The sequence below is a fragment of the Mauremys mutica genome, chromosome 1, assembly GCF_020497125.1.
Source record: "Mauremys mutica isolate MM-2020 ecotype Southern chromosome 1, ASM2049712v1, whole genome shotgun sequence".
Lineage (NCBI taxonomy): Eukaryota > Metazoa > Chordata > Testudines > Geoemydidae > Mauremys > Mauremys mutica.
Window position 1 is genome coordinate 301,911,953 of NC_059072.1, and position 224,053 is coordinate 302,136,005.

Consider the following 224,053-nt stretch of genomic DNA (forward strand, 5'->3'; position numbering starts at 1 on the left):
CAATAATGAAAAATTCACGGAAGCTCGTGACCTCTCCCTGACTTTTACTAAAAATATCCATGACAAAATGAGGAGCCTGGGTAGTGGTGGGCAGGCTTGAAGCTCCAGGGTCCCCCTCCGCTGGTGGTTCGGAACTGCAGGGCTTCCCCTTGCTGCCTGTGGTAGCCGGGAGCGGAGGGGGGGCTCTTGCCGCCTGGAGTGGCGAGGGTACCCCACAGCTCCCTGGCTCCGCAGGCAGCAGGGGACCCTGCAGCTCCCAGCCGGCACTGGCTGAAGTCATGGACATCTTTGACGTCCATGACTAAATCGTAGCTTTACGTATCATCTAATTCCAAGCAAGTGAAGGTCTGGGCTTACTGAATCCCTGGAGCAAAGTTCTGTAGCAAGGGTTGGATTTTGTACCAGTGGAATTGGATGATGCAAGTACTCTGCTCTCAGTAGTGTATGTCTGTTGATGAAAGCATTTACACTGTACACAAATGAATGAAAATACATTACCTGACTATTTTAAATTAATAAGAATATTTATTATCAGGATCTGTTGTAATAGCTACATATGAAAAAAACTATGCTATAGTGGTTAAATGGTTTTTCACCTCCAACTTTAGAAGGATTTCTTTTTGAGAAAAAACTTTCTCATAGTTAAAATGAGAGTTTAAAAGATTTGTCATAGAGTTTTGATTAATAAGCCGTTTACGACTCCATAGCCATTTCATGGACAACACAATCCCTTGGTTACATTAAACATGTTGGAGTGTTTGTGCGATATTATTAGTGCTCTAAAAGGGAGAGAGAAAGCCGTGATAATGCCTGTTTTTGTAGAAATGGCATTACGGATTTAATTTAATCTTCAGGAAAACAGTGTGTATTTTTTAAAGTCTAGAAAAATAAATAGGCCAACAGATTTATGTTCTTTCTATAGATTTTAAATTCATGTGCCAATGCCCGTTATGTATTTGAAGAGGGAATTAGGATAATTGGATACAGAGGTTAAATTGTATGGAACTGATTTCTGTATTATTCTCGCTTTTGAATTGTGTTACATATACATAAATCATATGCACATAATTCATGTGCACCATGAAAATTTCAAAGAGGGGTACAAAACACAAGTACAGTATGGCTATAACAAACAAAACCAAAACTGGTGTGTATGCCTGTGACTACTGTTGACTGAATTGTTAACAAATTAAATCCATTACATCACGTGAAAATATTTTATCTTTGTTAGATATATTTTGGGGCATTTTATTTAAAAAAACACTAAATAATTTAGTACAGTAGCCATCCTATGGATACATTTAATAATTGTTTCACATTCATCAATGGGAAATAGTGGAACAAAAAGGTATATTTTCCTTTTTTTTGTGAATGTATTATGTTAAAGTTAAGAAGAATTTGACATCCATTGAAAGAAGAATATGTAAGATGCTCTTTGATTAAGCTTATAAGTGGTCCAGATCAACTTGTAAGTGACCTTTGCATCATGTTGTCTAGAAATTGCACTGTACTATGACATCGGCATCATGACATAATACAAAAGGGAAATACCATGCTTCAGAGACCATTTTAGAGCAGAGAATCCAGATCCATATGTATCTTTGTTTCCCTTTTAATAGTGTACTTCCAAAGAGAAATTTGTGTATTTAAGACTCTTGGTGATATAGGCCAATGTGCACAACTATATTATACCATTGAGTTATAAAAACTCCTCCTATGAAATGTACATGGAGAGTGCTTAAAAATCAATGGTGTGATGAGGCCCACAGATATTACCAAAACATTTCTAAATACATTAATTTATTGTGCTTTTGACACTGTTCTTCCAAGTTTCAGCTGGTGTCTTCTTTTCCATTTTAATAGTTAGAAGAAAGGGGTAGCAAGAATACAGATGCCACCGAGTAGGATCTGTATGTGCTTATATGGCATAGATAGCTAATATTTTTTTTCAGAATTGTGCAACTGCCAATCATTTCTCACTACAATATTGTGGTTTTGGAATTATAGAAGTAATACAGTTAAATAGCAATTTAATCTCCAGAATAGTTATTTGCATTTTCAGTGTATATCTCCACTGCTTTTTGAGTGCGTACACAAAATTAACATTTTGCCAGTATTCTCATTGTTAAAAATAATTGTGCATAGTTTGATTGTCAAATGAGAGAATCAATCATAATCTCATATACATGAATACAAATAAAAATAATGAATATCTTTATACAGAACAGAAAATTGTTTACAAAGGTCTAAGAATTTTTTTATATAGTAGATTTAGATACTTGGATATTTGTACCAGGTCTGATGTAGTTAAATATTTTTTTCTTGTTTTCAGACAAGTATAAAGGAAGGGCTACTACTGAAGCAAACAAGTTCTTTTCAGAGGTGGAAAAAACGTTATTTCAAACTTCGAGGCCGTACCCTTTACTATGCCAAGGATTCAAAGGTAAGGATATAAGAGACTGCCTTATGGGAACGAATGCCTTATGCTTGTACCACCAATTGTCTCTTAGGTTTATTAAAATTAGAACATCAATTTAACAGTGATTTGTTTTCACAACCAATTTGCTATTTATCAAAATTAGTATACAAAATTAACTTGCAAAAGAAAACAGGTTACATACACCTCTAAGTTTTAGGTATGGTGTTTTTTCTGTTCTTTTACCCTTTTTAAACAAATTAGTCAAATAATGTTAATAAGCTGATTTCTGTGTTTTTTACTTAGGAAAATAAATTTTAAAAAGGAAAAAAACATTGGAGGGATATTGTTCAAATGTTAAACCTCAACGTTCAAGCTGCTATTGTCTGAAGGGCACTGTCCTGAAAGATACTTAAATGATTATGCTAAATAATACTAGTCAGGAGTCATCCCTTGAAATGAATTTTTCAATGGAAAATTAAGTTCTGAAAAACTGAAATTTTCAGTGGGAAAATTTCATTTTCAGAAATTACTCTCCTTTCTGTTAGGGAAAATCTAAATGAAATATTTCATTTCAGGTCAGTTTGATCCAAATGGAAATGTTTCAGTTTGTTGAACTGAATTGAAACATTTAATTTCAAGTCAGTTTGTCATTAAGCTGCTTCTGCGTGAGCCCCCATGGTGCCTTCTGGGAGTGGTAGTTCAGGTGCTTCAAGCCCACCTTTGCTCCTATTGATTAGCCTCCTTGACCCCACTGCATTTCCCATAATGCACTACAATCCCCTGCGACTGAGCTGCATGGTGCATCAAAGGAGTCACATAGGTAAGAATGGGGGCATGAGTCACCCAAGCTAGGCACAGTTGTACAGTCACTGCCCTGAAGAACTGACAGCCTTAATTAACAAGACAGACAAGGGGTGGGAAAATGGCAGGATCATTCATATATTACAGATGGGAAACTGAGGCAGATCTGGGAATTAAATCCAGATCCCCTGCCGTCCCAGTCATACCTGCCTCAACTGCAGGACCATCCTTAGTTTAGACTACCTGCCATGAGCTCTGTGTGTGTGTGTGTGTGTTTCTTTTTTACTCTCTTTTGCCCACAGCACAGGAAGGGAGGAGAGAGACATGACTGGAATTTTTTTACTGGTCATCAATGAGCCTCAGTGAGCCAGCAGAACCCATTTAACCCTTTCCCAGCAGACTTAATGCTGGCAAATAGGCTGTGATGTTTAAAGTAGACTCTGCCAGACTGTTATATGTATCTTTCTTCTTTGACTCCATTATGGCATGTTTATGTGGCCCTCCACGGCTGAATATCATATTGTAAATTTTCTCAAATTTTGAAATGAAGATTACTGTTTTGACTGGGATAAAATTCATTTTCAGCCTGCTTAAGTTTTTGAATTTTCCTACTGATCCGATTGTTACATGGCTCCCTCTGGAAGATGAAATTAGAAAGATTTATCTGCTTAGTAATTTTTCTACTTTTTTCATTTGATTCCTAAAACAATAATGTGGAAGTGAAAGAGCAGTAGAGTAAGTGTGCTTAAAAGTGGTATTTAATGTGTTTGTGTTATTTTCCGTTCACAGTCTCTAATATTTGATGAAGTTGACCTGTCAGATGCCAGTGTAGCTGAATCAAGCACAAAAAACGTCAACAACAGCTTCACGGTATGGTGCCTTTATCATAACTGTAGCCTTGAAAGCTATAAAAAGACTGTAACTAAGACAATCAAGAATGCTCTCAATAAAGTTGTTTCTCATTTTCCTTTATATGGAAGTGTATTAATGAAATAGCCTGTAGTGTCTTGACAACATTATATTAACTGTTGATAATTCTGAACACAGTTTCATGCACATTTTTTATCAGCTTTTAATATATTTGATATTTGTTTCATAAAATGCTGATACAGAACATTAAAAAAATAGTGAAGGTGAATATCAACTGTCCTTATTTTCAATCATCTTTATTTTATGCTGTAGTTTATCTTTTAATGTGTCATATTCTTTTAAGTTAAATTTCCTGGATGATTATCACTAAGTGTGATTTTTATTCCCTATTCTTAAATAGATAATTCTGATCCTCAACTGTATTAAAATAATTGGGTTTTTTGCTAACCATATTATTCTTAGTTGGTTTCAACCTCACTGTCTTTGTACTTATACCTTATTTATACAGTGGCATATGAGTGAGGGCATTACAAGTTTATATAAATCCATATCGGAGTTTTATACAAAAACCTAGAATTTTGTCGTCTTTTCACGCTCCTAAGGGAAGGCTGAATGTTTTGTAAATGTTTTAAATTATTTTATTATGGGAAATAAGTGATAAAGATCAGTCTGTTATGTCCCCGTCCCCCCCGCCCCCGAAAGTGGTGAGGTTTTGTGAAAATTTTTAACTCTCATGGAAAGGTGCTTTAAAGCCAAGGACTAGCTGCCAAGAAGACACTGGGTGAAATCCTGCTCCATGAAATCAATGGAAATTCTACCATTGACTTCAGTGGTACACCTCCACTCCGATATAACGTGACCCGCTATAACATGAATTAGGATATAACGGGGTAAAGCAGCGCTCTGGGGGGGCGAGGCTGCACACTCCTGTGGATCAAAGCAAGTTCAATATAACACGGCTTCACCTATAACGCGGTAAGATTTTTTGGCTCCTGAGGACAGCGTTATATCGGGGTAGAGGTGTACTAGGATTTCATCATCTTATCTGCAACTCCCACCACTCTCAATCTAACTATTAACCTTTCCATTTTTCCTGAGGATTTTAGCAGTCCCAGGTGATCTTGGTCACATAGTAAGAGTCAATTTCTGAGGAGGTCCCGTGCCTGCCTGATGAAAGCTTTGCTGATGAAGACTCCAGAGGCTTGCTCATTCTGGTGTTCGATGAGTAGCTAATGTAATCACAGCAAGCGTGCTTTTATCAGCCTAGGTTGGAGGTCAGGTTGTTGCACCGACTAAAGTTTCTTTAGCATTTATAATTCCTTCCCAGATACAGTGATTTTCAATAACAAAGTCTGGACTACCAGATCCACATCTGGCAAGATAGTATGTGATCTTTTGGCTAGGGGAAGGTAGAAAAAGGCTGCCTTTTTTGCTTTTTGGCTGTCTATTGTCAGTGAAGAGTCCAGAAAGCCCTCTTTGCTGCATGCCACTCTGATGACAGTGGGGCAGATGCCCTCTAGTGAGGGTGATGGAATGTTAGCTATTTTTTCATAGTGGTTTTCATTACCTATTTAAAATTCTACTTCCATCTTGCCTGTTTTTAGCTTTAGACAAGAACTATTTATCAGTCCAGCATTGGGATAGCTGAAGGATGGTGATGAAATGCAGTCTACCTGTGTGAGCAGAGGTTCAAAGTTTCTTTGGCTATCTTTCATCAGTAGAAGAAAGGCATGGGTGTGTGTCTCTGTTACTGGCCCAAATTTCTTTCAGTGTATCTAAGAATGCCTATGAGATGAATAGAGAGGGTTTGTTGTTGTTGTTGTTGTGTTTTTTGAAAAAAGGATGTAATACTGTTTTTTCTGTTCTTGGCTATCATATCTTGAACTCCAGAGTGTCCATCTTTGATGTGAGTTGTCTTCTATGTGCTTTTCTTTTGGATTTCCTTACAGAGGTTGGTGCTGGATTCTGGAATAGGTTGGAGAATTCTGAAGGATATTTTGTTTTTTCACTTCATTTTTCAGGGCTTTTTTGAGAACCATGGAGATAGTGAAGAAGGTACTGGGGAAGATGTCTTTGGAGCCACAGTGTTGACAGCTGTGGATAGTGTATTATTTTCATATCTTACTAGGTCTTCCAGCCTGGGCAGAGCTTTCACTAAGAAGTTTTATTTATTTATTTAAATTATAGCTGGGTCTGTAATTCTTCTGGAGTGGACTATATACTGGCCCTTGCCATTTGTTACCAACTCTCATCTCCTTCTTGGTCTTTTGTCTTCTCCCCTTGAGCTTGTGTGATATAGTCTGACAGCAGCAAAGCTCAGTGGGATAGCACATCTCTGTCCTTGCCCTTTGACTAATACTGAGGGTAGAGGTTCCAGAAACTTTTTGCCTTTCAGCACCTCTCCATGGGGAGTACTGAGAGCTCTCTTTTCTCTTCTTTCTTTAAGAAATAATGTATCCCAAACCAGTTTCATTATCTGTTTCTTTGGGTTATCTTCAGCTTTCCCCTGTAAGCATTTTGTTCACTAAAAATCTGTCAAGAAAGAAATAGATGATGTGGTTAACATGCTATTGATTCTCCGTCCTAATGTGTGACACCCATTATTAACTTAGGTTTATTTTGGGTGGAATAACCTCTGTCCTAATGGGTCACTGTGCTGCTGTCCAGTAATGATTGGAATGAGATAACTCTTTCCTGCCTCTTAGGAGAGGGAAATGCACCTTCATGAATATTTAGTAGTTTCAGTGAAATAGTAATTTAGTTTTATTTTTTTTAAATCCATTCTTATTTTAAATTTCAGACTTGCCATTTCACTTTAAAAAATCAGCTTTCTATGGAAAGCTTTATATTCTCTCCCCTTCACCCCTTCTAGTCTTACATCTTTTTGGAGATAGAATGGTGCATGTTGAGATTTTTAATACACTAAAAGCACTATCCTTGGGAAGAACCCACATCCTAAAATTAGACACAACACAGCATTAAGGTTGGATTTATCTGAAATGTACACAATGTGTATTGCACATTTGTAGAATATTTTGTGAGACTAAATGTTATGCTTATTCACCAGAAATACTTTCTCACCGAAATGAAGTGGGAGGAAAGGGAAGAGATTTGAAGGGAAATAAAATAAAATAGAAAGAAGCCAGCTAATAAAGCATGTAACATAACATCTATTTCAGTTTGTTCTTCATAATTATTTCTACCCATGAATATCTCAACCCCCAGACAAACCTCCTTTCTGACAAATAGTGCCTAGTGGACAGATTTGTACTGATGAGCAGTGCAGTCCTCTCCTTTTTCAGTCTCTGAGGACCTGATGCAAAATCCACTGAAGTAAAGTAAAGGATTCCTAGGGTACGTCCAGGCTACCCGCCGTATCGGCGGGTAGCGATCGATTTATCGGGGATCGATATATCGCGTCTCATCTAGACGCGATATATCGATCCCCAAACGAGCTACCCATCGACTCCGGAACTCCACCAGAGCGAGCGGCAGTAGCAGAGTCGGCGGGGGAGCCGCGGACGTCGATCCCGCGCGGTAAGGACAGGAGGTAAGTCGGAATAAGATACTTTGACTTCAGCTACGGTATTCCCATAGCTGAAGTTGCGTATCTTACATCGACACCCCTCCACACACCCCCCTCCCCAGTGTAGACCAGGCCCTAGTGACTTCATCAGGTTTTGAATCAGGTTCTAAGTGCCTATGTTGCTCCCTAAGTAGTCTGCTTAGCTTGTTTGGGTCCCCTCCCCCCCCAAAAACAGTGTACAACCTCTGCCTCAGTGAGCTGTTTAGAAATGTGGGTGTCTTATGCTCAGCAATTCAATAGCAATATTAGATTTCTACTTTGGAATACTACTTATTTTAGAGAATCTGTGGGCCCATGTACACTGAGAGTATAACTGTGTCAGTACATGGCTGTCTGATTAAATAAGAAGCACTCATATTTTAATACCATTTTCTGTTTTTAGTGTGCATGGAATAGTGTGGTTCTATAGCCATTTTAGGGACTGGTCTTACAGCCTAGTTCCTAATCATAACATAATATGGTCCTGTTCCTCAGCTCCATGCTATACTTGTGTTATCCTGTTCTACAAACAAAAAATGGTCACGATGTGGATATCCATAATTGTGCTGACATGGTTTGATAGTAGGGTAATGCAATGAGCAAGCTGGACTTGTTTCTCCATCGCCCTGCACAGTGTGTAGTAATTTGTGTCAGAGCAAAGTGTGTGCAAAACACTACCAAATCACAATGGTGCAATGTTTCACACCTGCTTTGAACTGGTCTAAATGCCTACATGAGATGCAGGGCAAAAGAAAACTAGTCCTGTTGGACTTAAAGGACGTATCAAATATTAAATAATGAAAAGGGGAGAAGTGGGGTTGAGAAACACCTCTTTGGACATTCTAAAATTTAAAAAATATTTTCAGGGCTTCCATTTGCCTGGTCCATCTGTCTAATGTTAGTAAAGGTAATGACAGGAAGCGCAGGAACCCCCCTTTCCCCACCATGGTGGAATGGAACACCCAATAAGGCATTACCAAAAGTCTGGAAATGCCTTTATTGGGTAAAGAGGCATCTCTAGCTGTCATTTCAATACAAGCTGAGGAATGTAAAAGCACAAGCTGTTCCTTTTGTGGGGAGGGCATTAGGGTGAATCAGACTCCTATACCCATAGCCTAATTGGAGATGGAACAGTGTCCAATTTCGCCTTTCTTTCCTTTGTATCCTAACTCTACTTGGATTTTTGAACAGGGGAAATAAGGGTGCCTCATACCTTTATTCAGGAAAATTACTTTATTATTGTGCAAATGACTCTTCATTCTGTTAGATATGGAGTTTTCTCCAAGATGTGGCAGTGGGACTCTAATCAGTTGGAGCATTTGAGGGGTCTTGTGTGGGAATTATTTTCCATTGGCTCAAGTGGATATACTTAGTAGGAATGTTTCTACATTTAATTATGATGGTTCTAGGAAAGGCAGATCCAAATTAATATGAAGCTCCTCAGGATAACAAATATAACTGCTAAAAGGAATCTTTTTCAAGTTTTGACAATATAGCTTTTATCTTCAGTGTCTCTCACTGTCTTGCCTTTTCATTAAAAAGAAGTACATTAAATAACTTCAAAACATTTTAAAAATGCACATAAATGTTAACCACATTTATTTTCAGTCATTGATCTACAGGTGTATGTAAAATGCTATGGTTACTGCAAATCCACCTGGCTTAGTGCAGTCATATGAAATGCACAGGCACCAGGTGGTATAGCACCTATTTTTAGTCCTAACTGATGTCTGGAAAATTTTAGTTCCGATATCACCTGCCATAACAGGGGTGCCTGAAAGATGGTTAACAGTAGGGTCTGAATTTTAGCTCTTAGCTGTTAAGTTGTACTTCTAACCCTTCCTGCACATGCCCACAAAACCATAAATGCTCATTTCCTTTATCTCTTCTAAATCATCAAGTAATGGGAAAAACTTCAGTGGTTTAATTCTGCTGGCTAGTCACTTCTGTGGGTAATAAAGGAAATAATGAAACCATATTTTGGACCAGTCTCTGCTAGGAACATATGAATTGCCACACTTGATCAGACCTATGGTCCAGTATTCTGCCTCTGACAGTGGCCACCACCAGATGCTTCAAAGGAAGGTGCAAGAAATTTTACAGTAGGTAGATATGGGATAATCTGCTCCTTTTGGAAGTCTTGTCCTTACCCTACATAATTAGAAATTCGCTTCCTGAAGCAAGAGGTTTTATATCCCTTATAATTTGTTTTGTTGTTTTATTTTTCTAGATATTTTGTTATCCAAATAGGTGTCTAATCTCTTTGAATTTTGCTTGTTTTTGGCTTCAATGACATTCTGTGGCAAGGAGTTCCATAGTCTAATACTGTGTGAAAAAGTATTTCCTTTTATCAGTTTTGAATTTGCTGGGTTTCAGTTTAATTGAACAATCCCTTCTTCCAGTGTTACAAAACAGGGAAAACAGAAGCTTCCAATCTACTTTCTCTAACTGGACCACTTATTATTTTCTATATTTCTGTCACCTCCCCTCTCATTTACCTATTTTCTAAGATAAACATTCCCAGTCTTTTTTTCAGGAGAGAGTTTTTCCATGCCCCTGTGCATTCTCACCAGTCATCTCTGACCCCTTCAAATTCTGCAATATAATTTTTGAGGTGGGGTAACCACTACTGCACATAGTACTCCAGATGATGGGAAACCACTGATTTATATAATGGGATCATAATATTATTTTCTCTCCCATTCTTTATGCATCCTAACATTTTGTTTGCTTTTTTGATGGAAACTACACATTATACAGAGGCCTTCTTTGAACTGTTCAGTGATGCACGAGTGAGGTCCCTTTCCTGAGTTGATACAGTTAATTTAGATCCCTATAAGGTGTATGAATATTTAAAAATTTCCCTCCAGTGTGCATTATTTTGCATTATCAACAATGTACTTCATCTGTTATCATGTATCAGAGGGGTAGCCGTGTTAGTCTGGTTCTGTAGAAGCAGCAAAGAATCCTGTGGCACCTTATAGACTAACAGAAGTTTTGCAGCATGAGCTTTCGTGGGTGAATACCCACTTCTTCGGATGCAAGCAATCTGTTATCATGTTGTCCATTCACATGGTTTGTTTAAGTCCCTCTGAAGTTCCTCAGTTTTCTCTGGGCTTGAATACACAAAATAATTTGTCATCTGAAAATGTAGCCACTTTTCAGATTGTTAGCAATGATATTAAACAACACCAACAGTAGTACAGAACCTTGAGGCATGCAGCTGTTAAATTTTTGCTGTGATGAAAGCTCACCATTTATTCCTGCTCCTTTGTTTTCTGTCTCTTAGGCAGGTTTTGATCCTTGACAATACTTTCTCTCTCATCTCATGATTACTTAGTTACTTCTGCAGCTTCTTCTGCAAGCCTTTGTCAAAGGCCTTTTGAAAGCTAATAAATTATAGAATCATAAGTGTAGGACTGGAAGGGGCCTTAATAGGTCATCTAGTCCAGTCCCCTGCACTCAAGGCAGGACTACGTAATAACTAGACCATTCCTGACAGGTATTTGTCTAACTTGTTCTTAAAAACCTCCAGTGATGGCGATTCCACATCCCTAGCTAATTTGTTCTACTGCTTAACTACTCTGACAGTTAGGAAGTTTTTTCTAATGTCCAATCTGAATGTTCCTTGCTGCAATTTAAGCCCTTTGCTTTTTGCCCTATCCTCAGGGGTTAAGGAGGACAAATTTTCACCTTCCTCCTTGTAAAAACTTTGTATGTACTTGAAACTGTTATCATGTCCCCCCTCAATCTTCTCTTCTTCAAGCTAAACAAATACAATTTTTTCAATCTGTCCTCATAGGTCATGTTTTCTAGACCTTTAAACATTTTTGTTGCTCTCCTCTGGACTTTTTCCAATTTGTCTACATCAATTCTGAAATGTGGCGCCCAGAACTGGATGCAATACTCCACCTGAGTAAAGTGGAAGCATAACTTCATATGTCTGGCTTACAATATTCCTGCTATTATCTTTCCCCCGTTATTGAGTAAGGGCCTACCCTGTCCTTGGTGTTCCTCTTGCTTCTAATGTATTTGTAAAATGTTTTCTTGTTATCTTTTATGTCTCTAGCTAGTTTACTTTCGTTTTGTGCCGTGGCCTTTCTAATTTTGTCCCTACATGCTTGTGTTGTTTGTTTATATTAATCCTTCATAAATTGACCTAGTTTCCACTTTTTTCAGGACTCTTTTTTTCAGTTTCAGATCATTGAGGATCTCCAGGTTAAGCCAGCGTGTTCTCTTGCCATACTTCCAATCTTTCCTATGTAGTGGGGATAGTTTGTTCTTGTGCCCTTAATAATGTCTCTTTGAAAAACTGCCAACTGTCTCAAAGTATTTTTCCCCTTAAATTGCCCTCATGGGATCTTACCTACCAACTCCCTGAGTTTGCTAAAGTCTGCCTTCTTGAAATCCATGATCTTTATGCTGCTGCTTCCTCTTCTACCATTCCTTAGAATCATGAACTCTATCATTTCATCATCACTTTCACCCTAGCTGCCATCCACTTTCAAATTTTCCAACCAGTTCCTCCCTATTTGTCAAAAATCAAATCTAGAACAGCCTCTCTCCTAGTTGCTTCCTCCACCTTCTGAAATAAAAAACTGTCTCCAATGTATTCCAAGAACCTGTTGGGATAATCTGTCAGCTGGTTTCTCTTTTATCCAATAGTTTGAGATGTTCAAAGAATTCTAATAGGTTAGTGAGGTGTGATATTCTTTTGCAGAAGCTGTGCTGATTAGATCTTTTCGTATTATGATCTTTAAGGTGTTTTGTTATTCTGTTCTTAATCATCATTTCATCCTATTTACCTGGTATAAATGTAAAGCTTACTGATGTGTAATTCCCTTGATCATCCACACAGCCTGTTTTACAATATAGGTTCAACATTTGTTATTCTCATGCCCTCTGGTACAGTAGGTGTTTTTAATGAGATTGCTTATCCAGCACCTCTTTTTCTGACACCCCAATCAATTCTTAGAGTTAGCTGTTTTGCTGTATTATTTCTCCCAACTCCTGATAGCCACTAAAGGCTTTAAAAACATAGTGCTTTGTGGGATTGCTCTGCCTAAAATATGTTTTGATGGACAGGATGGAATCCTGTGGCACCTTATAGACTAACAGACGTTTTGCAGCATGAGCTTTCGTGGGTGAATACCCACCTCTTTGGATGCAAGACTTGCATCCGAAGAAGTGGGTATTCACCCACGAAAGCTCATGCTGCAAAACGTCTGTTAGTCTATAAGGTGCCACAGGATTCTTTGCTGCTTTTACAGATCCAGACTAACACGGCTACCCCTCTGATAATGGACAGGATGAATTCCTTAGATTCTTGAACTACTTTCACTTCCGTTCTTGTTGTCCAAATTGTTCTAAGCTTTTGTCAAGGTTAAAAAGAGAGAGAAAGAGAGAGAGAGATCATAAGAAATGGTCATACTGGGTCAGACCAAAGGTCCATCTAGCCTAATATCCTGTCTTTCAGCAGTGGCCAATACCAGTTGCTTCAGAGGGAACGAACAGAAAGAACAGGTAGTCATCAAGCGATCCATCTCCTGTAGTCCACTTGGTATATCTGAGTGCAAGAGTTGCTAAACTATCTTTTCCCTGCCAACAGCAGGAAATTAGAAGGTTTTTTTCTCTGGAGAAATTAGAAGCATTTAATCACTTTTTAGTTTTGGGTACTACAGGTGTCTGTCCTTTTGACTTCAGGTTTCATAAATCATAGCCCAAGACAATTACCCCCAGTTTCGAGGATGTCTGTTTTGGTACAAAATACCATTTACTTTCCTCTGTGGATAATTGTACATAAAAAATATTATTGTTACCCCCTTTGGCCCAGTTGATTAGCCAGTATTCAGAGCCTTCACTGTCATTGTCCATGTTATTCTATCATCCACTTGTAACTGTCATTGCTTCTTCTGTTCATCTGCACCATTCATAGTGCATTTGTTGCTCTGGTCTCTGCGTGTTAAATTGCTAGATAGCTAAGTTTGAAATTCCAGTCGATTATTCCATGATGAAGAGCTCAGTGTTCTGCTGTCTTCATGCTAAACACACACAGCAAATTTTCTAAAATGTGGAGCACCTGCAGCTCCCGCTGACTCCAATATAAGTTAGATTTAAATCAATTTAAGAGGGTCCACAAAGAGGTTAGTACCAGTTTCACTAATTTTTAAAAATTATTACAGTTGGTGCAAATTTTGTATGTAACAGGCTGAAAGGGGCCTAAAGCCTTATCTGAGATCAGATTTCTGAGTTGACTATAAGTTAATTTTGCAGCTTGTCAATAAATTTAACAACAACAAACATCAATCTGCCAACCACCAGCACTCCACAGTTTTCTGGAGTCAGATGGATTACATTGCTTGCAATGTTAATTGAAAAGACTAATTTTTAAGAATTTGAGTAACCTTTCTATTTTCTTTTCCCAGGAGTTACCGATAAACTTTTTCTTTTGAATTCTGTCCTCTGCCATTATCAAAAAGGGCAATGAGTAGTCTCTCTTTAAGATTTAAAACTGGCTCAGCTAAACACTTCCAAATTATGTTTATTTTTTGTTCCAATGCAATGCTAACAAATGGTCCCAGGGTCATTATCTGCAGACTGAAGCCCTTTTTTTTATGCAAACAAGGTAGAGCATGGGTAACAAGCTTCTGTGCACACATACCTCAACAGTATGACTCACCCAGGAGCAGCTAGTTCAGTCTCCATGTCCATTTAGTTCTCAGTATTTCTGCAGAGACTGCTGTCAAGGGTGTCCATTAATATCCATTGTGATTGTAGTCTACTTGTAACTGAGACCTGGTTGTGGTCTACTAGTAATTTAGGTTGCCTGCTCTTTGAGAAATTATTAAATATCCCATGGCTAATAACGAGTTTTGACTGCTATTGATCTAAGCGATAGTCATACTACTGAATTAGTGGGGGAAGTGCTTTGTATTCCGTTCAGTCCCATATGGAGTCTCTCATACTCATGCTGTTTTAAAAACAAACCAAACTGAAATAGCAAATTAATTATGTTGCAGCAAAAAATGGGAACTACAGAAACAATTAGTGTTAGAGTCTTATGAAGTATTTAAATTTTTTACTCCATTTAACACTTATACTTTTCTTTTTCCTGATAATGATTAAAAAAATGTAATGAAACTGGAAGCTCTCCAGAGTAATGCACCATTTTATACGATCTATGGATACTTTGATGGGTCTGGCTGTGACTCTTAAGATTAAGCATTTTTAGGTCAGACATGGCACACTGGCTGTCTCCTTCCCTAGTGTGCCTGGAGACAGTGAAGCTCCGAGTTTAATTATGAAACAGCAATAAAGCATTTGAGTGGTGAGGCTATAATCCATGGATAAACTCCATGGGAATGGGTCTATTACAATGAAAGCTTAGTACTTCAGAAGAGAAAAAAATAATTAGCAGATTTTTAAGACACTGGGTACACAAATAGTCTTGTTTTAGTAATATTTTAATGGATCTTGTTTTTTACAGTTATTTGGCTTAAGCAGGTCACAGGTAATTTAATAATTTTAGGGGCAAAAAGGGAATTACATGGCTTATTTAATTTGCAGAATTTGAAAAAAAAATATAAGAAAGACTTAACGGTAACTACATCAGTAAAGAGATTAATATAGATTAAATATATGTTTTATTTCCTTGTCTTGTCTCATTTTCTGTTAATATGTAAAGGCAGTGAGTACAAGTGACAGTGACAAGTGTTTTAGAAATTATTGCACAACAACAATCAAATTTCATTCTTTGGAAACTTTTGCTTTTAAATTGTTGTCCCACCCACCCCACTTCAGATCCATACACTAAGATGGATTATAACTATGAACAAAAACATTGATAAAAATACCAGTAAAAATCTTGCAAAATACTTCTAGAACAATTTCAGCATGCAAAATAGTTTTTGTTAACAATGCCTTGGATGTAAAGGACAAATATATTTACTGTTTGATAAACTGTGATCTCTAAATTCAGACACGTGTTAGTTTTATGCAGGTATATTACTGTTTCAAAAAGGAAAATGGTTGGTGCTTGATTTCAATATACTGTGTGTTTTGCATACCAATTCAACAAGACACATAAGAGAGTGCCTTTCTTTAAATATGCAAATCTTCCAGTGTGACAGTTAGGGTACATCTACAGTGAATGGGAGCTCATGTAGGCTAGATAGCTCGCTAAAAATAGCGGAGATGATGCCACAACATGAGGCTCAGCGCAGGCTGTACAAGCTGATTGGTATTAATGTGTGCAGCCAGTGCTGAAGCTCACATTATAACTAGCAGAGTACAGCTAGGGCAGTGCAACTATGCAAGCTGCCACTCATGCCCCCAGTTGCAGTGTAAGACATACCTTTAGACATATGCTTAAATACATTGCCATATCTGTCACAACAGTCTCATCCATGGAGAAGGTAGATGCTGTACATTGCTATGCACTGAGACCCTGATTCAGCAATCTCCTGGAATAACCTTGGAAGACTTTATCGTATTAAGATGTGCTGGAATTGTATATAGCTTCCGTAGTGGGGAGATGTGCCACCTGTGAGGCCTGATAAGTGTATGGGAGTTTGAAAGACTATATTGAAAATGTGCCAGACAAGTATGGACTTTTGGGATAATTAAAGTGGATTTCCTGGGGAATCCCTTAGGAGATGTTACAAATCCCCCTACTTCTGTTATGCAAAACACTGCTTTTTGAAGCAGCCCCCTGAGGAGAGGGTCATTACCTGCTGATTGCCTGCTACAGAAGGCCAAGATCAAAGGCCTTAGCTATATAAATAAATGGCAGATTTGCCCAGCCTATGTTCTGGTTGTGAATCTAAGATAGATAACTTGTAATCATTGAGAAAACCCAGTTCTGCGTTTTGAAGGACTAAAACCTACCAGAGCCCTAGGTTAGAGTTGGGGGTAACCTTTGGTAAGATGTTTAGTATAGATGTAGGTTCTTTTATTGTTTTAATGTGTTTTCTCTGTAATGCTTTTACCTTCAGAATAAATATGCTTGCTTAGAAGGAGCTGCATGGTAACTTATAACTGCGGACAATATACAGATCATAACCTTCAGAGAGAAAACAAAGCACAGATGTTGGCCTTTTTTTAGGCTGTCTTTCTGGCTGGGAATATCACATTGTAATCCAGGGAGTTATGCAGCCTTAAAATTCCCAGTCAGGCGGGGAGAGATGTGTTCTTCACCCAAGAGAGCTGGAAGACAGAAGCCTGTAATTCTGTGACAAGTACATCACTTTTAAAAGGATGGGCAGGAATAAGATCAGAAATAGCAGCTTTAGACCTGAACAGAGTAGATGTTCAAGGAATAAGATGATATACAGAAAATTGCTGGTTTGTGACAGATGTAAATAGTGGCTCAGGGTAAATCTCTCTCTCTTTCTGTCTCATCCTTTGTGTCATAAACTCAATCCCAGTTCATATCAAGAATAAATCTCCCTTCCTTGTAAATCACATAGTTAGATTCATTATCAGGCTTTCATCCTTTCATCTGAAGGAATTATTTTCTCATTTTAGCAGTTGGACTTTGCTAGAGACAGGATGTTGGATTAGAGGGTCTGTTCTATTTGTACATTTTAGCAGGGCAATTCCTATGTCATTTTTATTTTGCTTGTTCTTGACTGTAAATAAGGCCCTGACCCTGCAAAGGGATTCACTAAGGCAGACCCTCATAGCACTACATTGATCCTTTTGCAGGATGGTAATTAATACAGCAAGATCAGAAAGTGGACCTGCACTATTGCTTTTACTACATATTCAAGTCTCATAAAAATCTGACACAGCCACAAAATTGCATGTATTCTTTTATGAATCAACAGCTAATACAAACTACATTCTTCCTCTCAAATAAAATAGGCTGGTAATCTTCCGTTTACAATGCATAAATCTGTTTAATGGTCTAAAGTGTTTCCTTAAAAAAAGACAGTTTCTTCTTTTTTAATACATTTATAACTTATTTGTAAAGTTTTCTGTCTATAAAGTATCAGACACATGTTATGGCATTATAGAAATAATTATATCTTAAAAAATACAATACAGTATGATCTATAACATCTAATGTGTGTATAACATATAAGAAGAAAATAAATATTTGTAGGAAGGAGGCAGTTTTTTTCCTACCTGTATTTACTGATTGCATTTTTGAAGTGACCCTTTTATAACTGTGTTTCAAAAAGTGCCTTTAATAAGACATTCCATTGGGACACTTTTTAGTGACTGCTGAAATTCTGTTATGGGGGAAATACATATTCCCAGCCTAGCAACTGTCGAGTGAGTCTGATAGAACTACATGATTTTACATCATCATTCTACTATATACCGACAGGACACCATCCTGTGAGTTGTTAAGTTTCTCCTACGTGATGCTGAGTAGATTCCATTTTCATTGGCTTCACTGGGGATTGAGAGAACTCGGTACCTATCATTTTCTTGCCCAGGCTTACAGTATCTTGAGATGTTTTGTTTTTTGTTAATTGGCTAAGCTGCTAACTCATCAGACACAGCTTGTATCCCAAATACTAATATGGTGAAGGGTGATGCTATTACTTTATTGTATTCATGACCTGAATATACTTAAGAAAAGATGGGGATAAATACTGTGCCTTTTTGGTATGTGTGCTTTATGTTTTCCTGCCAAGAAATAGGTCATTGAATTAAACTACATATGAGTCATTTGAAGATGTTGCTTGGTGCAGCAGTTCTGCAGATATTGCTATGAAAAGCTGAATAAATGCACTGCAGTATTACTATTTTCAAAATCATATATTCAGTGCCATACGTTGTTACAAAGCTAGGTGAGCATTCTTCGACCTGAAGAGTTACAGTCAAAGGGTGTGACTCTGCTCTCATTGAAGGTAATAGAAAATCTCCCATTGACTTCAGTGGGAGCAGGATTTAAGTCCTAAATAGTCCATTCAAGTACAAGATGCTAGCCGAAAGTGGGGATTACTGATAATTAAGATGGATTACCAGGTAAAGTGGGTTATATTTGGAGGAGAAGAAATCAGGAGATGGGTAAAGGAAGAGTTTTCAAGGAACGCCTGGCAGAATGATAAAAGTTGAATGATTTGTTTTGGAGAAAGGGGGGTGGGAGGGTGGAGGAGGGAGGAGAACAAGAAAAAAGAGATTGAATGAAATAGGTACAAAAAAGGAATGAATTTAAACAGTACTTTAGAAAGCATGAAATTATACTTGATCCATGCTTCATAATTCCCAAAGATCTGAGAAAACAGATGTGAGAATAGATTGCAAACTTCTGACTAATGTGCATCCCCAGAATTTGATCTAACAAATACTACGTTACTGATGATGAAATATGGTTTTACAAGTGAGATGCTGAAATAAAGCAGAAGTTAATATACGGAAAAAAAATCTCTTACCAAAGAGGCCTCTCTTTTTCTGTCAACACAGAAGGAATCTTCTGGATGCCGAAAACAATCCTATGAATAACTTAGGGCATGTCTACACTGCCCCACAGTTCTAACTACAGGGATTTGAATAGCAGTATGCACCAAAGTGCTGCACTGTAACTACCCCATGTGGACCCTGTAGGCATGAACTAAAAGATTCTTCTTCGAGAAGTATCCCTGTGGGTGCTCCATTTAAGGTAGTCATGTGCCCCGGCGCTTGCAATCAGAGATTTGTAGTAGCAGTGCTTGATTGGGTCACATATGCTCTGTCTCCGCCTTACAGTGCCTCAGGTGGTTATAAAGCACTGTGAGACCAAACACCCGCCCCCAGTTCCTTCTCTACTGCCTTTGGCTTGAGTCAGAGCACTTAGGAGTGCCTTGGTACCCAACCTAAATAGCATTAAGTTAATTGTTGATTATCTTATAGTTTCCTTTCCTTCTCTGTTTATTTTACTTCCCGTTTATATTAGGAAATTAAGTTTCAATTGTTAGTGACCCTTCAGAGTAGAAAGAAGAACAGGAGTACTTGTGGCACCTTAAAGACTAACAAGTAGAGTAGTTGTTCTCCCTTCTGGGGAAAAAGCCTTCTCTGAAGGGCATGCCCAGCTCCCCTTAAACTCTGCCTTACGTGCAGACTCTCTATTCTAGTCTCTGACGGGCACTCGTAGTGTGTCCACTGCCTTGGTGAGTCACACATCCCACAGAAGTGCTCACATTGCTATAACCTGAAAGCCTGCACCAGGAAGATGAGAGACTTGCAGTTGAAACTCCTTATGATGGAGAAATCTCTGTGCCTGGTGTCTGAGCCCAAATCACGGACTCCCCCTGGACAACGGTCTCCTACAGCAGCCTCCTATCCACTCTCCCACCTCGTCCCTCTGCAGAGACCCCTCTCATGAACATCTGCTATGGCAGGAGGTAAACCACCTCATATACCTAGGCTTAGTAGAACCAGTACCAACACAACACAGAGGGAAGGGATTCTATTCACATTACTTCCTAACCCCGAAAAAAACTGGAGGATGGAGGCCCAGTTTCGACTTACAAAAACTCAATGAATTTCTGAAGACCCAACGCTTCAGGATGATTACATGAGCAACCGTAATTACAGCACTGGAAAGAGGGGACTGGTTCTCAGCCCTCGACCTCCATGATGCATATTTTCATATAACAATATATCCCTCACACAGGAGGTTCCTTGGGTTTGTTTTAGGAGCAGACCACTTTCAGTACAAAATACTGCCCTTTTTGGACTCTCCACTGCCCAATGGCTATTTTTGGTGGTGGCGGCTCACCTCCGCAGACAAGGGATCATAATATTCCCCTATTTGAATGATTGTTTACTGAAAGCATTGACTCAACAAGGGGCACTAGGAGCTACTCAAAACACAGTAGCTCTTTTCACATGTCTAGACCTACAAATAAATGCACAAAAATCAACATTAGCATCTGTGCAGAAAATGGAGTTCATTGAAGCCTGCCTCAGTTTTCTGGAGGCTACAGCCTTTCTGCCCTGACAACAATTCACAACTTTACTCACAACGTTAGACAGTCCGCAGACATTGGCCAGGGCTTGCCTACAACTGTTGGGCCACATGTCCACAACAATGTTCATCGTTAAATATGCCAGACTGCACATGCGATGCCGGCAAGCCTGGCTCTGAACAGTCTACGTTCTGCAAAGACACAGCATAAACAAATGTCTTATGATGCCAAACAAAGTAAAAGACTCCTACGGTGGTGGACACGACCAAACAAGGCTTGTGCATGAGTCCTCTTTTTACAGAACCCTCCAACGGTGATGATTACTAGACACTTCCCTATTAGGTTAGGAGGCACACGTGCAGGCTCTTTTTCAATTTTAAAAAGTCTCACACTATCCAAGACTATTGGTCCCCATCAGAATTCCTCTTACATATAAACCTACTGGAGCTATAGGCAATTCACAATACATGCTCCCATTTCCTACCTATGATCAAGAACAAAACCATAAAGATCCTCACAGACAATGATGCTTGCATGCTCTCTATAAACCAGTAATGGGGGGACATATTCACACTACCTATGAATGGAAGCCATGCTACTTTGGATCTGGTGCATCAGCCACAACATCGACGTCTCAGGATGCCGGAACACCACGGAAGATGCACTATGCAGAAAATTCTCCCAGGATCACGAGTGGGAAATGGATCCTTGAGTACTACTGAATATATTCAAGCAGTGGGGATTTCCAACTGTAGAGCTCCTCAGGACAACACAAAATGCAAAATGTCCACAGTTCTGCTCCAGAGCAGGATTGGATCCCCATTCTCTGGGTGATGCCTTTCTCATCAAATGGGACGCACCCCTTCTGTGCGCCTTCCCACTGACCCCTCTTCTATCATGAGTATACACAAAATCAGAATGGACAATTCCAAAGTCATCTTGATAGCCCCCACGTGGATCTGGCGAACTGGTTCCTTTACCTCCTAAAGATGGCTGTGTGCCCATCACACACTTCCTCTTCTACCTCATCATCTCTCACAAGATGTGGGCCAGGTTCACTATCTGAACTTGACAAGACTCCACCTCAAGATGTGGCTATTCCATGGCTCCCAGAAGCCAAAATGACCTGCTCAGAGGAAGTAAGGGACATTCTGTTAAACAGCCGTAGACCAATTACTTGACATACCTACCTATGGAGGTGTGATAAATGAAGGGAGGGAGTAGCTCCCTTTTACGGACACCCAGCCAGCCAGTAGCTACAAAATCCCTCTTAGTAGCTATTCTCTAATTGATCTACCTGTAAAGGATTAAAAAGTCTCACTGCTATGCATAGGTAAAAGGAAGCAAGTGGGCACCTGGCCGAAAGAGCCAATGCGAAGGCTAGAACTTTTTAAAATTGAAAAAGAGACTCCCCTTTTGTCTGTCTATCTGTTGTTCTCCCGGGGAGAGGCAGACAGGGCAGCAGCTTTGCTATAAGAAGGTTGGGCCAGCTATGAAAAAATCATCGGTATCATACCTAGGAACTATTCATTTAAAACCCCAGATATATAAGTAGATCAGGAAATGTCTAGGAAGACGCAATTAGGTTTATTCCTTTTATTTTGTTACAGCTTATGGATTCCTCTGTGCTAACCCCAGGTGCTTTTGTTTTGCTTGTAACCTTTAAACTGGACCTCAAGAAAGCTATTCTTGGTGCTTAATCCATGTAGTTGCTCTTTTAAAATCTAGCAATAGCCTGAGTTCCCAGATGTATTTTCTTTCTTTTTTTTTAATTAATAAATTTACCTTTTTTAAGAACAGAATTGGATCTTTGTGTCTTAAGAGGTTTGTGAACATGTTTTTTAATTAGCTGGTGGCAACAGCTGATTTCCATTTTTTTTCTCAGCTCTTCCCCAGGGGGGGGGGTGAAAGGGCTTGAGGTTACCCCACAGGAAGGAATTCCCAAGTGCACCGTCCTGGGCTCTCAAAGGAGTTCTGCACTTGGGTGGTGGCAGCATCTACCAATCCAAGGTCAGAGAATAGCTGTAACCTTGGGAGTTTAATACAAGCCTGGAGTGGCCAGTATTAATTTTTAGAATCCTTGCGGACCCCCACCTTCTGCATTCAAAGTGCCAGAGTGGGGAATTAGCCCTGACAGGAGACGATTCATATATGGGGCCAAAATAAATAAATCACGCACTCTACTCTACTCTTCTTCTGACACTGGACTATATGTTGGAACATAAGAAATTGGCTCTCTCCCTGAGTTCCGTCAAAGTACACCTTGCAGCTATCATGGCATTCCACTGTAAGTTGGATGAGTTATTGATTTTTCACTCACCCAGCCACCAAGCATTTTCTTAAGGGCCTTCGTAATATCTACCACAAAATACAACCCCCTACTCCATCACGGGAACTTAATGTACTGTTATAGGGCCATATCGGACCACTGTTTGACCCACTAGTGACATGTTCACTACTTCACCTTTCAGTTAAGGTAGCCTTCCTTGTCATCATCATGTTTGCCAAATTGGTGGGGGAGCTAGGAGTTCTCATGGCATACCTACCATACACAACATTCTTCAAAAATAAAGTTCTCTTAAGACCACATCCCAAGTTTTTAACTAGGTTGCCACCTCATTCCATCTGAAACAACACATTCATTTCCTATTGTTCTTCCTGAAACCCCATGGGAATAAACAAGAAGCAGTACTCCAAACCCTGGACGTAAAAAGGATGCTGGTCTCTTACATCGAGAGAACAAAGGCTTTTTCAAAATCACCAAAATTATTCCTCTCTATCACAGCATGCTCAAAAGGAGGCACCATATCTAAACAGAGACTAAATGGATCTCCAGATGCATTGACTTTTGCTGTCGTCAGCAACGGCTTAAATCCCCAGTGGAGAGCCACCAGAGAACACTCCACCAGAGTTCTAGCTGCTTCGATAACCTTCCTTAACAATGTCCCCATCATGGATGAGATGGGTTCGGTCACTGAGACCTCCTTGGGACTGTCATCTGATGTGCTGAAATTACTTCTGAGCCCATTTTCCTTGATGGCTTAGGATTCCAGAATCCTGCCTTGTTGAGCCAGACACGCTAGTCTGCTGCAACACAGACCCAGGTCTGAACCATGCCCCCAAAGCTGCAGGCTTTAACCAAAAACTGCTCAGCAGGTCACCTTTCACCAGCACCCAGAAACCCCAAATAAATCCATTTTACTCTTGTAACTTTAGTGTCCTCATGACCAAGATGGAGTCTGCTCTGCAGGCAGCTCTGGCTAAGAGATGGTGTGCGCAGGAATGCAGCAGGAGAAATCCCTTTCACCTCAGGGACACCTGTTCCAAACCCCCCAGAGTGAACACACCGACCCATAGGAAAAGTACAATGGATATAACAAAGGGAGATATTTATTTACAGAGGGATGGGATGAGAGGAGAAGAACAACAAAGGGAAATATAGAGGGAGCAGTAGAACAGGGTTGCATCCAAACCAAGGCCCCACAGGCCCAGTGGTAGCACAGTCTGGAAGGGCAGACGCTGAGCAATGTGTCTGCACACAGAGTTCAGGAGTCCTGAGCAAAGTTCCAGTCTGGTGGTGAGTCTTGGGTGCTCCTGGTCATCTTCGGCGCCAGTGAACTTTCCCCAACAAACCCCTCCGGTGCCCTCTTCTGCTGCTCTCTGCAAAGCCACACAGAGCGGCCACCTCCCCATTTAACTAGCTAGCAGCCTCCCTCCTTATTCCCAGTGCAGAGTCAGAAGCCTCAGTACTCACAGCCCCATGGCTCTGGGCAGCCATGATACTGGGTCCAGCTCCGGCCTGTCCTTATCAGGCGATTCCTCCTTGGCACAGTGCTGCGCCGGGCTCATGTCCTGGGTGTCCCTGATCGGCCTTCCCAGGCCTCAGGCAGGTTCTCTGCTGCTTCACTTTGTGAGGGCCTGCGGGCTGCAGCCCTTCTCACCCTCACAGCTCCAGAGCCACACCCCCGAGTTTCCCTCCTTTCTCTCAGTGCTCCCCTTCCCCCCTAGGAAAAAGATATAAAGGGGCCATGCTCTCTAAACCCCAAAGTGGTTACACTCTGTATAAAGCTTATACAGGATAAACTCATGAATTGTCCACCCTCTGTAACACCGATAGAGATATATGCACAGCTGTTTGCTCCCCCAGGTATTAATCACTTACTCTGGGTTAATTAATAAACAAAAGGGATTTTATTAAGTACAAAAAGTAGGATTTAAGTGGTTTCAAGTAATACCAGACAGAACAAAGTAAGTTACTAAGCAAAATAAAACAAAACATGCAAGTCTAAGCCTAATACATTTAAAAAACTGAATACAGGTAAATCTCACCCTCAGAGATGTTCCAGTAAGCTTCTTTCACAGACTAGACTCCTTCTTAGTCTGGGTCCAATTCTTTCCCCTGGTATAGATCTTGTTAGTTCCAGCTCAGGTGGTAACTAGGGGATTTCTCATGACTGCAGCCCCCTTTGTTCTGTTCCACCCCTTTTATATCTTTGGCACAAGGCAGGAATCCTTTGTCTCTCTCTGGGTTCCCACCCTTCCTTCTAAATGGAAAAGCACCAGGTTTAAGATGGATTCCAGTATCATGTGACATGTTCACATGTCCTATGAGACTTCATTACTCACTGGCTGGCACCCACGTATACAGGAAGTCTTACAAGTAAACAGCCATTTACAACCAATTGTTCCAGTTAATGGGTGCCATCAAGATCCTAAGCCACTATTAATGGCCTAATTGCATAATTACAATAGGGCCTCAGAGTAATACTTCATATTTCTAGTTTTAGATACAAGAATGATACATTCATACAAATAGGATGAACACACTCAGTAGATTATAAGCTTTGTAATGATACCTTACAAGAAATCTTTCGCATGAAGCATGTTCCAGTTGCATCATATTCACACTTATAAACATATTTTCATACAATAAATGGAGTGCAACATCACAGTGGACATCTGCAAAGCAGCAACCTGGGTGTCAGCTTGTACATTCATACAACATTAGGCATTATGCATTCCTCATCAGATGCTCCATTTGTACTTACCATCTTATCACTCACCATGACTACAACTTTGAAGCCCATTCTTTCCACTAACAGGCACTGCTGTACACTCATCTAAAGTGGAACACCTACAGGGACACTCCTCAAACAAGAAGAGACGGTTACTCACCCGGTGCAGTAACTGAGGTTCTTAGTGTGGTTTTTTTATCTCTAGGGTCTTTAAAAGGAGTCTGCTTGTGAACATTTTTGTGTGTGTAAGTGTGCTTTTATGTTGTTTGTGAATATAACCACTTAATATAATAGGTATGCTTTTATTGGGTGCTGTATGTTGCAGACACTACAAAACTTTTTCTCTAGCCTTTTTATAAAGGCAAAACTATTTAAAGACATCCAGGTAGTATAACAACCCTTCCTTTCTCCCTAAAAATCACCCCTATATTTATCAACATAACCAAAAATGATTTTTTTACAGAATTGCCAGGTGACCACTTACAAATTTAACAGCAAAGGCTTTGGTACAATAAGGTACTTAACCAGGTATGTGACTTAAAGCATGCAACTTCATGGGATTAATGTTACATATGTGCTTAAGTACCTTGCTGAATCAGAGCTGGAATGCCTTTAACAGTAATCAGGTTTCAGAGTAGCAGCCGTGTTAGTCTGTATCCGCAAAAAAAACAGGAGTACTTGTGGCACCTTAAAGACTAACAGTAATATCACCAGTCAAGTGCAGATTTATCCCTCTTCAGACACCCAACCACCCTCCTTCCTGCTGCAGGCAAATTCCCATCCTTGTTAACCTGTACCTGAAATGCCAGGTGCCTCTCTGGGTTTTTCCAACTTTCAGTTCAAGTTCCACATGTGCTGCTCACTTGCCTCTGTTGTTAGTTGCTATCTGTTTAAAATATTTGTGACCTATTTGTGGAAAGTCTGTGGCACTCTGTGCCTCAAAGCAACACCCTGGACCACCCCCATATTCACCACTGTCATATAATTATGATAAGTTTTGTACAAAGTATGCCTTGTGAGGTATAATTTTTAAAAATCTTACTCTGTTGAACATTAATATGGATTGTATGTGCTATCATTGTATGTGAAGATATGAAGTTTTACTATATGTGTGTCGGAGAAAAACTTAGTTCTCACTTTTTGGTTGGGTGCAGCAGAGTCAGATAGTTTATTCTGTTTAGCAGCTACAGAAGGGAAAGAGTGCACTAGGACATAGGGTCTCTCCTTCCTAGACAGGTCTCTCAACAGGTAAACAATTACAGCAAGCATTTATACTTTTGTTACAGACAATAATAAGCAACAGCTGCATTTTGTTTATACATAAGTCATCCTGATATCTTGTTTTTCTCACTTAAGAGACTGCAGTCTACATTTCGTATTATCTACACAAGGTCGAAACAACTTCTCACACAGTTCTTTTCCACTCGCCTCGCACAATCCTCGCTTCTACAAATCTCGCCTTATTAGGGTTACAGCTAGCCTAACTCTTGCTAACAGAGACTGTCATGCATTAAGATCCCCTACAAATCCCTGTCAGTTCTTTCTCTACTTATACATGTGTGTTACTGAAATATGTTGTGAGTTTGGGAACACCCACAACCAGCCTTTCAGGTACAACAATGGAGTAGCCGGATGTGCTGATGGCCCAGTAAAGGGAATCCACACTCCCAGCTACTATGCCAGGATCTGTATACAATGGAGACTTCTCAGAAAGAGCACGTAGACAATGGAGAATGCTTGACCAATGGGGTCATGAGCATAGAGCTTTCCAGCAAGCTGGAAGAAACTATAAAAGAGGGGAAGTGACATCATCACTTAGCCTCACTCCCCCCACAACTCAACACCTAGAAACATGTCTGAAGGACAAAGATTTTGAACTGGAAAGGTGGTCCTGGGCTGAAGGAGAGTTCCAGCCTGTGTATTGAAGATCTGTAACTTGCTTGTACTATCTATCCGGGTGAGAGACTGCTTGATTCAAATTCTGTTTAGTTTATAGAACTTAGACTGCAAATTTATTTGATTTTTTAGGTAACCAACTTTCATTTCTACACTTATTACTTATAATAACTTAAAATCTATCTTTCTGTAGTTAATATATCTGTTTTATATTTTACCTAAAACAGTGTATTTTGGTTGAAGTGCTTAGGAAACCTGCTCAGGTTATAAAGGCTGGTGTATGTCCACTTTCCTTTGTAAAAGTGGCGAACTTAATGAACTTACACTGGTCAGGCTTCTGACTAGTGCAAGATGGTACAGTTTTGGGGTGCAAGGCTGGGAAGCTTGGGGGAATTGGCTGGAGCCTCTCTATTTAGTTCGTTCATAGTTCATGAGAAGCATGTAACTCAGTTAGGTGTGTCCCTGCCTGTGGATGTCTGTGTAAGTACAATGCCTGACAAAGGTTTGTGGCTTAGCAACAGCATCACTGTGTGAGAAGGAGCCCAGGTTGGTGGGACAAAGGGCTCAGGGGTCCCACAGTTCAGGTTGCACCCTGGGAACACCTATCACAATGTCCCAATTCAAATGCAGTATTGCCTAGCTGAAAAATACAAGAAATATGAGTCAGACCCCCCAAAATTGAGATACTTTTAAAAAATGGAACTATGTTTTATGGTCTCTTTAGATTTTCTTAACTCCCCCTCCCTCGTCTGCCCTCATCCCTTTCCAATATGTGTTAAAATTATAATGTTACCGTCACTCACAAATTTATCATGAGTAATGCAATTTGGGGCTCTCATTGGAGGACCCAGCTGAGGTCAGGGCAACATTGTGCTGCTGTAAAAATGCACTGTGTGATAGACTGACAGAATCCTGCAATATCCTAGGCAAACCTTATGGGATTAAGGTAAACCTTATTGAATTAGGTTTAATACCTTTGGTGTCCATTGTATTAAAAATGCAGTTGTGTATGTGTTATTGTGGAATTATATGTTACTCCTCTAGGAGGAGAGGGGTGGTAATGTAATTTTTTTGGTTATTAGCTCCTTTGAAGCCACCCTGTGGAGAGGTTCACTTATAATAGTTCAAACTGACTAAAATAATTTTTGGATGAACAGCTGGATAAGGGCTGGAAGGGACTTTATACAGAGAACCATCCCAAGTTTTTAACTAGGAACCCAGGAAAGGTAAAACAATGATCTAGGTAAGCAGCATTCCTTCAAACAATAACAAAGTTTATAGATGTGAAGAGGGACTCCTCGGCCCAGACTGTGGTAACAGGGCTGTTTGCCAAGGCTGAGAATCTGGAGATCAAAAACACTGATCTGCTAAAGACAGAAAGGGGGGATTTGGTGAGAGGTTGGCCTGAAACTGTCAGTGAAAAGGCTGACAGGGTGGCTGAGAAACCGAGACAGAGGCAGTGGCGGATTAGCCAGTGGACCTCAGGGGCCCCAGCCAACTGCAGGGACCTGGAAAAAATCCGCTGATGGAGGCAGAAGCCTGGAGCCCCAGCCGCCAGGCAGGTGGGCGGGGGAAGCCCCCACATCCCAATCCCGTTATGTGGCAGCAGCCGTGGGATGGGGGAAGCCCCCCCAGCAGACCCTGTCCTTGGCAGTAGTTGTGGGATGGGGAAAGCCACTCTCCTCTCCCTTCCGCCCCCAAAGCATCCATCCCCTTTCCCAACAGAAGCTATGGAGTGTGAGGACAAGCTCCAGCACCCTTCCATCCCCAGCAGAAGTGTGGGGGGTGGTAGGGGAAGCCCCAGCACCCAGACCCCCGCTGCAGCCCTGGGACTGGAGGAGCTCTCACTCCCCAGTGTGGCCTGGGTGCCATGGTGCAGGGACAGAGCTTCTCCGGTCTTGGGGCTGCAGTGGGGAGGGGGCAAAAAGGAGCAAAAGGGGTTGCAGGCCTGCAGTGGGGGGGGGACCCTGGGTGGAACAGGGGTGGGCCCCAGGGAAGGGGCAAAAAGGGGTGGGGCTGTGGGCAGGGCCACAGGCAGAAGGGACGGAACGGGGGTGGGGGCCACAGGCAGATGGGGGGGCCCCCACTTGGTCTGGCTCAGGGCCCCAGGAAACCTTAATCCATGGCTGCAGAGAGGAACCAGGGTGCAAGCAGTGTCTGCTGTTTCTGCCCACTCAAAGATGGGGAATAAGCCAGATCCATCTGAGCTATGGATGAAAAGGCTAAGGAAACGTGTGTGTGTAGGATTCTTAGTGATTTAAAATCTATGTTTCTAAGTGCTGTGTACCTTCTGGCAAAATAAATCATGCTTTGTTTTGAAGAAGCTGTTTCGGTATTGCTGCAAACATATGCCAGCCTTCCAAATTGAAATCCTGGCAGGGTGCAGTCCCTGTTGGACTTGCTAACTAAATCACAGTCGGTAACCAGGGGGCTGTAATCCAGGTCCTGATCTGAGGATGGACAAATTGTGGAATTTCATTTCAGGACAATTCCAGAATACATAAAGAGGATGCACTCAAAGAGACTCCCAAGAAAGGACAGTGTGCAGCTAGTCCGGTAACAGTGAGCTGAATGATGAATGTGTTTTCTCCATCTGCCTAGTACAAACAGAAAATATTAAATATAATGGTAACACTTTAAGCATCAATTTAATATAATGGACTGCAGCTAAATTAGTGATAACTATGACAGCCATATAAAGAACAAACAGGCTAATTGTGATCAGTGTGCTACAGTGAGTACTAAACAAATTTAAGATTGGCCATGTCAAGTGATAGTCCTGTAATGCCTGCGAGTAGTAATTTAAAGCACTGTAAAGCTTTTTAGTGCAAATATCATGTTCCTGGAAGTTGAGTGTTTTGCCATCACTACTGTCTCCCCCTCTGAGCTGTGTACACTGTTATTTTCTTAATTAGCATATGCTGTGTTTGTGCTTTCTGAATTGGTTTTTCACTTTACCTATGATTGATTATATCAGTCAGCGCTGCTGATATACCTGTTTCAAAACAATGATGGCAGTTCCTACTGGTGGTTTTATGGTATTAGGGTCACTATAAGACAGGATGTGCTGAGACAATAAAAATTAGTTGTGAGTATGATTACAGCAAGGAGGGAAGCTGCAAAGCAGATTCAGAATTCCAGAAGACCTGCAAATGAGTCAGCATTCTCATTGCAATATTGACAATACAATTACAATATGAATGACGTATTGTATTTTGTGGAAGTGCATAAATATTCTAGGCAGTGTTTTACATAAATTCCAACTGAAGTATGTAGTAATGTTATCTAGTGCCCCCCAGTCTACCAGAGGCCAAATGAACCGAATAATTTACAGTACATTGACATGGCATACAATCTATGAATTATAAATTATCTACTTTATAAAGGCCTTGGGCTTAAGATGAACAGTGACCATTAGGAAACAGATTAATGTCTGTCTTTGTATCTATGCGCAAAGTATATAGTTATAATGATAATCTTACCCCACTGTGGCATTGTGAAACTGAGAGTCCTCATGTACCCGAGGCCTTCAGGAATCTGATGTAATGTTAGCTCCTTGAAGAATTATGCTATATGCTATTTTAAAAAAGTAAATTAAATTAAATTGTAGGGCTCACCTTTGTGTATTTTTTACTTTTACAGTTCTCAGCTTATCTTTTATAGCAGAAACACTTCGGATTGAGGAATGTACAGAATTTTATAGCCAGATTTAGCCCTGGTGGAAGCTGGTGCAACTCACACTGAATTTAATGGAAGTTTCACCTCCTTATGTGTGGGATGAATTTGATCCCAGTTCTCTTAGGTGAAAAATCAAACTGGCAGAACAAAAGCTGATTCTCCAATTTCCAGGGAAATGGACACAAAGTAAATTGCTTGAGTTTGTGTGTGTTTTGTTTTAGAGAATAGATCAAAAATCCCAATATCTGTTTGTGTGAAAATCCTCTTTTCTGACAGCCCTTGCAGAAGAAGGGAGGTAGGGTAAAAAAGGTGACCCTCACCTCATTCTCCTGCCAAATATCCCCTTCTATTATTCAGAAGTAAAACATGGAGACTGTCACAGTAAAGGGTGTAAGAAAACAGCACTTACTTTTTCACCCTTTTTATTGTTTTTTAATCCTTTATCTGCAGTCCTCTCTTGGTCCCTAATCTTTCCTGTTCCTCATCCCCAACGTCTCGTTGCCCCATGTGGTGCCTTCACTGCTGCCTTGAGAGCCTATTTTGATTCCATCTCCTCCTCCAACTACTGCCCCATCTGAGATTTAGGCTTCTCAGTCAGTTAAGCATTGTAGCACTGAGCAGAACAATGTCTAAATACCTACATAAATCTGGGCCTAAACCACTTAGGTGCTTCTGAACATTTTATCCAAGGCCTTTTCTCCATCTTCATCATTTTTGGTGCTGCGGTTGATGTGGTTGAACACTTGTATCTCCTAAACTTCTCCTAGTCTTCAGAGAGCTAGTGCTTTCCTGGTTCTGATCCTACCTTTTCAACTCCTCCTTCGGTGTTTCCTGTGAGAGTTCTTCCTCTTTCTCTCTTTGAATTGCAAGCTCTTCCAGATTGGGACTTTTCTTTTACTTTTCTGTAAAGCACCTAGCATAATGTATGCAATACAGATAACAGTATGTGGGGGTATTACATTGATTGCTACAGGGGATCATGTTATTTAATATTTTCATTAATAACTTAGAAAGAGGAAGAAATATGTAGATGACACAAAAATTGAGATGTACTAGAAACATCTGAGGACAGACCCTGCCAATGTAAGAATGGTCACATATAGTCATACCAATGGTCCATCTAGCCCAGTATCCTGTCTTCCCACAGTGGCCAGTGCCAGATGCTTCAGGGAAATGTATCAAGTGGCAGCTTCCGGCAGTCAGAGGTTTAGGAACACCCAGAGGATGGGGTTGTGTCCCTGACCATTGTGTCTAATAGCCATTGCTGGACCTATCCTCTATGAACTTATCTGATTTTTTTGTAACCCATTTATACTTTTGGCCTTCGCAACATCCTGAGAATGAGTTCCCCAGGTTGATTGTGTGTTGTATGAAGAAGTACTTCCTTATGTTTGTTTTAAACCCACTGCCTATTAATTTCATTGGCTAATCCCTTGTTCGTGTATTACGTGAAGGGGTAAATATAACAGTTCCTCCGTACCATTCATGATTTTATACATCTATGTCATATCCCCCCAGTCCCACAAACAGTCCCACAAAGAGAATGCAGAAAACCTACAAGAAATGGAAGATGGGATGGATCAGCAAGGAAAAGAAATGGGATGGATCAGCAAGGAAAGCTACCTCTTGGAGGACAGAAAGTGTAGGAAAAACAGTGAAAATTGCCAAAAGCCAAGCAGAGTTGGACCTTGCAAAGGAAACTAAACTCAACTGTAAAAGTTTATATAGCCATATAACTAAAAAGAAAACAAGGAAAGAAGAAGATGGACCACTAAACAGTAAAGATGGGTGGAGATTAAAGATAATCTAGTCATGGCCTAACACCTAAACCAGGGGTCTCAAACATGTGGGCTACATGCGGCCCGCAGAGTTATTTTCTGCAGCCTGCCAAGCTCCCCGCCTCTTCCCCCCCGGAGTTATTTCCTGTGGCCTCCATGCTCCCCTCACCCGCCGCCCCCTCTCCCGCACAGCGCACCGCATCCCCGCTCCTCTGCCTACGTCCAGGCACTTCCCGCTGCCAAACAGCAGCTTTCCAGGAGGGAGGAGCGGGGAGCCACATGTTCAGGGGAGGAGGCAGAGAAGAGGCGGGGCAGGAGCAGGGATTTGGGGAAGGGGTTGGAATAGGGGCAGGGAGGGGCGGAGTTGGGGTGGGAACTTTGGGGGAAGGGGTTGGAATGGGGGCGGGGCCTCATGGAAGGGGTGGAGTGAGGGTGGAGCTGGGGGCAGCAGGGGTGGTGGCTTTTGTACCTTTATATGAAAAGGTGTCAGTGATGCGGCCCTCAGGCCAATGTACTAGTCCTCATGTGGCCCTTGTGGTGATTTGAGTTTGATCTAAACGTATACTTTGCCTCAGTTTTCAGTAAGGGTAATGAGGAGTTTAGGGGTAGTGGCAGGAATGGAAATGAGGATATGTAAGTAGAAATTATCACATCTGAGGTGGAAGTCAAACTCAAACAGCTTCATGGGACCAAATTGGGGGATCCAGATAATCTCCATCCAAAAATACTAAAGGAGCTCTCGTATGAAATTGCAAGTCTAATAGCAAGGATTTTTAATGAATATAGTAAGTTGGGGGTTGTTGTACCCTATGACTGGAGAATTGCTAATATAGTACCTATTTTTAAGAAAGGGGGAAAGAGTGGTCCAGGTAACAACAGGCCTGTTTGACCTCAATCATATTGAGGTCCTGAAAGAAATTTTGAAAAAGAACATTGTTAAGGACCAAGAGGTCAACAGAATTTGGGATAAAATATAACATAGTTTTATAAAACTGGATCATGCCAGACGAACCTGATCTTTTTCTCCGAGAAGATTTTTTTAGACAAAGGAAATGCCGTAGATTTCAGTAAGGCTTTTGATACAGTTCCACACTGGAAATTATTAGTTAAATTGGAAAGATGGGTAAGGAACTGGTAAAAGGGGAGATTATAACAGGTCATACTGAAAGTGGAACTGTCAGGCTGCAGGGAGGTTACTAGTGGAGTTTCTCAAGGATTGGTTTTAGGACCAATCTCATTTAACATTTTCATTACTGACCTGGGCACAAAAAGTGGTAGTGTGCTAACAAAATTTGTGGATGAGACAAAGTTGGGAGGTATTTCCAGTATGAGGAGGACCAGAATATCATTCAGGAAGATCTGGACAATCTTGAAAACTGGAGTAATAGAAATGGGATGAAATTTAATAGTGCAAAGTGGAAAGCCATGCACTTAGGGACTAACATCAAGAACATAAGAATGGTCAAACTGGTTCGGACCAAAGGTCCATCTAGCCCAGTATCTTGTCTTTTGACCGTGGCCAATGCCAGGTGCCCCAGAAGGAATGAACAGAACAAGTAATCATCAAGTGATCCATCCCCTGTCGCCCATTCCCAGGTTCTGGCAAACAGATGCTAGGGACACCATCCCTGCCCATCCTGGCTAATAGCCATTGATGGACCTATCCTCCATGAATTTATCTAGCTCTTGTTTGAACCCTGTTATAGTCTTGGACTTCACAATGTCCTCTGGCAAAGAGTTCCACAGACTGTGCAATGTGTGAAAAAATACTTCCGTTTGTTTTTAACCTGCTGCCTATTAATTTCATTTGGTGACCCCTAGTTCTTGTGTTATGAGAAGGAGTAAATAACACTTCCTTATTTACTTTCTCCACACCAGTCATGATTTTATAGACCTCAATCATATCCCCCCTTAGTCATCTCTTTTCCAAGCTGAAAAGTCCCAGTCTTATTAATCACTCCTCATAAGGAAGCTGTTCCATGCCCCTAATAATTTTTGTTGCCCTTTTCTGAACCTTTTCCAAGTGCAATATATCTTTTTTGAGAAGGGGCAATCACATCTGCATGCAGTATTCAAGATGTGGGCGTACCAGGGATTTATATAGAGGCAATTGATATTTTCTGTCTTATTACCTATCCGTTTCTTAATGATTCCCAACATTCTGTTTGCTTTTTTGACTGCCGCTGAATATTAAGTGGATGTTTTCAGAGAACTATCCACAATGAATCCAAGAACTCTTTCTTGAGTAGTAATAGGTAATTTAGACCTCATCATTTTATATGTATAGGTGGGATTATATTTTCCAATGTGCATTACTTTGCATTTATCAATATTGAATTTCATCTGCCATTTTGTTGCCCAGTCACCCAGTTTTGAGAGACCCTTTTGTAGCTCTTTGCAGTCTGCTTGGGACTTAACTATCTTGAGTAGTTTTGTATCATCTACAAATTTTGCCACCTAACTGTTTACCCCTTTTTCCAGCCAATGTGATGGGGCCATGAAAAAGACTAACGTCTAAGAAAGATGAATTCAAACTGGAACGGGTGCAGAGAAAGGCTACAAGAATGGTCAGAGCAATGGAGAAGAGACTCAAAGAGCTTGACGTGTTTCACCTAACCAAGTGAAGGCTGAGGGGATATATGATTCCTCTCTGTAAATACATCAAAGGGATAAAAACCAGGGAGAGAAGGAGTTATTTAAGTTGAGTGCCAGTGCTGACGCATGAATAAATGAATATAAACTGGCCATCAATAATTTTAGGCTTGAAATTAGACAAAGGTTCTAATCATCAGAGGAGTGAAGTTCTGGAACAGCTGTCTAAGGGAAGCAGTGGGGGCAAAAAACCTAACTGGCTTCAAGACTGACCTTGATAAGTTTATGGAGGGGATGGTATGATGAGACTACAGTGGTGTGTGGCCTGCCTGTGACCACTAGGAGCAAATATCCCCAGTGGCTGGAGATGGGACACTAGATGGGATGGGCTCTGAATTACTACAGAGAATTCTTTCCCAGGTGTCTGGCTGGTTGGTCTTGCCGACATGCTCAGTGTCCAACTGATGACCATATTTAGAGTCAGGAAGGAATTTCCCCCCAGCTCTGATAGGCAGAGGCCCTGGGGGCTTTTGCCTTCCTCTGCAGCGTGGTGCATGGGTCATTTGTTGTTTTAAACTAGCATAAATGTCGGAATCTCTGTAACCTGAAGTCTTTAAATCATGATTTGAGGACTTCAGTAATACAGCCAGAGGTTATGGGTCTATTATAGGACAAGGCAAGGTTCTGTAGTCAGCAATGTGCAAGTCAAACTAGATGATCGGCTTTAAAGTCTGAGTCTCTCTCTCCTCCTATGGAGGTTGTTCCATAAGCCTAATAATTTTTGTTGCCATTTTTGGTACCTTTTCTCTTCCAATTCCAGGGAGAAGAGAAAAAAACATACAAATATGAATTGGGTAGGGGTGCCCATCTGTGGAGTAAGAATTAAGTAACAATAGAAAGGAAACTAAATATGATATTGGAATGTAATACCATTGGAAAAAAGCCATTGATGAGATAATGTATTTGTATGTATACATTATATATATGTTAGTGGATAGCAGATGTAGTTGGGAGGATCTTGTAGGAGGTTTCTTCTGCCTGTTTCAAACTCTTTAGGCCTGATTGGATAGCCCTAATATTTTATTGAAATTGTTTTTATGTGAATTTTGTGGTGCTTCATGGAAACCTGTGATATTTGTAGTGAATGAATCATGTCCTAACAAGACTAAAATGGGGCATTCTTGATTTTTGTGGTTCCCAAAAAGATAGGAAAAGGGTTTTTATACTATGGGTAAAAGTTACATCAGAGTAATGAAATCTAGCAAAGCATTAACACACTATTTAAGCCCCACTTAAGCCTTTTGTTTAAGAATTTAGGAGGTCTGGAGAGCCATGGGTGGGTCATCTGTGCTGGGATACATTTTAACCCTGTATGTTTCAACAAATTCTTAAGTTGCTTACTTTGAATTAGAAACCCGCAGACACTTACAGTGTGCACACTCACAAAGTAAGAGACTTTTTAAGTGTAAGCACTGTATGCTAAATTTACCTATTTAGCCATGGGACCATGTGACATTACTCATGACATGTCTACATGAGACATTCAGGAAGATAAGCCAAATTAACTAGAGGTGTGAATTTAGAGTGCATTATGTTAAAGCACATTTAACAGCTGTGTAGATGGTCTCCTTCAGAAGTAAAATAGCTCTAGTTCGCTTTAAAGTGAACTAAGAGCACTTTATTTCTGAATTAAAGCATCCACACAGAAGTTTAATGCACTTTAAATTCAGTCAAATGTAGTTGATTCAGCTTACCTTTTGTGAATATTCCCATATAGAGGGGTCTTCTGCATAGGCACCGACTCCGTGGGTGCTCTGGGGCTGGAGCACCCACGGGGGAAAATTAGTGCATGCTCTGCACTGACTGGCAGCCAAGCTCTCCTTCCCCCACTTCACCTCCTCCCCCGAGCGCGTCGTGTCCCTACTCCTCTGCCTACTTCCCAGCACTTCCCTCTGCCAAACAGCTGTTTGGCGGTGCTTAGGACTTTCCAGGAGGGAGTGGGGATGGGGCCCGCTCAGGGGAGGAGGCGGGGCAGGGGTGGGGACTTTGTGGAAGGGGTGAAATGGGGGCAGTGCAGGGGCAGGGGTAGGGTAAAGCACTCACTGGGAACAGTGGAAGTCGGCACCTATAGCCTTCAGTGTAAATGGAGAAGAGAAGGGTGGGGTATTGTATGGTACATAAGATCATTCTCAACTCAGGAAACCCCTTAAGAATAGAAAGAACCTGAATTCATAGCTTCATTGCTTCTCTTGGTTGGAGGTCAAAAACTTAATGTTATTCCAGCATAGGTATTTTTATTTCATATAACATCAGGTTGTCTTTTTGTTTTGTATGTCTGGCTCCCTTACAATAACCAGACTGGCTGTTCCTTGAAGCTTGTTGTTGGAAGTGCGTGAAGCAGAAAGAATATAAGTAGATTAGTCTTCATAGCCTTTTACGTCCTGTATCTACAAATATGTGGGGCTCTTCCAACTTTCCAGTGTGTTTATTTTAATAGCTCTAATAATAATTTATCTAACATTCATATGTAGCCATCAATTGTATAACTTAATGCCTCTGCTACAGCCTGCTGTAACTTATATGAACAAATATTAAATAAAAATGGTATTGCTATAGGAATATCTGGTATGGTTATACATGAGTTATTTGGCAAAGAGACTTTTTGACTCTTTCACGTAAGGGATTCTATGTGAATGATATTACTAAAGATAAGAGATCCGTAATATATGTATTTGATCTGTATTTTTTTGGAAAGATTATCAAGAGTTTTTTCCAGAAGAACTTTAAGGAGCAAAGGTAGTTAAATGTATTTTTGGATTAAATGTGTTTCACTACACTGTCTGTTGATAGTCAGAAGGAAGGAATTGACATGAAATGCTCTGACCTAGCTGTGTGACTAAGGCAGCCTTGTCCTTACTTTAAAGCTATAAATGGATATCTTTATTATGATATCATACAGTATATTGGGAAATAAAGACTGGGGGAAGTATTTGTACAAATAATATCTATGAGTTCGATGAAGCCTGGTGCTTGTTATTGGAACCAGGGTTATATTATGGTTTAATGGCTTCTTTGTGCTTCATTTGATGAGCTGTCAAAAAAACATTTTGAAGTAATAAAGCATCCATTTGGCTCCTAACTGATGAGAGAAGCATTGCTCTTTGCATTAACTGTTATTCAGGAAGAGAAGTGGACAGATGTTAATAAGTCTTATAAAAAAAAAGGGTGGAGAAGACTGAAGGAAATAGAAAACAGAGTGGAGTCCTCCAGTTTCATGTGCAGCTTGTACATTTAAAAAAAAACAAAGCTCAAAGGTTTGTGCTGCCCTTCCATGTGACTTGTAGTCTGCTGTATTTCAGTTAGGTTGCTTGTCAGATATATTAAAGTGCAGTTCAGTTTAATGAAGAACTGCATAGCACAAACCAGGAGCAGAGGCTATCTCATGGTCACCGGGTGAGTAAAAACAGTTGTAAATAATTACTTACTAATAATGTATGTATTGTAAATGTTACAAGAACCTTATAACACCATGAGAAAAAATTAAGAGTTTTCCTGTGGTTTATGCTGTTACTTTACTTAGATAATTTCCAAATGTAGGCAGTATGGACAATGAAATACATGTTCAGACTGAACAAGGTTTTAGTTTTTAATTTTTGCAGAAGAAGCAAATGACTCTTCCTTTGATTACTTAGATTTTTATTTTAGATTCCTTCGTTGTTCTCAAAGCAACTACAATATCTATTTTAGTGCGGTGCTCAAAATAATTTCTGTGGGAGTTAGCTGATAGTTTTTGGTGCCTTACTGTGATTTTTAATTGTTTATCTACTAGTGGGGGAAGAAAAAAACACCTTAACTCTGAATCTCCAAGATTCAGTAGTCTTCAGATTTCAAGATGAATACAGTGTCTAAGATCTAAATCCAGACTACTGAACCCCGCACAACATCAACCTGTTCCAAGAGTGCACTGAAGCACTGCATAGGCACCATTGCATAGGGTTTGAGCTGTTTGTTTTTTGCTCTGTCTTTTGATTATACAGCTTGTGTAGGTGTATTTCTATATTAACTCATAAATCAAGTTTTTTTATATTTGATTACAACAATTATGTAAATACAATGTCATCACCAATGTAGGAATGAGAAATGCGCAGAATGTTTATGAATCTCCAGCTTTTGTTTATCAGTATGATTTGTCTTTGTCTACAGTAATTATAGATTTTGCAGTTGCTATAATGTTGTTATGAAACAGAACTGACATCTGTTTAAAATAATTTATGGAAAGATTTCTTAGCCATTTTAGAGCTTTGCAAGGAGTTTTACGTTTACATATGGATAAAGAGCTGAAAAAGAGACATAATATTTTTTTTTAAAAGCCCATATGAAAGCCCAATATAAATCCTGGGAATTTAAATTGAGAAAAGTTCACTTTACCATTTTAAGACAGTGATTAAAAAACAACAACACATAACTCACTGATATATTCAAGGTTTTGATTATCATATAGATTTAGGGTGTGCATTTTCACTTGCATCATCAGAGAGAAGAAACATTGGCTTGTCAGATGTTACATTCTGTAATGATATCTCCTATCTATAAAATTCAGAATCATTAAATTGAGACGTCTCTTTCAGATAATCACTCCGTTCCGGAGGCTAATATTGTGTGCTGAGAACAGAAAAGAGATGGAGGACTGGATCAGCTCACTGAAGTCTGTACAGTCTAGAGAACATTATGAGGTAAGATAATATCCCTTTCAGTGCATGTTGTTCTTCTTTCAGGATAAATACTGATTTAATATACCAAGCTCTACAGTACACAGAACCCAAGACATACAGTCTTGTGAAGTGTGAAAAACCTGTAAGGTTAAAATGCAGTTTTTGTTAAACCTTTATTTTACTAGTACAATTCATGCTACTATGCTCTTGTTCTGAGGTTTTGAGAGAGAGTTAGTCTCCTTTCAATGTATTTCTTCTCCACATTGAATTTTCCAGCATAAATATGGAACTCCTAAGTACTTTCAGTTTCTATAGCTGTGTTCTGTACTTGCAAATTTGTCTTAACTTCTCCTTTACTAGACCGCACAGTTTAATGTGGAACATTTCTCAGGGATGCATAACTGGTACGCCTGCTCCCATGCCCGACCTACCTTCTGTAATGTGTGCAGAGAGAGCCTCTCTGGAGTTACTTCTCATGGCCTGTCTTGTGAAGGTAAAGTCAACATATTTTTCCTTACAATATCCGATAAGCTAATAAAAAATTAAAAGTCTATAGGCAGGTAATAGTACTGAAAATGCTATGGAGTAAGAAGAAACCTACTCATTGCTATAGAAAGGAACATTTCTGTTGGTCAGAATAAATGCGAACAATATGACACACATTATTGACACTCTGGACATTATTTTCTAGTTCATCTCAATATAAAAGTCTCCTCCTGCTACAAATACCTTCCCCCTCCCCCCCCCTTCCCCTGTATGTGCTTGCCTGAGTGTAAGGTTTTTGAGAGAAGATGAGATTACTTTGATTTGCACTTCAAAAATGATGTGGAGTAAAAGTGCAACATTTTCTTTCCTCCGTTCTCAGAATTGATATAGCATTCCTTTGAAAGAAAAGAGGAAAAAATAGAAATATTGTTAGTCTCTCATCGGCAAAAATCTGGAACAACAGTTAACTCCTTAGTTGGGTCCATGACCTTATTTCTTCCCAGTTTTTGTCTGATTTGCTGCTCTCTTTCTGCTGACTGATATTGTGGTGCAGGCAGGGAGGGTAAAATATGCTTCTTCACTGGTCACATAATGGATAAAAAATCATTTATATGCTTTTCATAATTTGATAATTAAAGAGCTTATATCCAACATCAATAAAAACTGGGATGGGACTAAAGGTTCAATGTTAGAGTGCAGGAATTATCTGGCACAGGCACATTTCTATAATAACCTTGAAAATATTCAGTTTTATTTTATCATTTATTGGCTTTTCACTGTAACTTCTGTGAAAAGCAGTGATATGTCTACCTTGTTTCCTGGAATGGGGCAGTAAATTAAGTGTCAAATGTGTCCTTATGGAATATATATGCCATTTACACACAAGCTTTGGTATTGCTTTTTCACTGGGAAGAAAAATATGTTCTTAATACTCTTTATAATAATGGTTAGACCTTTAATTACAAAATAGTTAACTGCCCAGCAAACTCTTGCTGCTGTATAATAATGTAAATACGGTAATCAGTTATTACACAATATATTATTCAGAAATAGATTTTAAGTTGTATGTTACCTAACTACCTGTAGAATTCTGTTCCTGTTATCTGTACTGTGAAGTATCTGTACTCAATGCTGTATAGCCGGTAAACTGTGCTAAAGCCAGTGTCAGGTCCCTGTCCGTTAGTGTTCATCATCTGAAGGCATTCAGCAGGGTGAAACTGTCCAGGGACATTGATATGAATATACATGTAAACCCCAAGGAGATTATCTTGATTACTGGGGCTCTGTGTGCTGGTAGTTCAGGGAGAGGCACACTGTCACTGGGAGGAAAGGGGAGCCAAGGGCAGACTCAGAGTCTGCTCGGCAACCAATAGGGAGTGAGGTGCCCTTCCATGGGAGCTCAGGAGAGGGGAGAAGCCACTTTTGGAGCAGTTTGGGCCAGTCAGGGAAAGGATAGAACTGACTGGGGGAAGGGGGCTGGTGAGCTCCATGCCTGCTTGCAGGGTTCAGTCTCATCTTCAGTTTGTCTAACTTGGGTACATTAGTGAGTATGAAGTGGTGTTCAGGGTCGGCTCCCTCCAGCTCACACCAAGTTACAAGCCTCTTCTGGTAATCCATACTGGGAATTTACTCAATTTCCCTGAGAAATGAGCAAGGGTAAATTTAAGGTCTGAGTTTAAAAGACGGGATCCCAAGAGTACCTCCAGTGTAGCACCCCCCTATCCACCTGGTTACCTCCTTTAGTGCCAATCTCCTTACGGGTTTTGATGGACAGGCCTGGATTCTTCTGATTCCCGCCACCCACTCAGTAGGGTGCAACTTATTTTTCTTCCCATATGAATTTATTTGCCAGTGTCTCCACTCCCCTTGCTCCTTCCTGGCAGGGTCACCAGCACAACTTGGGAAGCCACCAGCACACAGAGCCCCTGGAATCTAGGTAATCTCCTTGGGGGTTACATATATCACAGAAGTTAGTGATGGTGTAGCTGACCTCCACTGTCATTGCTATTTATCATTTCCCAATTAGTTTCCCTAGTCATTCAAACAGTTTTCAGTCATTCAGGAAGTTTTCGAAGTATGATTTTAGGGGACGCAGTATCTAGTGCTTAATCAGAATTCAAATATATTGCATCTACTGTGGTTCCCTTTAAGAGCTAATATTGTACTTATTTAATAAAAAAGAGTAAGTTTTTTCTAGCAAGAATTATTTTTTTGTAAACTCATGTATTTCTCCGACACTCTATGATTCTGTGATTTCAACGCTTGTAGTTCATTGTCCACTAGCTAAGTACCTTTGTTTTTTGCATCTTAATGTTCTATTAGTTAGCTAGGACTGGCTGTTACATTTACATCAATGTAATCGCCAGGGTTGCTCTTTTTTGTCTTTTTGAAAATTAAAATTACTTTTATTTTAGTTTTCGGTTACGTTTCAATTTCTCCATGATTTTTAGATCTAATTCTTAGTGGTAGAGTAATTTGTTTCCTAATGTCCTTTGGATTCTAGAATGCATGTAATCTGGACTGGTTTATGTGTATATATTCAAATATTCTTTCACCAGTTTCACATGTTCTTAATTTATATTTAAAGAGTCTTCCTTCCTTTCTAATCATTCAAATATATATATCTTATTGAAGGCAAATTTCATAAAAGGAGTATCTCTACTAGTCATTAATTTAATCTTCCTAATTTATCTCTGGATTGACTCACTTTTTAGTATTGCAGTATTTCCACCTCACCCCCTGATATTGTAAAAGCTGTAGTTAATCCCCTTTAATTTATTTGGCTAACAAACTCATTTTGGTTGTTTGCCTGCCTGTACTCTCTTTATAAGTCCTACATGACTAAGTCCTTGCTTTGTTGTCTCCCTTGTTTGTTTCCAGAATATTTTTAAAAATTTGATATTGCTTGAGCTGACCTTTGTAATACCATATTGGCCATTTCTTGTACTCCACTGTCTTTTTATCAGAGGTAATGTAGTGGGTATGGTGTCTTTTAGGAGTAACTAGGGTGACCAAATGTCCTGATTTTATAGGGGCTTTTTCTCATATAGGCACCCTCACCCCCATGCTGATTTTTTTACACGTGCTATCTGGTCACTCTAGGAGTAACCCAGAAATCTTCAATGCCACTTCTTCCCATTACATCTTAATCGCATGGTTTTTTTAATTTGCTAAAATGGTCATGCCTGACATTTGACACCCATGTACTTCTGTATTCTGTGAATCCTTTTATTTCTATGCTAAATTCAGTTAGGGCATGGTCACTGGTTCCATGCTTCCCTGTTATTCACATGTACTCAGTGATTTTCTCCTTATCAGTAGATCCAGGATGTCTTCCTTCTTGTTGGTGTTTCTGGTTTCTGGCACATGAATTGTCTTCTGTGAGCGCAGCAAGTTGCAGCACCGTAAAGCGCCAGTGTAAACAGTGCCCCAGCGCTGCAAGCTACGCCCCTCGTTGAAGTGTATTTTTTTAGAGTGCTGCGCCATGACCACACATGTCATGTTAAAGTGCTGCCAGCTCTTAGATTGTTTGTATTCTTTGATTCCTGGTTAGCTGTATTTGTTACCTTGTAGGTAAACAAAATTCTCTCAGTTAGTATCTTGCAGCTTAAAAACTTTTGAGAAATGGCCCAGTAATATTTCGTTCCCTCCAGTCCTACTGGTCTGAAGCAGATGTCCACAGTGTTTTTCTTCTTTGTTTAATTGTAGCTCATAATTATTTCGGCAATACAATGCTATTCCTCCAGTTTTTCTTTCCTTTTTATCTCTTCTACATACGCTATCTACAGTTATCAGAATCATCCCACTAAGTATGTGATGCCAGCAAGTCAAGATTTGCATTCAGCTAGTATCAATAACATTCTGATTCCTATTGCATTTGTGCACAGACATTAGTAATTCAGATAAATTCATGATGTGCCTTGCTTTGGAATTCTATGCAGAATAGAATTAAGTTAAATTCTCATTCCCCATCCCTTTCAAACATTTCTTTCCCTCAAAGTTGTGAAGTCTGCCTTATTTAGGAGTCTTGAATTTAGGAGGTTGGTTAAGTGGAGGGACAGTTTTCAGACAAAGAACCATAATAACCCACAGAACCCTAAGAAACGCTCCTTAGCCTCAGTCACTCACCACTAATAAGTTTAGTATTTATTGGTGCTTCTGTGTATTCTGAATAGAAATAATAGAGTAAACTCAACTCAGAAGGTTTAGTTCTGAATATAGTATTATAGAGAGTCAATAAATTTTTCATAACAGAGCTAACATTGACAATTCTAAGTCAGACATATCTGGTAAGTTAAAGACTTCAGTGCAAATGAGACACTTTCAGCCTTATTTCTTACACACACAAATTACATTAAAAGAACATTTGTAAGGTTGCAAAGTCACACAATCAAAAGTTAGGAAATGCCGGAATTAAGGTTGTCTGTGCATCCTTAATTCGTCCCCCTTGTGGTACCTGTGCATTATGAGACTGTCTTCAGTTACATAATCACATATTTTTTCCACAGGACCCCTGGCTCATTCAGTGAACATGATGGACCTGCTCTGAGGACGAATCATGATTGTGTTGTGTAGGAGGCTGAGTGGTAGGACCTTTGCCTCATTTATTGTAGAAATTGGAAGTGAATGAGGCAGTGGATTGTATGAAGAGAAAAGATCTTTAATTGAATGCTGCCCTGGAGGATTGGATTCTATCTCTACCTCTGCCACAGAATTTCTATGTGATGCTATAAGCAAGTCACTTAAACCAAACTTTTCTTGGTGGTCATTAATTGTGTGTTCCTCATTTTCTGGGCACACAACATGAGACCCTGGGGTTTGATTTATGGAAGTACTGAGTGCTCGCAACCTCAGCTGAAGTCAATGGGAGCTGAGCTTTGAACATATATAGTACTATGTGCTGCTAAGTGCACTGAAAAATCAGGTCCTAAGCATCTCAGTTTAGGCATCCAAAATTAGTGGTTGCTTTTGACCTATTCTCTCTGTACCTCAGTTCTTCATCTGTAAAATGAGGGTAATGCCACCTCCTCATCTCACAGGGTTGTTGTGATGTGAACATAAGTTTCTAGAGCACTCAGATTCTATAGCAATGAGTGCCATAGAAGAGCTCATGAGGAAATTAATAATTGTGTATACAGAGCAGAGTTTGAATAATATGGATTAAATAGGACTCGGGCCGCACATTGAACATTGAGGATAAAAGATAACACTGAATAGCTGCTTGTTATTTGTGCACTGTCCATCCTGTGCACTGAATGAGACTAGGGTCCTGTGGGGAAAAATAGTATGTGATTTTATAGTTAAAGACTTTATCATAATGCATATGCACAGGGGACTCGAATTAAGGTTGCAGAGGCAGCCTTAATTGTGGCATTTCCTAACACTTGAGTGCCTGACCATTCAATCTTGAATGTTTTTAACATAATTTTTTTGTTTTAGTATATAAATATTTTATTATTAGCTGACTAAATTTACATGACAATGAGGAAACTAATAAGGCATCTCCAAATTATTTTCCTAAACAGGTTTATCTAATACAGGCTGCAATTCGAGTGCTTTGAATTTTGTTGTTTTCATGTCAGTATTTGAATTTCTTTTCAGTTGGATTTTTAATCCCAGTATTCTTGGAAACAAAATAACATCTTCTGTGGATTCTCATGGGACAACTGTTTGTTTCTTGACAACATAAACTATGGGTACCAGAACAGCGATCTCCTTGTCAGTTTCAAAAGTTTGGCTTTAGCTTTTGAAGTCAGGAAAAACATTCCAAGTAAACAGCTGTTCTTTGAAAACTACCAAAAAGAAACTTCGTAAGACGACAGAGAGAGGCTTGGCAGGACATGCAGATTTTTTCAATGCAGTATAATTAATAAATCAGTCAAGAAAATGATATATCTTTATGCAAAACCATGTTATAACAAAGATGTTTGTTTTCAAAGCAAGAGGTCCCATGACAGTGTTCTATTTCATTAACTTTATTTCTATTATACCTAATAATTGCTATAAATTTTAATTATTGTATCTGGCAACAGATGTTGGTGAAACTGTGACAATGCCAACTAGTTACATGGTCTACTTAATTGCTTTAAGGAAAAATGTTATATACATGTATATGTATATACATATACATACAGTTAATTAGATAACTTTACCAAGCAATTTATACTTTTTAATAATATACTGTATATTTATGAATAACCTGGTTTCTGACTGGCTGCATTTTTCCTTTCCTTTTTTTTTTAAGCTTTATCAGCAAATTGTCAGCTGACATCCAGAAATATAACTGGGTGCTACAGAACTCATTTATTAATCAGCCCCAGTATCATTTGAGATAGGAGCACTTAATGTGTCACATTTGCAAAGCTCTGTGTTAGTTACGGTTGAATTCCACTTTTCTTTATAAATCTTATCTTTAAATGGTGGCATTGCTAAAAGGGACACTATGAACAAGTTCATAATTTACAAAAACTTCTATTTGTAAAAACTCCTCACAAATTGCAAGACTTCTTCCCTATTATTCATTTGTTCTTTTCCACCAACCACCCTTATTTCTGACAGTGTTTAACATACAGGGTGGCAGTCATTGTTTTCTGGTGGTGGGTGGGTTTATATATGTGGCTGTCTTTAGGCAGCCTTATTTGAAGATGGAGAAGAGGCAGGGTGTTCAGAAAGCACATGTGAGCTGTCACTTGCCAGGGTATTATCTGCTGGTCCTGACTGGACACTTGCCTTTTTACTGGAATGCTGGGGATAAGTAGGTTTGAGTTACTTTTTGATTGGTCCTGAGTCTGAATTTGCAGGTCTTAATTAGCACCCATAGTCCTAGCCAATCAGGCAGCAAGCCATCCAGGTTGACCAGACGTTGGCCCCAGAACCATGCTATCTAATTGGATGGTAACTCTTCCACTGAACTGTAATGAAGTGAGGACATATAATTCTTTCCGACTCCTCATTCCCATCACTAGAGCATCTAATTTCTTCACAGGTGGATTGGATCTGCATAGCAAGTTCCTAGAAGACCTCATGAGGTCTTCATTCCTTTCCCTTCCAAGGTTACAGGAAATTCTGCTTGAGAGATATACATATAAACATTTGTAAAAATCATTCCCGGTATGCTGAGAAATGCTTTCCTTGCAGCATGTCCTAGAGGTGATCATATTATGGATTAGTCTAATCCCCTCTGGAAGGTCATTCTACAGCTGAACTTCCTCTGCCTCCCACTCTTGTGTTTGTCATGGCTTTCATACTCTGTATTGTTTCAGAGTACAGCTGTCTTAGTGGGTCATGGCAAGGATGTGGTGTATGATATAGCTTGGTCTTCAGTTGCTGATTGCTTTGTAGATCAGGGCCAAAACCTTGAACTGGCAAGAGAAACAGATTGGCAGCCAGTGGAGGGATCAGACCACAGTATGATATCCTCACAACAGCCTGTCTACCTGAGGTTTTCTGCCGCATTCTGCCTGAACTGGAGCCTTTGCATTGATTCCACCTCCAGGCCTAGATATAGGGCTTGGTTGGGATTCCCTATTCATGCTCTCAAAGGAGTAATAGGGCACAAGGAAACACCTTACTCCCCTGTATGGGCTACCCACAATGTAGGTCTGTGTGTAGGAGTGAGAGTGGCCTCTGTGGGGTTGCTGCTCCTGCATAGGGTGACCAGAGAGCAAGTGTGAAAAATCGGGACAGGGGGTGGGGGGCCATAAGTGCCTCTTTAAGAACCCCCCCCCCAAAAATTGAGACTGTCCCTATAAAATCGGGACATCTGGTCACCCTACTCCTGCATAGGAGGACAGGTGAGGTTGGTGAAGTGGGAAGCCTTGGTTCTGCAGCCCCTCATCCCCACCCATGTGCTCACAGTCGCAGCTGAGCTGATGTACAGGGGGAAGTAAGCTGCTAGGTCGAAAAGTAGCACAGCTTGCTTCCCCTGGAGCAAGAGTCAAGTAGGCTCCAGATTGTGACTGAGTCAGTTTCATTTCTGGTCTGCTTCTCAGGTAGCACAACTGCACACTGCCTCTTACTTAGGCTCATGGTTGACTCTACAATATAGTCCACAGTAGTTTTGCAGGTTTCAAAGTGGTAGCCATGTTAGTCTGTATCAGCAAAAACAATGAGGAGTCCTTCTGGCACCTTAGAGACTAACAAATGTATTTGGGCATAAGCTTTCGTGGGCTAGAACCCACTTCATCAGCTGCATGGAGTGGAAAATACAGTAGCAGGTATATATACATAGTACATGAAAACAGGGCCGGCGCCAGGCACCAGCATCCCAAGCAGGTGCTTGAGGCGGCAATCTGCAAGGGGAGGCAGTCTGTGTGTTTTTGCCCCCAAGCAGCGGCTGAATTGCCACCGCGGACGGCGGGTGCCGTTAGGGCGTTTCCGTGGCGGCGGCAATTCGGCGGCAGCTTCTATGTTCAGCTGTCTGCAGCGGTGCAGCTTCTGTCTTCCGGCTGACGACAGAAGCTGCTGCCGAATTGCTGCCACCGCGGAAACGCACATGCCACCCTAACAGCACATGGACTGCCCCCGCCGTCTGCGGCGGCAATTCGGCGCACTGCTTGGGGCAGCAAAAACAGTAGAGCCGGCCCTGCATGAAAAGATGAGAGTTGCCTTACCAAGTGGGGGGTCAGTCCAACAATTCAATTAGCAGTAGAATACCAAGGCAACCCTCATTACCACTAAAAAGTGATTTTTCCTCCCTTGGTATTCTACTGTTAATTGAATTGATTCATTAGATTAACTCCCCACTTGGTAAGGCAACTCCCATCTTTTCATGTACTGTGTATATATACCTGCTACTGTGTTTTTCACTCAATGCATATGATGAAGTGGGTTCTAGCCCACGAAAGCTTATGCCCAAATAAATTTGTTAGTCTCTAAGGTGCCACAAGGACGCCTAGTGGTTTTGCAGTAGACCAGCCTGCAGGTGACAAAAGTGTCTAGTGCTGCTCTTGTTCTCATGAACCCATATTTATGGACCAGATTTTCAAAAGCATTCAGCACCCACTGTCAAGGCTATATAGGTCTGTCACGGACTCACAGGTCGTGTCCACTGTCTTGGCCCTGTGCGGTCCGAGGGGGGTGCCCCTTCAGTGAGACAGCCCTTCTTGGGGGTCCACTCTCTCTTAGGGTTAGGCCTCTCCACCTCCTGGAGCCGCACCTCTTTGAGTCGTAGCACACGAGTTTCGCACCCTGGGCCCCCCTCAGGGAGTCCACTCGCTCTGGACCCCTGGGGCCTCCACCCCCGAAAGGGATGATGCAACCCTGTTCCCTAGACTGGAGTGACTCTCAGCCAGCGTAAAACAGGAGGGTTTATTGAGAGGTGAACACAGCACAGGAAACTCTCCAGCCTCAGGCCTGGCCTCCCTCAGCACAGCACATCCCAGTTTCCCTGCACCCAGGCAGGCCCTGCCTGCTCCCCCTCCTCAGTCCAGTGCCTTCCTGCTTCCCAGATGGGCATCTGATAACACCGGCCCCAAACCCCACCTCTGTCCATTGTTTTCTCTCAAGGTAAACAGGGTTGAAAACAGGGTCTCCTGGGCCTCATCTCCTCTCAACTCTGGCCCCTCTGGCTGGAACCGGCTGGTTAGGTAACCGGGGTCCTCTCTTCCCAGCCCATTGTCCTCCCACTGGCCAGAACCAGTTGCAACTCCTGAGCTGCATCGGGTCATCAGTCGCTGAGGTATCCATCCTCCAGGCCATTGGCTGGGGTCCCAAGTTCCCTCTCTGGTTCTCTGTAACAACAAACTCCCTCTCCCCTCACCTCATTAAACCAGTAACACCGGGGACACTGAGTCCCACTCCCTCTGCATGCAACCCACTGGAAAACATGAAAAAACCCAAGAACCCCCTTCCCCCCCCAACTCCGTCACAAACTTCCATTCAGATACCAGATTAAGTGGTGGATTTTCAAGTGAGCTGAGCTCATGGGGTACTCCCAGGCTGTTCCAGTGGAAAACGCAGAGTGCCGAGCACTTTGAAAATCCATCCCTTATTTCTGTGCCTCAAGGGGAGCTGAGCACTTTTGGAAATCTGGAACCACTGTGGGTGCTGAGCATTTTTGAGAATCTGGCCCTATTCCTCTGGCTGAGGAGGGATAGACATAGATACTGCTGGAACCCATGAATGCTGCTTTTGAAATAGCCATGGGGATTGTTAGAGAGCAACTGGGATGCTCCTTCTGTTCTTCTGCCCTTCACTGTGGGTGGACCATATGCCTTTCTGTTCTCCTAGTCCCTGCCAAGGCAGGAGCAAAGGCCTTGTTCATTTTTTTAAAATCTGACAATGGATCAGTGGTATTAAAAATATAAATAAATGTATGGTCCAGGCTCCAGAGGGACCTTTTGTGCCAGATCTTAGCACTTTTAATCTTGGAGAAATGTTGGGCCAAAGCATTTGATAGTTATATTTGTTTGCAAAGAAACTACTGATACTGCCTGTGCTCTTATAAAGCTTTTATGGTTATTGCAAATATAAAGTTCTATAAATGGAATGGAGAAGCAGCAAAGAATCCTGTGGCACCTTATAGACTAACAGATGTTTTGCAGCATGAGCTTTCGTGGGTGAATACCCACTTCTTCGGATGCAAGATACCCCTCTGATACTATAAATGGAATGATCTCATACACTTCCACTAACATAAAAACTCAACTGTAATCCATCAGTCTGTTTGGTACAATATGATTTCATTACATGGTATGCGAATTATATCAAAGAAAATAAAAATTATTCAGACTTTTAAAATATCAAACCACATGCATGAGGCATATGTATAATACATTAAGACAACTATGGATTTTCAAAATAAATCTATTAAAAATTAGGTTTGTCCTTACCCAAGTAACCTATGAGACTCAACAATAACCCCCAGTCTACTGAATAGACACATACCATCCTAATCCTCCACCTTCTCAGAAGTCTACGGAAACTGGAAACAGGCCTTCTATTGTGCTGCAAAGGGCTACATTGGACAAAGAGGAAAGTAAATGCCCAGCAAGCATTTCCTTCACATTTAAACCAGAACTCTAGCTGCTCAAATGCCTCAGGTGATTTCAGCTGCTGCTATGTCACACAAAGAGAGAGACAGTTTCTCAGGTAGCCAAGACCCAAACAATTACATTTTTATAGGTCAAAATAAGTACATTAAATTGCACCTGGAAATTAACTGGGAGCCCATGTGAATCTCACAGGACAGATATAATAGGCTCCTTCCATGAATAACTAAGCAAACTGACTATTGCATCCTGCATCTGCTAAAGTTTCCAAATGGTCTCCAAATATAACCCCATGCAGAGTATTCCAATTGCAGTCATTCAGTTTCAAGGTGAGAAAGCCATGGATAACTGTAATGAGGGTTGCATTCAAAATATATCGAGCAAGAGATTTATGCTGTCTCTTTTATAATGTCAATGGAAGATATTTTTAAAAGCTACAGTATAAAAGAATTGCATTTTTTTTAAAGTCATTAAAATAACTAAAGTTTACATATGAATAATTGACAAGAGCAAGAAGACTTAAGACTGCCATTCCATGCTTTAATGTCTGTAGATCTTAAGAATTTCAGGGGATACAGAATAGTGAGTAATCTTGCAGCCAGCAAACAGCAGTATGTAATCCCTAGACACAGTTCAGCAAGTAAAAGGTAGAGTGAGTTTGAACTCTGAATTTTCTTTGTTTTAATTGGTTTGTGTTTTGTCTGAAACAGTAAGTGAACATGTACTCCTCTGTTTTATAGAGTGATTTGCATTTGACTGAATTTCTGAAAATGTAACTGTTGATGTAATGCTTTACAGAGACTGCAATCAGGCAATAGCTAATATAAAGTACATTTGTGTCTTTCTTCTAGTGTGTAAATTTAAAGCACATAAAAGGTGTGCGGTCAGGGCAACAAATAATTGCAAGTGGACTACGTTAGCCTCCATTGGGAAAGATATCATTGAGGATGAAGATGGTGTAAGTATTATTCAGGCTTTCAATACTTCACAACAGTTAATTGTTTGGTGGGTATTTTATTTTATTTTATTTTATTGGCCAGTATAGAAATGTTGTCATATGACCCATTAAAGTTAATGGTAGTTGGCTGTATTGCTATAGATACTATATTAAAAGCCTAATTCAGGGGTTCTTCAGGAGACACATTTACCATCAATGGGCTCGAGAAGGAAGAATTCCATGTTACAGAATTCTGGCGGAAGTATGGATGGATCCTCTGAGCTTTGAGAATTGCTGTGAGAAGCCCCTTTCTCTCCTACCTCAAACTTGAGTGAAGAAGGTGTTAGTCTTGTTGATGTGCTGTTTTCTCGGCCTGCTTTGTCTACTTGTAACTGACCCCAGTTCCCCAGAAGATCTGTTTGGAATTCATTAACATAGTAGTTCTATTGATACATGTAAGAGTTAAAATTAAAAGTAGAAAATGTAACAACACTTTCTGTCTGAGTTGTGTCAAAGTAGATGAGTTAATTTTACAGCCACTGGCATGAAACACTCTTATCTAGAAGATTAGTGCTAGAATTGCCAAAAATATGCACGCATACAGAAATTTACATATCTAGATATTGGTGCAAAGAGTAAATCAGAGGAAAGTTTCAGGAGGACACTGAATTACTGATATTTTTGTAGTTTTAATGGCAAGTTTCCGTGCCATGGCATTTAACTTTATAACAACTTCCTCACAGATAGCTATGCCTCACCAATGGTTGGAGGGTAATTTGCCTGTCAGTGCCAAATGTGCTGTCTGCGACAAGACTTGTGGCAGCGTTTTACGCCTCCAAGATTGGAAGTGCCTTTGGTGTAAAGCTATGGTAGGTACCATATGGCTTGTAAAAATGTCTTGGATTCTGCCAGGATGATTATTTACCCATTATTCTTATTTTTCATTACTTAATCTTTTGGAAGGGAAGGGGACCAGGCAGCTCCTAGAGAGTGAGTTGGACAGATCTGTAACATTCATAATCTAGAATATCTGTCCCACTTGTCTGTTGTTTTTAATAGGTCCACAAATATAGGTTTTTCTTTAATAGTCCTTGCTATATATCATTTATCCTTTGCATTTCTCCTAACTCTCTGAGGCCTTGGTCCAAAGCTCACTGAAATCAAGGGGAGACTTTTTGCTTTTACCTCAGTGGGCTTTTGATCAGGCCCTTCATGCTTCATCCTGTACTGGAGGCTCCTTGTGTTTTGAGCAGGTCATCTGCTTGAATAGTTGGTGGGATACTCTGTGCCCCTTATAGTTATAAGTATGGCTTTCATTTTAGCTTCCTTGTATCTTCTAATAAATATAAATCTAATTGTCCTAATCTATTCTGAAATATATAACTGCTGAAACTTTGTTACCCTTGTTCCTATCTTCTGTACTATTTTTCATGTAGTATAGATTTAAATTCTTCATCATTCTATCACTGTCTTCTCATCAATATATAATTGCATTTCTTCCCTTGATGCCTTTATCTCTTGTTAGCGTCCTGTAATTTGGTGCTTTTCCTAGAAAATCTGCAGAATTTTTAAGTATCGTAGTGCATTCAGAATATTTTGTTTAGAAATAGATAACTAAACAATTTATGGTTTAATGTTTGTATATATTTGAATATACTCCAGTATAGTCTGTTATATATTACCCCATCTCTGAATAATATCTAGCTACTGTATCTATTGCAATTTTACCATAAAATCAGATTAAATGTTAGGAAACAATTATTTATTTAACTTATTTTTCCTCAGGTTCACACTGCCTGTAAAGATCTGTATCCTCGAAAATGTCCGCTTGGACAATGTAAGGTATCCATCATACCTCCAACAGCACTCAACAGCATAGATTCTGATGGTACGTAGTATAACAGGGCCATTAGTAGGTATTCTATAGTTATGGTTTCACTGAGATTTCTACCTGAAGCAGGGCTAAAATCCCTCTTTTTCACAGATAAATTTAGTCTCCAAATTTAGCACAATAACTCTTCAGATGGTAATTGAACTTTCCATGTAATTATATTTTAGAAAAGTACTTAATAGCTTGCAGATATTTTTAAATGCTCCCCTTTAAAATTTTTGTGTTCTCCTCATGTTTCTCTGGGATCCGCCAGCTAAACAACCAGAGTCCTTGAGAACTTCACACATGCATTCTGACATTGGCCACTTTCGGAAAACACAAAGAATGATTTCTTTAACTCCAAATCACTGTTTTGTGTTACGCAAAGATTAATTTACTGAACTCCTCAGATGCACTCTCTTCTGATGTTTTTGAGGGTAAAAAAAATATCATTTCCATTTTCTATCAAAATTGTATTTTAATTAGAAACACTAGTCATTGAAACATGAACAGATCACTGTTAAAGATAGTGAAAATTGAAATGTGCTCATTGGTTGTTCAGGATAGAGATCTTGACTGTAGGTGCAGGAAAGAAGGTGAAGTTGAGGTTGGGAAGATGAATTGTTGAGTGGAGTGCTGAGAAACTAATTGTTTTATTTCATTTTTTTTTATAGTTTGTGTTGGTGGCATATGCAATCCAACTACCTTACTTATAAGTTAGGCACTTTTTTTTTTGTATGGGATTGATATAAATGACTGTGAATACTGGAGATGTTCACTGACTGTGTGAACTTACTGTCTAATGTCTTTGGCTGAAGCAGTGAAATTGCTGCTATTTATTATTCATGCTAAGAAGATTGCTTTCATTATTAGTGCAATTAGATTGCTTATCAGTAAAAAAAATATTGTTTTAAATTATGCATTAATAGAAAGTGGAATTATATTAAACTTCTTACATTTTCAAAGTCAATTTTTTCTAATTCATCAGAACTGATAAGAGTTTTAGCTTTCAGATTTGTTTTTAGACAATTAGAAAGAGATAATTACTTTATTCTTGCCTGAAATAAGCGTCAAAACCTGGTCACATATGGCCTGATCCAAAGTGGTGCTGAGCATCCATAACTCCCATTGGGCTCTCAATGAATGTGATTTTCATGACAACACTGGCCATTAGCACTGTTTACTAAAGTCCTGACCCAAAGCCCATTGAAGACAATTGAAAGTCTTGCAAAGACTTCAGTAAGCTTTGGCTCAGACCATAAGAGTGTGGTGTTCAGTTCTTCCATTATAACTCAGCTGTATAAATTCAGTCTGAAATAGAAGTTTTCATGCAAAGTCTCAGTTGGGCGTAATTTAACAATATAACATTTAGTGGAAATGTATGGGGCTTCTTAAATTTGGTGGGAATGGGAACTTTTGTAGATTGGAGGACTCAAGTCAACACTACTGCAGTGTGGTGGAACTTGATAGAAGCTTTTAAAAACAAGTCAGAAAAAATATGGTTTATATCTGGAAAATGTATTTGATGTTATGGTGGTGTATGCTGGAAAAAATTGAAACATTCCATCAACCCACCTTTTTGCTGTGGAAAATAAAGCTATTTTCTTTTGTGTTTTGCTAAATTTAGACAACATTTCAGATAAAAATCTGGGAGACAAAAAGCAAAGTAGTAAATTTGAAGTAGTTTTAATATAACAGTGCTATTCTCCTTGAGGCTAATACTCAGTTCAGTTTTTGCATTATGCATCATATGATTGCATCCCTTTTGTCCTTTCATCCATTTTCCTTTCCTTTCTCGTGATTTCTCTTGAATGTGTTCATATATAAAGATCTTATTTATTTCATTCTTTCTAACTTTTTGTTCACAGGATTTTGGAAAGCCACATGCCCGCCATCCTGTGCCAGTCCTCTTTTAGTTTTTGTTAACTCAAAGAGTGGAGACAATCAGGGAGTAAAGTTTCTTCGTCGATTCAAACAGTCGCTAAATCCAGCTCAGGTGTTTGATTTAATGAATGGAGGACCTCATTTAGGGTAATGAACTTTGCAATCTTGAGCAAGCCTTTTCAAAGGGAATTGAGTATAAAGGTGACTCAGTTGTCCCCTAATTATAGTATTTTTTACAAATCTCTGATATTTGCTTTCCTATTAACATCCGTAATTTAAAACACCAGTCACCTATAACTTCATTATCAGTTCTGAAGGTGTGTAGGATTTTATTTATTTTAAAAAAAGATTCACTTGAAATTAAAAATGCATTCATATTTTTCATGGACTTTTGGCTAGCTCCAGGCTGTGGTCTCTACAGTTACGTCTATACAGTCTGCAGCAGTGGGGCTTGTGGAGCTCATGCTAGTGCTCTAAAAATATCTGTGTAGACAGAGCTTTGAAGTTGGGGCTGGAGCTTGGGCTCTGAAGCCCAGGGAGGGGGCTGATCTGCCACAGGCTATGTAGACATACCTAGTGAGGCCCTGATTTAGGAAGGCAATTAAGCACTTGCTTAGGTGCTTTCCTGAATCAGGGCATTATACTCAGCTGAAAGAAATGTGTTCTTTTTTTGTGTGTGTATTTTCAACATACAGTTCAGCTATGATTGGCAGCTCATTGTGAATATCTATATACAGAAATATGTATGAGTAAATATTCTGTAATGTCTTAAAATAGCTTGAATAATATTCTAACAAAGCTTTAGGGCAGGTCTACACTACTGGTTAAGTTGCTTTAACTTACGTCACTCCAGGGTGTGAAAAAGCTCCCCCATGAGCAACACAAGTTTCGCGCTGTTTACACCAGCGCTATGTCAGCAGGAGATGCTCTCTTGCAACATAGTTTCCGCTTCTAGCTGCAGTGTAGTAATTATGCTGACAGGAGAACGCGCTCTCATTGGCATAACGCATCTTCACCAGACATGCTACAGCAGCGCTGCTGCATCAGTGCTGCTGCATCAGTGCAGCTGCCCTGATGTAGCACTGTAGTGTAGACTTGCCCCTAGAATTTTGGACACAAATGGCACTTTGAAAATACTACAGGAAGTGATGTGGTTGGTTAAGGACATTAGCTTTTCACCACTGGAGACCTACATTCAGGTTACAGTCAGTGGTGGATTAACAAATTTGGCGCCCCTAGGCCCTCAAAAAATTGCCCCCCTCCAGCTCACCTCTGCTCCCCCGCGGTAAGCCTGGGGGGGACGGAGGAGAAGGGGAGTTGTGGCGCTCAGGGCATGGCAGCGGTGGAGTGGAGGTGAGCTGGGGCAGGGAGCGGTTCCCTCCCTCCCCCCCCCCCCCAACAGTCACTCCCCGTACCCACGGTTCCCAGCTCACCTCTGCTCTGACTCCTCCAAGCGCTTTCGCGCGGCAAGCCTGGGAGGGAAGGGGGAGAAGAGGCGTTGCGGCATGCTCGGGGGATGGCAGCAGTGGAGCGGAGGTGAGCTGGGGCAGGAAGCGGTTCCCGGCCCCCCCCGAGTTACTCCCCGCGGGCCCCACCTCACCTCTGCTCTGCCTCCTCCGAGTGCCGCTATTCGCTTCTCTCTCCCTCCCTTCCAGCGCTTTCACGCGGCAAGCCTACGAGGGAGGTGGAAGGAGGGAAGTGCAGTGCGCCTGGGGGAGGAGGCGGGCCCGGGATTTGGGGAAGGGGCAGAGTTGGGGAGGGGTCGCGAGCACCCCTGCAAATTTGCTGCCCTAGGCCAAGGCCTTGTTGGTCTAGGCGATAATACGCTGCTGGTTACAGTTTAGGTCACAAATGCAAATATTGCTTTGTGATTAAATGTCCTATTCATGTCAGGTAACACCAAGTGAATATATTGATTTAACATTTGTAAAGATGCAATACCAGGGGTGCTGCAACAGTTTGTGTAGTGGGAGTGCTGAGAACCATTGAATGGAACTGTAAACCCTGTATATAATAGAAACCACTTCAAGACTTCTAGAACCCCTAGTTCCAGCACTTATGCGCAGAGCTATGTTTGTATGATAAAAATTTAAAAATGCCCCCAAATAAAAAAATGCATGTATCTATATTTATATTTATATCTATATCTGTAACTCACTCTCCAGCATAACCCTAATATAGATTCAGACTTTACTTAAAAAACATCCTTTCCACCTAATATTTCACATGCAGGCTCTTGCTAGAGGAAAAAGAGAGGAAGCTTCAATTGAATTGGATAAGCCATTTTTGAGATATGAAAGTTTGAAAAATGTATCTTAAGTTTTTTAAAAGTCTGGGTTTTTTGTAAAGTTGTATCTCAAAAGCACCTTGGTTTAAATACTTGACACAGTACTAAAGTTGGGAATAAGTATCAGAGGGGTAGCCGTGTTAGTCTGGATCTGTAAAAGCAGCAAAGACTCCTGTGGCACCTTATAGACTAACAGACGTTTTGCAGCATGAGCTTTCGTGGGTGAATACCCACTTCTTGCCTCTGACGAAGTGGGTATTCACCCATGAAAGCTCATACTGCAAAACGTCTGTTAGTCTATAAGGTGCCACAGGATTCTTTGCTGTTTTTAAAGTTGGGAGGTGATTGACTTTGGCAGTGGTTCCCAAACTGGGGTCTGTGGAACCTATTCTATCAGATGATGCTGATAACTTCCTGTTTTCAGCTATTTGAAAGGCAAAATCGTATTCTCTGTACAGTGTACTTCTAGAGGATTATTTCTGTTCCTGGGGTGGCAAATATCATTTTGGCATCAGCTTTGTGATTCCAAACACTGTTTGAGATGAGTAATATTGTGTCTTGTTTTGAATATACATCTGCCTATTATACAAGATTCAGTATTTTCATTAGAAATGTCATAAACACTTCAAAAATCTGACATTCACGTTATGTGCTTCTTTTAGAAATAATGCTAAGATGATACATGTTCTGGAAAATAATATGCATAAAAATACACAGCCGTATTTTTATCATTTAAAGAATCAGTATTTTTTTTAGTATTTCTCCCCTTATTTTCTCTTAGTTTTCCCATTCCTGCTCTCTCTCCTCTTTGATCTCTATTTCTTCATGTCTCCTTTCCCTTTCCTCTTAGTCTCACCTCTCTGTTTGTTCTTTGTCTCCTCTGTCCTCCTTTTCTTTATCACCTAAGGAGAATATTGTATTGGGTATCTTGGCAGAATTTGGAGAACTGAAGGAACTGGAGGCAGGTAGTCTATGAGTAGAAACAAGACATTGTTTGAAGATCCAGTATGAAATATATTCGCTCTGTTTGCCTTGTATTCCCATGATCACCATCTCATGTATAGCGATTAATTTTCCTTTGGTTTAGAAAAGTCACAAGTTGGCAGGGGACTGGACTGTCCACCCCATCCACATTCTGGACCACACACTGCAGTCATTGCTTAACCTTTACTGGTGCAAAACTCACATTGACTGCCATGGTGCCTCGAACATCCAACTTTGATTGGCATTCTCAGAGCATGGACTCTATGGTTTGGCTCAGTATTCTGACAAACCTCATATTTTTAAAAAACTGAAAACTGCGCATGAGATCTTAAAGGGAAATTTTTCATTAAAATTCTGCATGTTATTTCCCAGAAAATAGGGTAGGTAGAATATATTGTAACAGATAAAAGTGTAAGTTACATATGGTGTAGTAGTTGGACTTATCTACATCCCTATTATCACAAAAGCAAAACCAGGCACCTATGTACTGTAAACACAAGCATTTTCATGGAATATCCATGAATGGGCATGCATTCTAACCCGCTGCATTTTCCCCTCAGGTTGCGGTTATTTCAGAAGTTTGACAATTTCCGGATTCTTGTATGTGGTGGAGATGGAAGCGTTGGTTGGGTTTTGTCAGAAATTGATAAACTCAGCTTGCACAAACAGGCAAGTGTATGTACTTACTTTTTTTCTTTACCTTTTCCCACAGATAGGTAGGTAGAGTGCCAAATCCTGTAATCCTTACTTAATCAACACTCCCACTGAAGTCGCTGGGAAATTTGAACTGAATAAGGACCATAGGATTTGACCTACAGATTTGAATTAGTAATCAGCTATATAATTAACATTTGCTTCTTGAAAGGGTGTAAACATTTGTGTTAGTTCAGGGGTGGGAAAACTATGGCCCGTGGGCCAGATCCAGCCCCTCAACTTTGGATCCGGCCTGCGGGATTGCCACCCCCGTTGCGCCGCGGGCCCTCCTCCACTCTGGGAACTGGGAACCGTGGCCAATGGGAGCATCGGGGGAGATACTCACAGGCAAGGGCAGCACGCGGAGCCCTCTGCTCCCCTTCCCCTAGGGGCCACATACAAGCGGGGCGGCACGGGGATAGGGACAGGGCAGGCAGGCCCTGGTGCGTGCCACTGCCACCCCAGAGCCCCTCCAGGTAAGTCTGCACCCTGCACTGCAACTCCCTGCCCCAAGCTCCCTGCCTGCACTCCAACCTCCTGCCGCACCCCACACCCCTCCTGCACCTCAACCCCCTGCCCTGAGCCCCCTGCTGTACCTCGCACCCCTCCTGCACCTCAACCCCCTGCCACACCCCACACCCCTCCTGCAACCCAACCCCTGCCCTGAGCCCCCTCCCACACTCCGCACCCCTCCTGCACCACTGCCCTGAGCCCCTTCCCACACTGTGCACCCCAACTCCTTTCCCTGAGCCCCCTCATACATCCCGCACCCCTTCTCTGCCCCAACCCCTTGCCCTGAGCCACTTCCTGCACAGTGTACCCCAACCCCCTTCCCCAGCCCTACATTCGTGGCCCTGCATGCAATTTCCCCACCCAGATGTGGCCCTCAGGCCAAAAAGTTTGCTCACCCCTATGTTAGTTCATGCTTTCAGTTCTTTTATTTGCAATAAAAGATGTGTTCTTTTGCTGTATTTCAGTGTCAGCTGGGAGTGCTTCCCCTTGGTACTGGAAATGATCTTGCCCGTGTCCTTGGTTGGGGAGGGTCATGTGATGATGACACACAACTTCCTCAGATTTTGGAAAAGTTAGAACGAGCCAGCACTAAAATGCTGGACAGGTAAATATATAAGTATGTGTGTATGTGTATTTGTGACAAATTTCAGAAATACCTGCCCGGGTTTCTAATGGTCTAAAACTCTTTCTCAGAGGTTTAATTTGTCGTTGTTTTTGTTGTTTAAACAGCTTAAAAGGTAGCACATTAACAAACCCCATCACCAGTTGAGTTCATTTTCTCAGTTTTGTTAAGACTTTCTTGGTCCAAAAGCAACTATTCTTCCTCTTCCTTGTTTTGCATGAAAGCTGCATGGCAGCTGTGTTAATTTATGTAGCAAAGGAAGATCTTTGAATTTAAAAAACAAATAGGCTGTGCTAACAATCTAATGAAGACATCATACCCTATTGTTTATTGGTGTGTGTATGTGTTTTGTACACGTGTGTGTATGTATGTGCATATTACAAAATAATTACACACTACCCCCATTCCTATGTCTCTCACACAAAATCAGGAGTCATTTTTAATGGGAACTCCTCATCTGATCACTGGATCATTTTACAACATAAAAAGTTCTTGTTTTTGATCCTTAGTAATAATGTTAAGGTAGGCATTCAGAAACATGCCTAGAAGACTATTAATAAATCACTTTTTTTCTGTTTTAATTAAAAAAAAAACTTGGAGTCTCTTCTCCCTGTAAATTCCACAGACTATTTCCAAGGTCATTTTTTGGCAATTACTTGCTTTCTTTTGCATATTTTGAGGCTTGTTAGTTTTAGCAGCTTCATACTGTCAGTGCTATGCAATATTGTTCTATGCCAGAAAGAAGTTGATATTAATGAAGATACTTTGTCCCAGAACTGTTCTAGATTGAGGTGTCAGTATAGGAGGTTTCGGAACAAATTGATAAACTAAACAATAATAAGTTACTGGGACCAGATGGTATTCACCCAAGAGTTCTGAAGGAACTCAAATGTGAAATTACAGAACTACTAACTATTGTATATAACCTATCTCTTAAATCAGCCTCTGCCAAATGACTGATGGATAGCTAATGTGACACTGATTTTTTTTAAAAAGGCTTCAGAGGTGATCCTTGCAGTTACAGGTCAGTAAGCCCAACTTCAGTACCAGTCAGATTGGTTGAAACCACAGCAAAGCACAGAATTATTAGACACAGATAAACATGATATGTTGGGGAAGAGTCATTATGGCTTTTATAAAAAGAAATCATGCCACACCAGTCTATTAGAATTCTTGGAGAGGAGTCAACAAACATTTGGACAAGGGTGATCCAGTGGATATAGTGAACTCAGACTTTCAGAGAGCCTTTGACAAGGTCCCTCACCAAAGTCTCTTAAGCAAAGTAAGCTGTCATGGGATAAGAGGGAAGGTCCTCTCAAGGATCAGTAACTGGTTAAAAGATAGAAAACAAAGGGAAAGAATAAATGGTCAGTTTTCACATGGAGAGCGGTAAATAGGAGAGTCCCCAAAGGATTTGCACTGGGAACAGAGCTGCTCAACATATTGCTAAATGGTCTGGGAAAAGGGGTAAACAGTGAGGTTGCAAAGTTTGCAGACTATACAAAATTTCCCTAAAATAGTGGCTTAAGTGGACCATTGGTCTGACCCACTATGTCCATTCTTATGTTCTTATCTCAAAGTGTTTTAGAAAGGAAGGTAAGTACTATTAGTCCCCTTTTACAGATGGGGCTGCTGAGGCACAGAGAGGTGTGAAGTGACTTTCCCAGGGTTACACAGTAGGTCAGTAGCAGAATTTGGGAATACTAGCCAGGTCTCCTGACTTCCAATCCAGTGTCGTATCCAGTACACCACACTACCCGCTATAAGTAGCTGATGCATAATTAAAGCTGATGGGACTTTTTATACAGGAAGTAATTTGGATATCATAGGTAATATATGTTAAACAATTAAACAATGAATCGTGAGATGACAACGAATTCTCATCGCTCAGTGGCTTGACCCAAGAGATGCTGATAATTCACAACTCCCACTAACTTTCTAATAAGAGTTTTGTTCTTTGGCATACTCAGGGTGAAATCCTTTTTGAGGCCGAAAACCCCAGGAAAGACCCCTTATGTGTGTGATTACTTAGTAATTGGTCACTGAATTTTCTTTCCGTTGACAAGTGGAAGTGTTTGTTTTGTGGATGTTCTTAGAAGAATCTGATAATTTGGAAAACTTCAAAAGCTGCTGCTTCTATTTCCTTCAGATGGAGTATAATGTCATATGAACTGAAATTACCATCAAAGCCTTCTATTCTTCCAGTTACTCCAGAAGAGGAATCTGAGGAATGTCAGGTGAGGCTTTATTTTGCATACATTTAGCTGTTTGAGTGACAGCACTGAAAAGATAACAAAAACAGTTCTGAGAAGTGGTACAGGAAATAAGTCTCTTCAATTGCTCTTTAAGTCACATCTAGTTCATGTCATAAGTATATAATATAATAAGGTTTCTATTTCTTGGTTAAAATATTTCATATTATTTTTCCAAAAAAGAGTGAGGTGAGTGAGTGGTCCTCATCAGAGTGATCAGAAAGAACTCATACCAACAATGCAAGAATTTTCTTGTAAAAGCAAACATTTACTAGTATATCTTGAATTTGGGGAAAATGAAATGAGAGGGTTTTTTGGGAAGGAATTTGCTTTCTTGACAAGAATAAAGGCATTTTGGACCCGATGAAAGTGCCTTACAGGACTTCATGTTCTTCTCTCCCCTTTTTGTCCATTCAGACGTCGCCGAATAATTGCTGGACTGGTGGAATATCCTAATACAGCTTTCAAACTAGCTGCCTACCTCGCTGCCATTGTAGCATCAATCTGGGGGTGGAATGAAGTGTTGTGATTAAATTCATGTGGCATAAAAATGTAGTTATGTCTGGAAATGGAAAGATATCACCCTCCTGCAAGATTTCATGTAGCTATCAATCTTAACTTAAGACTACTTGAGAAGCAGAAATTAATGAGTAGGTCCCTGATTAATGTAACCATTCAAACATTACCAAACCTGTTTGGATAATCAGGAGTTGTTAAATGCTGGGAGTTCATTAGATAACTGAGATTCAGAGAGGCTGGGGTCCCAACAACAGAAATTCTGCTGTCCTTTGCAGTGGTGCTGGAACAGTTTTTACAGTGGGGGTGCTGAAAGCCAGTGGTCCCCAAACTTTTTACCTCATCCTCCCACCCCCCAGAGCTGGGGCCAGGAGCAGGGTCGTGGCTCTGGGAGGGAGGCACATGGACAGGAGTAAGGGGGCCAAGGCTGGGGATGGGAGCAGAGCCCTATGTGCAGGGCTGGCAGCAGCCAGGGGACCCTGGGCATGGGGCTGACGGCAGCCGGGGGCCAGGAGCGGAGCACCCGTATTTCCTGCACCTATGGTCCTTTACCACACAACTCTGTCCCCAGTGGATAGATGTCAGTAATGCACTGCAGAGATTATGTATTCTTCTACCATTTTGTAGAACGGTCAGTGCCTTCAAATACATCTTCATCTTCTACGGTTAAGAAAAAGAAAATGTATGGAATGTTCCATTATATCTTCCTACGAAATTGTTAAATTTAGTTCCAATTAAAGCTAAAGAAACTAGTTGTAGAATACTTGTAATCTTAGTATTTAGAGAATAGGTACCATAGGCCATTTTGCTAACTGTAATTATCTTTAATGATAAAGGATCGTTTTCTTTTGGGCACCTTGAACTGCCTTCCCCCCTACCTCCCCACATATTAATATTTTCTGTATGGTTTAGTTTGGGTTAAACTGAATTTTAAGTCTTTGAAACAGTAGAGACGAATAGACTAATCTTGCATTATGTGTTGTACCAAATTGCATCATTGATTTAAAATGGTAGATATTGACACAAACTCTCATTGTCATCATAGCCATTTCATTTGAGACACGTTGGGAGCTCAGACATCAGTGTTCATTCTCCTATGCTACATTTTATTTATTTTCTCTTTAAAACTAAAAATGCTTTCATATCAGAGCTCTGGAGCTAAGGTGGGTGGATAAAGGAAAAGAAGAAATTATATTTCTGCTTATTCCATGTCATGAATGGAAACCCAAGTCACTAATCTTTAAATCTCAAGAACACACAGTCATTTTGAACCAGAACTTAGATTTTAAACTAAGGGCTAGATCCATATCTGATACGGACTGCCCACCATTAGGGACAGCATGGAGCTGCACCACCCTAGAGAGAGTGTCAAGAGGCAGAATGGTTCTCTGGTGCTCAGAGAAAAATCAGATGCTATTAAGGTATAGCTTGCTGCGCCTACGTGCTGGTGCAGGGTGAGGTCTATGGACATGGTCCTGGTCCATGATGCCTCCCTACACCCTTCCTGAGCATAGGGTGTGCAGTTCTGTGTGATCCTTACACAGACTGTGCAATCAGGGGGCAGGGGACATCTCTATGCTCTTCCCTGCATGCATCTACATAAAGGCCAAGCAGAATCTTGTCACGAATGGTTTATTCACTAAGGGCTAGGCTTTGATAGTATTATACCAGTTTAGTAGCCCATACTCCACTGCTCACCCTATTCACTTCAGTGGGACAGCTTGTGGAATGAGGTACTATTCAGTATTAATAAGGATTTCAGAAGCTGGCCCTAAAACTATGATTTATTCCCAACCCATTGATTTAGTTGCAGGGTATCTTTCACTTTTTTCTGGAAAAAAGTTTCTGACTATTACAGATCTGAAATCTGTTCAGACCGTCATCTAGAAAAATAGGATGATATTGTTGGCTATGGAGGGTGATAACTTCAAAGAAACCTTTAATTGGATTTTTAGCACAGAAATAGCTATTACTCATTTTTTATCCAGAAAAGATAGAACTCTTAATTCAACGTCTCACAGTCACGGTGATTTTGAATATTAAATTGCAGTTAAGGGGAGGCATCTGACCTTTCTGCACGAAGTGTAGATCTCATATGTTGGAAGTAATCCCACTTATCTGGGAAGATAATTACCGCTTTGTGTTAAATGCTAACACGGGTGGAATATGAAGACTCATTTTTGCTGCATTTTCAGATATCTGCTTATGAGGATTCAGTTGCTGCTCATCTCACAAAAATCCTCAATTCTGATCAACACTCAGTTGTCATATCATCTGCCAAGTGAGTTGATGATTTTGATATATAGTGTGTGGGATAAATCCCAGCGTTCCATCTACATATATGAACATTATAATCTTTCCAGTAAGCTCAAATTCCTTCTGACTCTCGATCAGCTAGTTTGACCTAACACTATCCTGATTTACATGTTATAAAGTACAGTTGGTTTCTTTTTATAATTATGTTGTATTGTATAATTATATTGTATGTGTTAATGTAATTTAAACATATCAATCACACAAAAATCTTAAAGATCATGTAATGCAAAAATCACTTAGTTAATTAAGGCATTAGTATACTGAGTTAAAATGTAAGCCATATTTTTACTTCTGCATATAAGAGATCTGGTTTATTTAAAGGGGTTCTTTTTGTTCACATCCAGTCTATTAGACGCACACACATAACCAATGTGGAAGTAGGAGTCTTCAGCTATATGGAATAATTAAATATGGGCTCAAGCCACAGAATTTTGATTCCAAATTTGAACACCTCTGTATATGAGGACTCATCTCTCTAGAACCATGAATCCCAAATGAAATCATAGTGTTCCATTTTACCTTGCTGAGTTCCACAGGTTGACTGTATGTTGTGTGAAAAAATACTTCCTTTTGTTTGTTTTAAACCTGCTGCCTATTAATTTCATTTGGTGGCCCCTAGTTCTTGTGTTATGAGAAGGAGTAAATAACACTTCCTTATTTACTTTCTCCACACCAGTCATGATTTTATAGACCTCTATCCTATCCCTCCCTTAATTGTCTCTTTTCCAAACTGAAAAGTCCCAGTCTTATTAATCCCTCCTCATACGGCAGCCGTTCCATACCCCTAATTATTTTTGTTGCCCTTTTCTGAACCTTTTCCAATTCCAGTATATCTTTTCTGAGATGGGGCAACCACATCTGCCTGCAGTATTGAAGATGTGGGCGTACCATGGATTTATATAGAAACACTTATATTTTTTGTTTTATTATCTATACCTTTCTTAATGATTTCCAACATTCTGTTTGCTTTTTTGACTGCCGCTGCACATTGAGTGGATGTTTTTCAGAGAACTATCCACAATGACTCCAAGATCTCTTTCTTGAGTGGTATCAGATAATTTAGACCCCATCATTTTATATGTATAGTTGGGATTATGTTTTCCAGTGTGCATTACTTTGCATTTATCAACATTGAATTTCATCTGCCATTTTGTTACCCAGTCACCCAGTTTTGAGAGATCCTTTTCTAGCTCTTTGCAGTCTGCCTGGGACTTAACTATCTGGAATAGTTTTGTATCATCTGCAAATTTTGCCACCTCCCTGTTTACACCTTTTCCCAGATCATTTCTGAATATGTTGAATAGGACTGGACCCAGTACAGACCGATGCGGGAAACCACTATTTACCTCTCTCCATTCTGAAAACTGACCATTTATTCCTACCCTTTGTTTCCTCTTTTAACCAGTTACCAATCCATGAGAGAACCTTCCCTCTTATCCCATGACTGTTTACTTTGCTCAAGAGCCTGTGGTGAGGGACCTTGTCAAAGGCTTTCTCAAAATCTAAATACACTGTATCCACTGGTCCCCCTTGTCCACTTGCTTGTTGACTCCCTCAAATTAAAAGGGGCCTTTCATTTTGGCAGCAGCCAATTGACTGACGATAGAGCCAAGATTGTATGCATCTGTCATTACAGTTCTTTTCCATCTAAGAAAGCAGGTTATTACAATGCAGTTTGTATCAGGATGGCCTACGTACTGCACCGTTAATATTTATCTGTGCCAGATGATCAGAACTCTGGATTCTAATTGTTGACTTTCTTTTTAAGATCCAGCATTTTTTTCATTGCGAATTGAAACTACACACAATTAACAGTAGTAGGTGTTCATGCAAACCCAACACATAAATTTATTCTGCATGTTCAGAGTAGGCAACAAAGGCCAAATTTTGCTCTCATTTACACTAGTGAAAGGTCACTGACATCATTGTCATTTGGACAGGTTTATCTCAGGATAGCATGTGTCTCAAAGGTCTCGATCCTGCATTGAGAACTCCTGTAAATGGACCCTGTGATGGGGTGGATTAGGCCCAGGCTAGGAAGGAGCAGAAAAGAAGTCCTCCAAGCAGCCTAGAGTGGTTGCAGGGAAGCAGCCAATTAGGGCCCAGCAAGGCCATATAAAAGGAGCTGCAGAAGAGAGCAGCAGTCAATTGTTGGCTGGAGCTGGAGAAGAGAGGATTGTGTTCCTGTCTGTCTGAAAGAGCAGCAGGACCACAGAGAGCTCAATGTGGGCAGGGACCGGGGAAGCAACAAATGAGCTCCTGGCTGGCTGCTGGGACTGAGTAAGGACTGAGCCTGGGGAGGGCCACAGGAAGGTAGTGTCTCCAGAAAGGAAGCTCTGGGAGTATGGACCCATACAAGGGCCAGATTTCTTAAAGACTGAGCCCAGGGAGGGCTAGAGAGACACCAGCCAAGGGGCGCTGAGACAGGCCACTTGTGGACTGTATACCCCAGAAGGGGTCTGTTATGATACACATACACAGTGTGTGTGACTCAGCCAGAGGGCTGAGTTGCTGGAAAACCACCTGAGAACCACCGACAGGAGTCACTCTCGAGAGGTGGGTGCTGACCCAGTACAGACTCCTGTACCCATGTAGAGTCTCACTGAAGTCTGCATGAGTGCAAGGGTCTGCCCAAGTGGAATGATTTGCAGATTGGCCTAAGTCGGTATAAGGAGCACAAGTTGTTATCAACTCTGTTGGTATGGTTGATGATACTGATAATAAAAGGTATGCAAACAAAGGAATAAATAAAAATGACCACATTTATGTCATCTAAGTTAGAAATAAAAGGGAAAACGGAAGGAAGGGGTAGGGAACCAATGTGCACCAAAAGACACTGGATACTTAAAAAGAAAAATATAAAATCTACTTTTAAAAATTATTTCATGGTGTCCCCTTTACAACCAGAATGGTCTACAGTTGTATATACACTGTAGACTAATGGCTATAATTTTATTGGTCGTCCACTTCCACATGTGAAGTGTATGATTTTAAAACTTTGGCTATCACTTTTTCTTAATGTTCTCATGCAAAAGAGGCATGGGAGTTCTCTTTGCATTTGGTGGAATTGTAATAAGAAAACCAAAAATATGTTAGTAATTAAAAAATGCATCCAATAATCAATATTAATAGATATAGCCAGTTCATTTCTTTTTATTTGACTCCCTTTTTTTATCCAAAGGATATTATGTGAAACCGTAAAGGACTTCGTATCCAAAATAGGGAAGACCTATGAAAAAACAATGGAAAATGCAGAGGAGGCTGATACCATGGCCATTAAAGTAAGAACTTTTCTTAACATGTTTTTTTCCAGCTACTATTAGGTTTTTACAATTTAATGAAAATTAAATTAATTTAGGGGGACTGGGTATTCTAATTCAAAAGTAGTTCAGGAGACCTGACCCTATTCTCAATGAGGTCAGTGGCTATAAGTTGTTTTTCTTTCCATTAAAAGGACCAACTTTACACTAGAAAACAACCTATTAAATTTACTAAAGATGAACTTTTTGTCTTTCCCATTCCACAAAATAAAAACAAGACTCATAGACTTTAAGGTCAGAAGGGACCGACAAGATCATCTACTTTGACCTCCTGCACATTGCAGGCCACAGAATCTCACGCATCCTCTCATGTAATACACCCCTAACCTCTGGCTGAGTTACTGAAATCCTCAAATCATGATTTAAAGACCCCAAGTTACAGAGAATCCACCATTTGCACTATTTTAAACATGCAAGTGATCCAGGCTCCATGCTGCATGTTCTCTGCCAATCTGACCCAGGAGAAGATTCCTTCCCAATCCCAAATATAGCAGTCAGTTAGACTCTGAGCATGTGGGCAAGACCCACCAGCCAGACACCTGGGAAAGAATTATCTGTGCTAACTCAGAGACCTACCCATCTAGTGTCCCATCACCACCATTAGAGATATTTGCTGCTACCCGTCACAGATCAGCTACATGCCATTGTAGGCAGACCCAACATACCATCCCCTCCATAAACTTACCAAGCTCAGTCTTGAAGCCAGTTAGGTTTCTTGCCCCCACTGCAGCCCTTGAAATGCTCTTCCAGAACTTCACTCCTCTGATGTTTAGAAACCTTTGCCTAATTTCAAGTCTAAACTTGTTGATGGCCAATTTACGTCCATTTGTTCTTGTGGCCACATTTGTGCTTAACTTAAATAATTCCTCTCTCTCGCTGGTATTTATCCTTCTGATGTATTTATAAACAGCAATCACATCTCCCCTCAGCCTTCTTTTGGTGAGGCTAAATAATGGACACTTGATGTTATTGAAAAGCTTATCAACTGAAAATTACTTTTCAGTTAATAGAGAGTATATATCCTAACCCAGGGGTTCTCAAACTTAATTGCACCATGACCCCTTCTGACAAAAAAATATTACTTACAAGACCCCAGGATGGGGGACTGAAGCCTGAGCCTACCAGAGCCCCGCTGCCCCGGGGGGGGAGGAGGGAGGGAAGCGGGGGCAAAGCCCAAACCCAAGCTCCACTGCCCTGGGCAGGGAGGCCAAAGCCCAAGGGCTTCAGCTCCAGGCAGCGGGGCTGTAACATGAGTCTTGGGCTTCAGCTTTAGCCCTGGGCGGTGGGGCTCGGGCTTCGGCCCTGGGCCCCAGCAAGTCTAAGACAGCTTTGGTGACCCCATTAAAACGGGGTTGTGACCCACTATGGGGTCCTGACCCACCATTTGAGAACTGCTGTCCTAGGCATATATTAGGAAAGTGAGTAAAATGCATAGCTATAACCAGAGACATTCACAGAAATATACTGCTGTAGGAATTGACGTCTCTCTGAAAGGGATACAGTTAATTGCAATAAAACAATGGGATTGTGAAGAAAAAGTAACCAGCTGGAGGAGGGGGACAATAGTACATATAGTGGGCCAGGCTGAAATCACAGACCCGTGATCTAGAGTGGGTAAGGAAATTAAGAGTCTGGTTTGAGAGAAAATAAATACATTGCAGAAAAAAGAATACTTTCTCTGTTGACTATGTTATTGTACAATGATGCCTTTGTATTTCAGTCTCTGATATTTTTTTCTTCACTGTATGCTTAAACAAAATAGAAAACTATTCAAGTAGTGTTTAATGAATAATACAAAAAATATCCTGTACCAGACAAATTATTATTCCAGCTTAGACTTTAGACAATCTGGTAGTTAACTTTTGAATTGACACTCAAGTGATTTTTTTTTCTTTTTGTTTGTATTTGTAACTTTGTTAGTGTTCAGAATTAAATGAGAAGCTAGACCTATTGCTCCAGGCTCTTCACACCGAAGCCCAAGCTACTCCCATCCTACCACGGCTCACTCCCCCCATTGTAGAGGAAGAAGTTGAGGAGTTTTCAAGTGAAGAATCCTTGACTGAAAGCAAGGAACAGTTAACAGAGAGCATTGCAAAGTCTTCTACTCAGAAAATCTTCAAACCAAGAGAACAGTTAATGCTGCGGGCAAACAGTTTAAAGAAGGCAGTGAGGCAAATCATTGAACAAGCAGAAAAAGGTGCACATCAGTAAGGGTTTCCTTGTTAACCATAGAGTGTCACTGTTTCTGCTAGCATAAAGTTCCATTGTTAATACTTGATTCCCATATTCTTACATAAATTCAGTAGATGGTTGTTATAAGCTATCTGGCAAGACATGCCATGTGTTAGAATACTGCCTATCCTATAGATATATCTATATATATATATAGATATATATATCTGTCTGTCTGTATCTTTATACCATATTCATTCCTGGGCTATCTGATGGACAAGATGGAGTCCTTAACATGACATTTGTTTGCTGCCAAAGGGAGTAGCTAGTGGAGATGTACTCAACAATGTATGAAATCCCTACCACAGGGGTAAGGAACCTCTGGCATGCAGCTCGCCAGGGTAAGCACCCTGGCGGGTTGGGCCAGTGTTTACCTGCCGCGTCAGCAGGTTCGGCCAATCGTGGCTCCCACTGGCTGTGGTTCACCGTCCCAGGCCAATGGGGGCGGCGGGAAGCCGCGGCCATCACATCCCTCGCCCGCGCCGCTTTACACTGAGTCTCACAATTACTGTGGTATTTGTGAATGCAGATGGCACATAACTAGCCTTAAGCGTGCTCAGACACTATCCCTGATTGCATGCACAAATTAAGCATACAGTTATGTGCATGTAATTTTGAAAATTAGACCCAAAATATATTCTAAGAAAATACAGTGATATTAGAAAATTTGACCCAACTATATAGCATTTAACTGGGCTAGATGGGATTTCTGATGTAATATGTTTTGTTTACTTTTGTAACTCTTCTCCTTCAGAAAGAAAAGTACTGAAAATTATTAGCAGGAAGCTTTGCCAAACCGTCACAGAGCTCCATTTTTAAAGTATTATTATCGATATGGTGGTGAATCACCTCTCAGTTTAATTATTCCATTATCACTGGCAGAGGATTGCTAAACTGCTCTTGAACTGATTAGGCAGAACAGTCCTTTTCTTAATATCTGTATGTCCTAAATTAGTGCTATAGTAGTAGGATGTTAATTTTCTACAGAAGCTTTACATATGCGTATTTTCTCTGAAGAAATTTTAACTATTTTTCCTCCTGCTATGCAGTTGTGGATGAACAGAATGCTCATACTGAAGAACAAGTGAACCAATCCCCTATAGAATATAGTAAGGAATTGGATGAATCCAAAGAAGAAGAAAAAGAGGAAGATACAAAAGAATACGAATCTCAGACAAGTAAGTAAATACAGAATAAAATTCTTTAAAACTCTATAGAGTATTACTTTTATTATGAAGCCAAAGTAGTGGCTTCAGAGTTAAACTGGTTAGACAGTTTCCATTATTAGCCTGATTCTGATGCACATATACACCCTCCACTTTTTGGGGGAAAAAAGACTTCTTTGTGAGTAAACTGTCCTATATATCTCTTGATAGGAGCTATTTTGAACTTCATCTGCTACCATAGTGACTCTTGAAACAGGTGTGAGGCCTGAAAGTGGGGCTCAGTGCTGTAAGCTTTGATTGTTGTTTTTGCAAAGTTTATAACTTCTTTGAGGCATCATATGGTTCTGTTCTGTTGTTTTGACACCTTCCTGAGAAACAGCAGAGTGAAGCCTTCCTGGATCTGATATAGGTTGAAAAAATCAGTGCAGGTTTATGTGTGACAATTCAAGATAATCTGTTAGAATTCGTGTTCTCAACAGTACAGATTTTAGTTTCAGATGGAAACTGCTGTTAGTTTTTAATTCATAGGTAAGAGGCGGGTGAGTTTAATGTGATGCTGGAACCTTAATTGTTAATATCTTGAATTTCTGGCTTTTTTTTTTTTTAACTAAAACATTCTGTTAATGCTAGTTAATAGGTGCAACATTCACAACCCTAACTTAATTTTTTTCTATGTGGGTATCTTTCCAAACCTTTGTTTCTCTATGTCGTATTTGGGCAGATGACATGCTAAGAATCCAGAATGTGCCCTTTTGACTCTAAGCCATATTCATCTACTTTGATATCCTTACTAGGACATCATAACTATATAACAGAAACCTGATTTTATGTGTTAGACCTGTATTGTTTTTAATATATTTTAAAGAGGGAACCAAAACTTTACTGAAATTGGCATTAATAGCAATAAGTGTACACTTACCAGAGAGGCTACGGTTTTGAAGGATTGAATGGGTATGGAGGCTGAACTTGGTCTGTGTAGGTGGTTCCTTTTAAATCAGGGTTAGAGAACAAAGAAGGGCTAATATGGGAAGCATCTGTTCCTGCTGCCTGTGCTGAGCCTCTTTCTGAGTGGATTTCAGACTCTAAGGCTGGAAATTTTTATGACCATTACATTTAAAGTTTAATTATAATAAAGAATGAAACTTAGAATTTTGTTTTATTTGTATTGTTAATTAATTAATTGGTTGTGATTAGGAATTACTTTTAGAATGGGGTTGTACCATGTGCTGGAGCTCCCCATTGCCATACATGAACAGAAATGGGCTGAGTTTAATTATTTGGGGGTAGACAAGCCAAAGAGTCTGTTATGTTAGGAAAAAATAACATGCTTTCATTTATTTTTCTAAGAAGTCTCTGATTCATATACAGAAACTTGTGCTGAATTTGTACTTCCACAAATTCTGCTCTTAAAATAATGGAGGGTTGCATATCAGAACCACAGTATTTAAAAATAAATATGTAGACCTTTATTTAAAACAGCATGTGCAGAGTTGAACCGCCTCGTTATTTCAGTTTTCATTGCAAAAAGAGAGAGAGGAAGCTTAACCTAACTTTGTGGTAGTTTGCATTTGCTGATTTCATGGCCGATAAACATTTCTGTCAGATAGGAATGGCCAACAATATTAAACTTGTTTGTGCATCAAATAACCATTGCTTCCTAGAGAAATACTAGCATACTTATTAGGAAGTTGTATCAGTATTCAGACATCTAATGTGTGAAATGGAGTACATGTTAATATTGTCAATGGGAGATGGGTGTTTCAGGAGAAACGATGAAACATTAATTCAATTACCTGCAATGAAACATCAGTTTTACTCACGAGGGCTATGTTAGTTTTTATCAGAGAATGAACAGAAAAACTTCATTTTTATGGCAGCTTATCCCCATGAGTCTCATCTGTCAAATAAAGAGCAGCTGTTCTGCTGATTTTTCTTTTAATGCTCCTGCCTTGCTCCTGAGTACCGAGAAAACGGGTTGTAAGAATAGCACTGTGAATTTTTGAGTAGCGTTATGCAGAGTGAAAGATAATTGTGTTTTGAGTATTATTTGTTAATCCTCTGAGATTCTCCCTCAGTTGCTTGATGAAAGTAGTATTTTCCTCGCATTAATTACCTTAGTCTAAATAGATAATAATTTTAATTAGATAAAATTCCATCTGTATTTTGGTTAGCTCCCTAACACTTAAGAATGGTGTTTTGTCATACACATGAGAATCATGTTTTGTGTTGATATTATATCCTTCAATATCATCTCCTTATAATGGCTTTAGTTAATTTGTGAATTCTTAGAATTTAAAACCAGAAGGGACAATTAGATGACCTAGTCTAATATACATTACGTTACATTACTGTATATCACAGGCTGTAGATCCTCACCCAGTTACCCCGGTGTGTGGCCCAATAACTTGAATTTGACTCAAGTATTTCTTCTGGAAATGTATTTAGGCTTTATTTTTGAGGATGTGGAGAACCATCACTTAATTGGTATTTTGTTCTAATGCTTAATCACCCCTCACTGTTAACAATTTTGCTTTATTTCTAATCTGAATTTGTCTGGCTTTAACGTCCAGCAATTGGTTCTTGTTATGACTTGCTGTGCTAGATTTGATACCCTTTGCTTCCTCCATGTGAAGGTACTTACATTCCTTAATAAAGTTACCACTCGGTCTTTGTTTGATGAGCTAAATAGATTGAGTTCTTTGCATCTCTCACAGTAAGGCATTTTCTCCAGCCCTCAAATAATTTTTGTGGCTCTTTTCTGCACTCTCTTCAGTTTGTCAACATCATAATTCAGCCATATGAAATGCAGGACATTTTCACACTGTTCTGTTTGTAATGTGCAAGATTATATTAACTGTTGACTTTTTATAGTATATTTTCTGTGAACTTTTTGAAACCATGATAGTGCAAATGGTGAGAGAAAATGTTCAGATCAGCTGAATTTCCGTGGGGTTTTTTCTTTTTTGTGTATGTGAAGGTCAGTATGGTTCAGGCCATCAGAAGGTGAAGTACACCTCTTCCCCGATATAACGCTGTCCTCGGGAGCCAAAAAATCTTACTGTGTTATAGGTGAAACCACGTTATATCGAACTTGCTTTGATCCGCCGGAGTGCACAGCCCTGCCCCGCCCCGGAGCACTGCTTTACCGCGTTATATCCGAATTCATGTTATATCGGGTCACATTATATCGGGGTAGAGATATAGTTTGGGCATGTACAGTAAACTGCAGAGGAGATGACCAGGAGCTATCAAGAGTGTGATCATCTTCTGTCTATGCAGGCACACACAAGTGCTATGCCAAAAGCCAATAGGTGTTACAAAATTGCTTTTACCAAGATCACTAGTGACCTATTCCTGGCCATGCCTCTTTTCCATCCTTTCACCTTTGATCTATCCACTGTCTTTAACACTGACAGTTTGATGGACTACTCAGCTCCTCTACATAGTGTGACGTCTTATTGACCAGTTCTCCTCCATTCTATTAGAAGTTACTTCTGCTAATCACTTCTGTGAGTTTATGTGGTCTTTGTGAAGGGTCAGCTCTTGACTGGTTTCCTTTACCAAGCCTTTTGACAACAAGAGACAGGACCGCAAAAAGCTTTCTCTCCCCTGTTTAGTTCAGTCTGGTTTTGGAAGAGGAAGGTCAGTACTTCTCTGATTTCCCAGAAATCCAATACCTGGAAGCTCTGTTGCTCCCATATCCTAGTTACTTGATGCCACTGTTGGCAGTCACTGTCACTTATTAGCATAGGGATTTTCTACACAAGAAGTTGTATCAGTATACAGTAAGAATGAATTTAAACTGTTACAGTTATACTGGTATAGCTCTCCAAGAGGAAACATTTATTCTACAGAAGTATGCCTTTTTTTCTCATTTATCTTTATGTTGTTTTAGAAGCAGTTTAAGCTAAAATGGTAAGAGCCACTCTTATTTTGGAATAAAAGTGTCTTCATGGGGAGTTGCAGTGGTTTACCTGTGTCTGTACTATTATACCAGTATAACTTCCTGTGCTGACAGGCCTTTAGAGAGAAGGATGCTGACCATCCTCAGTTATGGAGAGGTTTTCCCTGTCCTCAAGAAGTGGAGTGAGATTCCATGCTGCACATCTAAGGAGCCCAGTGGGATGTGGGGGGCTAAGGTGGCTTTAAACCATCTTTGCGCTTTTCCAAATCTTGGCTGCTTCTGGGGTCAGAGCAGCCACTAGGACAATTTAGAGAGCCCTGGGATAGAACATCACCAGTATATTGATGATACACAGCTGAATATCATCTCTTGCCCATAGACCCACTAGATCTGTCTTGGCTTGGCAAACTACTTGACAATAGTCAGTTCCATCTGGATGCACTGGAATTACAGTATTTTCTGTTCTCAACCCTGGGAAGATTGAAGTCTTGCTGGGGTGGAGCGTCATCAGTATGTGAGACCATCCTTTCTCTAGTATTCCCACTTAGTGGGGTCTTATTTGGGGTTTTTAAAACAGATAGTCTTTTTTGTTCATGCCCATAGAGATTGTATGTAGCAGAAAGCCAGGCAGGAGGGAACTGAGGAAGGTTTCTAGCTGAAATTCTACAGTCATGTAATGAGTAGCTTTAGAAATACACCTCTACCTCGATATAACGCTGTCCTCGGGAGCCAAAAAATCTTACCGTGTTATAGGTGAAACCACATTATATTGAACTTGCTTTGATCCACCGGAGGACCCCCCTCTCCCCCCCGAGCACTGCTTTACCACGTTATATCCAAATTCGTGTTATATCAGATCGTGTTATATCGGGGTAGAGGTGTAATATTATTTGTGTTAACCAAAAAAGTTTCTTGTTGTGGGGAGGGGGGAAGTAACTCTTTCTGGATACTTCACTACTGCTACATGGCAGCTTTACTCTAAACAAACCATGTTTCGGGCATGGGTAAGAGACATTTATTTACTTTCCCAGTTTCTTATTCTGCACCCCAATTTATCCCATTATAACATTACAACAGCAACATGTCCTGGCGGCTGTGGGGCTCCATTATTATAATTCCATCCTGGTATGATTTCCAGCAGTGGGCTTTTGTCACAGCTTACTAGTACAGAATGCTGCAGCATGTTTCCTTAGTGATTTAAGAAGCCGTCATTGTAATACTCTCTCTCTGCGTTCTTTATTTATATACTGCCTGCCTGCAATGTTGTGAATGAATTTTAAACTGTCACTGTTAAAGCCTTTAATGTGAATTTCTACTCTGAAAAATGACTATCTAAAATGGCATCTCTTTACTTATCTTTATCCCTTCTCTATGGTATATTGAGTACATCAGCTCACTTTAGTTACAATAATACGTTTTTACTGCTGTTGCTCCTGCAGACACAACACAGCTGTGAGAGTCTGAGCTGGATTCTGTTTCCATTTTGTGCATCATTAACAAAATTGTTTACTAAATTCCAACTACCTGGCTAATCAGTCAGACCTTTGTAATTCCATTGACATTAGGAGGTTGCACAAGTGTTACTGAAAGTGTAGTCTGAAGACAGTGAGGTTACACTGGTGATGAGTTTAGCTTTCAGATCCCATGTTGACTTTGCGAAGCTAGTAATTAGAAAACACCTTCCCCCATCTCTTTTACTTGTAAGCTGATCATGTTTGGCCTGGGTGTCAGGTAGAGACAATAAACATAGAAACCCCCCACCACAAAACCATTTTATTGAGTTGCTTATCAGAGCAGGACCATACTTTTGACACTGTAGGCCCAGCTAAGTTTGATCTCTCCTTTGAGCCTGCACCTAGAGCTGATGGCATGATCATGCGTTAGGTCCCAGTTCAGGAAAACACTTTAACTTTTAAGCATGTGCTTCAGTCCCATTGAAGTTAATCGACATAAACACATACTTACGTATTTTTGCTTAAATTCTTTCCTGGAATCAGGGCCTCATGTTGACAGGCAGGGCCGGCTCTACATATTCGGCCGCCCCAAGCAGTCATGCGCGAGAGACGCCCCGGAGCCCCGGGAGCAGCGGACCTCCCGCTGGCTTGACTGGTGAGGGTCCGCTAGTCGCGCAGCTCGGCTGGACCTCCCGCAGCTGGGGACGGCTGGTCCGGCGGCTCCGGTTGAGCTGCCGCAGTCATGCCTGCGGGAGGTCCACCGGAGCCCCGGGACAACCGGACCTGCCGCAGTCATGCCTGCGGGAGGTCCAGCCGAGCCGCGCGACCAGCGAACCGTCCGCAGTCATGCCTGCGGCAGGTCCGGTCGTCCCGGGGCTCCGGTGGACCGCCCGCAGGCATGACTGTGGCAGGTCCGCCGGCCCAATCTGCCGCCCCTGACGACAACTGCCGCCCCACGCGCGTGCTTGTCGCGCTGGGGTCTGGAGCCGGCCCTGTTGACAGGTAATCTGGCTTGAACTGTAGTGGGTTCTATGATGTTTCCTCTTTACATTTGCCACAGCTCCTCCACTCCCTTCCTTTAAACACCAAGTAAAGACTTGCTTTTATTCTCAAAGTTTTTTAAAAATGGTAAGGACTCTTACCCTTAATAATAGATTACTTGTTACCCCAACTATTAGAATGTTTTCCTTTCTCTTCCATTTTTCTTTAGTTTTATTAGAGCAGTTTTTATTAGATTCGTTTATAATTTATTATGAAATTATTATATAGCACTCCAAGAACTTTGGATGTGGATTAGTGGCCTTATACATAATTCCTATTACAGCAAATCTTTTAAACTTTTTTCCTTTTTTTCCTTCTTAATTCTGCCATTTTTTTCAATGGGACATCCTATTACATTTATCAGAAATGAAGTGCAGTATTTAAGGTAATATTAAATTAGTACATGCCCTAATGAATTGAAGTGGAAGTTGGGAACTCCAGAGTTCTTGTTCTATGTATCTCTGAGGATTTTCATTTGGGCTAATCACTTGAACTTCCTGCATCTGGGTTTCTCCATGAATAGAATAAATGAAGTAAATACATAAATGGGGATATTTCTGGGTACAGTCCCTGCTTAGGCTGTCCCTTTTGAGATCCTTTTCCAGTTCCCCGATTGCACCCTTTCAAGGTATGAATGTGCCTCCACTTCTCTTTGGGGTGGATAACCATGATCCATCCACTCTGACTGGGTCTCTGGGATAACCCCCCCCTCCCGCCCCAATTGCCAATTGGGATATCTAGCAGTCTCCATGGGCATGGCACCTATCAGAGCTTCCCTTCGGCAGCCTTTGGACAATAATAATATGCAGTAACAGAGAAGCAGTTTCTTTAAAACAAATTGTGATTTATTTGCCAAAGATGCACAGCACTCTAAGAAGTGGATTTAAAATAACACACCTATATGCTGACTGTCTTAACTACGCTTGGCGTTCTTTCTCAGCCCCCTCAGTAGATATGACTTAGCCGTGGTGTCCTGCATTCTCTTGGGGACCAAGTTACATTGTGCTTTCAGCAGGACCGGACTCTCTGTCAGTCTGTGTCAGCCTGCAGCAGCTGACAACCTTTTCTCCCCACTCCCTTTCTGCAGGGCAGATCTTTTAACAGATAGGTGTCTTTTGATCTCTAGAGTCTCAGCCTTGGCAAACAGCTACATCTTCACAGCTATATTCCTGATTATTGTGTTTCAACATTTGCTGGGGTGCTTCTTCTCTAGGGCATTATTTCATCTCTCCTGCTTGGTTTCTTTAACAACTCCTTTTGATCTAACTCCATAGCAAGTAACCCATCACAAGCAAACACACAGAGGGACACACAATATTCATACAAAAAAATACAGATATTTGCCAGTTCTCCAGAGATCTCAAAGTGGGTTAATAGGTTAGATTAATAGCTCATGCTTGTACAATATGTTGAGGCTCTGAATCTTAGATAAGCACATATGCAATTGTATCTACAATTTGTGTGTGGGTGTATATTTAGTTCTAACTTTGTTATTTCTTCTTCTTTTTTTGGCATAGTTAAAGCTGCACCAAAATCTCCAGATCGACATACAAGTCGGGGCGTCCCCTCTCATACTGGCTCTTTCTCTGCCCAAGCTGTGGCAGCCAGTAAAGAAAACCTCCCTGTACTTAACACCAGGATAATCTGCCCAGGTAATGATGATTCTGAACACCATTAGTCCTTTCAGTACCTTGCTATATGCCACAATTAGTTGTTAAATAATAATACCTTGCACTTACATAGTGTCTTCCACCCAGAGATGTCAAAGACCTTTACAAATATTCGTGAATTAATATGCATAACCTCTTTGTGTGGTACCATAGAGAATGTATGTTAATTGAAAATGCTTCTGGTCACTGTCATGAGCAACAGATACATTACAAAAACATTGCACTTGGTTTGGGGAATGAGGAGCAGAAATGAGAGGGCTGTGTTCATCGTGGAGTCAAAGGAACCTTGCTCCCCTAGTGGGTGAAGGCTGTGCTAGCCTAGTAAGAGGCTAAGGGCCAGAATCAGGTAAGAAATGATCTTTTGACTGAATGAAATGCCAAGGGGACATACCTATCAGTAAAAATATAAATTAAACTGTAAAAAGGTACTTTGCAACAATAGCAGTTAGAAAATCTGTACACATCCCAAAGTAAAAATGTATACCAGAAAGCATTGCTAAAACACTGGCTTAATGAACTTTCATTATCAGTATTAACAATATACCTCTGCCTCGATAAAACCCGACCCGATATAACACGAATTCGGATATAACACAGTGCTCCGGGGGGGAGGGGGTGTGTGTGCGGGGCTGCGCACTCCAGTGGATCAAAGCAAGTTCAATATAACACGGTTTCACCTATAATGTGGTAAGATTTTTTTGCCTCCCGAGGACAGCGTTATATCGAGGTAGAGGTGTATATTGAAACTAAGCACGTACTGTTTGTAGATTACTTTAACTAAAAACTTTTGAAAGCAAATTTCTATCTGCATTAATTAAACACAATTGTGCATGTTACTTTGATATTAGCCAAAATGGGCATGGCAGGGTTGCCAACTTTCCAGTGGGCAAAGCTAATCAGGCTCTGACCGTTCCCATGGTAGAAACAAGAATTGTTTCTTAGCTCATTAGTCAAATTATCCCTGCCAGCCTCTCCTCTTTTGTCTTTCTTATTTATTTTCATTTAACTTGTATTTCTGTGATCTTACACCTGCCTCTGTCTCTCTTTCCTCCCTATCCCATCTGACTTCTGTCTTTCTGTTCTCTAGTCCCCTTGCCCTCATTTTTTCACCCATACTTGTTTGTTCTGTCTGCTCTGTCCTTCTCTCACTTGCCTTCAACCCCTCTCTAGGAGATCAGAGTGGTGGCTTTACACGTTTTGCAGAGAATTTCTCTTGTATAAAAGGGTGGCAAGAGAAGAACTCCCTGTTGAACGTACATTTATCAAGCTGAATTAAGGAGTTAAGCATTTCTCAAAGATTCTAAATGAGCTGATAGGCTGCATGAACAATGATCCCACTGTGGAAGCCTGCCCCCCCCAACTCTCCCCCAAACCACCCCAAAGTAATGAAATAGTTTGGAGACTGGGTGACTGGACTAAGAGATGAAAAATATGGTAACCTTCAGTGGCATTAGGTGAGTCAGTTAATTACTGTGCAACCTGTCACCTCCGTAGTCTTGGATTGAAATCATGACATTTTTATCCAGTGGTGGACAGTGAACCCCACCACCGAATTCAACTCAGTTGTCTTTCTGCTCAAGAGAGGCCAAAACTGGAAGAGAGAGGTAATGTAGGTAAGAACTTAGGTGCGGTAGCAGAGCTGTCCGAGAAAGCGCACTTCCTGTCCATCCTGTGCTTGGCTATAGACAATACTATTTCTCAGAATTGCATGCGTTACATTAACAAATATTGTTTTGTTTCTGTGTTTTCTCCTTCAGGTTTAAGAGCTGGATTAGCTGCCTCTATTGCGGGGAGTTCAATTATCAGCAAAATGTTACTTTCAAACATTGATCCATTTGGTGCTACCCCATTTATTGACCCTGATCCAGATTCACTGTAAGAAAATCTCCTTGTTTTCTCAAATTGACTATGTTAGGGTTCAGTCTCTTTTCCTTAATCATTTCTTTAGGAAATTGTACTTTGTAATTACAAATTGTACTTTGTAATTCATTATTGTAATGAATAACGCAAGCCTTGAAGCACAATTTTTATAGATAAATTCAAAGAGCCAGATGGTGTCTTTTAGGCAGAGGCCCTGAGTTAAAGGCAGTGCAGAGTTGCATTGCTACAGCAGGATTACTGGAAGGCATTGTGACCGGTGGAGCTTCTTGATACACACATGAAGCATGTTCTCTGTCCACCTTAGGAGCATGCAACCTCCTCCACCCCGGGCAAGCTCTCCTAGATAGGGGTGTGGAAGTAAGGCCCTGTCTCTTCTGTTCCTTTTGAGGTGACTTACACTCCATGGTCCCTGTGACTGCTATAGAGTGGAAGGATGCTCCAGTGGTTATGGCACCAGCCTAGAACTTGGGAGATCTGAGCGCAATTTCCTGCTCCATCACAGACTTCCTGTGTGCCTCAGTTTTCCATCTGTAAAATAGGGATAATAGCACTTCCCTATCTTCCAGGGTTGTTGTGAGTTTAAATACATTAAAGTTTGTGAGGGGTCCAGGTACTGAGTAATGGGGCCACATAAGTATCTAAGATCAATCAATCAAATGCTTTGCACCCTGCCTCAGTCATGTGCCTGTGCTAGGGCCAGCCACAATCTAGCTCAAAGCCCTAAAATAATTGTTCAGATAACTTCATAAGTGGATACTTACATATATTTATTCTTTTCACAGGGAAGGATATTCAGAAAAATGTGTCATGAACAACTACTTTGGAATTGGATTAGATGCAAAAATTTCATTAGAATTTAATAATAAACGAGAGGAACACCCTGAAAAGTGCCGGTAATGGAGTTCTTAGTGATAAAGCAGAGGCATTTAATTTTTCTTAATGTTGTTATTCTGTTTGCTTTATTTTATATCCTTAACTTTTGACTCTTTCCACAGCTTTGATACATAACAAATTGCGTGCTTCAGTATATTAATTTTTATTTACTTATTTCCAGAAGCCGGACGAAGAACATGATGTGGTATGGAGTGCTTGGTACCAAAGAGTTACTGCAAAGAACCTATAAGAACTTAGAACAAAAAGTTCAGCTTGAGGTAATATTTATTTTATTTACAGATTTGATGAGTTTTTGCCATTAAAATTTACAGTGCAGAACATGGGGATCATCTTGAAATATCTCACTTGTTTTGTACCTAACAAGTTAGGTGAAACTATGAAAAGTCTGTCCCTCATAAATGTAATCTGTGAAATGCGGTGGATGAGAAGTTAATCACAATGTGAATGCTTGGACACACAATCAGCATTTTGAAATCTGCAAAAGTATGGCGTTTAATGTTTCTGAATAACTTTTATCATTGTCACTATAATAATGTTTCATATAATTAAGGAGACAATAGACTCTAAGGGATCTGTTTTCTCAATATGCATGTCTCACTGACACCAATAAGAGGTTTGGGGGAGCTTTTGGGGCACACTGACTAGAGAGTGGGTCTCAAGAACAACAATATACATTACAGAAAAAAAAGATCATTAATTCTATCAGGTTGGTTTAGCTAGGCTAGTATGGAAGCTGACTAAATGTCTATATGAAGTACTAATAAACATCTTGGAAAAGAAGGCTTAAGAATGATTTTAAATGACTTCATGATAAATGACAGATGAATTTAGTACATAAAGAACCAGGGCATTTAGAGAGACTTTCCTAATTCCAATATTGAGGGAACTGTGTAAAAGTAGGAAGATATTGTGTCTTTCCACAACACAGATACATGTATAAATCAATTCAATCTGGCTAGTTCCTATTCTAGTTCTAAAACCAAATTTAAGCCTTTTTCAAAATACCAGGAACTTGAAAAAGACATTAATCTTAACAAGTTCAGATGTAGCAAGAGATTAGCCGTGATACAAGTCTGGGAAGTGGTTACATAAGTTTTCTTCCAAAGTTTGATGGGGGAAGGAAAGAACATGCATTGTCCTTTTCTTTGCACTAAATATTTTATCTGAAAGTTCATGTTATTTATATGAAGATACCTGTTAAGCTGAGAGAGTAATTTTAATTTATTGTAACTCTCTTTCTCTTGAGTGCGCTTTAGAAGGGTTTAGTATTATAGAAGCAAGTTTCCATTATCTAAGGATTTAGCAATTATCTAGAAATTGTGCTGTAGTTAGTGAAGATGATGATAGGAAAGAACATTATGTATGCTCCAGGTAGATTTCTAATTTAAGAACCTGCAAATGTAATATTTCTTTTGAATAAGATATATTTTAGCATTCAAATCTGACCTTTTCATAATTATTTCTGAATATTTTTGGAACTAGAAAAGTCAGTGAAAGTTTCATATTTAGTATTGTCTTACATAATTATATGTGTTATGTGCTGTGATAAAATACACAGCATTGAAGAGTGAAATAAAATTAGTCATTGTCCAAGAGTTAGAACTAATCATATACTATAACTCACAAGTGACACAGTCACATCTATTAATTTCATGTCATACTTTGGATACTGTCATATTTTAAGTTTTTATATTTTGAATTGCTGCTAAGGTGGAATAATATAAAACCAGAGATCACAGGTGCTACTAAGCATATTTCTAATACATTTTGGGACAGTTTTTCAGAAGTGGGTTCAATATGTTGTATTTCCAAAACTGTTCTCACACTGACTCCAGGGTTACTTTTTAGCAGCAGCTAGAGTTGTCAAAGTATTTTAGGAGATAGGGGATGTAGAAAGAGGGACTGTTCCAGAGACTGTTTGCATGTTTGGAATTTCATCTTCTGACTGGCTGTTTTTCTGTAAATTGTCAGAAGTGGACAATGTGAAGTACAAAGGAAATGGTGAAAGAAATCTTTTCATCATGGGATAGCAATTGGGCATGAACAGTTAAGGGCATTGAGGCAGATATAGAAGTGAAGCCAAGCATATAAGCACAAACAAGACTTCTGCTTAACTCCACCTTTCTCATTGTGCTGGTTTATTAAATCCTTTCCCTCCATCTTTCATTGTTTGTCTGATTATATTGTAAGCACTTCAGGGTAGGAAACACTCTTCTTGCATATTTAGCAAAGGATCTAGCATACTCTAGATGTTATGTAAATAACAATAGTTTAGCAAGACTATGAATACCTCTGCAGGGTGGGATTCTAATTATCCAACGGGTAAATGATGCCTTTTTTGAAATAATGAGAGATGAAGGTGGCAACATCCAATGAAATCTCAAGTTTAAAGTGAAATCTCACAATAAGTACTTTTTCTCATTTTTCATAGCAATTTTTTTCTAGGCTTTATCCAAGAGTTAACAAGTAGATATGCTGCAATGGCTTCTGTCATTATGTGGTTGACAAATGGAATGCTACAGTGTATTAGTTTATTTAAGAAAGCAGTAGTCCTCTTTTTATATATTCTTACACAGCTTTTTACATTTTATTAACATTTTATACATTGTTTTAACATATTAATAATTTTTCATTTTATATTTGCTTATAATATTTTGTAGGCTCATTTGACCACTTTTCACTGCAGTAGTATAGTTATTTTTCCAGTGATGAGGTTCTAATTGCAACTAAAAGATGCTATCTGCTGTTAGTAGTATTTCTGGTTAGAAGAGAGTAGACATGCTGGACCATATGCCCCAAGATCAGTCCTGATAGCCCAGTATTCTGTCATTGGCAGCAGCCAGCCCCATATGCTTCAGGAGAAGGTGCAAGAAACCTCCAAATTCCTAGTAGTTAGAGACTGACATATAAATGCATAAAGATACTGCTGGGAACTTGAGCAAATTTCTATGAAGGGACAGAGAGAGTTACCTTTTGACACTGTTGCAGATATTTGTAGCTCAAATATTTTGTAGTTTAAGAAAAAATCTTGATTAGTGTGTGAAGAATAGATTCATGCAGAGCTACTCCACAGCATAGGAAAAATAGACTCTCATAGAGCTACTAATGCAATATTGACTTTAGCTTCCATTGCTGGCTCTGTTGAAATGCTTTGTGAATTAGAAATGGTTGATTACTTTATCAGGTCATTTGTCTTACATTCTCACATAGGTTTTTATGCATTACAGTGTGATGGACAATACATCCCCCTTCCCAGTCTACAGGGCATAGCTGTGCTAAATATTCCAAGCTATGCTGGTGGGACTAATTTCTGGGGTGGAACCAAAGAGGATGATGTAAGTAACATTAAAGAAAAGTAACCTTTGGAAACAAAAATTACAAAAAACACTTTGCACTATTGTTGTTCTTATTTAATTGTAATAGTACAGGTATATAGTCTGGATAATTATCAGGAAGCTATTGTTCCGTAAGGTGGTTTCAGTTTAGAAATGTGTGCACTCTTGCATTAAGCTTTTCCATTTTTACTGAAAATATGTCACTTGGATTTCCATTTTATCTTTTCTTTCCTTTCTCCTCCCCTTAAAGTCACCAGCATTTCCAAGTAGGGCTCAATACTTAAAGAATATATGGCTATAAAGGTGGAATTTTTAGACATGACTCCTTTACAAACAATGATGAATGTTAATAGCAATTCCTCTCCTCTTTTATGTACTAGTTGATGATCTGCTGTAATCAAGGTTTCCCAGTGCATACACTTTATGTGCACTATATCCAACAGAAAAGGGAGCTGGCCAACTATATCATTCCCACAGCTTACATCTTCATTTTGCTCCTATTCTTTAAAAAGCTGTCGGTGGATTGGTGAATCTGAAAACAGGGACTGAGAATAAATTAATTGAAGAGAGGATTAAAAATTGTAGAATCCTTTAATTATCTTTTTGTATGTCTATATCTTGTATATATTGTTGCCAGTAAACTTATGGACTGATCCAAAATGGTCCTTTTTTTTTCTTGACAGACCTTATACTGCACAGACACTTTACTACATACATTACTGTTTCACTGCTTTGAGGGTATGCCAGATGGGATTCTTACTGTTGAAGTGTACTTTATGTACGAATGATCTAGTGTGATTGCTGTGGGATTACCATAATTTTGAATCTCCTGATTTAGTGTGTGTGAAGTCTGAATCACAGCATTGCTTTGGCATGGTTTTGTATATTTAATTATCATTTAAAATTAGACTTGTTAGTAAGATTGTGTTTTAACATAGACTATCCCTAACATTTCCCCCAAAGTGCTTAACTTTCTTACTGTTCACAATCCCTCACCCCTTTTTTCCCCCTTCTTCATCAAAAACATTATTTCTTATTCTTTGGAGTCTTTTTCCTATTCATAGTACAAGTCTTTTGAGCATGGCAGTCAGCTCAAGCTGCATTTGAGTAAAGATATCTAGCATTTTGGTGGCCTCCATATTCATGTTTGCGGCATGGAAATTTCCCTAACATCCATCCAGGTTATGTTCAGGAATTTTTGCTTTTTTTCCCAGAGGGTCAAGAAAGAGAGGAAGACTGTTCTAGCAATCATATTTGTATGCAGCACACACGTATGTCTGGGAGCAACCTTGTTGCTACTCATAATTAAACGTGTCACGAAGGTGACACATTTATTCTGTGGGAGGTTAGGTGCACAACCCACTGCTCTTTGTGCCGTCTCAGGTGACTGATCAACAGAGCAATACTGACAGTAGTCTTTGAGAGGTTGCTGGTTCTGCTTATCTGAACAGAAGAAAGTCGCCGTCTTGACAGCGATGTCTATTCCTAAAATATTGCTCAGTGAGCCTGGCTGTGTTTGCCACAACACACTTACTGAATTTTGTATACGGGGAGTTATCCCAGGGAGTTTGTTCGTTTGGAAAGAACAGGGAGATTAGAAGCAGAACCCAGGGGGAAAAAGGGGGAATGCTAATCCTTGAATTTGAATTCTTAGAAGACTGTTATTTCTTTTGTTGTTGTTGAAAAAAAGCGTGCTACAGAAGTTCTATGCAAGTAAATTAGACATGCAGAGAAACCAGAAAATAACAACACCCATCTCTGCACTAAAGATAAAACACAAGCTAAATGGGCTTTTGTAAACAAGCAGGGGGAATGGAATTGATCCCAACTTGTGAGTAGGCTGTAATCCAGTTCCTGGGAAGATGGAAAAGTGGTATCCTGGAGTAATTTCCGGTCCACTGGTTACAAGTAAAGGACAAATTGAGGGGGCAAATGCAGGGGCATGCCATCTGTGTTATGCTATGCAAGCACTGCATGCCTCAGAATTCAAATGTGGTCCAAAAAGGCATCCTCCTCAGTTCACACTGCGTGGAGGATGCCATTTTGTGGAATGTCACTAAAAAGGCCGGGGGCATGGCTCAGTGTTCATGTCACACTCCCTGTAAGTACCCAGCCCAAGCTTGGGAAGCTAATGATCCAACCAGCAGACCACATTCAGTGATGAATCCTGATCATGTGCCACCTGAGGCATGTTGTGCATATGCTAAGAAGGAGACTAAAAAGGCATGCCATGCAAGCTCAGAATTGTATACACAAGGTTTTAATAATTTTAATAATTTGCCCTTATGTAAGTAAAGAAGGGAACATCTCTCTTTGCATGACTCAATGCGTCAGTAATTATTAATAAGATATCATGCCTTTGTACATTTCTGGCAGATCATTAGATTAACTGCACTATAGAGGTTTAACAAGCTGTACTTCTGGCCCTATCAACTTTTCATCAACACAAAGAATGTATGGAGTAAAGCCACTTAAACAACCAATACAATGCCTACTGATGTCACAGGACAAGCCAGCAACACCTAGCAGCCTGTATTCAGTTAGAAACTTTTGGACAAGTTTGCATTGATCTTCAGTTGGATAAGCAACGGACAATTTATCTGTCATATTAAAAAGTTGTTGCATGTCTCAATAAAAATGTCTCCACACGCCACTGCCCAAATTCCTAGGCCAAGCCAGACCAGGCTTACTTCAAAAAGAGATGTTGCACTGGCCTGTTTATTGCTGATGTGCAAGTGCCACATGTGGTGTAGAGGCCTTCTTGCGTGACTCTTCTGTCCAGAACACTCTTATTTCTCTGTTCAGGCTCTTGCCTGAGCCCTCACTGTAGAAGTTAATTGCACTTTTTAAAATGTATGGTAAAGGTTTTTATACAGATGGTATGCTACAAATGCATTTCTAATATACACTTATAAGAACAGCTTTCACTGATTCTACAATGCACATTACTAAGTAATATCACCACAAAGAAATTGAAGTACACTAAAGTAGAAAAAGAACACCACATATTAACACACGTCAATCTAGTCACCACCTATTAATTTATATTTAAAAGAGAAAAAACAGAAGCAAGACCGTCTCATCCAGCTAAAGAGGAATCCAAAAGATTCACCAAATTAATAAGTGTTAAAAAAACATAAACAAAGTCTCACATTAAATTACTCAGTGTCTTTAAAGGATGTTTCTTCAGTTAATTCGTCATATTTAGTATCTTGATTTTTCTTTTAAAAAGTGGTAGGCTGGTCTGTATCATACAGCAGAAAAGTTAAACCATAATAGATAATTGTGCCATGCTTTGAAACAGCATAATAATTTCATCTCTGCTTTTTTAAGAATAATTTTAGGGATGAAAGAAATGCTTTCATTTTTTTCTTAAAGGCAAGTAAGCTGAAGCTGGATATATCAAAAGTTACTTGAAATAGAAAAGGAAGGAGAAGCACCTGGCAAAGAATAATCTTTTTGTTCTATATTCATGTAAGACATTTGCATGCCCTTGATGATGAGGGTCATATAATATCCTAGAGAGAGAGAAACTTTTTATTTTAGGGAACTGCCAAGCTAACTTACAAAATCTGCTTTCAGTGTTAGGTCCTGATGCTGCAAAGACTTTTATGCCCTGTGATTAGTCCAATTGAAATCAATGGACATGTACTTAAGTCTTTGCTGGATTGGGGCATTAGTTTGATACAAAACCAGAATGTTCAAGTAAAGTTTTCATTATTAAAACAGGTGAATTTTATGCTGTAAAATGAGATTCTTCTTCAGCATTATTGAAGTGGCATTGACACTTCATTTACCAATATAGATTTTGAAGATGGTCTAAAGAGAATTCTGGACGAAGAAAGATAAGCACTTTTGAGCTCTGTTAAAATAAATGTCCTTCTTAATTACTCTTGGACTTTAGAAATATTGACCAGTTGAAGATTAGCATAGTTTTGTTTGCCACCTTAATCTTGAGTTGACTAACATATCTCAGTATATGCATTTAAACCCGCCACCAACTTTATATATCAGGAGTTGGCAACCTATGGCACGCGTGCCGAAGGCGGCACACGAGCTGATTTTCAGTGGCACTCACACTGCCCGGGTCCTGGCCACCGGTCTGGGGAGCTCTACATTTTAATTTAAATTTTAATGAAGTTTCTTAAACATTTTAAAAACCTTATTTACTTTACATACAACAATAATTAAGTTATATATTATAGACTTATAGAAAGAAATCTTCTAAAAACATTAAAATGTATTACTGGCACGCAAAACCTTAAATTAGAGTGAATAAATGAAGACTCGGCACACCACTTCTGAAAGGTTGCCGACCCCTGCTATATATGGATAATATATTGTGGCTTTCAAGTACTTTAATTGTCATTATGATCACCCTTGTTATGACAGTTCTTTGCTATGTTCAAGTGATGGTATAATTTATACATACTTGAATCTAAAATTTTATTTTTCAGATACATTAGTTCTACTATTTAAATACCTAAAGTGTGTTTGGAATTGCACCAGACATAAAAGGAGACAGAATCCTTGCACTGTGTAGATTGCAATAAGAGCTTAGAGTCTAATAATAATATTTTCTTTTCCTCTCAGATATTTGGGGCACCATCATTTGATGATAAAATCTTAGAAGTTGTTGCAGTATTTGGCAGCATGCAGATGGCAGTTTCAAGAGTCATCAAATTGCAGCACCACAGAATAGCTCAGGTATGTGTCTTGTTGGAAAGCAACCAAGATAGCTGGCATGCTGGGAGGCTGCAGAGAAAAGAGGTAGTCTAGACAACTACTGCATTATACATTAATAAAATATTGACTTGGCTTTAATTTTAACGGGTAACAAGTCATCATAAATGATGAATGAAATACAACAGTGTTTTACCCTCAAGACAAACCTGGATAGAAGCCACAGCTCCTAACAACCAGTCTAATGCAGGTGGACTGTCAATTTCATTAATATATATTACTCTGTGAACTAACATGTTTACTCTCTTTCAGTGTCGGTCAGTAAAGATCACCATACTTGGAGATGAAGGAGTTCCAGTGCAAGTAGATGGAGAGGCATGGATCCAGCCCCCAGGAGTTATTAAAATTGTACATAAAAACAGAGCTCAGATGCTAACACGAGACAGAGTAAGTTATAGAAAGCCTTTTATCTTTTGTATGGGATATTTCATTAGTGCCATTATTATAACAACTTGGTTCTATTATAACAAGAGAAAAGAGCTTATGAAATAATAAATAAAAGATTGGTACAGATATGGTCTTGTACACAAATAGCTTAACTCTTATCTTTGCCACCTGCTAGAATGTCTGACCATAACATTATTTCTTTTTTTGATGAGATGAAATCCTCAGACTTCCAAGAGGAAACATTCTGATTATCTGGCTTTGCCTGTAGTACTATGTATACTTTTGTATAAACATAAGAGTATTAGTGACTATAATATACTTGCTCTTTCAGACACTAGCTTTGTACTTTATCATAAATTGAAAGTTTTAGCTACAATTACTAGGTAATAAGGTATATAACGTGCCTTCTTCATGACTGCCGCAGCAAGATCGCATGCTCTGCCAAATAGTAACAGAACCCATTTCAAACCAGTTAGCCTCTGGGGGAATGTGCACTATTCTACCATTCTAGAATCAAGGGTGTAAATCAGGGGTGGGCAAACTTTTTGGCCTGAGGGCCGCATCTGGGTGGGGAAATTGTATGCAGGGCCATGAATGTAGGACTGGGGCAGGGGGTTGGAGTGCAGGGTGTGGGAGGGGGCTCAGGGCAGAGGTTTGGGGTGCAGGAGGGATGCGGGGTGCAGCAGGGAGCTCAGGGCAGGGGGTTGGGGGCTCAGGGCAGGGGGTTGGGGTGCAGGAGGGGTTTGGCAGGGGGTTAGGGGCCTCAGTGCAGGGGGTTCAGAGTGCAGGCTCCAGCCCGGCGCCACTTACCTCGAGTGGCTCTGGGGTGGCAGCGGCACACAGCAGGGCTAAGGCAGGCTTCCTGCCTGCCCTGGCCCCGCGCCACTCCTGGAAGTGACCAGCATGTCCGGGAGTGGCTTATGGGGGTGGGGTGGGGCAGGCGGCTCCGCAGCACACTGCCCTCACCTGTGGGTACTACCCCCAAAGCTCCCATTGGCTGCGGTTTCCTGTTCCCGGCCAATGGGACCTGCGGGGGACGGTGCCTGGAGGCGAGGGCAATACATGGAGCCCTGTGCCTCTCCATCCCCCAGGGGCCGCAGGGACATGGTGCCAGCTGCTTCCAGGAGCGGCACGGGGCTAGGGTAGGCCGGATTGAAAACCCTGATGGGCCGGATCCAGCCTGCGGGACGTAGTTTGCCCTCCCCTGGTGTAAACGCTCCTAACTTCCCCATAGTTCCTCTGTCCATTGGTCTGAGTGGATGCTGAATTCAGTCCTCTCCCTTCATCATGACCTGTGTTATGATAGCTACTTTGTTGTTTAAAGCAAGTTTGTTAGGGCTTTTTTTTTCTTTTCTTTTTTTTTCTTGTTTTCATGTTTGGACTCTGCATGACTGTTAGATTCCCACTGTGCTCAGCATAAGGTTCAGAACATCTTGTCCTGACAAGTAATGCCTACAGTAATGTCTTAATGTAAATTTATCTCTAACAGCATATTTTACAGAGGACAGGGGAGAGAGGTTACTCACAGAAGTAACTGTTGTTCTCTAATACTAATTTTAAACACCATTTATAGTGTGGAGTATTTGTAATATTTATGTAAAATGATGTACTAATCTGTGTGCCTAATAAGCTTAAATAAAAAACGGCAAGTACTGTCAGCTAATGTATCATACCATTTTCATCAGGCTTTTGAAAATACCCTAAAGTCTTGGGAAGACAAACAGAAGTATGATTCCTGCAAACCTGTCCTCCGATCTCACTTGTACCCTCAACAGGCTGTTGAGTTGGCTATGGAAGAAGAAGTTGCACAGATCCAGCTGTGTTCACAAGCTGCAGAAGAACTTATTACCAGGTACAGTAGAACAAATGGGTTTAATGGGATAGTAGCATACTCCCCAAGGTAAAATTATTTATAAAGCTGAGGGTATTTCTATATTCTGACTGAAGATTTGTTATCACAGTATCAGTTTTTTTAAAAGTCTATTTTATATACTATAGCAGATCAGCAAATGTTGTTTTCTCCCATGAAAATTTTTAACTTTGTGTGGATAAATCAAACATTTTCTGCCAAAAACTGAATATTTTCAATGTTTGTTCAGAGAGTTTTTGATGAAAACTCAGCAGTTTCTGCAGAAAGCAGACACTTTTCATAAAAATACTTGTTTAGTCGAAAATAAAATTTTCTGTAAAAAAAAATAATTTTGACCAAAATTGTTCAGTTGGCCCTGTTGTATACATATAATAATACACACTTTGATATTTTATTTTCTGATAATCAAAGTAGGTTTAGCCATATCACTTCTTTTTCAGATATCACTGTTTTAAACTCATAGATGTACCATTTCTCAGAGATAGAAAGTACAATAAAATAGTGATACTCATCTGTTTTCTTTGTCTGCACTAGATGAGACCATAACTACTGGGTTTGTATATTAAAGCTATCTAGTGGGTAACCGTTAAAATTAATGAGAGAGAGGTAACAAGTGATGGAAAAGTTATAAATGCACGAAATCTATTCATGTTATATTTGGCTCCATTCTTATCAGCAAATGAAAATGATTATCTTTCTTATGCCTAACTATTAATAATAAGCGATACATTAAAGTTAAAAATATACTGTTGTTACTGGATTGAGTTTTTGGAGGTCACCAAAAGGTTACATTTAAACCCAAAACACATCCTAACTGTGCATGTGAGAAATGTATAAAAATACTCTCATATACAATGCATACATGGAGGTGACATCCATGTGATAAACTGCACAGTACTTCAAACACATGCTGATAACCACCTCATCTTCAAAACCCCACGAATTAAAAGAAAATCCACCATCTATAGAAGAGTTTATTCCTTTTCCCCTCAGATATATAATTTCCCCCTGAAATTATACCTGTTCTAGGCTCAGAAATTAAAGGATTCAATCCTGAGCCAGGAACAGCCTCGTAGTATGATCTTTGAATCTATGAACAATTCTTCTGTGCATAAAATACAAAGGGTTTTAATCTCTGATGTCTTGTGGCTCCTCATGTGTTCAATTCTTAGCATTTTTTCTCAGGCTTATGAAACATTTTCCTATCCCTCCATCCTCCCATCTGCCAAACTTTTTTCTCTGACTCCTATTCCTTACCCCAACACAAAAAATTGTGTGTTCCCCAATCACCCAATTTATCTGTATTAATGAAAATGTACAGCACAGTTGCTGCTTTTATAAAACACTTTTTTTTAACATAAACACAGTCTTAACTCTTAAACGACTGAACAATTAAATATCTGTAGGAACAAAGTCTAAGCAAGTCTAATTGTCCGATAGACCTTTTGTATCTTTCTGTGTACATATTCATTGTTATGAGAGTTCACATTCTGCTGGAAGTCCTAAGAGCCTCTTGACTGTTGATCAGTTGAAGTTTTGCCCTTCAGGGGCTCGTGTGTGGCTAAATCTGCTGAAATCTTTTCTTCACAAGAACAGTGAAGAATTTCTAGTAGTTTGTATCATTTCAGCAAGGCTTTGCTGCGCCTTTCTCAGTTCCAAATCAGCCCAAAGTTCCAAATCAGTTGGAATGATTTGTTTCGGCTATTAATTTGAAAACTCCAAGCTGTATGAAACCAGTGTTGTATCCAGCGACCTACTAAAGAAATCCACTTTGAATTTAAATTTTAAAATCATACATTTTTCCCATCCTCCCATTCATAATCAAACACAAACTAATCCCTTTTTGCTTTCTTGTCTCAGGACAATCAAATTCTTTTGCCTTCTCAGGGCTCGTCTACACAGGGACACTGAGGAAAATTGATCCGAATTAACTAAAGGTGTGAATTTAAAGTAGATGAATTAAACTGTATTAAAACATGGTGTGGATGCTCTTACTCAAAATTAAAGTGGCCTTAATTTGGTTCAGTTTAATTCACTTTGAAAGTGAATTAAGCTAAACTGAATTAAGGACACTTTAATTCTGAGTAACAGCATCCACATGGGTTTAATGTGGTTTAACTAATCCACATTAAAAGTTAATTAAGATTAACCTTCTGAGTGTCCCCAAGTAGACAAGCCCTCAGCTGCATGCTCAAAATCATTTCCTCTATGTGGCAGAGGAATTCCATCCATTGAATCATTCTGTATTAACTTGCTGCCAAGGCTCACTTCAACAAGCACATCATACCAACGTACACAAGGGCCACATTTTATTTAGAACTGTGGTAATGTCAGCTTGTAGTTTAAATGCTCTTGGTTTCAATATTTTCCAAATCTTGAGCAATGCATCCAAAAAACTATTTTTGGCTGATAGTGATATGCCTACACAGAACTGATTCTGCTCTCTCACTCAGCCCCAGAACCCATTTCCCCCTAAAACGCAAGATTTTTTTTAAGAAAGGGAAAATTCAGTTTTCAGAGAAACACCCCACTTTTTCAAAGAAAAGTACATTTTTATTGAGTCACAAACATTTTTAAAAGCCACCAGCAAAGTTTATAAGACATTTTAATTCCCCAAATCACCACTCATCTTTTTCCGGGGAACTTGCAGAGCTCTTTTATTTTTACATGAGACACCCCTTGAAAAACCAAGAATTCCGTATGTTTTTTGTTTTTTTTTTAATAAAGGCCCTATGCTTTCAAAGAAGCAAATGTTTGTTTTTATAAAAGTATTTGTTTTGAGTGTACCGCAAGCAAAGCCACTCACTCATTTTTAAGTCAGTTTACTGAATCTTTCAGAGAAACATAGGACACAGACTGGAAGGGATCTCCTGGGTAATCGAGTCCAGTCCCGAACTATCACAGGCATGCCATCATACAATCTCATCCATAATTTTATCAAGCTCCATCTTAAAACTAGTTGGATTGTTTGCCCCTATTACTACTATTGGGAGACTGTTGCAGAACTTCATTTCTTTGATGATTAGAAACCTTCTTCTAATTTCCAGCCTAAATTTATTCATGGCCCATTTGTTCTTGTGCCAATGTTGTCCTTTAGTTTAACTAGCTCTTCTCATTAGCACACACCTACTTTTTGTGCCAGTGTCATTGAAGAAAATATTAAATAAGATTGGTCCCAAGAGCAAACCTTAAGGAACTCCACTAGTAACCTCTCTCCAGCCTGATAGCTCTCCTTTCATCATAACTTGTTGTCGTCCCCTCTTTAGACAGTTCCTTATCCAGTTTCCAATTCTGATATTAATCCCTATCTTAACTAATAATAGTCCATTGTGTCAAATGCTTTACTGAAGTCCAGATAGATTAGATCTACTGCATTTCTCTTGTCTTTAAAAATCAGTTATCTTATCAGAGAAACATATTGGCTTAGTCTAGCATGATCTGTCTTCGGCAAACTCATGTTGCATTTTGTCCCATCTTCTGTTTCAAATGATATCTTTCAACAGAAAATAGTGTAAATACCCTTAGTCTTGCTACAAAGGCACCCTAAGTGATGATGCTGAATGAGAGATATTTTATGTCTGAGATGATAGATGTGTTTAGGAAGGGGTCTTTCTCGATATCCAGTCGAGAGTCTCTGGATTTAAAATGTTTTATCTCACATATGCAGACACACACACCGTTTTCAGACCTTCATAATTTTAAAGGGATTTTCTTCAAACTTGGATTGTTTTTCCTGGTTCAGCAATGTATAGGATAGCACCACATTTGATGTTTCTAACTAGAGTCTTCTGTGTTGTGCAAGTGCAAAATTTCAGTTCAGTGTGTGGAATTTTTACTTTCCCTCCTGTCATCCCATCAATCTCGACTTAAAAAACTGCCGAACCAGTTTTGTATATGTTTTTTAAAACGCTCACCTTTGGGCAGAGATTAACATAGATATTTTCAGTTTAAAAAATGTTTTTGAGACTGTTATGAACAAGTAAAAATACCAGTTTACAGTGGACTGTATTATGGGGCTCACTGTCTCAAATGCTATAATATAGAAATCATGTCATGAACCAGACAGAGCAACTGTTTAACTGCACAAGTTTAGGACAGGAATTGTAGAACAGCATATTCAGTTTAAACTGCAGGGATGACTCAGGTAGGCAGGAAGGGGGAATTTATATAGACATAATGTAATATAATTATCCAAACTGAAATTCAGCCAGGTCATAGGTTAATACAGGGGCTGGCAAAGTTTTTGGTCTGAAGGCCACATCAGGTTTCCGAAATTGTATGGAGGGCCGGTTAGGGGAGGCTCTGCCTCCCCAAACAGCCAGGCATGGCACGGCCCCCACTGCCTATTCATCCCCCCCATTCCCTGTCCCCTAACAGGATATACGGATTGTCACATGACACCACCATAATAATTCTCTTCAGAATGTGTTTCCTGTATGAATTATGTGAATGAATAGTCCTGGTTTAATCAGTATAATCTATATGTAGCCATTGCTGGTAGGATGACATGCCAGTTAAGACAATAAACGTTCCTGAAGCCCTCATATCAGAGCAGATCTTCTGTATGAAGAATGTCATTTAGATAAGAGAGCAAAGTGCTTTGTTGTCTAAGGTGATACTTATATTTAAGCTTTAGATACGTAGAAATATACATAGGACTCTAGGACAATTAGTGTAAATGTTCTGTGAAATATTTCTTTTTCATCTGCCAATGTTTTTTAATTTTAATCACATTTTAACTGGTTGTAAAAGAAGGTGACAATGTACCTTTCTTGTTTTTCATATTTTTGTAGAATCTGTGAAGCAGCAAAAATACACAGCCTGTTGGAACAGGAGCTGGCTCATGCTGTCAATGCGTGTTCACATGCATTAAATAAAGCCAGTCCAAGGTTTCCGGAGGTAAAGGAACAACAAAGCGTTATTTAATAATAAATCAACTGTAGCCCATGTGTGCAGAAGTGTTTCTGGAGACATTGGAGTAGTCCCGTAGTCCCAATCACCATTTTCCAGTGGCTAGCATGTTAACTGCTGAGGTTATTGATATTCCAGGCTCCTGATCCTGCAAACATGCTTAACTTTAAGAGTGTGTCATAGGCCCAAGCACTGAATGGGATGGGGAGGAAACCAGCCATGCTTTTTCTCCTGCGCCTACAGCAGCAGCCTCAGCACCCCCTCCTTACGCTAGTAGGGTCACTTAATAGCTGATGGGCTCTGTTGAGACTCTACTTCAGTGAGTCTGAAAGGCAGAGACAGCACCAGCAGGGGCAACCAGAGGGAAGAGGAAGTGGGAGAAAGACTTCCTTCCTCACAGACCTGGAGCACATTGGAAGAGGCAGAGGATACCTGACAGCTCCCATCTCACTCTCCCCAATGGGGAGGAGGAAGGTACTGCTGGGTGGAAAAACGTTTCCTTTTGTGGAAACGGGACCTAAGTGGGAGTGAGACATTAAGCATATTGGAAATAGAGGGGGGCAAAGGAAGATACAGGGGCTCAGCAGAGCATAGCATTAAGGGCATGACTCAGAGTGCTGGGAGATGGACACAGAACTACACCCAGGTACAGTCATGCGGGCACACTCACACAGATGCACATACATCTTAATGGAGGACATGGTGCTAGTGGGAGAATTTCAGGAGAAGCAGAACTGAGCTCCTTATTTCCCAGCCCAACCCCCAAAATTTGAGCTTTTGTAGGATCTGGGCACTAACGTGATTTCATGAACATGAGTTTGTCGGTCCAATTTTGTCTAACCTAACATATCTACTTAAGCCCTCATCACCATAGTAACTATGCAGGCTAACCACTGCTTGTTAAAGTGTGGCAGCTCGCCCCCTCAAGTGTGATGTGAACAATCCTCATTAATGATCCTTGTTAATAAAAGGCCCAGAGTTTCTTTAGTGGCCTTAGCCAGCCATAAAGAACATGTGGCTAGTCACTTGATACTCTAGCACATCTGAGCCCTCAGTAAACAGAGTCAGGTGCAAACCAACCAGCAAATACAGTACATTTCCCCCTCTTCCATTCTGGATTCTTATGTAAACTAATACGGTCTGTTCTGCCTCTAAATAAACAGGTGAAATTCCCACAAGCTTCAGTGGAAGTTGTAGAGATGCATCTGAGATCAGATTTTGGCCTCTGTACATTGCTCTTTATCTTATTCCCTTTGGTCTAGTAGAATACACTTGTCAAGCAGAGCTGGATCAAGCTGGTTCCTTTTGGAAAAACTGGCCAAGATTGGGATTGTAAACTCAATGTACTTCTGCTCACAGTTTAACTTATTTGACTGTTCTGCTTCTATTCCCCAGAGTCTTACCAGAAATACTGCCATTGAAATAGCTGTCAATGTGAAGGCACTACATAATGAAACTGAATCTCTACTAGTAGGAAGGGTTCCTTTGGTAAGAAGATAAAATAAATGTTGTGTAACTTGGCCCTGTGTATGTCATGCTTCTCTAAAGGAGCACCATAGCGTTATAGTGCAATGAAATACTATACCTCGGAACCTATAAAAGGCTGAATCAGAGGATTTTATACTACACCTATTATTTGAGTTGGAATGGATTATGAATTGTTCTCCTAGTCCATTCACCTGCAGCATGGCAGGAATTAGTTTCTCTTCCTAAACCATTGTTAATTGGTGAGTGTCCAGTAAAGTTTTGTTGGCATTGAAAGTCATTGCATCTCTTCCCTTGGTTGCTTGTTTGTGGATCTATACGTAGTTAAGTTCTTCAATAATAACACGTGCTCTTGACATACAGTTAGAAATTGGTACATTTGATATGGTGAGGGGAGGAGGAAAGAAACAGGGTTCCTCATGCTTTTCTATCAATTGATACACTAAGTAGGAATGGTTATGTCTTTTTCGTGCCTTTGGTCTTCAGATTCAGGAGAAAAATTATTAATGTTTTATTAATTACCCTAAGTGTGTGATAATTACAAATGGATATTGATTGGAATATTTTCCTGTAGAGGGACTTGAGTCTGAAAGGAATGGTATTAAGATAAAGACCCATTCACATCCTAAATAAATGGTACAAATCCACTTTATTTCCATAGTGACTAAAAGTCATTGCCACCTGAAGACTGTGTCAGCAGTTCACTTCTAGAAGTATTAACATGTTAGGCACATGCTCTGCTTTATTTAACTTTAGGAAGGGAACAATGCTCTTTAGATAGATGTATCCAATATAGGGGAAAAAATCTGCTGAGATTTCAAATTCCTATATGTTAATGTGGAGGCAAGAATGCAATATTTGGGTTTTAAAATGTTTGGGGAAAGGAATTTGGTTGAACAGTCTTCAGGTGATGATTGGGATGCTATTCTAAAGGTGGTTTAATGTATCAAGGGATGATAGGACATGTTTAAATTATGAAATCATACACACTGAAACCCCTCATTTTTCAGCCAATAGAGGGCACAACCTCACTCTTAGAGTATCTATGCTAAACCATTTTTTTTAAACAAGGCTGTTTATCTGATATCAATATATTTTCTGTGTCAGTCCGCGTGTTGACTTTAGAGATACTCATAACTCTCATTTGTGAATCAGCACTAAAACTTAGCCTTGGACAGTCTTGTTGGCTTGTACTTCCATCAGTGCTGAAACAACATGTAGGTTGGGCTGACCCATGGAGATGATGGATACAGCTGAAAGTTTTGGTGTTACTTAAACTGTCAGTCAGGCACCATACTCCAGTTTAACTGTCTCCCCTGACAAAGAAGCAGATCTCTTAATTTGCTCCTTCCTTATTTTTACCTCTTTTCATCTGTCCAGTTCTTCCACACTCCCCTTCTCTGCATCCAGTGCTCCTGACAGCCATGCAGTTGATACCATCATTGCTTGTACTGCCTGTTGATCTTTTTTCAAGAGTGGGAGGCAGGGGGGGTTGTCTCTACCAGTGTTGCTCCTTCCATCTCAAACTTCTCCTCCCCCTACTGAGAAGGTCTAATTGACAAGTCAGACTCTAATTCACTGAGCTAATCTTTCCATTAGAAACAGGAAGGTTCTAAGACTCTGTGGTCTGTTAGACATGCAGAGAAGAGATCTTGCACTAAGTTGGTCAATTCTCTTATCTCTGCTTCAATTTCACTATTGATTTCAGTGGAAGCAGGATCAAGCCCTTAGTGCACTTTCTCACTATAAGCAGAATTAATTGATTTTCCACTGCCAAAATGTAATTCTCTGAGACTCTATGTGAGACCTTAGATAGGTGCCATCTGAGGAAACCCATACCATTTGGACTAGTCCACTTCTTTTATCTTCCCCTGAGAAGAACAAATCAAAAACAGAATAATCCAGAAAATGAAAACATTCTAAAGTGATGTCCTCCTCAGAGGAAAGAGAGAGGCTTCGTTGTCATCTATGCCCAAACTCCAAGCCTCCCCCAGACACCACTGTGCAACTCAGAGAGCATCAAGCAGCCTGTGGAGGGAGCAAAAAAATTAAGACTGCTGTGACTCTTGTATTTTCTCCATAAATCTTAGAAACTTCTTAAAAAAGAATCCCTTCAAAAAATCCCATAACAAGGGAAAACTAAGATTTCCAGTCCCATTACACTAAACAGTAACATCTTACAAGAGAAGAGCTCTCACTAGAAAAAAGTGTTAATATACAGATACTCTAATGGCAAGAAGGAAGAAAGTATTTTACTATACCAATGTGGACACAAGAACAAATGGATATAAACTGGCCCATGGTATTCTTGCCAGCAAGTTAAAGAAGTCTGGGCTGGATGATTGGACTGTAAGGTGGATAGAAAGCTGGCTAGATCGTCGTACTCAATGGGTAGTGATCAATAGCTCCATGTCTAGTTGGCAGCCGGTTTCAAGTGGAGTGCCCCAAGGGTCGGTCCTGGCGCCGGTTTTGTTCAATATCTTCATTAACGATCTGGAGGATGACGTGGACTGCACTCTCAGCAAGTTTGCAGATGATACTAAACTTGGAGGAGTGGTAGATACGGTAGAGGGTAGGGATAGGATACAGAGGGACCTAGATAAAATTAGAGGACTGGGCCAAAAGAAACCTGATGAGGTTCAACAAGGACAAGTGCAGAGTCCTGCACTTAGGACGGAAGAATCCCATTCACTGTTACAGACTAGGGACCAAATGGCTAGGAAGCAGTTCTGCAGAAAAAGACCTAGGGGTTACAGTGGATGAGAAGCTGGATATGAGTCAGCAGTGTGCCCTTGTTGCCAAGAAGGCTAATGGCATTTTGGGCTGTATAAGTAGGGGCATTGCCAGCAGATCGAGGGATCTGATCATTCCCCTCTACTCAACATTGGTGAGGCCTCATCTGGAGTACTGTGTCCAGTTTTGGGCCCCACACTACAAGAAGGATGTGGAAAAATTGGAAAGAGTCCAGTGGAGGGCAACAAAAATGATTAGAGGGCTAGAGCACATGACTTATGAGGAGAGGCTGAGGGAACTGGGATTGTTTAGTCTGCAGAAGAGAAGAATGAGGGGGGATTTGATAGCTGCTTTCAACTACCTGAAGGGGAGTTCCAAAGAGGATGGATCTAGACTGTTCTCAGTGGTGGCAGATGACAGAACAAGGAGTAATGGTCTCAAGTTGCAGTGGAGCAGGTTTACGTTGGATATTAGGAAAACCTTTTTCACTAGGAGGGTGGTGAAGCACTGGAATGGGTTACCTAGGGAGGTGGTGGAATCTCCTTCCTTAGAGGTTTTTAAGGTCAGGCTTGACAAAGCCCTGGCTGGGATGATTTAGTTGGGAATTTGTCCTGCTTTGAGCAGAGGGTTGGACAAGATGACCTCCTGAGGTCCCTTCCAACCCTGATATTCTATGATTCTATGGCTATCATGAAGTTGGGGAGGGATAGCTCAGTGGTTTGAGTATTGGCCTGCTAAACCCAGGGTTGTGAGTTCAGTCCTTGCAGGAGCCACTTAAGGGCCTGGGGCAAAATCAGTACTTGGTCCTGCTAGTGAAGGCGGGGGCGGAACTCAATGACCTTCCAAGGTCCCTTCCATTTCTATGAGATGGGTATATCTGATATATTATAAGTTTAGACTTGAAATTAGACGAAGGTTTCTAACCATCAGAGGAGTGAAGTTCTTGAACAGACTTCCAAGGGGAGTAGTGGGGGCAAAAGGGTAAGCACCCTGGCGGGCCGGGCCAGTTTGTTTACCTGCCGCATCGGCAGATTTGGCCGATCGCGGCTCCCACTGGCCGCGGTTTGCCATCCCAGGCCAGTAGGGGTGGTGGGAAGCCGTGTCCAGCACATCCCTCGGCCCGCACCCCCATTGGCCTGGGACGGCGAACTGCGGCCAGTGGAAGCCGCAGTCGGCCGAACCTGCTGACGTGGCAGGTAAACAAACTGGCCCGGTCCGAGCTGCGTGCCAGAGGTTGCCGACCCCTGGTATAATGGGATAGCCTAATTTTGGCAATTAATTCGTCTTTGACTACTAGCGGTAAATATGCCCAATGGCTTGTGATGGGATGTTAGATGGGATGGGATCTGAGTTACTACAGAGAATTCTTTCCTGGGTGTCTGGCTTGTGAGTCTTGCCGCCATGCTCAGGGTTTAGCTAATCGTCATATTTGGGGTCGGGAAGGAATTTTCCTCCAGTGCAGATTGGCAGAAGCCCTGGGGGGTTTTCGCCTTCCTCTACAGCATGGGGCACGGGTCACTTGCAGGAAGGTTCTCTGCACTTTGAAGTCTTTAAACTATGATTTGAGGACTTCAGTGGCTCAGACGCAGGTTTGATACAGGAGTGGGTAGGTGAGATTCTGTGGCCTGCATTGTGCAGGAGGTCAGTCTAGATGATCATAATGGTCCCTTCTGACCTTAAAGTTATGAAATCTATGAAATTCTACCTACCAAGATATCTCAAGAACACTTTTTTCCTCCAGAACTAGAGATCAAAGGCTCTTTCAACAACCATGTAAATCTTAGCTATCCAGCAGGTCCAACCCCTACAGATCCCTCTGCAAGAGCACCAATCAGGACTATCTTGGCCACATACAAATGGACTCTTGAAATCGAATCCATGATACCATGTATTCTGTAACTCTGCAGAATTTGACAACACAGAATCCAACCTTCTGATGCAAAACTGTGCCTTAGAATCTATGCTTTCATTTCAATAGAAAAATAATGAACTTCAAGTCCTCTTAGTTATGAAAATTAAATTTGAAATTTTGAAAATGTAATGGCAGTTTAAACTGATGCCATGTATCTGCTTGATTCTGATCCCAACCCCAAACTGTATCTCTGAGAAGTGTGACTGGTCCCATCGATCTCAGTGGGGTGTCTACTCTGAAACCTCAAGACGGCAATTTAAAATTTCAACATGATGGATCTTTGTAGCAGAAATATCCAGCTATTGTGCTTATCCCACCTCACAAATGGCCACCAACACCTTTCCTGGTGCCAAAAGTCCAGCTTCCTCCATTACAACTTCTACACAGTGCTACATTTCAGAACAAAACTTTATGGCAGACTGAAGACTGAAAATGTGGAAGTAGTATAAAATAAATTATTAATTAATATTAAATTCATTTTCAAAGGGGCACAACTGTACTGATTTTGGTGGTCATTTTCAAAATAACCTGAATGTGGAATTCAGTATGGATTTTTTTTTTGTTTCAGCAAAACAAAGATGCATAATTTTTTTTTCTTGAATGACAGCTGTCATCATTGGGCAGGAGACTCTGCATGTGCGCATGTATTTCCCCAATTCGCTCTACTATCTACAGTGGCATGGAAGATTCAACAGACAAAGCTCACATCTTAATAGCTCCTTCTTGGTGACATGGGTTAGAATTTTCAAAACTTATTAAAATGACCGTTACTCTATTGTGACGTGTGTGCCTCTCTCCTTAAGGACTTCCAACTCAGGGCCCAATTCCATATGGTCTGTTCACAGTGGGTGGATCACTTGATGGGGTCTCAGGAGACGTGTGTTAGTCTCACATCTTCCGTTAACCTGCTGTGTGACCCTGAGCAACTCACTTTACCTTCCTGCACACCTCTTTTTTCCTTATTTGCAAAAGGGGATAACGATTCTTACCTTTCTTTTTTTTAGAGCAATTGATGAAATGGGCTGTCAAAGGGCTAGTTACTATTTCTGACTCCAACATACCTACTTTTCACCCTGCTCATTCCACAGAGACAGTGAGTCACTGTCAGAGCTGGGATTAGAATTTGGGAATTCCTAGCTCCTAGTTCTTTGCTTAGTCTATTCAAGGGACATTGAAATCTTTGAAAGGCCTTCATGGAAGAATCCTGGTTACTCCACCTGTTCCATTTCTACTTCCTAACCAGAGAAGAGCTGTACATCACATGAAAAAATGTGAGGAATGGGCAGCGTTGGGCTTCCTGACACTATAAGTTACACTTGTTTTCTCTGATGCTGTTTTTTATCTCAGGGCTTGGCTACACTGGCGCTTTACAGCGCTGCAACTGTCTCGCTCAGGGTGTGAAAAAACACCCCCCTGAGCGCAGCAATTTACAGCGCTGCAAAGCGCCAGTGTAAACAGTGCCCCAGCGCTGGGGAGCGCGGCTCCCAGCGCTGTAAGCTAATCCCCATGGGGAGGTGGAGTACCTACAGCGCTGGGAGAGCTCTCTCCCAGCGCTGGCGCCGCGACCACACTCACACTTCAAAGCACTGCCGCAGGAGCGCTCCCACGGCAACGCTGTGCAGCTCTAAGTGTAGCCATACCCTAAGTTTTCTCCAGGCCACTGGCCTTTATTAAATTCTTACCTCCCTTGTTGCGTGACATCATAGTCCAACAATAAGAACATACAACTATGAGCTTATAGCAGAATTGGGAAAAGCACAAAATATTAATATTTTTACATTTGGCACTGTGCTGATTACCAGTTGTGCTTCTGGATTGATTAGGGTGACCAGATGTCCCTATTTTATAGGGACAGTCCTGATTTTGGGGTCTTTTTCTTATATAGGCTCCTATTACCCCCCAACCCCATCCCGATTTTTCACATTTGCTGTCTGGTCACCCTAGGATTGATGGAAGTACAAGACCACAAGACTAGGGAATTTCTTACTGTAAATTTGGTTTCTCTGGGCTTGTGCATCCATTAGTTTGGGAGACTCTCCCATGTGCTTTAAATCTCCATTTATATTTCTGGAGTGTGATGAGTGATGGCAGAAACGGATAGGTGGGCACACATCAAAGTTTTAGCTGTTTTAGTCATTCTTGTAGTTAGGACCAACCCAAATGCAGTCTCTGGATTGGTGAAATGCATGCGCAGGGAAATTAGATGTGGTAAGAAATTCCCCATTTGTTTACTTTCAGTATAAGGCAGCCATTTAACATTCTTTTTCTGGTTTGTTCATAAATAGCAACTGGATCCCCCCCATGAAGAGCTGCTGTCTGATGCATTACACAGTGTGGAGACTGAACTGAGAAAACTTGCTGAGATTCCATGGCTTTATTATGTTTTCCAACCAAATGATGATGAGGTAGGCCAGGTTATTACTCCTAAGTGAAAATAATTTTATTTCACTAGACAAGAGTAAATTAGAATTCCCCATCATCAAGTGAGGCAATTTTAAAGTTTAGTGGTTGTTTTCCTCTTTTTCCATGCAGGATCCCCCTCTGGATTATTCTAAGAGAAACAACAGAAGTACAGTATTTCGCATAGTGCCAAAGTTTAAAAAGGAAAAAGTCCAAAAGCATAAGAGCAGCCCTCAGCCTGGTATGTGTTTTGACATTGCAAGAAAGATCATAACTTTTGGAAGAAAACATGATTTCATATCTTTCATAATAGCTAAAATAATGTGCAACACCTAGAGGATAAAATCCTAGCTCCACTGAAGTCAGGGGGAGTTTTGCTGATTGATTGAGTTAATGGGATGAGGATTTCTTGCAGTACATTTAGCAGGTGTGTGTCAATAGGATCCCCAAACAACTAGGTGAATAGTAGTAGTATTTTGTAGCTACTGTTTTGCCATCTACTTTTGGGATAGAATGTCCCATGTGTCTGTTTGGGTGGTTTTATTTAACTAACTCCATGCTATCACAAATCATTTATAAACCAGTTCTGTTTCTGTATAAATCACTGATTCTGGTTTTTCAGGGTAGTCTGAGAGGCTGCACAATGGCTTTCATTAACATTTGTTTAATTGAACTAGTCATCCTTTAAAGTCCCAAATAAGTTTTCACCGCAGTTAATTCTGTACATCAAACAAAATCCTGCTCTCTTAATTAGTTAGTAGAAGTTGAACAAACTCCACTCTCCTCTCTCCCCACTGTTATCTGTGAACATACTGCCCTGAAAATAACTGGTGTCACAACAGACCTAAAACTGCTCCAACACCTTGGTCTTTCACGGCAGGCAGTGTGTTAAACTGCCCTCAAATGCAAAACAAGCTCTCTTCAGTTGTTAATCTGAATTTAGCTTCTCAGTTCACTAATATGTTAAAATATAAAGCATATTAGAGTACTTCAGTCTGAAGCTAATCAGCATTGAATGAAAGATAAACAAAGGTACAAAAGAATAATAGTAACATAAAACTACTTTATTTGAATAAACTTGGCCTGTTAAGACTAATGTGGGCAACTAACCTTAGAGAACAATGTTGTCAAAGAGCTTTTTAATGGTCCATGCAACCGGTATAGTTAATAGAATATTTGTTGCATTAATTAAGAGCACTAGAAAAACTTCTGAAGTTGGGCTTGCATGCTGCGATCACTATAGGAGTACAGTATATATGTTGATTTTACATTTTAATTAGTATTTGAAGTGTGGTTTTTTTTTTCTGACTGCACTGCAACCAATAACGTGTCATTAGTATACAGTGGAACAAACCTGGATCTTGCACCACTGATCCTAATGTGATTAAAAGTGAATTTGTTGAAGTATATGAGGTTTGATGGCTTTATTGAGGAAACTGGAGTAAAGCTGAAAGCACGGCTGCAAAGCAAAGAACCCCATCTTTGTTTAGATACCTTCTAATGTTTATTGCTAACCTCTAACCTGCATGTGAAAAGAAACTCGGTTTTTGTGGAAATGATACCTTTAACCTTTCCCTTTGCTAGCACGGCAGTTCTACTCTGTTTTCCACTCTCTTTGGCCTAACCTTTGCTTGTAATGCATTTGAGCATGTAGAAATTAAGGGGGTTTTGCTCTTAACTTTGGTAGTTCAAAAATGGGGCACAGATGAAGTTGCTGCTTGGCTGGATCTGCTCAGTTTGGGAGAGTACAAAGAAATCTTCATCAGCCATGACATCCGAGGCTCTGAGCTTTTGCACCTGGAAAGGCGAGATCTTAAGGTATTTCCTTTGTGCTACTTTTCTGCTCTTGAGAATTTTCTTTGACAAAAACAAAACAAAACCTTTCTCCTGTCCTTGCTTCTGTTATGTGCTTGTAGCTTGGCTTATACTGTGCAAATATGCAGTAAATTACTACACGCTGTCCTGTGGCCTGAATTTCTTATATGTTGACCTGTATTTTCAAGCCAAGGATATTAACAATATTGGAGATTATCTTTTCTCATGCTTCATATAGAATGATAGTATGTTCCATCAGGCTCAGTGAAAGCACTCTCATTGTCTTACCTACATCAATATACTACATTGTTAACTTTAAAAAAACCTCAGTTTTAACTAGATTTATTAAAGAGGATCAGTGTGGAAGGCGAATTATTCATAATCAATTTATTAGGCTAGTGATAATTATTTTAAATGTATCTAGTGCAAGGTCAGTAGGTAAAAGTTCATTTAAAATTATGAATACATTACTTCAGTAGTCAATGTATGGAAGATGAACAGTTTGATGATAGTCTTCACACTGGCCATTTGCAAGCTTATGAATTTGTCTGTCAGGTGTCTAAATATAGCCTTCAGTACAGCTTTTTGTTTTGTTTTGGGTCAGTTTTTAATTTTGTGAAAAAAATCAAGGCTTCTATCTTTCTGAGATCACTTATTTAAAAAATTAAAAATCATTCCTCCCTCTTCAGTTCAAATAAATAAGAACCATGTTTTGGAAGAAGAAATGTTAGTGTGTTGAAAAATATTAGCCTGGGAAATGAGAGTTACTTTGCACTTTGAAATGGTGTTATCTGAGATTGCTGGTCTTTTTCAGGATCTACTTAAGTGCATCCATTATATGTAATAGAGACAGTATCTTTGGGGATTCATTAAATTACTTTTTCCTGGAACAGAAATAATGACCTTTTGATAATGTGTTTGAGAAATCTGCATGCAAAAATGTGCAACTTCTCATACTGCATAAAACAAGAGGTTTCAATGTATACAGTATCCTAACATTTACCTCTAAAACACAAGTCATTGTGTCCAGCCACATCTGAATACTGCTGCATGTCTAGGCTGTTTCCATGTGGACATCTGTAAGGATGCTCCATTAAATTGTTTTAAAAATTGCTCCCATAGCCTGCAATACTTCTTGATAAGAGAGTGCTGACGTATGTCTGCCGTGGGAGGAATGCTGTTGGCAAAGGTAGTTGTGTTCTTGTAATGTACTTAGGGTATGGCTACACTTGCAGCTGTACAGCACGGCCGCGGGAGCGCTCCCGCAGCAGCGCTTTGAAGTGCGAGTGTGGTCGCGGCGCCAGCGCTGGGCGAGAGCTCTCCCAGCGCTGCAGGTACTCCACCTCCCAGCACTGGGGCACTGTTTACACTGGCGCTTTACAGCGCTGTAACTTGTTGCGCTCAGGGGGGTGTTTTTTCACACCCCTGAGCGAGAAAGTTGCAGCGCTGTAAAGCGCCAGTGTAGCCAAGGCCTTAGTCTTGTATGATACATGTCACTGGTCCTTCTGTTTTATCCTGCATCAGTGAGACCCGTGAGCCTCTTTGTCACTGCATTAAACGCTTCCATTGAGGCCTCACAGATCCCAAACCTGCAAGAACCAAGAAACAGAAAATTATCCAAATAATACATCACAGACTACATTCCAGTCTCTGGTGTAATTGCCCATTGTCCAGCTATACTGAAAGAAGGAAACTTTATATGGATTTAATGAGGCCGCAGCTTTATTATTAAATGTCTGGGACAATCTGGCAGATAAAAGTGTATAGTGCAGGCAATTCCATGTCCTTCAAATAACTACCTGGGGCTTCTATCAACCCCCCTTCATTTTTAATCCAAGTCCCCCAGCCAACCCCTGGCTTTGACCTTAGCATCCATCCCCCACCTTGTAGGGGAGGGTTAACGTGGACTATAAGAAAGGGGGGTTTGGCTCTCTGCCATACCAATCATAGGAGCCCCAAACCGCTCCCCCTGCTCTGTTCCTTTAACTAGCACATCCTTTTTAAGTGCTTTACCAGCCCATTTATCTGGTCACTGGATGCCTTCTCTATGGAGTACCTGCACTGGACATCCACCCCACACTTACAGAATAAGTTGCGACATATAACCTAACAACCTTTCCTCCTCACTGTAATAGGTCCTCCCTGACACCTGCTGTCGGGAAGGCGAAAAAACCCCACTCCACTGAAGCCAATTTGGTGTGAGGGAAAACATTCCTTCCCAGCCCCCATAAAAAGGAGTAACTAGCGCAATGCCCAGCAAGTCCTAACCCAACCTGATATTTGCACCTCGAGGGGAGAGAAGTGGGTGGGTGCTGCCTTGCCTGCTGCATGGAGAATGTCTGAATCTGCCCCTTTTAAAGCCTTCCGTCCTTAGGTACCCAGGGGATGAATCACCCACCCTTTTTACATTGGCTTCTGACTTCCTTCCTTTCCCCCTACCTGTACAACACTGCTACCTTCCTCTGGCAAGCCAGGACAATGTCTTCTCCCCACCACCCTTTTCAGGTGCAGTGCAGTCATTCTGAACAGGGACTAGACAATTCAAAAGCTAGACAGGAAACTCGGCACCCCAGAGCTGTGGCTTTCTCAAAATGATAAAAACCCTTGAAAGGAAAAACCCAAGAGATCAAAATTGTAGTAAACAGCATTACAGCAGGCAAGGAAAGTCCCTCTGGCCTTGTGCAAGGATCATTTTGATTATGTGATCAAACTGAAACTTAACCAAGTAGCTTTCTGCAATGTGACCATTAACTGACCCTCCTTGAAGCTAGGGCAAATGATTAATCAAAGTGATTTTTAATTGCCAGTGGTGCAGGGAAGCCACTATCCATGAACTACAAAGAGGCTAGGTCATGTGCAGTAACCACATCCTTTCCTCCTTGCGATCCACGTTTGTACAGGCCCGTACTTGTACTATGTGACATGGTCTTTGATCCATCACCTGTGTGTAACCATCCTGTTCCCTAGACTGTCTGCAGTGAATTTACCTTTCACCTTGCCTGAGCTATGGGAAATGGCTTCTGTCTGTTGCCCATTATAACTAAGCCTGCCGGCCCACCTCTCTCCTCTACTATCAGAGGGTTACTGCAAAATTTTATCACCAGGAAAGCCCTTTCATGAACCAGATCCCCAGTGCTGGAGTGTGACCACTTCCTCCTCACCCCAGCATCCAAGCTGAAAGTAATTTATCAAGCTGAGGAACCTGACACCAGTCTTTTCTCTGTCATAGTTGGTATGTCCTGGACTCAGTTTGTGCCTCTCTGGGGCATCTGTTCAAAATGGAGAACATTCGCAAGCAGTGCCAGATGTCCCTCAAGACTCTGCCTCTCTTGCCCCTTCTCCAGCCCCAAGTACCTGATCTTAGCATGGACCTTCCATCCACAAGATCTCTCCCTTCTTTTGATGGTGGTGGGAATGAAATATTGACTGTCAGTGCCACAGGAGTTGTGGAAGGAAGGCCTGACTTAGACCTCAGTTCCCTTTGTCTGCTCTACAAGCAGACTCCCTCAGCATGTCCCCAAGTGATTCCCAAATAGTCTGTGCAGCTACATGGGGACGTATACTAAGAGGAACAATAAACTCCTGGCATCCCACGGAAGCCCAAACAGTCTGGCCAGTCATTGCCTCAACCTGTAATTTGAAGGTGGAGGGGGCAGAGAGGAGGGCTGGGTTGGATTATTGAATTGTTATAAGATTACATCTGGCTTTTATTATAACTCCTCCACTTCACCTTTCTCATAACTTTTAGAAATATCTCCTTGTCAGTTGAAGTTTTGATTGTAGAGGTTTTTGTTGGTTGGTTTGTTTTTTCTTTCAGTACTTGTGCAAAATCCAGTCACCCATTTTATGAGGATTTTATTTATGAGGGTAGAAAGTAATATATGCTGGTTTCATCTGTACTCTGCAGCTTCTCTGTGTCACTCAGGAACCATAAACCTGTTTTTTTGCTGGTCAGACAAGCTCAAAGCAGCCAGAGGATAGCAGTGATTCTGACCCTTTAATTTTATATTGTTAATGCATTTAAGATGCTTATTTGCACATGCATTACTCAAAAATAGGAAAATTGTTCTTCTCCCTGAGTTCTTCTCCCTGAGAATTAACCTCTCTACTAATTTACAGTTATTAGCATTTTAAAACTGCTCCTGTGCATGAGAGCTGGTTGCTAATATTCCTAGCTGCAAGAGTGTCTATTGGGTTACAGTGGTAGCGTAGTTCTAATGTCTCCATAGAAATATTTCAGCACAGAAGTGTGTCCTATATTTGAAGATGCAGGATCTGGATGGTTGTATAGTGAGAATCAAACTGAAATTTATGGTGAGGGTTGTGTATTGTTTTCATCTTTAGTTTTTGTTAACTGAGTAATAGGAATTAAGTGTTGTTGTAGCTGTGTTGGTCTCAGGGTATTAGAGAGAGACAGTGGGTGAGATAATCTAATTTATCAGACCAACTTCCATTGGTGAGAGAGACGAGCTTTCAACCTTACATAGAGCCCTTCTTCAGGTCTGAGAAACGTACTCAGTGTCACAGCTAAATACAAGATGGAACAGATTGTTTAGCCTAATTAGTTAACACACATTTCAATGGACAATTCAAGATGAAGTGGCCCTTTAACATACTCCAGTAATGGGGGAAGGAAAAAGGGGGCAGGGGGAAGGAAAAAGGAGGGAGGTGTTAGTGGGTTATAGATTTGTTGTAATAAGCTATAAAGCTGGTATCTCTGTTCAGTCCATGATTTTTAGTGTCTAGCAAAGTTATGAATTTAAGCTCCCAATTCATAACTTTGCTAGAATTATGGTGCAATGTCATTATATCAACCTAATTTCCTACAGTAGACCAGGCCTAAGTACATTTCCCAGACTTGAAGAAAAGCTCCGCGGCCTGCTCTACACTAGAAAATTAAATCCAGACCCCAGGGTGGCATAGTTAAGCCAACCTGACCCCTAATCAACATAGCTACTGCTTCCTAGGGAGGTGGCTTACCTGTGCTGAAAGGAGAACCCTTCCTGTCGGCATAGGTAGTGTCTACACTGAACCTTGGCCTGGTCTACACTACGCGTTTAAACCGGTTTAAGGAGCGTAAAACCGATTTAACGCCACACCCGTCCACACTAAGAGGCCCTTTAAAATGAATATAAAGGGCTCTTTAAATCGATTTCTGTACTCCTCCCTAACGAGAGGAGTAGTGCTAGTATCGGAATTACCATATCGGATTAGGGTTAGTGTGGCCGCAGATCGACGGTATTGGCCTCCGGGTGGTATCACACAGTGCACCACTGACCGCTCTGGACAGCAATCTGAACTCAGATGCAGTGGCCAGGTAGACAGGAAAAGCCCCGCGAACTTTTGAATATTTCCTGTTTGCCCAGCGTGGAGCTCCGATCAGCACATGTGGCGATGCAGTTAAAAATCAAAATAAAAAAAGAGCTCCAGCATGGACCATGTGGATGTGATCGCTGTAAGGGCAGGCAAATGTGTTCTATCAGCGCTCCGTTACAGAAGACGAAATTCAAAATCATTTTTAAAAATTCTCCACACAGACGCCATAGCAGGGACTCAGCGCACTGCTGCGTGACAAGCGTAACGGAAAGCCAAAGAATCAAATGGACGCTCATGGAGGGAGGGAGCGGGGACTGGAGGACTCAAGCAATCCCACAGTTCCTGCAGTCTCCGAAAAGCATTTGCATTCCTGGCTGAGCTCCAAATGCTTCTAGGGTCAAACACAGTGTCCGCGGTGGTTCAGGGCATAGCTCGGCAATTTACGCCAACCCCCAGAACTGAAAGGGAAAACAATCCTCTCTTGACTCTTTTACATGTCACCCTATCTTTACTGAATGCTGCAGATAGACGCGATGCTGCAGCAGTCAACACCAACATCCTCACTCCCCCCTGCCATGGGTGGCTGATGGTGTAATATGGCTGATATCCATCGTCATCATCAGCCTTTTGGCACATAGGGCAGTGCAAAAGGACTGGTAACCATGCCGACTAGCATCCAGTGAGGTCGACCATGGGTGCCTGTGTAAAAAACTCCTTGCTTTTTTCTGGTAGGTGGTGCAGTATGGCTGGTAACCGTCTTCATCATAGCAACAGGGGGCTGAGCTCCATCAGCCCCCGCCCTCCATGTGTAAAGAAAAGATTCAATTGTCCCTGGACTAGCAGCGGGATGCCGGGCTCCTCTCCCCCACACTGCTTAATGTCCTGTCTGGACTATCATAGCAGCTGGAGGCTGCCTTCCACTCATTTCTCACTAACAAGTCACTGTGTCTTATTCCTGCATTCTTTATTACTTCATCACACAAGTGGGGGGACACTGCTACGGTAGCCCAGGAAGGCTGGGGGAGAACCGAATCAACAGGTGGGGTTGTTGCAGGAGGACCCCCTGTGAATAGCATACAGCTCATAATTTCTGCGGGATCTGACACAGAGCAGCTGTGCTATCTGGTTCTATGATACACTGGTTCTCTAATACACTTGCCCCATATTCTAGGCAGGACTGATTCTATTTTTAGATACCAAAAAGGAGGGATTGACTCAGGGAGTCATTCCCAATTTTGGCTTTTGCGCCCCCGGCTGATCTCAGCCAGGGGCACTTATGACAGCAGCAGATGGTGCAGTGCAAAAGGACTGGTAACCATGATCATCTTATTGCCAATTTATGGCATGGTAGATGGTACAGTATGGCTGATAACCATCTCTGCTGTCATGCAAAAGCAAATGCATGCTGCTGTGTAGCGCTGCTGAATCGCCTCTGTCAGTGGCATCTAGTACACATACGGTGACAGTCACAAAAGGCAAAACAGGCTCCATGTTTGCCATGCTATGGCGTCTGCCAGGGCAATCCAGGGAAAAAAGGCGCGAAATGCTTGTTTGCCGTTGCTTTCCCAGAGGAAGGAGTGACTGACGACATTTACCCAGAACCACCCGCGACAATGATTTTTGCCCCATCAGGCACTGGGATCTCAACCCAGAAATTCCAAGGGGCAGGGGAGGCTGCGGGAACTATGGGATAGCTACGGAATAGCTACCCCCAGTGCAACGCTCCAGAAATCGACGCTAGCCTCGGACCGTGGACGCACACCACCGATTTAATGTGTTTAGTGTGGCCGCGCGCACTCGATTTTATACAATCTGTTTTGCTAAACCGGTTTATGTAAATTCGGAATAATCCCGTAGTGTAGACGTTTGTCTCTCTCACCAACAGAAGTTGGTTTAATAAAAGCTGTTACCTCACCCACCTTCTGTCTCTAATAGGAATTACAATGTTCAAAAAAAGCTCTTTTAGAAAATATTAAAAAAATCCTTTGAGATTTGTTAGATTTTGGACTCACTGGATGTCTTTGTTAAATTAGTAATAAAGCTAGAGGAAATCTCTGATCTTAAAGATGTTAATGTAGAATTCTATATATATTGTTTGTTTGGAAATATTAAAATGGAAACCTTTTTGCCAAAGATTGAGTGGCAGACCTTTTTTGGGCAGGGGGAGAGGGGAGGTAGAAGGCAGCCTACCCTCTCTAGCCTTATCTCCAGAGTATAGTACAGATGAAGATTCCCTGACAGCTGACAATTTAAGAAGAAAATTGTTGCAAGAACTTTCATCAGGTTCTTCTCCAGTTATTTTTCAAGGATCTCTTGAGTACTTACGTCATTGGGTGCTAGAAACTGTGAAGTGAGCTGGCAACGTAGCTAGCTGTGTGGCATGGAAATGGGAGTGGGGGGGAGAAGGTCCTGCTCTGGAGCTAGAGTTGAAATTGTGCTGAGTTTCCCCCTTCCAACCTATGTTAGCTGCCATCTTTGAAAACCCAAAGCAAATGTTGGCCAAATGGAAGTTTGTTAATCAGATGTCAAATAAATAGAGAGATATGATCCCAGATATAAGGTGATTAATGTATGCTTTTGGAGAGTGGGGTGCACTTTGTGATTTGCAGTGTGTTGCTGTTCCAAATCCCTCCCTTTGTGTAGGGCAAAAGTCAGAATAAAAGAATCCCTGGAAACTTTTTGGCATCTAGATGGCATCTAAGGTCGCCATATGTGCTGTCTTCTCAAAAGAATGGTTTGGGGAGATCTCCACAAGAGAAAATTCAGAGCTTTTTTACCCTTGTTTGGTTTTTTCCCCTCAAGGATGGCAAACTTTAACTGAGGGGCCAGGAGAATTTGTAATGAGAGTCTGAGGCCTAGGGTTGAGGAAAGAGCTGTTGATATGCTGAAAGGGTCATAACATGATCCTGTCCTCTTTCTAATCCCTGAAGTCTGACAAAATCCTGCTACAATGTTCAACTACCAAAAAATCCTACGAATGAAAACTCTGGCAACGCCTCATCAAATTCATGCCCAAGTTTGGTGGTGATGGTGAAAGATGTATATTCTATTTTCATTCTATGTTGAAGTGACTGTAATTTAGATGGAAACAGTAGATCCTCTGACAAATTGTTGCAAGGAGGTTTCTGAGTAGTTGCTTTGAACTTTTTTTTCTTCATTAGAAAATTAACTTGAAGGCAAATAAGAAAATTTTCTACAACTTTGAATCTATAACCTTATGCCTGTTTGTTCTCAGGAAAACAGTTGCAGTCATTGTTATGTGTGTTTAATAATTGTTGCATACATTAACTATTTTTCTTTCTTAGATGTTTTTGTTGAATACTCAAGAAAGAGTGAGATTGACAGCAGAGGATAGAACAAAGTGCAGTACAGACAGATGTGCTACAAGTTTCTTCACATTAGTCTGTCAATCCAACTAAATGTGCAAAACCCTTGCAGTTTTAGTCTGGGGTCCATTCTGAGCAGGACCTTCTAATTATGCTGAATCATCATATGTGATGGTCTTGAGCTGTAGTGTAGATAATTGTCCATTGAGAAACAGGACCAATTTCTTTCCATTTCCTACCTAACCTGACTTTGAACTCAAATCTTCAAAGGTGAAGAGAGGCCAATGTGTTCAGTTTGTACCCACTTAAATTTTATATAGCAAAAGGGATTTCTTTCAGTTTTATACCACTCTCTCCTTGGCTCAGGCTGGTAAATGGAAATTAAATTGCATAATAACTTAAGTATCAATGCTTATTTCCAGAGTTTTAGATGTCTTCAGAACACATATATGTGAACTCTTGTAGAAAGTGTGCATACCATGATATGTATATTGTTACCACAGTTTTTACAGTACATTAAAATAAGAATTAATTTATGCTGCCCTTTCCCTCTCTATTATTCTTGATGTGGAAAATGTATCCTCCTAAAGTGGAAGATTTTATATTTCAGAAATAGTTTATATGTTCATAATTTTTCAAATAACTTTAATAATATTTAAACCTTGCACTTACCTGGCATAATTAATCCAAGAATTCCAAAGTGTTTAACAAAGGTGGGTTTTGTATATGGGGAAACTGAGACTCAGAAAGTTTAGGTAAACTGCTTGAAGTTACATAGTCAGTAGCAGAGTCAGGAATCCCATTCTGCTACTCTGACCGCTAGACCAATACAAATTAAGCAAGGTTCAATTCCTTTTTTATTTCAACTACACACTGTTTACAAAAAAACAAAAAAACTAATTCCATAAGCAACCCATAGTGGGTTGGGTTAAATAAAAGTATGATGGCTATTGCCAAAAATGTAGACAAATTGTTGAAATAAAGTGAATGAAAATGAGTAAGCTGAAACAAATAAATAATTCTTGCACAATGCCCTTGAAATTCTGCAAATTCACTGCCAAAAGGAATGAGTTCCAAAGGTGTGGGTGGTTGGGGGGAGGCAGCCTCTTCGTAAGAGGTCCTTGCTACTGCCAGTTCTGAAGAGTTGGGTCCCAGAGAACACTATCAAGAACATTTCAGCTGATCTTAACTGCCTCATTGATGTACATAGAGAAAGTTATACAATACATTCAGATTTGTTTCTTGTGTACTTTCCCATTTTCCTTCTAGATGTCATTATCATGTTTGTCAGAAACTTTCCTCTAATTACCAAGCATATCCATGTTAAGATACTTATCTTTCTGGACTGAGAAATTCACTGTAACTTTAGCTATTGTTCTCTGAAGGAAAGTTGTCCTACATACCTGTAGACCTACATCTACTTTCCCATGGGGATGTGCGTATTTGCTGATTAAGATAGGCATGTTAGAGCCACAGATAAAATAAAAATTGATGGATGGAAGCTATGATCTATTACATCTCTTGAAGTCAACAACTGCTATGTTAGAGAGGAGAAGGAGATTGAGCAATTTCTGGAAATTTAAAAAAACCTAATGGCTGTGCACAGAAGTCAGGAGAACACAAAAGTAAGGGTTTGTGTTAGATACAGCAGTAGTTGCAGGTAAGTAATTTTCTCTGTGCTGAATAGAAAGAGGTTCATGATAAGTTGTCTGTAATGTATATTTTTTGCTACGTTAGATAACACTTTGCTATTTCCACATTTAGAAATGTGTTTGCTGTTGCAGATCACTTAAAATGAACTGTAAAGGATTCTGTAACTGCTGCTGGCTGAATTGCATTGGGCTTTTTCTCTTTTGTAAATAAAACCCTCCTCTCCTTTTCTTTTGTAGGACCTGGGGATAACGAAAGTGGGTCATATGAAGCGAATTCTCCAGGGAATTAAAGAGCTTGGCAAGAACACTCCCTTGTCTGACGTGTAACAATACTGGTGCTATCCTTGGAAGGAGAGAGAATTGCTAGTTAGCAAAGTGGAGGCACTTTGCTGTCTTTGTAGTTTACTATATGGTTGAATAAGCACTGGTGTACTATGCAGGTTAATATATCTGCATTCTTGTGTGGTGAAGAGCTTGACCTGAGAATCTGAACGGTTTTGTGCCAAAAAAAAAGTGGGGGGGGGTTATATGTGCTGTGAAGACCTCTTCTTAGTGTGCAAACGTGGCAAGTTCAAGTAAGCACATTTTGGTAAAGAGGTTGGTATATAGTGAACTGAATTGCCTGGAAAATGTAATTAAGTAATGATTGCTTTCCTTACATATGGCCCAGTACAGCTCTCTTACAATGCAGCAACGTATCAATGTAGAGCCTGAGTTTGCCTGGTTAACTTTCTGAGGCATAGCTTCCCTAAAACATTTTGTACAGAAGACTGAGAGATGGAACGTTCCTGGTTTTGCTTGCAAGACTGACATTGCCTCAGGTACTTAGCACTCACTGGCCAAGGAGTATGGTTACAGACACCACGAATGCAAACTATAATGCATGGTGTACCTGTCTGAATCGTCTGTCTTTCTGTTGCATGACATATCTGATACTTTAAACACTTGAACAATTTTTATATCAGTTTTAATAAGATTTAATTTATTACTACTTGTGTGTCTTTTATTTGGTTACAGGCACTTTTCTATTCTTCAGTGTTGTATTTTACCTGAACATGTTATGTGGCAAAGGACTTGTGGATGTGAACACTTAGTATCTGTGCCATATTTAGCAAATGATGTGCATTATATATAATTGACACATTCTATAGTTAGGTTTTTAAATTACCCATGTAGACTAGGTATATCAGGTAATTAATGCCTGAGTGTTTTGGAGAGAGAGGTACCTCACAAAATTATCAATCAGCTTCCTAAATGGAAAATTATGAGAGAATTTTCTTATGGCGCATTTCAATGTAGCTAGTCAGTTACCTTGAATATCTGTACTATAATTTATTTATTATGCAAAAAGAGGATTAAAAAGGTTAGTGAAACATTTTTTAAAAGCCAGAAGTAATTTAATGTTATTTACTATTGTATAAAATGTTTTAATGTTATAGCTGATTTGATTTTGTGAGGTAAACTTCCCCAGTCTGATACAAGAACTTAGCCATGTGCACCATTTTAATATTATTTTTTAAAGGTTCATTAAATACCAAAACAATGTATGCATCTACTCCACATATCTATATTCAGTCTGTTTCTTACCAGTACTACTGCACTGGTAAATCATACATATTTAGTAAAAATGTTAATCCTTTCCCAAGTATTGTACACTATGCATGCTTAGGTAAATCACATGCAAAACAATAATACAGAGTGTAAACAGGTTCACTTAGAATTACTCTGATACTAAACATTTCATTAGAACAGGGTTTATGCAATTCAGTGGGGGTGCAGCTAAACAAGGCATAGTTTTATAATTAATTGGGTTCCCAGATCATTTTTCACCAAGTATTTATCTGATGGGAAAAGAATTTAAATATCTCTGGAGGTAAAAACTACAGTAAAACTACTTAAATAATTAGGATATCTTGTTGGTTCACAACTTGGGTATAGTTACACAGTAAGTTTTCTCTATACTGAAAACTTACATCAGCATAACTACGTCTCTCAGGGATGTGACAAATCCACAACCCTGAGAGACTTAGCTGTGCCGACTTAACCCCTAGTGTAGACAGTGCTAGGCTGATGGAAGAATTCTTCTGTCAACCTAGCTATCACCTCTCAGGGAAGTGGATTAACTATAGCAACCACTCCTGTCACTGTAGGGAGTGTCTACACTGAAGTGCTACAAGAGTACCTGTAGCCTTTTAAGTGCAGACATACCCTAACCAGCTTGTATAAAATGGATACCTCCTTGCCATTTGTAAGAATGCAGCATGCCAGCAAAAGAGGCATAGCTTTTACTAATATATCCTCCTTTTCAACAACAGAGGCTTTGTCAACTCTTAAAGGTTAAAGAGTAGGTTAATATATGATTGCTTTATGATATTTGAGCAGACTTTCATTTGGTTTAAAAAAGTTTGTTTCCCACATTTTTAAAGGGAACAGTGTCAAGTATTAGGTTTAACTTTGACCTACCTTTCTCATTTGGTACCTGGAAGGTAAATGTCTTACTTAAATTTTTTTCTAACATCCTTCGCCACACTCTTGCCAGGAAATTTTAATTAAAAAAAAAATAGCTCAAGTCTGTCTGTCTCAGGCGCTATGTGCTCTTCTGCTGTGGAGTAAATAGAAGGACACAGTTCCGAGAACTATGCTGACATAACTGATTATGCTGGTAAACAAACAAAAGAAAGAAGCTGTGTTCCATTAGGTTTTCAGCAAAAACCAAACCAAAACAAAAACTGTTTGCCAAGTGCATTATTTTCAAGCTGTTGTACTAAAAGGGTATGCAAACAATAGAGTTTTAAGAATGTACTTGACACTGACCCCTTTAATTATGTTCAGATGACATCTGTTATGTCTCTATAAACCATCTTTCCTTTCTCTCCCAGCTTCTCTGTAAGCTACAGTGTGTACATTTTAATGTGCAGCAGCATTCTAATTTGGGGGTGTTCTGATAGAATATATAATTAATCTTGCTGGTAAACTCAAGATTACAATTCATTGAAGTGTTTTCTTTGCTTTCCTAGTCATAGGATGAATTCTCTCTAACGTGCTCACTGTCTCACTAAACAATGCATAGAATTGGGCATATGCAGCAGAATTTCTTAAGACTATACAGAAATTGAGAAAGAGGACTAAAGTGACTGCCTTTGAAAAGGGTGAACTCCTTTTGCACAGGAAAATGTATTATTAATAATTCCTCTTTGTTATAACACGCCTAAAATTACCTCAGGATAGGACAACTTTTCAGCTGTTGTCTTTCTATCAATAGTCCAGGTTTTTTAAATGACTGCCAAAGAATTTAACGTCAGTTATGTAAGTGGGGGTTTTTGAATGTACAAGTTAGATTAAATATTTCAGACTTTATTTATATTGTATTTGACAGAGGCCCAGGAGAGAAAATTTTATAGGAAACTATGACTCAAAAATGTATTGCATATCAGTTCCAAATGCATTGATGAGTAGAACAAAAATAACTAAAGAATCCTTTTACTGAAGGCACAACGTCTATAATGTTGTTTACCTATGTGGATTTTCTGCAGAAAGTACTCTTTAAACACAGTGTTACTAACTTATGATTTGATAGCAACTTTTGAAATATTAAGTGTTTTTGTTAAAGCCCCAGCTCCTGGAGTCCTTTTTTTTTAAAGTGAGTTTCAAGTCCTCATGGCTATGGAGAAAAGGTTGAAAACATGTACTTGAAGGGCTCAGAAAGCAGAAGGCAAATGAAGAGATCCCCCAAACTATTATGATTGGGGGTGGGGGTCTGACTCATGACAGTTGAAACCTTGTGGCAGGTAATAGGGTACTATAACCAAAAAACAAACAAACAAACAACACCTTACTGGAGGAAAAAAAACCCCATGATTTAATACACTTAATATAACTCTTCTGCTCCTGTATGTAGACAACTCACCTCTGCCCCATTCCAAATATGTGCAAGGCAAAACAGGGCAGTTGTTATTAAAAAGGAAGTGACGGTATTTGTTCAGATGACCTGGCTCTACTTCTTAGAAGGAGGAAAGGGAGACATGCATGTTAAAATGGTAGTAAATTGTCATGGGCAGATATATTATCTTTAAATCAGGGTTTGTTTTTTGTATAATGTTTTCTACTTCCTGGCATTCAACTATTGTAGCAACCACTTTTTCAGATGGCACATGTGCTGCCTTTATAATATAAAATGCCTTCTTTAAAAAAAGTCTGTTCAAATCACAAATGCAAATAGTATTAGTTTTTACGGTATTGTAAGGTATTGTATTTGTATATGTACAAAAATGTGAAATTGTTAAATTTTTTTCTTTTCACTATATTTTTGTGCATTTTACCCTTTCTACTTTTTTCCTATACTCCCACCCCCTCCATCCACCCCAGTACACTTCTGTTTAAAAGGAAAAGATTTTACACTTAAGGGGGAAGAGAAAATCAATAATGAAAAACCCCAGCTGAACAGTGTCTTTTTCAACATCATAGTTCTGTCTCAGCCTCTTCTGCTCTGGGGAAGGAGTAACATTATAGCTAATGTGCACTAAAACATATCATTTTAATGCAAGCAAGAATTATTATTTTCCAATATAATGCCATATTCCATTTTTGTGGATTTCTCTGCATTCTCTGATATTTTGTCTATACAAATATGTAATCTGCCAGTTTATAATTTTTAACTGGATTAAATAATGCCAGTTAACCTTGTGAAAACTGCACAATACCCACATGAGACGTACTTTTTTTCACAAGGTATCCTGGTAAAGACTGTCAGTGTTCTGTCATTGTATCATAGCCCTGCCTGCTGGCAGGTTGACAGAAAACCTGTTTCACACTGAATGGTAAATTAATATATAAACCAAGACATAACAGAAAGTACAGTAGTGTTACTTTTAAAAATGTATTTAAAAAAATATATTGTACATAGATAATGCCAATTGGACATGAAAGACAAAAAGGACAGAGAATCTATTTTGCTTGATTCCTAATGTTTATGATTGCACTATTAATGTTTACCACTGTTTATTCATAGCTATATCTGTACCTCTGAGTATTAGGCTCCTTCATTTGTTTGACAGTTCTGGTAACTAGTAATTAGTGGTGTAAAAATTGTTGATATTTGTAAAAGTTTCAGTTATGTGAGATATATATATTGTTGAGGATAAATGTGTTGGAGTAATATATTTATCTTACAACCAGGGAATTAGCTGATAATTCATGAGTGAGTAATTCAAAGCCACAGAGAGTTATATGGAGTTTTTCTCCTTTCTCCCAAGTAGGATAAATATCTCACTATTGCATTATACTGTGTTACATTTATACAACAAGATCCTCCTTTTGCTGATTCTTTAGTAACAGGTTATACATTTTGGGGTATGATTTTTATATCAAAATGCTGCTCGTTCAAGCTGCAAAGATTTTAATGTTTTCAGGAATTGTAAATGACTATACTGTTGGCTTGAGTAAAATAATTAGCTGGATTTTTTTGATGACTTGAGATAATTGAGGAATTTGGATAGGAATTAAAATTTGGCTAGTATACTTTTATAGACAAAAATCTGATACTTTATAATATTATCAACACTGCTGATAGCAGTATCACTTAATAATCATCAATAGAAGGTCTTCACTAGTTGTATAAATCTGTGTATTTATCTATATATGGGATATAGTGTGGAATTTGATATTTTATACAAAAATGCATTTTCTAGTTCTTTTCTACTGCTGTTGTGTCATGTTTAATAGCTCTGTTAATGGTTTGCTTATGTACTTGAAATGCTCATTTCTGCCATACAGAAGCCCAGTTTATTTCTCAGAAATTATATTGAATTTGGAAAACTTCCCATCTTTACTCTCACAAAAGATTTTCTAGAATTCCCAAGGTCCATCCCGGCAACCCACTGAAGTCAGTGGCAAAACTCCCATTAACTTCAGTAGGAATAAGAAGAGGCCCCTGTTTTTCTTCTGAATTATTGAATTAAAGGCTGTAACAATAGGCACTTAAGTACAAATTCATTTGTTTAAAAAGTGAATGTGATAAAGGACAAAACACCCAAAAAATGAGAAGTAAAACCATCAGAAATGTAGGATTTTATATTTCCAGCATTTACAGGCAGGTTTCACCAAGTCTTAAACTTTTGTGTGTATTGCTATGCTAAATTTTATAACAAAAGACATATTTCATCCATTCACAGCCCAGAAAAATAAAACATGATCACCCTTATCAGTGACATTCAAATACTTAACATCCTTGACTAAATTGGCAACAATGCTGAGTTTTGTTCACCTGAGTGAGCATGCAGTTGTGCTTTAACATTTCCAGCAGGTGGCAGTTAAACACAACAGGCCAGATTTTGAAAAGACCTGAGCTCCCACTCAGGCTATGTCTACATTACCACAGTAAGTCGACCTACACTACTCAACTCGTAGCTGGAGTCGATGTACCTTAGGTCGAGTTATCACAGGATCTACACCGCGGGGGGTCGATGGGAGAAACTCTTGACTTACCTCACTCTTCTTGTTGGGGGTAGAGTACAGGGGTCAACTGGATAGTGATCTGCTGTCGATTTGGCGAGTCTTCACTAGACCCGCTAAATTGACCACCAGTGGATCGATCTTAGACCATCGATCCCAGAATGTCGATCTCAGCTGTAGTGTAGAGCCTGGCTTAGTAACCTAAATGAAGCAGATGGATTTTGCCTGTCAGCGTCCATTGAGTTATCCAGCTATCTTAGAGATGAAATCATGGCCCCATTGAAGCCGGTAGGATTGGGACCAGTATTCCATCCTAAGTGTCTAAGTAGACGTTAAGCACTTTAAAAAATCTGGCCACTTATTTAGGTGCCTGAAAAGGAGCTGTTTGGTGAAAATCTGGCCCCAAAACTACTGCATGCCCAAATGAGAGCAGGGGCCTGGGAAGCTAAGTAATCACACAAGTGCACTTTCATTAAAGCCAGTGTTACATGTATGTGACAGCAGCTGAGTTAATGAAACGTGCTGTGTATTATATGGTTGTACACGAATCATATTCCCAGAGTATATATTTGATTTGAAATTAGTTTACCATTAACTTTTTATAAATCTAAAAATCACACATAACCCAAAGTGACAAATATAATTTTTTAAAATAATAAAAATCTGTATAAAACAATATACAGTAGAATAATGTAAATCTGATCCAAAATTGGACCTGATCTTGTAACTCTAATTGATGTGAGCAGTCCTTACGCAAGTAGTCCTGTGGGTTTCTATGAGACTGTTCACGTAAGTATTACACATCTGAATAAGGGCTGCAGGAGTTGGTTCATACTTATAATAATATAGGGGACCAAATTCCGCCCTTAGTTATATTTGCACAGACCCAACTGGGGATAGTATTTGACCTGCTGCTCTTTAGACATGTCTGTTCCACCAGCAAACTAACATTTATCAAGATAGCAGCATATTTTTTAGAAAGAAACCCCTATGATCACTTACAGTGGTTTTTAAAGTATTGAAAACAATGAGACATGTTTTTACATTTCTAATAGCTGAAGTATGTAAGGGTTAGTCTATTAGTTTTTTTTGTGGAACAGATATTTCAGAGGTTAAAAACAAACTAACATCTGTAAGAAATTGGAATGGGCACACTCAGGGTCAAAAATATACTTTAAAATAAAATTAAAACAATATTTTACAAAACCTAAGATCAGTAGAAATTTTTCCATGATTTTTTTTTCAATTCTGATGGAAACAAATCCTTATTCAAAAGTAGTGTTTGCAACCCAAACATTGCAGCATTGGGCTAGAGCATGAGAACAGGAAAATGAACCTGACATGAAATGAACTGAAAGCAAAAGTGAAACTGATGAGTTTGTTTTCATTGTGGAAGCTGAGAGAAATGCAAAAATAAATAATGAATCTGACTAATAAGGAATAAATTAGAATGTTAAAATCCTTGTTATCATAATCTAAGGGAAAATTCTTTTTAGTATAATTATTCTACAGCATCCTTTTAATAGCAATTCAGAAGGAACAAATTATTTACATTTTAAGGTAATTAACATTTTCCTCTCAACATCTGTGGAAGTAGGGTTTGCTTGGGACTAATTTTTGTTTTGCTTACAGAGGCAACTGTGAATGAGGGGTTCGGGAAAACTCTTGGAAGCTGTTTACTGTGCCATGGTTCAGATGAAGGCATAAATTAAAGAGGTTGTGCATGTTGGTGATCAGGGACCTGGGGGTGATCAGTAGGCGATTGTGAGAATATATGCTTTTCTTTGGACATCTTGAAAAAAGTTATATTAGCATGTGTGAGGAAGTGTTCAGGAATGCAGGTGCACACACAAAACACTTACTTCCAGTTACCCTAGACTCACAGAATTTCGTGTCTCTACATTTGTGTGTGCAATCGGCTTTACCTTCTGGTTATCAAGCTATCTTAGGGTTTTGTATTGGCACACAGCAGAAATAGTGTTCACGGCAGAGGATTATAGTCACAATAAATGGGATTTGCTGTTATGAAAACCTTAGCTTCATTTGAGCCTACGAGGCACTGAGTAACTTTTGAGAGGTGAGGAATGCCCGCTCTTGGCAACTCTTAGGATTGGACCTTGAAACACCAGAAACATCAGCTTAATGCCTCTGTCTGATCTAGAACCAGAAGACTCATGTCTTAATCCATAATGGCAGCCCACAAATCAGTTAAATAACGTGTGCTTTTATATAACATTTTGCTGACATTTATTTAAAACTAATAGAACTAGATGGCACAGTCCTAGCACAGGCAAACCTCCTGTTGAAGCCAAAGTTAGTTCTGCTGGTCCAGGAAGTGTAGGACTAGGCCCCAGAACAGCAGAGGGAGGTTTAGCTAAATTATTTTCTACAGCAGTCACCGTTAAAATCCCAGGCATCTTAATGTGTGTCAGCCTCAGGAAAATAACTTGTTCATAAAATATTGTCCTTCTTCTGAAGAGTTGAGAATACAGCTTGCTAACATTCTTAACTGCTATATTCAGGGCCAACCTAGGATTTATGGGTCCCTATGCAGTATTATAAAACTGGTTCCCCTATCCCCGACCGCAGCCCGGGCTCGCATGTGTATTTTAGATAAGGGTGGTCTTTTGAAGGATTTCTTTAAAAAAACTATATGTCTGAAGATCCAAGTATTTAAGGCTAAAGATGAATACACAGATTGTACATCTAAAAACCTATGCAAGGATTTTTTTAAAGATGTGATTTTATAATCTTCAGCAACACACTAATGAAATATTTTTAAAGCACATTTTAAATTAAGGTCCTGTAGACTAACATGTTCTGAGTAAATATTACAGTAATGCACAACTTTTTTTTGTCAGTAAATTCAAAAACTGACAGTATATACCCTGGAGTTGGCAAATGACTGTTAAATGGATTCATTACCACTTGAATGGCTCTTTAACAGTTTCAGTGGTGTGCTAATAGGTCTGGCAGGCTGGAATGCTTTTTCAGTTTCAAGGCTTTTCCAGTTTCCTCTGGAGGAAGACTCACCAGGCTGCAGCAGCCAGCTGTGGTGGGAGCCTGCAGGAGGGGTCACATTACAACAGGGATAGGAAGCTGTTGGTGGGTGGACATTAAGACCCAAGGGTGCCCAAATTTTTGAGTACCCTAGGCAGCCTTGTATGCCTAAAGATGGCCCTGGCTGTATTCACGCACACCTATACCCCGATATAACACAGCCCGATATAACACGAATTTGGATATAATGTGGTAAAGCAGTGCTCTGGGGGGGTGGGGCCGCGCACTCTGGCGGATCAAAGCAAGTTCGATATAACGTGGTTTCACCTATAACACGGTAAGATTTTTTGGCTCCTGAGGACAGCGTTATATTGGGGTAGAGGTGTACAACCGTGCAGTAAAGAGAATTAAGCAGTAAAGTTCACTCAGGACCAGATGATCTCTCAAATCACCCAGAGCACAAACCCTTCAACTATCTTTCATAATATGCCATGAGGAGAAGGTACCTTTTTTTTAATGCTAGGCCGTAAATGTTTATCACAATTATAGTCCCATTAAAGACAGCTAATGTTGTAGAAATAGTTTAGTTTCTGCATTTCATGTTTGTTTTTTAATCAGATTTCTTTCTCTTGTTCCCAGTTATATGTACAATGGCTATTAAAAAAGTGATTACCAGACAAAAATTGAGGAATAAATCATTAAAATTGTAGTAATCATGTTAATTTAAATCAGATTCTGAGTGCATTTTAACACCATTGCTGTATTCCTTTCCCCTATTCAGCTGCTATTCACTGAAGTTGTTTGCACAGTTAGCATAGATTTTTATTATCCATACTGCAAACACAATAATAAAAACAACCACCAACAACAACAACCAAACAAGCGTGCAAGTAGCGCCCAATCCTGCAACCGTCCTTAAAACTGGCAGTCCAAATGAAGTCTGCTCCTGTTGGCGTCAGCCTTTAATCATGCAGTTATTCTGTTTTTATTGTGTAGTAGTGTTTGACTACTTGCATGAGTAAGGACTGCTAGTCCATACGTAAGAGTTGCAGGATAAATCTCAGTTAATAAAATCTGCTAAAATGTTTTATGAAATCATCATATAGTTTAAATGCTTGTAGTTGAATTAGAGATTGAAAGTATGACCTGACTTAAAAATGAGGTGGAGGGAGTTGAATATATGAATTGGCAAGTAGAACAATCCAACATGCTTTATGCTATTTTTTCCACAGATATATTGTGAATGTCCTGGACACTTTTATAGATGTTGAATCAAAGCTCTTTCAGAGATCTTATTGGTGTGAACATGCCAAACTGCTCTATAATTTGTTATATAGAGGAAAATTAAGTATCTTTGAAAACATCATGCAAAATGAGACTCTGATTCTACAAATACCTATGCATGTCCTTAGCTTTAAACTGAGACTGTCCATGTGTTTAAAGCTAAGCATTTGCACAAGTCTTCATAGGATCAGGGTGTACCAGCTCAATGCAGATAGAAATCGTTCCTCACATTGGTGAACATTAGAGTCTGCAAATTTAAATTACATAGGAGTATACATATTTACACTGTCCATGGTATGTGGATAATATGTAGTGTGTAAGCAAGAGTGTATGTTTATATACATACTCTGCGTGTGTGTAATGATTCTAACCCATGTGCAGGAAAACTTAAAATATATACGATACTAAAGATGGATTTCTCATAATAGTATTTTTATGTCAAATGAATTGCAGAAACTAGTTAATGTTTGTTCAGGATGTTTACAGATGCTAATTAATATTTTAAATATTTATAATGTAGATGATGCAATAGCAGGGTTTTGGATTGTTGCCATCTAAAGAATTCTTAAAGCTTCTTGATGAAATTCTGGCCCTATTAAAGCTAATGCGAGTTTTGCCATTGACTTCAATGAGGCCAGGATTTGACCCCCTCTCTGAAAATATTGTTTATGAGCCATTTTCCTAATGTGATTTTTTAATAAGTGAAATATATTTATTTTTCCCAATGTGAAATCTACAGTTATTTTTTGGATTTTTCTATAGAACCTGCAAAATACAGCACAGGTAGGACTGTATGCATTTTAGAGCATTCACATTTTTTTATTGTTCTGTTCCTTTGATACACCTAAGAATATTAATAATGAATTTTAATATTTTTTTCTAAAATGTGTAAAAATTAATGTAGGATCTGCGTTTAAAAAGATCACATTTATTTCTTCGTCCCCTACATAGATGACCTACTGTATTGTGAGGGACACAGAAAAATTATATTGTCTCATTTAGTTTTCACACTCACAGATATCATATAGTTCACTTTGTTTCTTGGCTAATGGAGATTTTCAATTAGACACTTTAAAAACTTCTTTTGGGGCTCAAAAATACGCTAATTTAAAATTATAATCAAGATATGGGGTGTGCTGACCTCAGTCCTAGAGTGGAATTTTTTCTTTTCTCCTCAGATAAATAAAAATGTATTACGTAAGTATGCAGTGGTAGGGCCAAGTGCGGCAACCAGTTCAAGCAAATGGAACTACTAACATAACAACTGAAGGATCAGGCCTTTGATATGCACTAGTAGAAGAGAAATACAATAACGTAATGCTTCCTGAAGAGAGGAATAAAGGGATATATGAACCTGTGTATACGTTAGGTGGATGCCTCTCACCACTTGCCATGAAAAGATGTTATATTGTGAAACATCGAAATAAACGTACCTTGATACTTTTAATACCTTAATCTAGACCTAAATATATTAATTTCAGATAAGAACCACTATGCACTTTGGCATATGCACTTCTGAAGCAGATCAATGTTTGTCACAGATAATCACTGGTGAAGAACCTCCCAGGGATACAATAGGGTTTTTAAAATTATGACTCTGTACCAATGTTATCAAAAGCTGAAGAACTGAGAAGCTAAACATTTTCCTTTGGCAGGGATGTTCTATAGATGCCGAATGTCACCTGTTCCGTAATGTTTCTTTTCAAAGGGAAAATTACTTAGGTTCATAGATTTTTAGGTTTTTTGTTTGTACCCCTCTACCCCCTTGATAAAAATGATGTTGGAAAACAGCCTGATCTGCCGCCCTGGTGGAACGACCTGGAAATTTTGTCTGCTTGTTCCTTGAAGGATCAGACACCAAAAGACTAAACATAAAGGCCCTGATTCTGCAATCAGCCCTGCAAGGACTGACCACTGGGCTAGTGCAGAGACTTACTAAGTCTTTTCATGGGCACACCAGTCTGCCTAGGTTTGATTGTGCCCCCACTGTTGTCAATAGAAAAACTCCCATTGCCTTCAGTGGGAGCAGATTCTGGTCTAAGCAAGCAGATAACTCTCCTACACATCTTCCTTATTTTTTCTGTAATTATACTTGGGAATTGTGAGTGCAGGACTCCATACTCATTGTCCTAAAGGACATAAATTAAATCTCAAACTAAGAATATATAGGGAATGAGGAAGTATAGTCCAGTGGATAGAGCACCAGACTGGGAGTTGGGAGCCCTGGATTATACTCCTAGCTCTCTGCCATTGACTTCCTGTATAACTTTGGGCAAGTCTCTTAACCAAGCTGTGCCTCAGTTTCTCCTTCTGTAAAATGGGGATAATAATGCTTACCCACCTTTGTAAAGCACTCTGAGATCTGTGGATGAACGGTGTTATATAGGTTGCTAAGTTATATTGACACTATAATATTTCATATAATTCAGTTACTTTTGTCCATAACACTGCAAAAATTGCTTTTCTTAAGTTTCAGTTCTGACAATCTTGTTGATATTTAAGGACCTACTACATTTCAGGTGGTCAGTTTTGAAGCATAGTAATGCTGTAGTACTTATTTCTAAGAGTAAGACACACAGTGGGCTCTGTTTGCTGCAGAAAAGAGTACAACTTTAAACTGCCTGAAAAACTTGCCAATGAAATATATCTAACAGAGCAGGGTTGTAACTTTTGGCTTTATTTACTTTTAATAATGGTAAGGAACAGTGAGTTTTGTTTGTTTACATACTGTTTACAATGGCACAGTTTTATTTTTAATATATAAAACAATTGAGGTATTTATTGCATATACTATTTTAAAGATGGTTTATGTGTTTTCACCTTTGGAATATATTGTTACATTTCCTTGTACAGATAATTCGGGTGGCTTTGTTAATATAGTTAGTAATTTTTATGACTACTAAGTGACCAGTTTTCTGTGCCTTTTTATTGTCGGATGCATGGTTACATATTTATTATTGTATGGAAGTCACTGAGATGTGTATTTTTGTATTCTGCTGGAAGCAATGGTTGATTTTATTGTACATTATGAGAGGTGCCTCCTGTAATGGGCACTCACTTGAGATCTTCCTTCTCAAATAAACAGAATGCATTCAATGTAATAAGTCTTTGGGTTCTTTGTATGTGGGGGATGTTGATCGAAGTACCGGACAAAGTCGTAATTTCCTGATTTTAAATGTTAGTGGGGATGCATTTTTAGTTGCTAAGCTGTGGAATTTAGAACTTGGGACCTTATCAATACCATCAGTTTTAAAGCAAGATTCCCATTTAAATCAATAGGACATTCTGCTTCAATCTGTTGGCACAATTGAGCCTTTGTAGTTTAAAAGAAAACTCTGTAAATTCAAATGGAATAAAATTTGGGTGTGTGGCTATCGTGCATCACCTCCTTGCAGTATGCCACACAAAGCCCTAAAGTTGTAAATTACAGCCTTTAAATGTGACTTTTAAAAAAACTCTTTCGTTATGCCTACGTGCAAGCCAGCATGTAATTTCTAAGTAGGTCACTGTGTGTGTAGGTGTTACTTTTGCAGGGATCTTGTGCTAGATGTTACTGACATACAGCAAATTAAATGTAAAAAAAAAAAGAATGCAAGTGTAATCTAAAGTAACAATTGACTTTAAATTTGAATACACAGCAGTGCTCATTTTCCCAAGGTAAGTGACAGTAGTAAAAACTGTTTTCTTCTAGAGGTACGTATTGAACATCTGAGAGGCCATCTCAGCTAAACTGATGAATGACCTGATCTCTTGTCAAGATTCAGAGGAGACATCAGCAGACCAGGACTAGCTTTTGTTCTCTGTGTCAGTGGGCTACTGGCCTCGTACTCACAGGGTAGATGATGTGAAAGTGGCTACACTGATCATGGTGTATGCAGAGGAGAGTCTTTCTTTTTTTCCATGAAAGGCCAGTGAAACATTAACCCAATTCAGTTCTTGGACTTACTTACGGGCCTGTTCCTGAGGTTCTGATCACTTGCAATGCCTATTGTCTCCAACCTGCGAACCTTTGCTGAACATAACTGCAAGGTATGGAATCAGAAAGGCATTCTCCTAGTAACTCAGATCTTTTAAATGTCAGAGCTTGCTGCTTGAATACAATGGGATCACCTCCTCTTGGGATCAGAGCCCATACTTGGAATACTTTTCATGTATTTATTTTTGTGTATTATTTTTGAAGTGACCCAAAATGATTTGTTGTAATATTCAAAGCTTAACTTGAATCCCAATTGATAATTAGCCTGAAATGGCAATAATGAAAGAAAATAGAAGACTTTAGATCCTAGACAGCATAAGATAGATAGATCATTATGATAGTCTAGCTCGCTCCCCAGGATACTTTGGTGGCATCAGTAGCAATAAGCCTCACTAACAAGTAGGTTTCACAAAAAAATCTCACCATCACCTTCTTTTATGTGTGTTTGAATAAAAAACAAAAGAATGTGATTAATAGTTTCATTATGACACTCTTATCTTGTGATATGCACATAGATCTCTGCAATTTCCATTTTAAAGAATCTGGTTTAAATATATATGATTTTAAATCTAAACTGAAAACACTGTAAAAGATGTTTTTGTTTGTCTAATTATTTATTTCATTCTCATCATCATTGTATTGAATGCAGTAAACATCACTAAAGGACTTGAAATTATGCTAACACATAGTCTGACAACAAAATTCACCAAAATCCATAAACAACATGAATTGACAAACATTGAGGAGTTGGAACTAGAACTGTTGCACAAATATAACTTTAGTGAGCAAATCTAAATATTCCCCCATTCTCGTTTATGATGTTTAGTGAAAAGGATGATGAGGCCTGTGGTCTAAACAAGTTAAAACCAAATGGGGATGGTTGGAGTGGGGTAACAAAAATATAGTCAGAAGAGCAAAACTAATGGTACTACACAGATCTGTCATTTCAGATTAATGTTATGAGTAGGTGTAGTGCAAAAATGAAAAACAAAATTATATTAAAATGACGCCATTCGAACCACTGAAACAGAGTCTGCCTGTGCATCAGTTAAAAATCTGCCACTGGAAATAGATGTGGGAGTATTGTCTAGTTATGCATTTAACTAGTTGTTTCCTTTGGAGCTATTACAGGCTATTTTCTAATTGCATAATTGCAACTTTGAACATATATATAAGTACACTCTTAGAAACCAAAAGCAGTTAAGAAATAAATAAATGGACTCATCTGATTGCAGTGCAGTGCCATGGCTCAGCATTTGTATTCTGAGCACGTCAAGGTGTAAGGGACTTGGAATCTGTAAAGTCAGAATGCACAACGTTTGTGGGAAGGCAGCACGTCATGGGACTCTGAAGCTGTAGACGTGGCATTTCTTGATTTTAGTAAGGCTATTGACACAGTTCCACATGACATTCTCAAAGCAAAGTAGGGAAATGTGGTCTAGATGAAATTAGTATAAAGTGGATGCAAAACTGGATGTGCACTCAGAGTTACCAATGGCTTGCTGTCAAACTGGGGGGAAGTATTTATTGAGGTTCTGCAGGGGTCTGTCCTGGGTCCAGTTTTAGTCAATATTTTCATTAATGACTTGGATAATGGAGTGGAGAGTATGTTTATAAAATTTGCGGGTGACACCAAGCTGGGAAGTGTTGGCATTTTGGAGGACAGGATTCAAATTAAACATGATCTTGATAAATTGGAGAGTTGCTCTGAAATCAATAAGATGAAATCCAATAAAGGCAAGTGCAAAGTACAGCACTTAGGAAGGAAAAATCATATGCACAACTACAAAATGGAAAATAGCAGGCTAATCAATAGTACTGCTGAAAAGGATCTGGGGGATATATCGGATCACAAATTGAATTTGAGCCAATAATGTGATACAGTTGCAAAAAAGGGCTAATATCATTCTGGGATGTATTAAAAGGAGTGCTGTGTGTAAGACATGGGAGGTAATTATTCTGCTCTGCTTGGCACTGGTGAGGCATCAGCTGGATTATTGTGTCCAGTTTTGGGTGCCACGCTTTACAAAAGATGTGGATCAGTTGGCAAGAGTCCAGAGGGAAGCAACATAAATGATAAAAGGTTTAGAAAACCTGACCTAAGAGGAAAGGTTAAAAAAACTGGGCATGTTTAACCTTGAGAAAAGACGATGGAGAGGGGCCCTGATAAGTCTTTGAATATGTTAATGGCTGTTCTAAAGAGGTCAGTGATCAATTGTTCTCCATGTCCACTGAAGGTAATTCAAGAAGGAAAGGGCTTACTCTGCAGCAAGGGAGATCTGAATTTCTTCATTGTTAATATTTTGAATATAATCACATCTCCCTGTGGCCGCTCCATCATAAAAACGATTACTTTGTAATTCCCAGAATATTGAGTCTATTAAAATATTGATAGGAATACTAATTGTATCGCCTAAAACTACTGGAAGAGGTAGCCCAGCCAAATGAAACTAAATTCCTGAAAATCCAATAACCGTTAACTGTACAAGGCCATTCAATAGTCAATTACTTCTCTGTCAAGAATTATATTTAATAACTTATTAAGTTCAACTAAGGTCTGATCAAGGGTTTGTTTTTTAAATAGAAATTAAATTATTAAATCATATCCATTGACTAGGAAATCCTCAACAGTATGCCATAGACATCTGATTCACCTGAATCGCTTCTGAAAATACATAAACTACAAAAGGAAAATGAATTGACTGTCTAATAAAATGTGGGGCAATTAAATTACAATTTAATCAAGATTTTCCTGTTGATGGACTAATGGGAAACAGTTTGAAGAACAAAGCTCTTTGTTTCCTTTTTGTCTAAATATAACTTGGGTTTTGTGGCTTCTGTCATACACAAAAATTCATATGCAAAACAAACCTAAAGATGAAGACTGCCCGTGTGAGCGGAAAGAAAAAGCGGTTGGATTCTCAACTAATGTAAATAGAGCTAATAGTCTCAGTGAAGTGACACTGATTTATGCTAGCTGTGAATCTGCCTCCTGGTGTGTTTCTGGGCTGGGAGAAAGACATCAGAACATGGGGAGAGAGGAGGATTTCCACTCTCCCAGCATTTTACTAATCCGTTGATGTCCTGGCTGCATGACTCAGTCATATTCATTCCCAGCTCCCACTGTAAATATGAAAAGGTGAGTGAATGTGTTCTCAGGGCCCCACAACTTTGTCGGATCCTGGCCCCGGATAACTTTAGTCCATCCTTGAGCACCATAAGTGGTCACGGCACTAGAAACTCACTTCTGACCCGAGGTATGTAACAAAGTTGTTATCTCCTGTGTTCGAACTGCTTAATGTATCATCAAAGGCTGGCTAACTTTCAATATGAAATGAATAGGCTCTATCTAGCGGTTCTAGGCTTTTTTACTGTACTCACCACTGTGGTATCTAAGTGAGTCATTAGTGTATTGTCCTTGAAACTAACGTGCATAGAATAAAAGCATTTTTTCAGAACTGTATGTATGATGGCATCTACCAGGTATTACTCTATTGGCTGCTCCAAAAGACATCCAAAATCTCTTCCCATGTGTTGCCCTTCGTGCCCTTCTTTTCAGTTTCCCTCTCCCCTCCAGTTCCCCTGCCCATAACTGAATATGGACCACAGTGAAAATGATGTGAATAATGAGTCTAATGAATAAATCCAGAGAAAGTGTTGTTGAAAGCACCTGGTATTTCCTCAATAATCTTATCATGTGATTTATGAAGTAGTTAAGCTATTTTGGCCAATCCACCCCTCTTGCTTGCATACAGGAATAGATGAGATTTATATATTCTATTGAAAATGGGCCGCCCAGTGGATACACAATTGTATCACCATGAAAATCCAAAACTACTGTGAACAGATTTCTTTACTCCCTCATGTGTGCACTGTAGAAATACATAGCTGCTGATTACTTCATAAAGTATAGCTATTGTGACTCATGCTACAACTACATATAAAGAAAAACTTATAAACTGAGCCAAATTAAAAAAACATTTAAGATAGAAACATTCATTTGTACTGTACCAAGCCCAAAATGTCACTGAATGCAAAGGTAAACCTGAGGCACCCTTAGGAAAAAACCAAACCAAACCCTGTAGCAATAGTATTAGAATTCACGAACTAAATAGACTCTGCACTTGGATGGGACATCTAGGAAGAAAACTGAAGTGGGCAGCTTGGATTGATGTTTCTGATGCAATAAGTGTCACCGTTTCCTCTGACTCAGTATGTAACCAATGCCCCAAGCAAGATGCTAGGGGCCACTTTTCTGCTGGAGATTTTGTTTTTCTGAGAAATGAACAGGATACCTGACAACTTGGGGTTATTAAAATTTTGTGGAACTTGTCCTATTACTATGGGTATTTAGCTCCAGTGCCCTGACTTCCCTAGCTTAAATTCTCCCAGCAGTCTCAAGTGGATATGATATTCTTTGTCGCTTTCTGTCCTGCTGTTAAATAGCGACTGTGTTTCAACCCTGAGAGAGCTGCATTTCAGTAATGAGTGAAGAGATCACTAACCAGCTCAATTTTTGCAAGGAGCTGAGTAACTCCAAGAGGTGTTGTAAACCCTCAACTTCCATCAAAGCCAATGGGTGCTTAGCGGTTTGCAATTTCCAGCCCTGATTGCTTTGGAATCTTTCAGAATGAAAGGTACTGTATAAATATGTTATTTGTCATTATTTTATTATAATATCATGGAGGCATCATTGGCAGGTCCATAATTAAGATTGTTGAGATTTTTTCAATTAATGCAGAGATTTAAATCCCTTTCTTAAGGATGAATGTTATTTCGCCACCAAAATTACACCATTGACTCAATTTGTTGTTGTTACACATAAGTCTGCTCAATAGTTTAGAATTTGGAAAGTGTTAACAATGGACCCCTTTTGAAATGTTATGGATTTTGTCTAATATTTTTCAGTTCCCTCTAGTTTAAAAATAGATTTAACTAGTGACACTTCAGGTAGATCTGAATAAAACCTCATCTATAGGCTAATTTTAAAATAAATAAAGTAAGAATAATAAATTTATTAGTATTATTCACCATACCTCTTCCATTTATGCCAAGAAAGATGATGCGGAAAATAATATTAACCTAAAATTGATGAGCAACATTTTCAGTGTCAAATAGCCGATGCACGTATTGTTCTACATCCACATGCTGGCATTTCAGAGTTATGGGCCAGTCCTTTGGCAAAGCCTCAAAAGCTCAGTCTCTGCTCTGACTGAATTGAAGAGTTTTGCTAGTCAGTCATCTTTATGAGCTGTGGCTCTTTGTGAAGTCTGCACCCAGATATCACTTAGTGGCTCACAATCTCCTGAACAACTAGAACGTGAACACTTTGAGATCAACAGGGCGATAGTCGCCATGCCTTGCTTTCTGCGGTATTAGGGTTACCAACCCGCCAGGATTGGCCTGGAGTCTCCAGGAATTAAAGATTGGTCTTTAATTAAAAATTGTCATTTGATGAAATCTCCAGGAATACATCCAAACAAAACTGGCAACCCTATGCAGTGTCCCCTACCTCCCTAAAGTTAAGAAGTAATCAGGGCATTGAAAACTAAGGGAGGAATAGCCAGGTAGCCTATGATGCCTGGGTGATCTTAGAAACTCTCGAGTACACTGGGATCTAAGGGTATTAGCTTGATTCTCTTGAGCTATTTAAAATCTGCAGCTTCTAAAAGCAAGCTAGCTCTTAAGTGAGGCAAGTGCATTAGCACTTACAACTTTAGGATGGGTGCCAAAAATAGGATCCTAATTTCATATTTAGGCACTTGAATTAGAAGCCTGGTTTTCAAAGAAACTGAGCATCCTGGAGCTCTCACTGACTTCTGGGTGACTAACTGTCCATGTTTGCAAATCAGGGCACAGAATTAAGGCTTTAAAAAGGCAAAAGCAGCTGAAGAGCGGGGGAAAGGGATACAACATCCAAGCAAAGTGATCAGGGTGATGATAGGAACATGTCATTCATTCCATGGTTGTTTCCTTTTTAAGCTATGCACAGGAAGTTCCATTCCTCTCATCCTCTTTCCATCATGTAACTCCCCTGACATGCCTCACAGCAATTTCTAACTTCATATCTGGCGTCCTTATGTCCTTTCCTTTCAACATTAGATCCTGGCAGTGGTAAACAAAATGCAAAATGGTGTCGATAAGGTAAATCAGATGCTCCATTTACCCTTTTTCATAGTGAACAAAGTGGCATTCATTGAAATTTAAAGGGATCATATTTAAAACTGATAAATTGGCATTGCTTTATACACAGCCCACACTTAGCATGTGAAACTCACTAGCACGAGATATTATTTAGATTAGTTACTTGGGGCCTGATCCAATGCACATTTAAGTCAATGAGACATATTGGATCAGGCCTATCTATGAATAGTGAGAACATTCATAGTTGCATTAGATAGGATATCTTTTTCAAAGAAAAGAGAGATGTGCTCATGCTTTCGACACAAGATGATTGTGCTAAATGTCAGAGAGATGAAATTTGCAACGGTGGCGTAGTCCTGTCAGTCCCAGGATATTAGAGAGAGAAGGAGGGTGAGGTAATAGCTTTTATTGGACCCACTTCTGCTGGTGAGAGAGACAAGCTTTTGAACTTCTTGAGCTTTTCCTCAGGTCTGTGTAGCTTGAAAGCTTGTTTATCTCACCAACAAAAGTTTTTTTTTTAAATTAATGGAGATATCCTATCTCCTACAATTGGAAGGGACCTTGAAGGGTCATTGAGTCCAGCCCCCTGCCTTCACTACCAGGACCAAGTACTGATTTTGCCCCAGATCCCTAAGCGGCCCCCTTCAAGGAGTGAGCTCACAACCCTGGGTTTAGCAGGCCAATGCTCAAACCACAGAGCTATCCCTCTTCCCTCAATAAAAGTTGTTCCAATAAAAGACATTACCTCACCCTTCTTGTTTCTCTAGAGATTATGAAGAAATTTCCCCTATGTTCTGATTATTCTTTAATTATTAAATGGATGGAATGAGACTCTTCCACAATAATTTTCCTGGGCTCCTCCAGATTTTAAAGTCACTCTTGCATTATGCAACCGTAAAATGGCAAACTGCATTCCAATGTACAGGACTTCATTGCTGCTCTGCATAATGTCTTAGTTATCAAGGAGCTATTTCAATAGAGATCTTTTATGTAAACCTTATTGAATATTTTGTTATTTCTAATAAAATGAACCATACATACTTGGACACTTCTCCATGAGTTTGATCAGCAGTGTCCTGTCAGTAAGATTTATAATCTCTAACTCCCCTTGAACTTTCTACAGTACAAGGATGTTTGATGAAATGGGATCTGATCATTCCTGTGTCACTTCAGATTAAAGTATTGGAGTTTTTACATGACGGATGCAGTCCAAAAGAACAGCACAATCTCCCTCGTGTTTTTTCAGAAAGTACTAATATATAGTATATATAAAGTCTCTCTCCATAATGAACCAAAACACATCCTAGAAATAGCAGGATAGCAGTGTCTAGGGATTACTGTGCAGTACTGTATATTTGGAGGGATTACAGTATTTAATTATTTTTATATCTCCACCCCCAGTGTGAGTTGTAAGACTGTGAAGACACCCACAGGTGGACCATTAAATGGCAGTCAAGCTGTTATCTACAAGGTGTTGGCGTTTAAATTTGGAATTTAATTAGGATTCCAGGACAAAACAGATTCTGGAGAAGCTGGAAATGATAGTTTTGGTAAACTTCATGGTTTAAACTGAATCACTGTAAAATTTCATGGTCATGAAAATGGCAAAGTGACCAAGTTAGTCTCCAGTTACCATCTGTGACAAATTTAATTACCAGGGCTGAGATTATGTACTGCAGCCTCCGATGGCTTTAAGTCACCTTTGTGCGCTTTTGATCCTGAGCTGCTCTGCAGGCTGGAGAAGTCTCAAGTGTAACTTAGTATAGGCCATGGGCTTGTCTAAATTGCATCAGCCTCTTTAGGCTGCCATACAGACTATAGTCCTGTCTCAGTGCAGAGGCCTGGACTAGATGCCCTATCGAGGTTCCTTCCAGTCCTACATTTCTATGTTTTTATAGCATTGTTCAGAATCTCCACAGTGCTGTGTACTGCAGCGCTTTCCCTGACGTTCCTCTCTTACCCACAGCCCCACCCCAGCACAAACCCTACACGAGGGCTTGCAAGGGGATCTTTGCGAGACAACTTTATGGCCATCTTCTACAGTGTCTGCATTGGGAAAATTCTCCCTTGATCAGAGATGGGGCTTTCAGGTTGTCTGCCCAAAGGAGCTGAAACAGGGATGAGGATATCATGCCAGGATTTTGTAGATATTTCAAATCTTGGTACCTCTGGTATCTTTGAGGGAAATCAAGGAAGATTTTGTGACAATCCCTCAGTTAGTAAGTCCCCAAACATCATTCTAGTGTGTTGGAATCTGGTAGTATCCCTTTAAATAGTTTGAGCGCCCTCTTGTGTGTGCAGTGTTGTATGCATCAAAACCTGCCAGATCAGCAGTGTGTATATATGTAGGTAGGCTTTGCATGCTCTGTAAAAAGCAAAAGACACAATTGGCAATGAGAATCTTAATCCAGGAATACAGTGAAATAGTGATCATGAGCTCTAGTGAAACTGAAAAGGAAACTGCAGCCACCGGGACTGAGTAAACTGCTCATTTAGAAAGTGAAGCATTAAAAATGTCTGGTTGTTTGGGAAAACTGACTTGGTAGCTTAACGGAGGAATGGCTCATCTGTGTCAAGAGTCTACAATGGTACATAATAACTACCAATTCAATTGATACAAAAAAGGTGGTGGTCTTATGGAGCATAATGGGCTCAACTTATAAGATGCTGCATGGTATAACTGCTCCTACCAAATCCACAGACAAAGCATTTGCTGAGATAGTAGAAATTCTACAAAATCACCTATCCTCAAAGCCACTGTTAATTGCAAAGTGAATTATATGCTGAGTCAAAAAGCAAATGAATATGTGGGCGAATTAAGAAAAATAACAGAGCATTTCCAATTTGGAGTTTAAATAATATTAATTTAAAGGCCTGCTGGGTGTGCTATGTAAATGAAGCAATTCAAAATGACTGAGGCTGGTTTGATCCTAAAATGTGCACTAGAAATTATTGTACTAATGGAGATAGCTAGTAAAGATGGCAGGAGCTGCCACAAAACAGCAGTGGGTATATGTAAGCAGGCCTTGCTTGATATCTAAAGAGAAAGAGACACAATTCTGAAATCTGAAACTATTTCCAACGTGGGTTTCAAGTTCTGTTACTCTACCTCAGAATTTTGTTCACATGGATTTACAAACTCTTGAGCAGTAGTTAGCAAGGTAGCTGATGCTTGGGCAGTGTAATACCCAGCATATTGTGGTCTTAATCAGCCGGTCTTATTTATGTTAGGTTAGATACAGTAACTCCTCTCTTAAAGCCATCCCGGTTAACATTGTTTTGTTGTTACGTTGCTGATCATTGAGGGAACATGTTCATTTAAAGTTGTGTAATGCTCCCTTCTAATGCCATGTCTGCTTTGTCCACTGCTTGCAGGAAGAGCAGCCCATTGCAGCTAGCTGGTGGGGGCTTGGAACCAGGGTGGACTGGCAGCCCCACATCAACTCCCTGCTCCCCTAAGTTCCCTGTGCAGCAGCCACCCAGCTTGTTGGCAGTTCAGCTGTCCCTCCCCCCACTGCCAGGTGCTGCTCCTGCCCTCTGCCTTGGAGCTGCTCCCCAAGCCTCCTGCTTGCTGTGCAGGGGGGGGGGGAACAGAGAGAAGGGGACTAATGTCAGGGTGTCCCCCTGCTCCTGCACCCTGCTTACCCCATCTCTCTCCATAGAGCGGGGGGAGGTGGGGGGACACACGACAGGGCTCAGGACAGAGGGAGCTTCCTGGCAGCAGCTGTATCTCAGCTTGCTGATTAATGTAACAAGGCAGTGTACTTAAGAGTGCAGTCAGCATACTTAAAGGGAAAATGTGCCTCTCTCTCTCTCACACTCTCTCTCTCTCACACACACACACTCTCTCTCTCTCTCTGCCATGCTGTTTCCCCTCCCTCCATTCCTGCTACATTAACAACGAGTTAACCCCTGAGGGCTCAGCCAATTGCTAGTTCATCATTTAGCAGTAAGGCATTCCCTGGGAAATATCCCACCCTCTGACTTCACCACCTCAACCAAGCTTCACAATCATCATTGCTGTGTACAGTATTAAATTGTTTAAAACTTAAAGAGAGAGAGAATATATATACATAGTCTTTTGTCTGGCAAAATATTTTTTTCCCTGGAACCTAACCCCCCTCCCCATTTACATTAATTCTTATGGGAATTGGATTCGCTTAACATCGTTTCACTTAAAGTCGCATTTTTCAGGAACATAACTACATTAAGGGAGGAGTTACTGTACAAGTTTAGTTTGTCTTTTTCCCCTGTATTTAAAATGCAAAGGTGAATGGAATATAAAAGCCAATTAATTATTTGCTGCCTTTCAGGATGCTATAGTACATCTAGGAATGGAAGATTCTAGAATATAAATAAAATTACCAACTTCTGAATTTTCAATCATTTGCAATGGATAAGTTTGTATTTTTCCCCCATGTATACATGAAAAATAAAACTAGATTTATCCTGTAGAACATCCAGTTTTGGGAGCCCAGAAACTGTTGCTGTGAGATGTTCTTTTTAGAAGCAACATAGAGAATAAGAAGCGTCCAATAACTAACCAATTTTCTTGTGTAATCACAAATGAAACATTTATATCAGACTGTTAAATATCAACATTTCAGTACAATCAATAATTTCCATTTCTAACATGATGTATGAAAACAATTTTCTGGGCAAACAATGGTGTACTGTAGGTTATGTTTTCATGTTTTTATGGTTTCCTGGTGGTTATAAATCCTGAATTTCAAAGATTGGGCAAAGTGCCATATAAGAAGATATTATCACTGAATAATCTAAAGGGAGTTGTAGAACAAAGGAAAAAGATGTCAGAGTTTATTTTTAAAGCTTTTCTTCACATATTTAGTTCCTGTTTTGTTCTGAAATGTTTTTTTTTACTTTAAGTAAGTCTTGACATTCAGAAAAAGCCACCCTGACAGTTATCAATTGTCCTGAACACTAAAAGGTATTTTAAAACAAAGAGGTTGAAACAGTGAGGAACTTTCCTTCATAAACTTAACTGGAGAATTGCAGAGCTTTTGAAACTTATCTACTATAGGGATGAGAAGTTTACAGAATATGTAAATGACTCCCAATGTATCTGACTTCCCCCTTAGTCCTCAAGAGTGGTGGAGCTTGTTTATCCCACCACTGTGACCTCCTTAGAATCAATGGGCTCCTGGTTCTTTATACTCCAAGCCTCAACAAATGCACAGATTTTAGCCCCTAACTTGCTAGATTTCCTGGATTATACAGGTTAAGATGCAAGTGGTGGTAGTAGTAGGGTAAATATATGAATGTGTAGCCTCTGACTTCTAGAGTGGTAATTATGATGCAACTGAGAAATACCAAATGACGAAGGACTAACTAGCAGTAAGAAGAAACTAACATTTTATAAAGGGAAAGGATAGAGTGAAATTAGAAGTGGTATGGGTGGGAATAAGGAATGAAAGGGAAAAGTATGGAAATCCATACACTCAGCCTTGTGCTTGGAGCTTGGTAGGAAGGTGGGGTATCTCTCACTGTGAAATGGAGAGGTCACTCTTTGGGGTCCCCTGGTACAAGGGAAGCCACATGGCTAGCAGTTGGTTCTTTCCTGGCTAGTGGAGCCACAGATATCATCTTTGTGGCTGAGAGCAACCGAGCAGTTCTCTTCTTTCTCTCAACCACTGCTTGTTCAGGCGCAGTGTGCATGTTCAGGTAGCCCCAGCCATACTCTGTCTTGGGCCTGTAGTTGGTCAGGCCCCTGGTTCGGTAGATCCTTCTCCTCTCAGGCTGTTTTGGTCTCAGGAACGTGGGTTAAGCCAACCTTTGGGGATTATGGGGGGAGTCCTTCATTTTGGAGCATTCTCAGAGGATCCTGCTCAAAGTTGTTAAGCAACTATTCTACCTTGTGTCATTTCTTCCTGCTGCTGCTTATGTTGTGTCTGTGGGACAGCTCCTGCTTACAGGCTGCTAAAATGATAGGAGAGCCTCTATAAACTTTTTATTAAATCAATAGATGTTGCCATAAAATGAAAAATGAATCCAACTGGAACACCATTTTAAATACACACACAAAAAGAAAAGAGGGCAAGAGCCCCTGCAGCATATACAATTAAGTGCTATATTGTAACAGTGCATGAAAACCTGCAAGTGATATTGACTGTAAACTTTGAATATGTCATCAGACTTGGAGTACAGGCTGGAGACTCTCTTGCAGCACTGGATTTAACAAACGGTTGGGGAGGAATGAAGAAATAAGTTCTCAGGCTAAATTTGAGAGAATGGGTTGAGACTGTGCTGTCATTACCTCAGTTTGAGTGTCCCTGGACATAGATGATTCTGTTTATGGTAAGTCTGCTTCCTATTCTCCCTGTAGCAGGGGCCTGATACAACTTTCATTCACATCAATAGGACTTTTTCTATGGAGTTCAGTACCAGTTGGGGCAGGCCATAGCTGAAGAATCTCAAAAAGATGTTGGGTTTTTAAACTTTTGCGCTTACCTACCCCTAAGGACATCTAAACTCAGGGGGGCGGGCCCAGGGGAGAAGAGAGATCAAAAGCCTGGCTAGAGCTGAAGGGTGTTTGTGTTGGGAGTCAGTACAGGTCCCCTCTTCTCAATGCCCTATTGTTTGTGAAGCCCTTGAGCGTCTCAGTGTTCTCTGTGCACTGGTACGGGGTTATTAGAAGACCGGCGTTTGGCTGGCTTTGGTGGTTGGCTTTTGCTGGCCTGTGACCATTTTTTGCAGCCTTCTAATTAATTTGACTGGGAGCAGGATCTAGTGCCACACAAACTTCCACCTGCCTGAAGATTGGGACTGAAACAGCTAACCAGACCCCACCTTGACTGGTCACCGGAGCGCGGGGTAGCCTACTGGTGGCAGGGGTGGCTCTAGGCATTTTACCGCCCCAAGCACGGGCTTGGCGTGCTGGGGCCTGCGGGACTACCAGACCCTCTGCAGGCAAGCCGCTCCCTGCGGCTTGCCGCCCCAAGCACGGGCTTGGCGTGCTGGGGCCTGGCACCACCCCTGACTGGTGGCAGGGATGCTCCTGCTCCCCAGGCCTGATGCACTAGGGTGCCCCTTCTCCGGCCACCCCGAGGCTCAGGCCCACGCCTGTCTCAGGGGGGGCCTTTTACGGTGCGCGCTGTCACTTCTGCACAGCTTCTGCGAATCCTCCCGCCCCGCCCCGCCCCGCCCCGCCCCCGCGTGCGCCGGCCTCACTGCACGTGCCCAGCTCCCCTCGCGCGGGCTCGGCCCCCACCGTCTCCACTGGTCTCGGCCGCGCCTGGGCTGGGAGGCGCGCGCCGACCTCGCTCTCCCCCATCCCTTCCCGTCCCGCTGCGTTCTGTCGCTCAGTCCGGGGGCGGAACGGGGACTCGCGCTATCCCCTCGCCCAATAGGAGGCGAGGGCAACTCTCACATGACCTTTTGCTGCTCTAGTGCGCGCTGCCGCGGTACGCGAGAGCGCGGCCCGGCGAACCTCGCGACTGTTGGTTGGAAGTCGCGCGAGAGCGGTGGAGGGGTGGGGCGGAGCGGAGCGGAGAGCGCTGTGGCGGCCGGAGCGGGCCCCGCGGCTGTGCGCTGCTGAGGGGGTGTGACATGGCCGCGGGCGCCGGACGCTGCGGAGTCAGGTAGGGCCCTCCCCCCTCCGCCGCCCCGAGACCCCGCCCGAGGCGCCTCCGGCCCCGGCCGCTGCCCGTGACAGACCCGGGCGGGCAGCGCAGGCGCTTGGGGCTGGGAACGATCCGGGCTGGGTGCAGCGGCGGCGCTGTCCCGTCCCTGGTCCCTCGCTCCCGGGTCGCGTGCGGGGAGGGAGCCAGGGCTAACGGCTGGATCCGGGGGCGCTTCTCCCCATCACCGCAAGGGGAGCATCGGTGCCGCCTCCCTGCGCGGAGCGCTCGGCAGAAGCCCCCGATCTGGGAGCTGGCCCGGGTGCGTGTCGCAGCAGCGCTGGGCTCGCTCCCTGGGGCTTTCCAGCGTAGCGGGGGCTGGCGGGCTAGTTTGGGGGACCCGTCAGCGAGCCCGGGGGGCAGGACCCCCTCCAGCTGCTGCAAGTGCGAGGGTGTTGGGAGTCTGAGCAGAGACTGTCCTCTCCCCTCCCCCAGCACCTGTTTAATCTTTACATCAGCTTCTGGTTAGTGGATGCTGAGCAAATGTGAAATCACTTCCCACCCCCCAGATTTGGCTGCTGTATAAGTTTTGGTTCCTTTCCCCCCTCCTGTCAGGTCTGGGCCTCCTGGCTGCCGGGGGAGAGAGTCTTCTATTTCACTCTCCTAGACTTCATTTTTGTGAGTTGATCCTGTTCGTTGTGGTGTCTGCCTCATGGCTGCTGGTAACTTTCCCAAGCAGCCAATTTCACTTCTGCCCAAAAGTTCTGAGTAACACCTGTACACCACACTAGGATCCTGACTGGAATTCTCCAGTATTATTGTAATACAAACAATAAAGTTTAAGTGTAATAAAAATGCCTAGTCTTCTTAATTTCACCTTGCTGCTTCTTGGGAAAGATATGAGTGGTATAGGAGAGGCATTGGAGCTGTCCATCTCAGATTCAAGAAGACAGCATTGCATCTATTCACATTTGAAAGATTCTTTCAGAACTATAAGGATTAGCACTTAGATATGGGAATGGACACTATAAAAATGGAAATAGATAGAAACTTGGTTTTGAGATCCTTAATTATATGTAAATTTGTGACATTGGACCCATTTGTCAGGGGAAGGTCTCCAGTCAATGTGAATGAGTAGGCAAGTGGATTTTTCATGTCTTGTTTTTATGCTTAATTATATTGCTAACTATTCATGCTGTATCAGCTTTGTAAATTTCTTATGAAATTTCACTGTCCTACACAAAATTTAGAAGTCCATTCACTTGATGATGAAAAAAATTAATTATATTACTTACTCTTACTGTGGATGGACAGCAAAAGAAAATAGAATTATTTGATAATCTAAAATTTCATATCCAGAAGCAACCCCACGCTCAACATTTCTGATGGTAATTATGAAGTTTTCACAGATGGATCAAGTAGAGTTTGTTTAGTTTAAGCAAACATTTGACTTTTCTTAAAATGGTTTTAAAATGTATATTTTAGAGTAGGAAAAACATATTTACTTTTGCTTACATCTACCGTTTTACTTCAGGAAAACTGTAAAATAATAAGTATTTTTTGAGGGTTCTTCTGCATAAGAACATGATGGCTATACTTGGTCAGACCAGTGGTACATCTAGCCTGGTATCCTGTCTTCTGACAGTGGCTGGTACCAGATGCTTCAGAGGGGATGAACAGAACAGGGCAATTATCAAGCCAACCATCCTCTGTTTCCAGTTCCAGCTTCTGGTAATCAGAGTGTTAGGGACACCCACAGCATGGGGTTTCATCCCTGACTATTTTGGCTAATGGTCATTGATGGACCTATTCTCCAGGAACTTAACTAATTCTTTTTTGAGCCCAGTTATACTTTTGGCCTTCACAATATCCCATGGCCATGAGTTCAACAGGTTGATAGTCTGTTGTGTGAGGAAGTACTTCCTTTTTTGTTTTAAACCTGCTGCCTATTAATTTTATCGGGTGACCCTTGGTTCTTGGGTTATGAGAGAGGGTAAATAATACTTCCCTATTTACTTTCTGCACACCATTTATGATTTTTATATCCCCCATTAGTCATCTCTTTCCAAGCTGAATAGTCCCATTCTTGAATCTCTCAGATGGAAGCTGAGCCATCACCCTAATCATTTGTGTTGCCCTTCTGTGTACCTTTTCCAAGTCTAATATATCTTTTTTTGAGATGGGGTGATGGGAACTGCACGCGGTATTCAAGGTAGATTTGTATAGTGGCATTATGATACTTTGTCTTATTATCTATTCCTTTCCCAATGGTTCCTAACATTGTTAGCTTTTTTTTGTTTGCTTGTTGTTTTTTTTAACTAAAGCAGTTTATGAATAAAGAACACTATACTATTTTTATGATTGTGACGCTATCATCTGTGTACAGTACCAGGAAATAAACAAAAATAGCCATGTTAATTTTGACTCTGTCATTAACATGGAGGAAAAGATGAGGACTTGGTGTTTACAATGGCGAAAGAAAGATTATTTTTAAAATTCTAAGAAGGCAGAAGAAGAGTAACTAAATTTAACATTTCCTCACAAGTAATTATGCAGCTAGAACATGCCCTAAAATGTTATATTTTGTGATAAAGCATGAAAAATATAGACTGCAGTTGCAGTGGAGACAGTTTTCTAACTTAATTTTGTTAATTTTTTTAAATAGCAGAATGGTCAAGTCCAAATTATAGACTAAAGATTTTTAAGTGTTTAGTGTATTTATCCTCAGTTTTAATGTACTGTGGGTGTATGTTGTCTTTCTAAGAGATGTACTGCTTATTGTCAAAAACACTGACTCTCCCTGCTTTCGGTTTATATACCAGGGATTGGCAACCTTTGGCACATGGCTCGCCAGGGTAAGCCCCCTGGCAGGCCGGGACAGTTTGTTTACCTGCCATGTCTGCAGGTTTGGCCGATCGCAGCTCTCACTGGCTAATGGGGGCTGCAAGAAGCCATGGCCAACACATCCCTTGGCCCGTGCCACTTCCCACAGCCCCCACTGGCCTGGAACTGTGAACTGCAGCCAGTGGGCGCTGCGATCGGCCGAACCTGCAGACGCTGCAGGTAAACAAACCGTCCTGGCCCACTAGTGGATTTCCCTGATGCGCCACGCGCCAAAGGTTGCCGATCCCTGTTATATACAAACAAATGGCTATTCTCAATATGCAATTGATCTATTTTGACAATTCCATAATAGTAGTGTAATCCGCAAATAAAAGGAAAATAGAAAATAGTTTGTTAATTTGGGTTTATTTTGTTTTTTGTTTTAGAAGATTGTGTTTGAAAGTCTTTGAACCTAAGTTTTCAAGCAAACCTTGGCATAAAGAAATGATCTGAAACTGATAACCAGAAGTTTCTTTCTTTTTCTAAACACTATAAACATGGTATTAAGCAGACATTTCTACAAAATATGTTTTAGGTTTTCTTCCTACAAGTAAGCAAAGATGCAATTGTTTAATTGAAAATCACCATATAATTTGAAAATGGCCAGCTCATTTATATTCGTAATTTAAATTGTTTATTTTAAATATGTAATTATGGAAAATTTGTTTTTTCTGTGCTGCTTGTGTCATGGAAAATAGTGTCACTCTGAAACTGAAGTAGACTTTATGTGTGGTATCTGCCTCATGTCAGACTTTAGGTATGATGATGTGACATAACAAAGAATATAACAAAATTAAAATCAAAGCTAGCTTTTAAAAATTATCATGAAAATGTACCAATCCGTGGACAAAATCTGTTCACGCAACTGTACCATGATTATGATTATAGTGGAAGCAATTTATAGGCCTATCCAAAAAAAAAATTACCATGCATGAGCAGAATTTTTCTAGGCTGCCAGCTCTGCTTTTTAAAGTGATAGAGGTCACATTAGACATTGTAAAATCATTAGAAATTGGAGATGGAAAAGACCTTCTAGACTTTCTAGTCAACCCTATTGCCAATCCAGGATTGTTAAACTTGGTGTTATAGTGTAAGGTTGCAAAAGAGTTTACGTTTTCTCTCTCCTTTCATAACTTTCTGAACTGTTCGATAATGAGATTGAAGTTTTTCATGCTTGGTCCCTGCCTAAAGGTGAAATTCTTTCCAGAAACTTTGAGGAAAATTCCTTTAGTTGTTTTAGATTTGGGGAAAAAATCTTCAATTTTTAATTCAAAATCTGTATACACCTCTTTAGATAATGCTACTGTAAAAAAGCTGTGGTTTGAAACTTGACATGGACATAATGTTGTCATAGTGAAGGCTACCAGATCATCTAGTCTGATCTCCCTCTATATCATAGTGCTTCAACACCATCCAGTACCTGCACACAAAACCCAACAACAAAAATTAGATCAAAGTACTACAGCCCACAGTATATTAGACCAGTGCTTCTCAAAGCCGGTCTGCTTCTTGGTCAGGGTAAGCCCCTGGCGGTCTGGGCTGGTTTGTTTACCTGCCGCGTCTGCAGGTTTGGCTGATTGCGGCTCCCACTGGCCGCGGTTTGCTGCTCCAGGCCAGTCGGGGCTGCGGGAAGCAGCGTGGGCCAAGGGATGTGCTGGTCGCCCTTTCCGCAGGCCCCATTGGCTTGGAGCGGTGAACTGCGGCCAGTGGGGGCCGCGATTGGCTGAACCTGCAGATGCGGCAGGTAAACAAACCGTCCCAGACCGCCAGGGGCTTTCTCTGAACAAGCGGCGGCCTGCCTTTGAGAAACACTGTATTAGACTATTATGTGCCACAGACAGAAAATAGGAGGGACCAAGGTGCACCCGTGGCAGAAGCCCTGCTCCGGCAGTGAAATGATTAAGTGAGATATGCCCAGATAATCACATGCTGCTGAAGAAGGCCAAAAAAACAAACAAACAAAAAAACCCCAACCAGCTCCACAAACCCATGGTCACTGCCAATCTGACCTGAGGGAAAATTCCTTCCTGACCCCACCTGTGGCGATCAGTTAGACCCTTAGCATGTGAGTTGGAACCAGCCAGCCAAGTACCTGAGAGAGAGAGTGCTTGATGACACCTCAGAACCCTCACCGTCTCTGTCCAGTCACCCATCTCCAGCTGTGACCATCCCTGATGCGTCAGAGGAGGGAGATTTAAAAAAACCTTCCAGAATACATTGGAGGTGGGTGGAGAAATCCCTTCTTGACTCTGGCACGTGACTGGCTGAAACCTTGAAGTATGAGCATTTAGGAACGTTAAGACATAAACCGGAAGTGAGTCCCTTGGTTGTTGAGCCCTGTCCCCTATCATCCTAAGCAACTCCATCATACAATCACACTCTCATACAGTCCAACTCTCTCTCAAAACTAACTAAGTTGTTTGCCCCACAGCTCTTATTGAGAGGCTTCTCCAAAACCTCATCCCTCTCATTATTGAGGACTAAAGTCTTTGGTTGGTTTGGAAAAAATGGTTTTGATTTAATAAAGATGTGTGCAGAATGCACAATCAAAAATTTCCTTATGTTCTCCGGTGTGTATTTGAATATAGATATGTTGAGTATGTGTACACAGATAGTTAAATTGTAATTATTTGGCACCAATAATGACAGTGACACAGTTCTGGTAAGTTTCATTGCCATTCAGTGACAACAAAGTGAAATGTTAAAAATAAAGTGTATGTAATTTTCTCCAGGCACTGCTCAGAAAGGAACTTGTCCCACTCACTATTGACTAGAGGGAAGTATATTGGTTTTAATTATAAGATTTTGAAACATTTTTTCTTTAAAAGAAACTAAATGTAAACTTTAAAGGGCAGTATCTAAAAGGCAACCTCTGCATGGCTGAAATTTTTTAAAACTTTTTCAGTTTTAAGATATCTTTTGTCACAAAATTGTGGGTTCATTGCTTGTTTCATCAAAATTAGTTTTCTAAATATATGCTAGGTAAATGGGAAGCACAAAATAATGATGTGATGAATGTTTTTCTGTAGGTCTGTTTGAGCTGACTTTCTTCCATGACTACTAAGATCAATTAAACCATGGATACTTATACCAGAGCCCGAAGCAGTCAAACAAAGCCTAAAGTGTCAGTGAAAAAGGTAAACAGCTATTTTGTTCTTTTTAAAAAACCCCAATTCTTTGTGATCTGAATCTTGAGAGTTAGATTGAAGAAAATAAGCTGACAAGTCTGGTAAACTTTCCTTTTTTGTTTTATCTTAGTAGGCTAAAGATTTAAGGAGGCAAGTAGTTTTCAGATTGCTTTTGCTTTGGTACATTTGTAAATCTGGGAAACTGAGTAACTTAAACAAAGGACATAGTGGATTTACCTCTTGCTTCATGTTTTCTGTAGTTCTTCTGAAATCTAGGAGATTTTCAGAAAAATTGCAATTGTTAGATGATTATTACCTTATTTAGCAAACCTAAATATTTTATTTGGGAGTATTCATATTAGTATACAATTTCCTACCACAAAAGAAAACATAAATATGTTGTTTACAATAAAACCTTATTTTGTGACATTTATATTAAGGATGTTGTAATAAGACATAGCCACAAAAATTAATTCCACCCTGGGTTCTTGACTGGTTTATGCTCAAGTTCACGTGAACTTCTGCTGGGCAGTGCTTTTGGAAAAATAAAATCTGTCCTCCATTTGTTATGGAGGGTATTTATAACAGTTTTTTTTGTTGTTGTTTCATTTAGGGTATGATGTTTAGCAGCTTTAATAATCTTACATGCTTTTTTAAAATAAATCATTTTAGATTGGGGAATATCAGAAGTCTTTCCTCAATGATTTTCTTTCTGTTTAAAACTAGATTTTTTTCTAAGGGTGCTCTAAAATCTACACAGTTACTTAGATAGCCTTGAAATTTGGTGTGTCTCATGGTGGTGCAGGGTTCTGACCAATGAGTTTGCAAAATATAGCTCCTGAAAAAAACAGCTTTTCTAAAAGTTGACGGATTCTAGCAACCTGGTTTTGCTCACAGATAGAGATCAACCAGGGCTCCAATCATTGCATCACAGTTTCACATACTCAGAGTTACCCCCAACAGAGGGCATGACATCGACCAGCCCTTTGGGGGAAATTGAATTCAAATGTTGACAGACGTCTTTGCATGCCTACTGGATTACACTGAGCATGTGTGGACAGAAGAATTAACAGAATTGTTGGCCTTCAAAGTTGCACATGAACTGGATGTTCAAGGAAATATACAATAGTCCTTTGAACCTGACCCACCCCGGGCAATGTCCATTCTAGTCACAACTTGGGCATGAATGTTTAAAAGGTTTGGTGGCATATCGCTAAATTCTGTCTCTGTTAGGGTTTTGTTTTTATTTTATAAATAAATATAATCTAAATATTTTAATAAAATATATATGTGAATGCTTGCTGGCAGGATAAAGGCATTTTATGGGGTGGAGTAGTGGAGGTGATAGGGGTGAGAAGGATTTGTGGCTGCATCAGGGTGAGGGGGATAAATGGGGATAGGTAGTAGGGGATATGAGAGGGTTGGGAAGCCTGTCAGCTCCACATTCATTCCTTCTCTCTGTGCATGTCAGGATCGGAGGGAGTGGCGGGGGAAGGTCTGAGCCCCTCTCTCTCCCCGCTCCATGTGAGCTGAGATCTAGGGTTCCTGCTCTCAGAGGTGTCTGAGCCCCACTCCCTGATTCTCTCTGTGTGCACCATGGTCTTGGGAGTCCCTGTCCCTGTTCATCAGGGTGGGGGAGTCTAGGTCCCTCTCCCTGCCCCCTCGTGTGACCTGGGATATGGAGGAGGCCATGCTTCTTTGGGGGTATGAGCCTCCCTCTCTTTCCCCCCTGGGGTGTTTGTGGCAAGATCTGAGGGACCCCTTGCTCATCTAGGGGGGTCTGACCTCCTTCCATGTGCCCCCCTCATATGAGCCATGGAGCCATGGTGGGTGGGTGGGTCTGAGCTCCTCTCCTTTCCCCATCTCATGTGAGGATCTGGGGGTGTCCCTGCCCACATGGGGTGTCTGAGCTCTACTCCCTGCCTCCTTTGGTGTGTGCCAGGATCTGGGGTAAGCCCTTCCCCACTGGGAGGGAAGCTGTAGTATTGATCTCAAAGGCCTAAAGAATTAAAGCTCTTTATAAACTCTTTGACTGTCAACATTAAACAGATAGGTAAGTTAAACAGAGGCCTTGGTTTTATTCCGCTACATGGCAAACACCCAAAAGCATTAGTTCAAATTAAAAGTTTATTGATTAAACATAAGAAAGAACAAGAAATTAAAACAGGCATTTATATTGAAACTGTGGTTGAGTGATTATGCAAAACAAACATAGTCAAAACCTTTAAAGTCTTTTTGGAGGCAAAATATGAGAGTCTCTAATTTTCAGAGCAACCTTTCTTTGATGAAAAGGAAAAAGGTATTTTTATTCTGTCCTGATGCATAGAGGACATTGACTTATTCTGTTCTAGATAGACAAGATGGAGAGACAGCATAGAAAAGAGATGTGAAATAAGGCTTTTTTGGGTGTTTTTGGAACACTGGATTGCTGGTTAGTTACGAGCTGGTGCTTTGGCTGACAAGTCAACCACAATACTTGCTGCTTGGACATTGGCTTACAATCTGGTCAGGGATGTCATCTGATTATATCTTTTCTTCTTACACAAGGCAGGCTTGGATGAATAGAGCAGAGTTGACTTCAGGATTTGATGAAAAGCCAAGAGAGTGAGAGAGAGGATAGAGATAGTGGGGGTAGAAAATAACACAACAAGGGAAGAGAAAACAATACAGAGTCGTATGTGCTTTTGCAGTGCAGTCAATTAGATATCCCACTGATGGGCAGAGGATTGTATAATGTGTTGTAGCTGTGCTGGTCCCAGGATATTAGAGAGACAAGGTGAGGTAATATCTTTTATTGGGCCAACTTTGGCTAGTGGGAGAGACAAGTTTTTGAGCTACACAGAGCTCTCTGAAGCTTGTCGAAAGTTTGTCTCTTTCACCAACAGAAGTTGGTCCAATAAAAGATACTACCTCACCCACCTTGCAGGTGAAAACAAAGTTCCTTGTACAAGATCAAGGCTGGCCAGCCAGCTTTCCTTTCAAGAAGGAGGTCCTTTTAGATGAGCCCATGATGAGCTGAGATGAATTGCAGTGCTGGTGGTTTGGCGGATAAGCTGAGGGATGCAGGATGGGATGGGAGATGAGAAGGAGAACTGAACTGATCCTTTTTCAAAGTCTCTTTTTCAAGAAACCCCAAAAGGGAAAAAAGGGTCAATGTAATTGATTCCCCCTTATTATGTTGTCCACCAATTAGATTTAATACCCGTCACACCAATTTTGGTCTATTTGCTTCTGGTTCCATGTCTTCTGTTTTGACCAAGCATAATTTGAACAGTCCTTGGTTTAGGCTAATCTAGCTTCATTGTCTTGTTCTCTTGCACTTGTTACAACTTTCAACATTGTAAACAACTTGACAGTTTTTCATGGTTATTGTAACATCTTATGATCTTTCACATACTTTTTTCATTTGAGCTCACAACAGGGGTGCAGTTTAGAGGTCAGGTAGTCAAAACAGCTTAGAATGGGTAAGCTCAAAGCATGCACAAAGAACACAGTGGATATGTCTACACTGCAATTAAAAACCTGCGGCTGCCCTATGCCAGCTGATTTGGGATCACGGGGCTCATGCTAAGTGACTGTTTAATTGTGGTGTAGACATTTGGGCTGGAGCCTGAACTCTGAGACCGTCCCGCCTTACAAAGTCCTGGAGCCTGGGCTCCAGTCCGAGCCCGAATGTCTAACTGCAATTAAACAGCCTCTTAGCCTGAACCTGTGTCAGCTGGCATGGGCTAGCCATGAGTGATTAATTGCAGTGTATACATCCCCATGGCTGAAACTAGGGTGAGGCACTAAGAACAGGCACGCTTGATGCATGTCAGAAGCTCTCCAGCACCATGAGGGGGGATGAGAACACCCACTGACATGAATACAGCCTAGAACAATAGGTCTGAGACGTGAATTGCTCCATTCATCTCCTTGAAGTGTTCTCATTCATGAGACCATCACATTGAGATGAATGGGCCACTTGATACCTCCCTCAGGCTCTTATGGCTGCAGATTCCTGTGTAGAGCTGTGTGCTGCCAAGAATCACTCATTTACCAAGAATATGGGAGTGATGTGAGGGGAAACGCAGACTGGCCAAGCAGGGACAGAATACAGCTTCTTTTCAGAAAATTGTGGTGGCTATGAAGAGTCTTTGGGTTCTCTCATCATCCATAGAGATTCCAAGGCCATGTCTAAGGGGAAACCTGGATTCACTGCCAGGGACATGCTCCATCCCCGCCCCCTTTGTGGGGTGAGAGGAAGTGGGAACAAAATTGTTTGGTGGGGGTCAGATTGGAGGGCAGCTGGACTGGAAGGGACAGGGCTGGTTGGTGGGGCTGAGAGGTTACTCCTGGGGGAATTCTGTACCACTGAGCAATGCAGAATTTGCACAGAATTTCCTCCTCTCCCTCAAAGTGGGCTGCAGAGCTGCTGGCTGCCACTAGGGGCTGCTGGACTCGGCAGAACACAGCTCGCAAATAGAAGACACTGCTGGCCAGAGGGGGAGAGGGAAGGGGAGGGAGCTGGCGGGTTCCCGGTTGCTACAGTTCTCAGGAAATCCTGAAGGAAGGAGGCGGTGTGCAGGAAACTCCATACAACAAAGCCTGGGACCCAGCAGCAAGCTGTTTCTCCCTCTGAATCCCTGGGCTCTGGGGAGTAGCGGGTGCGGGTGGCTGGGCTGGGGGGTGGTAGTGTCCGCAACTGGGCTCTGCGATGGAGAGGTGCAGATGTCTGGTCTGAGGGTGGGAGCACCCTGTGGCTGCGCTCTTGGGGGTGGGAGGGGAGTCAGAGGAACAGGAACTGGGTTGTCATAGGGGTTTCTTTAACTCTCTATTCCTGGGGGAATTTTTTTCTGTATTGTTAGACATACTTGCTGACAGGTATTTTGAAATAAATTACCAAAATAATTGAAACTGTCATGATTATATAGTGTTATTTTGACAAATAAAATATGGAAAAATTTGCAGAATTATAAAATATTATGCGCAGCATTTTTAATTTTTTGGTGTGGAATTCCCACAGGAGTAAGGTGGAAAGGAGAAGGATATAGGACCAGGATGAGTATTCCCACCTGGCCTGCATGCTACAATGATCACTAATTCCTACAAACACATTTTCTTTCTGTTTAAAAAAAACCCCCAACACCTTAGGAAATAAAATGGCGAAAAACATTAACGTAAAATTAAGGCATGTGACAGCTTGTGTCTTTTCAGAATTTTGAGTTCAGCAAAACTCAGGCTTAAGAAAACTGGGAAATACAGAGTTAAGGTACACACTTATGTAACCTTAACTCTGCCATTTGTAAGCAATGACCCAAAACACCCATAATACACATACTCTCACTCTGTCTTTTCATTGTACAAGGAAGGAACTATCTGCACCTGCCTACGCTTAGTCTGCTCTTCTGACAGTATACCACACTTGTGAAATTTAGCAGCTACTTCACACTTACTCACAGGGTACCATCTAAACCTGTATTTCACCTTACCCATCAGTAAACAGACTGTGCTCACATCCCATCTCATTGCTGACAATTCCCATGGTCAGAGACTCCCCCAGAAGCACCTTCCCATGCTTTGGTACTGAGTCAACTTACCCAATTTTGCAACAAAATGATGCAGACTAGCTCCTCATTGTTCACATGCTACTCTTTCTTTTCCTCTTACACCTGGGGTGGGAGCAGATCCTGATCCCCTCGTATCGCAATCGCAGCTCTGAGACACTCCTCAAACTAATCTTCATTTGCTTAGCTCACAAATACACCTCTACCAACCTGCCCCACCTACAGTCTCCAACATTCAAACCATTCAGAACAGCTACAACTCACACACTGAATGAAGCTGCAGTGCTTGTGGATAATTGCCAGTAGCTATCGCTAGCTGCAGGGGGGGCACTGTCAAGGTTACACAGGCATATACCTTCACTGAGTTTCCTGGTTTTCTGAAGTTTGAGTTTTGCTGAACCGGGTGTTCTGGAATGACATGAGCTGTCACTGGAGACCTTTCATTTCGTATTTGTATTATCGTACCATCTAGGAGCCCTAGTCATAGACCAGGAACAGATTGTGTTAGGGGCTGTACAAACAGAACAAAAAGACAGTCCCTGCCCTCAAAGAGCTTGATACTATTATTGACATACAAGGCATAGTAGTCTTTCCATTCTATTGTACATTTTTTAATAAGTTTTAAAGCTGAATTTATGAAACTGGTAGTTTAGAAAGGATCGTTGAACTATATTAACTTACTTGTTGCGGTTCTCAGGTTGGATGTCCAGTCAGTTTTAGGGGGCTTTGGCTACCCTTCCTTTATTATCCTTTTATTACAGTTTTAGCCCTTATTGTTGTAGAGAGATCCCTGAAAATGAGAACAGGTTGTGAACCAGTGCAGTGATTCCTGCCTGAATCAATAGGTCCGAGAGGTATGAATTGTTATGCTAATCTCAGTTAGGGTCCTGGTGGACTCTGCAGTTATGCATAATTGAATTTAGCACTTCAAATATGCCATGAATTTTTTTTTACCATGGAGTTCTACATTTTCATGCAACCAGGAATCCACCAAATTGTTTTCTGTCTGCTAGCCCTGTTGGGATCTGACTATAGCTCCCTCTTGCTCTCCACATTTCCCCAAAAGGGTAGTTAATTGGATTATAGTGCATGATCCTTGTTTTGTTCCGTGGAGCCAGCCAGTATGGTGGTAATGGGCCACCCTTCTTTTCTTCTGCTATTGAACCCCTCCTTGCAGTCTGGCTTTCCTTTTCTGCAGACTCAGACCAAAACACATACAAGAATTTTTGTCAACTACTGTGATACTTCAAAGGAGTTTTTTATTATCTGCCAAAGCGTTCGGGTGCGTGGATGTGGCCTTGGGAGTGTTCTATCATTTGGAACCCAAGCAGCCAGCTTTACAAAAGAAACTTGTTGAATTCAAGTGAAAGCTTAAGAGTTTACTAGATCAGAAGATTGTTTAATTAAGGGGCAACACTGTAAAAGTGAAAGCACTCCAACAGTCATAATTTGGTGTATCTGCAAATAGTGAAACTCCTAAGCCTCATGTAATCGTAAATGTGTCTGATTTTGTTAGTTTTTGTTATGGCTGGTATCTGCTGCAGCTAGTCAGTTAAATCAGTTCCCCTCTACAGTGACAGTCACCTGATAAATTCATGACATGGCTGCAGATCTTTGGGAGCAGCTCTTTAGAAGAGTTCAAGAGAGCCAGTAGCCCTTACTACAATCTGATGAAAGTAGAGATGGCTTTTGTTCATTTTTTAACATTTGTTCGGTATGAGTGGGAAGCATCTGTACATGTGGACTTCCTGTCTTACTGTCCACTGAGAGGATATGGCAAAGTTTTGAATTGCTGCTTTAAGCTAGGAAAAGAAGTGACAAGGATTTTCTTTGCTGAATACAGTTTTTCCTTGTTGAATACAGCACTTCACTGATCAGCACTGGTTTGCTCCAAATGGTTCTCAGGGTGAAATATGTACATCCTCAGTATAACTAATAAGAGTGAAGCCTTTGTTGATCAGTTGCTGATACTAAGATTCTTCACTGAACTTCTCACAGTTTTCTGGTTGTCTGTGTGGGAGGAATAGGCAGAACTAGCAAGTGCATCTTTGAGAATATTCATGGTTTTTGGCCATAACATAACTGGGAATTACATGCATTGGTTGCTATTAAGAACAAATCCTGCTCCTGACTTGTGGATGAAGATGCTCTACCTCTACCTGAAACCTGAGTTCTCCTTCAAGTGGTTGTGCACATATACATTCTACTGCAGGTCTAAGTATGCCCAGTGCACTTCAGTTGGAGACTTTCCCCCCTAGAAGTATGGCTAGGTGGCACATGTAGCCCTATTCTTTGTGTTATCAGATGAGGGCATAAAAGGGGCACATCTGCTGCCTCCTTCTCAATTCCTTCTCACCACCTGTGGTGACAGCTGGAGCTCCCCATAGCATTTGCTTCATTTAGCCAGCTTTTCATAACTCTTTTGGTGTATACAGTTAGTTAGTTAGTTTAGATAGTATTTTTAATAGTTACCAGGACAATTTATTATTAAAAAAAATCCCTAGGATTTAAGTAGTTTGCCATGTGCAGGGCTGTTATCCCTGTCACAGATAGGAATAAGAGTGCTTGGTTTCTTTCAGAAAACCTCAAGTCCAACCCAATGACATTAGTGCATGCCTACCTATAGCTCCCGGGCCACATGGCCTTGTGCACATACATAACTCCACATACCAGACTTCCCCTTATGCTGAATGAAGGCCTGCAGACAGTGATCATCCTTCCAGGCACCCTCTGGACAAGCAGATTTGCGTACCTGCATGAGTGCTTCAGTTTCTGGATTGGTGGCTGGATCTGTGAAACGCAAGCAAAGGAGATCCATTTCTGTCCCCAGAACCAACTCTGACTCTGGTAATAGATGCTGGAGGGGCCTATCTCAGTCAACTTCAGGCACAAGCTCTTTGTGCTGGAGAGCCAAGCTATTCATCAGGCCTGCAAGCTGTTTATGGTCCACCATCAAGACTCAGGTGATACAAGTTATTAGGGACAACACCACTGTCATGATTTATCTAAACAGGAAGGGAAGTGCAAGATCATCTCAGCTATTCCAGGAAGCTGTCCTTCTATGTATATAAGTTTCTGTGTATAAGAAACTATGTCTCCTGGAATGTGTTCCACCTTCCTTGAGTGAGAAACACAATTGTGGATTCCCTTAGCAGGGTTTTTGTAGACCAATACAAATGGTCAATCAGAAAGGATGTTCTCCTTCAGATTTTCCACTACGGGAGTATCTAGTAATAGACTTATTTACAACTGACCTGAACAACAGGTGCAGGAGATGTGCTCCAGAAGGGTCTGCAGCCTGACTCAGTCAGAGATGCCTTCCCTTCCCCCTGCATCCAGTCATTGTTTCTATGCTTTCCTGGCAGTTCCTCTCATTCCAAGGTTACTCAGGAAACTGAAAAGAGACAAAGCAACATTTAATCCTTGTCACACCATCATGGTCAAGGCAGCATTGGTATCATCTCTCTGTCTTGCCAATAACGTTACCTCTAGTCAAGGATCTCCTGTCTCAGAACCAGGGTGAGTCTCTACATACATCCCAACCACCAATGTCTTCACCTCATGGCATGGACAATCTCTGTGGGGTGGATTGATGTAAATCATGGCAGTTTAAATCACCAAATGGAAAGCCTTCATTTAAATCATTGAGTTCAATCAGCTTTTCCATGTGTACCTAAGTTGTTTTCTAAAGAAAGGTGCATTCTCATTAGTTGATATAATTAGTTGACTCTGCAGCACGGTATGGGGAGGAGGTGACCAGCTCTCTGTGGGGAAAGAAGTAGTTCGGGACTATTTAGAAAAGCTGGACGAGCACAAGTCCATGGGGCCGGATGCGCTGCATCCGAGGGTGCTAAAGGAGTTGGCCGATGAGATTGCAGAGCCATTGGCCATTATCTTTGAAAAATCATGGCGATCGGGGAAGGTCCCGGATGACTGGAAAAAGGCTAATGTAGTGCCCATCTTTAAAAAAGGGAAGAAGGAAGATCCAGGGAACTACAGGCCAGTCAGTCTCACCTCAGTCCCTGGAAAAATCATGGAACAGGTCCTCAAGGAATCAATTCTGAACCACTTAAAGGAGGGGAAAGTGATCAGGAACAGTCAGCATGGATTCACCAAGGGCAAGTCATGCCTGACTAACCTAATTGCCTTCTATGATGAGATAACCGGCTCTGTGGATGAGGGGAAAGCAGTGGATGTGCTATTTCTGGACTTTAGCAAAGCTTTTGATACAGTCTCCCACAGTATTCTTGCCAGCAAGTTAAAGAAGTATGGGCTGGATGAATATACGGTAAGGTGGATAGAAAACTGGCTAGATGGTAGGGCTCAACGGGTAGTGATCAATGGTTCCATGTCTAGTTGGCAGCCGGTATCAAGTGGGGTGCCCCAAGGGTCGGTGCTGGGGCCGGTTTTATTCAATATCTTCATTAACGATCTGGAGGATGGTGTGGACTGCACCCTTAGCAAGTTTGCAGATGACACTAAACTGGGAGGAGTGGTTGATACGCTGGAGGGTAGGGATAGGATACAGAGGGACCTAGACAAATTAGAGGATTGGGCCAAAAGAAATATGATGAGGTTCAACAAGGACAAGTGCAGAGTCCTGCACTTAGGACGGAAGAATCCCATGCACTGCTACAGACTAGGGACCAAATGGCTGGGCAGCAGTTCTGCAGAAAAGGACCTAGGGGTTACGGTGGACGAAAAGCTGAATATGAGTCAACAGTGTGCCCTTGTTGCCAAGAAGGCTAATGGCATTTTGGGTTGTATAAGTAGGGGCATTTCCAGCAGATCGAGGGAAGTGATCATTCCCCTCTATTCAGCACTGGTGAGGCCTCATCTGGAGTACTGTGTCCAGTTTTGGGCCCCACACTACAAGAAGGATGTGGATAAATTGGAGAGAGTCCAGCGGAGGGCAACAAAAATGATTAGGGGGCTGGAACACATGACTTATGAGGAGAGGCTGAGGGAACTGGGATTGTTTAGCCTGCAGAAGAGAAGAATGAGGGGGGATTTGATAGATGCTTTCAACTACCTGAAAGGGGGTTCCAAAGAGGATGGATCTAGACTGTTCTCAGTGGTAGAAGATGACAGAACAAGGAGTAATGGTCTCAAGTTGCAGAGGGGGAGGTTTAGGTTGGATATTAGGAAAAACTTTTTCACTAGTAGGGTGGTGAAGAACTGAAATGGGTTACCTAGGGAGGTGGTGGAATCTCCTTCCTTAGAGGTTTTTAAGGTCAGGCTTGACAAAGCCCTGGCTGGGATGATTTAGTTGGGTTTGGTCCTGCTTTGAGCAGGGGCTTGGACTAGATGACCTCCTGAGGTCCCTTCCAACCCTGAGATTCTATGATTCTATAACTATTAAAACATGATGATTTACAACTAAATAGAACCTTAACACTAGATTTGGCACATTTTTTTTGCTACCCAGGAGTATACACTTTAATATACATTTATTTCAGAAATTTTATAGCTGAACTATGGTAGAATTGTTATGAGAAAATGGGCTCTGGAGAGGTTCAGATCATCTTGGTGAGCAGCAGAAAAGAATTCACTAGAGCCTCATATGGAGCAAAGTGGAAGAGATTTTAAGTTTGGGTGCAATCTCAACAGTTTTTGTCCCATCCCACAGAGGTGACATATGTGCTGGACTATCTGATGCAGCTGAAGTCATCAGGCCTTTCATTAGTTCTGTCAGAGTCTACTAGTTTCCATTTCTGCACTGCCTCTATCAATAGAAGGATTTTCAGTTTTCTCCATCTATCTTACTTCCCAATTCTTGAAAGGTCTATTCAACATTTACCTTCCTGTGTGTAATCCTGTATCTGTGTGGGATCTCAATCTAGTCATCTGCAAACTGGAAGGATTCCCTCCTGCCCCACTCTCTCTTTGAACCTATAGCTACAACCTGACTATCTTTATTGACTATGAAGACCGCTTTTCTGGTGGCAATCACTTCCACAAAGAGGGTTGCAGAACTTCAGTCTCTCCTGGCTAATAAAGTTTCCCTTTATCCACGCCGTAAGGTCATGCCTAAGGTAAAGTTAGCTTTCCATCTGAACCAAACTATTCATCTCCTGGTATTTTCAGTGAAATCTCATTCGTCCTGAGCTGAAGAAAGATTTCATACCTAGGATGTTTGTAGAGCTTTGACATTCTACCTGGACTGCACTAAGTCCTTCAGAATCTCTCAGAGGCTTTTTATAGTCTATGCAGAGAGAGTTAAGCGTCAGTCAGTGTCTGCTCAGTGAATCTCGCATTGGATTTCTGACTGTATGAAGCTCTGCTATGGTCTTTCTAAAGTCTTTCCTCCACCAAGAATAATGGCTCACTCCACTTCATCTGTCTTTCTTAGCAATATCCCTCTAGCTGATATCTGCGAAGCAGCAACATGGGGGTCTGTACATACTTTTTCCAGCCATTATGCCATCACTCAAGGATGGAGTAGGAAGATTAAATGGGAGTCGGAATATTAAATGAATAGCAAAATAAGACACTATGACTGATTTATATCAAATGGACAAAACATTTACAGTATTAATTTCATTTTAAAATATTTCACTTGCTTACTGTTACCTTTCTGTGTAAATAACTGTTTTAGTTGTTGTTGGGATGTTGTACAATCTCCAGTGGGAGGGCAAGTGATCCAGGAGACAAGCACTCTACCAAAATGTGTTCCACAACTTGAACAGTGTTAAGAATCCTTAATCTAGGTTTACATTCTCCTTTTGTCTGACAGTTTTGAAGATGCTACCTCAATCTCCAATAGCAGGGAGTACAAAGATAATAGTGCTGCTCACTCTGGAATTATCAGGCACCTTATGGAGTGGCATGTTATACCATTTTTCATGGCATGTCCGCTGCAGCCATGTTTATTCAATTGTAAGACATAAGACAAAAAATTTACCATAAAGTGATTATTTTTTCCTGATGGTATGTCGACAGCTCGAACATTCCCTGATTAAATTTGCATCTCTGCTACTTTTGCTGATCTTTCAGAAGCTATTCAAGATTTAGGTAACTTTGTTGTTAATTTTGTACTTCAGTGTTAGTAGGTTCAACTCATTTTTTCATTTACTTCATTTTTTGCACCAACTTTAGATCTGGCTGGCTAGTTTTGCAGACATGTTTCCAATTACTGCTTAACTGCAGTCCTCTTTCAGGAACTACCTTAGCATTTCTTACAGAAATAAAGGAGACCTAGGTTTTTTTCAAACTGGTGGCCTTCTGCAAAGTACTGTCTCGCAGTAAAATGAGATGGCACCAAGTGTTGTTTTTTTTTTTCCTGAAATGAGGAGTCAAGCAGTTTTGTTTATCTTTTTGTTCAGTTTTACCAATCTTTTTTCCTATAGATTTTAAATTCCAGGTATAATAAACACATTTTTTATTCTTTTGTTCTTTATTTTAATTACAGAATTGTCAGATTACCAGCTTTTACGTACCTATTTTACAAACATCTGTAATAGTCTTCTGTTCATGTGTGCCTCTCCTGTTAAATATTTGCACCAAGAAACGCATGCAATGAACCCTGTTCCTTCATCATTCTTTCAGTGGCTACGTGGGAGACCGAGTGAATATATTACTTGTTAACTGCTGAAGCTGCCTCATTTTTTGTGTTTGTTTACCATAGGAAGAACAATTTTAAATTGTTGCCTATACAAAAGAAAAGTGTACAGGTTCCATTTGCAGGTACAGAGTGATACAGGGGCCTTTCTTTGTATCTGCCTAGTTCTTTATTCCCTGCTCATCCTAAGAGTCCAGGTATTGTTTGAACTAATCAATAGCAACTCCTGTTTTCTCTCTACTGTTGTTGTAGACCATCTCAGCTAGGACTTGGCATTTTTGGAAAGAATGTGGCTTTTTTGCATTGAGGGGTATTCTTTTTGTTGGAGAGAAGCGTAGGTCTGTTGGCAGTTTGAAAACTGCATGATCCCCCACAATCATAAGTAGCATTTAAATTTTGCAGCTGATGGCTGGTGGCCTGTACACACACTAGTTTGAAACAGTGTTCAGAAAAACAGTTGTATGTTTGTGGAAAAAATACCCCACATTTAAAATTCTGCTCAGCTTTTTCATTTGCTCTACATTTATGTGTTTCTCCATTGCCTTTCAGGATTTCACTGATGGTGTACTACGCTCTGTGAAATCATTGCTACAGAGCAGAAAAGAATTATGTAACGTGTCCGCTGAAGAATGTTTAAGGCAAGAGGAACAGGACAATTTTATTGAGGTTTGACATGGCATGTCTACTTACACTGTTGTATAAATATGAAGGATGCTTTTAGTTCACAATAGAATCAGAAGCTGCAGGATTGTATAATGTGCAGTAGAACATGACTGTGAATTGCAAATAAACTCTACCCTCATACCTAATTAATTAGTTTTAGGTTCACCAGAAGATTGAAGAATGGTGGAGTTGACCAACAGAGTAAACGCTTCTGCTTTTTGAGAAATATCATGTGGTCTAACGTCTAAGCAAAGAAGATGCAATATCTAATTTAATCCAAAAATGGATTGTTTACATATACTACTATGAATTAACTTAATGAGGACCAATCATCAGATATTTCAAAGAAATGTAATGCAGCTTTCTGCATATTAACCACTTTTGGTAAAAACAAAAATTATGTTTGGTCTCAAACACTTTTTAAACTGGCCAGGTTAATTTAAATTATACTGTTTCATTTCTTTAACTAGAACAACTAAATTATATTATTTAGAAATCAAATAGATTAAAACATTGTTAACTTTCTTTTTAACTTGACTAACTTGAAGTTGTCTTGATTATTTTAATGTAAGATATAGTAAACTTTCTTTACATTAAAAAGTATTTGTCTACATTCTGTCATGGTTAATACAGCATACAGAGTATTAAACTGTGTAATTAAATATCATATCATGAATGCATTTGAACAGGTTGTGTTTTGTGATACTGTGATTGGCCACTGAAAGTGGTAGATACTCCTTACAGCATACACCTCTACCTCGATATAACGCGACTTGATATAACACGAATTCGGATATAACGTGGTAAAGCAGTGCTCCGGGAGGGCGCACTCCGGTGGATCAAAGCAAGTTCGATATAACGCGGTTTCACCTATAACGCGGTAAGATTTTTGGCTCCCGAGGACAGCGTTATATCGAGGTAGAGGTGTACTTTTAAGGACTTTGTCCAGTTTGGTTTTAAATTTCTCAGGACATAAATGGTGGGATTTCTGAGTATCTAACAAAATCTAAGAAGATACAAGAGAGTAACCTCATTGTCAAGATCTTGCAGGACATATTAGAGATGATAGTGGCCTTCATGAAATTTAAATTTGTCTGTAACCAAAACAGAGAAAACATTGGATTCATCGTAGAGATTAGTTCTCATCTGAAAAGTGACTTTTTGTAAAAATGGCATATTCTTGCTCAGTAAATCTGTTCCCCCTTTGTGCGTTCATAGTCGTATCTGCTGACATTACTGACAATGTAAGTTTATTCCTGTTTTTGTAGGGATAATACAGCTATGAGAGTTGGAGATGGATTCTCTTCTGGCTCATGTATTATCAACAGAGTTGTTAAAGGACAAAATTTTTGCCTCTATTATGCAAGCCCGGTGAAGTCTAACACAAATGTTCCACAGATTTAAATGAGGGTATAATTTGAATAACATGGAGTTGCACAGGTGTAACTAATAGCAGAATCTGGTCTGTATGAGAAGAAAAATATCCAGCTTGATTTTCAGAGCCCTAGGGTGAGTTTGCGCTTGGGCAGTTAGAAAAGCCTTCTACTTTTACAGAAACTCCTCACTTAAAGTCGTCCTGGTTAACGTTGTTTCGATGTTAAGTTGCTGATCAATTAGGGAACATGCTCCTTTAAAGTTGTGAAATGCTCCCTTCTAAGGTCTCGTTTGGCAGCCGCCTGTTTTGTCCACTGCTTGCCGGAAGAGCAGCCGGTTGCAGATAGCTGGTGGGTGACTGGAACCAGGATGGACAGCAGCCCCCCTATAAGCTCCCCCTATCTGCTCCCCACTTCCCTAAGTTCCCTGTGCAGCATCTGTCCCTCCCCCCACTGCCATGTGCTGCTCCTGCCCTCTGCCTTGGAGCTGCTCCCAGAGACTCCTGCTTGCTGTAGTGGGGGGGGGGAGGGGAGAGGGAAAAGAGGGGCTAATGACAGGGTGTCTCTCCCTCCCCCCTGCTCCTGCACCCCGCTTACCCCATCTTCCATAGAGCAGGGGGGACACACAATGGAGGAAGGGAGCTTCTAGACATAGCTGCTGTCTCAGGTCTCAGCAAGCTGATTTAATTAACAAGACAGTGTACTTAAGCCTGGGGTCAGCTACTTAAAGGGGAAGTGAGCATTTTTTCTCTCGCACAGAGTGTGTGTCTGCCCTCCCTCCTTTCCTGCTGCCTTGTAGAGTGTTGTGAGAGTTAACCCTTGAGGGCTCAGTCAATTGCTATTTCATTTAGCAGTAAGGCATTCCCTGGAAAATATCCCACCCTCTGACTTCTCCACCTTACCCAAGCTTCACAATCATCATCACTGTGTACCAGTGTTAAATTGTTTGTTTAAAACTTATACGGCGTGTGTGTGTGTGTGTGTGTGTGTGTCATATATATATATAATAGTCTTTTGTCTAGTGAAACAAATTTCCCTGGAACCTAGCCCCCTCATTGACATTAATTCTTATGGGGAAATTGGATTCACTTAACATCATTTCGCTTAAAGTCGCATTTTCCAGGAACATAACTACAGCGTTAAGTGAGGAGTTGCTGTACTTGCAAACTGAGCAGATTTTTTTAATCATGAAGACAATAAATGTGGTACCCCACAAACCAGTTAATACATTTGTCAAAATAGAATTGCACTTCGAGTAAAAACCCAAGAACAGTTTTCAAAAAAGACATCAGAAATTAGTTGATTCTACTGTTGTCAGGATTCTTTTTGTTCCTTATTGTCCTTAACTCTGCTGGCTTTAGATTTCTCCTGTGACCCTTTGCTTCCCGTAGCCGTTTTCTAGAGTTCTTAGCTTCTATATGATCTATATTCATTACTATCAACTTCCGCTTTCTTCTATTTGTTATATATTATTTTTTATTAGGAAAAATATTTTAATTTTAAGGATAGTTAAGCACTGGAACAGGTTACCAAGGGAATTCCTGTTGTTGGAGGTTTTAAAGAACAAACACCTGACAGGGATGAGGTAGATATACTTAATCCTGCCTCAGTGTAAGGGGTTGGACTAGATGACTTCTTGAGGTCATTTCCAGCCCTACATTCTATGGTTTCCTGATGAGCAGGGTGATTAAAATGTTAATTTCATCTGTATGGTTGCATTTCAACATAAGGTATACTGAATAAGTTTGATTAAAAAACAACTTGTGTTGGATTCTATTTTTTAAGTATCTTTCGAACCTTTCAGTCCAAACTGCATTCATTCAAAACTATTTGAATTTTATAAATGCAGTTTCTTCAAATATAGTATCATGTGGTGAGTAAAGGAGATAGAACAATTGCAGTACAAATCTGTGCATATTGGCTGAATTGAAGAGGCATTATCAACTTCAGTGTTTTATGAAAATAGCACCTCATTTAACAGATCTGCATTTTGTATATATTCTGTCTGCTTACCTTACTGACAGCCTTTTATTAGCTTCAACTCTTATTACCACTGCAGAACCAGTGAAATTATTAGAAAGTGAGATTCGAAAGTGATCTGAATTCTTTTTGAGTTGCTTATCAACATAATTATTAATCAAGGTCCAATTTCAGCATCTTTATTACCAGTGATATGTAACAGAAAAATAATAGCTTGACTTTCAGCATCCAGGCTGAGTTTGTTTATTATGTAAATACTTAAATATTTTCCTAGATTAAATTTGGGAGAGAGCGGAACTGGGACTTTCTGAGCAAGGATATTAGGAATAGGCGTGGGGAGTGGGAGGGACTGGGAGTTGGGGAGATCGGGGCTTGAACAGTGAGCCTGGAGAGACTGGCTAGGCAAGGAGATTGGGACTGGGGTGATAAGCCTGAGGAGTGGAGACTGGGACCAGGAGTCTGAAATGGGGAAGAGACAGGACTGGGTCTGGGACAGGTTGATGGGAATGAGGCAGAAGGGGATAAGCTTGTTGGGGGATGGGCAAAATAGTCTGGGCCCCCTAAAGCACACTCCCTCCAGAGCCTGGAATAGCACCCCAAATTCCTGAGTGTCACTATTGTTCTGCTGTCATTGAATAGCTGAGAAGCCTACTGGCAAAGTGTGACTCATCTCTAATGCTGATCCACAGAGGATGACAACCTACTACTGAAATCAGTTACTCAGTTAGCTCAAGTAATAGAGGTTTGTGTGGTGGATCTAAATTTTCCAGCTCTGCTGATATGTGGGACCCAATATGAGTGTCACATGATGGAATTCCTGGGGGCTTTTTTTAAGTTAGCTTTTTTAAAAAACCTAGGAAATTATATGCTCCCCTCCCCCCCCCAACCCTACATTATGGGAATATTAGATTGCAAAATCAAGCAATCCAAATTTAGATATGCCAGAGTTAAATTTGTGTGTGCAACCTTAATTCAGCTGCCTTGTGCTTATGTGTTACAGTGCCATCTTTAAATTATATACTGTTTTTTCCACAAGACCCTTGCTTGCCTCATTCAGTGCACAAGATGGACCTGTTCTGGGGATGAATCAAGATTGCACAGTGAAGGAGGCTATTGTCTATAGGACTCCTGTCTCATATGTTCTAGAAGTTGGAAGGCATGCAGTGAATGAGGCAGGGGATTGCAGGAAGAGAAAGAATGGTCTCTGGGCTAAGGCAGTTGAATTCTACCCTGGAGACTCCTTTTCCATCTGTAAAATGGGGATAGTTATATTCCCTCATCTTATTGTGCATGTCTTAAATTCATTAGTGTTTGTGAAGCACTAAGATATTATAGTGATGAACATCAGAGAAGAGCCCATGAGAAAATGAATAATTCTGCGTTCAGAGCAGGTTTTGTAATAATGTGGTAAATATAGAACAATGAGACTAAAACAAAATATTAAATAGCTGCTAATGAAATGAGCACTGTCCTGTGCACTAAATGAGGCCTGGGCCTGTGGCTAAAATAGTATGTGATCATGTAATTAAAGGTATCCTACGCACCAGGAGGCAAAATTAAGGTTGTGTAGACAACTGTAATTTTGACATTTCTTAACTTTTTTGTTTACATGACTTTACAACCTCAATAATCTTTTTAAACTTAGTTTTTGTGTAATTAAAGTATATCTGAGATGGTGGTAATATATTTGAAGTCTGAGCAGTGGTTACCAAGGTAAATAACATCAAATTCTGCAGATCTTGGCTTTTTGCAGAATAGATGCCTGTATCACAGCTTTGATCTTAATATTAAACTGCGGTGTAACTCTTATTTTAGTAAATATTTTAGCATCACTTGTATTGAAATCTATATAGTGGATTCCCAAATAAAAAAATAAACCTATGTTAAAATGGAATTAAGATTGAGATTGTGGTATGGTTACAGGCTAGCTATCTCCTTTCTGGTCTCTGAGGGCATACTCTCAGACTTTTACCTATCTTGGGATGGAATCTCATGATTTTTCCACTCCTAGACTGGGACATGTTGGATACCAATTGCTTACAGCCTGCAGCTGTGGCAGGTTTTCAGGCACCTGAGTTTCTTTCCTTTGGGAATCAGTGACCATTGAGATTGACCAAGAGCCTTCCTGAAACAGTATTTTTATTTAGCACTTGGAACAAAGCATTAGATGAGACTTGGGAAAAAAAAAATCTTATGATTCAAAACAAACTGTTAGGTTTTCCTCCTAAACTATTGGAGCAAAACAGAACCAATTTATATTCTCCTAGCAAGGCCATTTCTCCTGGCATAATGGATCTTGATGATAACAGTATGAAGCTTTACTTTAAATAGAGTCACTACACTTTTCAGTTCTAAGCAGCTTTCTCTATAATTAGAAAACCAGAAGACTCTTTCTGGATCTTGTATTTCAGATTGTTTGTATGCTTGTTTTACAGATCACATTTCTAGGTTTTGCTGGAGAGACAGATGCTGCTCATATGCAGGTAATGTAAATACAAAAAATGACTTTGTCTCTAGCACTTGAGTTATAACTGAGATATTTCATGTTTTTGGTGTGGGAGCCCTAATACTTATTTTACTTCAAGAATATGCCATGGAACATACTTTTTAAAATAAATGGTCTGTTTTAAACATTGTAATTAACAGTTTTAATTTTTTTTTATTTTCGTGTGACCTCCAGTGTTTTGTATTCATTTGGAATATAGAACCCTGGAAAATCTTAAACCTTTTTTTTTTTTTTTTTTTTTTTTTTAACTTGAGTGCCAGCTTTGGGGTCTGTGCTTTTTGAAATACCCGTGGCCAGATCTTAAGTTAGTCTTAGGAGAGTTAGATAAGCAGTTCTTGTTTTTAAAACAAGAGTGTAACAAAAGTATGATGACTATTTCATGCAACTATAAAGAATATTAGGGATTTAACCCTCTCTCATGTGTGTTTAGTTTCAGGCCTGGTTTAACTTTAGAAGTGAGGATAAATCAGTGCTACTTTATATGTGAACACTCTTGTAAACTATAGGTACAAGCTAAAACGATATCAGACAAGTTTAAAACAATGCAAGAAACTCCAGGCACAAAACTGTACTAGTTTAACTAAGTCTGTTTAACAACTTACCTTCAGGGGCAGCTCCAGGCACCAGCACGCCAAGCGTGTGACTGGGGCGGCAAGCCACGGGGGGCGCTCTGCCGGTGGCCACGAGGGTAACAGGCAGGTTGCCTTTGGCGGCATGCCTGCGGAGGGTCCGCTGGTCCCGCGGCTTCGGTGGACCTCCTGCAGGCTGCCGCCGAATTCGCGGGACCGGGAGCCTCCCGAAGGCAGCCCGCCTGCCGTGCTTGGGGCAGCAAAATACCTAGAGCTGCCCCTGCTTACCTTTCATTAAATGCGTGCATGTTCTGTGTTGACAAGCCCTTAAACTACTTTGTAGTTCTCTCTCTCCAGATGTGATAGGTCATATATTAAACTACTTTGCAATTCACGCTTTCCTCCTTCCCAGCATGGTATAGGTCATATCAAAGTAGAACTTTTGACTACTGTTCAGTTAGAGTTTTACAAATAAGTGAGAAATATGATTTACTTGTAATTTGAAGTAGAGTGGTATGAAAGAAACATCACTGAGCTGTTGATTTTATTAGTACATTGTGGTTAATTTTTAAATTATTTTGGTTTCAGGGTGTCAGTATTTGCATTTAAACGTGTGCAATAAAGTGTAAAAGAAAATCAGGAGACATAAAACTTATCTTGTACCTTTTAGACATTTTACTTTTTGTGTGTGTTCTTGTAATGGAAAATAATAGATGTCTTAGAAAACCACACCAAAGAGGCTGCTGATTAGGTCATGAACCACAAAATGACTTATCCTCTCCACAGCTAATATAAAGCACAAGATGTATGGTGGAAGGTGTTAGTCATTAAATATAGAGGCTTTCCTAGTTAATGGTCCATTAGTAGGTAAAAGCAAAAGGATAAATACTGTGAGTTAAGTTGTGCTCAGACTTGCATTCAGTGCCAAATACACTAAGGGTGCTGTAAAAATAAATACTTTACAGATATTCTTCTAAGCACACAGATCCAAACCCTGGGCTCTCTATTTGAGGTTGCACAAAGAATTCTGTTTACTAAGAGAAAGCTAGGTCCGCTGTGTTCAATAATTTATATTGGATTAAGCATAATTTTAAAAATTTCTCAATGTTTATGCTGTATAAAAAGTAAGTAATATAATATTAAACACATAAGTAATATAATATTAAAAAAATTTCAGCATATTTATTTTAGGTAAACATAATTCTATGTTGATCAAGATCCTAGTTAAACATAAGCCTGAATCGATTATTTTTTTAAAATATTCTGCTCAGATATAAACCCTATAATGGTGAACCTACAGCATGTGGAGAATACCAGATGGAAACAGTTGCATGCAAATTTTCCCTCTGTGTGTTTACATACCTGCTGTGATGTTCTGTGGCTCTTTACTACTCCCAAGTCTCTCCTTGGTGCTTTTAAAAGTTTCCCTGAGTCTTGGAGGCAGTGATATTATATTTCTTCTGGTAGACGTATTTTGAGATCTGAATTAGAACACTGTTGTTAACTAGCCCTTTAAGCAGGATTCCAATTTGGTGTGGGAATATAATTGGAAAACTGAAGGGAAAGAGTGATGATTTTGACAGACTTAGAGGCTGGCGATATTTATTTAACTTTCTAGTGCTCCAGATCAAAAAGTTTCCTTACCATTAACATATTAGTTTTATACTTAGTGTGTGAATTTGTGTTTGAATTAGGAATTGGCTGCTGTTTCTGTAGAGCTCCCAGATGTTCTGAAATCACTCCATTTCTGTAGTCTAAATGAAAATGAAGTTATTTTTCTGAAGGATATAAATAAACCCATGGCAATCAGCGATGTCTCTAAACATCAGGTAAAATTCCTAATCCTTTTTATAAAGTATACGGAATATTAATGTGTTTTGCAGTCTCTTCATCTTTCAGATGTGTGTTACAAAGTAATCCTGGCAATAACCTGGCCAGGTATTGCTTCTTTATTAATGTGTTTTGAAGCTATATGTGTTATATAAGTGCTCTGATATTTTTAGTGTTGTAGCTATGTTAGGATATTAGAGACACAAAGGTGAGTGAAGTAATGTATCTTTTGTTGGACCAACTTCTGTTGGTGAAAGACACACACCTTCAGGCTTACATAGAGTTTACACAGAGCTCACCCACCTTGTCTGATGGTATTTTTAATAGTGGTATAAATATTATACTGACTAAAGACATTCCTGCTGCAATTTATGAAATATTAAGAAATGCAAGATTCTTTATCATAGGTACTTTCCTCTCTCCTTCCTAGTTCTAGGAAGATACTCTGCTGTGGAAGCCATAAGCACTGAACTAGGCAACAGCAAATTGTGCAGGAAAATGTGGTAGGAACAAGTCCCTGTGGGGCCCTTTCTCCCTTCCTCTTCACCATTCAAAAGTCTGAGTCTTCGATGGCCAAGGGAAAAAAATGGAGATATCACCAAAGTGAACCACAGTTGGCTGTGTTGAACATGGCTGAGCATCAGCAGACTTGCCTGACAGTGAGCATGCAGTAAAAGCAGCTGAACTGCATGCTCAGCTGCCCTCTACAAAATGCCTGTGTGCTCATCCAATGGTCCACATACCTCTGCTTCCCACACCATAGTCCCTTTGTACTGCCATTTGGAAGGAAGATGAAACTGGTTGAGTGGGGCCGGGTCTACTCTACAGAGTTAGGTTGACGTAAGGCATCTCATCAGCCTAACTCTGTAAGCGTCTGCACTAAAATGTTGCTCCCGCCAATGTAAGTCACCCACTATGCTGATTTAATAACTCCACCTCTGAGAAGTATACAGCTTAAGTCGATGTAGTTAGGTCGACGGCAGTGTCCTCCTAGTGAGGACGCACATCGCCGACAGAAGGAGCATAGGGTGGATATTAAAAATCAAATTAATTACTGTGGTGGCTGTATGTCGACTTATATTGACTAAATTTTGTGGTGTAGATATGCCGTTAGTCTTCTCAGCTCTTCTCAGATATAGTGCTGTTCTTCTGTCAAACAGGGGAGAGAAGTTACAGGAAAGGTTAGGTGCTCCCAACACTTGATACTTCCCATTTCCTCTCCAAATGTCAGTGAAGATAGCTAGAATTTGTTAAAACTGTTTTGACTAATAATGTATAATGAAGTAATTGTATTACTTGCAGGAGTAAAACTACTTAGAACAAACCATCAGGGTTTTCTTCGTTTTTTTTCCTGTTTGTTTTGGGTTTAGTGTAGTGATTTATTCATTCTAAAGAACTCCTATATTCAGAATGTACTTAGAGGATAAGAGTGGCCTCTAAACCGTCTGAAAACTTGGCTCTAGTGTTGTTGGATAAATCACTTAACCTCTTTACCTCACTCTCCTCATCTGTAAAATGGAGTTTTGTTTGTAATATGCAGTGAAGACTTAAATTATTGTTATACCTTTTAAATTACAGTAATATTAACAAATGTCTTTAGCGACATTTTCACTACAGTTTATGTCCTTGACCTGTGCTCTTGTTGTTCTTGCCATTCTAAATGATTCCAAGTTTACATTATAGATGAAAGTATGTTATTGAGAACACTCTTTTGTTTTCTTGTTTTTCTTTCTCAAGAATCACCTTTCTGGAGTGCTTTGTGTGATGAGATTGTCTCCTTCGTTCCCAAGGATCAAAATTGATTCTGTATTTACCTTACTGAGCAAATACGCTACTGGTGTAAAATATACAATGGAAGTATACTCATTACAGAAACATGAAACGGAGATGTCCCATGCAGAGGATGATGACACTAATCAGTCAGTGTCTTCAATTGAGGATGATTTTGTCACTGCTTTTGAGCATTTAGATGAGGATGAACCTTCAAAGATACAAAATGCTGGTTAGTTTTCATGCCCTGTTGAAATAGATTGCAGAGCTCATTTGTTGCAATTTAGGCTAAAGAGGGATTTTCATGCTGTGGTAAACTACATGAAATCCACATCGAATTATTTTTTGCTAATCACCATCATTCAAAAAACCCCCCACAAAAAACGAATAATTTGAGATTTCACTATTCTTTCCACAGCAGCATGCATGTGACATAAAGCAAAGACTTTGACTCCGTGTCAGATCCAGAAAAAGTAGAATCTGTGATATGAAGACGAGAGCTCTTAGTCATATTAACTCCACACTCCTCATCAGTACCCAGCCTGGGCTGGGGAAGCTAATGATCCAACCAGTGGACCAAATTCCGTGAAGAATCCTGGCCATGTGTCACCTGAGGCACATTGCGCATATGCGAAGAAGAAGACCTGCAGTAGTAGGGGAACTGTCATTGACAAAATAAAGTGCTTATGGAATACTTTATTCTTTAAAATTTTCTCTAGTCTTAAAAAGACCCTCTAACTTATTGTAGTAATTACAAATCTAGATATTACTGTCAAAATCAATTACCCAGTTTGCTATTTTAGTCTTTTGTTTTTAAAGTATTTTCTTTTTCTTTTTAGGCCCAACTTATACTACTCAGAATCACCGGGATGCTGCTTCACAGACCATCCCTGCTCATTGTTTAGAAGCTATTGACTCAAAGATCATTGTGCGCGCTGGGCATCGAAAATCATCTGCCAAATCTTCTGCTTCTCTGATAAATATCTTGGGACTTAAAGAACTGTCCTCATCTGTAAAGAATTCAGTCACAACCTGTATTTCTGATCCTTGGATACAGAGGAGTTTTTACAAGCCATGTAATTCCTCTGATCAACGTGTTAATGTTTTGCATAAAACATTGTTTTCTTCCTCTCCTGCTGAATCATCTGAGTCAGATTGCTCCAGCCCTAGCCCTGTTATCTTCTTAGATGAAGAAGGGTATCAAAAGAGCTTGAAGGCAAAACTTCAGCTACCAAAAATTCCAGTAGTGAAAGATGGTATAGAGGACTCAGACTCAGAAGTAAGTGAATTTTTTGATAGTTTTGATCAGTTTGATGAACTGGAACAGACTCTGGAAAGTACTTGTAAACTTATAAGGGATCCCATCCTTGGTAATCCACCCCAGAAGAGAAAGATTGCCCTTGAACAATTGCATTCTAAAACTACTACTATGAATCCTCAAAAATTCAAGTTTGATCGTCCCACTCTTCCAGCCAATGTAAGGAAACCAACTCCTCGTAAACCAGAATCGCCCTATAGCAGCCTCTTTGATGTTCCAGACTCCCCTCGGCCAGTGAAAACAGGAGAAGACAATGGAGGTTTATTCAGCCCTATAAGATCATCAGCTTTCAGTCCACTAGGGAGCTGTGCTTCAACTGAATGTCTTTGTCGGATGGATATCAATGGAAATGGGCTTAATCAAAATCATGATACACTTTATAGTGAATATTCAGATTATGCAAACAATGTTTCATTTGAAATACTGGGTTCTGTTTTTCCTTCTCAGTCTACATCACTACAGAAACATGCTGAAAACATTTCCAGCCTTAATAGGATTGTCTCAAAAGAGGAAAAAGGTCAAAATTCAGAACTCCAGAGGAAAACTGACAAGGAGCCAGCTAAAAAAGTTAAATCTAAACACAAATCACAAATGATTAAAGACAGCATACAAAAATTTGCAACGGAACTGGTTGAAAAAAGTTTTGGTAGTGCATTTAAAGACTTACAAAAAGGAGTTTCTTCATGCACCAATGCACTGTGTCACTTGGCTGCTAGATTGACTTCTTCAGTCTTTCAAATGGCTTTTTATGAGATAGGAAGGCGGCGAGCCTTGTCACTGAAGGAACGTGCCATTAACGGGCTAGCAAGCTTTTTGGTCAGTGAAGCTATAACAAGTGCTTTAAAAGAAATGCGACACGTAAAGAAACAAATATTTACTAACACAGTTGCAAGATTTGCAGCAGACCTCACCGAGGAACTTATTTTTGAGGGAATCATGGAAGTCTGCCAGTTTTCACATCCATCAACACCAACGACTGCACGGGATTGGGCCTTTGATTATGAAGACACAGTAGTGAGATCATATGCCAAAGATTTGTCTGAATCTGTCATTCAGGAAGCTTTCATTGAATTATCCCAGGTTGATGTTACCTTCACAACGCAAGCAGCAATTAGTGTTTCCATGGACAACATAAAATATGTAAGTGCAGAAAATACGTTGCAGTCAACACAGACTACCACTGCTTTTCCTAATTTTCATGATAATGCACTTTTAGCATTGAATCCAGTACAAGAAACTGGAAAAGAATATACTGTACAACAAGCCTTGTTTTGTACTTCTGGTGTTGTAAGTTCAATATCAGTGCCCTTAGCTGGAACAGCACTTTGTCAACATCAGACTTCATCTGATGTTTATAAGGCAAAAGTATGGACTTGTTCGACAGCAGGTGGCAGTCTGAAAATGTACAAAGACGCTACACAGCCATATTTTACAACAAAAAAGAGAGTAGAGGAAGTGGCTTCTCTTAGAAATATTTACCTGACTGCAGATCACAGTGAAAGTACTGAAAGTAGTGCACAATGTTTTTTTAACCAGAATGATTTTAAACAAACAAACAACAATCCTGAAGTGAATAATATTTCAGATTTAACAACTGGGCCAACAAGCGTCAACAGTTTCTCTGGAACAATGGTAGATATGATAGTAAATGAGGCGTATGAAGCAATAACTTCACCCGGGGTTACCAAAACAGTGGAGGAATATACAGATTTTGTAACTAGAAAAACACCTCGTTGGCAGTGTGTTGATAGAGATATTCCTAAGAATACTTTTGCTGATCACTTGGCCAAGTATATTGTAAAACAGTCTGTAGATGAAACTAAATCTATATTCTCCCACACAAATGAGACTCTAGAATGTAATGGAGGCTTACAGATGAAGACAGATAACTGTAAAAAAGACCTGCATAGTGCAGTAAAGAAACAAGAATCTGAGAAACACAGATTTGTTCCTATAATTGTGGAACCGCAACAGCTGCCTCTGAATAACCCACCTAATTTTCTTGTTACGTCAGTTGACGCTGGTCAGTGTTTACTTTCAGTATCTAAAGATTGTGTTCAGGAACGTAAAGGAAATGAAGTACGTAGGTTTTCTTCAAGCACTCCACCTCCTTGTCCTACTGTGACTCTCGCTAGGTGTAATGTGGAAGAGTTTACTAATTCAGGAAGCAGTTCAATAAAATCCCAAAGTAAACTATTGAAAAAATATGATATGCAAAAAACAACGCTAGCTCCTTCAGCTTTGGGGCAAGAGAGCTGTTTTCTACATGGAAGTAACCTTTCTTTGGTGATGTTTGGCTGTGAAGATTCTTTGCAGATGGAAGATAAATCAAGCATCAGAGATGGAAATGTCTGTGCAGTACCTGATACACCACCACCAACTCCTTTAGTACCATCTCAGACTAGTTCTGAACGGAACCTAAGGAAGCTCACCAAGAAACTCAAGGGAGAATTAGCAAAGGAGTTTGCACCTGCGACACCACCTTCTACACCTTATAATTCACCTGCTGCTGCCTTGTCTGCAACTGAACATGACTCCTTGGAAAAGGAAGAGTTTATGCTGAAACTCATGCGATCCCTTTCTGAAGAAGTTGAAAGTAGTGAAGACGAAGAACACTCTGAATTGCTTGTGGAGAAAACTGAACGTTCAGAGAAAACAGTACAGTATGCTGATCATTTAGCTGGTCATATCATTTCTATGGCAACTGAAATAGCTGCTTCCCATTTAGATGATAAAACAATTAAAAGAGAAGCTGACAGACACTGCCAATTAAATGCACAAAACAAAATATGTGGGTATACTGCCTTTATAAATATCCCAGAAGAAACTTTACATTCATTGTGGAATTATGCGGGTGATATGGCTGGAAAGGTTATCAATGAGGCTAAGAAGATGATAAAATCAAGGCATTGCAAACTGCTGAGGTTGAAGCGGGTTAACTGTCATGTAGATTGTCTTTCTCTCAGAAAAGATGATAGAGACTGTAGGTCAAAAGAGAGGTGGTGTCCGGTAGTAAACCAGTGGTCCAGAGAGGTAGATTCATCCGTACTTTCTTTACCTCAGAGTGTAGGAACAACCGGTCTGACTTACCGGTATCCAAGCTGTGAGAGCGTGACCGATGAATATGCAGATCACATCATTCGAGTTCTGAAAAGGGAAGGTGGCAACAGTGAGTTAATAATGGATCAGTATGCTAGTAGACTTGCTTATAGATCTATAAAATCAGGCCTGCAACAAGCTGCCAGGAAAATCAAGCTGACATACAACAGAAGAATATTTCCTGTACAGAACACACAGGTAAATGGTAGGCTTGAGCTGTTCAAAATATTGAACAAAGATATGGATACAAAATGGCAAATGAAAAGTGGTGTTCATAGGTGTGGAGGCCAAGCCTGTGAAATAAACAATTTACACAGAACTGACAGTACAGAGTTGTTACATTTTTCTGAATCCCTTGCTCATCATATAACATGTGATGTCAGAAGAAAACTGAAAATGTCAGCAGTTTGCTTGCCAAAATCCTTAACAGATTCCTGTCTGTATAGAAAATCTAAATTTGATGAAGCCACAGGGGACTGCCTTAAAACAACACTTTCTAAAACAGTTCTTCCTTTCTCACAAAAACATAAACTGTATCATAGCACAGGCAGTTTAAATGAATATGGCTATCGAGAAGGCATCATTCAAGCTATAGAAGAGTATGCTAGAAAAGTGGTGGATGACACCTTAGAAATGAGTTTGGAGTCTGCTGTTCTCCAAGCTGCTGAAAACAGGAAAAATGAGGATAGATTCACTTACACAGAAAAGTTGTCTCCATTTTCTGAAACAGCCTGCAGATACTGTAGTATGAAGGAATATCAGTATTGTACTGGAAGTTCATCTCCACACCTGCCTGGACAAGAACCCCTCCCTAGAATCAGGCAGCTCCCCAATTCAGGGTTGGGTGGTATCTGTCAAAAATCAAGAATTTTTCACCTTGATATTCCCAAAATTCACATTGACATGGAACAGAAGACAGTATTTTCTGAGAAGGTGGTTGGTGCAGCTATTGAGAAAGCGGAGAGAGAGCTGAGTAACACAAGTCTGACAGCTGATAGTGGTATTGGACATGGTGGAGTCAGCTTTGCTGAAAGCCTTACTACAGAAATAATGACTTCAGCTATGACTAATATTGGTCAGGCTGTTAACATAAGGTAACATTACATTCTCTCCTATTCTCTTGCTATTGTTACCAGAAAATGGCATCCACTTTGCTTAATTTATTAATCTGAAAATTTATATGGGCAGAAGCACTTTTTGCCACAATTACATTCTGAAAATATAATTTTAAATTATAAAGTTTATTTTGGAACCTCCTGCTGGTGGCCTCCAGGCTGTTCGGAATTTTTTAATAATAATGATCTTGTCAGTTACAGGAGCTCGATGTCAGTGCAAACTAGTTTCTAGCCTACTTTAGAATGTACTTATGCTCTGATGGGTGACTCTGGTAAATGGGATTCCGTGATTTTTCTCTAACATCCTGATCAGATTGTTTTATCAGTGATATAAATTACTGGAATTTAGTTGACAATTCAGTTGATCTATGAGCCACAGTATAATCCAATTCTGTCTGTAGCTGCATTAGCTCTAAAGAACTGACTTACAGAATCTGTGACTTGCAATGTACACCAAGAGCAGGTGTATTACATTAAGTAGGTGTTTACATAGTCTCTTTTGATTGTAATTGTACTTTAACACTGTCTTAATTTCTGGAAGAAAAAAATTGTGTATATTTGAAAATAGAAATATGAAATAAATATTAAATAAGAATCATTTTATTTTTATATATGATTTTAGTTGATAAAGGATTATTAAAGCAGACTAGAAACTGGTTTGCAGGCTCTTGCTACATTGTTGATAAGGACTAATGTATTACAAGTCCTTAAACTATACCATATTTTTAGGTATATTGAAAGAAATGAATGCCTTTAAATATCTTGATAGAAGATGGCACAGAATGTGGTTGAATTAGTAAATGAGAAGGTACATTAACATCTAGTTCTTAATGAAAATAGATTTTACAATGATCAAAGTGACTTCAAATAACACCATTTTCATGTCCAAGTGCAAGACCTATCTCTTCAGCGTAGTTTTTCACTGAGTAATAATTAATAACAGTGTATTTCTCTCATCATGGCCTGGGAGTGAGATCTGTTTGGCAATAAACTATGTTTTATTTGCTTGACTCTGAGATGGTCTGGTGATGTATAATGTAAATACCTAGATGTGTTAACGTACTGTGGTGGCTTCAACCAGGCTACTCCCAGTTTTTCAAGGCAAAATTATGATGTGTATAAACACGTAATAAATGATGGTCTCTGCCATGAAGAGCTTGTATTCTAAAAGATAGATCTTTCATTCTCTCACAGAACTGCTACCAAAACTCAAGGAACTTTTCCTCTCCTTTTTTGATTGCCTTCTAGTGTAGACCTTCCACTGAAAGTTCCCTGTAGCATATAAAGATAGAAGACTGTGAATTCATATTACTTGGCCCTTGTACTTATGTTATTTGGAATCCTTATTCAGAGTCCATGTAATATTAAATGAGAATATACCGTATAAATAAAGTGCTGTTGAGTTCTTATACTGTTGATGTCAGAAATGTCACTTTTCAGCAAGAGGTTCAGAAATACAGCTTTTTAATCAATACTTCATGTAAAGTTTCAAGTTTAATTATGGTGCTGAGAGCCCAAGGGAATAATGGATTGGGGAAGCAGCTGTGCACCAGACCAGTAATGTCAGAGGGAGACATTGTGGCTCTATAAGATATACAGACTTCAAAGGTTGCTGTGAGGAGCATATTCATCATTTGTACTTACTACACAGTATAAAAAGTGTGTGTCTATCTGTCTCTCCCTTTTCCCTACTTCCCCTTGTAGCGCTCGCCTAATGGTATTAGCTAATGTTGTGGAAAAGGACTCTTGCCACGCCTCAGAACCACATACCCCATTTAAAATGTGAAGTGTTGCCTGTAGCACAATCATAGTAATCTTTGTACTTTGTGAACACAGCAGCCGTATTACGACTGTTTCCTTTGAAGGAGTGGTGAGCAAATAAGACTTTCTGTACACTCTAGCCCAGGCGTCGGCAACCTTTGGCATGCGGCCTGCAGGGGTAAGCACCCTGGCAGGCCAGGCCGGTTTGTTTACCTTCCGCGTCCGCAGGTTCTGCCGATTGCGGCTCCCAGTGGCCGTGGTTCGCTGTCCCAGGCCAGTGGGGGCTGCGGGAAGCGGCGCGGGCCGAGAGATGTGCTGGTCACTGCTTCCTACCCTTTCCACCCCAGCAAGCCTGTAGGAGGCGTGCCAAAGGTTGCCGACCCCTGGTCTAGCTATAGCACAGCTGCATGTGGGTAGCCACAATATGTCCCTAAGAGTAGTTTATATGCACTTGCCAGGCAAATTTTCAGACTGAACCACTTTTCAGAATGACCTCAGTTTTCTTTTGTGTTCTTAGAATGGGCCTGATGAAGGGTTTTAGAAATATCTTTAATGCAAATTAAGCCTACTCACTTGATTTGGTTCTAGGTATTGAAAGTCTAGATTTTTCAGGCTTCATGTGCAGAGGAGAAAAGTCTATAAATAAATGGACATGCCTATTTTTTCTGAAACAGGGAGACTAAGCCTATGTCTACACTAGGACATTTTTTCTAATACAGAGAGGGCTGTAGGAGGCCACCAGCATTTTAAGCATCATGTTGTCTACCCTTGAGCAGTTCTGTATGACAGGGTGCTTAAAATGCCAGTGACTGTGTTAGCCTTGATGGAGCTGAATTAGTCAGAGTGACACTGGCAAGTCCAAAGATGCCAGGTCCTCCCTGTGTAGGTGTAGTCACTGTAGTAAATGTGAAGTCTACGAGACTGAACTGCCCAGGCACTAGGGCTGTGGCAATGCTGGAATGCTACAAACTAGTTTTTGAAATTCGGGTTTGTGTCCATGCTACTACCCAACTTTCCCAGTGAAAGATGGTCCTAAGTGGTGCTCCCAGACTTGAATCTCCTTACAAAAGTGTAATATATAGTCTCTGAGAATTGTAAATCCAAAAGGGAATAGTTGAGTCAGTTGACAAATGTCCCCTGTTTGCTAATTAGGTTAAGTGAATTTTTGCAGAACAATGTGAAATACACCACCAGTAATGCTGTCATCTTAATTTTGGTTTAGTTCTATGGGAAGAGAAGGATTTCACTCAGCTGAATCTGTAGTTAGCCAGCAGATGAGTCTCAGTATTGGTGATGATAGCACTGGCAGCTGGTCCAATCTAAGCTTTGAAGATGAACATCCCGATGAGAGCAGCAGTTTCCTTCACCTCAGTGACAGGTAACTGTAAACACGTTTATCTGCTTACACAATCACCTCAATGTATGTTGATCTGGTTTAGCTTTCTCTCTCTCGTCAGAAAACTTTATTTTCCATTGAACAGAATGATGCTTTTTCACTAAAATTGGCTTCAGCATTGTTATGTTTAAATCAGTTTTGCCCTTCAGAAGGGGATTTTTCTAGTGTGAATTCACATTCATACTTATAAAAATTGTATATTAATAGTTAGGGTATGAATTTTAAACTCTTATGGCAAGAAATCAAGTTACAGTTTTTATAGTAATGTTGACACGTCATGAGTAAAATCTGAATACTGTATATATATAATGACTGTATATTAATATACTAATTTTAAAAGCAACACAGGACTGCTAAATGCAATGTATATGTAACATGGATAACATGAATACAGTAACTTTTATTTTCTTAATTTTTAATGCTTAATTTCTTAATTATTAAGATTTTATATTTTAATTTGCCTGTTTTTAGTGGGAGCTGCGATTGGCCGAACCTGCCGACGCGGCAGGTAAACAAACTGGCCCGGCCCACCAGGGTGCTTACCCTGGCGAGCCGCGTGCCAGAGGTTTCCAACCCCTGCTGTAGTATTGAATTTCAGAAAGGGGAACTACACAAGAATGAAGAGGTTAGTTAAACAGAAATTAAAAGGTACAGCACCAAAAGTGAAATCCCTGCAAGCTGCATGGAAACTTTTTAAAGACACCATAATAGAGGCTCAACTTAAATGTATACCCCAAATTAAAAAACATAGTAAGAGAACTAAAAAAGAGTCGCCATGGCTAAACAACAAAGTAAAAGAAGCAGTGAGAGGCAAAAAGGCATCCTTTAAAAAGTGGAAATTAAATCCTAGTGAGGAAAATAGAAAGGAGCATAAACTCTGGCAAGTGAAGTGTAAAAATATAATTAGAAAGGCCAAAAAAGAATTTGAAGAACTGGCCAAAGACTCAAAAAGTAACAGCAAACTTTTTTTTTTTAAGTACATCGGAAGCAGGAAGCCTGTTAAACAACCAGTGGGGCCACTGGACGATCAAGATGCTAAAGGAACACTCAAGGACGATAAGGCCATTGCAGAGAAACTAAATTAATTCTTTGCATTGGTCTTCACGGTTGAGGATGTGAGGGAGATTCCCAAACCTGAGCCATTCTTTTTAGGTGACAAATCTGAGAAACCGTTCCAGATTGAGGTGTCATTAGAGGAGGTTTGGGAACAAATTGATAAACGAAACAGTAATAAGTCACCAGGACCAGATAGTATTCACCCAAGAGTTCTGAAGGAAGTCAAATGTGAAATTTCAGGACTACTAACTGTAGTCTGTAACCTATCATTTAAATCATCTTCTGTACCAGATGACTGAAGGATAGCTAATGTGACACCAATTTTTAAAAAGGGCTCCAGAGGTGACCCCGGCAATTATAAGCCGATAAGCCTGACTTCAGTGCCAGGCAAACTGGTTGAAACTATAGTAAAGAACAAAATTGTCAGACACATAGATGAACATAATTTGTTGGGGAAGAGTCAACATGGTTTTTGTAAAGGGAAATCATGCCTCACCAATCTACTAGAATTCTTTGAGAGGGTCAACAAGCTTGTGAGCAAGGAGTATCCAATGGATATAATATATTTAGATTTTCAGAAAGCCTTTGACAAGGTCCCTCACCAAAGGCTCTTAAGCAAAGTAAGCAGTCATGGGATAAGAGGGAGGGTTCTCTCATGGATTGTTAACTGGTTAAAAGATAGGAAACAAAGGGTAGGAATAAATGGTCAGTTTTCAGAATGGAGAGAGGTAATTAGTGGTATCCCCCCGGGGTCTGTACTGGACCCAGTCCTATTTAACACATTCATAAATGATCTGGAAAAAGGGGTAAACAGTGAGGTGGCAAAATTTGCAGATGATACAGAACTCCTCAAGATAGTTATGTCCCAAGCAGACTGTGAAGAGCTATGAAAGGATCTCTCAAAACTGGGTGACTGGGTAACAGAATGGAAGATGAAATTCAAAGTTGATAAATGCAAAGTAGTGCACATTGGAAAACATCCCAACTATACATATAAAATGATGGAGTCTAAATTAACTGTTACCACTCAAGAAAGAGATCTTGGAATCATTCTGGACAGTTCTCTGAAACCATCCACTCAATGTGCATTGGCAGTCAAACAAGCGAACAGAATGCTGGGAATCATTAAGAAAGGCATAGATAGTAAGACAGGAAATATCATATTGCCTCTATATAAATCCATGGTACGCCCATATCTTGAATACTGTGTGCAGATGTGGTCGCCCTGTCTCAAAAAATATATAGGAATTCGAAAAGATTCAGAAAAGGGCAACAAAAATAATTAGGGGTATGGAACGGCTGCCGTATGAGGAGGGGTTAATAAGACTGGGACTTTTCAGTTTGGAAAAGAGACAATTAAGGGGGGGATAGGATAGAGGTCTATAAAATCATGACTGGTGTGGAGAAAGTAAATAAGGAAGTGTTATTTACTCCTTCTCATAACACAAGAACTAGGGGTCAACAAATGAAATTAATAGGCAATGGGTTTAAAACAAACAAAAGGAAGTATTTCTTCACACAACGCACAGTCAACTGGTGGAACTCCTTGCCAGAGGATGTTGTGAAGGCCAAGAGTATAACAGAGTTCAAAAAAGAACTAGATAAATTCATGGCAGATAGGTCCATCAATGGCTATTAGCCAGGATGGGCAGGGATGGTATCCCTAGCCTCTGTTTGCCAGAACCTGGGAATGGGTGACAGAGCTGGATCACTTGATGGTTACCTGTTCTGTTCATTCCTTCTGAGGCACCTGGCATTGGCCACTGTCAGAAGACAGGATACTGGGCTAGATGGACCTTTGGTCTGACCCAGTATGGCCGTTCTTATGTTAATTCAGTTTTCAGAGAGGATTTGGTAATTTTGTTCACTTACAAATTTAGTTCCTCATAATTAATATTTTGAAAAGATTCCTCTGTTTATTTTCAGTTGGGGCATGCATGCTGGGTGCATTGCTGACTGTGAATCTTATTTGTAGTGAAGAGGAAATAGAACAGGCTAAAAAATTATACTTTTCCCCCATTGTTGAAGATTGTGTTGAGATTTGCCGTTCTAACTTTTGCAAGCAGTAGGTTAAAGAATGGGGAGATTGATTTGTCAATCATACAAAATGACTTCAGTGCTATGCTCCTTGCTGTCGTAGGTACAGATATATTCTGGAAATATATCCTTGCAACTTATGCTTTAAACATAATGAAGAATAGAGTTAAATTTATTTTAGAAATTGGTTCAGATGATCTAGAACTAATACACTTTCCACTATGAAAATATTATGATCACCATTTTTATGTACTAAAGTGAAACGTCTCACTTAAACTTTTGAAGTATTTTCTTGCATTTGCTTTACATTATGCTGCTGGATCAATGTGTTAATTCAGTAACAAAGTCTGCCCTAAGTGATAGTTATGCAACACCATGTAATTCACTGAGAATATATGGGTGGAACTAAAAGCAGAATTTGGACTCTTAAGTGTGTGAAGTCAAAATACAAAGAAACAAATATTCAGGGAGTTGGAAATAAAGAGTAAAAGCAACATTTTAAAGTATTTTGTTTTCTAGTAGCATCTAATTCATATGCTCCTAAAGTTTGCTTATAGGTGATTGTTTCCTGCCGTCAGTTTTCAGTTAGCATGGAGGGCGATGGACAGTATTAATATTTATTGAACTAGTTAAAATAATTGTGACTGTTTTTCATAGCGTAGAATAGGCTAAAGTTTATTTCTGAAGAGCAGAACATTTGGTCACAATGGTTACATACCTTTTCGTAACTGTTGTTCTTGGAGATGTGTTGTTCATGTCCATTCCATTACCTGCCCTCCTGCCCCTCTGACGGAGTTACAGGTAAGAAAGAACTGAGAGGGCATAGGGCCGGCAGCACCTGATATACTGATTCATGAGTGCGGGACTCCAGGGGGCGTTACAACCGACCCAACGGATACCGCTAAGGCAAAAATCTCTGACTGTGCGCATAGGGGCGCACACACCTAGAATGGTATGGACATGAGCAACACATCTCGAAGAACAGAATGGGTAGGTAACTGTTTTTTCATTGGTTCACATGATGACAAAATATACACCACGCTGATGTTTTTGTAGCTATGCTATTATATTATATTATATTGTTTTGATTAAGGAGCTGAATTGATTAGCCTGAGGCACTAATTTACATACTAGTTTTGCAACATCAAATATCTGTTTTCTTTGTGTTGAAACAGAAAGATTACTTTGAACAGCAGAGAGTGCTTTAATCCTTCTTAATAGTCTTTGCTGCAATAGTTTTTTGTAAAGTTTTATTAAACTGGTTTCATTGGATTCCATTTCCTCTGTCTTGTTTCTAATCTCTCCTGTGAAACATTTTATAGACAGACAGCCCTCCATCAATTAACTAAGTCATGTCTCATCATCCCCAAATAGCTCATAAATAGAAGTGGTAAGTGACTTTCCTTTGCTCCAAATTTATTTATCTAAATATGCATCTCTCTCCCCCTCCCCCAGTAAGATGAACTGGTTGGGCCCACTTTTATTTAGACTTGATTTTCATACATTCTCTATTCAAAGTACCCTGAAATTAAAGCACTTTTGTGGCAGCAGCATCCTATAGCCCTCTCTTTCAGAGCTCTGAATTCTTCACTCTTCCACTGAAAGGATTAACAGGTGTATGGCTAGGGAGATCTATTTTACAGACACAGTAGTTCACTCCTTTTTCTGTTTCATCATTGAAGCTACCTGTTAAAAACCTCTGTATTGGTCCTATATAGACCGCATCACTTCAAGACATTCAGACCTAGTGCTAAACAGCTTTGTTTTCTTTTCTAGCTACTTTCTGTAGCAGTAAGTCACACATCATCAAAGATGATGTGTGTGGTAGTCTTGCTGACACCATGTTTGGCATTGTAGATACTTGTAGAACTGATTCCTATCCATAGTTCAGTAGCACTGTGAACTGTTATCAGTATCACTAATATTCATCCAAATTTAAAAAGACCCCAGTACATAACTTTTATCATAGATCTTCTAAAGAAGCAATAGACCTGTTTACCAGCACATTCAAAAATTTATGGCTGTGCTTTGCTATCTCTCTACTACCTTACTTAACATGTATTTTCCTTTTGATGTTTCTAAATTGTCTTCCAGTGCCAAAAGTTTTTATCCATTCAGGAGTGTGGTTTGCAAGTTTTGCTTAGTGACGTCTGATTAGATTTCAGTTCTTTTATGAACATTAACTCAGTTCTGAAACTGAATTGAAAGTAGACATTCAGACGTAATCTTCCATGTGGAAGAAATTGATAGATGTTAGGCTGTCTACAGAACTGAGTAGATAGCATAAACGCACAGGTTACATTTAGTTAGGCTTGGCAGAACTCACTTTTTTTTTTTTTGCAATTTCAATAAGTAATATCAATTTTAAAATATTTTTTTTCCAATTTTGACTATTAGTATTCACAGTTGGGGAAATTATGCTGGGTAGTGTTAGGGTTCAGGCAGTGCTGGTAGCGGAGCTTCTGGGCATGCCTAGCACTAACAGCAGAGCTGCAGGGGGCTCCCTGTACAGTTGAGGGGCCCAAGACACTGGAGTACAAGGTGCAGAGGAGGCTGTGTCCTGGCCCGCACAGCAGACTCCCTGGCCAGGTCTGCAAGGAGGAGGACGAGCTGCTGCTGAACAGTTCCTGCCTGGCAGCAATGCCACATTCCTTGCTAGAGAGTGGGTGAGCAGGACCATGACTGCGGAGCTGCAGATGGCTCTCTGTGCTGCTGCAGGGCTGATGACTCTCAGTTCCTGCAGCACCAGGTACACTGGGGAGGCTGCACTCACTCTGACTGTTACCAATGGATATTTTTCCTCAATTTCAGTGTTTCAGCTGAAGTTGACGTTTAGATTGAATCCTGCCAAGCCTATATTTAGTTATCTTCATAACTAAAAGAGCTAGACTCATAATTTGTATTGGTTTAGGTACTGATGCACAGGATGAATTCCCCAGAGTAAAGCATCTGCACCTCAAGCTCTTGCAGTCCTGTCCAGCATGTCTTGCTTTCCTCTTATTAAATATTTTCTATGGGAAGAGTACATTCTATGTAGTGACTCTTAAACAATCTTCTGACAGTATATATATTTATCTGGATGGGATATAGAGAGGTTTGTTCTGCTTTTGGATTGAAGAGAGATTGGATTAATGCAGATCCTTTGAAGATGCAGAAAAGGGCATTTCGCTTTAGGAGACAGGATGTCTTGAAAGAGTAGTAATTGGTTACAAAGCCTTATATCTCCAAGTTACTGAGGTGAACATGACCTGGAATAATTATAATGCAATAGCCTTAGTTCAGTGTCTGGTGGATACATGTACATAATACAAAAGATACTTACTTGACAGACCAATAAGTTTTACTTATTCCACTGGTTTCTCTATTAGTCATGGGTGAGGGCAGTGTGAGGGAACTTTATAATATTCCTTTCTGTTCACTGCTTTTTCTGTGGATAGATGACTTCATTCTCCAGGGATCTTAATCTAGCATCTAGCAACAGCACAAAATTCACTTTACAAGTTTTCTATTGGCATTTATTTACAATTGCATTGCTTCATAAAGGATGAAAATCTTCAGAGCGCAAAACAGCCACTAATTGATACTTTTAGGAAGAAACTTCTCTTATCAGTGGGTTATACTATTATTGGCATACAGGGTTTCTTGTGCCTTTCTGATCAGGAAAGGGATCTTGGAGTCATCGTGGATAGTTCTCTGAAGACGTCCACGCAGTGTGCAGCAGCAGTCAAAAAAGCAAACAATGTTAGGAATCATTAGAAAAGGGATAGAGAATAAGACAGAGAATATCTTATTGCCCTTATATAAATCCATGGAAAGCTCACATCTTAAATACTGCGTACAGATGTGGTCTCCTCATCTCAAAAAAGATATACTGGCATTAGAAAAGGTTCAGAGAAGGGCAACTAAAATGATTAAGGGTTTGGAACGGGAACTCTCCATATGAGGAGAGATTAAAGAGGCTAGGACTTTTCAGCTTGGAAAAGAGAAGACTAAGAAGGGATATGATGAGTGGTGTGGAGAAAGTGAATAAGTAACAGTTATTTACTTGTTCCCATAATATAAGAACTAGAGGCCACCAAATGAAATCAATAGGCAGCAGGTTTAAAACAAATATAAGGAAGTTCTTCGCACAGTCAACCTGTGGAACTCCTTGCCCAAGGAGGTTGTGAAGGCTAGGACTATAACAGGGTTTAAAAGAGAACTAGATAAAATCATGGAGGTTAAGTCCATTAATGGCTATTAGTCAGGATGGGTAAGGAATGGCGTCCCTAGCCTCTGTTTGTCAGAGGGTGGAGATGGATGGCAGGAGAGAGATCACTTGATCATTACCTGTTAAGTTCACTCCCTCTGGGGCACCTGGCATTGGCCACTGTCGGCAGACAGGATACTGGGCTGGATGGACCTCTGGTCTGACCCAGTATGGCCATTCTTATGTTCTTATGAAAACAGATACTTTGCTACTATACAATCTAGCCATGTGGCTGAGTATCTAATTTGAGTAATTCAGACATAGTGTGGCTTGTTGAAATTATATAAAGCTGCTCCATAATCAGAGCAGTATTATGTACAAGATAATTCTATTAGATTCCAAGCATCATACTTTTTTTCTCTTTTACAGTCTGACTGAGACCCTAGTCACTTTTTACTGATCTCATTTAGTTTCTGTGTTTGTTTTTTAGTTACACTTCAGAATTTCTAGATGAAAGGTGCTATATGTCTGTGTAAAGCAGTCATCTGAATAAACTATATTTAATGTTTGTGCTGTGGAATGCTATATTTGTACTTCAGAACTAAAAACTTCATTTTTTTGTTTATATAAAAATGAAAATGTTCACATAGTATATAGCACACTGTTGCTTGAGAAATATTTTCACAACTGCCTGTATAATAATTAGTTTTGGTAGTATTGTAATTATCCATGTTATTGTAGTAATTGCATGTCCAATACTTCTGTGATTTTGAGGTTGTTTTTTTTAAAGCTGTGCCATTTTAGTTGGTTTGCTGCAATTTTAGAACTTATTTACTTTCTTTGTAGACTCTAGAAATCGCTGCTTTTGTTTTTCTTTATTGGAATAGTGAACAGACATACTAAAACACAGCATGTTCTTAATTAAATGCACCAAACTGGCTGAATAAGAGGTCTGCAACATTTTTTTTAAAATATATTGGAAGGTTCCAAGCATTCAAGTTAAATTAGCATTCACCTCTTTGTTCTAGGGTCATGTTTTACCCAGTTTAGCCCTGTCCTGCGTAGAAACATAAAAATAAATTCAATCTGTCTGTGGAATGGATCTCCAACTGCTAGTGAAATAAAACCTTATAGCAAAATAAGAAGTCATGTTTTAGAAGTGTTCTAAACAATAAAGAGCAATTTTTAAAACGTCACCTGTAAATAATTTTATAGTTCTGATGTAAAATATTATCTGCATATTAATCATTTTTCAATTCTAAACTTTTCCTGCTAATCAGACCTGTTGTAGATCACTGCTGGGGTTTTGGAATGAGAATTACAGAAATATTTTTATTGTGAAGCCTTCTTCACAGTGTATACTTTTACAAGCTCTTGCCTAATATTTTATATGCATACGCTTACATTGAACCCTGTACTCCTGTGAGTAGTCCTGTTGAAATCAATGAGACTATTTGCACAAATAAAGATCTGTAGATTTTGGCCCAAGGACAGAATTACTGTAAACAGTGACTTGGAAAATGTGTGAGTACAAATTAATCTTGTTACCTGTTTATAGCGCTCACCAGATTTCATGATTGTGCAGCTTACTATTCTGAACAGCCCTGATGGTCATGCTTATCCTCTGTTCCAGCAAACCTACTTACATCAAATATCTTGACAAAGCAGCTTTGAGGAAAATAAAGGTTCTAGTTTGAGCTATTGTTCTTTTCTAGTTCAGCTCTGTTCTCTTCTTCCCCTGGCAGTCATGGTAACAGCAGTAGCTGGAGCAGTCTTGGTTTAGAAGGAGATATGTATGAGGAGAATTTATCCTTTCCAACATCAGACAGGTTGGTCGAGTCCAAAAATTTAAACAGATAGGTTCCTCATAATTAATGCATGAAATCATCACTTTTGAAGATGAGGGATACAATTAATGTGTTAATCTGATACATTATCAACATGCTTTTTTCACTTAATCATGACAATGAATTCATACTGAATGGATAAATTCTGCTGTACTAAAATGCAAATGTCTAATTGCAAAATGAAAAATACCTTTTGTGCATGTTCTGCTTTGCTAGTCTATAAATCGTTCATTTGCTTTGTCATGCAAACGAGAGCTTGCTTCCTACAGGATTTCTGTTTTGTTTTTTCTTTTGCTTCAGCTTATGAAAACTTTTTAAATTATTTTATAGTGGGGTCTTTAATATGAATAATATTAAACTGAAAGAATGCAGTGAACTATTTTGTTTTTTGTAATGAAGCTAAAATAAACTTTCCTGCTTACTCAAAAGTAGAAACGTTTTTGTTTTCCTTTTTAAAATTCCTTAGAATTTTTTTTGATATTAAGGTAGGATTTCTTTATTCGTTTTTTTTAAACCTTGGGAACTTGTTAACATACCCAATTGCAACATGAAATGGTGTAAGAAGCAAAGATGCTTTTTCATGGTCATATTCCTTTCTCTTTAACACTCATCACTGATTCTTAGGATTGGCTCCATCCATCGTGAATGTATTGGGTATCTGTTAATTCTTCGATATTTTATTTTTAAAATCCAGTGATGGAACAGAAGATAAAGATGAAGACCCCAAGGATGCTGTAGAAGGTAATGATGATTTCAGTAGAGGTTTCTGTAACTGACTTTACATGGGTTATTTTTAATAATTATTTTGCTTTGGTAGTACACACACAGCAATGTGACAAGCCTGTAATACAAGGGTGTTTACATAGCACACATCAAGTAAAGTGTAAAGGGATATTGTTAATCTAGAACCATTTAGGGTATGTCTACCCTGCATCTCCGAGGGAGCGTCCCAGCGTGGCTCTACAAACTTGCAATAGCGGGGATTAGCATCCTAAAATAGCTGTGTAGATGTTGCTTTGGTTTTGCTACTCAGGCTGGATCTTGGTGGGCTTGAGAGCCTGAATGACAGCCTGAGTTGCAACATCAAACCATGTCTACACAGCTATTTTTAGCAAAGCCCTGCTAGTGTGAGTTTGTGGACCCGGACTGGGAGGCTCCCTTCCAGATGCAGTGTAGATATACCTATAAACACTTTCTAATGCCCTTTAAACTATGGTATATGGAAAATATAGGTTACAGTGCTGTTCAGATAATATGTACCTTTATTCACCTAAGCCATTGAACTCTCTGTCTAGCTCATTGGAAGTGTAAATTCATGTGTGTCATCATTCTGTGGCAGATATTAAATACAGGTGATTTTAACATTTCCACAAGGACCATATTGAGTGCACATTGGCCCAGATTCTCTGCTGTGCTGTTTCCTTTTACTGAAGCACAGAATAGGATCTGTCAGGGAATTTGTTACAGCTCATTACTTCTGAGGGTAACTCTGCACTGGCTCCAGTGTAGATGTGAGCCGCCAAAGGATTTTACACCAGCAGAGGATAGCTAGAATACACCGTGCTCTGGGCATGCTCCTTCCCTGTCCCTGAGAAGGGCTACTAGGATGATCAGAGGAATGGAAAACATACTTTGAGAGGAGACTCGCGGAGCGTGGCTTGTTTAGCCTAACCAAATGAAGGCTGAGGGGAGATATGACTGCTGTATAGATACATCAGGGGGATAAATACGAGGGAGGGAGAGGCATTATTTAAGTTAAGCACCAATGTTGACACAAGAACAAATGGATATAAACTGCCATCAACAAGTTTTGGCTTGAAATTAGACAAAGGGTTCTAATCATCAGAGGAGTGAAGTTCGGAAACCGCCTTCTCAAGGGGAGCAGTAGGACCAAAAAAACGCAAGTTTCAAAATTGAGCTTGGTGAGTTTATGGAGAGGGTGTTATGACGAGCTTGCCTACAGTGGCATGTGGCCCATCTGTGACTGCTAGTAGCAAATACACTGGTCTACAATTTTTGAGAAGTCGTCTGCTTCAGAGATAAAATGTGCTATTTATTATGTATTTTGACGTGCTGAATTCAAATATGACAATTAAAACAACTGATTGGCTACACTTTCTAAGGTATTTAAGTTTTTACATTTTATGTCTATGTATATTGTGTAGATAGTAGAGTTTTAATCATAAATTGTAAAGCTAGGTCTTTTCATGTGTTTATGGTTGCTTTACATGATAATATTTCACCTGTCCTGTTTATGTAACACTTTAAAAATCAGCAAAAGGGTTATCTAACTAAAATGTATTATGAAACAAAAGGCAAAAAACTATTATGTACATAGTTTAGTCCTATTCAGTGTCTACTCGGCGCTTCTTGGCTTGTCTCTTGTATTCATTAAATGGAGCATCTCTTGTCACTGTCCAGCAATAGTCTGCAAGCATTGATGGGCTCCATTTGCCCTGATAGCGTTTCTCCATTGTTGCAATGTCCTGATGAAATCGCTCGCCGTGCTTGTCGCTCACTGCTCCGCAGTTCGGTGGAAAAAATCTAGATGAGAATGCAAAAAATGTATCTTTAGTGACATGTTGCAACCCAGGCTTTTGTATGCCTTGAGGAGGTTTTCCACCAACAACCTGTAGTTGTCTGCCTTGTTGTTTCCGAGAAAATTTATTGCCACTAACTGGAAGGCTTTCCATGCCGTCTTTCCCTTGCCACGCAGTGCATGGTCAAATGCATCATCTCGAAGAAGTTCACGAATCTGAGGACCAACAAAGACACCTTCCTTTATCTTAGCTTCACTTAACCTTGGAAATTTTCCACGGAGGTACTTGAAAGCTGCTTGTGTTTTGTCAATGGCCTTGACAGAGTTCTTCATCAGACCCAGCTTGATGTGTAAGGGTGGTAACAAAATCTTCCTTGATTCAACAAGTGGTGGATGCTGAACACTTTTCCTCCCAGGCTCCAATGACTGTCGAAGTGGCCAATCTTTCTTGATGTAGTGGGAATCTCTTGCACAACTATCCCATTCGCAGAGAAAACAGAAGTACTTTGTGTATCCAGTCTGCAGACCAAGCAAGAGAGCAACAACCTTCAAATCGCCACAAAGCTGCCACTGATGTTGGTCATAGTTTATGCACCTCAAAAGTTGTTTCATGTTGTCATAGGTTTCCTTCATATGGACTGCATGACCAACTGGAATTGATGGCAAAACATTGCCATTATGCAGTAAAACAGCTTTAAGACTCGTCTTCGATGAATCAATGAACAGTCTCCACTCATCTGGATCGTGAACGATGTTGAGGGCTGCCATCACACCATCAATGTTGTTGCAGGCTACAAGATCACCTTCTATGAAGAAGAATGGGACAAGATCCTTTTGACGGTCACGGAACATGGAAACTCTAACATCACCTGCCAGGAGATTCCACTGCTGTAGTCTGGAGCCCAACAGCTCTGCCTTACTCTTGGGTAGTTCCAAATCCCTGACAAGGTCATTCAGTTCACCTTGTGTTATGAGGTGTGGTTCAGAGGAGGAGGAGGATAGGAGAAAATGTGGGTCCTGTGACATTGATGGTTCAGGACCAGAAGTTTCATCCTCTTCCTCTTCCTCGTCTGACTCAAGTGAGAATGATTCTGGTGCATCAGGAACTGGCAGTCCTTCTCTGTGGGGTACTGGGCGTATCATAGCATAACTTGAAAACTAGAGCCAATCAACAATTTTAAGCATCATTTTCGTTCTCAGTGACCCAGAATTAGTAAAGTTTGACTACATTTATTTCAGAAGCATTTTGGCTGTAGAGAAGTGATATCCGCAACAGCCAAAGACAGGACACTAAATTGGGAGGGCTCTGAGTTACTACATAGAATTCTTTCCCAGGTGTCTGGCTAGTCGGTCTTGCCGACATGCTCAGGGTCCAGCTGATCACCATGTCAGCGTTGGGAAAGAATTTTGGGTCAGATTGGCAGAGATCCTGCCTTCCTCTGCAGCCTGAGGCACAGATCTTTTGCCGATTTAAGCTAGAGTAAATGTTTGGTTCTCTGTAACATAAAGTCTTTAAATCATTTTGAGAACTTCAGTAACTCAACCAGAGGATATGGGTCTGTTACAGCAGTAAGTGGGTAAGATTCTGTGATGTATAGGAGATTAGACTAGATGATCATGTCAGTCTCTTCTGGCCTTAAAATCTATAGGTCTGGAAGCCCGGGGCCAGATGAAAGGGGGGTTGTGTTAGAGCTGGTTATGACATCGCTGTGCCAGCTGATACTCCCATGTATTGGGAAGATGTTTTAGATGGGACCACAAGGAGTTTGCTTACTGACAAGGCCTCTCAAGTGTGAAAGAATAAACCTCTAGTTAACTCTTTCCACTAGGGAGTGAATTTTGCTGCCCAACTTCAGAGTGACTTGATGTGGGGAAACATACTTTCTGATGTGGAATACAACCACAGTCTTTTGAAAAAATAAATTAGTAGATGTTCAGGAAAAATAAAGAAAGTTTGGCTTGCTATTAAGCATCTGCAATAATCTGAGGGAGATGATTGACTAAATTAATCCTGCTTCTCCCGTCTTTATCTACACAATTATCTTTTTAATAGCTAATACCTTTTGTGTAATGTAATCAAATTGTATTCTGCTCTGTAGGTATACTTCAGGGCCTTCAATAATAGATTGTTAAATTTCCTTGTGTTTCCTACTTGATTGAAAGAGCCTTAAATTGTAGCATCACCAAGTGGCTTATGAGTAAAACAGTTCTTGATCTTTAACTTTTTACATAATTCCAAAATGTTTTCTAGAGTTTAATATATTACTCTTTTATTATGGAATTTTGTGGTCCATTTTTCTCGTGCAGCTATTTCCATTTTACCAAGGTATCCACTCATCATTCAATGGAGAGAATTGTTGTTTATTATAATTTTATTGCTTGCGTTCTGGTATCACCCAAAGACCACAATCAGGATTGTGACCCTTTGTGCATGCTGAGCAAACACACAGGTAGGATAACCCCTGCCCTGAAGAACATTAGAGTATGTCACAGTATGTATCATGTCAGTCACTAGTTCTGTCTTCTCTAAACTAAGAGATGGGTGAGGTAATATCTTTTGTTGGACCAACTTCTGTTGATGAAAGAGATAAGCTTTCAAGCTTATGCAGAGCTCTTCTTCTGGTCAGAACTCTGTGTTAGCGTGGAAGCTTGTCTTTCTCGCCAACAGAAGTTGGTTCAATAAAAAATATCACCTCGCCCACTTTCCAATGTGCTGGGGAGTGCTTGACCCCAGACTCCACCCCCACTCCTGTCCTTCCCCCAAGGCCCCCACCTCACCTCTTCCCACTCCTGCTCCATCCCCACCCACTTCTTCCCACCCCACCCCTTCCTTGCTCCCCCTTCTACCCGCCGAGCCTCCTGCAGGCTGCAAAACAGCTGATTGCAGCGGGTGGAAGGCGCGGGGAGGGAGGGGGAGGCGCTGATCGGCGGGGCTTGCTGGTGCGCAGGAGGCAGTGAGGGGAGCGGGAAGTTCCAATAGGGGGGCTGCCAGTGGGTGCTCAGCACCCACCATTTTTCCTCTTGGCTGCTCCAGAACACCCACAGAGTCCGCACCTATGACCTCACCCATTTTGTCTCTTTAATATCCTGGGACCAGCACAGCCGCAACAACACTGCGAACGTTCTCTAAGCTAATTTTATTTGAGGTACCTTTCCCGCTATAGGATTTCTGGGTGAAGGTCTTCAATTTCCTCAGTTAATAATTAGCATGTAATCACTAGGCAAGTCCATCATATGTAGACATGTTACCACATCGCTTTCAATCCATTTGAGTATCAGGGATTTTCTGAAATTAGCATTTTCCTCCTATGACATGTCAAGCTTCCAGGCATATAGCCAAATCATTTTTCCATTGCCTGCTAAATGTGTACCTACTATTAACGCTTGGTTTCCCCATTGTCAGTTACACTCCTTTCTTTTCCTCCCAGAGGGCAGGCAGTCCTCTTCATTTCAGGATCTCTCTCCTTCCTTGCTGAGCTTTGCCACATTGGTGTGAATTTCAATTAAATTGTGTGCTACAATAGAATTATATAAATTATAGGCTTTCATGGAATAGAAGCTAAACTGATATAAACTGTGTATTTTAATATAGGCATTTAATACAAATAGTCGTATATCTGGGAAGAAAGAATGTAAGCCATACTTAGAGGAAGGGGGACTGCATTTTGGAAAGCCGTGACTCCAAAAAAGGTGCAATGATCATCACAGATAACCAACTAAATATGAGCTGCCTTTGTGATGCTGTGGCAGAAAGGGCTAACATAATGCTTAGTTCTTTTAATAGCGGAACATCAAGCAGGAATAGGGAGGTGGCTGTTGCCTCTCTGTCTAGCATTGGTGAAATGACTTCTGGAATAGTGCGCCTAGTTCTGGTACCTATACTTTAAAAAGGATCTTGAAAAATTGGAGATGACTCAGAAAAGAGTGGAAAGTATGGTTTGAGTTCTGGAAAAATGAGTCTCTCAGTGAAATGTTAAAGGAGCTCAGTCAACTTAGTGTTTGTATAGAAGGCTAAGAGGCAGTTTGATCAGTGTGTAATTTGTACAGAGAGAAGTTATATTATACTAAAGTGCTATTTAGTCTAGCAGTTGAGGGTTTAACAACAAGCAGTGGTTGGAAATTGAAGTTAGCAAATTTCAGGCTGGAAGTAAAATGCAGATTTTTAACTATGAGAACAATTAATCATTCAAACATATTACATGGGGATGTGGTAAATTTTCCATCATTTGGCCTCTTTAAATCAAGATTAGATTTCTTTCTGCCTTTAGGTATGCTTTAGTTCAGCCACAGGTTGTGGAGGAGTGATGCTTTCCCTTCCCCATCCCAGCCTGTGTAGGAGAATAGGACGCTTTCAGACCAGTGTGTTTTCTAATCTCTGCTACTTGATCAAAATATGTTTGTTAAAATGAGTGTTAAAAATCAGGTATTTAATATATACATTCTCATTAAATATCTAGTTCACCTGTCTCAAGAGTCTGCGGTTGACTTGCAGATTTGATCATTTGCATTTTATTTTTAATATTAGGTGTGGGGCAGGTAGGAAAGGCATTGCTAATAGTGAATGTTGACATGGAACCACATATGGTGGACCCCCAGCTGAGAACAACCCTGCAGTGGCTGGCAGCTTCCGAAACAGAGGTGTCTGAGCTTCGTTTTCATGACACTGCTACGAAGGAATTCATTCTCGTGAGTACTGCGCTGTTGCCATGTGATTGCAAAGTGTGATTAGATTTTTTTATAGTATTATCTGTTACTGCTGCATTTGCCAATGAAGTATGAGGTATTCAGAAAAATTACTTAATTATTTTAATACTTAGAGAGAATGAGAGCCTGTTTGTCTCTGAATATAGCATATACAGAATTGTATCAAGTGCTCAGTTAACCATATATTTTAATGATTTATTTCATTTAAATTTAATCAAAAGCAGATAAAATATAAAAGCTTCCCTTTAACTGAATAGACTTCATTTTCAAGCATTATTTTTGCAGCATTTGTTTCAGTTAGCAAAAAATTGACCCTTGCCATTGCCAAGACGTTATCCACACAAGTGAACTTAAATTGCAATTATTTGGTTTATATCAGGGATCGGCAACCTTTCCGAAGTGGTGTGCCGAGTCTTCATTTATTCACTCTAATTTAAGGTTTCGCGTGCCAGTAATTCATTTCACCGTTTTTAGAGGGTCTCTTTCTGTAAGTCTATAATCTAGAACTAAACTATTGTTGTATGTAAAGTAAATAAGGCTTTAAAAATATTTAAGAAGCTTCATTTAAAATTTAATTAACCCGGGCAGTGAGTGCCACTGAAAATCAGCTCGCGTGCCGCCTTCGGCACATGTGCCATAGGTTGCCTACCCCTGGTTTATAGCTTAGTTTAATATGTTGATTGTACAAATCTTATTACAGTTGTGAATATACATTTATTAGCAACAGAAGAAAAAGTTACACTTAAAATCAAGTTTAAATAGAAGTTAATTTTCACTCCGGAGACTATTATAAAGCAAATAGTTAGTTTTTTGATTGTGTGTTTGTACACCGTGCATTTATTATGTAACCAAGAAGAATGAAGGTTAAAAGAAGCCCAGGGAGAGCCAAAGTATTGTAAGGGAGACTAACCTGGCGATCCCTCCACTTCTGATAGGCTTTAGAAATGTGTTCCTCTTATTATTATGATTATGCAGTGACAATCACTCCTATTCATGATTAAATACTGTATTAAATATACAAATATGTTAAATTACAGTCTTCTGAGTCACCTTTGAGAAGACAGCTACCTTTGGGAAATAGTGGCTTTTAGCAAGTTTGGGAAATGTAACCACAAAATTAGTGTGCTATAAAAAGTGAATCATTTAATGAAAGCGTGGACTTCTTTTGTTTCCAAGTAGTGAGACTGGTAAGAATGGTGTCCTGTCAAGTGTTCTACTTTTCATGCTGTTGACACGTGAAGAGAGAGATTACCCCTTAACATAATGCCATTCATCTTAGAATGAAGATCTTGGCAAGATAACTTGTGATGTGTATTTATATCTAAGAAAGCATAAGACTACTGTGTTTTGGATCATTTCGATTGCTAGATGTGTTGACATTTCAACCTAATTGGTGCTTTGTGAAGTTCAAGCAGCTAAAGCAGTTGTTTTGTACTGTCCCAGGAATAGCAGGTAGATGGAAAAGCAGGTTTATTTCTAAACTCTTTGTGTGGAAAAACTCATGTACTGATTTAAAGAAGTCCAGAAGATTGCAGAATAATTAATGGGCATATTGAAAAATGTGTATTCAGTATTCCATTTCTTGAAGGTAGATAAAAATAATTTAAATGACAACATAAAACTCATATTTCTAATGAAAATCAAAATATTAGAATTTTATGTCTACTGTGAACTTGAAAAGAGATCTTATCAAGAGGATTTATCTTCTGCATTCTGTTTGCCTCCATTAGCTGTGGAGATGTTTTCCAAATTTAATTTCATTTTCCTGTTGTGTTTGTCAGTTTCCTCAGTGCTTTAGGGATAGTTTTTCACTGCTCAATTGTAATATGCATGATTCAAAGCCCGTTCAAGTTCTATGATAGTCTTTGCATTGAATTGAATGGGTTTTGGATCAGACCCTATACTCCTGCTTGGGAATCTGTTTTGTTTCATCTATCATTCTTTCCCTTCCTTTCATACTTGTTTTATTATTACTTGTTATTTCAAGCATTTATATAGCACCCACGGCATGGTGATGAAACCCATATAAATGCCTGTATTTATAGTAATAATTCTTGTACCAAGTGAACATGAGAGTCAGGGAAAGATCAGCTGAATGGTAGAAGCCCTACATACTTAGCACATCTCTCTTTTACCCTTATCTCTTTACCTACTCTGATTTTCTTAGGTGTCAGACTTGGAGTACTAATACTTGAATTCTCACAGGAAGGGATCTAGATGAGCTGGTGTTAGAATAAATGTTGGCTGAACGTGCATTTATCTTTAGATACCTCTTGTATTTAGAGGAACACTCTAGAAAAGAGGTGAATATTCACTCCTAAACATTCAGGAGAGTGGCAAGACAGTACATATGGCTTATCCATATGACACTGCCACGTCTCAACTTTAAGATGACACTGAATTGACACATTCAGATGCAACATACAACTTGCAGGTGTTACATTCCCAGACCACCGATGGTCTTAAAACCTGGACTTTATTAAACTTAGAATAAAACTCCAAACTAACACAATTTGTGCAATCCCCACTCCAGCACAGTCTCAGTAGACCACACCTTGTTTCCCAATTGTGTAATCATTAATCTCTTCGGCAGAGCTCCAAACCCCTAAAGCAGGGGTCGGCAACCTGCGGCTCCCGGCTCGCCAGGGTAAGCACCCTGGCGGGCCGGCCCGGTTTGTTTATCTGCCGCGTCGGCAACTTCGGCCGATCGCGGCTCCCACTGGCCGCGGTTCGCGGTCCCAGGCCAATGCGGGAGGCAGGAAGCCGCGGACAGAACATCCCTCGGCTCGCGCCGCTTCCTGCCTCCCGCATTGGCCTGGGACCGCGAACCGCGGTCAGTGGGAGCCGCGATCGGCCGAAGTTGCCGATGCGGCAGATAAACAAACCGGGCCGGCCCGCCAGGGTGCTTACCCTGGCGAGCCGGGAGCCGCAGGTTGCCGACCCCTGCCCTAAAGGGATAGGGCAATAGATGTAAGTGACAGGGCTCAGGTAAACATAATCCTGGCATGCCATTATGAGTGCTACACTGGGAGGTAGTGGTCAACACAGTCCAGAAAGCATCAGAATATGGACTGACTATTGAAACCAGATATTGTATATTGCTTAAGCTTTCGCAGTACCTTATTTTGAAGTGGGTTGAAATATTTGAATTACCACAGGTAAAAAATTAGAATACTGTAGTAACATGGGTGAAATCAAATGGGATAACAATGGGGAGTCAGAGGATATACTGGGGAAATAGAGGGCCTCTCACAGATTTGTAACCTTTTCATGCACCATGTGAGATTTATGCTTGAACTTAACTAACAGACAACGACCAGGTCAGTCTGATCCAATAACACTTATCATCTTCCTATGGTTTGAAGCAAGGTAGCATCAGTGTCATTTCTGGATAACTCAGAAAACTGTCATCAGAGGATTGAAGGTTTGGAGGATGAAAGATTTTCTAAAGTGATTCTTAAAATTTCATTTGTTCTTATTCATCTGGGCTTCATTCCTGTTATAGTTTGTGTAGACAGTTTATCCAGAGCCCAACTTCAGAATCAGGGCATTATTCTTAATTTCGAGGTTTCCTTAAAAAAACAAATAAACGAAACCCCTTGATTCCTGTGCACAGTTTCTTCATCTGTAAAATTGGAAAATGCTGCTTATCTGGCTTCTCAAAGCACTTTATGTAGTACTGCATAAACGCTAGTTGTTGTTTATTATTTATTAGTCTATGATTCTATGAAATAATGTTATCAGGGCTGGAAGGGACCTAGTCCAACCTAGGGTCATCTAGTCCAACTCCCCCTGCTCAAAGCAGGACCTAATCCCCAACTAAATCATTTCTTCCAGATATGATGATTACCTTCCATAAAAACATTTTTAACATTCCCAACAAACAATCCTATATATTAATCAGTAAACACCAAGCATACTGGTCCTAATTCTAGGACCTAGAGCAGGGGTAGGCAACCTATGGCACGTGTGCCGAAGGCGGCACGCAAGCTGATTTTCAGTGGCACTCACACTGCCTGGGTCCTGGCCACCGGTCTGGGGGGCTCTGCATTTTAATTTAATTTTAAATGATGCTTCTTAAACATTTTAAAGACTTTATTTACTTTAAATACAACAATAGTTTAGTTATATATTATAGACTTATAGAAAGAGACCTTCTAAAAACATTAAAATGTATTACTCGGCACACCACTTGTGAAAGGTTGCTGACCCCCGACCAAGAGTAACTCCTTTGATTTCAATTCTTTCAGTGAATTAAAAACACCAAACTTCCAAACTCTGTACATTTCACTTCTTTATTTTGTATTTATTCTGTTTGCTGCTTTTGTGCCTATGAACAGGGCCCGATTGTGCTAGGTTCTGTACAGTAGTGGTAGAGTAGTAGTATGCAGTGTAGTAGAAGTTCCTGCCCTGAAGATGATATGATATAAATAAGATTTAAAAGTAAACAGGACAGTGTTTTAACCCCACAAGGTATGTTTATAAAGAATATGATGTAATTGTTTAAATACAGTATTTTTGGGGGGCTTGGGGGGAAGTTGTGGGCATACAAGCTGATTTTCAAAAATGGGTGCCTAAAATTTCATGCCTCTAAATCCTTATTTAGATACTTAAGTTACCTACTGTTCAGAAGTACACAGCACCGCCCCAACTTGAATCCTAATGTATAAATAGAAGTACTTCTGAAATAGCCCTCAGGTGAGATGCCACTGAATTGAAATTGACAATCCTTGACACCAAGAGAACAGAGCAACTCCTACTAAAAGGTCTCATAAAATCTGAACATATGACCTATATCCTTCCCCTTTTGGGCTTACTGTCTTGGGGCTTGTCACAGTGAATTTAATACACATTAGATCAGGCCCTTAACTAATTAAAAAAAGGGGAAAAATAATCAAATTTTTGATTTAATAATCAAATTTGTTTTTTTAACCAGATGATAACTCACTTAATGAAAACAACTCATCTCCGTATCATGCACACTTAATAAAGCTACCATATCCCTTTTCTGTAAACCCAACAAAGAGCCCATTATTCTTAACACTTACTATCACTCATTAAATGCAGTAACCGGAAGCTCAAGAGAGTTCTGGAAAATGCACAATTTTAAAAAAAGACAGTGAGCAATATAAATAGTTTTAATAAACATGACAGTCATTTATAGAGGGAAAAATAATTACAACTGCTGACTCAAAGGAACAAAATTGGACCTAACTATTATAGGCGTCCTGGCCTCCATCCACCCATTTAAAAATTCCTCATTTCTGCTTGAGTAAACTGAAATATATAGCTGTTCTGATGACAGTAGGAAATTGACTAGTCTGATGAAGAAAGTATGGGCTTGACCTTTGAACCCTGAATTGAAACAATAAGATTTAGAAGAGCCAGTTGCTGTCTTTGCGTCTTTGTTTTATTATATTTTTACTTTCCCAGTATATGATTTCCAAAAACTGATAAAGCGTTTACAGTATATTTTTACTTAGTCACTAGAAAATAATCTTGTTTAAGAACATCAGCCAAATTTATGTTTGGATTATGACAAATGAGCAGCCTCACTTCTGGAATCTTCATGAAATAGTGTGGTCACTCTTTGCATTATTTTAAATCTGATGCCCAGATATTTTTTAGATAGTTTAGTCAGTTTTTGCATGTATATGTGCATCAGAGTTGTGTCCTTGTAGGATTCTATAGGATATACCGGTAATAAAAAACCCTATACAATTAAATAATTCTACAGATTTAAACAGTAATTTCTTAGAACGCTGTTGGCTTCTTTCTGGTTGAATTCTGTAGGAATTTTACATGAGGAATTTCACTCAGGTTAGTGCATTAAAGAGAGCACTCCCTGCTAGAGCAAGTAGTTGATTTTCCTAGTAGTTTTTCTTTTGGGGTCTGAAAAGGAAAAAAAAATCAGTTTGGTTTTCTTAGCAAAATTAAGAACTGAAGGTTTTTTTGGTTTGGGTCAAATGAACCATTTTGTTTGATCAGAAACTGAATTTTTGTTTTGTTTTCCGTACCTGGCTGTTTTTATGTGGTTTTCAGCCTGTTTGTTTATTTTGGGTTTTTTTTTAACTGAGCTAAATGAACTGCTGTTTCAAAGTGAAAAGTCAAAAAATGTGTTACAACTTTTTTTAAATTTTTCCCCCTTTTTTTTTTTTGGTTGTCCATAACTGTTTTCCAAATTCGACATCAGTTGCTAATAGTTTCCCTGCCTCAAAAAATTAAATTTAGTATTTTTCCAGTTTTTTAATATTTGCCCAGGTTTACTCTCCTCATTTAGACAAGAGTGGTAGATGTGCTTTAAACCTATTTCTTTTGTATTTTAACTTCCTCTTGATGTGGAATATTTGTTAGAGAGGGGATTCAGGCTGGACTAGCAGCCTTCAGTTACTGAAGACAAGCATGGATGAGCTAAATGTAAAGAAAAACAATGAGTGAATGGTGGAAGAAACCAGAATAAAAGGTTGTAAAACTTGAGGCTTGTAAAACATGTCAATTTGTCACTGTCTCCCAGTGCTTAGTATATATCTAATATTGAGGATTCCTGGTTCAGACCTCTGAGGGAAAAGTAGTTTCCAACTACACTTACTCTGCTTGTAAGTGGAAGTTCAATTTATACTTTTTGTTTGTTTGTTTTCTTTGGAGACATTGAAATTTCCTAACTGGAGACTGTGTTTCCGTTGAGGGCAGAGTGTATGTATACCAACCAAACCACACTATATGTTTTGAAAGGAAAATCCACATCCTTATATTAATCCTTACTTTTGTCTTTTACAGTATTACGTGTGTACTATTGGAGGTGGTGGCAAATGTATTAATCTTATGTTCAGAATTTCCTGTTTTCTGCAACCCCCATGAACCACAGACCACATTGCTGTGGGACCATATCACTTGAAAATGTCACTTCCTTGAGAAGAAATTTTTATGGAAACTAACTTAAAAAAAAGTTTGGTCCTTGAGGAAGTTTTGTTTTTATAGCTGTGGAATAATGTTTAACTCTTCACAGCTGGTTTTCTAATAAGACCGGATCAAGGAGAATTTTCGTAACTGTCGGTCATTCAAGATATTTATTTCACTAGCTTAAATATTTTGTTGTTGTTTCTCTAGCTTTCAAAAAGACTGAGAGAGAGAGACTGGAAAGTGGGAGATCTCTTGCAAGCAGTGCTGAAATACTGTGAAATGATGGAGAAGATGTCTGATGGGGATAGACTTCTGAATAAACCTTTATTTGGCTGGCTTCTGGAAAACGTCTGAAAAATCCAAAGACCCAATATTCTTCCCTTCATTCCTCCTTTAGAAGGAGACATGAAGGACAAAGATGTATAGCGTTAAAATTTAACTGATGAATGGTCTATTAACTGTCAGCATTTTAAGAGACTTTGGGGTGAAAGTAAATATAGCTGTTCTGTAAGTATTTTGTGACACTGTATACGGTATGTTTATCCAGTGCATATCTTCATAATTGATATCAGGGTATTGTGTCCATCCACGCATATTTGTATATACTGCTGTGTTCAGACTATAGAATGTGTATGAAGAAAGATCTTGTCCATGGACAATAGTTGACAGGTGATAAAACAGAATATACAAGGATTCCCACTGTATTGGTATAGTTTATAATCGGAGGCATACTATATTAATAGCATTATTAAGTTTGAATTGCTAAAGAAACATGTTTCAATTTTACATGCAACCATTTTTATTGCAAATTCTGTGTTTTGAACCATTTTGATATGTTGGTCTGACATACTAATGCATTAGAAATAGCAAGTACTTGTTGGAGATTTTCCTCTTGGAATTTTGCCATCTTTTCAGAAAAACAGTTCCTTATCCCTAATCCTCCACATATAAATGATTTTTGTGTCACAAACTGATCTTCTGAATAAGGATCACTATAAAATAGTAAATTTTCTTAAAATATGAAAAGAGAAAAGTTTTGCAAATTGGTTGTCATTTTTCTTCAATAACTTTTGCAAAAATTCTTGTTTTAAAGGAAGCCATTCAATCAAGTCTTTTAACAAATGGAACTGTGAGGTTGGTTACTAATGCTGTCTGCTTGTCCTGTGGTTGATGGGTTTGTCTGTGTCTTTACTGGTCTATTGGTTCGTAAGTGCTAATAGTTCATCTTGTTTTGTTTTACAGACCCTTAGGGGATAAAGTGTTCCCTGACGAATACCAGGATGCTATGTAAAACGTGATGTCACGGCAAGAGAATAATGGGGCCTTATCTATTTTGGGTGGCTGTAGGAATTTAAACATCCAGCTGACTTTAAAGGACTGTAGCTGTTTAAATCACCAAATTTAGAACCAGATCCTGAGAAGTTGAGAACTTACAATGGAAATTGCATATGCTCAGCAACTCTCACAGTTTCATCTTTGGTTATAGATAAGGGTCCATGCATAGGGCTGGTGAGCCCGCCAGCACTTTCCTTGCAGTGCCATTGTGTTTTGAAAAAGTATGCGAGTGCTCATCTTTTAACCATTACAGTAATCTGTAAAAAGACCACCTCCCGCCAACATTGGAATATATATAAAAAGTTAATATATACAACCTAGACCACTGACACCAGTTTAAATTTCCAGTTTCTTATGTCTGCTCAGGTACTGTTACCCGAGTTTAAATTCATGTTGCTGTATCATCTCATTAATTGAAAAAAACAATTGGTGCCTCATGGCAAAATTAAAAAAAAATCTATTTAGAGATAATTTTGTTTCATATGGGCAATTTGGTCTAGTTGATTTAAGCATAGCACAAGGAGACAGTTCTAATCCTAGTTTTGCTTCTGATTTGCTGTGTGCCCTTGCCCAAATTACTTAACTTCTTCGTCTTAAGTCCCCCAGTGTGTATAATGCAACTAATGACAATTGTTTTTACAGTGCTTTGAAAATATGAAGAATTAAGGTTTGTTGTTTTGTCATCCTCCCTGAGGCGCCCCCCGCCCCCCAAAAAAGATATTTTTCAGGGGCTTTTGTTTTCCTGGTATGTGTACATGTTCGTGGTTGGTTGATTGTCTTTTTTGTTTTCTTTTTTTTTTTTCCCCAGAACATTGGCTCTTTCTGCTTAGTCCTCATTTGAAACCAAGCTCTGTTTGTGACTCTCCTGTTTGCCAGAGCAATCAATAGAATTATCACAAATAGAAAATTGACTTTAAGTGATAAGCAACCAGCGCAGGGCCGCCCAGAGGATTCAGGAGGCCTGGGGTCTTTGGTGGTGGGGGGCCCCTGCCACAGATCTTCAGGGCACTTCAGCGGTGGCTCCCGGAGTGGAAGAACCCCCCGCCGCCGAATTGCCACCAAAGACCCGGAGCGGAAGAAGCTCCGGTGGCCCAGGCCCCGCGAGAGTTTTCTGGGGCCCCTGGAGCGAGTGAAGGACCCTGCTCCAGGGCCCCCCAGAAACTCTCCTGGGGGCACCTGCAGGGCCTGGAGCAAATTGCCCCACTTCTCCCCCCTCTCCACCCCCCCCCCCCGGGCAGCCCTGAACAAGAGCCAAATGAATCTGAAAAACAATCCCACTGTGCCAAATTCTGCTCTGATTTACGCTCTTTGCAATCCCATTAGTGATCTTTCAAGGGTTGAAGGACAGCACAGAATATTGGTCCAGGGTTTCCAAGTCCCCATTAGTGTCCCAAATTAAAACAGGGATGAGAAATACAAAAAATAATGTGAATACACAACGGTCTGTAAAAAGAACAATTTTCCAAAAATTTCCATGCAGCATCAACAGATGAACAAATTTGTAGAATATGATAGATTTCTAAAAAGTCGGTTAACAGATTATCACTTTTTTATGAGGTGGGTTTACTACAAAAGGTAGACAGATGAGCAGGTTCTTTGACATTTATAAAGGTTTAAACAGTAGTTAAGCAGGAAATAGTTCATTTACATTAAAATAATAGTATAACTTTTAAAAAGTGATTCTTGCTTGGAGATTTTGGCCCCAAATATATCCATGGTTTAACTGCATTGACATAAATGGTACATCAGGAATGAATTTGACCCATTAGCTTTTTCTCTAAGTAACATATAGCACAGATTTCAAATATGTGTGTGTAGGTTTTTGATGGAAAATACTTAATGTTTACTTTTAAGTAGATAATATTTTTACAAATCTTCTTTAAACTTATGTTAAGGCATTGTCATCTGGCTTCAGGACTCTTTTCAATTGCCAGTTGGATATTAAAAATAGGAGACAAGTTTACAGATAATTTAACTTCCATACAATTGTCATTAAATAAACAAAACTATAACATTTCGTGGGAATCCTTATCCTGAAAAAATCTGATTGACATAATCTGCCTGTTAATGAGGAAAATTGTCTTCTATTCTAAAGTGAATCAAAGGTTATTCCATAAACTAGTTAATTTAAACCATTCCCTTCAGCATACAAGTGTAATGAAATGAAAATTCACCGTGATCGAGACAGTGGGCCAAATGATGATCTCTCAAACCAGAGCAAATCTGAAGTATCTCCAGGATTTAGACCAATTTAATAGAGCAGAATTCATCCCATTATGTGTACTGTGTGTATGTATTGGCATACTAAAATTAGGGAAACTTGTTTTGGTTATTCTTTAATTTTAGATTGATAGAAATATATGCAATAGCTACACTGTTCCAGAATACCATTTAGTAACCAAATTATAAATATATCTTTTGGTATTTTGAAAATTGGTAATGTTTTGATATGTTTTATAAGATTCTGTAGTTAAAGCACATTAAGGGTCCCTCTATAAAATAACAGTGAAAATGACAGTGTTAAAACAAATATATTTTCTCTTCAAATTTGTAAAACAAGATGCAAACAAAAGCTTTAATATTAGGATTTTTTAAAAGCATTTCTAACAAGCCCATATGGTAAAATGCCATTAGAAAGATCTAGTATTTCTCTTTCAAAATGAGAATACAAAATAACTCAAGCCTTATTTAAAAGTGATATAAATAGTACCTCTCTCCTTGGTGCACTTTGAGCTAAAAAATCACCATTCCAGAACTTATGATGTCTCTCTCAAAGATGTATCTGATTTTGAATGTTACATTTTTCTAATGTAACTGTATCTATGGGACCTCTTCTCTAAAGAGATGCTCACACTTGGGAAGGTGGGAACGCAGTAAGTAGTAAACATTGTCACCAGCACAAGAGGAGCTAGTATTTGCATTAGCTATTTACAAAGCATTATTTGAAGGAATAAAATATTGGTTTCAGAAATTTGTGTTGTTTTTGGTTTAGTTTAACAATTTCAGCTTTTCAGCAAGAGCCACTACTGTCAAACTTATACTGTATTTGAGCTTTGAAGAGGCAGGTACAGTGTCTGACCACTGTAGTCACTTTATTTTGTACCATCTTTGTACATTCCTGTTGTATAGCTGGAGCTGTAGTTCTAGAGGGTCATTGTTCTTTGTAATGTCTGAATAGTATTTAATACCAAACTTTATTGTTGTTAGCTGTAACTGCTGCTTATTTGGTTACTTGTGCATTCTTATGATAATTCACAGCCCAGTTCAGTGACTCAATTGTATACCAGAAGCAGAGTGAATAACTTTAAATGTTTATGTAACTATACTAAATGAATTCAATATGAAGGTCTTGTACTGTAAAAAAGTGACATCTTTTGCCATTTTAGTAATTTGATAATGTATTCAGTTACCAGATTATGAACTTCAGGTTGCACTAAATTTGTCCTTGTTTTTCACAGTGGCTTCAAAGAAAATAAACACATCTTGTGTGCTTTCAAGAGAACTGTCATTCATTGTAATCTCTTAGAATTTTCTTTTTTTCTTTTCAGCTCTCACAAACTAAATAGGATTGGTTCTGGTTATGTGAAAGAACTCAAAGGCTGGGACAGTAAATAGCGCTAGTGCAAGAGTAGATGGCCTTCTAACTGAGTTAGCACTAAATCGGTGTCCCATCAGGATGTTAAAAACATGGTACTGCTCTCCTTGGCATGAAGTGTGAAAACCAAGGTTCTGACCGCTTGTAGTAAAGATCTCATGGTCCTTTTTATGAAAGTTAGCGAAGTTAATGCCGGTTTTCTTGCCAAATTCCAAGTTGAGAATTGCATCCTGCCCACCTAAGTTTCCCCTACGCTTGTCAGTTCAATACAGTGTTCTTCACATCCTGTTCTAAACAGTTGTGTAGTGTTGTGTGCTTAGCAGCTCCTTAAAGTGTTGACAGTTCAGTGCTGGGTGAAGTGATTCCTGCATAGATTGTGCAGTGTTTCATCTTAAGGATGAAAGACTGCTATGGAGTCTTCAGGATAAATGCAAGAAGATATGTGGTAATGAAAATATATGCATATGTATATTAATTAAAAATACTTAACTGATCTGGTGTTCTGTGAACTAATGTTGGTTTGCTTAACTTGTCAGATAAGGAATTGCTTTATTGTAAACTACATCAAAGTGACTTAGACTGTGCTAAATTCAAAGACACAATGTGGAGAATGAGTCAAATACTCAAGGAAGAAGTAAATTACATTAACATTTTTTTGCTACACTAACACATTGAAAACAGTTGTTTTGAGGAGCAAGAAGTTGGGGGGGTTGATTTCACAATTTTAAAAAAATATAATTTTAGCCCAAACCCCCCCATCTTTATGGATATTGTGTTGGATATTTTTGTATGTACTTGATAGTTTCATTTGGTAACATTCTTTGCTTCAAGAAATCCATTAGAAGGGAGACTTTTATGCTTTTGATTGTTTCACATTCAACTGACTGGAAATCTCTACTGAATGGCTTGAAAATGTATTGTATGCAGTCTTGCTACATTACATGGTAAAAAATAAACGGGACTAAAAGGAAATTTGGTGGGGATGAGTAAGGAAGATATAGTTATGATTTGGAGATTTTTCTTGCCTCTAGGAACTTCTTTGTAAAACGTTTTGGTTCTCTCTGATTTCTGCTCAGCTATGTAACTACATCAAGTCAGTCTGGCAATGTCTGTCTAATCCAGACGTACTAAAACTTCTGTTGTCCTCAGTTACTCCATACCATTCCACTAGCGCATACCCTGCTCCCGCTCCTTACACATCGCTTGTTTCCTTGCTGGCTTCTCCCCAGTCCATAGCTTGAGCTCCTAATGTGACTGAATTCCATGCTGATTACCACCCTGAGGATCAGATTGTGAGGTGGCCAGGGAAGTGTCATCCGAGGACTGCAGGCTGAGGTTGAAGAACGATGCTCTGCCTGCTACCTTGGGTAGCTATCAAATGCCTGGTAGTCTCCCTCCCCATCGCACCCCCCATCAAGGCAAGTTGCAAAGTCTGTGATCCTCAGAAACAAGGGAACTATCTATGACAAGTGTGAGACCAGTGTGAGTGGTAACAAGAGCCTTCTTAGTGACTGGCCCCTGATCCTGGAGCTCGTTTCCACAACAGTTAAGAAGGACCATGAATCAGGGCCTTCAGGAGAAAATAATCAGATTCTTCTCTTCAGCACTGTTTTCAAGAAAAATAATAAAGAGCCTTCTTCCTGTTTGTGGAAAAGGTGGCAGAGATGGGATTATTTGTTTAATCCATGTTTTGGATGCATATAGTTGTATAACTACTGAGATGGATTAGAGTACTGATGACAGGGTATTCTTCTGTCTGTTTCTTATCCTTGTGGTATCTTCTCTCACATCAACTTCTCTATCCACAGCCACACTTCCCAGGCTCACCCTCCAAAAACCCTGTGGCCAGAACACTTCACTTGTCCACAAGGGTACCTCCTTGTTCACACCTACTTCATTTGTGTCATTGTCCCCATCTGATCAGCACTGCTGTCTTCACACTGTTTTTTTCCTGACCGCAGCTTCTTGTCCTGATGTGACTCCCACTCTGCTGATTCTTGGCCAGCGGGAGTGGTTAAAAACCAACAACTGGGGAGACTGTTCAGTTGGGAGGATAAGCCATGGAAGGAGGTCATCTCCCAGAAACCATCAAGCAGCAAAGTAGAAGAAGCAACCTAAATTATAGCTTTTTTTCCCCCCACTTAAAAAAAAAATCTGGTCGTTTAGGTTTGGGATCTGTTTCATTACTGTCAAAACTCTGAAATTTTATGCTGACCAGCAAGCATGGCTAAGTAGCTACAGAAATATAATGTAAATTTAACATACTGTATTGTTTGCACAGACCAAGCATATTTGCTGTGCTGTATGGAAGCTGCTACCCTGCATAGACACAAGACCAGACTCACCCTGCTATTAGCAGGCACAATTCCAGCAAAATCAGTAGAGTTGCTTACATCGTCTCAGTTTGGACCATAATGTTTAATAACAAACTGGATATGATTTTTTATTTACTTGTCATTGAAAAAGGGTATGTTTTCACGATTATCACCTCTTCACCTTATGCTGTCAGCAGACATTACAGCCAGATTGGTTAACCACACAAACTCAGTCATGCTTTTCCTTCTCCTCCAAGAATGTTAGTGTAATATGAACAGAAATACAGTAAAGGGCTAACTGACCATCTTGTCACCATGGAAACCCTAGATTCACAGGAGATAAATCATGTTTCCTTTGAAGAATGGAATATAAAAGAAATGACCAAGCAAGAAACTCTCCATGGAAAATAAACTGAGGAAGAAGCTAATTGTAACATAATTGCCTGGGGAAATCACTTCCAGAGACAGAGTAACATTTATTAACTGCTAGGTTAAACTGAACTCTTTAAATGTATTCTATTATGTAACATATCCATTAATTATTAAAACTAGTTACTTGAATTAACATGTAATAAATTCATTTGAGTTTTAAAGGAACTATGCTGTAGCATCTCCATAGCAACACAAGGGTGCTCATTTCAGACACCATTGATTTAGGAGCTAACTGAACCGACATCTCAATTTAAAGTTGAAATCCGGAGAGCAGAAAACATTTGGTTGCTCTAACATTGGAGTGGGGTGGTTGGAGTAGTGAAAGGGTTAAGCTGGAACATCTTGACTGGCCTCATAAATGTTGGCATCTTCAGTAAAACCTCTCTCTTCCTGTGACTGCCTGAGAAAATAAAGAGGTGGGTGTTGGAAATTCCCAAAAGAGTCTGGAGGGGCCTCCTTAATGTGATCAAAGAGCTTTTGAGAAGCTGTTTGTAAGGCTTCTTATAGACTTAGCTTTAGAGGCGAACTAATGATCATTTTTGATTAAAGATACTTTTTCCTTTTCCTTATACTGTCTTTGCGTGTGCTGTTTAGTGTGCATGCTTACCTTGTAGTTATGGTATGCTTAGGGTTAAACTTGTTTTATATTTTCCTTCAATGTAATAGCTTTCTATAATTATAGAGAACAATAATTTGAGTAAAGGAAGCATTCCTATGCTAACCACCCACAGAACATGCTGCCCTAATATAGATGAATTGGCATATAACCCTTAGCCGCCGTACTCATGTTAACAAAATAAGGGCTGTTTAGTAGCATCATTCTTTTTTAATTTTCTGTTTTAAAACCTAAACACCGGATTCCCTAATTAAGATGAGGTTTCCATCATCCTACCAAAAATGCATGTATTATCTACTTAATTTAGAGAGCAAGGGCTTTACTCGTTATATTACCCTAATGATCCAGACATCTCAGTTCATTTAAAGGTAGATTAATTTCCTCACAAGTGTCCTGTGTTTACAGCTCCCATGTGCGAATACACAGTCATGCAATAACTCCGGTATCTGTAGCAGGGTGACTAATCTCCAGGCAATCAAGGGGGATAGGTGCTGCGTGTCTCAAACCTTTCTAAAGATAGCTGCCATTGTGATGTGCCAGAAAGAACAACTGAAAACCCTGAGATTTCTTCATTGCTACCTTGCATCCCAACATTGCACTTTATGGCTCAACGTTTCTGTCATTATTGGAAGGGAAGAGAGAAACATAAATCCAACTTCATTTTTAATTATATTGTAATGGGATTCCTTTAGCTAGGTTTCAGGCAGGGCTGTGTGGTTTGAGAGATGTTGGAGGATGTGTGTGTCCGGGGCAGGGAGAGGTGCATACACACATACAATCAGAATTATATGTTCCATACTACAAAAATGAATCCAGATTACTGGGTAGAAGGAGAGAGAAGCCAGGGACTGATGGAGGGTTGGAGAGCTGCTTAATTTCCACTATGCCTGAACAGCAAGCAGCATTGCCAACTCTTGCAAGTTCCACAATGTGATGTTTTTCTTTAATCTCCACCTTTTGTAACCTCACTTTTCTTTTCTTTTCTTTTTTTTTAAAACGAAATTTCTAGCCATCATGGTTGTGGAGAAAAACTTGAAAATGTAAACCAAGTGCATATAGAAACCAGATGCACAAAGAAAGAACACAATTTATTATTTTTTAAAATCTCATGGCTTTAAAGCCAGTCTCATGATTTTTTTTTGGTGTCCTGACTCGTAATTTTTGAACACGTGGGTTTGGCAATAATCAGCACATCTTTCTCCTGGATTTTGTACAATGTCATCTTCATTGTTGTAGCACCCATAACCTTAGCACCAACAGCGGCTGCATTGTTAAAAAGTCTGGAGATTTTTTACAGAAGTCTTGAGAAATTTCCTAAAAGCCTGAGGTACCATATGACCCTTTCCCAGCATTCACCATTCTCCCAAAGACATATCTGTGTTATATTCAAAGTCTGGCAGGTAACATAAGAACATAAGAAAGGCCGTACCGGGTCAGACCAAAGGTCCATCTAGCCCAGTATCTGTCTACCGACAGTGGCCAATGCCAGGTGCCCCTGAGGGAGTGAACCTAACAGGCAATGATCAAGTGATCTCTCTCCTGCCATCCATCTCCATCCTCTGACGAACAGAGGCTAGGGACACCATTCTTACCCATCCTGGCTAATAGCCATTTATGGACTTAGCCACCATGAATTTATCCAGTCCCCTTATAAACATTGTTATAGTCCTAGCCTTCACAACCTCCTCAGGTAAGGAGTTCCACAAGTTGACTGTGCGCTGCGTGAAGAAGAACTTCCTTTTATTTGTTTTAAACCTGCTGCCTATTAATTTCATTTGGTGACCCCTAGTTCTTGTATTATGGGAATAAGTAAATAACTTTTCCTTATCCACTTTCTCAACATCACTCATGATTTTATATACCTCTATCATGTCCCCCCTTAGTTTTCTCTTTTCCAAACTGAAGAGTCCTAGCCTCTTTAATCTTTCCTCATATGGGACCCTCTCTAAACCCCTAATCATTTTAGTTGCTCTTTTCTGAACCTTTTCTAGTGCTAGAATATCTTTTTTGAGGTGAGGAGACCACATCTGTACACAGTATTCGAGATGTGGGCGTACCATGGATTTATATAAGGGCAATAATATATTCTCAGTCTTATTCTCTATCCCCTTTTTAATGATTCCTAACATCCTGTTTGCTTTTTTGACCGCCTCTGCACACTGCGTGGACATCTTCAGAGAACTATCCACGATAACTCCAAGATCTTTTTCCTGACTCGTTGTAGCTAAATTAGCCCCCATCATGTTGTATGTATAGTTGGGGTTATTTTTTCCAATGTGCATTACTTTACATTTATCCACATTAAATTTCATTTGCCATTTTGTTGCCCAATCACTTAGTTTTGTGAGATCTTTTTGAAGTTCTTCACAATCTGCTTTGGTCTTAACTATCTTGAGTAGTTTAGTATCATCTGCAAACTTTGCCACCTCACTGTTTACCCCTTTCTCCAGATCATTTATGAATAAATTGAATAGGATTGGTCCTAGGACTGACCCTTGGGGAACACCACTAGTTACCCCTCTCCATTCTGAGAATTTACCATTAATTCCTACCCTTTGTTCCCTGCCCATTAACCAGTTCTCAATCCATGAAAGGACCTTTCCTTTTATCCCATGACAGCTTAATTTACGTAAGAACCTTTGGTGAGGGACCTTGTCAAAGGCTTTCTGGAAATCTAAGTACACTATGTCCACCGGATCCCCCTTGTCCACATGTTTGTTGACCCCTTCAAAGAACTCTAATAGGTACTATAACCTATAATCTTGTTCATATCTAAAACACAGGGCTGGTCCCTATATGTATCCCACATGTGAGTATGCATGTGCACCATACACCTGAGACCAGAAAATATTGCATATAGTGTCATTAGTCCACACCTATGCCCTGAATCTCCTCCTGCTCTGCACTGAAGGTATAAGGGAAGTGTGGACTGACCACCTCTCCAGTTCCTCCTTTCCACTGCATGCCTTGAGTCAGAATCCCCTGTGGCTGGAGTTATCATTGCATTGTCTTCATCTCGGTAACTATAATTGTATATAGTTTGTTAATGTTTTATAGTATTCCATAGAGTTATCATAGGTTAGTTTTCCCCAAGCCTGGGGACCCTCTCCAGCCCACCTTTGAGGAGCATGGCTGTGCCTAGAATTCTGGGATTAAAAACTGTCTTCTGTTCTTGCTTCGTGGCTACCACCACTGTTAGTGCCTTTACTATCTTGGCAAGGTGCATAGCTCTGTCAAGTGCAGTGTCGCTCCTTGCCACCCTGACCTGAGAGGGACAAAAGCGTTAACTGAGGAAGCACCTCATAAAAAAAGGCCATGATACTTCAGTCAGATCCAGGCCAGGGAGAACTCCAGAACATTGGCCACAACTGCTGAGCATGAGCTCTGGAGCAGAAGCCAGATCTGAAAACCTGAAGACCCATTGTCTTGGGCTTCTCATGAGAGTAAAGGGGCAGTCTTACAGACAAAAAACAGATCCCTCTCTAACTCTGCTTCCAGGAGAAGGGGTCCTTCTCTGACTCCTTCCAAGTTGGGTGAGTCTTCATGCACCGGTCCCAAAGATCTGGTTTGCCTATGTCTCCTAACCCTGGAGGAAAATCATGCCAAAGCAAAGCTCTAAGAATACCAGCCTCACTACCCACTCTGATGACGGCCAGGATCTCCAGCAACCTGAAGGACCAACATTCACTGATACCAACCAAGACTTCCAGACTGGGCTCTCTCCAACAGTACTGGCCTGGCCCCCTAGGGATCCACTGAACACTAAGTCTGCTATGGCACTGGATCCGGCGGAATCAACAACCAGACCCCCTTGTACCTGGGGATGGATTGAAATGTATACTCCCACAGAGGGTATTTTCACCTTTCTGGACCCACAATCTCCTCTACGTCCAGTTTTGTTTCTGAGAGACATTTTAACCCAAGAAGAGGATACTACCACAAGGAAAAGGAGTTACTCACCTCGTTGAGCCAGAGCTTCCTTCCACTGGTGTCAACAATACCGGCAGTGGAATCTGATCTGACCTTGTAGGCTGAATCCAGTGTCCAGGATGAACAATCATCTCCCAGGGAGGTTAGTCCAGACAGGATTTTCAAGAGTTTCCTTGACCCATCTACCGTCCAAGCAGGAGTACCCAGCAAGGGATTGCTAGTGTCCATTTGAGCCTCTCCCAACCAGCCTTTGACACTTTGTACTGGCCTATTGGGGTCTATGGGATCCTTATGCATGGCATCAATTTCAGTAGTCTACTAGAGTCTCATTGCCCCTCTCCTAAATAACAGCAACTGGCTCCACAGGAGTATGTGGAGGAAGAAGATCATGACCCAGATTTTCTGGGTGTATCATCTTCCTCACCTAGGGCTGTCAAGCGATTAATGGCGTTGTTAAACAATAATAGAATACTAATTATAAAAATATTTTGGATGTTTTCCACATTTTCAAATATATAGATTTCAATTACAACACAGAATACAAAGTGTATAGTGCTCACTTTATATTTATTTTTATTATAAATATTTGCACTGTAAAAATAAAAAATATTTTTCAGTTCACTTAATACAAGTACTGTAGTGCAATCTCTTTATTGTGAAAGTTGAACTTACAAATGTAGAACTATGTGCGAAAAATAACTTCATTCAAAAATAAAACAAAGTAAAACTTTAGAGCCTACAAGTCCACTCAGTCCTTCTTGTTCAGCCAATTGCTCAGACAAACAAGTTTGTTTACACTTACAGGAGATAATGCTTACAATGTCACCGAAAGTGAGAACAGGCATTCCCCTGGCACTGTTGTAGCTGGCGTTGCAAGATATTTACATGCCAGATGCGATAAAGATTCATATGTCCCTTCATGCTTCAATCAGCATTCCAGAGGACATGCGTCCATGCTGATGATGGGTTCTGCTAGACAATGATCCAAAGCAGTGCAGACCAATGCGTGTTCATTTTCATCATCTGAGTCAGCAGCAGAAAGTTGATTTTCTTTTTTGGTGGTTCGGGTTCTGTAGTTTCTGCATCAGAGTGTTGCTTTTTTAAGACTGAAATTGTGCTCCACATGCCATCCTGATCCGATTTTGGACAGCACTTCAGATTCTTAAATCTTGGGTCGAGTGTTGTAGCTATCTGTACAAATCCCCCATTGGTACCTTCTTTGCGTTCAGTGAAAGTGTTCTTAAAACAAACAACATGCTGGGTCATCATCCGAGACTGTTATAACATGAAATATATGGCAGAATGCAGGTAAAACACAGAGCAGGAAACATAATTCTCGCCAACGAGTTCAGTCACAAATTTAATTAACTTTTTTTTAACGCGCATCATCAGCATGGAAGCATGTCCTCTGTAGTGGTGGCCAAAGCATGAAGAGGCATATGAATGTTTAGCATATCTGGCATGTAAATACTTTGCAATGCTGGCTACAAAAGTGCCATGCAAACGTCTGTTCTCACTTTCAGGTGACATTGTAAATAAGTGGGCAGCAATATCTCCCATAAATGTAAACAAACTTGTTTCTCTTAGCGATTGGCTGAACAAG

At 40.0% G+C, this 224,053-nt stretch overlaps 2 protein-coding genes and 1 long non-coding RNA gene across 3 annotated transcripts; 2 read left to right on the top strand and 1 right to left on the bottom strand.

Annotated features, from left to right (window-relative positions):
* Positions 1-2,332: 2,332 nt before the first annotated feature.
* Positions 2,333-120,849, top strand: DGKH (diacylglycerol kinase eta). Its single transcript, XM_045012714.1, has 29 exons — positions 2,333-2,443; positions 4,010-4,090; positions 40,145-40,249; positions 40,589-40,721; positions 52,557-52,663; positions 53,386-53,511; positions 54,428-54,530; positions 56,381-56,543; positions 60,228-60,342; positions 61,338-61,477; positions 63,645-63,732; positions 66,459-66,544; positions 69,761-69,860; positions 71,820-72,096; positions 73,181-73,309; positions 81,214-81,348; positions 83,124-83,241; positions 84,030-84,140; positions 84,302-84,398; positions 87,369-87,476; positions 92,070-92,183; positions 92,472-92,606; positions 94,292-94,458; positions 99,270-99,375; positions 100,783-100,875; positions 107,803-107,922; positions 108,050-108,158; positions 109,605-109,735; positions 120,264-120,849. Exons 3-29 carry the CDS (start codon positions 40,196-40,198, stop codon positions 120,351-120,353), a joined length of 3,255 nt encoding a protein of 1,084 aa, XP_044868649.1. The 5' UTR covers positions 2,333-2,443; positions 4,010-4,090; positions 40,145-40,195; the 3' UTR covers positions 120,354-120,849.
* A 25,387-nt stretch (positions 120,850-146,236) lies between these two features.
* LOC123352410 lies at positions 146,237-148,206 on the bottom strand. The gene is made up of 2 exons (XR_006574171.1): positions 148,109-148,206; positions 146,237-146,817 (listed from the first exon to the last, which is right to left on the bottom strand). It is a non-coding gene; the product is annotated as an uncharacterized LOC123352410 (long non-coding RNA).
* A 219-nt stretch (positions 148,207-148,425) lies between these two features.
* AKAP11 (A-kinase anchoring protein 11) lies at positions 148,426-215,059 on the top strand. Its single transcript, XM_045012726.1, has 12 exons — positions 148,426-148,478; positions 154,370-154,477; positions 168,125-168,241; positions 174,027-174,074; positions 176,361-176,495; positions 178,234-178,498; positions 179,106-183,777; positions 186,782-186,937; positions 195,953-196,066; positions 196,779-196,825; positions 203,149-203,309; positions 210,435-215,059. Exons 2-12 carry the CDS (start codon positions 154,418-154,420, stop codon positions 210,579-210,581), a joined length of 5,922 nt encoding a protein of 1,973 aa, XP_044868661.1. The 5' UTR covers positions 148,426-148,478; positions 154,370-154,417; the 3' UTR covers positions 210,582-215,059.
* Positions 215,060-224,053: the final 8,994 nt, after the last annotated feature.

Bases quoted from the DNA above. Each gene is read 5' to 3' on its own strand.
- DGKH (XM_045012714.1), top strand. From the start codon at position 40,196: ATGGAGGACTGGATCAGCTCACTGAAGTCTGTACAGTCTAGAGAACAT. The intron at 40,722-52,556 runs GTAAAGTCAACA...TCTTTCTTCTAG, and splicing joins TCATGGCCTGTCTTGTGAAG to TGTGTAAATTTAAAGCACAT. The intron at 72,097-73,180 runs GTGCACATCAGT...CCTGCTATGCAG, and splicing joins CATTGAACAAGCAGAAAAAG to TTGTGGATGAACAGAATGCT.
- AKAP11 (XM_045012726.1), top strand. From the start codon at position 154,418: ATGGATACTTATACCAGAGCCCGAAGCAGTCAAACAAAGCCTAAAGTG. The intron at 174,075-176,360 runs GTAATGTAAATA...TGTTTGAATTAG, and splicing joins CAGATGCTGCTCATATGCAG to GAATTGGCTGCTGTTTCTGT. The intron at 178,499-179,105 runs GTTAGTTTTCAT...TTTTCTTTTTAG, and splicing joins TTCAAAGATACAAAATGCTG to GCCCAACTTATACTACTCAG.